Source organism: Phyllobates terribilis, unplaced genomic scaffold (assembly GCF_046119375.1).
Source record: "Phyllobates terribilis strain yellow unplaced genomic scaffold, ASM4611937v1 Scaffold_7__3_contigs__length_470593459, whole genome shotgun sequence".
In the NCBI taxonomy this organism is placed as follows: domain Eukaryota; kingdom Metazoa; phylum Chordata; class Amphibia; order Anura; family Dendrobatidae; genus Phyllobates; species Phyllobates terribilis.
Window position 1 is genome coordinate 31,000,716 of NW_027362767.1, and position 288,358 is coordinate 31,289,073.

The following is a 288,358-nucleotide window of genomic DNA, read 5'->3' on the forward strand; positions in this document are numbered from 1 at the left end:
TATTCTTGTACATAGGAACAGTATTATAGTAGTTATATTCTTGTACATAGGGAGCAGTGTTATAGTAGTTATATTCTTGTACATAGGAGCAGTATTATAGTAGTTATATTCTTGTACATAGGGGCAGTATTATAGTAGTTATATTCTTGTACATAGGGGCAGTATTATAGTAGTTATATTCTGGTACTTAGGAGCAGTATTATAGTAGTTATATTCTTGTACATAGGGAGCAGTATTATAGTAGACATATTCTTGTACATAGGGGGCAGTATTATAGTAGTTATATTCTTGTACATAGGGGGCAGTATTACAGTAGTTATATTCTTGTACATAGGGGGCAGTATTATATTCTTGTACATAGGGGGCAGTATTATAGTAGTTATATTCTTGTATATAGGAGCAGTATTATAGTAGTTATATTCTTGTATATAGGAGCAGTATTATAGTAGTTATATTCTTGTACATAGGAGCAGTATTATAATACTTATATTCTTGTACATAGCAGCAGTATTATAGTAGTTATATTCTTGTACATAGGAGCAGTATTATAGTAGTTATATTCTTGTACATAGGGGGCAGTATTATAGTAGTTATATTCTTGTACATAGGAGCAGTATTAAAGTAGTTATATTCTTGTACATAGGAGCAGTATTATAGTAGTTATATTCTTGTACATAGGAGCAGTATTATAGTAGTTATATTCTTGTACATAGGAACAGTATTATAGTAGTTATATTCTTGTACATAGGGAGCAGTGTTATAGTAGTTATATTCTTGTACATAGGAGCAGTATTATAGTAGTTATATTCTTGTACATAGGGGCAGTATTATAGTAGTTATATTCTTGTACATAGGGGCAGTATTATAGTAGTTATCTTCTTGTACTTAGGAGCAGTATTATAGTAGTTATATTCTTGTACATAGGGAGCAGTATTATAGTAGACATATTCTTGTACATAGGGGGCAGTATTATAGTAGATATATTCTTGTACATAGGGGGCAGTATTATAGTAGTTATATTCTTGTACATAGGGGGCAGTATTATAGTAGTTATATTCTTGTATATAGGAGCAGTATTATAGTAGTTATATTCTTGTATATAGGAGCAGTATTATAGTAGTTATATTCTTGTACATAGGAGCAGTATTATAATACTTATATTCTTGTACATAGCAGCAGTATTATAGTAGTTTTATTCTACATAGGAGCAGTATTATAGTAGTTATATTCTTGTATATAGGAGCAGTATTATAGTAGTTATATTCTTGTACATAGGGGCAGTATTATAGTAGTTATATTCTTGTACATAGTAGCAGTATTATAGTAGTTATATTTTTGTACATAGGGGCAGTATTATGGAAGTTATATTCTTGTACATAGGGGGCAGTATTATAGTAGTTATATTCTTGTACATAGCGGCAGTGTGATAGTAGTTATAATCTTGTAAATAGGAGCAGTATTATAGTAGTTATATTCTTGTACATAGGGAGCAGCATTATAGTAGTTATATTCTTGTAAATAGGAGCAGTATTATAGTAGTTATATTCTTGTACATAGGGGGCAGTATTTTAGTAGTTATATTCTTGTACATAGGAGCAGTATTATATTAGTTATATTCTTGTATATAGGGGCAGTATTATAGTAGTTATATTCTTGTACATAGGAGCAGTATTATAGTAGTTATATTCTTGTACATAGGAGCAGTATTATAGTAGTTACATTCTTGTACATAGGGGGCAGTATTATAGTAGTTATATTCTTGTACATAGGAGCAGTATTATAGTAGTTATATTCTTGTACATAGGGGGCAGTATTATAGTAGTTATATTCTTGTACATAGGAGCAGTATTAAAGTAGTTATATTCTTGTACATAGGAGCAGTATTATAGTAGTTATATTCTTGTACATAGGAGCAGTATTATAGTAGTTATATTCTTGTACATAGGAACAGTATTATAGTAGTTATATTCTTTTACATAGGGAGCAGTGTTATAGTAGTTATATTCTTGTACATAGGAGCAGTATTATAGTAGTTATATTCTTGTACATAGGGGCAGTATTATAGTAGTTATATTCTTGTACATAGGAGCAGTATTATAGTAGTTATATTCTTGTTCACAGGGGGCAGTATTACGGTAGTTATATTCTTGTTCATAGGGGGCAGTATTAAAGTAGTTATATTCTTCTACATAGGAGCAGTATTATAGTAGTTATATTCTTGTACATAGGAGCAGTATTATAGTAGTTATATTCTTGTACATAGGGGGCAGTATTATAGTAGTTATATTCTTGTACATAGGAGCAGTATTATGGTAATTATATTCTTGTACATAGGAGCAGTATTATAGTAGTTATATTCTTGTACATATGAGCATTATTATAGTAGTTATATACTTGTACATAGGAGCAGTATTATAGTAGTTATATTCTTGTACATAGGAGCAGTATTATAGTAGTTATATTCTTGTACATATCAACAGTATTATAGTAGTTATATTCTTGTACACAGGGAGCAGTGTTATAGTAGTTATATTCTTGTACATAGGAGCAGTATTATAGTAGATATATTCTTGTACATAGGGGCAGTATTATAGTAGTTATATTCTTGTACGTAGGGGCAGTATTATAGTAGTTATATTCTGGTACTTAGGAGCAGTATTATAGTAGTTATATTCTTGTACATAGGGAGCAGTATTATAGTAGACATATTCTTGTACATAGGGGGCAGTATTATAGTAGTTATGTTCTTGTACATAGGGGGCAGTATTACAGTAGTTATATTCTTGTACATAGGGGGCAGTATTATATTCTTGTACATAGGGGGCAGTATTATAGTAGTTATATTCTTGTATATAGGAGCAGTATTATAGTAGTTATATTCTTGTATATAGGAGCAGTATTATAGTAGTTATATTCTTGTACATAGGAGCAGTATTATAATACTTATATTCTTGTACATAGCAGCAGTATTATAGTAGTTATATTCTTGTACATAGGAGCAGTATTATAGTAGTTATATTCTTGTATATAGGAGCAGTATTATAGTAGTTATATTCTTGTACATAGGAGCAGTATTATAGTAGTTATATTCTTGTATATAGGAGCAGTATTATAGTAGTTATATTCTTGTACATAGGGGCAGTATTATAGGAGTTATATTCTTGTACATAGTAGCAGTATTATAGTAGTTATATTTTTGTACATAGGGGCAGTATTATGGAAGTTATATACTTGTACATAGGGGGCAGTATTATAGTAGTTATATTCTTGTACATAGCGGCAGTGTGATAGTAGTTATAATCTTGTAAATAGGAGCAGTATTATAGTAGTTATATTCTTGTACATAGGAGCAGTATTAAAGTAGTTATATTCTTGTACATAGGAGCAGTATTATAGTAGTTATATTCTTGTACATAGGAGCAGTATTATAGTAGTTATATTCTTGTACATAGGAACAGTATTATAGTAGTTATATTCTTGTACATAGGGAGCAGTGTTATAGTAGTTATATTCTTGTACATAGGAGCAGTATTATAGTAGTTATATTCTTGTACATAGGGGCAGTATTATAGTAGTTATATTCTTGTACATAGGAGCAGTATTATAGTAGTCATATTCTTGTTCACAGGGGGCAGTATTGCGGTAGTTATATTCTTGTTCATAGGGGGCAGTATTAAAGTAGTTATATTCTTCTACATAGGAGCAGTATTATAGCAGTTATATTCTTGTACATAGGAGCAGTATTATAGTAGTTATATTCTTGTACATAGGGGGCAGTATTATAGTAGTTATATTCTTGTACATAGGAGCAGTATTATGGTAATTATATTCTTGTACATAGGAGCAGTATTATAGTAGTTATATTCTTGTACATATGAGCATTATTATAGTAGTTATATACTTGTACATAGGAGCAGTATTATAGTAGTTATATTCTTGTACATAGGAGCAGTATTATAGTAGTTATATTCTTGTACATAGGAACAGTATTATAGTAGTTATATTCTTGTACATAGGGAGCAGTGTTATAGTAGTTATATTCTTGTACATAGGAGCAGTATTATAGTAGTTATATTCTTGTACATAGGGGCAGTATTATAGTAGTTATATTCTTGTACATAGGGGCAGTATTATAGTAGTTATATTCTGGTACTTAGGAGCAGTATTATAGTAGTTATATTCTTGTACATAGGGAGCAGTATTATAGTAGACATATTCTTGTACATAGGGGGCAGTATTATAGTAGTTATGTTCTTGTACATAGGGGGCAGTATTACAGTAGTTATATTCTTGTACATAGGGGGCAGTATTATATTCTTGTACATAGGGGGCAGTATTATAGTAGTTATATTCTTGTATATAGGAGCAGTATTATAGTAGTTATATTCTTGTATATAGGAGCAGTATTATAGTAGTTATATTCTTGTACATAGGAGCAGTATTATAATACTTATATTCTTGTACATAGCAGCAATATTATAGTAGTTATATTCTTGTACATAGGAGCAGTATTATAGTAGTTATATTCTTGTATATAGGAGCAGTATTATAGTAGTTATATTCTTGTACATAGGGGCAGTATTATAGTAGTTATATTCTTGTACATAGTAGCAGTATTATAGTAGTTATATTTTAGTACATAGGGGCAGTATTATAGTAGTTATATTCTTGTACGTATGGGGCAGTATTATAGTAGTTATATTCTTGTACATAGCGGCAGTGTGATAGTAGTTATAATCTTGTAAATAGGAGCAGTATTATAGTAGTTATATTCTTGTACATAGGGAGCAGTATTATAGTAGTTATATTCTTGTAAATAGGAGCAGTATTATAGTAGTTATATTGTTGTACATAGGGGGCAGTATTTTAGTAGTTATATTCTTGTACATAGGAGCAGTATTATATTAGTTATATTCTTGTATATAGGGGCAGTATTATAGTAGTTATATTCTTGTACATAGGAGCAGTATTATAGTAGTTATATTCTTGTACATAGGAGCAGTATTATAGTAGTTATATTCTTGTACATAGGGGGCAGTATTATAGTAGTTATATTCTTGTACATAGGAGCAGTATTATAGTAGTTATATTCTTGTACATAGGGGGCAGTATTATAGTAGTTATATTCTTGTACATAGGAGCAGTATTAAAGTAGTTATATTCTTGTACATAGGAGCAGTATTATAGTAGTTATATTCTTGTACATAGGAGCAGTATTATAGTAGTTATATTCTTGTACATAGGTACAGTATTATAGTAGTTATATTCTTGTACATAGGGAGCAGTGTTATAGTAGTTATATTCTTGTACATAGGAGCAGTATTATAGTAGTTATATTCTTGTACATAGGGGCAGTATTATAGTAGTTATATTCTTGTACATAGGAGCAGTATTATAGTAGTCATATTCTTGTTCACAGGGGGCAGTATTGCGGTAGTTATATTCTTGTTCATAGGGGGCAGTATTAAAGTAGTTATATTCTTCTACATAGGAGCAGTATTATAGTAGTTATATTCTTGTACATAGGAGCAGTATTATAGTAGTTATATTCTTGTACATAGGGGGCAGTATTATAGTAGTTATATTCTTGTACATAGGAGCAGTATTATGGTAATTATATTCTTGTACATAGGAGCAGTATTATAGTAGTTATATTCTTGTACATATGAGCATTATTATAGTAGTTATATACTTGTACATAGGAGCAGTATTATAGTAGTTATATTCTTGTACATAGGAGCAGTATTATAGTAGTTATATTCTTGTACATAGGAACAGTATTATAGTAGTTATATTCTTGTACATAGGGAGCAGTGTTATAGTAGTTATATTCTAGTACATAGGAGCAGTATTATAGTAGTTATATTCTTGTACATAGGGGCAGTATTATAGTAGTTATATTCTTGTACATAGGGGCAGTATTATAGTAGTTATATTCTGGTACTTAGGAGCAGTATTATAGTAGTTATATTCTTGTACATAGGGAGCAGTATTATAGTAGACATATTCTTGTACATAGGGGGCAGTATTATAGTAGTTATGTTCTTGTACATAGGGGGCAGTATTACAGTAGTTATATTCTTGTACATAGGGGGCAGTATTATATTCTTGTACATAGGGGGCAGTATTATAGTAGTTATATTCTTGTATATAGGAGCAGTATTATAGTAGTTATATTCTTGTATATAGGAGCAGTATTATAGTAGTTATATTCTTGTACATAGGAGCAGTATTATAATACTTATATTCTTGTACATAGCAGCATTATTATAGTAGTTATATTCTTGTACATAGGAGCAGTATTATAGTAGTTATATTCTTGTATATAGGAGCAGTATTATAGTAGTTATATTCTTGTACATAGGGGCAGCATTATAGTAGTTATATTCTTGTACATAGGAGCAGTATTATAGTAGTTATATTCTTGTATATAGGAGCAGTATTATAGTAGTTATATTCTTGTACATAGGGGCAGCATTATAGTAGTTATATTCTTGTACATAGGAGCAGTATTATAGTAGTTATATTCTTGTATATAGGAGCAGTATTATAGTAGTTATATTCTTGTACATAGGGGCAGTATTATAGTAGTTATATTCTTGTACATAGTAGCAGTATTATAGTAGTTATATTTTTGTTCATAGGGGCAGTATTATAGTAGTTATATTCTTGTACGTATGGGGCAGTATTATAGTAGTTATATTCTTGTACATAGCGGCAGTGTGATAGTAGTTATAATCTTGTAAATAGGAGCAGTATTATAGTAGTTATATTCTTGTACATAGGGAACAGTATTATAGTAGTTATATTCTTGTACATAGGAGCAGTATTATAGTAGTTATATTCTTGTACATAGGAACAGTATTATAGTAGTTATATTCTTGTACATAGGGAGCAGTGTTATAGTAGTTATATTCTAGTACATAGGAGCAGTATTATAGTAGTTATATTCTTGTACATAGGGGGCAGTATTATAGTAGTTATATTCTTGTACATAGGAGCAGTATTATATTAGTTATATTCTTGTATATAGGGGCAGTATTATAGTAGTTATATACTTGAACATAGGAGCAGTATTATAGTAGATATATTCTTGTACATAGGAGCAGTATTATAGTAGTTATATTCTTGTACATAGGGGGCAGTATTATAGTAGTTATATTCTTGTACATAGGAGCAGTATTATATTAGTTATATTCTTGTATATAGGGGCAGTATTATAGTAGTTATATACTTGTACATAGGAGCAGTATTATAGTAGTTATATTCTTGTACATAGGAGCAGTATTATAGTAGTTATATTCTTGTACATAGGGGGCAGTATTATAGTAGTTATATTCTTGTACATAGGAGCAGTATTATGGTAATTATATTCTTGTACATAGGAGCAGTATTATAGTAGTTATATTCTTGTACATAGGAGCATTATTATAGTAGTTATATACTTGTACATAGGAGCAGTATTAAAGTAGTTATATTCTTGTACATAGGAGCAGTATTATAGTAGTTATATTCTTGTACATAGGAGCAGTATTATAGTAGTTATATTCTTGTACATAGGGAGCAGTGTTATAGTAGTTATATTCTTGTACATAGGAGCAGTATTATAGTAGTTATATTCTTGTACATAGGGGCAGTATTATAGTCGTTATATTCTTGTACATAGGGGCAGTATTATAGTAGTTATATTCTTGTACTTAGGAGCAGTATTATAGTAGTTATATTCTTGTACATAGGGAGCAGTATTATAGTAGACATATTCTTGTACATAGGGGGCAGTATTATAGTAGTTATATTCTTGTACATAGGGGGCAGTATTACAGTAGTTATATTCTTGTACATAGGGGGCAGTATTATATTCTTGTACATAGGGGGCAGTATTATAGTAGTTATATTCTTGTATATAGGAGCAGTATTATAGTAGTTATATTCTTGTATATAGGAGCAGTATTTTAGTAGTTATATTCTTGTACATAGGAGCAGTATTATAATACTTATATTCTTGTACATAGCAGCAGTATTATAGTAGTTATATTCTTGAACATAGGAGCAGTATTATAGTAGTTATATTCTTATATATAGGAGCAGTATTATAGTAGTTATATTCTTGTATATAGGGGCAGTATTATAGTAGTTATATTCTTGTACATAGTAGCAGTATTATAGTAGTTATATTTTTGTACATAGGGGCAGTATTATAGTAGTTATATTCTTGTACGTATGGGGCAGTATTATAGTAGTTATATTCTTGTACATAGCGGCAGTGTGATAGTAGTTATAATCTTGTAAATAGGAGCAGTATTATAGTAGTTATATTCTTGTACATAGGGAACAGTATTATAGTAGTTATATTCTTGTAAATAGGAGCAGTATTATTGTAGTTATATTCTTGTACATAGGGGGCAGTATTATAGTAGTTATATTCTTGTACATAGGAGCAGTATTATATTAGTTATATTCTTGTATATAGGGGCAGTATTATAGTAGTTATATTCTTGTACATAGGAGCAGTATTATAGTAGTTATATTCTTGTACATAGAAGCAGTATTATAGTAGTTATATTCTTGTACATAGGGGACAGTATTATAGTAGTTATATTCTTGCACATAGGAGCAGTATTATAGTAGTTATATTCTTGTTCGCAGGAGGCAGTATTATGGTAGTTATATTCTTGTTCATAGGGGGCAGTATTATAGTAGTTATATTGTTGTACATAGGAGCAGTATTATAGTAGTTATATTCTTGTACATAGGGGGCAGTATTATAGTAGTTATATTCTTGTACATAGGAGCAGTATTAAAGTAGTTATATTCTTGTACATAGGAGCAGTATTATAGTAGTTATATTCTTGTACATAGGAGCAGTATTATAGTAGTTATATTCTTGTACATAGGAACAGTATTATAGTAGTTATATTCTTGTACATAGGGAGCAGTGTTATAGTAGTTATATTCTAGTACATAGGAGCAGTATTATAGTAGTTATATTCTTGTACATAGGGGCAGTATTATAGTAGTTATATTCTTGTACATAGGGGCAGTATTATAGTAGTTATATTCTGGTACTTAGGAGCAGTATTATAGTAGTTATATTCTTGTACATAGGGAGCAGTATTATAGTAGACATATTCTTGTACATAGGGGGCAGTATTATAGTAGTTATGTTCTTGTACATAGGGGGCAGTATTACAGTAGTTATATTCTTGTACATAGGGGGCAGTATTATATTCTTGTACATAGGGGGCAGTATTATAGTAGTTATATTCTTGTATATAGGAGCAGTATTATAGTAGTTATATTCTTGTATATAGGAGCAGTATTATAGTAGTTATATTCTTGTACATAGGAGCAGTATTATAATACTTATATTCTTGTACATAGCAGCATTATTATAGTAGTTATATTCTTGTACATAGGAGCAGTATTATAGTAGTTATATTCTTGTATATAGGAGCAGTATTATAGTAGTTATATTCTTGTACATAGGGGCAGCATTATAGTAGTTATATTCTTGTACATAGGAGCAGTATTATAGTAGTTATATTCTTGTATATAGGAGCAGTATTATAGTAGTTATATTCTTGTACATAGGGGCAGCATTATAGTAGTTATATTCTTGTACATAGGAGCAGTATTATAGTAGTTATATTCTTGTATATAGGAGCAGTATTATAGTAGTTATATTCTTGTACATAGGGGCAGTATTATAGTAGTTATATTCTTGTACATAGTAGCAGTATTATAGTAGTTATATTTTTGTTCATAGGGGCAGTATTATAGTAGTTATATTATTGTACGTATTGGGCAGTATTATAGTAGTTATATTCTTGTACATAGCGGCAGTGTGATAGTAGTTATAATCTTGTAAATAGGAGCAGTATTATAGTAGTTATATTCTTGTACATAGGGAACAGTATTATAGTAGTTATATTCTTGTACATAGGAGCAGTATTATAGTAGTTATATTCTTGTACATAGGAACAGTATTATAGTAGTTATATTCTTGTACATAGGGAGCAGTGTTATAGTAGTTATATTCTAGTACATAGGAGCAGTATTATAGTAGTTATATTCTTGTACATAGGGGGCAGTATTATAGTAGTTATATTCTTGTACATAGGAGCAGTATTATATTAGTTATATTCTTGTATATAGGGGCAGTATTATAGTAGTTATATACTTGTACATAGGAGCAGTATTATAGTAGATATATTCTTGTACATAGGAGCAGTATTATAGTAGTTATATTCTTGTACATAGGGGGCAGTATTATAGTAGTTATATTCTTGTACATAGGAGCAGTATTATATTAGTTATATTCTTGTATATAGGGGCAGTATTATAGTAGTTATATACTTGTACATAGGAGCAGTATTATAGTAGTTATATTCTTGTACATAGGAGCAGTATTATAGTAGTTATATTCTTGTACATAGGGGGCAGTATTATAGTAGTTATATTCTTGTACATAGGAGCAGTATTATGGTAATTATATTCTTGTACATAGGAGCAGTATTATAGTAGTTATATTCTTGTACATAGGAGCATTATTATAGTAGTTATATACTTGTACATAGGAGCAGTATTAAAGTAGTTATATTCTTGTACATAGGAGCAGTATTATAGTAGTTATATTCTTGTACATAGGAGCAGTATTATAGTAGTTATATTCTTGTACATAGGGAGCAGTGTTATAGTAGTTATATTCTTGTACATAGGAGCAGTATTATAGTAGTTATATTCTTGTACATAGGGGCAGTATTATAGTCGTTATATTCTTGTACATAGGGGCAGTATTATAGTAGTTATATTCTTGTACTTAGGAGCAGTATTATAGTAGTTATATTCTTGTACATAGGGAGCAGTATTATAGTAGACATATTCTTGTACATAGGGGGCAGTATTATAGTAGTTATATTCTTGTACATAGGGGGCAGTATTACAGTAGTTATATTCTTGTACATAGGGGGCAGTATTATATTCTTGTACATAGGGGGCAGTATTATAGTAGTTATATTCTTGTATATAGGAGCAGTATTATAGTAGTTATATTCTTGTATATAGGAGCAGTATTTTAGTAGTTATATTCTTGTACATAGGAGCAGTATTATAATACTTATATTCTTGTACATAGCAGCAGTATTATAGTAGTTATATTCTTGAACATAGGAGCAGTATTATAGTAGTTATATTCTTGTATATAGGAGCAGTATTATAGTAGTTATATTCTTGTATATAGGGGCAGTATTATAGTAGTTATATTCTTGTACATAGTAGCAGTATTATAGTAGTTATATTTTTGTACATAGGGGCAGTATTATAGTAGTTATATTCTTGTACGTATGGGGCAGTATTATAGTAGTTATATTCTTGTACATAGCGGCAGTGTGATAGTAGTTATAATCTTGTAAATAGGAGCAGTATTATAGTAGTTATATTCTTGTACATAGGGAACAGTATTATAGTAGTTATATTCTTGTAAATAGGAGCAGTATTATTGTAGTTATATTCTTGTACATAGGGGGCAGTATTATAGTAGTTATATTCTTGTACATAGGAGCAGTATTATATTAGTTATATTCTTGTATATAGGGGCAGTATTATAGTAGTTATATTCTTGTACATAGGAGCAGTATTATAGTAGTTATATTCTTGTACATAGAAGCAGTATTATAGTAGTTATATTCTTGTACATAGGGGACAGTATTATAGTAGTTATATTCTTGCACATAGGAGCAGTATTATAGTAGTTATATTCTTGTTCGCAGGAGGCAGTATTATGGTAGTTATATTCTTGTTCATAGGGGGCAGTATTATAGTAGTTATATTGTTGTACATAGGAGCAGTATTATAGTAGTTATATTCTTGTACATAGGGGGCAGTATTATAGTAGTTATATTCTTGTACATAGGAGCAGTATTAAAGTAGTTATATTCTTGTACATAGGAGCAGTATTATAGTAGTTATATTCTTGTACATAGGAGCAGTATTATAGTAGTTATATTCTTGTACATAGGAACAGTATTATAGTAGTTATATTCTTGTACATAGGGAGCAGTGTTATAGTAGTTATATTCTTGTACATAGGGGCAGTATTATAGTAGTTATATTCTTGTACATAGGGGCAGTATTATAGTAGTTATCTTCTTGTACTTAGGAGCAGTATTATAGTAGTTATATTCTTGTACATAGGGAGCAGTATTATACTAGACATATTCTTGTACATGGGGGCAGTATTATAGTAGTTATATTCTTGTACATAGGGGGCAGTATTATAGTAGTTATATTCTTGTACATAGGGAGCAGTATTATAGTAGTTATATTCTTGTGTATAGGAGCAGTATTATAGTAGTTATATTCTTGTATATAGGAGCAGTATTATAGTAGTTATATTCTTGTACATAGTAGCAGTATTATAATACTTATATTCTTGTACATAGCAGCAGTATTATAGTAGTTATATTCTACATAGGAGCAGTATTATAGTAGTTATATTCTTGTATATAGTAGCAGTATTATAGTAGTTATATTCTTGTACATAGGGGCAGTATTATAGTAGTTATATTCTTGTACATAGTAGCAGTATTATAGTAGTTATATTTTTGTACATAGGGGCAGTATTATGGTAGTTATATTCTTGTACATAGGGGGCAGTATTATAGTAGTTATATTCTTGTACATAGCGGCAGTGTGATAGTAGTTATAATCTTGTAAATAGGAGCAGTATTATAGTAGTTATATTCTTGTACATAGGGAGCAGTATTATAGTAGTTATATTCTTGTAAATAGGAGCAATATTATAGTAGTTATATTCTTGTACATAGGAGCAGTATTATAGTAGTTATATTCTTGTACATAGAAGCAGTATTATAGTAGTTATATTCTTGTACATAGGGGACAGTATTATAGTAGTTATATTCTTGCACATAGGAGCAGTATTATAGTAGTTATATTCTTGTTCGCAGGAGGCAGTATTACGGTAGTTATATTCTTGTTCATAGGGGGCAGTATTATAGTAGTTATATTCTTGTACATAGGAGCAGTATTATAGTAGTTATATTCTTGTACATAGGGGGCAGTATTATAGTAGTTATATTCTTGTACATAGGAGCAGTATTAAAGTAGTTATATTCTTGTACATAGGTGCAGTATTATAGTAGTTATATTCTTGTACATAGGAGCAGTATTATAGTAGTTATATTCTTGTACATAGGAACAGTATTATAGTAGTTATATTCTTGTACATAGGGAGCAGTGTTATAGTAGTTATATTCTTGTACATAGGAGCAGTATTATAGTAGTTATATTCTTGTACATAGGGGCAGTATTATAGTAGTTATATTCTTGTACATAGGGGCAGTATTATAGTAGTTATCTTCTTGTACTTAGGAGCAGTATTATAGTAGTTATATTCTTGTACATAGGGAGCAGTATTATAGTAGACATATTCTTGTACATAGGGGGCGGTATTATAGTAGTTATATTCTTGTACATAGGGGGCAGTATTATAGTAGTTATATTCTTGTACATAGGGGGCAGTATTATAGTATTTATATTCTTGTATATAGGAGCAGTATTATAGTAGTTATATTCTTGTATATAGGAGCAGTATTATAGTAGTTATATTCTTGTACATAGGAGCAGTATTATAATACTTATATTCTTGTACATAGGGAGCAGTGTTATAGTAGTTATATTCTTGTACATAGGAGCAGTATTATAGTAGTTATATTCTTGTACATAGGGGCAGTATTATAGTAGTTATATTCTTGTACATAGCGGCAGTGTGATAGTAGTTATAATCTTGTAAATAGGAGCAGTATTATAGTAGTTATATTCTTGTACATGGGGAGCAGTATTATAGTAGTTATATTCTTGTAAATAGGAGCAGTATTATGGTAGTTATATTCTTGTACATAGGGGGCAGTATTATAGTAGTTATATTCTTGTACATAGGAGCAGTTTTATATTAGTTATATTCTTGTATATAGGGGCAGTATTATAGTAGTTATATTCTTGTACATAGGAGCAGTATTATAGTAGTTATATTCTTGTACATAGGAGCAGTATTATAGTAGTTATATTCTTGTACATACGGGGCAGAATTATAGTAGTTATATTCTTGTACATAGGAGCAGAATTATAGTAGTTCTATTCTTGTACGTAGGAGCTGTATTATAGTAGTTATATTCTTGTACATAGGAGCAGTATTATAGTAGTTATATTCTTGTACATAGGGGGCAGTATTATAGTAGTTATATTCTTGTACATAGGGGGCAGTATTATAGTAGTTATATTCTTGTACATAGTAGCAGTATTATAGTAGTTATATTCTTGTACATAGGAGCAGTATTATAGTAGTTATATTCTTGTACATAGAAGCAGTATTATAGCAGTTATATTCTTCTAGATAGGGGCAGTATTATAGTAGTTATATTCTTGTACATTTGAGCAGTATTATAGTAGTTATATTCTTGTACATAGAAGCAGTATTATAGTAGTTATATTCTTGTACATAGGGGGCAGTATTATAGTAGTTATATTTTTGTACATAGGAGCAGTATTATAGTAGTTATATTCTTGTTCACAGGGGGCAGTTTTACGGTAGTTATATTCTTGTTCATAGGGGGCAGTATTAAAGTAGTTATATTCTTCTACATAGGAGCAGTATTATAGTAGTTATATTCTTGTACATAGGAGCAGTATTATAGTAGTTATATTCTTGTACATAGGGGGCAGTATTATAGTAGTTATATTCTTGTACATAGGAGCAGTATTATGGTAATTATATTCTTGTACATAGGAGCAGTATTATAGTAGTTATATTCTTGTACATAGGAGCATTATTATAGTAGTTATATACTTGTACATAGGAGCAGTATTATAGTAGTTATATTCTTGTACATAGGAGCAGTATTATAGTAGTTATATTCTTGTACATAGGAACAGTATTATAGTAGTTATATTCTTGTACATAGGGAGCAGTGTTATATTAGTTATATTCTTGTACATAGGAGCAGTATTATAGTAGTTATATTCTTGTACATAGGGGCAGTATTATAGTAGTTATATTCTTGTACATAGGGGCAGTATTATAGTAGTTATATTCTGGTACTTAGGAGCAGTATTATAGTAGTTATATTCTTGTACATAGGGAGCAGTATTATAGTAGACATATTCTTGTACATAGGGGGCAGTATTATAGTAGTTATATTCTTGTACATAGGGGGCAGTATTACAGTAGTTATATTCTTGTACATAGGGGGCAGTATTATATTCTTGTACATAGGGGGCAGTATTATAGTAGTTATATTCTTGTATATAGGAGCAGTATTATAGTAGTTATATTCTTGTATATAGGAGCAGTATTATAGTAGTTATATTCTTGTACATAGGAGCAGTATTATAATACTTATATTCTTGTACATAGCAGCAGTATTATAGTAGTTATATTCTTGTACATAGGAGCAGTATTATAGTAGTTATGTTCTTGTATATAGGAGCAGTATTATAGTAGTTATATTCTTGTACATAGGGGCAGTATTATAGTAGTTATATTCTTGTACATAGTAGCAGTATTATAGTAGTTATATTTTTGTACATAGGGGCAGTATTATAGTAGTTATATTCTTGTACGTATGGGGCAGTATTCTAGTAGTTATATTCTTGTACATAGTGGCAGTGTGATAGTAGTTATAATCTTGTAAATAGGAGCAGTATTATAGTAGTTATATTCTTGTACATAGGAGCAGTATTATAGTAGTTATATTCTTGTAAATAGGAGCAGTATTATAGTAGTTATATTCTTGTACATAGGGGGCAGTATTATAGTAGTTATATTCTTGTACATAGGAGCAGTATTATATTAGTTATATTCTTGTATATAGGGGCAGTATTATAGTAGTTATATTCTTGTACATAGGAGCAGTATTATAGTAGTTATATTTTTGTACATAGAAGCAGTATTATTGTAGTTATATTCTTGTACATAGGGGACAGTATTATAGTAGTTATATTCTTGCACATAGGAGCAGTATTATAGTAGATATATTCTTGTTCGCAGGAGGCAGTATTACGGTAGTTATATTCTTGTTCATAGGGGGCAGTATTATAGTAGTTATATTCTTGTACATAGGAGCAGTATTATAGTAGTTATATTCTTGTACATAGGGGGCAGTATTATAGTAGTTATATTCTTGTACATAGGAGCAGTATTAAAGTAGTTATATTCTTGTACATAGGAGCAGTATTATAGTAGTTATATTCTTGTACATAGGAGCAGTATTATAGTAGTTATATTCTTGTACATAGGAACAGTATTATAGTAGTTATATTCTTGTACATAGGGAGCAGTGTTATAGTAGTTATATTCTTGTACATAGGAGCAGTATTATAGTAGTTATATTCTTGTACATAGGGGCAGTATTATAGTAGTTATATTCTTGTACATAGGGGCAGTATTATAGTAGTTATCTTCTTGTACTTAGGAGCAGTATTATAGTAGTTATATTCTTGTACATAGGGAGCAGTATTATAGTAGACATATTCTTGTACATAGGGGGCAGTATTATAGTAGATATATTCTTGTACATAGGGGGCAGTATTATAGTAGTTATATTCTTGTACATAGGGGGCAGTATTATAGTAGTTGTATTCTTGTATACAGGAGCAGTATTATAGTAGTTATATTCTTGTATATAGGAGCAGTATTATAGTAGTTATATTCTTGTACATAGGAGCAGTATTATAATACTTATATTCTTGTACATAGCAGCAGTATTATAGTAGTTTTATTCTACATAGGAGCAGTATTATAGTAGTTATATTCTTGTATATAGGAGCAGTATTATAGTAGTTATATTCTTGTACATAGGGGCAGTATTATAGTAGTTATATTCTTGTACATAGTAGCAGTATTATAGTAGTTATATTTTTGTACATAGGGGCAGTATTATGGAAGTTATATTCTTGTACATAGGGGGCAGTATTATAGTAGTTATATTCTTGTACATAGCGGCAGTGTGATAGTAGTTATAATCTTGTAAATAGGAGCAGTATTATAGTAGTTATATTCTTGTACATAGGGAGCAGTATTATAGTAGTTATATTCTTGTAAATAGGAGCAGTATTATAGTAGTTATATTCTTGTACATAGGGGGCAGTATTTTAGTAGTTATATTCTTGTACATAGGAGCAGTATTATATTAGTTATATTCTTGTATATAGGGGCAGTATTATAGTAGTTATATTCTTGTACATAGGAGCAGTATTATAGTAGTTATATTCTTGTACATAGGAGCAGTATTATAGTAGTTATATTCTTGTACATAGGGGGCAGTATTATAGTAGTTATATTCTTGTACATAGGAGCAGTATTATAGTAGTTATATTCTTGTACATAGGGGGCAGTATTATAGTAGTTATATTCTTGTACATAGGAGCAGTATTAAAGTAGTTATATTCTTGTACATAGGAGCAGTATTATAGTAGTTATATTCTTGTACATAGGAGCAGTATTATAGTAGTTATATTCTTGTACATAGGAACAGTATTATAGTAGTTATATTCTTGTACATAGGGAGCAGTGTTATAGTAGTTATATTCTTGTACATAGGAGCAGTATTATAGTAGTTATATTCTTGTACATAGGGGCAGTATTATAGTAGTTATATTCTTGTACATAGGAGCAGTATTATAGTAGTTATATTCTTGTTCACAGGGGGCAGTATTACGGTAGTTATATTCTTGTTCATAGGGGGCAGTATTAAAGTAGTTATATTCTTCTACATAGGAGCAGTATTATAGTAGTTATATTCTTGTACATAGGAGCAGTATTATAGTAGTTATATTCTTGTACATAGGGGGCAGTATTATAGTAGTTATATTCTTGTACATAGGAGCAGTATTATGGTAATTATATTCTTGTACATAGTAGCAGTATTATAGTAGTTATATTCTTGTACATATGAGCATTATTATAGTAGTTATATACTTGTACATAGGAGCAGTATTATAGTAGTTATATTCTTGTACATAATAGCAGTATTATAGTAGTTATATTCTTGTACATAGGAACAGTATTATAGTAGTTATATTCTTGTACATAGGGAGCAGTGTTATAGTAGTTATATTCTTGTACATAGGAGCAGTATTATAGTAGTTATATTCTTGTACATAGGAACAGTATTATAGTAGTTATATTCTTGTACATAGGGAGCAGTGTTATAGTAGTTATATTCTGGTACTTAGGAGCAGTATTATAGTAGTTATATTCTTGTACATAGGGAGCAGTATTATAGTAGACATATTCTTGTACATAGGGGGCAGTATTATAGTAGTTATATTCTTGTACATAGGGGGCAGTATTACAGTAGTTATATTCTTGTACATAGGGGGCAGTATTATATTCTTGTACATAGGGGGCAGTATTATAGTAGTTATATTCTTGTATATAGGAGCAGTATTATAGTAGTTATATTCTTGTATATAGGAGCAGTATTATAGTAGTTATATTCTTGTACATAGGAGCAGTATTATAATACTTATATTCTTGTACATAGCAGCAGTATTATAGTAGTTATATTCTTGTACATAGGAGCAGTATTATAGTAGTTATGTTCTTGTATATAGGAGCAGTATTATAGTAGTTATATTCTTGTACATAGGGGCAGTATTATAGTAGTTATATTCTTGTACATAGTAGCAGTATTATAGTAGTTATATTTTTGTACATAGGGGCAGTATTATAGTAGTTATATTCTTGTACGTATGGGGCAGTATTATAGTAGTTATATTCTTGTACATAGTGGCAGTGTGATAGTAGTTATAATCTTGTAAATAGGAGCAGTATTATAGTAGTTATATTCTTGTACATAGAGAACAGTATTATAGTAGTTATATTCTTGTAAATAGGAGCAGTATTATAGTAATTATATTCTTGTACATAGGGGGCAGTATTATAGTAGTTATATTCTTGTACATAGGAGCAGTATTATATTAGTTATATTCTTGTATATAGGGGCAGTATTATAGTAGTTATATTCTTGTACATAGGAGCAGTATTATAGTAGTTATATTCTTGTACATAGAAGCAGTATTATAGTAGTTATATTCTTGTACATAGGGGACAGTATTATAGTAGTTATATTCTTGCACATAGGAGCAGTATTATAGTAGATATATTCTTGTTCGCAGGAGGCAGTATTACGGTAGTTATATTCTTGTTCATAGGGGGCAGTATTATAGTAGTTATATTCTTGTACATAGGAGCAGTATTATAGTAGTTATATTCTTGTACATAGGGGCAGTATTATAGTAGTTATATTCTTGTACATAGGAGCAGTATTAAAGTAGTTATATTCTTGTACATAGGAGCAGTATTATAGTAGTTATATTCTTGTACATAGGAGCAGTATTATAGTAGTTATATTCTTGTACATAGGAACAGTATTATAGTAGTTATATTCTTGTACATAGGGAGCAGTGTTATAGTAGTTATATTCTTGTACATAGGAGCAGTATTATAGTAGTTATATTCTTGTACATAGGGGCAGTATTATAGTAGTTATATTCTTGTACATAGGGGCAGTATTATAGTAGTTATCTTCTTGTACTTAGGAGCAGTATTATAGTAGTTATATTCTTGTACATAGGGAGCAGTATTATAGTAGACATATTCTTGTACATAGGGGGCAGTATTATAGTAGATATATTCTTGTACATAGGGGGCAGTATTATAGTAGTTATATTCTTGTACATAGGGGGCAGTATTATAGTAGTTATATTCTTGTATATAGGAGCAGTATTATAGTAGTTATATTCTTGTATATAGGAGCAGTATTATAGTAGTTATATTCTTGTACATAGGAGCAGTATTATAATACTTATATTCTTGTACATAGCAGCAGTATTATAGTAGTTTTATTCTACATAGGAGCAGTATTATAGTAGTTATATTCTTGTATATAGGAGCAGTATTATAGTAGTTATATTCTTGTACATAGGGGCAGTATTATAGTAGTTATATTCTTGTACATAGTAGCAGTATTATAGTAGTTATATTTTTGTACATAGGGGCAGTATTATGGAAGTTATATTCTTGTACATAGGGGGCAGTATTATAGTAGTTATATTCTTGTACATAGCGGCAGTGTGATAGTAGTTATAATCTTGTAAATAGGAGCAGTATTATAGTAGTTATATTCTTGTACATAGGGAGCAGTATTATAGTAGTTATATTCTTGTATATAGGAGCAGTATTATAGTAGTTATATTCTTGTACATAGGAGCAGTATTATAATACTTATATTCTTGTACATAGGGAGCAGTGTTATAGTAGTTATATTCTTGTACATAGGAGCAGTATTATAGTAGTTATATTCTTGTACATAGGGGCAGTATTATAGTAGTTATATTCTTGTACATAGTAGCAGTATTATAGTAGTTATATTTTTGTACATAGGGGCAGTATTATAGTAGTTATATTCTTGTACATAGGGGGCAGTATTATAGTAGTTATATTCTTGTACATAGCGGCAGTGTGATAGTAGTTATAATCTTGTAAATAGGAGCAGTATTATAGTAGTTATATTCTTGTACATAGGGAGCAGTATTATAGTAGTTATATTCTTGTAAATAGGAGCAGTATTATGGTAGTTATATTCTTGTACATAGGGGGCAGTATTATAGTAGTTATATTCTTGTACATAGGAGCAGTTTTATATTAGTTATATTCTTGTATATAGGGGCAGTATTATAGTAGTTATATTCTTGTACATAGGAGCAGTATTATAGTAGTTATATTCTTGTACATAGGAGCAGTATTATAGTAGTTATATTCTTGTACATACGGGGCAGAATTATAGTAGTTATATTCTTGTACACAGGAGCAGAATTATAGTAGTTCTATTCTTGTACGTAGGAGCTGTATTATAGTAGTTATATTCTTGTACATAGGAGCAGTATTATAGTAGTTATATTCTTGTACATAGGGGGCAGTATTATAGTAGTTATATTCTTGTACATAGGGGGCAGTATTATAGTAGTTATATTCTTGTAAATAGGAGCAGTATTATAGTAGTTATATTCTTGTACATAGGAGCAGTATTATAGTAGTTATATTCTTGTACATAGAAGCAGTATTATAGCAGTTATATTCTTCTAGATAGGGGCAGTATTATAGTAGTTATATTCTTGTACATTTGAGCAGTATTATAGTAGTTATATTCTTGTACATAGAAGCAGTATTATAGTAGTTATATTCTTGTACATAGGGGGCAGTATTATAGTAGTTATATTCTTGTACATAGGAGCAGTATTATAGTAGTTATATTCTTGTTCACAGGGGGCAGTTTTACGGTAGTTATATTCTTGTTCATAGGGGGCAGTATTAAAGTAGTTATATTCTTCTACATAGGAGCAGTATTATAGTAGTTATATTCTTGTACATAGGAGCAGTATTATAGTAGTTATATTCTTGTACATAGGGGGCAGTATTATAGTAGTTATATTCTTGTACATAGGAGCAGTATTATGGTAATTATATTCTTGTACATAGGAGCAGTATTATAGTAGTTATATTCTTGTACATAGGAGCATTATTATAGTAGTTATATACTTGTACATAGGAGCAGTATTATAGTAGTTATATTCTTGTACATAGGAGCAGTATTATAGTAGTTATATTCTTGTACATAGGAACAGTATTATAGTAGTTATATTCTTGTACATAGGGAGCAGTGTTATAGTAGTTATATTCTTGTACATAGGAGCAGTATTATAGTAGTTATATTCTTGTACATAGGGGCAGTATTATAGTAGTTATATTCTTGTACATAGGGGCAGTATTATAGTAGTTATATTCTGGTACTTAGGAGCAGTATTATAGTAGTTATATTCTTGTACATAGGGAGCAGTATTATAGTAGACATATTCTTGTACATAGGGGGCAGTATTATAGTAGTTATATTCTTGTACATAGGGGGCAGTATTACAGTAGTTATATTCTTGTACATAGGGGGCAGTATTATATTCTTGTACATAGGGGGCAGTAATATAGTAGTTATATTCTTGTATATAGGAGCAGTATTATAGTAGTTATATTCTTGTATATAGGAGCAATATTATAGTAGTTATATTCTTGTACATAGGAGCAGTATTATAATACTTATATTCTTGTTCATAGCAGCAGTATTATAGTAGTTATATTCTTGTACATAGGAGCAGTATTATAGTAGTTATGTTCTTGTATATAGGAGCAGTATTATAGTAGTTATATTCTTGTACATAGGGGCAGTATTATAGTAGTTATATTCTTGTACATAGTAGCAGTATTATAGTAGTTATATTTTTGTACATAGGGGCAGTATTATAGTAGTTATATTCTTGTACGTATGGGGCAGTATTATAGTAGTTATATTCTTGTACATAGTGGCAGTGTGATAGTAGTTATAATCTTGTAAATAGGAGCAGTATTATAGTAGTTATATTCTTGTACATAGAGAACAGTATTATAGTAGTTATATTCTTGTAAATAGGAGCAGTATTATAGTATTTATATTCTTGTACATAGGGGGCAGTATTATAGTAGTTATATTCTTGTACATAGGAGCAGTATTATATTAGTTATATTCTTGTATATAGGGGCAGTATTATAGTAGTTATATTCTTGTACATAGGAGCAGTATTATAGTAGTTATATTTTTGTACATAGAAGCAGTATTATAGTAGTTATATTCTTGTACATAGGGGACAGTATTATAGTAGTTATATTCTTGCACATAGGAGCAGTATTATAGTAGATATATTCTTGTTCGCAGGAGGCAGTATTACGGTAGTTATATTCTTGTTCATAGGGGGCAGTATTATAGTAGTTATATTCTTGTACATAGGAGCAGTATTATAGTAGTTATATTCTTGTACATAGGGGGCAGTATTATAGTAGTTATATTCTTGTACATAGGAGCAGTATTAAAGTAGTTATATTCTTGTACATAGGAGCAGTATTATAGTAGTTATATTCTTGTACATAGGAGCAGTATTATAGTAGTTATATTCTTGTACATAGGAACAGTATTATAGTAGTTATATTCTTGTACATAGGGAGCAGTGTTATAGTAGTTATATTCTTGTACATAGGAGTAGTATTATAGTAGTTATATTCTTGTACATAGGGGCAGTATTATAGTAGTTATATTCTTGTACATAGGGGCAGTATTATAGTAGTTATCTTCTTGTACTTAGGAGCAGTATTATAGTAGTTATATTCTTGTACATAGGGAGCAGTATTATAGTAGACATATTCTTGTACATAGGGGGCAGTATTATAGTAGATATATTCTTGTACATAGGGGGCAGTATTATAGTAGTTATATTCTTGTACATAGGGGGCAGTATTATAGTAGTTATATTCTTGTATATAGGAGCAGTATTATAGTAGTTATATTCTTGTATATAGGAGCAGTATTATAGTAGTTATATTCTTGTACATAGGAGCAGTATTATAATACTTATATTCTTGTACATAGCAGCAGTATTATAGTAGTTTTATTCTACATAGGAGCAGTATTATAGTAGTTATATTCTTGTATATAGGAGCAGTATTATAGTAGTTATATTCTTGTACATAGGGGCAGTATTATAGTAGTTATATTCTTGTACATAGTAGCAGTATTATAGTAGTTATATTTTTGTACATAGGGGCAGTATTATGGAAGTTATATTCTTGTACATAGGGGGCAGTATTATAGTAGTTATATTCTTGTACATAGCGGCAGTGTGATAGTAGTTATAATCTTGTAAATAGGAGCAGTATTATAGTAGTTATATTCTTGTACATAGGGAGCAGTATTATAGTAGTTATATTCTTGTAAATAGGAGCAGTATTATAGTAGTTATATTCTTGTACATAGGGGGCAGTATTTTAGTAGTTATATTCTTGTACATAGGAGCAGTATTATATTAGTTATATTCTTGTATATAGGGGCAGTATTATAGTAGTTATATTCTTGTACATAGGAGCAGTATTATAGTAGTTATATTCTTGTACATAGGAGCAGTATTATAGTAGTTATATTCTTGTACATAGGGGGCAGTATTATAGTAGTTATATTCTTGTACATAGGAGCAGTATTATAGTAGTTATATTCTTGTACATAGGGGGCAGTATTATAGTAGTTATATTCTTGTACATAGGAGCAGTATTAAAGTAGTTATATTCTTGTACATAGGAGCAGTATTATAGTAGTTATATTCTTGTACATAGGAGCAGTATTATAGTAGTTATATTCTTGTACATAGGAACAGTATTATAGTAGTTATATTCTTGTACATAGGGAGCAGTGTTATAGTAGTTATATTCTTGTACATAGGAGCAGTATTATAGTAGTTATATTCTTGTACATAGGGGCAGTATTATAGTAGTTATATTCTTGTACATAGGAGCAGTATTATAGTAGTTATATTCTTGTTTACAGGGGGCAGTATTACGGTAGTTATATTCTTGTTCATAGGGGGCAGTATTAAAGTAGTTATATTCTTGTACATAGGAGCAGTATTATAGTAGTTATATTCTTCTACATAGGAGCAGTATTATAGTAGTTATATTCTTGTACATAGGGGGCAGTATTATAGTAGTTATATTCTTGTACATAGGAGCAGTATTATGGTAATTATATTCTTGTACATAGGAGCAGTATTATAGTAGTTATATTCTTGTACATATGAGCATTATTATAGTAGTTATATACTTGTACATAGGAGCAGTATTATAGTAGTTATATTCTTGTACATAGGAGCAGTATTATAGTAGTTATATTCTTGTACATAGGAACAGTATTATAGTAGTTATATTCTTGTACATAGGGAGCAGTGTTATAGTAGTTATATTCTTGTACATAGGAGCAGTATTATAGTAGTTATATTCTTGTACATAGGGGCAGTATTATAGTAGTTATATTCTTGTACATAGGGGCAGTATTATAGTAGTTATATTCTGGTACTTAGGGGCAGCATTATAGTAGTTATATTCTTGTACATAGGGAGCAGTATTATAGTAGACATATTCTTGTACATAGGGGGCAGTATTATAGTAGTTATGTTCTTGTACATAGGGGGCAGTATTACAGTAGTTATATTCTTGTACATAGGGGGCAGTATTATATTCTTGTACATAGGGGGCAGTATTATAGTAGTTATATTCTTGTATATAGGAGCAGTATTATAGTAGTTATATTCTTGTATATAGGAGCAGTATTATAGTAGTTATATTCTTGTACATAGGAGCAGTATTATAATACTTATATTCTTGTACATAGCAGCAGTATTATAGTAGTTATATTCTTGTACATAGGAGCAGTATTATAGTAGTTATATTCTTGTATATAGGAGCAGTATTATAGTAGTTATATTCTTGTACATAGGGGCAGTATTATAGTAGTTATATTCTTGTACATAGTAGCAGTATTATAGTAGTTATATTCTTGTTCACAGGGGGCAGTATTACGGTAGTTATATTCTTGTTCATAGGGGGCAGTATTAAAGTAGTTATATTCTTCTACATAGGAGCAGTATTATAGTAGTTATATTCTTGTACATAGGGGGCAGTATTATAGTAGTTATATTCTTGTACATAGGAGCAGTATTATGGTAATTATATTCTTGTACATAGGAGCAGTATTATAGTAGTTATATTCTTGTACATATGAGCATTATTATAATAGTTATATACTTGTACATAGGGAGCAGTGTTATAGTAGTTATATTCTTGTACATAGGAGCAGTGTTATAGTAGTTATATTCTTGTACATAGGAGCAGTATTATAGTAGTTATATTCTTGTACATAGGAACAGTATTATAGTAGTTATATTCTTGTACATAGGGAGCAGTGTTATAGTAGTTATATTCTTGTACATAGGAGCAGTATTATAGTAGTTATATTCTTGTACATAGGGGCAGTATTATAGTAGTTATATTCTTGTACATAGGAGCAGTATTATAGTAGTTATATTCTTGTTTACAGGGGGCAGTATTACGGTAGTTATATTCTTGTTCATAGGGGGCAGTATTAAAGTAGTTATATTCTTCTACATAGGAGCAGTATTATAGTAGTTATATTCTTCTACATAGGAGCAGTATTATAGTAGTTATATTCTTGTACATAGGGGGCAGTATTATAGTAGTTATATTCTTGTACATAGGAGCAGTATTATGGTAATTATATTCTTGTACATAGGAGCAGTATTATAGTAGTTATATTCTTGTACATATGAGCATTATTATAGTAGTTATATACTTGTACATAGGAGCAGTATTATAGTAGTTATATTCTTGTACATAGGAGCAGTATTATAGTAGTTATATTCTTGTACATAGGAACAGTATTATAGTAGTTATATTCTTGTACATAGGGAGCAGTGTTATAGTAGTTATATTCTTGTACATAGGAGCAGTATTATAGTAGTTATATTCTTGTACATAGGGGCAGTATTATAGTAGTTATATTCTAGTACATAGGGGCAGTATTATAGTAGTTATATTCTGGTACTTAGGGGCAGTATTATAGTAGTTATATTCTTGTACATAGGGAGCAGTATTATAGTAGACATATTCTTGTACATAGGGGGCAGTATTATAGTAGTTATGTTCTTGTACATAGGGGGCAGTATTACAGTAGTTATATTCTTGTACATAGGGGGCAGTATTATATTCTTGTACATAGGGGGCAGTATTATAGTAGTTATATTCTTGTATATAGGAGCAGTATTATAGTAGTTATATTCTTGTATATAGGAGCAGTATTATAGTAGTTATATTCTTGTACATAGGAGCAGTATTATAATACTTATATTCTTGTACATAGCAGCAGTATTATAGTAGTTATATTCTTGTACATAGGAGCAGTATTATAGTAGTTATATTCTTGTATATAGGAGCAGTATTATAGTAGTTATATTCTTGTACATAGGGGCAGTATTATAGTAGTTATATTCTTGTACATAGTAGCAGTATTATAGTAGTTATATTCTTGTTCACAGGGGGCAGTATTACGGTAGTTATATTCTTGTTCATAGGGGGCAGTATTAAAGTAGTTATATTCTTCTACATAGGAGCAGTATTATAGTAGTTATATTCTTGTACATAGGGGGCAGTATTATAGTAGTTATATTCTTGTACATAGGAGCAGTATTATGGTAATTATATTCTTGTACATAGGAGCAGTATTATAGTAGTTATATTCTTGTACATATGAGCATTATTATAGTAGTTATATACTTGTACATAGGAGCAGTATTATAGTAGTTATATTCTTGTACATAGGAGCAGTATTATAGTAGTTATATTCTTGTACATAGGAACAGTATTATAGTAGTTATATTCTTGTACATAGGGAGCAGTGTTATAGTAGTTATATTCTTGTACATAGGAGCAGTATTATAGTAGTTATATTCTTGTACATAGGGGCAGTATTATAGTAGTTATATTCTTGTACATAGGGGCAGTATTATAGTAGTTATATTCTGGTACTTAGGAGCAGTATTATAGTAGTTATATTCTTGTACATAGGGAGCAGTATTATAGTAGACATATTCTTGTACATAGGGGGCAGTATTATAGTAGTTATGTTCTTGTACATAGGGGGCAGTATTACAGTAGTTATATTCTTGTACATAGGGGGCAGTATTATATTCTTGTACATAGGGGGCAGTATTATAGTAGTTATATTCTTGTATATAGGAGCAGTATTATAGTAGTTATATTCTTGTATATAGGAGCAGTATTATAGTAGTTATATTCTTGTACATAGGAGCAGTATTATAGTAGTTATATTCTTGTACATAGGGGCAGTATTATAGTAGTTATATTCTTGTACATAGTAGCAGTATTATAGTAGTTATATTTTTGTACATAGGGGCAGTATTATGGAAGTTATATTCTTGTACATAGGGGGCAGTATTATAGTAGTTATATTCTTGTACATAGCGGCAGTGTGATAGTAGTTATAATCTTGTAAATAGGAGCAGTATTATAGTAGTTATATTCTTGTACATAGGGAGCAGTATTATAGTAGTTATATTCTTGTAAATAGGAGCAGTATTATAGTAGTTATATTCTTGTACATAGGGGGCAGTATTTTAGTAGTTATATTCTTGTACATAGGAGCAGTATTATATTAGTTATATTCTTGTATATAGGGGCAGTATTATAGTAGTTATATTCTTGTACATAGGAGCAGTATTATAGTAGTTATATTCTTGTACATAGGAGCAGTATTATAGTAGTTATATTCTTGTACATAGGGGGCAGTATTATAGTAGTTATATTCTTGTACATAGGAGCAGTATTATAGTAGTTATATTCTTGTACATAGGGGGCAGTATTATAGTAGTTATATTCTTGTACATAGGAGCAGTATTAAAGTAGTTATATTCTTGTACATAGGAGCAGTATTATAGTAGTTATATTCTTGTACATAGGAGCAGTATTATAGTAGTTATATTCTTGTACATAGGAACAGTATTATAGTAGTTATATTCTTGTACATAGGGAGCAGTGTTATAGTAGTTATATTCTTGTACATAGGAGCAGTATTATAGTAGTTATATTCTTGTACATAGGGGCAGTATTATAGTAGTTATATTCTTGTACATAGGAGCCGTATTATAGTAGTTATATTCTTGTTCACAGGGGGCAGTATTACGGTAGTTATATTCTTGTTCATAGGGGGCAGTATTAAAGTAGTTATATTCTTCTACATAGGAGCAGTATTATAGTAGTTATATTCTTGTACATAGGAGCAGTATTATAGTAGTTATATTCTTGTACATAGGGCGCAGTATTATAGTAGTTATATTCTTGTACATAGGAGCAGTATTATGGTAATTATATTCTTGTACATAGGAGCAGTATTATAGTAGTTATATTCTTGTACATATGAGCATTATTATAGTAGTTATATACTTGTACATAGGAGCAGTATTATAGTAGTTATATTCTTGTACATAGGAGCAGTATTATAGTAGTTATATTCTTGTACATAGGAACAGTATTATAGTAGTTATATTCTTGTACATAGGGAGCAGTGTTATAGTAGTTATATTCTTGTACATAGGAGCAGTATTATAGTAGTTATATTCTTGTACATAGGGGCAGTATTATTGTAGTTATATTCTTGTACATAGGGGCAGTATTATAGTAGTTATATTCTGGTACTTAGGAGCAGTATTATAGTAGTTATATTCTTGTACATAGGGAGCAGTATTATAGTAGACATATTCTTGTACATAGGGGGCAGTATTATAGTAGTTATGTTCTTGTAAATAGGGGCCAGTATTACAGTAGTTATATTCTTGTACATAGGGGGCAGTATTATATTCTTGTACATAGGGGCAGTATTATAGTAGTTATATTCTGGTACTTAGGGGCAGTATTATAGTAGTTATATTCTTGTACATAGGGAGCAGTATTATAGTAGACATATTCTTGTACATAGGGGGCAGTATTATAGTAGTTATGTTCTTGTACATAGGGGGCAGTATTACAGTAGTTATATTCTTGTACATAGGGGGCAGTATTATATTCTTGTACATAGGGGGCAGTATTATAGTAGTTATATTCTTGTATATAGGAGCAGTATTATAGTAGTTATATTCTTGTATATAGGAGCAGTATTATAGTAGTTATATTCTTGTACATAGGAGCAGTATTATAATACTTATATTCTTGTACATAGCAGCAGTATTATAGTAGTTATATTCTTGTACATAGGAGCAGTATTATAGTAGTTATATTCTTGTATATAGGAGCAGTATTATAGTAGTTATATTCTTGTACATAGGGGCAGTATTATAGTAGTTATATTCTTGTACATAGTAGCAGTATTATAGTAGTTATATTCTTGTTCACAGGGGGCAGTATTACGGTAGTTATATTCTTGTTCATAGGGGGCAGTATTAAAGTAGTTATATTCTTCTACATAGGAGCAGTATTATAGTAGTTATATTCTTGTACATAGGGGGCAGTATTATAGTAGTTATATTCTTGTACATAGGAGCAGTATTATGGTAATTATATTCTTGTACATAGGAGCAGTATTATAGTAGTTATATTCTTGTACATATGAGCATTATTATAGTAGTTATATACTTGTACATAGGAGCAGTATTATAGTAGTTATATTCTTGTACATAGGAGCAGTATTATAGTAGTTATATTCTTGTACATAGGAACAGTATTATAGTAGTTATATTCTTGTACATAGGGAGCAGTGTTATAGTAGTTATATTCTTGTACATAGGAGCAGTATTATAGTAGTTATATTCTTGTACATAGGGGCAGTATTATAGTAGTTATATTCTTGTACATAGGGGCAGTATTATAGTAGTTATATTCTGGTACTTAGGAGCAGTATTATAGTAGTTATATTCTTGTACATAGGGAGCAGTATTATAGTAGACATATTCTTGTACATAGGGGGCAGTATTATAGTAGTTATGTTCTTGTACATAGGGGGCAGTATTACAGTAGTTATATTCTTGTACATAGGGGGCAGTATTATATTCTTGTACATAGGGGGCAGTATTATAGTAGTTATATTCTTGTATATAGGAGCAGTATTATAGTAGTTATATTCTTGTATATAGGAGCAGTATTATAGTAGTTATATTCTTGTACATAGGAGCAGTATTATAGTAGTTATATTCTTGTACATAGGGGCAGTATTATAGTAGTTATATTCTTGTACATAGTAGCAGTATTATAGTAGTTATATTTTTGTACATAGGGGCAGTATTATGGAAGTTATATTCTTGTACATAGGGGGCAGTATTATAGTAGTTATATTCTTGTACATAGCGGCAGTGTGATAGTAGTTATAATCTTGTAAATAGGAGCAGTATTATAGTAGTTATATTCTTGTACATAGGGAGCAGTATTATAGTAGTTATATTCTTGTAAATAGGAGCAGTATTATAGTAGTTATATTCTTGTACATAGGGGGCAGTATTTTAGTAGTTATATTCTTGTACATAGGAGCAGTATTATATTAGTTATATTCTTGTATATAGGGGCAGTATTATAGTAGTTATATTCTTGTACATAGGAGCAGTATTATAGTAGTTATATTCTTGTACATAGGAGCAGTATTATAGTAGTTATATTCTTGTACATAGGGGGCAGTATTATAGTAGTTATATTCTTGTACATAGGAGCAGTATTATAGTAGTTATATTCTTGTACATAGGGGGCAGTATTATAGTAGTTATATTCTTGTACATAGGAGCAGTATTAAAGTAGTTATATTCTTGTACATAGGAGCAGTATTATAGTAGTTATATTCTTGTACATAGGAGCAGTATTATAGTAGTTATATTCTTGTACATAGGAACAGTATTATAGTAGTTATATTCTTGTACATAGGGAGCAGTGTTATAGTAGTTATATTCTTGTACATAGGAGCAGTATTATAGTAGTTATATTCTTGTACATAGGGGCAGTATTATAGTAGTTATATTCTTGTACATAGGAGCCGTATTATAGTAGTTATATTCTTGTTCACAGGGGGCAGTATTACGGTAGTTATATTCTTGTTCATAGGGGGCAGTATTAAAGTAGTTATATTCTTCTACATAGGAGCAGTATTATAGTAGTTATATTCTTGTACATAGGAGCAGTATTATAGTAGTTATATTCTTGTACATAGGGCGCAGTATTATAGTAGTTATATTCTTGTACATAGGAGCAGTATTATGGTAATTATATTCTTGTACATAGGAGCAGTATTATAGTAGTTATATTCTTGTACATATGAGCATTATTATAGTAGTTATATACTTGTACATAGGAGCAGTATTATAGTAGTTATATTCTTGTACATAGGAGCAGTATTATAGTAGTTATATTCTTGTACATAGGAACAGTATTATAGTAGTTATATTCTTGTACATAGGGAGCAGTGTTATAGTAGTTATATTCTTGTACATAGGAGCAGTATTATAGTAGTTATATTCTTGTACATAGGGGCAGTATTATTGTAGTTATATTCTTGTACATAGGGGCAGTATTATAGTAGTTATATTCTGGTACTTAGGAGCAGTATTATAGTAGTTATATTCTTGTACATAGGGAGCAGTATTATAGTAGACATATTCTTGTACATAGGGGGCAGTATTATAGTAGTTATGTTCTTGTAAATAGGGGCCAGTATTACAGTAGTTATATTCTTGTACATAGGGGGCAGTATTATATTCTTGTACATAGGGGGCAGTATTATAGTAGTTATATTCTTGTATATAGGAGCAGTATTATAGTAGTTATATTCTTGTATATAGGAGCAGTATTATAGTAGTTATATTCTTGTGCATAGGAGCAGTATTATAATACTTATATTCTTGTACATAGCAGCAGTATTATAGTAGTTATATTCTTGTACATAGGAGCAGTATTATAGTAGTTATATTCTTGTATATAGGAGCAGTATTATAGTAGTTATATTCTTGTACATAGGGGCAGTATTATAGTAGTTATATTCTTGTACATAGTAGCAGTATTATAGTAGTTATATTCTTGTTCACAGGGGGCAGTATTACGGTAGTTATATTCTTGTTCATAGGGGGCAGTATTAAAGTAGTTATATTCTTCTACATAGGAGCAGTATTATAGTAGTTATATTCTTGTACATAGGGGGCAGTATTATAGTAGTTATATTCTTGTACATAGGAGCAGTATTATGGTAATTATATTCTTGTACATAGGAGCAGTATTATAGTAGTTATATTCTTGTACATATGAGCATTATTATAGTAGTTATATACTTGTACATAGGAGCAGTATTATAGTAGTTATATTCTTGTACATAGGAGCAGTATTATAGTAGTTATATTCTTGTACATAGGAACAGTATTATAGTAGTTATATTCTTGTACATAGGGAGCAGTGTTATAGTAGTTATATTCTTGTACATAGGAGCAGTATTATAGTAGTTATATTCTTGTACATAGGGGCAGTATTATAGTAGTTATATTCTTGTACATAGGGGCAGTATTATAGTAGTTATATTCTGGTACTTAGGAGCAGTATTATAGTAGTTATATTCTTGTACATAGGGAGCAGTATTATAGTAGACATATTCTTGTACATAGGGGGCAGTATTATAATAGTTATGTTCTTGTACATAGGGGGCAGTATTACAGTAGTTATATTCTTGTACATAGGGGGCAGTATTATATTCTTGTACATAGGGGGCAGTATTATAGTAGTTATATTCTTGTATATAGGAGCAGTATTATAGTAGTTATATTCTTGTATTTGGAGCAGTATTATAGTAGTTATATTCTTGTACATAGGAGCAGTATTATAATACTTATATTCTTGTACATAGCAGCAGTATTATAGTAGTTATATTCTTGTACATAGGAGCAGTATTATAGTAGTTATATTCTTGTATATAGGAGCAGTATTATAGTAGTTATATTCTTGTACATAGGGGCAGTATTATAGTAGTTATATTCTTGTACATAGGAGCAGTATTATAGTAGTTATATTTTTGTACATAGGGGCAGTATTATAGTAGTTATATTCTTGTACGTATGGGGCAGTATTATAGTAGTTATATTCTTGTACATAGCGGCAGTGTGATAGTAGTTATAATCTTGTAAATAGGAGCAGTATTATAGTAGTTATATTCTTGTACATAGGGAACAGTATTATAGTAGTTATATTCTTGTAAATAGGAGCAGTATTATAGTAGTTATATTCTTGTACATAGGGGGCAGTATTATAGTAGTTATATTCTTGTACATAGGAGCAGTATTATATTAGTTATATTCTTGTATATAGGGGCAGTATTATAGTAGTTATATTCTTGTACATAGGAGCAGTATTATAGTAGTTATATTCTTGTACATAGAAGCAGTATTATAGTAGTTATATTCTTGTACATAGGGGACAGTATTATAGTAGTTATATTCTTGCACATAGGAGCAGTATTATAGTAGATATATTCTTGTTCGCAGGAGGCAATATTACGGTAGTTATATTCTTGTTCATAGGGGGCAGTATTATAGTAGTTATATTCTTGTACATAGGAGCAGTATTATAGTAGTTATATTCTTGTACATAGGGGGCAGTATTATAGTAGTTATATTCTTGTACATAGGAGCAGTATTAAAGTAGTTATATTCTTGTGCATAGGAGCAGTATTATAGTAGTTATATTCTTGTACATAGGAGCAGTATTATAGTAGTTATATTCTTGTACATAGGAACAGTGTTATAGTAGTTATATTCTTGTACATAGGGAGCAGTGTTATAGTAGTTATATTCTTGTACATAGGAGCAGTATTATAGTAGTTATATTCTTGTACATAGGGGCAGTATTATAGTAGTTATATTCTTGTACATAGGGGCAGTATTATAGTAGTTATCTTCTTGCACTTAGGAGCAGTATTATAGTAGTTATATTCTTGTACATAGGGAGCAGTATTATAGTAGACATATTCTTGTACATAGGGGGCAGTATTATAGTAGATATATTCTTGTACATAGGGGGCAGTATTTTAGTAGTTATATTCTTGTACATAGGGGGCAGTATTATAGTAGTTATATTCTTGTATATAGGAGCAGTATTATAGTAGTTATATTCTTGTATATAGTAGCAGTATTATAGTAGTTATATTCTTGTACATAGGAGCAGTATTATAATACTTATATTCTTGTACATAGCAGCAGTATTATAGTAGTTTTATTCTACATAGGAGCAGTATTATAGTAGTTATATTCTTGTATATAGGAGCAGTATTATAGTAGTTATATTCTTGTACATAGGGGCAGTATTATAGTAGTTATATTCTTGTACATAGTAGCAGTATTATAGTAGTTATATTTTTGTACATAGGGGCAGTATTATGGTAGTTATATTCTTGTGCATAGGGGGCAGTATTATAGTAGTTATATTCTTGTACATAGCGGCAGTGTGATAGTAGTTATAATCTTGTAAATAGGAGCAGTATTATAGTAGTTATATTCTTGTACATAGGGAGCAGTATTATAGTAGTTATATTCTTGTAAATAGGGGCAGTATTATAGTAGTTATATTCTTGTACATAGGGGGCAGTATTTTAGTAGTTATATTCTTGTACATAGGAGCAGTATTATATTAGTTATATTCTTGTATATAGGGGCAGTATTATAGTAGTTATATTCTTGTACATAGGAGCAGTATTATAGTAGTTATATTCTTGTACATAGGAGCAGTATTATAGTAGTTATATTCTTGTACATAGGGGGCAGTATTATAGTAGTTATATTCTTGTACATAGGAGCAGTATTATAGTAGTTATATTCTTGTACATAGGGGGCAGTATTATAGTAGTTATATTCTTGTACATAGGAGCAGTATTAAAGTAGTTATATTCTTGTACATAGGAGCAGTATTATAGTAGTTATATTCTTGTACATAGGAGCAGTATTATAGTAGTTATATTCTTGTACATAGGAACAGTATTATAGTAGTTATATTCTTGTACATAGGGAGCAGTGTTATAGTAGTTATATTCTTGTACATAGGAGCAGTATTATAGTAGTTATATTCTTGTACATAAGGGCAGTATTATAGTAGTTATATTCTTGTACATAGGGGCAGTATTATAGTAGTTATCTTCTTGTACTTAGGAGCAGTATTATAGTAGTTATATTCTTGTACATAGGGAGCAGTATTATAGTAGACATATTCTTGTACATAGGGGGCAGTATTATAGTAGTTATATTCTTGTACATAGGGGGCAGTATTATAGTAGTTATATTCTTGTACATAGGGGGCAGTATTATAGTAGTTATATTCTTGTATATAGGAGCATTATTATAGTAGTTATATTCTTGTATATAGGAGCAGTATTATAGTAGTTATATTCTTGTACATAGGAGCAGTATTATAATACTTATATTCTTGTACATAGCAGCAGTATTATAGTAGTTATATTCTACATAGGAGCAGTATTATAGTAGTTATATTCTTGTATATAGGAGCAGTATTATAGTAGTTATATTCTTGTACATAGGGGCAGTATTATAGTAGTTATATTCTTGTACATAGTAGCAGTATTATAGTAGTTATATTTTTGTACATAGGGGCAGTATTATGGTAGTTATATTCTTGTACATAGGGGGCAGTATTATAGTAGTTATATTCTTGTACATAGCGGCAGTGTGATAGTAGTTATAATCTTGTAAATAGGAGCAGTATTATAGTAGTTATATTCTTGTACATAGGGAGCAGTATTATAGTAGTTATATGCTTGTAAATAGGATTAGTATTATAGTAGTTATATTCTTGTACATAGGAGCAGTATTATATTAGTTATATTCTTGTATATAGGGGCAGTATTATAGTAGTTATATTCTTGTACATAGGAGCAGTATTATAGTAGTTATATTCTTGTACATAGGAGCAGTATTATAGTAGTTATATTCTTGTACATAGGGGGCAGTATTATAGTAGTTATATTCTTGTACATAGGAGCAGTATTATAGTAGTTATATTCTTGTACATAGGGGGCAGTATTATAGTAGTTATATTCTTGTACATAGGAGCAGTATTAAAGTAGTTATATTCTTGTACATAGGAGCAGTATTATAGTAGTTATATTCTTGTACATAGGAGCAGTATTATAGTAGTTATATTCTTGTACATAGGAACAGTATTATAGTAGTTATATTCTTGTACATAGGGAGCAGTGTTATAGTAGTTATATTCTTGTACATAGGAGCAGTATTATAGTAGTTATATTCTTGTACATAGGGGCAGTATTATAGTAGTTATATTCTTGTACATAGGAGCAGTATTATAGTAGTTATATTCTTGTTCACAGGGGGCAGTATTACGGTAGTTATATTCTTGTTCATAGGGGGCAGTATTAAAGTAGTTATATTCTTCTACATAGGAGCAGTATTATAGTAGTTATATTCTTGTACATAGGGGGCAGTATTATAGTAGTTATATTCTTGTACATAGGAGCAGTATTATGGTAATTATATTCTTGTACATAGGAGCAGTATTATAGTAGTTATATTCTTGTACATAGGAGCAGTATTATAGTAGTTATATTCTTGTACATAGGAGCAGTATTATAGTAGTTATATACTTGTACATAGGAGCAGTATTATAGTAGTTATATTCTTGTACATAGGAGCAGTATTATAGTAGTTATATTCTTGTACATAGGAACAGTATTATAGTAGTTATATTCTTGTACATAGGGAGCAGTGTTATAGTAGTTATATTCTTGTACATAGGAGCAGTATTATAGTAGTTATATTCTTGTACATAGGGGCAGTATTATAGTAGTTATATTCTTGTACATAGGGGCAGTATTATAGTAGTTATATTCTGGTACTTAGGAGCAGTATTATAGTAGTTATATTCTTGTACATAGGGAGCAGTATTATAGTAGACATATTCTTGTACATAGGGGGCAGTATTATAGTAGTTATGTTCTTGTACATAGGGGGCAGTATTACAGTAGTTATATTCTTGTACATAGGGGGCAGTATTATATTCTTGTACATAGGGGGCAGTATTATAGTAGTTATATTCTTGTATATAGGAGCAGTATTATAGTAGTTATATTCTTGTATATAGGAGCAGTATTATAGTAGTTATATTCTTGTACATAGGAGCAGTATTATAATACTTATATTCTTGTACATAGCAGCAGTATTATAGTAGTTATATTCTTGTACATAGGAGCAGTATTATAGTAGTTATATTCTTGTATATAGGAGCAGTATTATAGTAGTTATATTCTTGTACATAGGGGCAGTATTATAGTAGTTATATTCTTGTACATAGTAGCAGTATTATAGTAGTTATATTTTTGTACATAGGGGCAGTATTATAGTAGTTATATTCTTGTACGTATGGGACAGTATTATAGTAGTTATATTCTTGTACATAGCGGCAGTGTGATAGTAGTTATAATCTTGTAAATAGGAGCAGTATTATAGTAGTTATATTCTTGTACATAGGGAACAGTATTATAGTAGTTATATTCTTGTAAATAGGAGCAGTATTATAGTAGTTATATTCTTGTACATAGGGGGCAGTATTATAGTAGTTATATTCTTTTACATAGGAGCAGTATTATATTAGTTATATTCTTGTATATAGGGGCAGTATTATAGTAGTTATATTCTTGTACATAGGAGCAGTATTATAGTAGTTATATTCTTGTACATAGAAGCAGTATTATAGTAGTTATATTCTTGTACATAGGGGACAGTATTATAGTAGTTATATTCTTGCACATAGGAGCAGTATTATAGTAGATATATTCTTGTTCGCAGGAGGCAATATTACGGTAGTTATATTCTTGTTCATAGGGGGCAGTATTATAGTAGTTATATTCTTGTACATAGGAGCAGTATTATAGTAGTTATATTCTTGTACATAGGGGGCAGTATTATAGTAGTTATATTCTTGTACATAGGAGCAGTATTAAAGTAGTTATATTCTTGTGCATAGGAGCAGTATTATAGTAGTTATATTCTTGTACATAGGAGCAGTATTATAGTAGTTATATTCTTGTACATAGGAACAGTGTTATAGTAGTTATATTCTTGTACATAGGGAGCAGTGTTATAGTAGTTATATTCTTGTACATAGGAGCAGTATTATAGTAGTTATATTCTTGTACATAGGGGCAGTATTATAGTAGTTATATTCTTGTACATAGGGGCAGTATTATAGTAGTTATCTTCTTGTACTTAGGAGCAGTATTATAGTAGTTATATTCTTGTACATAGGGAGCAGTATTATAGTAGACATATTCTTGTACATAGGGGGCAGTATTATAGTAGATATATTCTTGTACATAGGGGGCAGTATTATAGTAGTTATATTCTTGTACATAGGGGGCAGTATTATAGTAGTTATATTCTTGTATATAGGAGCAGTATTATAGTAGTTATATTCTTGTATATAGGAGCAGTATTATAGTAGTTATATTCTTGTACATAGGAGCAGTATTATAATACTTATATTCTTGTACATAGCAGCAGTATTATAGTAGTTTTATTCTACATAGGAGCAGTATTATAGTAGTTATATTCTTGTATATAGGAGCAGTATTATAGTAGTTATATTCTTGTACATAGGGGCAGTATTATAGTAGTTATATTCTTGTACATAGTAGCAGTATTATAGTAGTTATATTTTTGTACATAGGGGCAGTATTATGGTAGTTATATTCTTGTACATAGGGGGCAGTATTATAGTAGTTATATTCTTGTACATAGCGGCAGTGTGATAGTAGTTATAATCTTGTAAATAGGAGCAGTATTATAGTAGTTATATTCTTGTACATAGGGAGCAGTATTATAGTAGTTATATTCTTGTAAATAGGAGCAGTATTATAGTAGTTATATTCTTGTACATAGGGGGCAGTATTTTAGTAGTTATATTCTTGTACATAGGAGCAGTATTATATTAGTTATATTCTTGTATATAGGGGCAGTATTATAGTAGTTATATTCTTGTACATAGGAGCAGTATTATAGTAGTTATATTCTTGTACATAGGAGCAGTATTATAGTAGTTATATTCTTGTACATAGGGGGCAGTATTATAGTAGTTATATTCTTGTACATAGGAGCAGTATTATAGTAGTTATATTCTTGTACATAGGGGGCAGTATTATAGTAGTTATATTCTTGTACATAGGAGCAGTATTAAAGTAGTTATATTCTTGTCCATAGGAGCAGTATTATAGTAGTTATATTCTTGTACATAGGAGCAGTATTATAGTAGTTATATTCTTGTACATAGGAACAGTATTATAGTAGTTATATTCTTGTACATAGGGAGCAGTGTTATAGTAGTTATATTCTTGTACATAGGAGCAGTATTATAGTAGTTATATTCTTGTACATAGGGGCAGTATTATAGTAGTTATATTTTTGTACATAGGAGCAGTATTATAGTAGTTATATTCTTGTACATAGGAGCAGTATTATAGTAGTTATATTCTTGCACATAGGAGCAGTATTATAGTAGTTATATTCTTGTACATAGGGGCAGTATTATACTAGTTATATTATTGTACATAGGGGGCAGTATTATAGTAGTTATATTCTTGTACAAAGGGGGCAGTATTATAGTAGTTATATTCTTGTATATAGGAGCAGTATTATAGTAGTTATATTCTTGTATATAGGAGCAGTATTATAGTAGTTATATTCTTGTACATAGGAGCAGTATTATAATACTTATATTCTTGTACATAGCAGCAGTATTATAGTAGTTATATTCTTCTACATAGGAGCAGTATTGTAGTATTTATATTCTTGTATATAGGAGCAGTATTATAATAGTTATATTCTTGTACATAGGGGCAGTATTATAGTAGTTATATTCTTGTACATAGTAGCAGTATTATAGTAGTTATATTTTTGTACATAGGGGCAGTATTATAGTAGTTATATTCTTGTACATAGGGGGCAGTATTATAGTAGTTATATTCTTGTACATAGCGGCAGTGTGATAGTAGTTATAATCTTGTAAATAGGAGCAGTATTATAGTAGTTATATTCTTGTACATAGGGAGCAGTATTATAGTAGTTATATTCTTGTAAATAGGAGCAGTATTATGGTAGTTATATTCTTGTACATAGGGGACAGTATTATAGTAGTTATATTCTTGTACATAGGAGCAGTTTTATATTAGTTATATTCTTGTATATAGGGGCAGTATTATAGTAGTTATATTCTTGTACATAGGAGCAGTATTATAGTAGTTATATTCTTGTACATAGGAGCAGTATTATAGTAGTTATATTCTTGTACATACGGGGCAGAATTATAGTAGTTATATTCTTGTACATAGGAGCAGTATTATAGTAGTTATATTCTTGTACATAGGAGCAGAATTATAGTAGTTCTATTCTTGTACGTAGGAGCAGTTTTATAGTAGTTATATTCTTGTACATAGGAGCAGTATTATAGTAGTTATATTCTTGTACATAGGGGGCAGTATTATAGTAGTTATATTCTTGTACATAGGGGGCAGTATTATAGTAGTTATATTCTTGTATATAGGAGCTGTATTATAGTAGTTATATTCTTGTACATAGGAGCAGTATTATAGTAGTTATATTCTTGTACATAGAAGCAGTATTATAGCAGTTATATTCTTCTAGATAGGGGCAGTATTATAGTAGTTATATTCTTGTACATATGAGCAGTATTATAGTAGTTATATTCTTGTACATAGAAGCAGTATTATAGTAGTTATATTCTTGTACATAGGAGCAGTATTATAGTAGTTATATTTTTGTACATAGGAGCAGTATTATAGTAGTTATATTCTTGTACATAGGAGCAGTATTATAGTAGTTATATTCTTGCACATAGGAGCAGTATTATAGTAGTTATATTCTTGTACATAGGGGCAGTATTATACTAGTTATATTATTGTACATAGGGGGCAGTATTATAGTAGTTATATTCTTGTACAAAGGGGGCAGTATTATAGTAGTTATATTCTTGTATATAGGAGCAGTATTATAGTAGTTATATTCTTGTATATAGGAGCAGTATTATAGTAGTTATATTCTTGTACATAGGAGCAGTATTATAATACTTATATTCTTGTACATAGCAGCAGTATTATAGTAGTTATATTCTTCTACATAGGAGCAGTATTATAGTATTTATATTCTTGTATATAGGAGCAGTATTATAGTAGTTATATTCTTGTACATAGGGGCAGTATTATAGTAGTTATATTCTTGTACATAGTAGCAGTATTATAGTAGTTATATTTTTGTACATAGGGGCAGTATTATAGTAGTTATATTCTTGTACATAGGGGGCAGTATTATAGTAGTTATATTCTTGTACATAGCGGCAGTGTGATAGTAGTTATAATCTTGTAAATAGGAGCAGTATTATAGTAGTTATATTCTTGTACATAGGGAACAGTATTATAGTAGTTATATTCTTGTAAATAGGAGCAGTATTATAGTAGTTATATTCTTGTACATAGGGGGCAGTATTATAGTAGTTATATTCTTGTACATAGGAGCAGTATTATATTAGTTATATTCTTGTATATAGGGGCAGTATTATAGTAGTTATATTCTTGTACATAGGAGCAGTATTATAGTAGTTATATTCTTGTACATAGAAGCAGTATTATAGTAGTTATATTCTTGTACATAGGGGACAGTATTATAGTAGTTATATTCTTGCACATAGGAGCAGTATTATAGTAGATATATTCTTGTTCGCAGGAGGCAATATTACGGTAGTTATATTCTTGTTCATAGGGGGCAGTATTATAGTAGTTATATTCTTGTACATAGGAGCAGTATTATAGTAGTTATATTCTTGTACATAGGGGGCAGTATTATAGTAGTTATATTCTTGTACATAGGAGCAGTATTAAAGTAGTTATATTCTTGTGCATAGGAGCAGTATTATAGTAGTTATATTCTTGTACATAGGAGCAGTATTATAGTAGTTATATTCTTGTACATAGGAACAGTGTTATAGTAGTTATATTCTTGTACATAGGGAGCAGTGTTATAGTAGTTATATTCTTGTACATAGGAGCAGTATTATAGTAGTTATATTCTTGTACATAGGGGCAGTATTATAGTAGTTATATTCTTGTACATAGGGGCAGTATTATAGTAGTTATCTTCTTGTACTTAGGAGCAGTATTATAGTAGTTATATTCTTGTACATAGGGAGCAGTATTATAGTAGACATATTCTTGTACATAGGGGGCAGTATTATAGTAGATATATTCTTGTACATAGGGGGCAGTATTATAGTAGTTATATTCTTGTACATAGGGGGCAGTATTATAGTAGTTATATTCTTGTATATAGGAGCAGTATTATAGTAGTTATATTCTTGTATATAGGAGCAGTATTATAGTAGTTATATTCTTGTACATAGGAGCAGTATTATAATACTTATATTCTTGTACATAGCAGCAGTATTATAGTAGTTTTATTCTACATAGGAGCAGTATTATAGTAGTTATATTCTTGTATATAGGAGCAGTATTATAGTAGTTATATTCTTGTACGTAGGGGCAGTATTATAGTATTTATATTCTTGTACATAGTAGCAGTATTATAGTAGTTATATTTTTGTACATAGGGGCAGTATTATGGTAGTTATATTCTTGTACATAGGGGGCAGTTTTATAGTAGTTATATTCTTGTACATAGCGGCAGTGTGATAGTAGTTATAATCTTGTAAATAGGAGCAGTATTATAGTAGTTATATTCTTGTACATAGGGAGCAGTATTATAGTAGTTATATTCTTGTAAATAGGAGCAGTATTATAGTAGTTATATTCTTGTACATAGGGGGCAGTATTTTAGTAGTTATATTCTTGTACATAGGAGCAGTATTATATTAGTTATATTCTTGTATATAGGGGCAGTATTATAGTAGTTATATTCTTGTACATAGGAGCAGTATTATAGTAGTTATATTCTTGTACATAGGAGCAGTATTATAGTAGTTATATTCTTGTACATAGGGGGCAGTATTATAGTAGTTATATTCTTGTACATAGGAGCAGTATTATAGTAGTTATATTCTTGTACATAGGGGGCAGTATTATAGTAGTTATATTCTTGTACATAGGAGCAGTATTAAAGTAGTTATATTCTTGTACATAGGAGCAGTATTATAGTAGTTATATTCTTGTACATAGGAGCAGTATTATAGTAGTTATATTCTTGTACATAGGAACAGTATTATAGTAGTTATATTCTTGTACATAGGGAGCAGTGTTATAGTAGTTATATTCTTGTACATAGGAGCAGTATTATAGTAGTTATATTCTTGTACATAGGGGCAGTATTATAGTAGTTATATTCTTGTACATAGGGGCAGTATTATAGTAGTTATCTTCTTGTACTTAGGAGCAGTATTATAGTAGTTATATTCTTGTACATAGGGAGCAGTATTATAGTAGACATATTCTTGTACATAGGGGGCAGTATTATAGTAGTTATATTCTTGTACATAGGGGCAGTATTATAGTAGTTATATTCTTGTACATAGTAGCAGTATTATAGTAGTTATATTTTTGTACATAGGGGCAGTATTATAGTAGTTATATTCTTGTACATAGGGGGCAGTATTATAGTAGTTATATTCTTGTACATAGCGGCAGTGTGATAGTAGTTATAATCTTGTAAATAGGAGCAGTATTATAGTAGTTATATTCTTGTACATAGGGAGCAGTATTATAGTAGTTATATTCTTGTAAATAGGAGCAGTATTATGGTAGTTATATTCTTGTACATAGGGGACAGTATTATAGTAGTTATATTCTTGTACATAGGAGCAGTTTTATATTAGTTATATTCTTGTATATAGGGGCAGTATTATAGTAGTTATATTCTTGTACATAGGAGCAGTATTATAGTAGTTATATTCTTGTACATAGGAGCAGTATTATAGTAGTTATATTCTTGTACATACGGGGCAGAATTATAGTAGTTATATTCTTGTACATAGGAGCAGTATTATAGTAGTTATATTCTTGTACATAGGAGCAGAATTATAGTAGTTCTATTCTTGTACGTAGGAGCAGTTTTATAGTAGTTATATTCTTGTACATAGGAGCAGTATTATAGTAGTTATATTCTTGTACATAGGGGGCAGTATTATAGTAGTTATATTCTTGTACATAGGGGGCAGTATTATAGTAGTTATATTCTTGTATATAGGAGCTGTATTATAGTAGTTATATTCTTGTACATAGGAGCAGTATTATAGCAGTTATATTCTTGTACATAGAAGCAGTATTATAGCAGTTATATTCTTCTAGATAGGGGCAGTATTATAGTAGTTATATTCTTGTACATATGAGCAGTATTATAGTAGTTATATTCTTGTACATAGAAGCAGTATTATAGTAGTTATATTCTTGTACATAGGAGCAGTATTATAGTAGTTATATTTTTGTACATAGGAGCAGTATTATAGTAGTTATATTCTTGTACATAGGAGCAGTATTATAGTAGTTATATTCTTGCACATAGGAGCAGTATTATAGTAGTTATATTCTTGTACATAGGGGCAGTATTATACTAGTTATATTATTGTACATAGGGGGCAGTATTATAGTAGTTATATTCTTGTACAAAGGGGGCAGTATTATAGTAGTTATATTCTTGTATATAGGAGCAGTATTATAGTAGTTATATTCTTGTATATAGGGGCAGTATTATAGTAGTTATATTCTTGTACATAGGAGCAGTATTATAGTAGTTATATTCTTGTACATAGGAGCAGTATTATAGTAGTTATATTCTTGTACATAGGGGGCAGTATTATAGTAGTTATATTCTTGTACATAGGAGCAGTATTATAGTAGTTATATTCTTGTACATAGGGGGCAGTATTATAGTAGTTATATTCTTGTACATAGGAGCAGTATTAAAGTAGTTATATTCTTGTACATAGGAGCAGTATTATAGTAGTTATATTCTTGTACATAGGAGCAGTATTATAGTAGTTATATTCTTGTACATAGGAACAGTATTATAGTAGTTATATTCTTGTACATAGGGAGCAGTGTTATAGTAGTTATATTCTTGTACATAGGAGCAGTATTATAGTAGTTATATTCTTGTACATAGGGGCAGTATTATAGTAGTTATATTCTTGTACATAGGAGCCGTATTATAGTAGTTATATTCTTGTTCACAGGGGGCAGTATTACGGTAGTTATATTCTTGTTCATAGGGGGCAGTATTAAAGTAGTTATATTCTTCTACATAGGAGCAGTATTATAGTAGTTATATTCTTGTACATAGGAGCAGTATTATAGTAGTTATATTCTTGTACATAGGGCGCAGTATTATAGTAGTTATATTCTTGTACATAGGAGCAGTATTATGGTAATTATATTCTTGTACATAGGAGCAGTATTATAGTAGTTATATTCTTGTACATATGAGCATTATTATAGTAGTTATATACTTGTACATAGGAGCAGTATTATAGTAGTTATATTCTTGTACATAGGAGCAGTATTATAGTAGTTATATTCTTGTACATAGGAACAGTATTATAGTAGTTATATTCTTGTACATAGGGAGCAGTGTTATAGTAGTTATATTCTTGTACATAGGAGCAGTATTATAGTAGTTATATTCTTGTACATAGGGGCAGTATTATTGTAGTTATATTCTTGTACATAGGGGCAGTATTATAGTAGTTATATTCTGGTACTTAGGAGCAGTATTATAGTAGTTATATTCTTGTACATAGGGAGCAGTATTATAGTAGACATATTCTTGTACATAGGGGGCAGTATTATAGTAGTTATGTTCTTGTAAATAGGGGCCAGTATTACAGTAGTTATATTCTTGTACATAGGGGGCAGTATTATATTCTTGTACATAGGGGGCAGTATTATAGTAGTTATATTCTTGTATATAGGAGCAGTATTATAGTAGTTATATTCTTGTATATAGGAGCAGTATTATAGTAGTTATATTCTTGTGCATAGGAGCAGTATTATAATACTTATATTCTTGTACATAGCAGCAGTATTATAGTAGTTATATTCTTGTACATAGGAGCAGTATTATAGTAGTTATATTCTTGTATATAGGAGCAGTATTATAGTAGTTATATTCTTGTACATAGGGGCAGTATTATAGTAGTTATATTCTTGTACATAGTAGCAGTATTATAGTAGTTATATTCTTGTTCACAGGGGGCAGTATTACGGTAGTTATATTCTTGTTCATAGGGGGCAGTATTAAAGTAGTTATATTCTTCTACATAGGAGCAGTATTATAGTAGTTATATTCTTGTACATAGGGGGCAGTATTATAGTAGTTATATTCTTGTACATAGGAGCAGTATTATGGTAATTATATTCTTGTACATAGGAGCAGTATTATAGTAGTTATATTCTTGTACATATGAGCATTATTATAGTAGTTATATACTTGTACATAGGAGCAGTATTATAGTAGTTATATTCTTGTACATAGGAGCAGTATTATAGTAGTTATATTCTTGTACATAGGAACAGTATTATAGTAGTTATATTCTTGTACATAGGGAGCAGTGTTATAGTAGTTATATTCTTGTACATAGGAGCAGTATTATAGTAGTTATATTCTTGTACATAGGGGCAGTATTATAGTAGTTATATTCTTGTACATAGGGGCAGTATTATAGTAGTTATATTCTGGTACTTAGGAGCAGTATTATAGTAGTTATATTCTTGTACATAGGGAGCAGTATTATAGTAGACATATTCTTGTACATAGGGGGCAGTATTATAATAGTTATGTTCTTGTACATAGGGGGCAGTATTACAGTAGTTATATTCTTGTACATAGGGGGCAGTATTATATTCTTGTACATAGGGGGCAGTATTATAGTAGTTATATTCTTGTATATAGGAGCAGTATTATAGTAGTTATATTCTTGTATATAGGAGCAGTATTATAGTAGTTATATTCTTGTACATAGGAGCAGTATTATAATACTTATATTCTTGTACATAGCAGCAGTATTATAGTAGTTATATTCTTGTACATAGGAGCAGTATTATAGTAGTTATATTCTTGTATATAGGAGCAGTATTATAGTAGTTATATTCTTGTACATAGGGGCAGTATTATAGTAGTTATATTCTTGTACATAGGAGCAGTATTATAGTAGTTATATTTTTGTACATAGGGGCAGTATTATAGTAGTTATATTCTTGTACGTATGGGGCAGTATTATAGTAGTTATATTCTTGTACATAGCGGCAGTGTGATAGTAGTTATAATCTTGTAAATAGGAGCAGTATTATAGTAGTTATATTCTTGTACATAGGGAACAGTATTATAGTAGTTATATTCTTGTAAATAGGAGCAGTATTATAGTAGTTATATTCTTGTACATAGGGGGCAGTATTATAGTAGTTATATTCTTGTACATAGGAGCAGTATTATATTAGTTATATTCTTGTATATAGGGGCAGTATTATAGTAGTTATATTCTTGTACATAGGAGCAGTATTATAGTAGTTATATTCTTGTACATAGAAGCAGTATTATAGTAGTTATATTCTTGTACATAGGGGACAGTATTATAGTAGTTATATTCTTACACATAGGAGCAGTATTATAGTAGATATATTCTTGTTCGCAGGAGGCAATATTACGGTAGTTATATTCTTGTTCATAGGGGGCAGTATTATAGTAGTTATATTCTTGTACATAGGAGCAGTATTATAGTAGTTATATTCTTGTACATAGGGGGCAGTATTATAGTAGTTATATTCTTGTACATAGGAGCAGTATTAAAGTAGTTATATTCTTGTGCATAGGAGCAGTATTATAGTAGTTATATTCTTGTACATAGGAGCAGTATTATAGTAGTTATATTCTTGTACATAGGAACAGTGTTATAGTAGTTATATTCTTGTACATAGGGAGCAGTGTTATAGTAGTTATATTCTTGTACATAGGAGCAGTATTATAGTAGTTATATTCTTGTACATAGGGGCAGTATTATAGTAGTTATATTCTTGTACATAGGGGCAGTATTATAGTAGTTATCTTCTTGCACTTAGGAGCAGTATTATAGTAGTTATATTCTTGTACATAGGGAGCAGTATTATAGTAGACATATTCTTGTACATAGGGGGCAGTATTATAGTAGATATATTCTTGTACATAGGGGGCAGTATTATAGTAGTTATATTCTTGTACATAGGGGGCAGTATTATAGTAGTTATATTCTTGTATATAGGAGCAGTATTATAGTAGTTATATTCTTGTATATAGTAGCAGTATTATAGTAGTTATATTCTTGTACATAGGAGCAGTATTATAATACTTATATTCTTGTACATAGCAGCAGTATTATAGTAGTTTTATTCTACATAGGAGCAGTATTATAGTAGTTATATTCTTGTATATAGGAGCAGTATTATAGTAGTTATATTCTTGTACATAGGGGCAGTATTATAGTAGTTATATTCTTGTACATAGTAGCAGTATTATAGTAGTTATATTTTTGTACATAGGGGCAGTATTATGGTAGTTATATTCTTGTGCATAGGGGGCAGTATTATAGTAGTTATATTCTTGTACATAGCGGCAGTGTGATAGTAGTTATAATCTTGTAAATAGGAGCAGTATTATAGTAGTTATATTCTTGTACATAGGGAGCAGTATTATAGTAGTTATATTCTTGTAAATAGGGGCAGTATTATAGTAGTTATATTCTTGTACATAGGGGGCAGTATTTTAGTAGTTATATTCTTGTACATAGGAGCAGTATTATATTAGTTATATTCTTGTATATAGGGGCAGTATTATAGTAGTTATATTCTTGTACATAGGAGCAGTATTATAGTAGTTATATTCTTGTACATAGGAGCAGTATTATAGTAGTTATATTCTTGTACATAGGGGGCAGTATTATAGTAGTTATATTCTTGTACATAGGAGCAGTATTATAGTAGTTATATTCTTGTACATAGGGGGCAGTATTATAGTAGTTATATTCTTGTACATAGGAGCAGTATTAAAGTAGTTATATTCTTGTACATAGGAGCAGTATTATAGTAGTTATATTCTTGTACATAGGAGCAGTATTATAGTAGTTATATTCTTGTACATAGGAACAGTATTATAGTAGTTATATTCTTGTACATAGGGAGCAGTGTTATAGTAGTTATATTCTTGTACATAGGAGCAGTATTATAGTAGTTATATTCTTGTACATAGGGGCAGTATTATAGTAGTTATATTCTTGTACATAGGGGCAGTATTATAGTAGTTATCTTCTTGTACTTAGGAGCAGTATTATAGTAGTTATATTCTTGTACATAGGGAGCAGTATTATAGTAGACATATTCTTGTACATAGGGGGCAGTATTATAGTAGTTATATTCTTGTACATAGGGGGCAGTATTATAGTAGTTATATTCTTGTACATAGGGGGCAGTATTATAGTAGTTATATTCTTGTATATAGGAGCATTATTATAGTAGTTATATTCTTGTATATAGGAGCAGTATTATAGTAGTTATATTCTTGTACATAGGAGCAGTATTATAATACTTATATTCTTGTACATAGCAGCAGTATTATAGTAGTTATATTCTACATAGGAGCAGTATTATAGTAGTTATATTCTTGTATATAGGAGCAGTATTATAGTAGTTATATTCTTGTACATAGGGGCAGTATTATAGTAGTTATATTCTTGTACATAGTAGCAGTATTATAGTAGTTATATTTTTGTACATAGGGGCAGTATTATGGTAGTTATATTCTTGTACATAGGGGGCAGTATTATAGTAGTTATATTCTTGTACATAGCGGCAGTGTGATAGTAGTTATAATCTTGTAAATAGGAGCAGTATTATAGTAGTTATATTCTTGTACATAGGGAGCAGTATTATAGTAGTTATATGCTTGTAAATAGGAGCAGTATTATAGTAGTTATATTCTTGTACATAGGAGCAGTATTATATTAGTTATATTCTTGTATATAGGGGCAGTATTATAGTAGTTATATTCTTGTACATAGGAGCAGTATTATAGTAGTTATATTCTTGTACATAGGAGCAGTATTATAGTAGTTATATTCTTGTACATAGGGGGCAGTATTATAGTAGTTATATTCTTGTACATAGGAGCAGTATTATAGTAGTTATATTCTTGTACATAGGGGGCAGTATTATAGTAGTTATATTCTTGTACATAGGAGCAGTATTAAAGTAGTTATATTCTTGTACATAGGAGCAGTATTATAGTAGTTATATTCTTGTACATAGGAGCAGTATTATAGTAGTTATATTCTTGTACATAGGAACAGTATTATAGTAGTTATATTCTTGTACATAGGGAGCAGTGTTATAGTAGTTATATTCTTGTACATAGGAGCAGTATTATAGTAGTTATATTCTTGTACATAGGGGCAGTATTATAGTAGTTATATTCTTGTACATAGGAGCAGTATTATAGTAGTTATATTCTTGTTCACAGGGGGCAGTATTACGGTAGTTATATTCTTGTTCATAGGGGGCAGTATTAAAGTAGTTATATTCTTCTACATAGGAGCAGTATTATAGTAGTTATATTCTTGTACATAGGGGGCAGTATTATAGTAGTTATATTCTTGTACATAGGAGCAGTATTATGGTAATTATATTGTTGTACATAGGAGCAGTATTATAGTAGTTATATTCTTGTACATAGGAGCAGTATTATAGTAGTTATATTCTTGTACATAGGAGCAGTATTATAGTAGTTATATACTTGTACATAGGAGCAGTATTATAGTAGTTATATTCTTGTACATAGGAGCAGTATTATAGTAGTTATATTCTTGTACATAGGAACAGTATTATAGTAGTTATATTCTTGTACATAGGGAGCAGTGTTATAGTAGTTATATTCTTGTACATAGGAGCAGTATTATAGTAGTTATATTCTTGTACATAGGGGCAGTATTATAGTAGTTATATTCTTGTACATAGGGGCAGTATTATAGTAGTTATATTCTGGTACTTAGGAGCAGTATTATAGTAGTTATATTCTTGTACATAGGGAGCAGTATTATAGTAGACATATTCTTGTACATAGGGGGCAGTATTATAGTAGTTATGTTCTTGTACATAGGGGGCAGTATTACAGTAGTTATATTCTTGTACATAGGGGGCAGTATTATATTCTTGTACATAAGGGGCAGTATTATAGTAGTTATATTCTTGTATATAGGAGCAGTATTATAGTAGTTATATTCTTGTATATAGGAGCAGTATTATAGTAGTTATATTCTTGTACATAGGCGCAGTATTATAATACTTATATTCTTGTACATAGCAGCAGTATTATAGTAGTTATATTCTTGTACATAGGAGCAGTATTATAGTAGTTATATTCTTGTATATAGGAGCAGTATTATAGTAGTTATATTCTTGTACATAGGGGCAGTATTATAGTAGTTATATTCTTGTACATAGTAGCAGTATTATAGTAGTTATATTTTTGTACATAGGGGCAGTATTATAGTAGTTATATTCTTGTACGTATGGGGCAGTATTATAGTAGTTATATTCTTGTACATAGCGGCAGTGTGATAGTAGTTATAATCTTGTAAATAGGAGCAGTATTATAGTAGTTATATTCTTGTACATAGGGAACAGTATTATAGTAGTTATATTCTTGTAAATAGGAGCAGTATTATAGTAGTTATATTCTTGTACATAGGGGGCAGTATTATAGTAGTTATATTCTTTTACATAGGAGCAGTATTATATTAGTTATATTCTTGTATATAGGGGCAGTATTATAGTAGTTATATTCTTGTACATAGGAGCAGTATTATAGTAGTTATATTCTTGTACATAGAAGCAGTATTATAGTAGTTATATTCTTGTACATAGGGGACAGTATTATAGTAGTTATATTCTTGCACATAGGAGCAGTATTATAGTAGATATATTCTTGTTCGCAGGAGGCAATATTACGGTAGTTATATTCTTGTTCATAGGGGGCAGTATTATAGTAGTTATATTCTTGTACATAGGAGCAGTATTATAGTAGTTATATTCTTGTACATAGGGGGCAGTATTATAGTAGTTATATTCTTGTACATAGGAGCAGTATTAAAGTAGTTATATTCTTGTGCATAGGAGCAGTATTATAGTAGTTATATTCTTGTACATAGGAGCAGTATTATAGTAGTTATATTCTTGTACATAGGAACAGTGTTATAGTAGTTATATTCTTGTACATAGGGAGCAGTGTTATAGTAGTTATATTCTTGTACATAGGAGCAGTATTATAGTAGTTATATTCTTGTACATAGGGGCAGTATTATAGTAGTTATATTCTTGTACATAGGGGCAGTATTATAGTAGTTATCTTCTTGTACTTAGGAGCAGTATTATAGTAGTTATATTCTTGTACATAGGGAGCAGTATTATAGTAGACATATTCTTGTACATAGGGGGCAGTATTATAGTAGATATATTCTTGTACATAGGGGGCAGTATTATAGTAGTTATATTCTTGTACATAAGGGGCAGTATTATAGTAGTTATATTCTTGTATATAGGAGCAGTATTATAGTAGTTATATTCTTGTATATAGGAGCAGTATTATAGTAGTTATATTCTTGTACATAGGAGCAGTATTATAATACTTATATTCTTGTACATAGCAGCAGTATTATAGTAGTTTTATTCTACATAGGAGCAGTATTATAGTAGTTATATTCTTGTATATAGGAGCAGTATTATAGTAGTTATATTCTTGTACATAGGGGCAGTATTATAGTAGTTATATTCTTGTACATAGTAGCAGTATTATAGTAGTTATATTTTTGTACATAGGGGCAGTATTATGGTAGTTATATTCTTGTACATAGGGGGCAGTATTATAGTAGTTATATTCTTGTACATAGCGGCAGTGTGATAGTAGTTATAATCTTGTAAATAGGAGCAGTATTATAGTAGTTATATTCTTGTACATAGGGAGCAGTATTATAGTAGTTATATTCTTGTAAATAGGAGCAGTATTATAGTAGTTATATTCTTGTACATAGGGGGCAGTATTTTAGTAGTTATATTCTTGTACATAGGAGCAGTATTATATTAGTTATATTCTTGTATATAGGGGCAGTATTATAGTAGTTATATTCTTGTACATAGGAGCAGTATTATAGTAGTTATATTCTTGTACATAGGAGCAGTATTATAGTAGTTATATTCTTGTACATAGGGGGCAGTATTATAGTAGTTATATTCTTGTACATAGGAGCAGTATTGTAGTAGTTATATTCTTGTACATAGGGGGCAGTATTATAGTAGTTATATTCTTGTACATAGGAGCAGTATTAAAGTAGTTATATTCTTGTCCATAGGAGCAGTATTATAGTAGTTATATTCTTGTACATAGGAGCAGTATTATAGTAGTTATATTCTTGTACATAGGAACAGTATTATAGTAGTTATATTCTTGTACATAGGGAGCAGTGTTATAGTAGTTATATTCTTGTACATAGGAGCAGTATTATAGTAGTTATATTCTTGTACATAGGGGCAGTATTATAGTAGTTATATTTTTGTACATAGGAGCAGTATTATAGTAGTTATATTCTTGTACATAGGAGCAGTATTATAGTAGTTATATTCTTGCACATAGGAGCAGTATTATAGTAGTTATATTCTTGTACATAGGGGCAGTATTATACTAGTTATATTATTGTACATAGGGGGCAGTATTATAGTAGTTATATTCTTGTACAAAGGGGGCAGTATTATAGTAGTTATATTCTTGTATATAGGAGCAGTATTATAGTAGTTATATTCTTGTATATAGGAGCAGTATTATAGTAGTTATATTCTTGTACATAGGAGCAGTATTATAATACTTATATTCTTGTACATAGCAGCAGTATTATAGTAGTTATATTCTTCTACATAGGAGCAGTATTGTAGTATTTATATTCTTGTATATAGGAGCAGTATTATAATAGTTATATTCTTGTACATAGGGGCAGTATTATAGTAGTTATATTCTTGTACATAGTAGCAGTATTATAGTAGTTATATTTTTGTACATAGGGGCAGTATTATAGTAGTTATATTCTTGTACATAGGGGGCAGTATTATAGTAGTTATATTCTTGTACATAGCGGCAGTGTGATAGTAGTTATAATCTTGTAAATAGGAGCAGTATTATAGTAGTTATATTCTTGTACATAGGGAGCAGTATTATAGTAGTTATATTCTTGTAAATAGGAGCAGTATTATGGTAGTTATATTCTTGTACATAGGGGACAGTATTATAGTAGTTATATTCTTGTACATAGGAGCAGTTTTATATTAGTTATATTCTTGTATATAGGGGCAGTATTATAGTAGTTATATTCTTGTACATAGGAGCAGTATTATAGTAGTTATATTCTTGTACATAGGAGCAGTATTATAGTAGTTATATTCTTGTACATACGGGGCAGAATTATAGTAGTTATATTCTTGTACATAGGAGCAGTATTATAGTAGTTATATTCTTGTACATAGGAGCAGAATTATAGTAGTTCTATTCTTGTACGTAGGAGCAGTTTTATAGTAGTTATATTCTTGTACATAGGAGCAGTATTATAGTAGTTATATTCTTGTACATAGGGGGCAGTATTATAGTAGTTATATTCTTGTACATAGGGGGCAGTATTATAGTAGTTATATTCTTGTATATAGGAGCTGTATTATAGTAGTTATATTCTTGTACATAGGAGCAGTATTATAGTAGTTATATTCTTGTACATAGAAGCAGTATTATAGCAGTTATATTCTTCTAGATAGGGGCAGTATTATAGTAGTTATATTCTTGTACATATGAGCAGTATTATAGTAGTTATATTCTTGTACATAGAAGCAGTATTATAGTAGTTATATTCTTGTACATAGGAGCAGTATTATAGTAGTTATATTTTTGTACATAGGAGCAGTATTATAGTAGTTATATTCTTGTACATAGGAGCAGTATTATAGTAGTTATATTCTTGCACATAGGAGCAGTATTATAGTAGTTATATTCTTGTACATAGGGGCAGTATTATACTAGTTATATTATTGTACATAGGGGGCAGTATTATAGTAGTTATATTCTTGTACAAAGGGGGCAGTATTATAGTAGTTATATTCTTGTATATAGGAGCAGTATTATAGTAGTTATATTCTTGTATATAGGAGCAGTATTATAGTAGTTATATTCTTGTACATAGGAGCAGTATTATAATACTTATATTCTTGTACATAGCAGCAGTATTATAGTAGTTATATTCTTCTACATAGGAGCAGTATTATAGTATTTATATTCTTGTATATAGGAGCAGTATTATAGTAGTTATATTCTTGTACATAGGGGCAGTATTATAGTAGTTATATTCTTGTACATAGTAGCAGTATTATAGTAGTTATATTTTTGTACATAGGGGCAGTATTATAGTAGTTATATTCTTGTACATAGGGGGCAGTATTATAGTAGTTATATTCTTGTACATAGCGGCAGTGTGATAGTAGTTATAATCTTGTAAATAGGAGCAGTATTATAGTAGTTATATTCTTGTACATAGGGAACAGTATTATAGTAGTTATATTCTTGTAAATAGGAGCAGTATTATAGTAGTTATATTCTTGTACATAGGGGGCAGTATTATAGTAGTTATATTCTTGTACATAGGAGCAGTATTATATTAGTTATATTCTTGTATATAGGGGCAGTATTATAGTAGTTATATTCTTGTACATAGGAGCAGTATTATAGTAGTTATATTCTTGTACATAGAAGCAGTATTATAGTAGTTATATTCTTGTACATAGGGGACAGTATTATAGTAGTTATATTCTTGCACATAGGAGCAGTATTATAGTAGATATATTCTTGTTCGCAGGAGGCAATATTACGGTAGTTATATTCTTGTTCATAGGGGGCAGTATTATAGTAGTTATATTCTTGTACATAGGAGCAGTATTATAGTAGTTATATTCTTGTACATAGGGGGCAGTATTATAGTAGTTATATTCTTGTACATAGGAGCAGTATTAAAGTAGTTATATTCTTGTGCATAGGAGCAGTATTATAGTAGTTATATTCTTGTACATAGGAGCAGTATTATAGTAGTTATATTCTTGTACATAGGAACAGTGTTATAGTAGTTATATTCTTGTACATAGGGAGCAGTGTTATAGTAGTTATATTCTTGTACATAGGAGCAGTATTATAGTAGTTATATTCTTGTACATAGGGGCAGTATTATAGTAGTTATATTCTTGTACATAGGGGCAGTATTATAGTAGTTATCTTCTTGTACTTAGGAGCAGTATTATAGTAGTTATATTCTTGTACATAGGGAGCAGTATTATAGTAGACATATTCTTGTACATAGGGGGCAGTATTATAGTAGATATATTCTTGTACATAGGGGGCAGTATTATAGTAGTTATATTCTTGTACATAGGGGGCAGTATTATAGTAGTTATATTCTTGTATATAGGAGCAGTATTATAGTAGTTATATTCTTGTATATAGGAGCAGTATTATAGTAGTTATATTCTTGTACATAGGAGCAGTATTATAATACTTATATTCTTGTACATAGCAGCAGTATTATAGTAGTTTTATTCTACATAGGAGCAGTATTATAGTAGTTATATTCTTGTATATAGGAGCAGTATTATAGTAGTTATATTCTTGTACGTAGGGGCAGTATTATAGTATTTATATTCTTGTACATAGTAGCAGTATTATAGTAGTTATATTTTTGTACATAGGGGCAGTATTATGGTAGTTATATTCTTGTACATAGGGGGCAGTTTTATAGTAGTTATATTCTTGTACATAGCGGCAGTGTGATAGTAGTTATAATCTTGTAAATAGGAGCAGTATTATAGTAGTTATATTCTTGTACATAGGGAGCAGTATTATAGTAGTTATATTCTTGTAAATAGGAGCAGTATTATAGTAGTTATATTCTTGTACATAGGGGGCAGTATTTTAGTAGTTATATTCTTGTACATAGGAGCAGTATTATATTAGTTATATTCTTGTATATAGGGGCAGTATTATAGTAGTTATATTCTTGTACATAGGAGCAGTATTATAGTAGTTATATTCTTGTACATAGGAGCAGTATTATAGTAGTTATATTCTTGTACATAGGGGGCAGTATTATAGTAGTTATATTCTTGTACATAGGAGCAGTATTATAGTAGTTATATTCTTGTACATAGGGGGCAGTATTATAGTAGTTATATTCTTGTACATAGGAGCAGTATTAAAGTAGTTATATTCTTGTACATAGGAGCAGTATTATAGTAGTTATATTCTTGTACATAGGAGCAGTATTATAGTAGTTATATTCTTGTACATAGGAACAGTATTATAGTAGTTATATTCTTGTACATAGGGAGCAGTGTTATAGTAGTTATATTCTTGTACATAGGAGCAGTATTATAGTAGTTATATTCTTGTACATAGGGACAGTATTATAGTAGTTATATTCTTGTACATAGGGGCAGTATTATAGTAGTTATCTTCTTGTACTTAGGAGCAGTATTATAGTAGTTATATTCTTGTACATAGGGAGCAGTATTATAGTAGACATATTCTTGTACATAGGGGGCAGTATTATAGTAGTTATATTCTTGTACATAGGGGCAGTATTATAGTAGTTATATTCTTGTACATAGTAGCAGTATTATAGTAGTTATATTTTTGTACATAGGGGCAGTATTATAGTAGTTATATTCTTGTACATAGGGGGCAGTATTATAGTAGTTATATTCTTGTACATAGCGGCAGTGTGATAGTAGTTATAATCTTGTAAATAGGAGCAGTATTATAGTAGTTATATTCTTGTACATAGGGAGCAGTATTATAGTAGTTATATTCTTGTAAATAGGAGCAGTATTATGGTAGTTATATTCTTGTACATAGGGGACAGTATTATAGTAGTTATATTCTTGTACATAGGAGCAGTTTTATATTAGTTATATTCTTGTATATAGGGGCAGTATTATAGTAGTTATATTCTTGTACATAGGAGCAGTATTATAGTAGTTATATTCTTGTACATAGGAGCAGTATTATAGTAGTTATATTCTTGTACATACGGGGCAGAATTATAGTAGTTATATTCTTGTACATAGGAGCAGTATTATAGTAGTTATATTCTTGTACATAGGAGCAGAATTATAGTAGTTCTATTCTTGTACGTAGGAGCAGTTTTATAGTAGTTATATTCTTGTACATAGGAGCAGTATTATAGTAGTTATATTCTTGTACATAGGGGGCAGTATTATAGTAGTTATATTCTTGTACATAGGGGGCAGTATTATAGTAGTTATATTCTTGTATATAGGAGCTGTATTATAGTAGTTATATTCTTGTACATAGGAGCAGTATTATAGCAGTTATATTCTTGTACATAGAAGCAGTATTATAGCAGTTATATTCTTCTAGATAGGGGCAGTATTATAGTAGTTATATTCTTGTACATATGAGCAGTATTATAGTAGTTATATTCTTGTACATAGAAGCAGTATTATAGTAGTTATATTCTTGTACATAGGAGCAGTATTATAGTAGTTATATTTTTGTACATAGGAGCAGTATTATAGTAGTTATATTCTTGTACATAGGAGCAGTATTATAGTAGTTATATTCTTGCACATAGGAGCAGTATTATAGTAGTTATATTCTTGTACATAGGGGCAGTATTATACTAGTTATATTATTGTACATAGGGGGCAGTATTATAGTAGTTATATTCTTGTACAAAGGGGGCAGTATTATAGTAGTTATATTCTTGTATATAGGAGCAGTATTATAGTAGTTATATTCTTGTATATAGGAGCAGTATTATAGTAGTTATATTCTTGTACATAGGAGCAGTATTATAATACTTATATTCTTGTACATAGCAGCAGTATTATAGTAGTTATATTCTTCTACATAGGAGCAGTATTATAGTATTTATATTCTTGTATATAGGAGCAGTATTATAGTAGTTATATTCTTGTACATAGGGGCAGTATTATAGTAGTTATATTCTTGTACATAGTAGCAGTATTATAGTAGTTATATTTTTGTACATAGGGGCAGTATTATAGTAGTTATATTCTTGTACATAGGGGGCAGTATTATAGTAGTTATATTCTTGTACATAGCGGCAGTGTGATAGTAGTTATAATCTTGTAAATAGGAGCAGTATTATAGTAGTTATATTCTTGTACATAGGGAACAGTATTATAGTAGTTATATTCTTGTAAATAGGAGCAGTATTATAGTAGCTATATTCTTGTACATAGGGGGCAGTATTATAGTAGTTATATTCTTGTACATAGGAGCAGTATTATATTAGTTATATTCTTGTATATAGGGGCAGTATTATAGTAGTTATATTCTTGTACATAGGAGCAGTATTATAGTAGTTATATTCTTGTACATAGAAGCAGTATTATAGTAGTTATATTCTTGTACATAGGGGACAGTATTATAGTAGTTATATTCTTGCACATAGGAGCAGTATTATAGTAGATATATTCTTGTTCGCAGGAGGCAATATTACGGTAGTTATATTCTTGTTCATAGGGGGCAGTATTATAGTAGTTATATTCTTGTACATAGGAGCAGTATTATAGTAGTTATATTCTTGTACATAGGGGGCAGTATTATAGTAGTTATATTCTTGTACATAGGAGCAGTATTAAAGTAGTTATATTCTTGTGCATAGGAGCAGTATTATAGTAGTTATATTCTTGTACATAGGAGCAGTATTATAGTAGTTATATTCTTGTACATAGGAACAGTGTTATAGTAGTTATATTCTTGTACATAGGGAGCAGTGTTATAGTAGTTATATTCTTGTACATAGGAGCAGTATTATAGTAGTTATATTCTTGTTCATAGGGGCAGTATTATAGTAGTTATATTCTTGTACATAGGGGCAGTATTATAGTAGTTATCTTCTTGTACTTAGGAGCAGTATTATAGTAGTTATATTCTTGTACATAGGGAGCAGTATTAAAGTAGACATATTCTTGTACATAGGGGGCAGTATTATAGTAGATATATTCTTGTACATAGGGGGCAGTATTATAGTAGTTATATTCTTGTACATAGGGGGCAGTATTATAGTAGTTATATTCTTGTATATAGGAGCAGTATTATAGTAGTTATATTCTTGTATATAGGAGCAGTATTATAGTAGTTATATTCTTGTACATAGGAGCAGTATTATAATACTTATATTCTTGTACATAGCAGCAGTATTATAGTAGTTTTATTCTACATAGGAGCAGTATTATAGTAGTTATATTCTGGTATATAGGAGCAGTATTATAGTAGTTATATTCTTGTACGTAGGGGCAGTATTATAGTATTTATATTCTTGTACATAGTAGCAGTATTATAGTAGTTATATTTTTGTACATAGGGGCAGTATTATGGTAGTTATATTCTTGTACATAGGGGGCAGTTTTATAGTAGTTATATTCTTGTACATAGCGGCAGTGTGATAGTAGTTATAATCTTGTAAATAGGAGCAGTATTATAGTAGTTATATTCTTGTACATAGGGAGCAGTATTATAGTAGTTATATTCTTGTAAATAGGAGCAGTATTATAGTAGTTATATTCTTGTACATAGGGGGCAGTATTTTAGTAGTTATATTCTTGTACATAGGAGCAGTATTATATTAGTTATATTCTTGTATATAGGGGCAGTATTATAGTAGTTATATTCTTGTACATAGGAGCAGTATTATAGTAGTTATATTCTTGTACATAGGAGCAGTATTATAGTAGTTATATTCTTGTACATAGGGGGCAGTATTATAGTAGTTATATTCTTGTACATAGGAGCAGTATTATAGTAGTTATATTCTTGTACATAGGGGGCAGTATTATAGTAGTTATATTCTTGTACATAGGAGCAGTATTAAAGTAGTTATATTCTTGTACATAGGAGCAGTATTATAGTAGTTATATTCTTGTACATAGGAGCAGTATTATAGTAGTTATATTCTTGTACATAGGAACAGTATTATAGTAGTTATATTCTTGTACATAGGGAGCAGTGTTATAGTAGTTATATTCTTGTACATAGGAGCAGTATTATAGTAGTTATATTCTTGTACATAGGGGCAGTATTATAGTAGTTATATTCTTGTACATAGGGGCAGTATTATAGTAGTTATCTTCTTGTACTTAGGAGCAGTATTATAGTAGTTATATTCTTGTACATAGGGAGCAGTATTATAGTAGACATATTCTTGTACATAGGGGGCAGTATTATAGTAGTTATATTCTTGTACATAGGGGGCAGTATTATAGTAGTTATATTCTTGTACATAGGGGGCAGTATTATAGTAGTTATATTCTTGTATATAGGAGCATTATTATAGTAGTTATATTCTTGTATATAGGAGCAGTATTATAGTAGTTATATTCTTGTACATAGGAGCAGTATTATAATACTTATATTCTTGTACATAGCAGCAGTATTATAGTAGTTATATTCTACATAGGAGCAGTATTATAGTAGTTATATTCTTGTATATAGGAGCAGTATTATAGTAGTTATATTCTTGTACATAGGGGCAGTATTATAGTAGTTATATTCTTGTACATAGTAGCAGTATTATAGTAGTTATATTTTTGTACATAGGGGCAGTATTATGGTAGTTATATTCTTGTACATAGGGGGCAGTATTATAGTAGTTATATTCTTGTACATAGCGGCAGTGTGATAGTAGTTATTATCTTGTAAATAGGAGCAGTATTATAGTAGTTATATTCTTGTACATAGGGAGCAGTATTATAGTAGTTATATTCTTGTAAATAGGAGCAGTATTATAGTAGTTATATTCTTGTACATAGGGGGCAGTATTTTAGTAGTTATATTCTTGTACATAGGAGCAGTATTATATTAGTTATATTCTTGTATATAGGGGCAGTATTATAGTAGTTATATTCTTGTACATAGGAGCAGTATTATAGTAGTTATATTCTTGTACATAGGAGCAGTATTATAGTAGTTATATTCTTGTACATAGGGGGCAGTATTATAGTAGTTATATTCTTGTACATAGGAGCAGAATTATAGTAGTTATATTCTTGTACGTAGAAGCAGTATTATAGTAGTTATATTCTTGTACATAGGAGCAGTATTATAGTAGTTATATTCTTTTACATAGGCGGCAGTATTATAGTAGTTATATTCTTGTACATAGGGGGCAGTATTATAGTAGTTATATTCTTGTACATAGGAGCAGTATTATAGTAGTTATATTCTTGTACATAGGTGGCAGTATTATAGTAGTTATATTCTTGTACATAGGGGCAGTATTATAGTAGTTATATTCTTGTACATAGGAGCAGTATTATAGTAGTTATATTTTTGTACATAGGAGCAGTATTATAGTAGTTATATTCTTGTACATAGGAGCAGTATTATAGTAGTTATATTCTTGCACATAGGAGCAGTATTATAGTAGTTATATTCTTGTACATAGGGGCAGTATTATACTAGTTATATTATTGTACATAGGGGGCAGTATTATAGTAGTTATATTCTTGTACAAAGGGGGCAGTATTATAGTAGTTATATTCTTGTATACAGGAGCAGTATTATAGTAGTTATATTCTTGTACATAGGAGCAGTATTATAATACTTATATTCTTGTACATAGCAGCAGTATTATAGTAGTTATATTCTTCTACATAGGAGCAGTATTATAGTATTTATATTCTTGTATATAGGAGCAGTATTATAGTAGTTATATTCTTGTACATAGGGGCAGTATTATAGTAGTTATATTCTTGTACATAGTAGCAGTATTATAGTAGTTATATTTTTGTACATAGGGGCAGTATTATAGTAGTTATATTCTTGTACATAGGGGGCAGTATTATAGTAGTTATATTCTTGTACATAGCGGCAGTGTGATAGTAGTTATAATCTTGTAAATAGGAGTAGTATTATAGTAGTTATATTCCTGTACATAGGGAGCAGTATTATAGTAGTTATATTCTTGTAAATAGGAGCAGTATTATGGTAGTTATATTCTTGTACATAGGGGACAGTATTATAGTAGTTATATTCTTGTACATAGGAGCAGTTTTATATTAGTTATATTCTTGTATATAGGGGCAGTATTATAGTAGTTATATTCTTGTACATAGGAGCAGTATTATAGTAGTTATATTCTTGTACATAGGAGCAGTATTATAGTAGTTATATTCTTGTACATACGGGGCAGAATTATAGTAGTTATATTCTTGTACATAGGAGCAGTATTATAGTAGTTATATTCTTGTACATAGGAGCAGAATTATAGTAGTTCTATTCTTGTACGTAGGAGCAGTTTTATAGTAGTTATATTCTTGTACATAGGAGCAGTATTATAGTAGTTATATTCTTGTACATAGGGGGCAGTATTATAGTAGTTATATTCTTGTACATAGGGGGCAGTATTATAGTAGTTATATTCTTGTATATATTAGCTGTATTATAGTAGTTATATTCTTGTACATAGGAGCAGTATTATAGTAGTTATATTCTTGTACATAGAAGCAGTATTATAGCAGTTATATTCTTCTAGATAGGGGCAGTATTATAGTAGTTATATTCTTGTACATATGAGCAGTATTATAGTAGTTATATTCTTGTACATAGAAGCAGTATTATAGTAGTTATATTCTTGTACATAGGAGCAGTATTATAGTAGTTATATTTTTGTACATAGGAGCAGTATTATAGTAGTTATATTCTTGTACATAGGAGCAGTATTATAGTAGTTATATTCTTGCACATAGGAGCAGTATTATAGTAGTTATATTCTTGTACATACGGGCAGTATTATACTAGTTATATTATTGTACATAGGGGGCAGTATTATAGTAGTTATATTCTTGTACAAAGGGGGCAGTGTTATAGTAGTTGTATTCTTGTATATAGGAGCAGTATTATAGTAGTTATATTCTTGTACATAGGAGCAGTATTATAGTAGTTATATTCTTGTACATAGGAGCAGTATTATAATACTTATATTCTTGTACATAGCAGCAGTATTATAGTAGTTATATTCTTCTACATAGGAGCAGTATTATAGTATTTATATTCTTGTATATAGGAGCAGTATTATAGTAGTTATATTCTTGTACATAGGGGCAGTATTATAGTAGTTATATTCTTGTACATAGTAGCAGTATTATAGTAGTTATATTTTTGTACATAGGGGCAGTATTATAGTAGTTATATTCTTGTACATAGGGGGCAGTATTATAGTAGTTATATTCTTGTACATAGCGGCAGTGTGATAGTAGTTATAATCTTGTAAATAGGAGCAGTATTATAGTAGTTATATTCTTGTACATAGGGAGCAGTATTATAGTAGTTATATTCTTGTAAATAGGAGCAGTATTATGGTAGTTATATTCTTGTACATAGGGGACAGTATTATAGTAGTTATATTCTTGTACATAGGAGCAGTTTTATATTAGTTATATTCTTGTATATAGGGGCAGTATTATAGTAGTTATATTCTTGTACATAGGAGCAGTATTATAGTAGTTATATTCTTGTACATAGGGGGCAGTATTATAGTAGTTATATTCTTGTACATAGGAGCAGTATTATAGTAGTTATATTCTTGTACATAGGGGGCAGTATTATAGTAGTTATATTCTTGTACATAGGAGCAGTATTAAAGTAGTTATATTCTTGTACATAGGAGCAGTATTATAGTAGTTATATTCTTGTACATAGGAGCAGTATTATAGTAGTTATATTCTTGTACATAGGAACAGTATTATAGTAGTTATATTCTTGTACATAGGGAGCAGTGTTATAGTAGTTATATTCTTGTACATAGGAGCAGTATTATAGTAGTTATATTCTTGTACATAGGGGCAGTATTATAGTAGTTATATTCTTGTACATAGGGGCAGTATTATAGTAGTTATCTTCTTGTACTTAGGAGCAGTATTATAGTAGTTATATTCTTGTACATAGGGAGTAGTATTATAGTAGACATATTCTTGTACATAGGGGGCAGTATTATAGTAGTTATATTCTTGTACATAGGGGGCAGTATTATAGTAGTTATATTCTTGTACATAGGGGGCAGTATTATAGTAGTTATATTCTTGTATATAGGAGCATTATTATAGTAGTTATATTCTTGTATATAGGAGCAGTATTATAGTAGTTATATTCTTGTACATAGGAGCAGTATTATAATACTTATATTCTTGTACATAGCAGCAGTATTATAGTAGTTATATTCTACATAGGAGCAGTATTATAGTAGTTATATTCTTGTATATAGGAGCAGTATTATAGTAGTTATATTCTTGTACATAGGGGCAGTATTATAGTAGTTATATTCTTGTACATAGTAGCAGTATTATAGTAGTTATATTTTTGTACATAGGGGCAGTATTATGGTAGTTATATTCTTGTACATAGGGGGCAGTATTATAGTAGTTATATTCTTGTACATAGCGGCAGTGTGATAGTAGTTATTATCTTGTAAATAGGAGCAGTATTATAGTAGTTATATTCTTGTACATAGGGAGCAGTATTATAGTAGTTATATTCTTGTAAATAGGAGCAGTATTATAGTAGTTATATTCTTGTACATAGGGGGCAGTATTTTAGTAGTTATATTCTTGTACATAGGAGCAGTATTATATTAGTTATATTCTTGTATATAGGGGCAGTATTATAGTAGTTATATTCTTGTACATAGGAGCAGTATTATAGTAGTTATATTCTTGTACATAGGAGCAGTATTATAGTAGTTATATTCTTGTACATAGGGGGCAGTATTATAGTAGTTATATTCTTGTACATAGGAGCAGAATTATAGTAGTTATATTCTTGTACGTAGAAGCAGTATTATAGTAGTTATATTCTTGTACATAGGAGCAGAATTATAGTAGTTATATTCTTGTACGTAGAAGCAGTATTATAGTAGTTATATTCTTGTACATAGGGGCAGTATTATAGTAGTTATATTCTTTTACATAGGCGGCAGTATTATAGTAGTTATATTCTTGTACATAGGGGGCAGTATTATAGTAGTTATATTCTTGTACATAGGAGCAGTATTATAGTAGTTATATTCTTGTACATAGGTGGCAGTATTATAGTAGTTATATTCTTGTACATAGGGGCAGTATTATAGTAGTTATATTCTTGTACATAGGAGCAGTATTATAGTAGTTATATTTTTGTACATAGGAGCAGTATTATAGTAGTTATATTCTTGTACATAGGAGCAGTATTATAGTAGTTATATTCTTGCACATAGGAGCAGTATTATAGTAGTTATATTCTTGTACATAGGGGCAGTATTATACTAGTTATATTATTGTACATAGGGGGCAGTATTATAGTAGTTATATTCTTGTACAAAGGGGGCAGTATTATAGTAGTTATATTCTTGTATATAGGAGCAGTATTATAGTAGTTATATTCTTGTATATAGGAGCAGTATTATAGTAGTTATATTCTTGTACATAGGAGCAGTATTATAATACTTATATTCTTGTACATAGCAGCAGTATTATAGTAGTTATATTCTTCTACATAGGAGCAGTATTATAGTATTTATATTCTTGTATATAGGAGCAGTATTATAGTAGCTATATTCTTGTACATAGGGGCAGTATTATAGTAGTTATATTCTTGTACATAGTAGCAGTATTATAGTAGTTATATTTTTGTACATAGGGGCAGTATTATAGTAGTTATATTCTTGTACATAGGGGGCAGTATTATAGTAGTTATATTCTTGTACATAGCGGCAGTGTGATAGTAGTTATAATCTTGTAAATAGGAGCAGTATTATAGTAGTTATATTCTTGTACATAGGGAGCAGTATTATAGTAGTTATATTCTTGTAAATAGGAGCAGTATTATGGTAGTTATATTCTTGTACATAGGGGACAGTATTATAGTAGTTATATTCTTGTACATAGGAGCAGTTTTATATTAGTTATATTCTTGTATATAGGGGCAGTATTATAGTAGTTATATTCTTGTACATAGGAGCAGTATTATAGTAGTGATATTCTTGTACATAGGAGCAGTATTATAGTAGTTATATTCTTGTACATACGGGGCAGAATTATAGTAGTTATATTCTTGTACATAGGAGCAGTATTATAGTAGTTATATTCTTGTACATAGGAGCAGAATTATAGTAGTTCTATTCTTGTACGTAGGAGCAGTTTTATAGTAGTTATATTCTTGTACATAGGAGCAGTATTATAGTAGTTATATTCTTGTACATAGGGGGCAGTATTATAGTAGTTATATTCTTGTACATAGGGGGCAGTATTATAGTAGTTATATTCTTGTATATAGGAGCTGTATTATAGTAGTTATATTCTTGTACATAGGAGCAGTATTATAGTAGTTATATTCTTGTACATAGAAGCAGTATTATAGCAGTTATATTCTTCTAGATAGGGGCAGTATTATAGTAGTTATATTCTTGTACATATGAGCAGTATTATAGTAGTTATATTCTTGTACATAGAAGCAGTATTATAGTAGTTATATTCTTGTACATAGGAGCAGTATTATAGTAGTTATATTTTTGTACATAGGAGCAGTATTATAGTAGTTATATTCTTGTACATAGGAGCAGTATTATAGTAGTTATATTCTTGCACATAGGAGCAGTATTATAGTAGTTATATTCTTGTACATACGGGCAGTATTATACTAGTTATATTATTGTACATAGGGGGCAGTATTATAGTAGTTATATTCTTGTACAAAGGGGGCAGTATTATAGTAGTTGTATTCTTGTATATAGGAGCAGTATTATAGTAGTTATATTCTTGTACATAGTAGCAGTATTATAGTAGTTATATTTTTGTACATAGGGGCAGTATTATAGTAGTTATATTCTTGTACATAGGGGGCAGTATTATAGTAGTTATATTCTTGTACATAGCGGCAGTGTGATAGTAGTTATAATCTTGTAAATAGGAGCAGTATTATAGTAGTTATATTCTTGTACATAGGGAGCAGTATTATAGTAGTTATATTCTTGTAAATAGGAGCAGTATTATGGTAGTTATATTCTTGTACATAGGGGACAGTATTATAGTAGTTATATTCTTGTACATAGGAGCAGTTTTATATTAGTTATATTCTTGTATATAGGGGCAGTATTATAGTAGTTATATTCTTGTACATAGGAGCAGTATTATAGTAGTGATATTCTTGTACATAGGAGCAGTATTATAGTAGTTATATTCTTGTACATACGGGGCAGAATTATAGTAGTTATATTCTTGTACATAGGAGCAGTATTATAGTAGTTATATTCTTGTACATAGGAGCAGAATTATAGTAGTTCTATTCTTGTACATAGGAGCAGTTTTATAGTAGTTATATTCTTGTACATAGGAGCAGTATTATAGTAGTTATATTCTTGTACATAGGGGGCAGTATTATAGTAGTTATATTCTTGTACATAGGGGGCAGTATTATAGTAGTTATATTCTTGTATATAGGAGCTGTATTATAGTAGTTATATTCTTGTACATAGGAGCAGTATTATAGTAGTTATATTCTTGTACATAGAAGCAGTATTATAGCAGTTATATTCTTCTAGATAGGGGCAGTATTATAGTAGTTATATTCTTGTACATATGAGCAGTATTATAGTAGTTATATTCTTGTACATAGAAGCAGTATTATAGTAGTTATATTCTTGTACATAGGAGCAGTATTATAGTAGTTATATTTTTGTACATAGGAGCAGTATTATAGTAGTTATATTCTTGTACATAGGAGCAGTATTATAGTAGTTATATTCTTGCACATAGGAGCAGTATTATAGTAGTTATATTCTTGTACATACGGGCAGTATTATACTAGTTATATTATTGTACATAGGGGGCAGTATTATAGTAGTTATATTCTTGTACAAAGGGGGCAGTATTATAGTAGTTGTATTCTTGTATATAGGAGCAGTATTATAGTAGTTATATTCTTGTACATAGGAGCAGTATTATAGTAGTTATATTCTTGTACATAGGAGCAGTATTATAATACTTATATTCTTGTACATAGCAGCAGTATTATAGTAGTTATATTCTTCTACATAGGAGCAGTATTATAGTATTTATATTCTTGTATATAGGAGCAGTATTATAGTAGTTATATTCTTGTACATAGGGGCAGTATTATAGTAGTTATATTCTTGTACATAGTAGCAGTATTATAGTAGTTATATTTTTGTACATAGGGGCAGTATTATAGTAGTTATATTCTTGTACATAGGGGGCAGTATTATAGTAGTTATATTCTTGTACATAGCGGCAGTGTGATAGTAGTTATAATCTTGTAAATAGGAGCAGTATTATAGTAGTTATATTCTTGTACATAGGGAGCAGTATTATAGTAGTTATATTCTTGTAAATAGGAGCAGTATTATGGTAGTTATATTCTTGTACATAGGGGACAGTATTATAGTAGTTATATTCTTGTACATAGGAGCAGTTTTATATTAGTTATATTCTTGTATATAGGGGCAGTATTATAGTAGTTATATTCTTGTACATAGGAGCAGTATTATAGTAGTTATATTCTTGTACATTGGAGCAGTATTATAGTAGTTATATTCTTGTACATACGGGGCAGAATTATAGTAGTTATATTCTTGTACATAGGAGCAGTATTATAGTAGTTATATTCTTGTACATAGGAGCAGAATTATAGTAGTTCTATTCTTGTACGTAGGAGCAGTTTTATAGTAGTTATATTCTTGTACATAGGAGCAGTATTATAGTAGTTATATTCTTGTACATAGGGGGCAGTATTATAGTAGTTATATTCTTGTACATAGGGGGCAGTATTATAGTAGTTATATTCTTGTATATAGGAGCTGTATTATAGTAGTTATATTCTTGTACATAGGAGCAGTATTATAGTAGTTATATTCTTGTACATAGAAGCAGTATTATAGCAGTTATATTCTTCTAGATAGGGGCAGTATTATAGTAGTTATATTCTTGTACATATGAGCAGTATTATAGTAGTTATATTCTTGTACATAGAAGCAGTATTATAGTAGTTATATTCTTGTACATAGGAGCAGTATTATAGTAGTTATATTTTTGTACATAGGAGCAGTATTATAGTAGTTATATTCTTGTACATAGGAGCAGTATTATAGTAGTTATATTCTTGCACATAGGAGCAGTATTATAGTAGTTATATTCTTGTACATACGGGCAGTATTATACTAGTTATATCATTGTACATAGGGGGCAGTATTATAGTAGTTATATTCTTGTACAAAGGGGGCAGTATTATAGTAGTTGTATTCTTGTATATAGGAGCAGTATTATAGTAGTTATATTCTTGTACATAGGAGCAGTATTATAGTAGTTATATTCTTGTACATAGGAGCAGTATTAAAATACTTATATTCTTGTACATAGCAGCAGTATTATAGTAGTTATATTCTTCTACATAGGAGCAGTATTATAGTATTTATATTCTTGTATATAGGAGCAGTATTATAGTAGTTATATTCTTGTACATAGGGGCAGTATTATAGTAGTTATATTCTTGTACATAGTAGCAGTATTATAGTAGTTATATTTTTGTACATAGGGGCAGTATTATAGTAGTTATATTCTTGTACATAGGGGGCAGTATTATAGTAGTTATATTCTTGTACATAGCGGCAGTGTGATAGTAGTTATAATCTTGTAAATAGGAGCAGTATTATAGTAGTTATATTCTTGTACATAGGGAGCAGTATTATAGTAGTTATATTCTTGTAAATAGGAGCAGTATTATGGTAGTTATATTCTTGTACATAGGGGACAGTATTATAGTAGTTATATTCTTGTACATAGGAGCAGTTTTATATTAGTTATATTCTTGTATATAGGGGCAGTATTATAGTAGTTATATTCTTGTACATAGGAGCAGTATTATAGTAGTTATATTCTTGTACATAGGAGCAGTATTATAGTAGTTATATTCTTGTACATACGGGGCAGAATTATAGTAGTTATATTCTTGTACATAGGAGCAGTATTATAGTAGTTATATTCTTGTACATAGGAGCAGAATTATAGTAGTTCTATTCTTGTACGTAGGAGCAGTTTTATAGTAGTTATATTCTTGTACATAGGAGCAGTATTATAGTAGTTATATTCTTGTACATAGGGGGCAGTATTATAGTAGTTATATTCTTGTACATAGGGGGCAGTATTATAGTAGTTATATTCTTGTATATAGGAGCTGTATTATAGTAGTTATATTCTTGTACATAGGAGCAGTATTATAGTAGTTATATTCTTGTACATAGAAGCAGTATTATAGCAGTTATATTCTTCTAGATAGGGGCAGTATTATAGTAGTTATATTCTTGTACATATGAGCAGTATTATAGTAGTTATATTCTTGTACATAGAAGCAGTATTATAGTAGTTATAATCTTGCACATAGGGGGCAGTATTATAGTAGTTATATTCTTGTACATAGGAACAGTATTATAGTAGTTATATTCTTGTTCACAGGGGGCAATATTACGGTAGTTATATTCTTGTTCATAGGGGGCAGTATTATAGTAGTTATATTCTTCTACATAGGAGCAGTATTATAGTAGTTATATTCTTGTACATAGGAGCAGTATTATAGTAGTTATATTCTTGTACATAGGGGGCAGTATTATAGTAGTTATATTCTTGTACATAGGAGCAGTATTATGGTAATTATATTCTTGTACATAGGAGCATTATTATAGTAGTTATATTCTTGTACATAGGAGCATTATTATATTAGTTATATACTTGTACATAGGAGCACTATTATAGTAGTTATATTCTTGTACATAGGAGCAGTATTATAGTAGTTATATTCTTGTACATAGGAACAGTATTATAGTAGTTATATTCTTGTACATAGGGAACAGTATTATATTAGTTATATTCTTGTACATAGGAGCAGTTTTATAGTAGTTATATTCTTGTACATAGGGGCAGTATTATAGTAGTTATATTCTTGTACATAGGGGCAGTATTATAGTAGTTATATTCTTGTACTTAGGAGCAGTATTATAGTAGTTATATTCTTGTACATAGGGAGCAGTATTATAGTAGACATATTCTTGTACATAGGGAGCAGTATTATAGTAGTTATATTCTTGTACATAGGGGGCAGTATTAAAGTAGTTATATTCTTGTACATAGGGGGCAGTATTATATTCTTGTACATAGGGGGCAGTATTATAGTAGTTATATTCTTGTATATAGTAGCAGTATTATAGTAGTTATATTCTTGTATATAGGAGCAGTATTATATTAGTTATATTCTTGTACATAGGAGCAGTATTATAATACTTATATTCTTGTGCATAGCAGCAGTATTATAGTAGTTATATTCTTGTACATAGGAGCAGTAATATAGTAGTTATATTCTTGTAGATAGGAGCAGTAATATAGTAGTTATATTCTTGTATATAGGAGCAGTATTATAGTAGTTATATTCTTGTACATAGGAACAGTATTATAGTAGTTATATTCTTGTACATAGGGAGCAGTGTTATAGTAGTTATATTCTTGTACATAGGAGCAGTATTATAGTAGTTATATTCTTGTACATAGGGGCAGCATTATAGTAGTTATATTCTTGTACATAGGGGCAGTATTATAGTAGTTATCTTCTTGTACTTAGGAGCAGTATTATAGTAGTTATATTCTTGTACATAGGGAGCAGTATTATAGTAGACATATTCTTGTACATAGGGGGCAGTATTATAGTAGTTATATTCTTGTACATAGGGGGCAGTATTATAGTAGTTATATTCTTGTACATAGGGGGCAGTATTATAGTAGTTATATTCTTGTATATAGGAGCAGTATTATAGTAGTTATATTCTTGTATATAGGAGCAGTATTATAGTAGTTATATTCTTGTACATAGCGGCAGTGTGATAGTAGTTATAATCTTGTAAATAGGAGCAGTATTATAGTAGTTATATTCTTGTACATAGGGAGCAGTATTATAGTAGTTATATTCTTGTAAATAGGAGCAGTATTATAGTAGTTATATTCTTGTACATAGGGGGCAGTATTTTAGTAGTTATATTCTTGTACATAGGAGCAGTATTATATTAGTTATATTCTTGTATATAGGGGCAGTATTATAGTAGTTATATTCTTGTACATAGGAGCAGTATTATAGTAGTTATATTCTTGTACATAGGAGCAGTATTATAGTAGTTATATTCTTGTACATAGGGGGCAGTATTATAGTAGTTATATTCTTGTACATAGGAGCAGAATTATAGTAGTTATATTCTTGTACGTAGAAGCCGTATTATAGTAGTTATATTCTTGTACATAGGAGCAGTATTATAGTAGTTATATTCTTGTACATAGGGGGCAGTATTATAGTAGTTATATTCTTGTACATAGGGGGCAGTATTATAGTAGTTATATTCTTGTACATAGGAGCAGTATTATAGTAGTTATATTCTTGTACATAGGTTGCAGTATTATAGTAGTTATATTCTTGTACATAGGGGCAGTATTATAGTAGTTATATTCTTGTACATAGGAGCAGTATTATAGTAGTTATATTTTTGTACATAGGAGCAGTATTATAGTAGTTATATTCTTGTACATAGGAGCAGTATTATAGTAGTTATATTCTTGCACATAAGAGCAGTATTATAGTAGTTATATTCTTGCACATAGGAGCAGTATTATAGTAGTTATATTCTTGTACATAGGGGCAGTATTATACTAGTTATATTATTGTACATAGGGGGCAGTATTATAGTAGTTATATTCTTGTACAAAGGGGGCAGTATTATAGTAGTTATATTCTTGTATATAGGAGCAGTATTATAGTAGTTATATTCTTGTATATAGGAGCAGTATTATAGTAGTTATATTCTTGTACATAGGAGCAGTATTATAATACTTATATTCTTGTACATAGCAGCAGTATTATAGTAGTTATATTCTTCTACATAGGAGCAGTATTATAGTATTTATATTCTTGTATATAGGAGCAGTATTATAGCAGTTATATTCTTGTACATAGGGGCAGTATTATAGTAGTTATATTCTTGTACATAGTAGCAGTATTATAGTAGTTATATTTTTGTACATAGGGGCAGTATTATAGTAGTTATATTCTTGTACATAGGGGGCAGTATTATAGTAGTTATATTCTTGTACATAGCGGCAGTGTGATAGTAGTTATAATCTTGTAAATAGGAGCAGTATTATAGTAGTTATATTCTTGTACATAGGGAGCAGTATTATAGTAGTTATATTCTTGTAAATAGGAGCAGTATTATGGTAGTTATATTCTTGTACATAGGGGACAGTATTATAGTAGTTATATTCTTGTACATAGGAGCAGTTTTATATTAGTTATATTCTTGTATATAGGGGCAGTATTATAGTAGTTATATTCTTGTACATAGGAGCAGTATTATAGTAGTTATATTCTTGTACATAGGAGCAGTATTATAGTAGTTATATTCTTGTACATACGGGGCAGAATTATAGTAGTTATATTCTTGTACATAGGAGCAGTATTATAGTAGTTATATTCTTGTACATAGGAGCAGAATTATAGTAGTTCTATTCTTGTACGTAGGAGCAGTTTTATAGTAGTTATATTCTTGTACATAGGAGCAGTATTATAGTAGTTATATTCTTGTACATAGGGGGCAGTATTATAGTAGTTATATTCTTGTACATAGGGGGCAGTATTATAGTAGTTATATTCTTGTATATAGGAGCTGTATTATAGTAGTTATATTCTTGTACATAGGAGCAGTATTATAGTAGTTATATTCTTGTACATAGAAGCAGTATTATAGCAGTTATATTCTTCTAGATAGGGGCAGTATTATAGTAGTTATATTCTTGTACATATGAGCAGTATTATAGTAGTTATATTCTTGTACATAGAAGCAGTATTATAGTAGTTATATTCTTGTACATAGGGGGCAGTATTATAGTAGTTATATTCTTGTACATAGGAGCAGTATTATAGTAGTTATATTCTTGCTCACAGGGGGCAATATTACGGTAGTTATATTCTTGTTCATAGGGGGCAGTATTATAGTAGTTATATTCTTCTACATAGGAGCAGTATGATAGTAGTTATATTCTTGTACATAGGAGCAGTATTATAGTAGTTATATTCTTGTACATAGGGGGCAGTATTATAGTAGTTATATTCTTGTACATAGGAGCAGTATTATGGTAATTATATTCTTGTACATAGGAGCATTATTATAGTAGTTATATTCTTGTACATAGGAGCATTATTATATTAGTTATATAGTTGTACATAGGAGCACTATTATAGTAGTTATATTCTTGTACATAGGAGCAGTATTATAGTAGTTATATTCTTGTACATAGGAACAGTATTATAGTAGTTATATTCTTGTACATAGGGAACAGTATTATATTAGTTATATTCTTGTACATAGGAGCAGTTTTATAGCAGTTATATTCTTGTACATAGGGGCAGTATTATAGTAGTTATATTCTTGTACATAGGGGCAGTATTATAGTAGTTATATTCTTGTACTTAGGAGCAGTATTATAGTAGTTATATTCTTGTACATAGGGAGCAGTATTATAGTAGACATATTCTTGTACATAGGGAGCAGTATTATAGTAGTTATATTCTTGTACATAGGGGGCAGTATTAAAGTAGTTATATTCTTGTACATAGGGGGCAGTATTATATTCTTGTACATAGGGGGCAGTATTATAGTAGTTATATTCTTGTATATAGGAGCAGTATTATAGTAGTTATATTCTTGTATATAGGAGCAGTATTATATTAGTTATATTCTTGTACATAGGAGCAGTATTATAATACTTATATTCTTGTGCATAGCAGCAGTATTATAGTAGTTATATTCTTGTACATAGGAGCAGTAATATAGTAGTTATATTCTTGTACATAGGAGCAGTAATATAGTAGTTATATTCTTGTATATAGGAGCAGTATTATAGTAGTTATATTCTTGTACATAGGAACAGTATTATAGTAGTTATATTCTTGTACATAGGGAGCAGTGTTATAGTAGTTATATTCTTGTACATAGGAGCAGTATTATAGTAGTTATATTCTTGTACATAGGGGCAGTATTATAGTAGTTATATTCTTGTACATAGGGGCAGTATTATAGTAGTTATCTTCTTGTACTTAGGAGCAGTATTATAGTAGTTATATTCTTGTACATAGGGAGCAGTATTATAGTAGACATATTCTTGTACATAGGGGGCAGTATTATAGTAGTTATATTCTTGTACATAGGGGGCAGTGTTATAGTAGTTATATTCTTGTATATAGGAGCAGTATTATAGTAGTTTTATTCTTGTATATAGGAGCAGTATTATAGTAGTTATATTCTTGTACATAGGAGCAGTATTATAATACTTATATTCTTGTACATAGCAGCAGTATTATAGTAGTTATATTCTACATAGGAGCAGTATTATAGTAGTTATATTCTTGTATATAGGAGCAGTATTATAGTAGTTATATTCTTGTACATAGGGGCAGTATTATAGTAGTTATATTCTTGTACATAGTAGCAGTATTATAGTAGTTATATTTTTGTACATAGGGGCAGTATTATGGTAGTTATATTCTTGTACATAGGGGGCAGTATTATAGTAGTTATATTCTTGTACATAGTGGCAGTGTGATAGTAGTTATAATCTTGTAAATAGGAGCAGTATTATAGTAGTTATATTCTTGTAAATAGGAGCAGTATTATAGTAGTTATATTCTTGTACATAGGGGGCAGTATTTTAGTAGTTATATTCTTGTACATAGGAGCAGTATTATATTAGTTATATTCTTGTATATAGGGGCAGTATTATAGTAGTTATATTCTTGTACATAGGAGCAGTATTATAGTAGTTATATTCTTGTACATAGGAGCAGTATTATAGTAGTTATATTCTTGTACATAGGGGGCAGTATTATAGTAGTTATATTCTTGTACATAGGAGCAGAATTATAGTAGTTATATTCTTGTACGTAGAAGCAGTATTATAGTAGTTATATTCTTGTACATAGGAGCAGTATTATAGTAGTTATATTCTTGTACATAGGGGGCAGTATTATAGTAGTTATATTCTTGTACATAGGGGGCAGTATTATAGTAGTTATATTCTTGTACATAGGAGCAGTATTATAGTAGTTATATTCTTGTACATAGGTGGCAGTATTATAGTAGTTATATTCTTGTACATAGGGGCAGTATTATAGTAGTTATATTCTTGTACATAGGAGCAGTATTATAGTAGTTATATTTTTGTACATAGGAGTAGTATTATAGTAGTTATATTCTTGTACATAGGAGCAGTATTATAGTAGTTATATTCTTGCACATAGGAGCAGTATTATAGTAGTTATATTCTTGCACATAGGAGCAGTATTATAGTAGTTATATTCTTGTGCATAGGTGCAGTATTATACTAGTTATATTATTGTACATAGGGGGCCGTATTATAGTAGTTATATTCTTGTACAAAGGGGGCAGTATTATAGTAGTTATATTCTTGTATATAGGAGCAGTATTATAGTAGTTATATTCTTGTATATAGGAGCAGTATTATAGTAGTTATATTCTTGTACATAGGAGCAGTATTATAATACTTATATTCTTGTACATAGCAGCAGTATTATAGTAGTTATATTCTTCTACATAGGAGCAGTATTATAGTATTTATATTCTTGTATATAGGAGCAGTATTATAGTAGTTATATTCTTGTACATAGGGGCAGTATTATAGTAGTTATATTCTTGTACATAGTAGCAGTATTATAGTAGTTATATTTTTGTACATAGGGGAAATATTATAGTAGTTATATTCTTGTACATAGGGGGCAGTATTATAGTAGTTATATTCTTGTACATAGCGGCAGTGTGATAGTAGTTATAATCTTGTAAATAGGAGCAGTATTATAGTAGTTATATTCTTGTACATAGGGAGCAGTATTATAGTAGTTATATTCTTGTAAATAGGAGCAGTATTATGGTAGTTATATTCTTGTACATAGGGGCAGTATTATAGTAGTTATATTCTTGTACATAGGAGCAGTTTTATATTAGTTATATTCTTGTATATAGGGGCAGTATTATAGTAGTTATATTCTTGTACATAGGAGCAGTATTATAGTAGTTATATTCTTGTACATAGGAGCAGTATTATAGTAGTTATATTCTTGTACATACGGGGCAGAATTATAGTAGTTATATTCTTGTACATAGGAGCAGTATTATAGTAGTTATATTCTTGTACATAGGAGCAGAATTATAGTAGTTCTATTCTTGTACGTAGGAGCAGTTTTATAGTAGTTATATTCTTGTACATAGGAGCAGTATTATAGTAGTTATATTCTTGTACATAGGGGGCAGTATTATAGTAGTTATATTCTTGTACATAGGGGGCAGTATTATAGTAGTTATATTCTTGTATATAGGAGCTGTATTATAGTAGTTATATTCTTGTACATAGGAGCAGTATTATAGTAGTTATATTCTTGTACATAGGAGCAGTATTATAGTAGTTATATACTTGTACGTAGAAGCAGTATTATAGCAGTTATCTTCTTCTAGATAGGGGCAGTATTATAGTAGTTATATTCTTGTACATATGAGCAGTATTATAGTAGTTATATTCTTGTACATAGAAGCAGTATTATAGTAGTTATATTCTTGTACATAGGGGGCAGTATTATAGTAGTTATATTCTTGTACATAGGAGCAGTATTATAGTAGTTATATTCTTGTTCACAGGGGGCAGTATTACGGTAGTTATATTCTTGTTCATAGGGGGCAGTATTATAGTAGTTATATTCTTCTACATAGGAGCAGTATTATAGTAGTTATATTCTTGTACATAGGAGCAGTATTATAGTAGTTATATTCTTGTACATAGGGGGCAGTATTATAGTAGTTATATTCTTGTACATAGGAGCAGTATTATGGTAATTATATTCTTGTACATAGGAGCATTATTATAGTAGTTATATTCTTGTACATAGGAGCATTATTATATTAGTTATATACTTGTACATAGGAGCACTATTATAGTAGTTATATTCTTGTACATAGGAGCAGTATTATAGTAGTTATATTCTTGTACATAGGGGGCAGTATTATAGTAGTTATATTCTTGTACATAGGAGCAGTATTATGGTAATTATATTCTTGTACATAGGAGCATTATTATAGTAGTTATATTCTTGTACATAGGAGCATTATTATATTAGTTATATACTTGTACATAGGAGCACTATTATAGTAGTTATATTCTTGTACATAGGAGCAGTATTATAGTAGTTATATTCTTGTACACAGGAACAGTATTATAGTAGTTATATTCTTGTACATAGGGAACAGTATTATATTAGTTATATTCTTGTACATAGGAGCAGTTTTATAGTAGTTATATTCTTGTACATAGGGGCAGTATTATAGTAGTTATATTCTTGTACATAGGGAGCAGTGTTATAGTAGTTATATTCTTGTACATAGGAGCAGTATTATAGTAGTTATATTCTTGTACATAGGGGCAGTATTATAGTAGTTATATTCTTGTACATAGGGGCAGTATTATAGTAGTTATCTTCTTGTACTTAGGAGCAGTATTATAGTAGTTATATTCTTGTACATAGGGAGCAGTATTATAGTAGACATATTCTTGTACATAGGGGGCAGTATTATAGTAGTTATATTCTTGTACATAGGGGGCAGTATTATAGTAGTTATATTCTTGTATATAGGAGCAGTATTATAGTAGTTTTATTCTTGTATATAGGAGCAGTATTATAGTAGTTATATTCTTGTACATAGGAGCAGTATTATAATACTTATATTCTTGTACATAGCAGCAGTATTATAGTAGTTATATTCTACATAGGAGCAGTATTATAGTAGTTATATTCTTGTATATAGGAGCAGTATTATAGTAGTTATATTCTTGTACATAGGGGCAGTATTATAGTAGTTATATTCTTGTACATAGTAGCAGTATTATAGTAGTTATATTTTTGTACATAGGGGCAGTATTATGGTAGTTATATTCTTGTACATAGGGGGCAGTATTATAGTAGTTATATTCTTGTACATAGTGGCAGTGTGATAGTAGTTATAATCTTGTAAATAGGAGCAGTATTATAGTAGTTATATTCTTGTAAATAGGAGCAGTATTATAGTAGTTATATTCTTGTACATAGGGGGCAGTATTTTAGTAGTTATATTCTTGTACATAGGAGCAGTATTATATTAGTTATATTCTTGTATATAGGGGCAGTATTATAGTAGTTATATTCTTGTACATAGGAGCAGTATTAGAGTAGTTATATTCTTGTACATAGGAGCAGTATTATAGTAGTTATATTCTTGTACATAGGGGGCAGTATTATAGTAGTTATATTCTTGTACATAGGAGCAGAATTATAGTAGTTATATTCTTGTACGTAGAAGCAGTATTATAGTAGTTATATTCTTGTACATAGGAGCAGTATTATAGTAGTTATATTCTTGTACATAGGGGGCAGTATTATAGTAGTTATATTCTTGTACATAGGGGGCAGTATTATAGTAGTTATATTCTTGTACATAGGAGCAGTATTATAGTAGTTATATTCTTGTACATAGGTGGCAGTATTATAGTAGTTATATTCTTGTACATAGGGGCAGTATTATAGTAGTTATATTCTTGTACATAGGAGCAGTATTATAGTAGTTATATTTTTGTACATAGGAGTAGTATTATAGTAGTTATATTCTTGTACATAGGAGCAGTATTATAGTAGTTATATTCTTGCACATAGGAGCAGTATTATAGTAGTTATATTCTTGCACATAGGAGCAGTATTATAGTAGTTATATTCTTGTGCATAGGTGCAGTATTATACTAGTTATATTATTGTACATAGGGGGCCGTATTATAGTAGTTATATTCTTGTACAAAGGGGGCAGTATTATAGTAGTTATATTCTTGTATATAGGAGCAGTATTATAGTAGTTATATTCTTGTATATAGGAGCAGTATTATAGTAGTTATATTCTTGTACATAGGAGCAGTATTATAATACTTATATTCTTGTACATAGCAGCAGTATTATAGTAGTTATATTCTTCTACATAGGAGCAGTATTATAGTATTTATATTCTTGTATATAGGAGCAGTATTATAGTAGTTATATTCTTGTACATAGGGGCAGTATTATAGTAGTTATATTCTTGTACATAGTAGCAGTATTATAGTAGTTATATTTTTGTACATAGGGGAAATATTATAGTAGTTATATTCTTGTACATAGGGGGCAGTATTATAGTAGTTATATTCTTGTACATAGCGGCAGTGTGATAGTAGTTATAATCTTGTAAATAGGAGCAGTATTATAGTAGTTATATTCTTGTACATAGGGAGCAGTATTATAGTAGTTATATTCTTGTAAATAGGAGCAGTATTATGGTAGTTATATTCTTGTACATAGGGGGCAGTATTATAGTAGTTATATTCTTGTACATAGGAGCAGTTTTATATTAGTTATATTCTTGTATATAGGGGCAGTATTATAGTAGTTATATTCTTGTACATAGGAGCAGTATTATAGTAGTTATATTCTTGTACATAGGAGCAGTATTATAGTAGTTATATTCTTGTACATACGGGGCAGAATTATAGTAGTTATATTCTTGTACATAGGAGCAGTATTATAGTAGTTATATTCTTGTACATAGGAGCAGAATTATAGTAGTTCTATTCTTGTACGTAGGAGCAGTTTTATAGTAGTTATATTCTTGTACATAGGAGCAGTATTATAGTAGTTATATTCTTGTACATAGGGGGCAGTATTATAGTAGTTATATTCTTGTACATAGGGGGCAGTATTATAGTAGTTATATTCTTGTATATAGGAGCTGTATTATAGTAGTTATATTCTTGTACATAGGAGCAGTATTATAGTAGTTATATTCTTGTACATAGGAGCAGTATTATAGTAGTTATATTCTTGTACGTAGAAGCAGTATTATAGCAGTTATATTCTTCTAGATAGGGGCAGTATTATAGTAGTTATATTCTTGTACATATGAGCAGTATTATAGTAGTTATATTCTTGTACATAGAAGCAGTATTATAGTAGTTATATTCTTGTACATAGGGGGCAGTATTATAGTAGTTATATTCTTGTACATAGGAGCAGTATTATAGTAGTTATATTCTTGTTCACAGGGGGCAGTATTACGGTAGTTATATTCTTGTTCATAGGGGGCAGTATTATAGTAGTTATATTCTTCTACATAGGAGCAGTATTATAGTAGTTATATTCTTGTACATAGGAGCAGTATTATAGTAGTTATATTCTTGTACATAGGGGGCAGTATTATAGTAGTTATATTCTTGTACATAGGAGCAGTATTATGGTAATTATATTCTTGTACATAGGAGCATTATTATAGTAGTTATATTCTTGTACATAGGAGCATTATTATATTAGTTATATACTTGTACATAGGAGCACTATTATAGTAGTTATATTCTTGTACATAGGAGCAGTATTATAGTAGTTATATTCTTGTACATAGGGGGCAGTATTATAGTAGTTATATTCTTGTACATAGGAGCAGTATTATGGTAATTATATTCTTGTACATAGGAGCATTATTATAGTAGTTATATTCTTGTACATAGGAGCATTATTATATTAGTTATATACTTGTACATAGGAGCACTATTATAGTAGTTATATTCTTGTACATAGGAGCAGTATTATAGTAGTTATATTCTTGTACACAGGAACAGTATTATAGTAGTTATATTCTTGTACATAGGGAACAGTATTATATTAGTTATATTCTTGAACATAGGAGCAGTTTTATAGTAGTTATATTCTTGTACATAGGGGCAGTATTATAGTAGTTATATTCTTGTACATAGGGGCAGTATTATAGTAGTTATATTCTTGTACTTAGGAGCAGTATTATAGTAGTTATATTCTTGTACATAGGGAGCAGTATTATAGTATACATATTCTTGTACATAGGGGGCAGTATTATAGTAGTTATATTCTTGTACATAGGGGGCAGTATTAAAGTAGTTATATTCTTGTACATAGGGGGCAGTATTATATTCTTGTACATAGGGGGCAGTATTATAGTAGTTATATTCTTGTATATAGGAGCAGTATTATAGTAGTTATATTCTTGTATATAGGAGCAGTATTATATTAGTTATATTCTTGTACATAGGAGCAGTATTATAATACTTATATTCTTGTGCATAGCAGCAGTATTATAGTAGTTATATTCTTGTACATAGGAGCAGTAATATAGTAGTTATATTCTTGTATATAGGAGCAGTATTATAGTAGTTATATTCTTGTACATAGGGGCAGTATTATAGTAGTTATATTCTTGTACATAGTAGCAGTATTATAGTAGTTATATTTTTGTACATAGGGGCAGTATTATAGTAGTTATATTCTTGTACGTATGGGGCAGTATTATAGTAGTTATATTCTTGTACATAGCGGCAGTGTGATAGTAGTTATAATCTTGTAAATAGGAGCAGTATTATAGTAGTTATATTCTTGTACATAGGGAGCAGTACCATAGTAGTTATATTCTTGTAAATAGGAGCAGTATTATAGTAGTTATATTCTTGTACATAGGGGGCAGTATTATAGTAGTTATATTCTTGTACATAGGAGCAGTATTATATTAGTTATATTCTTGTATATAGGGGCAGTATTATAGTAGTTATATTCTTGTACATAGGAGCAGTATTATAGTAGTTATATTCTTGTACATAGAAGCAGTATTATAGCAGTTATATTCTTGTACATAGGGGACAGTATTATAGTAATTATATTCTTGCACATAGGAGCAGTATTATAGTAGTTATATTCTTGTTCGCAGGAGGCAGTTTTACGGTAGTTATATTCTTGTTCATAGGGGGCAGTATTATACTAGTTATATTCTTGTACATAGGAGCAGTATTATAGTAGTTATATTCTTGTACATAGGGGGCAGTATTATAGTAGTTATATTCTTGTACATAGGAGCAGTATTAAAGTAGTTATATTCTTGTACATAGGAGCAGTATTATAATACTTATATTCTTGTACATAGCAGCAGTATTATAGTAGTTATGTTCTTCTACATAGGAGCAGTATTATAGTAGTTATATTCTTGTATATAGGAGCAGTATTGTAGTAGTTATATTCTTGTACATAGGGGCAGTATTATAGTAGTTATATTCTTGTACATAGTAACAGTATTATAGTAGTTATATTTTTGTGCATAGGGGCTGTATTATGGTAGTTATATTCTTGTACATAGGGGGCAGTATTATAGTAGTTATATTCTTGTACATAGGGGGCAGTTTTACAGTAGTTATATTCTTGTACATAGGGAGCAGTATTATAGTAGACATATTCTTGTACATAGGGGGCAGTATTATAGTAGTTATATTCTTGTACATAGGGGGCAGTATTATAGTAGTTATATTCTTGTACATAGGGGGCAGTATTATAGTAGTTATATTCTTGTATATAGGAGCAGTATTATAGTAGTTATATTCTTGTATATAGGAGCAGTATTATAGTAGTTATATTCTTGTACATAGGAGCAGTACTATAGTAGTTATATTCTTCTACATAGGAGCAGTATTATAGTAGTTATATTCTTGTATATAGGAGCAGTATTATAGTAGTTATATTCTTGTACATAGGGGCAGTATTATAGTAGTTATATTCTTGTACATAGTAGCAGTATTATAGTAGTTATATTCTTGTACATAGTAGCAGTATTATAGTAGTTATATTCTTGCACATAGGAGCAGTATTATAGTAGTTATATTCTTGTACATAGGGGGCAGTATTATAGTAGTTATATTCTTGTACATAGGGGGCAGTATTACAGTAGTTATATTCTTGTACATAGGGGGCAGTATTATATTCTTGTACATAGGGGGCAGTATTATAGTAGTTATATTCTTGTATATAGGAGCAGTATTATAGTAGTTATATTCTTGTATATAGGAGCAGTATTATAGTAGTTATATTCTTGTACATAGGAGCAGTATTATAATACTTATATTCTTGTACATAGCAGCAGTATTATAGTAGTTATATTCTTGTACATAGGAGCAGTATTATAGTAGTTATATTCTTGTATATAGGAGCAGTATTATACTAGTTATATTCTTGTACGTATGGGGCAGTATTATAGTAGTTATATGCTTGTACATAGCGGCAGTGTGATAGTAGTTATAATCTTGTAAATAGGAGCAGTATTATAGTAGTTATATTCTTGTACATAGGGAACAGTATTATAGTAGTTATATTCTTGTAAATAGGAGCAGTATTATTGTAGTTATATTCTTGTACATAGGGGGCAGTATTATAGTAGTTATATTCTTGTACATAGGAGCAGTATTATATTAGTTATATTCTTGTATATAGGGGCAGTATTATAGTAGTTATATTCTTGTACATAGGAGCAGTATTATAGTAGTTATATTCTTGTACATAGAAGCAGTATTATAGTAGTTATATTCTTGTACATAGGGGACAGTATTATAGTAGTTATATTCTTCTACATAGGAGCAGTATTATAGTAGTTATATTCTTGTATATAGGAGCAGTATTATAGTAGTTATATTCTTGTACATAGGGGCAGTATTATAGTAGTTATATTCTTGTACATAGTAGCAGTATTATAGTAGTTATATTCTTGTACATAGTAGCAGTATTATAGTAGTTATATTCTTGCACATAGGAGCAGTATTATAGTAGTTATATTCTTGTACATAGGGGGCAGTATTATAGTGGTTATATTCTTGTACATAGGGGGCAGTATTACAGTAGTTATATTCTTGTACATAGGGGGCAGTATTATATTCTTGTACATAGGGGGCAGTATTATAGTAGTTATATTCTTGTATATAGGAGCAGTATTATAGTAGTTATATTCTTGTATATAGGAGCAGTATTATAGTAGTTATATTCTTGTACATAGGAGCAGTATTATAATACTTATATTCTTGTACATAGCAGCAGTATTATAGTAGTTATATTCTTGTACATAGGAGCAGTATTATAGTAGTTATATTCTTGTATATAGGAGCAGTATTATACTAGTTATATTCTTGTACGTATGGGGCAGTATTATAGTAGTTATATTCTTGTACATAGCGGCAGTGTGATAGTAGTTATAATCTTGTAAATAGGAGCAGTATTATAGTAGTTATATTCTTGTACATAGGGAACAGTATTATAGTAGTTATATTCTTGTAAATAGGAGCAGTATTATTGTAGTTATATTCTTGTACATAGGGGGCAGTATTATAGTAGTTATATTCTTGTACATAGGAGCAGTATTATATTAGTTATATTCTTGTATATAGGGGCAGTATTATAGTAGTTATATTCTTGTACATAGGAGCAGTATTATAGTAGTTATATTCTTGTACATAGAAGCAGTATTATAGTAGTTATATTCTTGTACATAGGGGACAGTATTATAGTAGTTATATTCTTGCACATAGGAGCAGTATTATAGTAGTTATATTCTTGTTCGCAGGAGGCAGTATTACGGTAGTTATATTCTTGTTCATAGGGGGCAGTATTATAGTAGTTATATTCTTGTACATAGGAGCAGTATTATAGTAGTTATATTCTTGTACATAGGGGGCAGTATTATAGTAGTTATATTCTTGTACATAGGAGCAGTATTAAAGTAGTTATATTCTTGTACATAGGAGCAGTATTATAGTAGTTATATTCTTGTACATAGGAGCAGTATTATAGTAGTTATATTCTTGTACATAGGAACAGTATTATAGTAGTTATATTCTTGTACATAGGGAGCAGTGTTATAGTAGTTATATTCTTGTTCATTGGAGCAGTATTATAGTAGTTATATTCTTGTACATAGGAGCAGTATTATAGTAGTTATATTCTTGTACATAGGAGCAGTATTATAGTAGTTATTTTCTTGTACATAGGAACAGTATTATAGTAGTTATATTCTTGTACATAGGGAGCAGTGTTATAGTAGTTATCTTCTTGTACTTAGGAGCAGTATTATAGTAGTTATATTCTTGTACATAGGAGCAGTATTATAGTAGACATATTCTTGTACATGGGGGCAGTATTATAGTAGTTATATTCTTGTACATAGGGGGCAGTATTATAGTAGTTATATTCTTGTACATAGGGGGCAGTATTATAGTAGTTATATTCTTGTATATAGGAGCAGTATTATAGTAGTTATATTCTTGTATATAGGAGCAGTATTATAGTAGTTATATTCTACATAGGAGCAGTATTATAGTAGTTATATTCTTGTATATAGGAGCAGTATTATAGTAGTTATATTCTTGTACATAGGGGCAGTATTATAGTAGTTATATTCTTGTACATAGTAGCAGTATTATAGTAGTTATATTTTTGTACATAGGGGCAGTATTATGGTAGTTATATTCTTGTACATAGGGGACAGTATTATAGTAGTTATATTCTTGCACATAGGAACAGTATTATAGTAGTTATATTCTTGTAAATAGGAGCAGTATTATTGTAGTTATATTCTTGTACATAGGAGCAGTATTATAGTAGTTATATTCTTGTACATAGAAGCAGTATTATAGTAGTTATATTCTTGTACATAGGGGACAGTATTCTAGTAGTTATATTCTTGCACATAGGAACAGTATTATAGTAGTTATATTCTTGTTCGCAGGAGGCAGTATTACGGTAGTTATATTCTTGTTCATAGGGGGCAGTATTATAGTAGTTATATTCTTGTACATAGGAGCAGTATTATAGTAGTTATATTCTTGCACATAGGAGCAGTATTATAGTAGTTATATTCTTGTACATAGGGGCAGTATTATACTAGTTATATTATTGTACATAGGGGGCAGTATTATAGTAGTTATATTCTTGTACAAAGGGGGCAGTATTATAGTAGTTATATTCTTGTATATAGGAGCAGTATTATAGTAGTTATATTCTTGTATATAGGAGCAGTATTATAGTAGTTATATTCTTGTACATAGGAGCAGTATTATAATACTTATATTCTTGTACATAGCAGCAGTATTATAGTAGTTATATTCTTCTACATAGGAGCAGTATTATAGTATTTATATTCTTGTATATAGGAGCAGTATTATAGTAGTTATATTCTTGTACATAGGGGCAGTATTATAGTAGTTATATTCTTGTACATAGTAGCAGTATTATAGTAGTTATATTTTTGTACATAGGGGCAATATTATAGTAGTTATATTCTTGTACATAGGGGGCAGTATTATAGTAGTTATATTCTTGTACATAGCGGCAGTGTGATAGTAGTTATAATCTTGTAAATAGGAGCAGTATTATAGTAGTTATATTCTTGTACATAGGGAGCAGTATTATAGTAGTTATATTCTTGTAAATAGGAGCAGTATTATGGTAGTTATATTCTTGTACATAGGGGGCAGTATTATAGTAGTTATATTCTTGTACATAGGAGCAGTTTTATATTAGTTATATTCTTGTATATAGGGGCAGTATTATAGTAGTTATATTCTTGTACATAGGAGCAGTATTATAGTAGTTATATTCTTGTACATAGGAGCAGTATTATAGTAGTTATATTCTTGTACATACGGGGCAGAATTATAGTAGTTATATTCTTGTACATAGGAGCAGTATTATAGTAGTTATATTCTTGTACATAGGAGCAGAATTATAGTAGTTCTATTCTTGTACGTAGGAGCAGTTTTATAGTAGTTATATTCTTGTACATAGGAGCAGTATTATAGTAGTTATATTCTTGTACATAGGGGGCAGTATTATAGTAGTTATATTCTTGTACATAGGGGGCAGTATTATAGTAGTTATATTCTTGTATATAGGAGCTGTATTATAGTAGTTATATTCTTGTACATAGGAGCAGTATTATAGTAGTTATATTCTTGTACATAGGAGCAGTATTATAGTAGTTATATTCTTGTACATAGAAGCAGTATTATAGCAGTTATATTCTTCTAGATAGGGGCAGTATTATAGTAGTTATATTCTTGTATGAGCAGTATTATAGTAGTTATATTCTTGTACATAGAAGCAGTATTATAGTAGTTATATTCTTGTACATAGGGGGCAGTATTATAGTAGTTATATTCTTGTACATAGGAGCAGTATTATAGTAGTTATATTCTTGTTCACAGGGGGCAGTATTACGGTAGTTATATTCTTGTTCATAGGGGGCAGTATTATAGTAGTTATATTCTTCTACATAGGAGCAGTATTATAGTAGTTATATTCTTGTACATAGGAGCAGTATTATAGTAGTTATATTCTTGTACATAGGGGGCAGTATTATAGTAGTTATATTTTTGTACATAGGAGCAGTATTATGGTAATTATATTCTTGTACATAGGAGCATTATTATAGTAGTTATATTCTTGTACATAGGAGCATTATTATATTATTTATATTTTTGTACATAGGAGCACTATTATAGTAGTTATATTCTTGTACATAGGAGCAGTATTATAGTAGTTATATTCTTGTACATAGGAACAGTATTATAGTAGTTATATTCTTGTACATAGGGAACAGTATTATATTAGTTATATTCTTGTACATAGGAGCAGTTTTATAGTAGTTATATTCTTGTACATAGGGGCAGTATTATAGTAGTTATATTCTTGTACATAGGGGCAGTATTATAGTAGTTATATTCTTGTACTTAGGAGCAGTATTATAGTAGTTATATTCTTGTACATAGGGAGCAGTATTATAGTAGACATATTCTTGTACATAGGGGGCAGTATTATAGTAGTTATATTCTTGTACATAGGGGGCAGTATTAAAGTAGTTATATTCTTGTACATAGGGGGCAGTATTATATTCTTGTACATAGGGGGCAGTATTATAGTAGTTATATTCTTGTATATAGGAGCAGTATTATAATAGTTATATTCTTGTATATAGGAGCAGTATTATATTAGTTATATTCTTGTACATAGGAGCAGTATTATAATACTTATATTCTTGTGCATAGCAGCAGTATTATAGTAGTTATATTCTTGTACATAGGAGCAGTAATATAGTAGTTATATTCTTGTATATAGGAGCAGTATTATAGTAGTTATATTCTTGTACACAGGGGCAGTATTATAGTAGTTATATTCTTGTACATAGTAGCAGTATTATAGTAGTTATATTTTTGTACATAGGGGCAGTATTATAGTAGTTATATTCTTGTACGTATGGGGCAGTATTATAGTAGTTATATTCTTGTACATAGCGGCAGTGTGATAGTAGTTATAATCTTGTAAATAGGAGCAGTATTATAGTAGTTATATTCTTGTACATAGGAGGCAGTATTATAGTAGACATATTCTTGTACATAGGGGGCAGTATTATAGTAGACATATTCTTGTACATAGGGGGCAGTATTATAGTAGTTATATTCTTGTACATAGGGGGCAGTATTAAAGTAGTTATATTCTTGTACATAGGGGGCAGTATTATATTCTTGTACATAGGGGGCAGTATTATAGTAGTTATATTCTTGTACATAGCGGCAGTGTGATAGTAGTTATAATCTTGTAAATAGGAGCAGTATTATAGTAGTTATATTCTTGTACATAGGAGGCAGTATTATAGTAGTTATATTCTTGTAAATAGGAGCAGTATTATAGTAGTTATATTCTTGTACATAGGGGGCAGTATTATAGTAGTTATATTCTTGTACATAGGAGCAGTATTATATTAGTTATATTCTTGTATATAGGGGCAGTATTATAGTAGTTATATTCTTGTACATAGGAGCAGTATTATAGTAGTTATATACTTGTACATAGAAGCAGTATTATAGGAGTTATATTCTTGTACATAGGGGACAGTATTATAGTAGTTATATTCTTGCACATAGGAGCAGTATTATAGTAGTTATATACTTGTTCGCAGGAGGCAGTATTACGGTAGTTATATTCTTGTTCATAGGGGGCAGTATTATAGTAGTTATATTCTTGTACATAGGAGCAGTATTATAGTAGTTATATTCTTGTACATAGGGGGCAGTATTATAGTAGTTATATTCTTGTACATAGGAGCAGTATTAAAGTAGTTATATTCTTGTACATAGGAGCAGTATTATAGTAGTTATATTCTTCTACATAGGGGCAGTATTATAATACTTATATTCTTGTACATAGCAGCAGTATTATAGTAGTTATGTTCTTCTACATAGGAGCAGTATTATAGTAGTTATATTCTTGTATATAGGAGCAGTATTATAGTAGTTATATTCTTGTACATAGGGGCAGTATTATAGTAGTTATATTCTTGTACATAGTACCAGTATTATAGTAGTTATATTTTTGTGCATAGGGGCTGTATTATGGTAGTTATATTCTTGTACATAGGGGGCAGTATTATAGTAGTTATATTCTTGTACATAGGGGGCAGTTTTACAGTAGTTATATTCTTGTACATAGGGAGCAGTATTATAGTAGACATATTCTTGTACATAGGGGGCAGTATTATAGTAGTTATATTCTTGTACATAGGGGGCAGTATTATAGTAGTTATATTCTTGTATATAGGAGCAGTATTATAGTAGTTATATTCTTGTATATAGGAGCAGTATTATAGTAGTTATATTCTTGTACATAGGAGCAGTATTATAATACATATATTCTTGTACATAGCAACAGTATTATAGTAGTTATATTCTTCTACATAGGATCAGTATTATAGTAGTTATATTCTTGTATATAGGAGCAGTATTATAGTAGTTATATTCTTGTACATAGGGGCAGTATTATAGTAGTTATATTCTTGTACATAGTAGCAGTATTATAGTAGTTATATTTTTGTACATAGGGGCAGTATTATGGTAGTTATATTCTTGTACATAGGGGGCAGTATTATAGTAGTTATATTCTTGTACATAGCGGCAGTGTGATAGTAGTTATAATCTTGTAAATAGGAGCAGTATTATAGTAGTTATATTCTTGTACATAGGGAGCAGTATTATATTAGTTATATTCTTGTAAATAGGAGCAGTATTATACTAGTTATATTCTTGTACATAGGGGGCAGTATTATAGTAGTTATATTCTTGTACATAGGAGCAGTATTATATTAGTTATATTCTTGTATATAGGGGCAGTATTATAGTAGTTATATACTTGTACATAGGAGCAGTATTATAGTAGTTATATTCTTGTACATAGGAGCAGTATTATAGTAGTTATATTCTTGTACATAGGGGGCAGTATTATAGTAGTTATATTCTTGTACATAGGAGCAGTATTATGGTAATTATATTCTTGTACATAGGAGCAGTATTATAGTAGTTATATTCTTGTACATAGGAGCATTATTATCGTAGTTATATACTTGTACATAGGAGCAGTATTATAGTAGTTATATTCTTGTACATAGGAGCAGTATTATAGTAGTTATATTCTTGTACATAGGAGCAGTATTATAGTAGTTATATTCTTGTACATAGGGAGCAGTGTTATAGTAGTTATATTCTTGTACATAGGAGCAGTATTATAGTAGTTATATTCTTGTACATAGGGGCAGTATTATAGTAGTTATATTCTTGTACATAGGGGCAGTATTATAGTAGTTATATTCTTGTACTTAGGAGCAGTATTATAGTAGTTATATTCTTGTACATAGGGAGCAGTATTATAGTAGACATATTCTTGTACATAGGGGGCAGTATTATAGTAGTTATATTCTTGTACATAGGGGGCAGTATTACAGTAGTTATATTCTTGTACATAGGGGACAGTATTATATTCTTGTACATAGGGGGCAGTATTATAGTAGTTATATTCTTGTATATAGGAGCAGTATTATAGTAGTTATATTCTTGTATATAGGAGCAGTATTATAGTAGTTATATTCTTGTACATAGGAGCAGTATTATAATACTTATATTCTTGTACATAGCAGCAGTATTATAGCAGTTATATTCTTGTACATAGGTGCAGTATTATAGTAGTTATATTCTTGTATATAGGAGCAGTATTATACTAGTTATATTCCTGTACATAGGGGCAGTATTATAGTAGTTATATTCTTGTACATAGTAGCAGTATTATAGTAGTTATATTTTTGTACATAGGGGCAGTATTATAGTAGTTATATTCTTGTACGTATGGGGCAGTATTATAGTAGTTATATTCTTGTACATAGGAGCAGTTTTATATTAGTTATATTCTTGTATATAGGGGCAGTATTATAGTAGTTATATTCTTGTACATAGGAGCAGTATTATAGTAGTTATATTCTTGTACATAGGAGCAGTATTATAGTAGTTATATTCTTGTACATACGGGGCAGAATTATAGTAGTTATATTCTTGTACATAGGAGCAGTATTATAGTAGTTATATTCTTGTACATAGGAGCAGAATTATAGTAGTTCTATTCTTGTACGTAGGAGCAGTTTTATAGTAGTTATATTCTTGTACATAGGAGCAGTATTATAGTAGTTATATTCTTGTACATAGGGGGCAGTATTATAGTAGTTATATTCTTGTACATAGGGGGCAGTATTATAGTAGTTATATTCTTGTATATAGGAGCTGTATTATAGTAGTTATATTCTTGTACATAGGAGCAGTATTATAGTAGTTATATTCTTGTACATAGGAGCAGTATTATAGTAGTTATATTCTTGTACATAGAAGCAGTATTATAGCAGTTATATTCTTCTAGATAGGGGCAGTATTATAGTAGTTATATTCTTGTATGAGCAGTATTATAGTAGTTATATTCTTGTACATAGAAGCAGTATTATAGTAGTTATATTCTTGTACATAGGGGGCAGTATTATAGTAGTTATATTCTTGTACATAGGAGCAGTATTATAGTAGTTATATTCTTGTTCACAGGGGGCAGTATTACGGTAGTTATATTCTTGTTCATAGGGGGCAGTATTATAGTAGTTATATTCTTCTACATAGGAGCAGTATTATAGTAGTTATATTCTTGTACATAGGAGCAGTATTATAGTAGTTATATTCTTGTACATAGGGGGCAGTATTATAGTAGTTATATTCTTGTACATAGGAGCAGTATTATGGTAATTATATTCTTGTACATAGGAGCATTATTATAGTAGTTATATTCTTGTACATAGGAGCATTATTATATTAGTTATATACTTGTACATAGGAGCACTATTATAGTAGTTATATTCTTGTACATAGGAGCAGTATTATAGTAGTTATATTCTTGTACATAGGAACAGTATTATAGTAGTTATATTCTTGTTCATAGGGAACAGTATTATATTAGTTATATTCTTGTACATAGGAGCAGTTTTTTAGTAGTTATATTCTTGTACATAGGGGCAGTATTATAGTAGTTATATTCTTGTACATAGGGGCAGTATTATAGTAGTTATATTCTTGTACTTAGGAGCAGTATTATAGTAGTTATATTCTTGTACATAGGGAGCAGTATTATAGTAGACATATTCTTGTACATAGGGGGCAGTATTATAGTAGTTATATTCTTGTACATAGGGGGCAGTATTAAAGTAGTTATATTCTTGTACATAGGGGGCAGTATTATATTCTTGTACATAGGGGGCAGTATTATAGTAGTTATATTCTTGTATATAGGAGCAGTATTATAGTAGTTATATTCTTGTATATAGGAGCAGTATTATATTAGTTATATTCTTGTACATAGGAGCAGTATTATAATACTTATATTCTTGTGCATAGCAGCAGTATTATAGTAGTTATATTCTTGTACATAGGAGCAGAATTATAGTAGTTCTATTCTTGTACGTAGGAGCAGTTTTATAGTAGTTATATTCTTGTACATAGGAGCAGTATTATAGTAGTTATATTCTTGTACATAGGGGGCAGTATTATAGTAGTTATATTCTTGTACATAGGGGGCAGTATTATAGTAGTTATATTCTTGTATATAGGAGCTGTATTATAGTAGTTATATTCTTGTACATAGGAGCAGTATTATAGTAGTTATATTCTTGTACATAGGAGCAGTATTATAGTAGTTATATTCTTGTACATAGAAGCAGTATTATAGCAGTTATATTCTTCTAGATAGGGGCAGTATTATAGTAGTTATATTCTTGTATGAGCAGTATTATAGTAGTTATATTCTTGTACATAGAAGCAGTATTATAGTAGTTATATTCTTGTACATAGGGGGCAGTATTATAGTAGTTATATTCTTGTACATAGGAGCAGTATTATAGTAGTTATATTCTTGTTCACAGGGGGCAGTATTACGGTAGTTATATTCTTGTTCATAGGGGGCAGTATTATAGTAGTTATATTCTTCTACATAGGAGCAGTATTATAGTAGTTATATTCTTGTACATAGGAGCAGTATTATAGTAGTTATATTCTTGTACATAGGGGGCAGTATTATAGTAGTTATATTCTTGTACATAGGAGCAGTATTATGGTAATTATATTCTTGTACATAGGAGCATTATTATAGTAGTTATATACTTGTACATAGGAGCATTATTATATTAGTTATATACTTGTACATAGGAGCACTATTATAGTAGTTATATTCTTGTACATAGGAGCAGTATTATAGTAGTTATATTCTTGTACATAGGAACAGTATTATAGTAGTTATATTCTTGTACATAGGGAACAGTATTATATTAGTTATATTCTTGTACATAGGAGCAGTTTTATAGTAGTTATATTCTTGTACATAGGGGCAGTATTATAGTAGTTATATTCTTGCACATAGGGGCAGTATTATAGTAGTTATATTCTTGTACTTAGGAGCAGTATTATAGTAGTTATATTCTTGTACATAGGGAGCAGTATTATAGTAGACATATTCTTGTACAAAGGGGGCAGTATTATAGTAGTTATATTCTTGTACATAGGGGGCAGTATTAAAGTAGTTATATTCTTGTACATAGGGGGTAGTATTATATTCTTGTACATAGGGGGCAGTATTATAGTAGTTATATTCTTGTATATAGGAGCAGTATTATAGTAGTTATATTCTTGTATATAGGAGCAGTATTATATTAGTTATATTCTTGTACATAGGAGCAGTATTATAATACTTATATTCTTATGCATAGCAGCAGTATTATAGTAGTTATATTCTTGTACATAGGAGCAGTAATATAGTAGTTATATTCTTGTATATAGGAGCAGTATTATAGTAGTTATATTCTTGTACATAGGGGCAGTATTATAGTAGTTATATTCTTGTACATAGTAGCAGTATTATAGTAGTTATATTTTTGTACATAGGGGCAGTATTATAGTAGTTATATTCTTGTACGTATGGGGCAGTATTATAGTAGTTATATTCTTGTACATAGCGGCAGTGTGATAGTAGTTATAATCTTGTAAATAGGAGCAGTATTATAGTAGTTATATTCTTGTACATAGGGAGCAGTAGCATAGTAGTTATATTCTTGTAAATAGGAGCAGTATTATAGTAGTTATATTCTTGTACATAGGGGGCAGTATTATAGTAGTTATATTCTTGTACATAGGAGCAGTATTATATTAGTTATATTCTTGTATATAGGGGCAGTATTATAGTAGTTATATTCTTGTACATAGGAGCAGTATTATAGTAGTTATATTCTTGTACATAGAAGCAGTATTATAGTAGTTATATTCTTGTACATAGGGGACAGTATTATAGTAGTTATATTCTTGCACATAGGAGCAGTATTATAGTAGTTATATTCTTGTTCGTAGGAGGCAGTATTACGGTAGTTATATTCTTGTTCATAGGGGGCAGTATTATAGTAGTTATATTCTTGTACATAGGAGCAGTATTATAGTAGTTATATTCTTGTACATAGGGGGCAGTATTATAGTAGTTATATTCTTGTACATAGGAGCAGTATTAAAGTAGTTATATTCTTCTACATAGGAGCAGTATTATAGTAGTTATATTCTTGTATATAGGAGCAGTATTATAGTAGTTATATTCTTGTACATAGGGGCAGTATTATAGTAGTTATATTCTTGTACATAGTAACAGTATTATAGTAGTTATATTTTTGTGCATAGGGGCTGTATTATGGTAGTTATATTCTTGTACATAGGGGGCAGTATTATAGTAGTTATATTCTTGTACATAGGGGGCAGTTTTACAGTAGTTATATTCTTGTACATAGGGAGCAGTATTATAGTAGACATATTCTTGTACATAGGGGGCAGTATTATAGTAGTTATATTCTTGTACATAGGGGGCAGTATTATAGTAGCTGTATTCTTGTACATAGGGGGCAGTATTATAGTAGTTATATTCTTGTATATAGGAGCAGTATTACAGTAGTTATATTCTTGTATATAGGAGCAGTATTATAGTAGTTATATTCTTGTACATAGGAGCAGTATTATAATACTTATATTCTTGTACATAGCAACAGTATTATAGTAGTTATATTCTTCTACATAGGATCAGTATTATAGTAGTTTTATTCTTGTATATAGGAGCAGTATTATAGTAGTTATATTCTTGTACATAGGGGCAGTATTATAGTAGTTATATTCTTGTACATAGTAGGAGTATTATAGTAGTTATATTTTTGTACATAGGGGCAGTATTATGGTAGTTATATTCTTGTACATAGGGGGCAGTATTATAGTAGTTATATTCTTGTACATAGCGGCAGTGTGATAGTAGTTATAATCTTGTAAATAGGAGCAGTATTATAGTAGATATATTCTTGTACATAGGGAGCAGTATTATATTAGTTATATTCTTGTAAATAGGAGGAGTATTATAGTAGTTATATTCTTGTACATAGGGGGCAGTATTATAGTAGTTATATTCTTGTACATAGGAGCAGTATTATGGTAATTATATTCTTGTACATAGGAGCAGTATTATAGTAGTTATATTCTTGTACATAGGAGCATTATTATAGTAGTTATATACTTGTACATAGGAGCAGTATTATAGTAGTTATATTCTTGTACATAGGAGCAGTATTATAGTAGTTATATTCTTGTACATAGGAGCAGTATTATAGTAGTTATATTCTTGTACATAGGGAGCAGTGTTATAGTAGTTATATTCTTGTACATAGGAGCAGTATTATAGTAGTTATATTCTTGTACATAGGGGCAGTATTATAGTAGTTATATTCTTGTACATAGGGGCAGTATTATAGTAGTTATATTCTTGTACTTAGGAGCAGTATTATAGTAGTTATATTCTTGTACATAGGGAGCAGTATTATAGTAGACATATTCTTGTACATAGGGGCAGTATTATAGTAGTTATATTCTTGTACATAGGGGGCAGTATTACAGTAGTTATATTCTTGTACATAGGGGGCAGTATTATATTCTTGTACATAGGGGGCAGTATTATAGTAGTTATATTCTTGTATATAGGAGCAGTATTATAGTAGTTATATTCTTGTATATAGGAGCAGTATTATAGTAGTTATATTCTTGTACATAGGAGCAGTATTATAGTAGTTCTATTCTTGTACGTAGGAGCAGTTTTATAGTAGTTATATTCTTGTACATAGGAGCAGTATTATAGTAGTTATATTCTTGTACATAGGGGGCAGTATTATAGTAGTTATATTCTTGTACATAGGGGGCAGTATTATAGTAGTTATATTCTTGTATATAGGAGCTGTATTATAGTAGTTATATTCTTGTACATAGGAGCAGTATTATAGTAGTTATATTCTTGTACATAGGAGCAGTATTATAGTAGTTATATTCTTGTACATAGAAGCAGTATTATAGCAGTTATATTCTTCTAGATAGGGGCAGTATTATAGTAGTTATATTCTTGTATGAGCAGTATTATAGTAGTTATATTCTTGTACATAGAAGCAGTATTATAGTAGTTATATTCTTGTACATAGGGGGCAGTATTATAGTAGTTATATTCTTGTACATAGGAGCAGTATTATAGTAGTTATATTCTTGTTCACAGGGGGCAGTATTACGGTAGTTATATTCTTGTTCATAGGGGGCAGTATTATAGTAGTTATATTCTTCTACATAGGAGCAGTATTATAGTAGTTATATTCTTGTACATAGGAGCAGTATTATAGTAGTTATATTCTTGTACATAGGGGGCAGTATTATAGTAGTTATATTCTTGTACATAGGAGCAGTATTATGGTAATTATATTCTTGTACATAGGAGCATTATTATAGTAGTTATATTCTTGTACATAGGAGCATTATTATATTAGTTATATACTTGTACATAGGAGCACTATTATAGTAGTTATATTCTTGTACATAGGAGCAGTATTATAGTAGTTATATTCTTGTACATAGGAACAGTATTATAGTAGTTATATTCTTGTACATAGGGAACAGTATTATATTAGTTATATTCTTGTACATAGGAGCAGTTTTATAGTAGTTATATTCTTGTACATAGGGGCAGTATTATAGTAGTTATATTCTTGTACATAGGGGCAGTATTATAGTAGTTATATTCTTGTACTTAGGAGCAGTATTATAGTAGTTATATTCTTGTACATAGGGAGCAGTATTATAGTAGACATATTCTTGTACATAGGGGGCAGTATTATAGTAGTTATATTCTTGTACATAGTGGGCAGTATTAAAGTAGTTATATTCTTGTACATAGGGGGTAGTATTATATTCTTGTACATAGGGGGCAGTATTATAGTAGTTATATTCTTGTATATAGGAGCAGTATTATAGTAGTTATATTCTTGTATATAGGAGCAGTATTATATTAGTTATATTCTTGTACATAGGAGCAGTATTATAATACTTATATTCTTGTGCATAGCAGCAGTATTATAGTAGTTATATTCTTGTACATAGGAGCAGTAATATAGTAGTTATATTCTTGTATATAGGAGCAGTATTATAGTAGTTATATTCTTGTACATAGGGGCAGTATTATAGTAGTTATATTCTTGTACATAGTAGCAGTATTATAGTAGTTATATTTTTGTACATAGGGGCAGTATTATAGTAGTTATATTCTTGTACTTATGGGGCAGTATTATAGTAGTTATATTCTTGTACATAGCGGCAGTGTGATAGTAGTTATAATCTTGTAAATAGGAGCAGTATTATAGTAGTTATATTCTTGTACATAGGGAGCAGTACCATAGTAGTTATATTCTTGTAAATAGGAGCAGTATTATAGTAGTTATATTCTTGTACATAGGGGGCAGTATTATAGTAGTTATATTCTTGTACATAGGAGCAGTATTATATTAGTTATATTCTTGTATATAGGGGCAGTATTATAGTAGTTATATTCTTGTACATAGGAGCAGTATTATAGTAGTTATATTCTTGTACATAGAAGCAGTATTATAGTAGTTATATTCTTGTACATAGGGGACAGTATTATAGTAGTTATATTCTTGCACATAGGAGCAGTATTATAGTAGTTATATTCTTGTTCGCAGGAGGCAGTATTACGGTAGTTATATTCTTGTTCATAGGGGGCAGTATTATAGTAGTTATATTCTTGTACATAGGAGCAGTATTATAGTAGTTATATTCTTGTACATAGGGGGCAGTATTATAGTAGTTATATTCTTGTACATAGGAGCAGTATTAAAGTAGTTATATTCTTGTACATAGGAGCAGTATTATAATACTTATATTCTTGTACATAGCAGCAGTATTATAGTAGTTATGTTCTTCTACATAGGAGCAGTATTATAGTAGTTATATTCTTGTATATAGGAGCAGTATTATAGTAGTTATATTCTTGTACATAGGGGCAGTATTATAGTAGTTATATTCTTGTACATAGTAACAGTATTATAGTAGTTATATTTTTGTGCATAGGGGCTGTATTATGGTAGTTATATTCTTGTACATAGGGGGCAGTATTATAGTAGTTATATTCTTGTACATAGGGGGCAGTTTTACAGTAGTTATATTCTTGTACATAGGGAGCAGTATTATAGTAGACATATTCTTGTACATAGGGGGCAGTATTATAGTAGTTATATTCTTGTACATAGGGGGCAGTATTATAGTAGTTGTATTCTTGTACATAGGGGGCAGTATTATAGTAGTTATATTCTTGTATATAGGAGCAGTATTATAGTAGTTATATTCTTGTATATAGGAGCAGTATTATAGTAGTTATATTCTTGTACATAGGAGCAGTATTATAATACTTATATTCTTGTACATAGCAACAGTATTATAGTAGTTATATTCTTCTACATAGGATCAGTATTATAGTAGTTATATTCTTGTATATAGGAGCAGTATTATAGTAGTTATATTCTTGTACATAGGGGCAGTATTATAGTAGTTATATTCTTGTACATAGTAGGAGTATTATAGTAGTTATATTTTTGTACATAGGGGCAGTATTATGGTAGTTATATTCTTGTACATAGGGGGCAGTATTATAGTAGTTATATTCTTGTACATAGCGGCAGTGTGATAGTAGTTATAATCTTGTAAATAGGAGCAGTATTATAGCAGTTATATTCTTGTACATAGGGAGCAGTATTATATTAGTTATATTCTTGTAAATAGGAGCAGTATTATAGTAGTTATATTCTTGTACATAGGGGGCAGTATTATAGTAGTTATATTCTTGTACATAGGAGCAGTATTATATTAGTTATATTCTTGTATATAGGGGCAGTCTTATAGTAGTTATATTCTTGTACATAGGAGCAGTATTATGGTAATTATATTCTTGTACATAGGAGCAGTATTATAGTAGTTATATTCTTGTACATAGGAGCATTATTATAGTAGTTATATACTTGTACATAGGAGCAGTATTATAGTAGTTATATTCTTGTACATAGGAGCAGTATTATAGTAGTTATATTCTTGTACATAGGAGCAGTATTATAGTAGTTATATTCTTGTACATAGGGAGCAGTGTTATAGTAGTTATATTCTTGTACATAGGAGCAGTATTATAGTAGTTATATTCTTGTACATAGGGGCAGTATTATAGTAGTTATATTCTTGTACATAGGGGCAGTATTATAGTAGTTATATTCTTGTACTTAGGAGCAGTATTATAGTAGTTATATTCTTGTACATAGGGAGCAGTATTATAGTAGACATATTCTTGTACATAGGGGGCAGTATTATAGTAGTTATATTCTTGTACATAGGGGGCAGTATTACAGTAGTTATATTCTTGTACATAGGGGGCAGTATTATATTCTTGTACATAGGGGGCAGTATTATAGTAGTTATATTCTTGTATATAGGAGCAGTATTATAGTAGTTATATTCTTGTATATAGGAGCAGTATTATAGTAGTTATATTCTTGTACATAGGAGCAGTATTATAATACTTATATTCTTGTACATAGCAGCAGTATTATAGTAGTTATATTCTTGTACATAGGAGCAGTATTATAGTAGTTATATTCTTGTATATAGGAGCAGTATTATACTAGTTATATTCTTGTACATAGGGGCAGTATTATAGTAGTTATATTCTTGTACATAGTAGCAGTATTATAGTAGTTATATTTTTGTACATAGGGGCAGTATTATAGTAGTTATATTCTTGTACGTATGGGGCAGTATTATAGTAGTTATATTCTTGTACATAGCGGCAGTGTGATAGTAGTTATAATCTTGTAAATAGGAGCAGTATTATAGTAGTTATATTCTTGTACATAGGGAAAAGTATTATAGTAGTTATATTCTTGTAAATAGGAGCAGTATTATTGTAGTTATATTCTTGTACATAGGGGGCAGTATTATATTAGTTATATTCTTGTATATAGGGGCAGTATTATAGTAGTTATATTCTTGTACATAGGAGCAGTATTATAGTAGTTATATTCTTGTACATAGAAGCAGTATTATAGTAGTTATATTCTTGTACATAGGGGACAGTATTATAGTAGTTATATTCTTGCACATAGGAGCAGTATTATAGTAGTTATATTCTTGTTCGCAGGAGGCAGTATTACGGTAGTTATATTCTTGTTCATAGGGGGCAGTATTATAGTAGTTATATTCTTGTACATAGGAGCAGTATTATAGTAGTTATATTCTTGTACATAGGGGGCAGTATTATAGTAGTTATATTCTTGTACATAGGAGCAGTATTAAAGTAGTTATATTCTTGTACATAGGAGCAGTATTATAGTAGTTATATTCTTGTACATAGGAGCAGTATTATAGTAGCTATATTCTTGTACATAGGAACAGTATTATAGTAGTTATATTCTTGTACATAGGGAGCAGTGTTATAGTAGTTATATTCTTGTACATTGGAGCAGTATTATAGTAGTTATATTCTTGTACATAGGGGCAGTATTATAGTAGTTATATTCTTGTACATAGGGGCAGTATTATAGTAGTTATCTTCTTGTACTTAGGAGCAGTATTATAGTAGTTATATTCTTGTACATAGGGAGCAGTATTATAGTAGACATATTCTTGTACATGGGGGCAGTATTATAGTAGTTATATTCTTGTACATAGGGGGCAGTATTATAGTAGTTATATTCTTGTACATAGGGGGCAGTATTATAGTAGTTATATTCTTGTATATAGGAGCAGTATTATAGTAGTTATATTCTTGTATATAGGAGCAGTATTATAGTAGTTATATTCTTGTACATAGGAGCAGTATTATAATACTTATATTCTTGTACATAGCAGCAGTATTATAGTAGTTATATTCTACATAGGAGCAGTATTATAGTAGTTATATTCTTGTATATAGGAGCAGTATTATAGTAGTTATATTCTTGTACATAGGGGCAGTATTATAGTAGTTATATTCTTGTACATAGTAGCAGTATTATAGTAGTTATATTTTTGTACATAGGGGCAGTATTATGGTAGTTATATTCTTGTACATAGGGGACAGTATTATAGTAGTTATATTCTTGCACATAGGAACAGTATTATAGTAGTTATATTCTTGTAAATAGGAGCAGTATTATTGTAGTTATATTCTTGTACATAGGAGCAGTATTATAGTAATTATATTCTTGTACATAGAAGCAGTATTATAGTAGTTATATTCTTGTACATAGGGGACAGTATTATAGTAGTTATATTCTTGCACATAGGAACAGTATTATAGTAGTTATATTCTTGTTCGCAGGAGGCAGTATTACGGTAGTTATATTCTTGTTCATAGGGGGCAGTATTATAGTAGTTATATTCTTGTACATAGGAGCAGTATTATAGTAGTTATATTCTTGTACATAGGGGGCAGTATTATAGTAGTTATATTCTTGTACATAGGAGCAGTATTAAAGTAGTTATATTCTTGTACATAGGAGCAGTATTATAGTAGTTATATTCTTGTACATAGGAGCAGTATTATAGTAGTTATATTCTTGTACATAGGAGCAGTTTTATATTAGTTATATTCTTGTATATAGGGGCAGTATTATAGTAGTTATATTCTTGTACATAGGAGCAGTATTATAGTAGTTATATTCTTGTACATAGGAGCAGTATTATAGTAGTTATATTCTTGTACATACGGGGCAGAATTATAGTAGTTATATTCTTGTACATAGCAGCAGAATTATAGTAGTTCTATTCTTGTACGTAGGAGCAGTTTTATAGTAGTTATATTCTTGTACATAGGAGCAGTATTATAGTAGTTATATTCTTGTACATAGAAGCAGTATTATAGTAGTTATATTCTTGTACATAGGGGGCAGTATTATAGTAGTTATATTCTTGTACATAGGAGCAGTATTATAGTAGTTATATTCTTGTTCACAGGGGGCAGTATTACGGTAGTTATATTCTTGTTCATAGGGGGCAGTATTAAAGTAGTTATATTCTTCTACATAGGAGCAGTATTATAGTAGTTATATTCTTCTACATAGGAGCAGTATTATAGTAGATATATTCTTGTACATAGGGGGCAGTATTATAGTAGTTATATTCTTGTACATAGGAGCAGTATTATGGTAATTATATTCTTGTACATAGGAGCATTATTATAGTAGTTATATTCTTGTACATAGGAGCATTATTATATTAGTTATATACTTGTACATAGGAGCAGTATTATAGTAGTTATATTCTTGTACATAGGAGCAGTATTATAGTAGTTATATTCTTGTACATAGGAACAGTATTATAGTAGTTATATTCTTGTACATAGGGAACAGTATTATATTAGTTATATTCTTGTACATAGGAGCAGTATTATAGTAGTTATATTCTTGTACATAGGGGCAGTATTATAGTAGTTATATTCTTGTACATAGGGGCAGTATTATAGTAGTTATATTCTTGTACTTAGGAGCAGTATTATAGTAGTTATATTCTTGTACATAGGGAGCAGTATTATAGTAGACATATTCTTGTACATAGGGGGCAGTATTATAGTAGTTATATTCTTGTACATAGGGGGCAGTATTAAAGTAGTTATATTCTTGTACATAGGGGGCAGTATTATATTCTTGTACATAGGGGGCAGTATTATAGTAGTTATATTCTTGTATATAGGAGCAGTATTATAGTAGTTATATTCTTGTACATAGGGGCAGTATTATAGTAGTTATATTCTTGTACATAGTAGCAGTATTATAGTAGTTATATTTTTCTACATAGGGGCAGTATTATGGTAGTTATATTCTTGTACATAGGGGACAGTATTATAGTAGTTATATTCTTGCACATAGGAACAGTATTATAGTAGTTATATTCTTGTAAATAGGAGCAGTATTATTGTAGTTATATTCTTGTACATAGGAGCAGTATTATAGTAATTATATTCTTGTACATAGAAGCAGTATTATAGTAGTTATATTCTTGTACATAGGGGACAGTATTATAGTAGTTATATTCTTGCACATAGGAACAGTATTATAGTAGTTATATTCTTGTTCGCAGGAGGCAGTATTACGGTAGTTATATTCTTGTTCATAGGGGGCAGTATTATAGTAGTTATATTCTTGTACATAGGAGCAGTATTATAGTAGTTATATTCTTGTACATAGGGGGCAGTATTATAGTAGTTATATTCTTGTACATAGGAGCAGTATTAAAGTAGTTATATTCTTGTACATAGGAGCAGTATTATAGTAGTTATATTCTTGTACATAGGAGCAGTATTATAGTAGTTATATTCTTGTACATAGGAGCAGTTTTATATTAGTTATATTCTTGTATATAGGGGCAGTATTATAGTAGTTATATTCTTGTACATAGGAGCAGTATTATAGTAGTTATATTCTTGTACATAGGAGCAGTATTATAGTAGTTATATTCTTGTACATACGGGGCAGAATTATAGTAGTTATATTCTTATACATAGGAGCAGAATTATAGTAGTTCTATTCTTGTACGTAGGAGCAGTTTTATAGTAGTTATATTCTTGTACATAGGAGCAGTATTATAGTAGTTATATTCTTGTACATAGAAGCAGTATTATAGTAGTTATATTCTTGTACATAGGGGGCAGTATTATAGTAGTTATATTCTTGTACATAGGAGCAGTATTATAGTAGTTATATTCTTGTTCACAGGGGGCAGAATTACGGTAGTTATATTCTTGTTCATAGGGGGCAGTATTAAAGTAGTTATATTCTTCTACATAGGAGCAGTATTATAGTAGTTATATTCTTGTACATAGGAGCAGTATTATAGTAGATATATTCTTGTACATAGGGGGCAGTATTATAGTAGTTATATTCTTGTACATAGGAGCATTATTATAGTAGTTATATTCTTGTACATAGGAGCATTATTATATTAGTTATATACTTGTACATAGGAGCAGTATTATAGTAGTTATATTCTTGTACATAGGAGCAGTATTATAGTAGTTATATTCTTGTACATAGGAACAGTATTATAGTAGTTATATTCTTGTACATAGGGAACAGTATTATATTAGTTATATTCTTGTACATAGGAGCAGTATTATAGTAGTTATATTCTTGTACATAGGGGCAGTATTATAGTAGTTATATTCTTGTACATAGGGGCAGTATTATAGTAGTTATATTCTTGTACTTAGGAGCAGTATTACAGTAGTTATATTCTTGTACATAGGGAGCAGTATTATAGTAGACATATTCTTGTACATAGGGGGCAGTATTCTAGTAGTTATATTCTTGTACATAGGGGGCAGTATTAAAGTAGTTATATTCTTGTACATAGGGGGCAGTATTATATTCTTGTACATAGGGGGCAGTATTATAGTAGTTATATTCTTGTATATAGGAGCAGTATTATAGTAGTTATATTCTTGTATATAGGAGCAGTATTATATTAGTTATATTCTTGTACATAGGAGCAGTATTATAATACTTATATTCTTGTGCATAGCAGCAGTATTATAGTAGTTATATTCTTGTACATAGGAGCAGTATTATAGTAGTTATATTCTTGTATATAGGAGCAGTATTATAGTAGTTATATTCTTGTACATAGGGGCAGTATTATAGTAGTTATATTCTTGTACATAGTAGCAGTATTATAGTAGTTATATTTTTGTACATAGGGGCAGTATTATAGTAGTTATATTCTTGTACGTATGGGGCATTATTATAGTAGTTATATTCTTGTACATAGCGGCAGTGTGATAGTAGTTATAATCTTGTAAATAGGAGCAGTATTATAGTAGTTATATTCTTGTACATTGGGAGCAGTACCATAGTAGTTATATTCTTGTAAATAGGAGCAGTATTATAGTAGTTATATTCTTGTACATAGGGGGCAGTATTATAGTAGTTATATTCTTGTACATAGGAGCAGTATTATATTAGTTATATTCTTGTATATAGGGGCAGTATTATAGTAGTTATATTCTTGTACATAGGAGCAGTATTATAGTAGTTATATTCTTGTACATAGAAGCAGTATTATAGTAGTTATATTCTTGTACATAGGGGACAGTATTATAGTAGTTATATTCTTGCACATAGGAGCAGTATTATAGTAGTTATATTCTTGTTCGCAGGAGGCAGTATTACGGTAGTTATATTCTTGTTCATAGGGGGCAGTATTATAGTAGTTATATTCTTGTACATAGGAGCAGTATTATAGTAGTTATATTCTTGTACATAGGGGGCAGTATTATAGTAGTTATATTCTTGTACATAGGAGCATTATTAAAGTAGTTATATTCTTGTACATAGGAGCAGTATTATAATACTTATATTCTTGTACATAGCAGCAGTATTATAGTAGTTATGTTCTTCTACATAGGAGCAGTATTATAGTAGTTATATTCTTGTATATAGGAGCAGTATTATAGTAGTTATATTCTTGTACATAGGGGCAGTATTATAGTAGTTATATTCTTGTACATAGTAGCAGTATTATAGTAGTTATATTTTTGTACATAGGGGCTGTATTATGGTACTTATATTCTTGTACATAGGGGGCAGTATTATAGTAGTTATATTCTTGTACATAGGGGGCAGTATTACAGTAGTTATATTCTTGTACATAGGGAGCAGTATTATAGTAGACATATTCTTGTACATAGGGGGCAGTATTATAGTAGTTATATTCTTGTACATAGGGGGCAGTATTATAGTAGTTATATTCTTGTACATAGGGGGCAGTATTATAGTAGTTATATTCTTGTTCACAGGAGGCAGTATTACGGTAGTTATATTCTTGTTCATAGGGGGCAGTATTATAGTAGTTATATTCTTGTACATAGGAGCAGTATTATAGTAGTTATATTCTTGTACATAGGGGGCAGTATTATAGTAGTTATATTCTTGTACATAGGAGCAGTATTAAAGTAGTTATATTCTTGTACATAGGAGCAGTATTATAGTAGTTATATTCTTGTACATAGGAGCAGTATTATAGTAGTTATATTCTTGTACATAGGAACAGTATTATAGTAGTTATATTCTTGTACATAGGGAGCAGTGTTATAGTAGTTATATTCTTGTACATAGGAGCAGTATTATAGTAGTTATATTCTTGTACATAGGGGCAGTATTATAGTAGTTATATTCTTGTACATAGGGGCAGTATTATAGTAGTTATCTTCTTGTACTTAGGAGCAGTATTATAGTAGTTATATTCTTGTACATAGGGAGCAGTATTATAGTAGACATATTCTTGTACATAGGGGGCAGTATTATAGTAGTTATATTCTTGTACATAGGGGGCAGTATTATAGTAGTTATATTCTTGTACATAGGGGGCAGTATTATAGTAGTTATATTCTTGTATATAGGAGCAGTATTATAGTAGTTATATTCTTGTATATAGGAGCAGTATTATAGTAGTTATATTCTTGTACATAGGAGCAGTATTATAATACTTATATTCTTGTACATAGCAGCAGTATTATAGTAGTTATATTCTACATAGGAGCAGTATTATAGTAGTTATATTCTTGTATATAGGAGCAGTATTATAGTAGTTATATTCTTGTACATAGGGGCAGTATTACAGTAGTTATATTCTTGTACATAGTAGCAGTATTTTAGTAGTTATATTCTTGTAAATAGGAGCAGTATTATAGTAGTTATATTCTTGTACATTCGGGGCAGTATTATAGTAGTTATATTCTTGTACATAGGAGCAGTATTATATTAGTTATATTCTTGTATATAGGGGCAGTATTATAGTAGTTATATTCTTGTACATAGGGAGCAGTATTATAGTAGACATATTCTTGTACATAGGGGGCAGTATTATAGTAGTTATATTCTTGTACATAGGGGGCAGTATTATAGTAGTTATATTCTTGTACATAGGGGGCAGTATTATAGTAGTTATATTCTTGTATATAGGAGCAGTATTATAGTAGTTATATTCTTGTATATAGGAGCAGTATTATAGTAGTTATATTCTTGTACATAGGAGCAGTATTATAATACTTATATTCTTGTACATAGCAGCAGTATTATAGTAGTTATATTCTTCTACATAGGAGCAGTATTATAGTAGTTATATTCTTGTATATAGGAGCAGTATTATAGTAGTTATATTCTTGTACATAGGGGCAGTATTATAGTAGTTATATTCCTGTACATAGTAGCAGTATTATAGTAGTTATATTTTTGTACATAGGGGCAGTATTATGGTAGTTATATTCTTGTTCATAGGGGGCAGTATTATAGTAGTTATATTCTTGTACATAGCGGCAGTGTGATAGTAGTTATAATCTTGTAAATAGGAGCAGTATTATAGTAGTTATATTCTTGTACATAGGGAGCAGTATTATAGTAGTTATATTCTTGTACATAGGGGGCAGTATTATAGTAGTTATATTCTTGTACATAGGAGCAGTATTATATTAGTTATATTCTTGTATATAGGGGCAGTATTATAGTAGTTATATACTTGTACATAGGAGCAGTATTATAGTAGTTATATTCTTGTACATAGGAGCAGTATTATAGTAGTTATATTCTTGTACATAGGGGGCAGTATTATAGTAGTTATATTCTTGTACATAGGAGCAGTATTATGGTAATTATATTCTTGTACATAGGAGCAGTATTATAGTAGTTATATTCTTGTACATAGGAGCATTAATATAGTAGTTATATACTTGTACATAGGAGCAGTATTATAGTAGTTATATTCTTGTACATAGGAGCAGTATTATAGTAGTTATATTCTTGTACATAGGAGCAGTATTATAGTAGTTATATTCTTGTACATAGGGAGCAGTGTTATAGTAGTTATATTCTTGTACATAGGAGCAGTATTATAGTAGTTATATTCTTGTACATAGGGGCAGTATTATAGTAGTTATATTCTTGTACATAGGGGCAGTATTATAGTAGTTATATTCTTGTACTTAGGAGCAGTATTATAGTAGTTATATTCTTGTACATAGGGAGCAGTATTATAGTAGACATATTCTTGTACATAGGGGGCAGTATTATAGTAGTTATATTCTTGTACATAGGGGGCAGTATTACAGTAGTTATATTCTTGTACATAGGGGGCAGTATTATATTCTTGTACATAGGGGGCAGTATTATAGTAGTTATATTCTTGTATATAGGAGCAGTATTATAGTAGTTATATTCTTGTATATAGGAGCAGTATTATAGTAGTTATATTCTTGTACATAGGAGCAGTATTATAATACTTATATTCTTGTACATAGCAGCAGTATTATAGTAGTTATATTCTTGTACATAGGAGCAGTATTATAGTAGTTATATTCTTGTATATAGGAGCAGTATTATAGTAGTTATATTCTTGTATATAGGGGCAGTATTATAGTAGTTATATTCTTGTACATAGTAGCAGTATTATAGTAGTTATATTTTTGTACATAGGGGCAGTATTATAGTAGTTATATTCTTGTATGTATGGGGCAGTATTATAGTAGTTATATTCTTGTACATAGCGGCAGTGTGATAGTAGTTATAATCTTGTAAATAGGAGCAGTATTATAGTAGTTATATTCTTGTACATAGGGAACAGTATTATAGTACTTATATTCTTGTAAATAGGAGCAGTATTATTGTAGTTATATTCTTGTACATAGGGGGCAGTATTATAGTAGTTATATTCTTGTACATAGGAGCAGTATTATATTAGTTATATTCTTGTATATAGGGGCAGTATTATAGTAGTTATATTCTTGTACATATGAGCAGTATTATAGTAGTTATATTCTTGTACATAGAAGCAGTATTATAGTAGTTATATTCTTGTACATAGGGGACAGTATTATAGTAGTTATATTCTTGCACATAGGAGCAGTATTATAGTAGTTATATTCTTGTTCACAGGAGGCAGTATTATGGTAGTTATATTCTTGTTCATAGGGGGCAGTATTATAGTAGTTATATTCTTGTACATAGGAGCAGTATTATAGTAGTTATATTCTTGTACATAGGGGGCAGTATTATAGTAGTTATATTCTTGTACATAGGAGCAGTATTAAAGTAGTTATATTCTTGTACATAGGAGCAGTATTATAGTAGTTATATTCTTGTACATAGGAGCAGTATTATAGTAGTTATATTCTTGTACATAGGAACAGTATTATAGTAGTTATATTCTTGTACATAGGGAGCAGTGTTATAGTAGTTATATTCTTGTACATAGGGGCAGTATTATAGTAGTTATATTCTTGTACATAGGGGCAGTATTATAGTAGTTATCTTCTTGTACTTAGGAGCAGTATTATAGTAGTTATATTCTTGTACATAGGGAGCAGTATTATAGTAGACATATTCTTGTACATGGGGGCAGTATTATAGTAGTTATATTCTTGTACATAGGGGGCAGTATTATAGTAGTTATATTCTTGTACATAGGGGGCAGTATTATAGTAGTTATATTCTTGTATATAGGAGCAGTATTATAGTAGTTATATTCTTGTATATAGGAGCAGTATTATAGTAGTTATATTCTTGTACATAGGAGCAGTATTATAATACTTATATTCTTGTACATAGCAGCAGTATTATAGTAGTTATATTCTACATAGGAGCAGTATTATAGTAGTTATATTCTTGTATATAGGAGCAGTATTATAGTAGTTATATTCTTGTACATAGGGGCAGTATTATAGTAGTTATATTCTTGTACATAGTAGCAGTATTATAGTAGTTATATTTTTGTACATAGGGGCAGTATTATGGTAGTTACATTCTTGTACATAGGGGGCAGTATTATAGTAGTTATATTCTTGTACATAGCGGCAGTGTGATAGTAGTTATAATCTTGTAAATAGGAGCAGTATTATAGTAGTTATATTCTTGTACATAGGGAGCAGTATTATAGTAGTTATATTCTTGTAAATAGGAGCAATATTATAGTAGTTATATTCTTGTACATAGGAGCAGTATTATAGTAGTTATATTCTTGTACATAGAAGCAGTATTATAGTAGTTATATTCTTGTACATAGGGGACAGTATTATAGTAGTTATATTCTTGCACATAGGAGCAGTATTATAGTAGTTATATTCTTGTTCACAGGAGGCAGTATTACAGTAGTTATATTCTTGTTCATAGGGGGCAGTATTATAGTAGTTATATTCTTGTACATAGGAGCAGTATTATAGTAGTTATATTCTTGTACATAGGGGGCAGTATTATAGTAGTTATATTCTTGTACATAGGAGCAGTATTAAAGTAGTTATATTCTTGTACATAGGAGCAGTATTATAGTAGTTATATTCTTGTACATAGGAGCAGTATTATAGTAGTTATATTCTTGTACATAGGAACAGTATTATAGTAGTTATATTCTTGTACATAGGGAGCAGTGTTATAGTAGTTATATTCTTGTACATAGGAGCAGTATTATAGTAGTTATATTCTTGTACATAGGGGCAGTATTATAGTAGTTATATTCTTGTACATAGGGGCAGTATTATAGTAGTTATCTTCTTGTACTTAGGAGCAGTATTATAGTAGTTATATTCTTGTACATAGGGAGCAGTATTATAGTAGACATATTCTTGTACATAGGGGGCAGTATTATAGTAGTTATATTCTTGTACATAGGGGGCAGTATTATAGTAGTTATATTCTTGTACATAGGGGGCAGTATTATAGTAGTTATATTCTTGTATATAGGAGCAGTATTATAGTAGTTATATTCTTGTATATAGGAGCAGTATTATAGTAGTTATATTCTTGTACATAGGAGCAGTATTATAATACTTATATTCTTGTACATAGCAGCAGTATTATAGTAGTTATATTCTACATAGGAGCAGTATTATAGTAGTTATATTCTTGTATATAGGAGCAGTATTATAGTAGTTATATTCTTGTACATAGGGGCAGTATTACAGTAGTTATATTCTTGTACATAGTAGCAGTATTTTAGTAGTTATATTCTTGTAAATAGGAGCAGTATTATAGTAGTTATATTCTTGTACATTCGGGGCAGTATTATAGTAGTTATATTCTTGTACATAGGAGCAGTATTATATTAGTTATATTCTTGTATATAGGGGCATTATTATAGTAGTTATATTCTTGTACATAGGAGCAGTATTATAGTAGTTATATTCTTGTACATAGGAGCAGTATTATAGTAGTTATATTCTTGTACATAGGGGGCAGTATTATAGTAGTTATATTCTTGTACATAGGAGCCGAATTATAGTAGTTATATTCTTGTACGTAGAAGCAGTATTATAGTAGTTATATTCTTGTACATAGGAGCAGTATTATAGTAGTTATATTCTTGTACATAGGGAGCAGTATTATAGTAGTTATATTCTTGTACATAGGGGGCAGTATTATAGTAGTTATATTCTTGTACATAGGAGCAGTATTATAGTAGTTATATTCTTGTACATAGGTGGCAGTATTATAGTAGTTATATTCTTGTACAAAGGGGCAGTATTATAGTATTTATATTCTTGTACATAGGAGCAGTATTATAGTAGTTATATTTTTGTATATAGGAGCAGTATTATAGTAGTTATATTCTTGTACATAGGAGCAGTATTATAGTAGTTATATTCTTGCACATAGGAGCAGTATTATAGTAGTTATATTCTTGCACATAGGAGCAGTATTATAGTAGTTATATTCTTGTACATAGGGGGCAGTATTATACTAGTTATATTATTGTACATAGGGGGCAGTATTATAGTAGTTATATTCTTGTACATAGGGGGCAGTATTATAGTAGTTATATTCTTGTATATAGGAGCAGTATTATAGTAGTTATATTCTTGTATATAGGAGCAGTATTACAGTAGTTATATTCTTGTACATAGGAGCAGTATTATAATACTTATATTCTTGTACATAGCAGCAGTATTATAGTAGTTATATTCTTCTACATAGGAGCAGTATTATAGTATTTATATTCTTGTATATAGGAGCAGTATTATAGTAGTTATATTCTTGTTCATAGGGGCAGTATTATAGTAGTTATATTCTTGTACATAGTAGCAGTATTATAGTAGTTATATTTTTGTACATAGGGGCAGTATTATAGTAGATATATTCTTGTACATAGGGGGCAGTATTATAGTAGTTATATTCTTGTACATAGCGGCAGTGTGATAGTAGTTATAATCTTGTAAATAGGAGCAGTATTATAGTAGTTATATTCTTGTACATAGGGAGCAGTATTATAGTAGTTATATTCTTGTAAATAGGAGCAGTATTATGGTAGTTATATTCTTGTACATAGGGGGCAGTATTATAGTAGTTATATTCTTGTACATAGGAGCAGTTTTATATTAGTTATATTCTTGTATATATGGGCAGTATTATAGTAGTTATATTCTTGTACATAGGAGCAGTATTATAGTAGTTATATTCTTGTACATAGGAGCAGTATTATAGTAGTTATATTCTTGTACATACGGGGCAGAATTATAGTAGTTATATTCTTGTACATAGGAGCAGAATTATAGTAGTTCTATTCTTGTACGTAGGAGCAGTTTTATAGTAGTTATATTCTTGTACATAGGAGCAGTATTATAGTAGTTATATTCTTGTACATAGGGGGCAGTATTATAGTAGTTATATTTTTGTATATAGGAGCAGTATTATAGTAGTTATATTCTTGTACATAGGAGCAGTATTATAGTAGTTATATTCTTGCACATAGGAGCAGTATTATAGTAGTTATATTCTTGCACATAGGAGCAGTATTATAGTAGTTATATTCTTGTACATAGGGGGCAGTATTATACTAGTTATATTATTGTACATAGGGGGCAGTATTATAGTAGTTATATTCTTGTACATAGGGGGCAGTATTATAGTAGTTATATTCTTGTATATAGGAGCAGTATTATAGTAGTTATATTCTTGTATATAGGAGCAGTATTATAGTAGTTATATTCTTGTACATAGGAGCAGTATTATAATACTTATATTCTTGTACATAGCAGCAGTATTATAGTAGTTATATTCTTCTACATAGGAGCAGTATTATAGTATTTATATTCTTGTATATTGGAGCAGTATTATAGTAGTTATATTCTTGTACATAGGGGCAGTATTATAGTAGTTATATTCTTGTACATAGTAGCAGTATTATAGTAGTTATATTTTTGTACATAGGGGCAGTATTATAGTAGTTATATTCTTGTACATAGGGGGCAGTATTATAGTAGTTATATTCTTGTACATAGCGGCAGTGTGATAGTATTTATAATCTTGTAAATAGGAGCAGTATTATAGTAGTTATATTCTTGTACATAGGGAGCAGTATTATAGTAGTTATATTCTTGTAAATAGGAGCAGTATTATGGTAGTTATATTCTTGTACATAGGGGGCAGTATTATAGTAGTTATATTCTTGTACATAGGAGCAGTTTTATATTAGTTATATTCTTGTATATAGGGGCAGTATTATAGTAGTTATATTCTTGTACATAGGAGCAGTATTATAGTAGTTATATTCTTGTACATAGGAGCAGTATTATAGTAGTTATATTCTTGTACATACGGGGCAGAATTATAGTAGTTATATTCTTGTACATAGGAGCAGAATTATAGTAGTTCTATTCTTGTACGTAGGAGCAGTTTTATAGTAGTTATATTCTTGTACATAGGAGCAGTATTATAGTAGTTATATTCTTGTACATAGGGGGCAGTATTATAGTAGTTATATTCTTGTACATAGGGGGCAGTATTATAGTAGTTATATTCTTGTATATAGCAGCAGTATTATAGTAGTTATATTCTTGTACATAGGAGCAGTATTATAGTAGTTATATTCTTGTACATATAAGCAGTATTATAGCAGTTATATTCTTCTAGATAGGGGCAGTATTATAGTAGTTATATTCTTGTACATATGAGCAGTATTATAGTAGTTATATTCTTGTACATAGAAGCAGTATTATAGTAGTTATATACTTGTACATAGGGGGAAGTATTATAGTAGTTATATTCTTGTACATAGGAGCAGTATTGTAGTAGTTATATTCTTGTTCACAGGGGGCAGTATTACGGTAGTTATATTCTTGTTCATAGGGGGCAGTATTAAAGTAGTTATATTCTTCTACATAGGAGCAGTATTATAGTAGTTATATTCTTGTACATAGGAGCAGTATTATAGTAGTTATATTCTTGTACATAGGGGGCAGTGTTATAGTAGTTATTTTCTTGTACATAGGAGCTGTATTATGGTAATTATATTCTTGTACATAGGAGCATTATTATAGTAGTTATATTCTTGTACATAGGAGCATTATTATAGTAGTTATATACTTGTACATAGGAGCAGTATTATAGTAGTTATATTCTTGTACATAGGAGCAGTATTATAGTAGTTATATTCTTGTACATAGGAACAGTATTATAGTAGTTATATTCTTGTACATAGGGAACAGTATTATATTAGTTATATTCTTGTACATAGGAGCAGTATTATAGTAGTTATATTCTTGAACATAGGGGCAGTATTTTAGTAGTTATATTCTTGTACATAGGTGCAATATTATAGTAGTTATATTCTTGTACTTAGGAGCAGTATTATAGTAGTTATATTCTTGTACATAGGGAGCAGTATTATAGTAGACATATTCTTGTACATAGGGGGCAGTATTATAGTAGTTATATTCTTGTACATAGGGGGCAGTATTACAGTAGTTATATTCTTGTACATAGGGGGCAGTATTATATTCTTGTACATAGGGGGCAGTATTATAGTAGTTATATTCTTGTATATAGGAGCAGTATTATAGTAGTTATATTCTTGTATATAGGAGCAGTATTATATTAGTTATTTTCTTGTACATAGGAGCAGTATTATAATACTTATATTCTTGTGCATAGCAGCAGTATTATAGTAGTTATATTCTTGTACATAGGAGCAGTATTATAGTAGTTATATTCTTGTATATAGGAGCAGTATTATAGTAGTTATATTCTTGTACATAGGGGCAGTATTATAGTAGTTATTTTCTTGTACATAGTAGCAGTATTATAGTAGTTATATTTTTGTATATAGGGGCAGTATTATAGTAGTTATATTCTTGTACATAGCGGCAGTGTGATAGTAGTTATATTCTTGTACATAGGAGCAGTATTAAAGTAGTTATATTCTTGTACATAGGAGCAGTATTATAGTAGTTATATTCTTGTACATAGGAGCAGTATTATAGTAGTTATATTCTTGTACATAGGAACAGTATTATAGTAGTTATATTCTTGTACATAGGGAGCAGTGTTATAGTAGTTATATTCTTGTACATAGGAGCAGTATTATAGTAGTTATATTCTTGTACATAGGGGCAGTATTATAGTAGTTATATTCTTGTTCGCAGGAGGCAGTATTACGGTAGTTATATTCTTGTTCATAGGGGGCAGTATTATAGTAGTTATATTCTTGTACATAGGAGCAGTATTATAGTAGTTATATTCTTGTACATAGGGGGCAGTAATATAGTAGTTATATTCTTGTACATAGGAGCAGTATTAAAGTAGTTATATTCTTGTACATAGGAGTAGTATTATAGTAGTTATATTCTTGTACATAGGAGCAGGATTATAGTAGTTATATTCTTGTACATAGGAACAGTATTATAGTAGTTATATTCTTGTACATAGGGAGCAGTGTTATAGTAGTTATATTCTTGTACATAGGAGCAGTATTATAGTAGTTATATTCTTGTACATAGGGGCAGTATTATAGTAGTTATATTCTTGTACATAGGGGCAGTATTATAGTAGTTATCTTCTTGTACTTAGGAGCAGTATTATAGTAGTTATATTCTTGTACATAGGGAGCAGTATTATAGTAGACATATTCTTGTACATAGGGGGCAGTATTATAGTAGTTATATTCTTGTACATAGGGGGCAGTATTATAGTAGTTATATTCTTGTACATAGGGGGCAGTATTATAGTAGTTATATTCTTGTATATAGGAGCAGTATTATAGTAGTTATATTCTTGTATATAGGAGCAGTATTATAGTAGTTATATTCTTGTACATAGGAGCAGTATTATAATACTTATATTCTTGTACATAGCAGCAGTATTATAGTAGTTATATTCTACATAGGAGCAGTATTATAGTAGTTATATTCTTGTATATAGGAGCAGTATTATAGTAGTTATATTCTTGTACATAGGGGCAGTATTATAGTAGTTATATTCTTGTACATAGTAGCAGTATTATAGTAGTTATATTTTTGTACATAGGGGCAGTATTATGGTAGTTATATTCTTGTACATAGCGGCAGTGTGATAGTAGTTATAATCTTGTAAATAGGAGCAGTATTATAGTAGTTATATTCTTGTACATAGGGAGCAGTATTATAGTAGTTATATTCTTGTAAATAGGAGCAGTATTATAGTAGTTATATTCTTGTACATAGGGGGCAGTATTATAGTAGTTATATTCTTGTACATAGGAGCAGTATTATATTAGTTATATTCTTGTATATAGGGGCAGTATTATAGTAGTTATATTCTTGTACATAGGAGCAGTATTATAGTAGTTATATTCTTGTACATAGGAGCAGTATTATAGTAGTTATATTCTTGTACATAGGGGGCAGTATTATAGTAGTTATATTCTTGTACATAGGAGCAGAATTATAGTAGTTATATTCTTGTACGTAGAAGCAGTATTATAGTAGTTATATTCTTGTACATAGGAGCAGTATTATAGTAGTTATATTCTTGTACATAGGGGGCAGTATTATAGTAGTTATATTCTTGTACATAGGGGGCAGTATTATAGTAGTTATATTCTTGTACATAGGAGCAGTATTATAGTAGTTATATTCTTGTACATAGGTGGCAGTATTATAGTAGTTATATTCTTGTACAAAGGGGCAGTATTATAGTATTTATATTCTTGTACATAGGAGCAGTATTATAGTAGTTATATTTTTGTATATAGGAGCAGTATTATAGTAGTTATATTCTTGTACATAGGAGCAGTATTATAGTAGTTATATTCTTGCACATAGGAGCAGTATTATAGTAGTTATATTCTTGCACATAGGAGCAGTATTATAGTAGTTATATTCTTGTACATAGGGGGCAGTATTATACTAGTTATATTATTGTACATAGGGGGCAGTATTATAGTAGTTATATTCTTGTACATAGGGGGCAGTATTATAGTAGTTATATTCTTGTATATAGGAGCAGTATTATAGTAGTTATATTCTTGTATATAGGAGCAGTATTATAGTAGTTATATTCTTGTACATAGGAGCAGTATTATAATACTTATATTCTTGTACATAGCAGCAGTATTATAGTAGTTATATTCTTCTACATAGGAGCAGTATTATAGTATTTATATTCTTGTATATAGGAGCAGTATTATAGTAGTTATATTCTTGTACATAGGGGCAGTATTATAGTAGTTATATTCTTGTACATAGTAGCAGTATTATAGTAGTTATATTTTTGTACATAGGGGCAGTATTATAGTAGTTATATTCTTGTACATAGGGGGCAGTATTATAGTAGTTATATTCTTGTACATAGCGGCAGTGTGATAGTAGTTATAATCTTGTAAATAGGAGCAGTATTATAGTAGTTATATTCTTGTACATAGGGAGCAGTATTATAGTAGTTATATTCTTGTAAATAGGAGCAGTATTATGGTAGTTATATTCTTGTACATAGGGGGCAGTATTATAGTAGTTATATTCTTGTACATAGGAGCAGTTTTATATTAGTTAAATTCTTGTATATAGGGGCAGTATTATAGTAGTTATATTCTTGTACATAGGAGCAGTATTATAGTAGTTATATTCTTGTACATAGGAGCAGTATTATAGTAGTTATATTCTTGTACATACGGGGCAGAATTATAGTAGTTATATTCTTGTACATAGGAGCAGAATTATAGTAGTTCTATTCTTCTACAGAGGAGCAGTTTTATAGTAGTTATATTCTTGTACATAGGAGCAGTATTATAGTAGTTATATTCTTGTACATAGGGGGCAGTATTATAGTAGTTATATTCTTGTACATAGGGGGCAGTATTATAGTAGTTATATTCTTGTATATAGGAGCAGTATTATAGTAGTTATATTCTTGTACATAGGAGCAGTATTATAGTAGTTATATTCTTGTACATAGAAGCAGTATTATAGCAGTTATATTCTTCTAGATAGGGGCAGTATTATAGTAGTTATATTCTTGTACATATGAGCAGTATTATAGTAGTTATATTCTTGTACATAGAAGCAGTATTATAGTAGTTATATTCTTGTACATAGGGGGAAGTATTATAGTAGTTATATTCTTGTACATAGGAGCAGTATTATAGTAGTTATATTCTTGTTCACAGGGGGCAGTATTACGGTAGTTATATTCTTGTTCATAGGGGGCAGTATTAAAGTAGTTATATTCTTCTACATAGGAGCAGTATTATAGTAGTTATATTCTTGTACATAGGAGCAGTATTATAGTAGTTATATTCTTGTACATAGGGGGCAGTATTATAGTAGTTATATTCTTGTACATAGGAGCAGTATTATGGTAATTATATTCTTGTACATAGGAGCATTATTATAGTAGTTATATTCTTGTACATAGGAGCATTATTATAGTAGTTATATACTTGTACATAGGAGCAGTATTATAGTAGTTATATTCTTGTACATAGGAGCAGTATTATAGTAGTTATATTCTTGTACATAGGAACAGTATTATAGTAGTTATATTCTTGTACATAGGGAACAGTATTATATTAGTTATATTCTTGTACATAGGAGCAGTATTATAGTAGTTATATTCTTGTACATAGGGGCAGTATTATAGTAGTTATATTCTTGTACATAGGGGCAATATTATAGTAGTTATATTCTTGTACTTAGGAGCAGTATTATAGTAGTTATATTCTTGTACATAGGGAGCAGTATTATAGTAGACATATTCTTGTACATAGGGGGCAGTATTATAGTAGTTATATTCTTGTACATAGGGGGCAGTATTACAGTAGTTATATTCTTGTACATAGGGGGCAGTATTATATTCTTGTACATAGGGGGCAGTATTATAGTAGTTATATTCTTGTATATAGGAGCAGTATTATAGTAGTTATATTCTTGTATATAGGAGCAGTATTATATTAGTTATATTCTTGTACATAGGAGCAGTATTATAATACTTATATTCTTGTGCATAGCAGCAGTATTATAGTAGTTATATTCTTGTATATAGGAGCAGTATTATAGTAGTTATATTCTTGTACATAGGGGCAGTATTATAGTAGTTATATTCTTGTACATAGTAGCAGTATTATAGTAGTTATATTTTTGTACATAGGGGCAGTATTATAGTAGTTATATTCTTGTACATAGCGGCAGTGTGATAGTAGTTATAATCTTGTAAATAGGAGCAGTATTATAGTAGTTATATTCTTGTACATAGGGAGCAGTACTATAGTAGTTATATTCTTGTAAATAGGAGCAGTATTATAGTAGTTATATTCTTGTACATAGGGGGCAGTATTATAGTAGTTATATTCTTGTACATAGGAGCAGTATTATATTAGTTATATTCTTGTATATAGGGGCAGTATTGTAGTAGTTATATTCTTGTACATAGGAGCAGTATTATAGTAGTTATATTGTTGTACATAGAAGCATTATTATAGTAGTTATATTCTTTTACTTAGGGGACAGTATTATAGTAGTTATATTCTTGCACATAGGAGCAGTATTATAGTAGTTATATTCTTGTTCGCAGGAGGCAGTATTACGGTAGTTATATTCTTGTTCATAGGTGGCAGTATTATAGTAGTTATATTCTTGTACATAGGAGCAGTATTATAGTAGTTATATTCTTGTACATAGGGGGCAGTATTATAGTAGTTATATTCTTGTACATAGGAGCAGTATTAAAGTAGTTATATTCTTGTACATAGGAGCAGTATTATAATACTTATATTCTTGTACATAGCAGCAGTATTATAGTAGTTATGTTCTTCTACATAGGAGCAGTATTATAGTAGTTATATTCTTGTATATAGGAGCAGTATTATAGTAGTTATATTCTTGTACATAGGGGCAGTATTATAGTAGTTATATTCTTGTACATAGTAGCAGTATTATAGTAGTTATATTTTTGTACATAGGGGCTGTGTTATAATACTTATATTCTTGTACATAGCAGCAGTATTATAGTAGTTATATTCTACATAGGAGCAGTATTATAGTAGTTATATTCTTGTACATAGGGGGCAGTATTATAGTAGTTATATTCTTGTACAGAGGAGCAGAATTATAGTAGTTATATTCTTGTACGTAGAAGCAGTATTATAGTAGTTATATTCTTGTACATAGGAGCAGTATTATAGTAGTTATATTCTTGTACATAGGGGGCAGTATTATAGTAGTTATATTCTTGTACATAGGGGGCAGTATTATAGTAGTTATATTCTTGTACATAGGTGGCAGTATTATAGTAGTTATATTCTTGTACATAGGGGCAGTATTATAGTAGTTATATTCTTGTACATAGGAGCAGTATTATAGTAGTTATATTTTTGTATATAGGAGCAGTATTATAGTAGTTATATTCTTGTACATAGGAGCAGTATTATAGTAGTTATATTCTTGCACATAGGAGCAGTATTATAGTAGTTATATTCTTGCACATAGGAGCAGTATTATAGTAGTTATATTCTTGTATATAGGGGGCAGTATTATACTAGTTATATTATTGTACATAGGGGGCAGTATTATAGTAGTTATATTCTTGTACATAGGGGGCAGAATTATAGTAGTTATATTCTTGTATATAGGAGCAGTATTATAGTACTTATATTCTTGTATATAGGAGCAGTATTATAGTAGTTATATTCTTCTACATAGGAGCAGTATTATAATACTTATATTCTTGTACATAGCAGCAGTATTATAGTAGTTATATTCTTCTACATAGGAGCAGTATTATAGTATTTATATTCTTGTATATAGGAGCAGTATTATAGTAGTTATATTCTTGTACATAGGGGCAGTATTATAGTAGTTATATTCTTGTACATAGTAGCAGTATTATAGTAGTTATATTTTTGTACATAGGGACAGTATTATAGTAGTTATATTCTTATACATAGGGGGCAGTATTATAGTAGTTATATTCTTGTACATAGGAGCAGTTTTATATTAGTTATATTCTTGTACACAGGGGCAGTATTATAGTAGTTATATTCTTGTACATAGGAGCAGTATTATAGTAGTTATATTCTTGTACATAGGAGCAGTATTATAGTAGTTATATTCTTGTACATACGGGGCAGAATTATAGTAGTTATATTCTTGTACATAGGAGCAGAATTATAGTAGTTCTATTCTTGTACGTAGGGGCTGTGTTATAATACTTATATTCTTGTACATAGCAGCAGTATTATAGTAGTTATATTCTACATAGGAGCAGTATTATAGTAGTTATATTATTGTATATAGGAGCAGTATTATAGTAGTTATATTCTTGTACATAGGGGCAGTATTATAGTAGTTATATTCTTGTACATAGTAGCAGTATTATAGTAGTTATATTTTTGTACATAGGGGCAGTATTATAGTAGTTATATTCTTGTACATAGGAGCAGTATTATAGTAGTTATATTCTTGTACATAGGAGCAGTATTATAGTAGTTATATTCTTGTACATAGGGGGCAGTATTATAGTAGTTATATTCTTGTACAGAGGAGCAGAATTATAGTAGTTATATTCTTGTACGTAGAAGCAGTATTATAGTAGTTATATTCTTGTACATAGGAGCAGTATTATAGTAGTTATATTCTTGTACATAGGGGGCAGTATTATAGTAGTTATATTCTTGTACATAGGGGGCAGTATTATAGTAGTTATATTCTTGTACATAGGTGGCAGTATTATAGTAGTTATATTCTTGTACATAGGGGCAGTATTATAGTAGTTATATTCTTGTACATAGGAGCAGTATTATAGTAGTTATATTTTTGTATATAGGAGCAGTATTATAGTAGTTATATTCTTGTACATAGGAGCAGTATTATAGTAGTTATATTCTTGCACATAGGAGCAGTATTATAGTAGTTATATTCTTGCACATAGGAGCAGTATTATAGTAGTTATATTCTTGTATATAGGGGGCAGTATTATACTAGTTATATTATTGTACATAGGGGGCAGTATTATAGTAGTTATATTCTTGTACATAGGGGGCAGAATTATAGTAGTTATATTCTTGTATATAGGAGCACTATTATAGTACTTATATTCTTGTATATAGGAGCAGTATTATAGTAGTTATATTCTTCTACATAGGAGCAGTATTATAATACTTATATTCTTGTACATAGCAGCAGTATTATAGTAGTTATATTCTTCTACATAGGAGCAGTATTATAGTATTTATATTCTTGTATATAGGAGCAGTATTATAGTAGTTATATTCTTGTACATAGGGGCAGTATTATAGTAGTTATATTCTTGTACATAGTAGCAGTATTATAGTAGTTATATTTTTGTACATAGGGACAGTATTATAGTAGTTATATTCTTATACATAGGGGGCAGTATTATAGTAGTTATATTCTTGTACATAGGAGCAGTTTTATATTAGTTATATTCTTGTACACAGGGGCAGTATTATAGTAGTTATATTCTTGTACATAGGAGCAGTATTATAGTAGTTATATTCTTGTACATAGGAGCAGTATTATAGTAGTTATATTCTTGTACATACGGGGCAGAATTATAGTAGTTATATTCTTGTACATAGGAGCAGAATTATAGTAGTTCTATTCTTGTACATAGGGGGCAGTATTATAGTAGTTATATTCTTGTACATAGGGGGCAGTATTATAGTAGTTATATTCTTGTATATAGGAGCAGTATTATAGTAGTTATATTCTTGTACATAGGAGCAGTATTATAGTAGTTATATTCTTGTACATAGAAGGAGTATTATAGCAGTTATATTCTTCTAGATAGGGGCAGTATTATAGTAGTTATATTCTTGTACATATGAGCAGTATTATAGTAGTTATATTCTTGTAGATCGAAGCAGTATTATAGTAGTTATATTCTTGTACATAGGGGGCAGTATTATAGTAGTTATATTCTTGTACATAGGAGCAGTATTATAGTAGTTATATTCTTGTTCACAGGGGGCAGTATTACGGTAGTTATATTCTTGTTCATAGGGGGCAGTATTAAAGTAGTTATATTCTTCTACATAGGAGCAGTATTATAGTAGTTATATTCTTGTACATAGGAGCAGTATTATAGTAGTTATATTCTTGTACATAGGGGGCAGTATTATAGTAGTTATATTCTTGTACATAGGAGCAGTATTATGGTAATTATATTCTTGTACATAGGAGCATTATTATAGTAGTTATATTCTTGTACATAGGAGCATTATTATAGTAGTTATATACTTGTACATAGGAGCAGTATTATAGTAGTTATATTCTTGTACATAGGAGCAGTATTATAGTAGTTATATTCTTGTACATAGGAACAGTATTATAGTAGTTATATTCTTGTACATAGGGAACAGTATTATATTATTTATATTCTTGTACATAGGAGCAGTATTATAGTAGTTATATTCTTGTACATAGGGGCAGTATTATAGTAGTTATATTCTTGTACATAGGGGCAGTATTATAGTAGTTATATTCTTGTACTTAGGAGCAGTATTATAGTAGTTATATTCTTGTACATAGGGGCAGTATTATAGTACTTATATTCTTGTACATAGGGAGCAGTATTATAGTAGTTATATTTTTGTACTTAGGAGCAGTGTTATAGTAGTTATATTCTTGTAATAGGGGCAGTATTATAGTAGTTATATTCTTGTACATAGGGGCAGTATTATAGTAGTTATATTCTTGTACATAGGGAGCAGTATTATAGTAGTTATATTCTTGTACAAAGAGCAGTATTATAGTAGTTATATTCTTGTACAAAGAGCAGTATTATAGTAGTTATATTCTTGTACATAGGAGCAGTATTATAGTAGTCATATTCTTGTACATAGGAGCAGTATTATATTAGTTATATTCTTGTACATAGGGGCAGTTTTATAGTAGTTATATTCTTGTACATAGAAGCAGTATTATAGTAGTTATATTCTTGTACAATGGAGAAGTATTATAGTAGTTATATTCTTGTACATAGGGGGCAGTATTATAGTAGTTATATTCTTGTACATAGGGGCAGTATTATAGTAGCTACATTTTTGTACATAGGGGGCAATATTATAGTAGTTATATTATTGTGCATAGAAGCAGTATTATAGTAGTTATACTCTTGTACATGGGGGACAGTATTATTGTAGTTTTATTCTTATATAAAAGGGGCAGTATTATAGCAGTTATATTCTTCTACATAGGGGGCAGTATTATAGTAGTTATATTCTTTTACATAGGGGACAGTATTATAGTAGTTATATTCTTGTACATAGGAGCAGTATTATAGTAGTTATATTCTTGTACATAGGGGCAGTATTATAGTAGTTATATTCTTGTACATAGGGAGCAGTATTATATTAGTTATATTCTTGTACATAGGAGCAGTATTATATTAGTTATATTCTTGTACATAGGAGCAGTATTATAGTAGTTATATTCTTGAACATAAGGGGCAGTATTATAGTAGTTATATTCTTGTATATAGGAGCAATGTTATAGTAGTTACACTACCGTTCAATAGTTTGGGGTCATTTAGAAATTTCATTATTTTTGAAAGAAAAGCACATTTTTTTTCAATGAAGCTAACATTAAATGAATCAGAAATACACTCTATACATTGTTGATGTGGTTAATGACTATTCTAGCTGCAAACGTCTTGTTTTTATTGCAATATCTACATAGGTGTATAGAGACCCATTTCCAACAACCGTCACTCCAGTGTTTTAATGGTACATTGTGTTTGCTAACTGTGTAAGAAGGCTAATGGATGTTTAGAAAACCCTTGCAGAGGTATGTTAGCCCAGCTGAAAACGATTTGGCTGATTTGAGAAGCTATAAAATTGACCTTCCTTTGAGCTAGCTGAGAATCTGGAGCATTACATTTGTTTGTTCTATGAAACTCTCAATATGGCCAGAAAAAGAGAACTTTCATGTGAAACTCGACTGTCTATTCTTGTTCTTAGAAATGAAGGCTATTCCATGCGAGACATTGCCAAGAAACTGAAGATTTCCTACAACGGTGTGTACTACTCCCTTCAGAGGAGAGCACAAACAGGCTCTAACCAGAGTAGAAAGAGAAGTGGGAGGCCCCGCAGCACAACTGAGCAACAAGACAAGGACATTAGAGTCTCTAGTGTGAGAAATCGACGCCTCACAGCTCCTCAACTGGCAGCTTCATTAAATAGTACACGCAAAACACCAGTGTCAACGTCTACAGTGAAGAGGCGACTCCGGGATGCTGGCCTTCAGGGAAAAGTGGCAAAGAAAAAGCCATATCTGAGACTGGCTAATAAAAGGAAAAGATTAATATGGGCAACAGAACACAGACATTGGACAGAGGAAGATTGGAAAAAAAGGTTTATGGACTGACGAATCAAAGTTTGAGGTGTTTGGATCACACAGAAGAACATTTTTGAGACACAGAACAACTGAAAAGATGCTGGAAGAGTGCCTGACGCCATCTGTCAAGCATGGTGGAGGTAATGTAATGGTCTGGGGTGGCTTTTGTGCTGGTAAAGTGGGAGATTTGTACAAGGTAAATGGGATTTTGAATAAGGAAGGCTATCACTCCATTTTGCAACGCCATGCCATACCCTGTGGACAGCGCTTGATTGGAGCCAATTTAATCCTACAACAGGACAATGACCCAAAGCACACCTCCAAATTATACATGAACTATAGGGAAGAAGCCGGCAGCTGGTATTCTATCTGTAATGGAGCGGCCAGCGCAGTCACCAGATCTCAACTCCATTGAGCTGTTGTGGGAGCAGCTTGACCGTATGGTGCGCAAAAAGTGCCCATCAAGCCAATCCAACTTGTGGAGGGGCTTCAGGAAGCATGGGGGGAAATGTCTCAAGATGACCTCAGCAAATTAACAGCTAGAATGCCAAAGGTCTTCAATGCTGGAATTGCTGCAAAGGAGCATTCTGTGACCAAAGCAAAGTGTGAAGGAGAAAATTATTCTTTCTAATAAAAATCATTATTTATAACCTTGTCAATATCTGGACTATATTTTCTATTCATTTTGCAACTTATTTGATGAATAAAAGTATGGGTTTTCATGGAAAACACAAAATTGTCTGGGTGACCCCAAACTTTTGAACGGTAGTGTATATTCTTGTTCATAGGGGGCAGTATTATAGTAGTTATATTCTTGTTCATAGGGGGCAGTATTACGGTAGTTATATTCTTGTTCATAGGGGGCAGTATTATAGTAGTTATATTCTTCTACATAGGAGCAGTATTATAGTAGTTATATTCTTGTACATAGGGGCAGTATTATAGTAGTTATATTCTTGTACATAGGGGCAGTATTATAGTAGCTATATTCTTGTACATAGGGGGCAGTATTATAGTAGTTATATTCTTGTATATAGGAGGCAGTATTATAGTAGTTATATTCTTGTACATAGGGGGCAGTATTATAGTAGTTATATTCTTGTACATAGGAGCAGTATTATAGTAGTTATATTCTTGTACATAGGGGGCAGTATTATAGTAGTTACATTCTTGTACATAGGAGCAGTATTATAGTAGTTATATTCTTGTACATAGGAGCAGTATTATAGTAGTTATATTCTTGTACATAGGAGCAGTATTATAGCAGTTATATTCTTGTACATAGGAACAGTATTATAGTAGTTATATTCTTGTACAAAGGGAGCAGTGTTATAGTAGTTATATTCTTGTACATAGGGGCAGTATTATAGTAGTTATATTCTTGTACATAGGGGAAGTATTATAGTAGTTATATTCTTGTACTTAGGAGCAGTATTATAGTAGTTATATTCTTGTACATAGGGAGCAGTATTATAGTAGACATATTCTTGTACATAGGGGGCAGTATTATAGTAGTTATATTCTTGTACAAAGGGAGCAGTGTTATAGTAGTTATATTCTTGTACATAGGAACAGTATTATAGTAGTTATATTCTTGTAAAAGGGAGCAGTGTTATAGTAGTTATATTCTTGTACATAGGAGCAGTATTATAGTAGTTATATTCTTGTACATAGGGGCAGTATTATAGTAGTTATATTCTTGTACATAGGGGCAGTATTATAGTAGCTATATTCTTGTACATAGGAGCAGTATTATAGTAGTTATATTCTTGTACATAGGAGCAGTATTATAGTAGTTATATTCTTGTACATAGGGGGCAGTATTATAGTAGTTATATTCTTGTACATAGGAGCAGTATTATAGTAGTTATATTCTTGTACATAGGAGCAGTATTATAGTAGTTATATTCTTGTACATAGGAGCAGTATTATAGTAGTTATATACTTGTACATAGGAGCAGTATTATAGTAGTTATATTCTTGTACATAGGAGCAGTATTATAGTAGTTATATTCTTGTACATAGGAACAGTATTATAGTAGTTATATTCTTGTACAAATGGAGCAGTGTTATAGTAGTTATATTCTTGTACATAGGAGCAGTATTATAGTAGTTATATTCTTGTACATAGGGGCAGTATTATAGTAGTTATATTCTTGTACATAGGGGCAGTATTATAGTAGTTATATTCTTGTACATAGGGGCAGTATTATAGTAGCTATATTCTTGTACATAGGGGGCAGTATTATAGTAGTTATATTCTTGTATATAGGAGGCAGTATTATAGTAGTTATATTCTTGTACATAGGGGGCAGTATTATAGTAGTTATATTCTTGTACATAGGAGCAGTATTATAGTAGTTATATTCTTGTACATAGGGGGCAGTATTATAGTAGTTACATTCTTGTACATAGGAGCAGTATTATAGTAGTTATATTCTTGTACATAGGAGCAGTATTATAGTAGTTATATTCTTGTACATAGGAGCAGTATTATAGCAGTTATATTCTTGTACATAGGAACAGTATTATAGTAGTTATATTCTTGTACAAAGGGAGCAGTGTTATAGTAGTTATATTCTTGTACATAGGGGCAGTATTATAGTAGTTATATTCTTGTACATAGGGGAAGTATTATAGTAGTTATATTCTTGTACTTAGGAGCAGTATTATAGTAGTTATATTCTTGTACATAGGGAGCAGTATTATAGTAGACATATTCTTGTACATAGGGGGCAGTATTATAGTAGTTATATTCTTGTACAAAGGGAGCAGTGTTATAGTAGTTATATTCTTGTACATAGGAACAGTATTATAGTAGTTATATTCTTGTAAAAGGGAGCAGTGTTATAGTAGTTATATTCTTGTACATAGGAGCAGTATTATAGTAGTTATATTCTTGTACATAGGGGCAGTATTATAGTAGTTATATTCTTGTACATAGGGGCAGTATTATAGTAGCTATATTCTTGTACATAGGAGCAGTATTATAGTAGTTATATTCTTGTACATAGGAGCAGTATTATAGTAGTTATATTCTTGTACATAGGGGGCAGTATTATAGTAGTTATATTCTTGTACATAGGAGCAGTATTATAGTAGTTATATTCTTGTACATAGGAGCAGTATTATAGTAGTTATATTCTTGTACATAGGAGCAGTATTATAGTAGTTATATACTTGTACATAGGAGCAGTATTATAGTAGTTATATTCTTGTACATAGGAGCAGTATTATAGTAGTTATATTCTTGTACATAGGAACAGTATTATAGTAGTTATATTCTTGTACAAATGGAGCAGTGTTATAGTAGTTATATTCTTGTACATAGGAGCAGTATTATAGTAGTTATATTCTTGTACATAGGGGCAGTATTATAGTAGTTATATTCTTGTACATAGGGGCAGTATTATAGTAGTTATATTCTTGTACTTAGGAGCAGTATTATAGTAGTTATATTCTTGTACATAGGGAGCAGTATTATAGTAGACATATTCTTGTACATAGGGGGCAGTATTATAGTAGTTATATTCTTGTACAAAGGGAGCAGTGTTATAGTAGTTATATTCTTGTACATGGGAACAGTATTATAGTAGTTATATTCTTGTACAAAGGGAGCAGTGTTATAGTAGTTATATTCTTGTACATAGGAGCAGTATTATAGTAGTTATATTCCTGTACATAGGGGCAGTATTATAGTAGTTATATTCTTGTACATAGGGGGCAGTATTATAGTAGTTATATTCTTGTACATAGGGGCAGTATTATAGTAGTTATATTCTTGTACATAGGGGGCAGTATTATAGTAGTTATATTCTTGTACATAGGGGGCAGTATTATAGTAGTTATATTCTTGTACATAGGGGGCAGCTACCGCCCCATATCACTTCTCCCCTTTGCCTCAAAACTTCTAGAACAACATGTCCACCTTGAACTGTCCTCCCACCTCTCCTCCTGCTCCCTCTTCGACCGTCTACAATCTGGCTTCCGACCGCATCACTCGACTGAAACTGCCCTGACCAAAGTCACCAACGACCTACTAAATGCCAAATCCAAGCGACACTACTCCATCCTCCTCCTTCTGGACCTGTCATCTGCCTTTGACACAGTGGACCATTCCCTCTTACTCCAGATTCTCTCATCTCTTGGCATCACGGACTTGGCTCTATCTTGGATCTCCTCATACTTAACAGACAGGACATTCAGCGTCTCCCACTCACGCACCACCTCCTCATCTCGCCCCCTATCTGTCGGTGTCCCCCAAGGTTCAGTTCTAGGACCCCTGCTCTTCTCCATCTACACCTTCGGCCTGGGACAGCTCATAGAGTCTCACGGCTTTCAGTATCACCTCTATGCTGACGACACACAGATCTACCTCTCTGGACCCGATATCTCCTCCCTACTAACCAGAATCCCACAATGTCTGTCCGCCATCTCATCCTTCTTCTCCGACAGGTTTCTAAAACTCAACATGGATAAAACAGAGTTCATCATCTTTCCACCCTCTCATTCACATCCCCCATCCGACCTATCCATCAACGTCAATGGCTGTTCACTCTCCCCAGTCCCACAAGCTCGCTGCCTTGGGGTAACCCTGGACTCTGATCTCTCCTTCAAGCCACATATTCAAGCCCTTTCCACCTCCTGCCGACTCCAACTCAAAAACATCTCCCGGATCCGTGCATTCCTCAGCAAAGACTCTGCAAAAACACTAGTGCATGCCCTCATCATATCCCGCCTCGACTACTGCAACCTCCTGCTCCGTGGCATCCCTTCCAACACTCTTGCACCTCTCCAATCTATCCTAAACTCTGCTGCTCGACTAATCCATCTGTCCCCCCGCTATTCCCCGGCCTCTCCTCTCTGTCAATCCCTTCACTGGCTCCCCATTACTCAGAGAATTCAGTTCAAAACTCTAACCATGGCATACAAAGCCATCCACAACCTGTCTCCCCCATACATCTGTGACCTAGTCTCCCGGTACTTACCTGCACGCAACCTCCGATCCTCACAAGATCTCCTGCTCTACTCCCCTCTTATCTCCTCCTCCCACACTCGTATACAAGATTTCTCCCGTGCTTCCCCCCTACTCTGGAACTCTCTACCCCAACATATCAGACTCTCGCCGACCGTGGAAACCTTCAAAAGGAACCTGAAGACCCACCTCTTCCGACAAGCCTCCAACCTGCAGTAACCACCGCTCCACCATACCGCTGCACGACCAGCTCTACCCTCACCTACTGTATCCTCACCCATCCCTCGTAGACTGTGAGCCCTCGCGGGCAGGGTCCTCACTCCTCCTGTACCAGTCGCTGACTCGTTTTGTTAAGATTATGTAAATGCTTTTGTTATGTATATCCCTATCACATGTAAAGCGCCATGGAATAAATGGCGCTATAATAATAAATAATAATAGTAATAATAATAGTAGTTATATTCTTGTATATAGGAGCAGTATTATAGTAGTTATATTCTTGTATATAGGAGCAGTATTATAGTAGTTATATTCTTGTACATAGGAGCAGTATTATAATACTTATATTCTTGTACATAGCAGCAGTATTATACTAGTTATATTTTTGTACATAGGGGCAGTATTATAGTAGTTATATTCTTGTATATAGGAGCAGTATTATAGTAGTTATATTCTTGTACATAGGGGCTGTATTATAGTAGTTATATTCTTGTACATAGTAGCAGTATTATAGTAGCTATATTTTTGTACATAGGGGCAGTATTATAGTAGTTATATTCTTGTACATAGGGGGCAGTATTATAGTAGTTATATTCTTGTACATAGGGGCAGTATTATAGTAGTTATATTCTTGTACATAGCGGCAGTGTTATAGTAGTTATAATCTTGTAAATAGGAGCAGTATTATAGTAGTTATATTCTTGTACATAGGGAGCAGTATTATAGTAGTTATATTCTTGTACATAGGAGCAGTATTATAGTAGTTATATTCTTGTACATAGGGGGCAGTATTATAGTAGTTATATTCTTGTACATAGGAGCAGTATTATAGTAGTTATATTCTTGTACATAGGAGCAGTATTATAGTAGTTATATTCTTGTACATAGGAGCAGTATTATAGCAGTTATATTCTTGTACATAGGAACAGTATTATAGTAGTTATATTCTTGTACAAAGGGAGCAGTGTTATAGTAGTTATATTCTTGTACATAGGAGCAGTATTATAGTAGTTATATTCTTGTACATAGGGGCAGTATTATAGTAGTTATATTCTTGTACATAGGGGCAGTATTATAGTAGCTATATTCTTGTACATAGGGGGCAGTATTATAGTAGTTATATTCTTGTATATAGGAGGCAGTATTATAGTAGTTATATTCTTGAACATAGGGGGCAGTATTATAGTAGTTATATTCTTGTACATAGGAGCAGTATTATAGTAGTTATATTCTTGTACATAGGGGGCAGTATTATAGTAGTTATATTCTTGTACATAGGAGCAGTATTATAGTAGTTATATTCTTGTACATAGGAGCAGTATTATAGTAGTTATATTCTTGTACATAGGAGCAGTATTATAGTAGTTATATACTTGTACATAGGAGCAGTATTATAGTAGTTATATTCTTGTACATAGGAGCAGTATTATAGTAGTTATATTCTTGTGCATAGGAACAGTATTATAGTAGTTATATTCTTGTACAAATGGAGCAGTGTTATAGTAGTTATATTCTTGTACATAGGAGCAGTATTATAGTAGTTATATTCTTGTACATAGGGGCAGTATTATAGTAGTTATATTCTTGTACATAGGGGCAGTATTATAGTAGTTATATTCTTGTACTTAGGAGCAGTATTATAGTAGTTATATTCTTGTACATAGGGAGCAGTATTATAGTAGACATATTCTTGTACATAGGGGGCAGTATTATAGTAGTTATATTCTTGTACAAAGGGAGCAGTGTTATAGTAGTTATATTCTTGTACATGGGAACAGTATTATAGTAGTTATATTCTTGTACAAAGGGAGCAGTGTTATAGTAGTTATATTCTTGTACATAGGAGCAGTATTATAGTAGTTATATTCCTGTACATAGGGGCAGTATTATAGTAGTTATATTCTTGTACATAGGGGGCAGTATTATAGTAGTTATATTCTTGTACATAGGGGCAGTATTATAGTAGTTATATTCTTGTACATAGGGGGCAGTATTATAGTAGTTATATTCTTGTACATAGGGGGCAGTATTATAGTAGTTATATTCTTGTACATAGGGGGCAGTATTATAGTAGTTATATTCTTGTATATAGGAGCAGTATTATAGTAGTTATATTCTTGTATATAGGAGCAGTATTATAGTACTTATATTCTTGTACATAGGAGCAGTATTATAATACTTATATTCTTGTACATAGCAGCAGTATTATAGTAGTTATATTTTTGTACATAGGGGCAGTATTATAGTAGTTATATTCTTGTATATAGGAGCAGTATTATAGTAGTTATATTCTTGTACATAGGGGCAGTATTATAGTAGTTATATTCTTGTACATAGTAGCAGTATTATAGTAGCTATATTTTTGTACATAGGGGCAGTATTATAGTAGTTATATTCTTGTACATAGGGGGCAGTATTATAGTAGTTATATTCTTGTACATAGGGGCAGTATTATAGTAGTTATATTCTTGTACATAGCGGCAGTGTTATAGTAGTTATAATCTTGTAAATAGGAGCAGTATTATAGTAGTTATATTCTTGTACATAGGGAGCAGTATTATAGTAGTTATATTCTTGTACATAGGAGCAGTATTATAGTAGTTATATTCTTGTACATAGGGGGCAGTATTATAGTAGTTATATTCTTGTACATAGGAGCAGTATTATAGTAGTTATATTCTTGTACATAGGAGCAGTATTATAGTAGTTATATTCTTGTACATAGGAGCAGTATTATAGCAGTTATATTCTTGTACATAGGAACAGTATTATAGTAGTTATATTCTTGTACAAAGGGAGCAGTGTTATAGTAGTTATATTCTTGTACATAGGAGCAGTATTATAGTAGTTATATTCTTGTACATAGGGGCAGTATTATAGTAGTTATATTCTTGTACATAGGGGCAGTATTATAGTAGCTATATTCTTGTACATAGGGGGCAGTATTATAGTAGTTATATTCTTGTATATAGGAGGCAGTATTATAGTAGTTATATTCTTGTACATAGGGGGCAGTATTATAGTAGTTATATTCTTGTACATAGGAGCAGTATTATAGTAGTTATATTCTTGTACATAGGGGGCAGTATTATAGTAGTTATATTCTTGTACATAGGAGCAGTATTATAGTAGTTATATTCTTGTACATAGGAGCAGTATTATAGTAGTTATATACTTGTACATAGGAGCAGTATTATAGTAGTTATATTCTTGTACATAGGAGCAGTATTATAGTAGTTATATTCTTGTACATAGGAACAGTATTATAGTAGTTATATTCTTGTACAAATGGAGCAGTGTTATAGTAGTTATATTCTTGTACATAGGAGCAGTATTATAGTAGTTATATTCTTGTACATAATGGCAGTATTATAGTAGTTATATTCTTGTACATAGGGGCAGTATTATAGTAGTTATATTCTTGTACTTAGGAGCAGTATTATAGTAGTTATATTCTTGTACATAGGGAGCAGTATTATAGTAGACATATTCTTGTACATAGGGGGCAGTATTATAGTAGTTATATTCTTGTACAAAGGGAGCAGTGTTATAGTAGTTATATTCTTGTACATGGGAACAGTATTATAGTAGTTATATTCTTGTACAAAGGGAGCAGTGTTATAGTAGTTATATTCTTGTACATAGGAGCAGTATTATAGTAGTTATATTCTTGCACATAGGGGCAGTATTATAGTAGTTATATTCTTGTACATAGGGGGCAGTATTATAGTAGTTATATTCTTGTACATAGGGGCAGTATTATAGTAGTTATATTCTTGTACATAGGGGCAGTATTATAGTAGTTATATTCTTGTACATAGGGGGCAGTATTATAGTAGTTATATTCTTGTACATAGGGGGCAGTATTATAGTAGTTATATTCTTGTATATAGGAGCAGTATTATAGTAGTTATATTCTTGTATATAGGAGCAGTATTATAGTAGTTATATTCTTGTACATAGGAGCAGTATTATAATACTTATATTCTTGTACATAGCAGCAGTATTATAGTAGTTATATTTTTGTACATAGGGGCAGTATTATACTAGTTATATTCTTGTACATAGGGGGCAGTATTATAGTAGTTATATTCTTGTACATAGGAGCAGTATTATAGTAGTTATATTCTTGTACATAGGAGCAGTATTATAGTAGTTATATTCTTGTACATAGGAGCAGTATTATAATACTTATATTCTTGTACATAGCAGCAGTATTATAGTAGTTATATACTTCTACATAGGAGCAGTATTATAGTAGTTATATTCTTGTATATAGGGGGCAGTATTATAGTAGTTATATTCTTGTATATAGGAGCAGTATTATAGTAGTTATATTCTTGTATATAGGAGCAGTATTATAGTAGTTATATTCTTGTACATAGGAGCAGTATTATAATACTTATATTCTTGTACATAGCAGCAGTATTATAGTAGTTATATTTTTGTACATAGGGGCAGTATTATAGTAGTTATATTCTTGTACATAGGGGGCAGTATTATAGTAGTTATATTCTTGTACATAGGAGCAGTATTATAGTAGTTATATTCTTGTACATAGGAGCAGTATTATAGTAGTTATATTCTTGTACATAGGAGCAGTATTATAATACTTATATTCTTGTACATAGCAGCAGTATTATAGTAGTTATATACTTCTACATAGGAGCAGTATTATAGTAGTTATATTCTTGTATATAGGAGCAGTATTATAGTAGTTATATTCTTGTACATAGGGGCAGTATTATAGTAGTTATATTCTTGTACATAGTAGCAGTATTATAGTAGTTATATTTTTGTACATAGGGGCAGTATTATAGTAGTTTTATTCTTGTACATAGGGGGCAGTATTATAGTAGTTATATTCTTGTACATAGGGGCAGTATTATAGTAGTTATATTCTTCTACATAGCCGCAGTATTATAGTAGTTATATTCTTGTACATAGGGGGCAGTATTATAGTAGTTATATTCTTGTACATAGGAGCAGTATTATATTAGTTATATTCTTGTATATAGGGGCAGTATTATAGTACTTATATTCTTGTACATAGGAGCAGTATTATAGTAGTTATATTCTTGTACATAGGAGCAGTATTATAGTAGTTATATTCTTGTACATAGGGGGCAGTATTATAGTAGTTATATTCTTGTACATAGGGGGCAGTATTATAGTAGTTATATTCTTGTACATAGGGGCAGTATTATAGTAGTTATATTCTTGTACATAGGGGGCAGTATTATAGTAGTTATATTCTTGTACATAGGGGGCAGTATTGTAGTAGTTATATTCTTGTACATAGGGGGCAGTATTATAGTAGTTATATTCTTGTATATAGGAGCAGTATTATAGTAGTTATATTCTTGTATATAGGAGCATTATTATAGTAGTTATATTCTTGTACATATAGGCAGTATTATAGTAGTTATATTCTTGTACATAGGAGCAGTATTATAGTAGTTATATTATTGTACATAGGAGCAGTATTATAGTAGTTATATTCTTGTACATAGGAGCAGTATTATAGTAGTTATATTCTTGTACATAGGAGCAGTATTATAATAGTTATATTCTTGTACATGGGGGCAGTATTATAGTAGTTATATTCTTGTACATAGGGGCAGTATTATAGTAGTTATATTCTTGTACATAGGGGGCAGTATTATAGTAGTTATATTCTTGTACATAGGGGCAGTATTATAGTAGTTATATTCTTGTACATAGGGGCAGTATTATAGTAGTTATATTCTTGTACATAGGAGCAGTATTATAGTAGTTATATTCTTGTACATGGGGGCAGTATTATAGTAGTTATATTCTTGTACATAGGGGCAGTATTATAGTAGTTATATTCTTGTACATGGTGGCAGTATTATAGTAGTTATATTCTTGTACATAGGGGCAGTATTATAGTAGTTATATTCTTGTACATAGGGGCAGTATTATAGTAGTTATATTCTTGTACATAGGAGCAGTATTATAGTAGTTATATTCTTGTACATAGGAGCAGTATTATAGTAGTTATATTCTTGTACATAGGGGGCAGTATTATAGTAGTTATATTCTTGTACAAAGGGAGCAGTGTTATAGTAGTTATATTCTTGTACATGGGAACAGTATTATAGTAGTTATATTCTTGTACAAAGGGAGCAGTGTTATAGTAGTTATATTCTTGTACATAGGAGCAGTATTATAGTAGTTATATTCCTGTACATAGGGGCAGTATTATAGTAGTTATATTCTTGTACATAGGGGGCAGTATTATAGTAGTTATATTCTTGTACATAGGGGCAGTATTATAGTAGTTATATTCTTGTACATAGGGGGCAGTATTATAGTAGTTATATTCTTGTACATAGGGGGCAGTATTATAGTAGTTATATTCTTGTACATAGGAGGCAGTATTATAGTAGTTATATTCTTGTATATAGGAGCAGTATTATAGTAGTTATATTCTTGCATATAGGAGCAGTATTATAGTAGTTATATTCTTGTACATAGGAGCAGTATTATAATACTTATATTCTTGTACATAGCAGCAGTATTATAGTAGTTATATTTTTGTACATAGGGGCAGTATTATAGTAGTTATATTCTTGTATATAGGAGCAGTATTATAGTAGTTATATTCTTGTACATAGGGGCAGTATTATAGTAGTTATATTCTTGTACATAGTAGCAGTATTATAGTAGCTATATTTTTGTACATAGGGGCAGTATTATAGTAGTTATATTCTTGTACATAGGGGGCAGTATTATAGTAGTTATATTCTTGTACATAGGGGTAGTATTATAGTAGTTATATTCTTGTACATAGCGGCAGTGTTATAGTAGTTATAATCTTGTAAATAGGAGCAGTATTATAGTAGTTATATTCTTGTACATAGGGAGCAGTATTATAGTAGTTATATTCTTGTACATAGGAGCAGTATTATAGTAGTTATATTCTTGTACATAGGGGGCAGTATTATAGTAGTTATATTCTTGTACATAGGAGCAGTATTATAGTAGTTATATTCTTGTACATAGGAGCAGTATTATAGTAGTTATATTCTTGTACATAGGAGCAGTATTATAGCAGTTATATTCTTGTACATAGGAACAGTATTATAGTAGTTATATTCTTGTACAAAGGGAGCAGTGTTATAGTAGTTATATTCTTGTACATAGGAGCAGTATTATAGTAGTTATATTCTTGTACATAGGGGCAGTATTATAGTAGTTATATTCTTGTACATAGGGGCAGTATTATAGTAGCTATATTCTTGTACATAGGGGGCAGTATTATAGTAGTTATATTCTTGTATATAGGAGGCAGTATTATAGTAGTTATATTCTTGTACATAGGGGGCAGTATTATAGTAGTTATATTCTTGTACATAGGAGCAGTATTATAGTAGTTATATTCTTGTACATAGGGGGCAGTATTATAGTAGTTATATTCTTGTACATAGGAGCAGTATTATAGTAGTTATATTCTTGTACATAGGAGCAGTATTATAGTAGTTATATTCTTGTACATAGGAGCAGTATTATAGTAGTTATATACTTGTACATAGGAGCAGTATTATAGTAGTTATATTCTTGTACATAGGAGCAGTATTATAGTAGTTATATTCTTGTACATAGGAACAGTATTATAGTAGTTATATTCTTGTACAAATGGAGCAGTGTTATAGTAGTTATATTCTTGTACATAGGAGCAGTATTATAGTAGTTATATTCTTGTACATAGGGGCAGTATTATAGTAGTTATATTCTTGTAAATAGGGGCAGTATTATAGTAGTTATATTCTTGTACTTAGGAGCAGTATTATAGTAGTTATATTCTTGTACATAGGGAGCAGTATTATAGTAGACATATTCTTGTACATAGGGGGCAGTATTATAGTAGTTATATTCTTGTACAAAGGGAGCAGTGTTATAGTAGTTATATTCTTGTACATGGGAACAGTATTATAGTAGTTATATTCTTGTACAAAGGGAGCAGTGTTATAGTAGTTATATTCTTGTACATAGGAGCAGTATTATAGTAGTTATATTCCTGTACATAGGGGCAGTATTATAGTAGTTATATTCTTGTACATAGGGGGCAGTATTATAGTAGTTATATTCTTGTACATAGGGGCAGTATTATAGTAGTTATATTCTTGTACATAGGGGGCAGTATTATACTAGTTATATTCTTGTACATAGGGGGCAGTATTATAGTAGTTATATTCTTGTACATAGGGGGCAGTATTATAGTAGTTATATTCTTGTATATAGGAGCAGTATTATAGTAGTTATATTCTTGTATATAGGAGCAGCATTATAGTAGTTATATTCTTGTACATAGGAGCAGTATTATAATACTTATATTCTTGTGCATAGCAGCAGTATTATAGTAGTTATATTTTTGTACATAGGGGCAGTATTATAGTAGTTATATTCTTGTATATAGGAGCAGTATTATAGTAGTTATATTCTTGTACATAGGGGCAGTATTATAGTAGTTATATTCTTGTACATAGTAGCAGTATTATAGTAGCTATATTTTTGTACATAGGGGCAGTATTATAGTAGTTATATTCTTGTACATAGGGGGCAGTATTATAGTAGTTATATTCTTGTACATAGGGGCAGTATTATAGTAGTTATATTCTTGTACATAGCGGCAGTGTTATAGTAGTTATAATCTTGTAAATAGGAGCAGTATTATAGTAGTTATATTCTTGTACATAGGGAGCAGTATTATAGTAGTTATATTCTTGTACATAGGAGCAGTATTATAGTAGTTATATTCTTGTACATAGGGGGCAGTATTATAGTAGTTATATTCTTGTACATAGGAGCAGTATTATAGTAGTTATATTCTTGTACATAGGAGCAGTATTATAGTAGTTATATTCTTGTACATAGGAGCAGTATTATAGCAGTTATATTCTTGTACATAGGAACAGTATTATAGTAGTTATATTCTTGTACAAAGGGAGCAGTGTTATAGTAGTTATATTCTTGTACATAGGAGCAGTATTATAATAGTTATATTCTTGTACATAGGAGCAGTATTATAGTAGTTATATTCTTGTACATAGGGAGCAGTATTATAGTAGTTATATTCTTGTACATAGCGGCAGTATTATAGTAGTTATATTCTTGTACATAGGGGCAGTATTATAGTAGCTATATTCTTGTACATAGGGGGCAGTATTATAGTAGTTATATTCTTGTATATAGGAGGCAGTATTATAGTAGTTATATTCTTGTACATAGGGGGCAGTATTATAGTAGTTATATTCTTGTACATAGGAGCAGTATTATAGTAGTTATATTCTTGTACATAGGGGGCAGTATTATAGTAGTTATATTCTTGTACATAGGAGCAGTATTATAGTAGTTATATTCTTGTACATAGGAGCAGTATTATACTAGTTATATACTTGTACATAGGAGCAGTATTATAGTAGTTATATTCTTGTACATAGGAGCAGTATTATAGTAGTTATATTCTTGTACATAGGAACAGTATTATAGTAGTTATATTCTTGTACAAATGGAGCAGTGTTATAGTAGTTATATTCTTGTACATAGGAGCAGTATTATAGTAGTTATATTCTTGTACATAATGGCAGTATTATAGTAGTTATATTCTTGTACATAGGGGCAGTATTATAGTAGTTATATTCTTGTACTTAGGAGCAGTATTATAGTAGTTATATACTTCTACATAGGAGCAGTATTATAGTAGTTATATTCTTGTATATAGGAGCAGTATTATAGTAGTTATATTCTTGTACATAGGGGCAGTATTATAGTAGTTATATTCTTGTACATAGTAGCAGTATTATAGTAGTTATATTTTTGTACATAGGGGCAGTATTATAGTAGTTTTATTCTTGTACATAGGGGGCAGTATTATAGTAGTTATATTCTTGTACATAGGGGCAGTATTATAGTAGTTATATTCTTCTACATAGCCGCAGTATTATAGTAGTTATATTCTTGTACATAGGGGGCAGTATTATAGTAGTTATATTCTTGTACATAGGAGCAGTATTATATTAGTTATATTCTTGTATATAGGGGCAGTATTATAGTACTTATATTCTTGTACATAGGAGCAGTATTATAGTAGTTATATTCTTGTACATAGGAGCAGTATTATAGTAGTTATATTCTTGCACATAGGGGGCAGTATTATAGTAGTTATATTCTTGTACATAGGGGGCAGTATTATAGTAGTTATATTCTTGTACATAGGGGCAGTATTATAGTAGTTATATTCTTGTACATAGGGGGCAGTATTATAGTAGTTATATTCTTGTACATAGGGGGCAGTATTGTAGTAGTTATATTCTTGTACATCGGGGGCAGTATTATAGTAGTTATATTCTTGTATATAGGAGCAGTATTATAGTAGTTATATTCTTGTATATAGGAGCATTATTATAGTAGTTATATTCTTGTACATATAGGCAGTATTATAGTAGTTATATTCTTGTACATAGGAGCAGTATTATAGTAGTTATATTATTGTACATAGGAGCAGTATTATAGTAGTTATATTCTTGTACATAGGAGCAGTATTATAGTAGTTATATTCTTGTACATAGGAGCAGTATTATAATAGTTATATTCTTGTACATGGGGGCAGTATTATAGTAGTTATATTCTTGTACATAGGGGCAGTATTATAGTAGTTATATTCTTGTACATAGGGGGCAGTATTATAGTAGTTATATTCTTGTACATAGGGGCAGTATTATAGTAGTTATATTCTTGTACATAGGGGCAGTATTATAGTAGTTATATTCTTGTACATAGGAGCAGTATTATAGTAGTTATATTCTTGTACATGGGGGCAGTATTATAGTAGTTATATTCTTGTACATAGGGGCAGTATTATAGTAGTTATATTCTTGTACATGGTGGCAGTATTATAGTAGTTATATTCTTGTACATAGGGGCAGTATTATAGTAGTTATATTCTTGTACATAGGGGCAGTATTATAGTAGTTATATTCTTGTACATAGGAGCAGTATTATAGTAGTTATATTCTTGTACATAGGAGCAGTATTATAGTAGTTATATTCTTGTACATAGGGGGCAGTATTATAGTAGTTATATTCTTGTACAAAGGGAGCAGTGTTATAGTAGTTATATTCTTGTACATGGGAACAGTATTATAGTAGTTATATTCTTGTACAAAGGGAGCAGTGTTATAGTAGTTATATTCTTGTACATAGGAGCAGTATTATAGTAGTTATATTCCTGTACATAGGGGCAGTATTATAGTAGTTATATTCTTGTACATAGGGGGCAGTATTATAGTAGTTATATTCTTGTACATAGGGGCAGTATTATAGTAGTTATATTCTTGTACATAGGGGGCAGTATTATAGTAGTTATATTCTTGTACATAGGGGGCAGTATTATAGTAGTTATATTCTTGTACATAGGGGGCAGTATTATAGTAGTTATATTCTTGTATATAGGAGCAGTATTATAGTAGTTATATTCTTGCATATAGGAGCAGTATTATAGTAGTTATATTCTTGTACATAGGAGCAGTATTATAATACTTATATTCTTGTACATAGCAGCAGTATTATAGTAGTTATATTTTTGTACATAGGGGCAGTATTATAGTAGTTATATTCTTGTATATAGGAGCAGTATTATAGTAGTTATATTCTTGTACATAGGGGCAGTATTATAGTAGTTATATTCTTGTACATAGTAGCAGTATTATAGTAGCTATATTTTTGTACATAGGGGCAGTATTATAGTAGTTATATTCTTGTACATAGGGGGCAGTATTATAGTAGTTATATTCTTGTACATAGGGGTAGTATTATAGTAGTTATATTCTTGTACATAGCGGCAGTGTTATAGTAGTTATAATCTTGTAAATAGGAGCAGTATTATAGTAGTTATATTCTTGTACATAGGGAGCAGTATTATAGTAGTTATATTCTTGTACATAGGAGCAGTATTATAGTAGTTATATTCTTGTACATAGGGGGCAGTATTATAGTAGTTATATTCTTGTACATAGGAGCAGTATTATAGTAGTTATATTCTTGTACATAGGAGCAGTATTATAGTAGTTATATTCTTGTACATAGGAGCAGTATTATAGCAGTTATATTCTTGTACATAGGAACAGTATTATAGTAGTTATATTCTTGTACAAAGGGAGCAGTGTTATAGTAGTTATATTCTTGTACATAGGAGCAGTATTATAGTAGTTATATTCTTGTACATAGGGGCAGTATTATAGTAGTTATATTCTTGTACATAGGGGCAGTATTATAGTAGCTATATTCTTGTACATAGGGGGCAGTATTATAGTAGTTATATTCTTGTATATAGGAGGCAGTATTATAGTAGTTATATTCTTGTACATAGGGGGCAGTATTATAGTAGTTATATTCTTGTACATAGGAGCAGTATTATAGTAGTTATATTCTTGTACATAGGGGGCAGTATTATAGTAGTTATATTCTTGTACATAGGAGCAGTATTATAGTAGTTATATTCTTGTACATAGGAGCAGTATTATAGTAGTTATATTCTTGTACATAGGAGCAGTATTATAGTAGTTATATACTTGTACATAGGAGCAGTATTATAGTAGTTATATTCTTGTACATAGGAGCAGTATTATAGTAGTTATATTCTTGTACATAGGAACAGTATTATAGTAGTTATATTCTTGTACAAATGGAGCAGTGTTATAGTAGTTATATTCTTGTACATAGGAGCAGTATTATAGTAGTTATATTCTTGTACATAGGGGCAGTATTATAGTAGTTATATTCTTGTAAATAGGGGCAGTATTATAGTAGTTATATTCTTGTACTTAGGAGCAGTATTATAGTAGTTATATTCTTGTACATAGGGAGCAGTATTATAGTAGACATATTCTTGTACATAGGGGGCAGTATTATAGTAGTTATATTCTTGTACAAAGGGAGCAGTGTTATAGTAGTTATATTCTTGTACATGGGAACAGTATTATAGTAGTTATATTCTTGTACAAAGGGAGCAGTGTTATAGTAGTTATATTCTTGTACATAGGAGCAGTATTATAGTAGTTATATTCCTGTACATAGGGGCAGTATTATAGTAGTTATATTCTTGTACATAGGGGGCAGTATTATAGTAGTTATATTCTTGTACATAGGGGCAGTATTATAGTAGTTATATTCTTGTACATAGGGGGCAGTATTATACTAGTTATATTCTTGTACATAGGGGGCAGTATTATAGTAGTTATATTCTTGTACATAGGGGGCAGTATTATAGTAGTTATATTCTTGTATATAGGAGCAGTATTATAGTAGTTATATTCTTGTATATAGGAGCAGCATTATAGTAGTTATATTCTTGTACATAGGAGCAGTATTATAATACTTATATTCTTGTGCATAGCAGCAGTATTATAGTAGTTATATTTTTGTACATAGGGGCAGTATTATAGTAGTTATATTCTTGTATATAGGAGCAGTATTATAGTAGTTATATTCTTGTACATAGGGGCAGTATTATAGTAGTTATATTCTTGTACATAGTAGCAGTATTATAGTAGCTATATTTTTGTACATAGGGGCAGTATTATAGTAGTTATATTCTTGTACATAGGGGGCAGTATTATAGTAGTTATATTCTTGTACATAGGGGCAGTATTATAGTAGTTATATTCTTGTACATAGCGGCAGTGTTATAGTAGTTATAATCTTGTAAATAGGAGCAGTATTATAGTAGTTATATTCTTGTACATAGGGAGCAGTATTATAGTAGTTATATTCTTGTACATAGGAGCAGTATTATAGTAGTTATATTCTTGTACATAGGGGGCAGTATTATAGTAGTTATATTCTTGTACATAGGAGCAGTATTATAGTAGTTATATTCTTGTACATAGGAGCAGTATTATAGTAGTTATATTCTTGTACATAGGAGCAGTATTATAGCAGTTATATTCTTGTACATAGGAACAGTATTATAGTAGTTATATTCTTGTACAAAGGGAGCAGTGTTATAGTAGTTATATTCTTGTACATAGGAGCAGTATTATAATAGTTATATTCTTGTACATAGGAGCAGTATTATAGTAGTTATATTCTTGTACATAGGGAGCAGTATTATAGTAGTTATATTCTTGTACATAGCGGCAGTATTATAGTAGTTATATTCTTGTACATAGGGGCAGTATTATAGTAGCTATATTCTTGTACATAGGGGGCAGTATTATAGTAGTTATATTCTTGTATATAGGAGGCAGTATTATAGTAGTTATATTCTTGTACATAGGGGGCAGTATTATAGTAGTTATATTCTTGTACATAGGAGCAGTATTATAGTAGTTATATTCTTGTACATAGGGGGCAGTATTATAGTAGTTATATTCTTGTACATAGGAGCAGTATTATAGTAGTTATATTCTTGTACATAGGAGCAGTATTATACTAGTTATATACTTGTACATAGGAGCAGTATTATAGTAGTTATATTCTTGTACATAGGAGCAGTATTATAGTAGTTATATTCTTGTACATAGGAACAGTATTATAGTAGTTATATTCTTGTACAAATGGAGCAGTGTTATAGTAGTTATATTCTTGTACATAGGAGCAGTATTATAGTAGTTATATTCTTGTACATAATGGCAGTATTATAGTAGTTATATTCTTGTACATAGGGGCAGTATTATAGTAGTTATATTCTTGTACTTAGGAGCAGTATTATAGTAGTTATATTCTTGTACATAGGGAGCAGTATTATAGTAGACATATTCTTGTACATAGGGGGCAGTATTATAGTAGTTATATTCTTGTACAAAGGGAGCAGTGTTATAGTAGTTATATTCTTGTACATGGGAACAGTATTATAGTAGTTATATTCTTGTACAAAGGGAGCAGTGTTATAGTAGTTATATTCTTGTACATAGGAGCAGTATTATAGTAGTTATATTCTTGCACATAGGGGCAGTATTATAGTAGTTATATTCTTGTACATAGGGGGCAGTATTATAGTAGTTATATTCTTGTACATAGGGGCAGTATTATAGTAGTTATATTCTTGTACATAGGGGCAGTATTATAGTAGTTATATTCTTGTACATAGGGGGCAGTATTATAGTAGTTATATTCTTGTACATAGGGGGCAGTATTATAGTAGTTATATTCTTGTATATAGGAGCAGTATTATAGTAGTTATATTCTTGTATATAGGAGCAGTATTATAGTAGTTATATTCTTGTACATAGGAGCAGTATTATAATACTTATATTCTTGTACATAGCAGCAGTATTATAGTAGTTATATTTTTGTACATAGGGGCAGTATTATACTAGTTATATTCTTGTACATAGGGGGCAGTATTATAGTAGTTATATTCTTGTACATAGGAGCAGTATTATAGTAGTTATATTCTTGTACATAGCAGTATTATAGTAGTTATATTCTTGTACATAGGAGCAGTATTATAATACTTATATTCTTGTACATAGCAGCAGTATTATAGTAGTTATATACTTCTACATAGGAGCAGTATTATAGTAGTTATATTCTTGTATATAGGGGGCAGTATTATAGTAGTTATATTCTTGTATATAGGAGCAGTATTATAGTAGTTATATTCTTGTATATAGGAGCAGTATTATAGTAGTTATATTCTTGTACATAGGAGCAGTATTATAATACTTATATTCTTGTACATAGCAGCAGTATTATAGTAGTTATATTTTTGTACATAGGGGCAGTATTATAGTAGTTATATTCTTGTACATAGGGGGCAGTATTATAGTAGTTATATTCTTGTACATAGGAGCAGTATTATAGTAGTTATATTCTTGTACATAGGAGCAGTATTATAGTAGTTATATTCTTGTACATAGGAGCAGTATTATAATACTTATATTCTTGTACATAGCAGCAGTATTATAGTAGTTATATACTTCTACATAGGAGCAGTATTATAGTAGTTATATTCTTGTATATAGGAGCAGTATTATAGTAGTTATATTCTTGTATATAGGAGCAGTATTATAGTAGTTATATTCTTGTACATAGGGGCAGTATTATAGTAGCTATATTCTTGTACATAGGGGCAGTATTATAGTAGTTATATTCTTGTACATAGGAGCAGTATTATAGTAGTTATATTCTTGTACATAGGAGCAGTATTATAGTAGTTATATTCTTGTACATAGGAGCAGTATTATAGTAGATATATTCTTGTACATAGGGGCAGTATTATGGTAGTTATTTTCTTGTACATAGGGGGCAGTATTATAGTAGTTATATTCTTGTACATAGGGGCAGTATTATAGTAGTTATATTCTTGTACATAGGAGCAGTATTATAGTAGTTATATTCTTGTACATAGGAGCAGTATTATAGTAGATATATTCTTGTACATAGGAGCAGTTTTATAGTAGATATATTCTTGTACATAGGAGCAGTATTATAGTAGTTATATTCTTGTACATAGTGGGCAGTATTATAGTAGTTATATTCTTGTACATAGGGGCAGTATTATAGTAGTTATATTCTTGTACATAGGGGCAGTATTTTAGTAGTTATATTCTTGAACATAGGAGCAGTATTATAGTAGATATATTCTTGTACATAGCGGCAGTGTTATAGTAGTTATATTCTTGTAAATAGGAGCAGTATTATAGTAGTTATATTCTTGTACATAGGGGGCAGTATTATAGTAGTTATATTCTTATACATAGGAGCAGTTTTATAGTAGTTATATTCTTGTACATAGGGGGCAGTATTATAGTAGTTATATTCTTTTACATAGGGGCAGTATTATAGTAGTTATATTCTTGTACATATGAGCAGTATTATAGTAGTTATATTCTTGTACATAGGGGCAGTATTATAGTAGTTATATTCTTGTACATAGGGGCAGTATTATAGTAGCTATATTCTTGTACATAGGGGCAGTATTATAGTAGTTATATTCTTGTACATAGGAGCAGTATTATAGTAGTTATATTCTTGTACATAGGAGCAGTATTATAGTAGTTATATTCTTGTACATAGGAGCAGTATTATAGTAGATATATTCTTGTACATAGGAGCAGTATTATAGTAGATATATTCTTGTACATAGGAGCAGTATTATAGTAGCTATATTCTTGTACATAGGGGCAGTATTATAGTAGTTATATTCTTGTACATAGGAGCAGTATTATAGTAGTTATATTCTTGTACATAGGAGCAGTATTATAGTAGTTATATTCTTGTACATAGGAGCAGTATTATAGTAGATATATTCTTGTACATAGGGGCAGTATTATGGTAGTTATTTTCTTGTCCATAGGGGGCAGTATTATAGTAGTTATATTCTTGTACATAGGGGCAGTATTATAGTAGTTATATTCTTGTACATAGGAGCAGTATTATAGTAGTTATATTCTTGTACATAGGAGCAGTATTATAGTAGATATATTCTTGTACATAGGAGCAGTATTATAGTAGATATATTCTTGTACATAGGAGCAGTATTATAGTAGTTATATTCTTGTACATAGGAGCAGTATTATAGTAGTTATATTCTTGTACATAGGAGCAGTATTATAGTAGTTATATTCTTGTACATAGGAGCAGTATTATAGTAGTTATATTCTTGTACATAGGGAGCAGTATTATAGTAGTTATATTCTTATACATAGGAGCAGTTTTATAGTAGTTATATTATTGTACATAGGGGGCAGTATTATAGTAGTTATATTCTTGTACATAGGAGCAGTATTATAGTAGTTATATTCTTGTACATAGGGAGCAGTATTATAGTAGTTATATTCTTGTACATAATAGCAGTATTATAATAGTTATATTCTTGTACATAGGAGCTGTATTATAGTAGATATATTCTTGTACATAGGAGCAGTATTATAGTAGTTATATTCTTGTACATAGGGGCAGTATTATAGTAGTTGTATTACTGCACATAGGGGCAGTGTCATAGTAGTTATATTTTGTACATAGGGGCAGTATTATAGTAGTTATATTCTTGTACATAGGGGGCAGTATTATAGTAGTTATATTCTTGTACATAGGGGCAGTACTATAGCAGTTATATTCTTGTACATCCTATCAGAATGGAATTGTGATGTGTGAATTGTTACCTGTCAGTTGAGGCGTCGTCTGCTCTTCTTGGTGTCCAGGTGAGATGTGATGATGTTTGGCTGCGGCTTTTCTCTCTGCCCTATGACTGGCACCTATATATATATATATATATATATATATATATATATATATAGGGCCCTGAGTTGTGTCATTGCAGTAGGGCGGCTGTTACCACAGACCAGGTGGCATCTTCCTTAATGATGTTCCTGATATGACCTCACAGACTTCCTAGTGATGTACAATTCTGTATTGTCCATGATGTAAGTCTTTGCCGTGGTTCATGCAGGAGGAATGTCCTCACCGGGCAGGAGGAACTCTGCAAATCCTCGCAAAAGTAACTGAAGCGTCACAGTTGGCACAAGAGCTTGCGCTCTAATACTTTTTCATACAAAACAACCTTACAATTAGTGGATTTGATAAAGGATTTATACATTCTGCATCATTATATACTGTGTTGGAGCAATAACAATGGCGTTGATGGCCTGCAGCGGTCCGTAGTCCGGACAATGCAATTTCTCCAGACTCCATTGTGACTTTCTCATATGATATTCCATACAGCCCCAAAGAACAAGGAGAGTTATCCAGAGTCTGTAGAAGGTGGGGATATATCAACACAACCACGTTCTTGACTGAAATCAGTATGTCATAGAGAAATATTACAAATCTCTCAAATCTCTCCCTCCAAACCCCTCATCCCCCCTCCCCTATCCCATTTGCAGTAAGAAGAGATAGCAATGCAAAAAGCTGCATCTATGTAAAGTGGCAGTGCACAAAAGAAGGGACAAACTTAATTATCCAGGCTAATTACCATATGAAATGGAGCTCCTAGTAAAAGAGACATGTGTGAGGAATAGACACCTTTGAACATATGGGCCAGAGACTGAATGAGTTGTGTAGAGGTAAGGACTATGACACTTGAGAGAGATAAGAAACATCTCTTTAGCCCTCAAAGGGAAACTATCACACTCCTTACAATAGCCAGGTCATTCCGATTTGTATACTCCTTTAATCACCAGACATCAGCCAGACTTTGAGGCACCAAAATAAAATATGGAATAGCGGAATTTCTATAATTCTGATTGAGATGCGACATATATTTTTAGCGGCGGGGCTAATTATGGAACGATATGCATATTTTTCCATATCTGTGAGCCATGCTGGTGAGCTGTAATGCAAGAGGGCAAAAATAACCAACAATAGCCATGTAATGTTTGATCTCTAAGGAAAGGTAAAATCGCAATAAATAATATGGCATCACTTGCTAACTTCTGCGATCATTGAGCGGGGAGGTATCACAGAAATTAGAGATCTAATAAAACCATGAAGGTCGGAGACCAGCCCACGTGAGGTCATCACGGGAGTGTGTGGGCAGGGCCCACTTCTGCATAAATTATCAAGCCGATTATTAATCTATGCTCATGCTGGGAGATACATATTCGTGTAAGCAGGGCTATTAATCCCCTTCATTTTGTGTAACAGTATTTTTCTGTATTGTTTTGTCCCCCTCTGTAAAACCTTTTGTATATTTTTTCGTAAACACTGCCTCCCTTAGGATTAAATAGAAAATTTAATAGTTTTGTTTCTTTTGCTTTGTAATACACATATTCCATGCATTGGAATTTGGAGGTGGGTACGCCATACTCTCACTGTTAGCCTTTAAATAACTAATAAGTGAGAACAGCCTGAGGCCCCCTCGGTTGATTGTCAGCTAATCGTGCCATTGTCCGGATGATAGGGGGCAGCAGAGAGCTGTTTGCTCCAGAGATCACAGTGTCTGGTCTCTGTGAGAAATCGGGATCGTGTGATATCCCTGACACAGTACAAGAAAAAGGTCCTATTTCTGGGGGATGAACCAGTCCAATGTTTCCATTTTAGAGTGCCCCATGCAACGTACAAAAATTTAAACTCATGTAGAGTCTGTAAGCGATGTTATAAGGGGCGTAGAGGTCGGATGTTTATGTATTCTTTATGCTTGATTATATCATTCCAACATATTCCACAGCGCTTTACAGACAACATTATCGCTGTCCCCATCGGGACTCACAATCTACAATCCCTATCAGTATGTCTTTGGAGTGTGGAAGGAAAATGGAGAACTTGGAGGAACCCACAAAACACGGGGAGAACATATAAACTCCTTGCAGATGTTGTCCTTGGTGGAATTTGAATCCAGGACCCCAGCGCTGCAAAGCTGCAGTGCAAAGGTATAAGGTGGCCCAAAAGGTCCATGTATTGTTAAATAAGACGCAGCCATTATTAACAGACCTTTTGGTGCCCATTTTGGGGTATTTCAATCCCTCTTTCTACTATTTGCACTGTGCACTTGGTTTTACATTTGAGAAAGATGCCAGTCCGGCGTGGAAACGCGTTGTGGAATAAAATCTACTTCTTCATATATTGATTAAGGATCAGAGAAGCCCAAACCATAAGCATGAATTGTCTTTTCCTTCAATCATCCTGGTTGAGTTCATCCCCGGCCACAGAGCAGCAGTGGCCATTGTGGAGCTTTCCAGGAGTTGTGCCCACAAAAGTCACTCAGGTGAGCAGATTACCTGGTTTTAATAAAGTGCCCCCCCCCCCCCCACCACCACCACCACCACCAGGGTCCGGTGCACTCTGTTTCCCTGCAGTGTTTATCTACCATTATTAGCAGCACCTCTCTTTCAGGTTAAGCATTGTGGCAGAATACTTCGAGGGGTTGTTAAGGATTAGAGAAATTAGCTCCTTTCTTTTAGAAACAGCGCCATCCCTGACCTTGGGTTGTGTGTGGTATTGTTGCTCAGCTCCATTCACTTTAAAGGACTGATTGCAATAATAGCAGTCTGTAGTGGGCCCTTTGGATAAATAATGGGGGAAATCCTGCAAGTGAAATGGAACTTGTAATGTCTTTCTATACTCACTGTCGACCAACATCTGTAGGAGAGACCAACAAAAGCCAGTATTCTGCAGGAAGGTTTTTATGTCCAGATTCATACTTAATTTCAGCAAGTGGCTATTGTATTATCATAATTTCTTATTTTTTTTCCCCTTCTTCTTCCTTGTTCTTTTTTCTTCTTATTATTATTCTTCCCCTTTTTCTTCTTCTTTCTACTCCTTTCTTCTTCTTCGCCTTCTTCTTCATCTTCTTTTTCTTTATTCCTTCTTTTTATTCTTTTTCTTTTTAATTTTTCTTCTTCTTTCCTCTTCTTCTTCTTCTTCTTATTCCTTTTTTTCTTTCTTTTTCTTCTTTTTCTTCTTCCTTGTTCTTTTATTAATCTTTTTCTTCTTCTTCATTTTCTTTCTTTTTCTTTTTTTCTTCTTTATTTTTCTACTTCCTTAGTCTTTTTCTTCTTTTTATTATTCCCCTTTTTCTTTTTCTTTTTTTTTTCACCTCCTTCTTTATCTTTTTCTTTATTCTTTTGTTTTCTTCTTCTTTTTCTCTTTCCTCTTCTTCCTTTTCTTTCTATTTTTTTATTCTTCCCTGTTCTTTTTCTTCTTCCCCTTCTTCTTTATCTTTTTTTCTATATTCTTTCTTTTTCTTCTATTATTTTTATTTTAAATGTCAGTTTTTTAACAGTTATCTACACTTTATACTTTGAGCTAAACACATCAGCAGTACAAGTCTTTGACCTGATAATTTGTTACAATGTATCCACTGCAGATAAAATGTGTCAGTTTAGTTTAGACTGGATACAGTTTAAAAAAATCAAACATCTTGTGAAAAACGTCACATCTAAAACGTATATTAGAAGGTTGCAGAGGATTTTATGTTATAGCGATTGCCACAAAGGACATTTATTGCATTTGCACAAGTCACATCCAGGCAGAGATTGAACAGAGAGGTGTCCATCGGGTTCCACTATTTCTATAGACTTGAATAGAAGGAGCCCATTCACACGCTGCCTGGATGTAGTGGCCAATTCACTTGCTGGATTTAAGGGTGGGAATCCCATAAATGTCTGTGGTAAGAAAATATTAGCTTCATTAACATAAAACCACAATGGACGCACCCTGATTAGTTCCGTATAATGAGATGCTGAGTTCTTGATGTTGTGCAATCTTTGTAAGAAATCACTGGATTTTTGTGTCATTGTATCAGAAACCTTCCATCCTGGTAACATTTCCCAGCATGTAGCAATCAGGAAGATCGCAGTCACCAGGAAGCAGGTCACAGAAATCTGAGTGACAACCTGTCACTATATTGCTCAGTCTCCTCTGTCTCTACTACGTTCAGAAACAACAACTCCATAATCCCAGCAATTACCTGAGAGCTCCCTCCATATTCATGTCTTACTGTTACATCTTATCATTGCTTGAACAGACCAAGAACATGGTGGACAATTACAGATCTATACAGAGGAGATCTTTAATATATTGTGTTTCTGTTCATCATTATTCTCAAGATTTCTACTTGCTGTAAGTGAATAGAAACATTATTGCTTTTAGCCAATGGTTAATACTTTAGAGTTGAAGGTTTGTTACAATTGTATCCAGTTTAGACAATGGGCTAAAAAGTCTGGATTCCAAACTAGTGCACTTTCCTTTCATTAATATGCTGATGTTGTTGCTGCTGCTGATGTTGCAGCTGCTGATGTTGTTGCTGCTGTTGATGTTGCTGCTGCAGCTGATGTTGCTACTGCTGCTGCAGTTGTGTTTAGCTATTTTTGCAACTAACAAATATACGACTAACAAACACACTTTGCAAGCCACCATTTTTGATATGTTTAAAGTCACAGGGTTAGATAATTAACCCTTGTGCTACCATTGACCCCAGAGAGGAGCATTATGTTCCCCACTGCTCCATACTTTTGTTTCTAAATCTGCAACCTGAGGAGGTACATAAAGATATGGAAAAAAACATGTGTAATTGCAATAATTTTCTGGGAGAAATACTTCATTTTCTAGAAAAATTTCAAGTGTGTCAACACTTTTGGCCATGACAGTATAAACACCTTCACTACACGAGACCACAGGGTAAAAATTTTAACTGTTCCTCTCCACCAAACTACCAGGTCAAACCAACTCCTTGATTATACTGTACCACCAAGAAGCAGCCATTAACCTTCTCTACTAACTTAGACCATCAATGGAACACATTATAAACAATTATAAATCCCCTCATCACACCAAAGCACAAAGAACAGGGGAACTCACCTTATATATTAGGGCAGAGCACCAATATAAACCCCTACAGTACACTCAAACACCAGGACATATATATATAAACCCCTCCTGTATACTAGACCACCAAGGCAAAGAATTAAACCCTTCGCAATACTATACCACCAAGTATGGGGTCATTAACCTTCTCTGCTTAGAACCCCAGGGGACAAGTATAAACCCCTCCATTACTCTAGACATCCTGGGCAAAAATATATATCCTTAGCTACACCAGACCACCTGGGCAAATAAATAAACTCCTACATTATACCACCCCACGAAGCATGAGGTCATTAACCATCTCTACTAACTCAGAACACCAGGAAAACAAGTATAAACCCCTCCATTACACTAGACCACCTGGGCAAAAATATAGTCGTCATTAATCATGAACAAGCGTGCTCTCCACTGGTCGTTACTCGATCGAGCAACGGGGTGCTCACGTGCCATGCTCAAGTCCCCACCCCACATGTTTTGCGCTTGTCAGACCAAATAAACATGCAGGGATTGCCCGCCATACATGGTAATGCCGTAGCCATGTTGGATACTGGCTTTACTGTGACTGGCTGGCCGCATCACGTCATCAAGTCTTATATAACACCCGGTGACACAATGCTCAGCACACTGTCCTCTGGAAGCCGTTCAAGGAGAGTTAAAGGCGGGAGAGCTTATATTAGAGGAGGAATATAGGTAGGGTTTAATATTGCTATCGGAGTACTTGTATACTGCTGCTGCAGCATTAAAACAACAGTCCTTTTCAAGGCTAAATATTTTCTTTTCCCTATTAATAAAGGAAAGTTTGTAGGCATATATTATATTCCTAATTTAAAGTGCGCAAGGCGTGTGGTAAGAGACGGGGAAGTGGACGCGATGCTGATGGTGCACACAGAGGCCGTGGGCCAGGTAAAACTGTGCCTGCTGTGGAAGCACAACAAGCACGCTCATCCATGAGACCTAGCTTCCTGTCCCACTTTGTAGGGGGTGTTACAGCCAGAACAGCGCGAGAAGTTGTGGCTTGGATGGCAGATAATGCTTCTAGTCTGTTTCCCAGCACCACCCTGTCTTCCACACGGTCCGGTCTCACTAGCCAAGAGTCAGGACCACATAAACCTCACCCTGATCCTCTTTCCTCCCACCATGATTAGTCCCAGGAGACAAGTGAGCCCACACTCGGACACTCTGAGGAGTTCTTTACATTTCCATTTATTGATTCTGGCCTCTCGACCTGCTTGTTCCAAAAAGGACATGACGAACTTGTGTGTAATGATGGCCAAATATTTGAGCAGCCACGGTCAGAAGAAGACAATGGTGGGGAACAGCAATTCGTGTCTCAAGAGGTAGATGATGATGAGACACTGCAGTGCGACTGATGAGGGCAATCTGGCCTGCTTCATGGACCCCCAGGCTCCGGGGGACCCATGGCCAGATTGCCCTCATAGTGTGCGACGGGCAGGGAACGATGCGATCCCTCCTGCTCCGTTGCTGATGGGAGGAAAATGGTAGTTGAGCGGAGGGATCCGTCCTGTGCTTCATGCACGCCGCTTTCTCCCTGACACAGGCTCGCACTGCTTGATGACGTCACCATGGAGATAGATGCCGGGCAACAGTGATGGAGGAGGTGGGGGAGATATGAGAATGGTGAAGGAGGAGGTGGGGGGGGAGATATGGGAATGGTGATGGAGGAGGTGGGGGGGAGATATGGGAATGGTGAAGGAGGAGGTGGGGGGGAGATATGGGAATGATGATGGAGGTGGTGGGGGAGATATGGCAATGGTGATGGAGGAGGTGGGGGAGATATGGCAATGGTGATGGAGGAGGTGGGGGAGATATGAGAATGGTGAAGGAGGAGGTGGGGGGGAGATATGGGAATGGTGATGGAGGAGGTGGGGGGGAGATATGGGAATGGTGAAGGAGGAGGTGGGGGGAAGATATGGGAATGATGATGGAGGTGGTGGGGGAGATATGGCAATGGTGATGGAGGAGGTGGGGGAGATATGGCAATGGTGATGGAGGAGGTGGGGGGAGATATGGAAATGCTGGAAAAGGTGGGGGGGATATGGCAATGATGGAGGAGGTGGGAGAGATATGGCAATGATAATGGAGGAGGTGGGGAGATATGGCAATGGTGATGGAGGAGGTAGGGGGAGATATGGCATGGCAATGGTGATGGAGGAGGTGGGGGGAGATATGGCAATGATGATGGAGGAGGTGGGGGGAGATATGGCAATGATGATGGAGGAGGTGGGGGAGATATGGCAATGATGATAGAGGAGGTGGGGGGAGATATGGCAATGATGGAGGAGGTGGGGAGAGATATGGCAACGATGATGGAGTGGGTGGGGGGAGATATGGCAATGATGATGGAGGAGGTGGGGGAAGCATGGCAATGATGATGGAGGAGGTGGGGGAAATATGGCAATGATAATGGAGGAGGTGGGGAGATATGGCAATGGTGATCATTGAATCATAGAATCATAGAATGGTAGAGTTGGAAGGGACCTCCTGGGTCATCTGGTCCAACCCCCTGCTCAAAGCAGGATTCACTAGATCATCTCAGACAGATGTCTGTCCAGCCTCTGTTTGAAGACGTCCATTGAAGGGGAACTCACCACCTCTCGTGGCAGCCTGTTCCACTCATTAATCACCCTAACTGTCAAAAAGTTTTTTCTAATATCTAATCTGTGTCTCCTCCCATTTAGTTTCATCCCATTGCTTCTAGTCTTTCCTTGTGCAAATGAGAATAAAGATGATCCTTCTACAATGTGACAGCCCTTGACATATTTGTAGACAGCTATTAAGTCTCCTCTCAGTCTTCTTTTTTGCAAGCTAAACATTCCCAAATCCTGCAACCGTTCCTCATAGGACATGGTTTGCAGACCAGTCACCATTCTGGTCGCTCTTCTCTGAACTTGCTCCAGTTTGTCTATGTCTTTTTTAAAATGTGGTGCCCAAAACTGTACACAGTATTCCAGATGAGGTCTGACCAAAGAGGAGTAAAGACCGATAATGACTTCACGTGATCTAGACTGTATGCTTCTGTTAATACATCCCAGAATTGTATTTGCCTTTTTTGCTGCTGCATCACACTGTTGACTCATGTTCAGTCTATGATCTATTAGTATACCTAAGTCTTTTTCACATGTACTGTTGCTTAGCTCTATTCCTCCCATTCTGTATATGCTTTTTTCATTTTTATTGCCCAGATGTAGTACTTTGCATTTTTCCCTGTTAAAAACCATTCTGTTGGTTGCTGCCCACTGCTCCAGTTTATTTAGGTCTTTTTGAATCCTCTCTCTCTCTTCTCTAGTATTAGCTATCCCTCCTAGCTTTGTGTCATCAGCAAATTTAATCAGTTTACCCTCAATTCCTTCATCTAAATCATTGATAAAGATGTTGAACAATACAGGTCCCAGGACGGAGCCCTGTGGTACCCCACTTGAGACATTCATCCAGCTGGATGTGAAGCCATTTACAACCACCCTTTGAGTCCGATCACTAAGCCAGTTATGAATCCACCTAACAGTTGCCTGGTCCATTGCATACTTGGTCATTTTTTCAATAAGGATGGTGTGAGATACTTTGTCAAATGCTTTGCTGAAGTCAAGATATACTATATCTACAGCATTTCCCTGATCCACCCAGTCAGTGATTCTGTCATAGAAGGAAATTAAGTTAGTCTGACATGACTTGTTAGTTACAAACCCATGCTGACTCTGGTTAATCACTTCATTCTTATCCATGTACTTACATACATGTTGTTTAATAATTTGTTCAAAGATCTTTCCTGGTATAGAAGTCAGACTCACCGGCCTATAGTTCCCTGGGTCCACCTTCTTCCCCTTTTTGAAGATAGGAACAACATTTGCTCTTCTCCAGTCTTCTGGGACTTCTCCTGTTCTCCAAGAATTTTCAAAGATTATGGAGAGTGGTTCTAAAATTTCTTCTACGATTTCCTTCAGTACTCTGGGGTGTAATTCATCTGGACCTGGAGACTTGAACTCATTTATGTTAGCTAAATATTCCCTCACAATCTTTCTGTTTACAGATAACTTGGATTCCTCTATTCCTTTAAAAGGACAGTGAAGATCAGTTGATGTTACATTTTCTTTCTGAGAGAAAACAGATGCAAAATAGGAATTAAAAAGTTCGGCCTTCTCAACATCCTCTCTTACCATTTCTCCATTTTCATCCTGTAAAAATCCTATAGCATCTTTGACTTTTCTTTTACTTTTGACATACCCCCAAAATCCTTTTTTATTGCTTTTGACATCTCTTGCAAGCCTTAATTCATTGTCAGCTTTAGCTAACCTGATACGTGCCCTACAGGATCTGCAGACTGCATTATAATCTTCTTTAGATATGCCTCCCTCTTTCCATTTAATAAACATTTCTTTCTTTCTTTTTAGCATGTGTTTAAGTTCTGTGTTCATCCATCCTGGTTTCCTTAAATGCTTCCCATTCTTCCTACTTTTCGGGATTGTTAACGATTGTGCTTTGAGAATCTCATTTTTAAAAATTTCCCATCCTTCCTGGACATTTTTGTCCTTAAGGACATCCAGCCATTGGATCCCTCCTATTCTCTTTCTGAGTCTCTTAAAATCTGCCTTTCTAAAATCTAACCTTGAAGTTTGAGTCTTCACATGTCTTCCTCCTCTAGTTATCCAAAATTCTATAATAGCATGATCGCTGCCTCCTAGGGTCCCAGCCACCTTTACCTCCTCAACCATTTCCTCCCTGTTTATAAGGATTAGATCCAAAGTAGCAGATCCCCTTGTTTTCTCCCCTACCTTTTGGAAGATAAAGTTGTCAGCAAGAGAGGATAAGAATTTGCTTGACCTGTTAGTTTTACTTGAGAGAGATTCCCAACAAATGTCTGGATAGTTGAAATCTCCCATGACCACTACGTCATATTTTTTGGAGAACTTGGTCATTTGATACATAAAGAGTTCATCCATATCTTCAGCTTGCCCAGGTGGCCTGTAGTAAATGCCTACAATGGTGTCCTTTCCGTTGTTCTCTCCTTGTATTCTTACCCAAACAGTTTCCACAGAACTCCCAGTCTCTGAAGCTTCAATCTCTGTGCAGATATACGCTTTTCTAACATACAATGCGACACCTCCTCCTCGTTTATCAAGTCTGTTTCTTGCAAATAAGTTGTATCCTTTTAGCCTTTTATTCCAATCATGTGTATCGTCCCACCAAGTTTCAGTGATTCCAATGACATCATATTCCTTTTCCTGCATTAGTAGTTCCAATTCTCCTTGTTTGTTGCCCATGCTTTGTGCATTTGTATAAAAACATTTTAGTTTGTGATTGGTTTCTCTTCCTCCCATATTTTTATTATTTAAATTGTTTTGTCTTTGTTCTTTCTTTTCCACTTCCAGTAGCAGAGATCTCAATAGTATTTGTCAGCTGTATGGCTTTTTCTGGCCTTTTGCTTCCCTTCCCACATTGTTCTAGTTTAAAGCTCTCCTGATGAGTGCAGCAAGGCGACTTCCAAATACATGTTTTCCAGTCTTGGTAAGGTGCACCCCATCTCTAGCAAGTAGTCCATCGTATAGGTAATTCATTCCGTGATCCAGAAATCCAAATCCTTGTTGACGGCACCATCGATGTAGCCAGTTGTTCACCTGTAGAATCTTATTCCACCTCATTGTTCCATGGCCATCCACTGGGAGGATGGATGAGAAGACCACCTGCGCTCCCAATTCTTTCACTTTCTTGCCTAAGTCTTCAAAGTCACTGCAGATGGTTTCCAGGTCCTTTCTTGCGGTGTCATTTGTCCCCACATGTAGTAGCAGGAATGGGTAGTGATCTGTAGGTCTGAAGAGTCTTGATATCCTGTCAGACACATCTTTAATTTTTGCTCCTGGAAGACAGCACATTTCTCTTGAGGTTATGTCTGGTCTGCAGATAGCGGCCTCTGTTCCTCTTAACAGGGAATCCCCCATGACCACCACTCTCCGTTTTTTCTTCACAACATTCTTCTTTCTCCATCCAGGAGGATTCTGAGGGCTTACAAGGTTATTCATTGCTGGCAAAGTCTTATCTTGCTGTATTTCTTCATGGTTCTCCTGCGTGAGAGCCTGGTACTGGTTCCTGAGCAGTATGGGTGCTGACTGCCTCTCGATCCTCCTGCTTCTGTGGGTCACATGCTTCCATTCCTCTGTTTCCTCAGGTGCAGTTCGAATTTCTTCTCTTTCTGAATCATGAAGAGATAATTCTGCTCTGTCTAAGAACTCTTCACCTTCCTTAATGATTTTCAAGGTAGTTAACCTCTCTTCTAGATTTCGCAACTTTTCCTCCAACAGGGACACAAGCTTGCATTTCTGGCATGTGAAGTTTGGCTTTTCCACTGGCAAGTCTGTGAACATGTAGCAGGATATGCAGCTCACCAAATGGCTCCTGGACTCTTCCATGTTCTTATTGTTAATGTTCTGAAAACAGTGAAAAAAGCTTCAAAATGCGCGGTTTACCGATGTCCTCTTTTCAGCTCCAACAGCCAAAATCCAGTGTTCTTTGAGCTCGCGGAGACTCTTCACTTACCCCAAAATACAGTGGGAATATGCAAATTATCTCCTCAGGACTCCTCCCCTGGTTTTTGATGGAGTAGGTGGGGGGAGATATGGCAATGATGATGGAGGAGGTGGGGGGAGATATGGCAATGATGATGGAGGAGGTGGGGGGAGATATGGCAATGATGATGGAGGAGGTGGGGGAGATATGGCAATGATGATAGAGGAGGTGGGGGGAGATATGGCAATGATGGAGGAGGTGGGGAGAGATATGGCAACGATGATGGAGTGGGTGGGGGGAGATATGGCAATGATGATGGAGGAGGTGGGGGAAGCATGGCAATGATGATGGAGAAGGTGGGGGAGATATTTCATGGCAATGATAATGGAGGAGGTGGGGGGAGATATGGCAATGATGGAGGAGGTGGGGGGGAGTTATGGCAATGATGATGGAGGAGGTGGGGGGAGATATGGCAATGATGATGTAGGAGGTGGGGGAGATATGGCAATGACGATAGAGAAGGTGGGGGAGATATGGCAATGATGATGGAGGAGGTGGGGGGAGATATGGCAATGATGATGGAGGAGGTGGGGGAGATATGACGATGATGGAGGAGGTAGGGGAGATATGGCAATGACGATAGAGAAGGTGGGGGGAGATATGGCAATGATGGAGGAGGTGGGGGGAGATATGGAAATGATGATGGAGGAGGTGGGTGGAGATATGGCAATGATGGAGGAGGTGGGAGAGATATGGCAATGATGATGGAGGAGGGGGGGATATGGCAATGATGATGGAGGAGGTGGGTGGAGATATGGCAATGATGGAGGAGGTGGGGGATATGACAATGATGGAGGAGGTGGGAGAGATATCGCAATGATGATGGAGGAGGTGGGGGGGATATGGCAATGATGGAGGAGGTGGGGGATATGACAATGATGGAGGAGGTGGGAGAGTTATGGCAATGATGATGGAGGAGGTGGGGGGAGATATGGCAACGATGATGGAGCAGGTGGGGGGAGATATGGCATTTCAATGATGATGGAGGAGGTGGGGGTAAATATGGCAATGATGATGGAGGAGGTGGGTGGAGATATGGCAATGATCGAGGAGGTGGGGGAGATATGGCAATGATGAAGGAGGTGGGGGAAGATATGGCAATGATGATGGAGGAGGTGTGGGATATGGCAATGATGGAGGAGGTGGGAGAGATATGGCAATGATGGAGGAGGTGTGAGGGAGATATGGCAATGACGGAGGAGGTAGGGGGAGATATGGCAATGATGATGGAGGAGGTGTGGGGGAGATATAGCAATGATGATGGAGGAGATGGGGGAGATATGGCAATGATGATGGAGGAGGTGGGGGAGATATGACAATGATGATGGAGGAGGTGGGAAGATATGGCAATGATGATGGGGAGATATGGCAATGATGATGGAGGAGGTGGAGGAGATATGAAAATGATGGAGGAGGTGGGGGAGAACAATGATGGAGAAAGTGGGGGAGAACAATGATGGAGGAGGTGGGGAGAGCAATGATGGGGATGGGTGAGAGCAATGATGGAGAAGAGCAATGATGGGGAATTATTTGGACACTAAATTCTGTTAATGTCTGGTCTGGTCACGGTGTGGTGGTATTTCTGGTATGTGGTATTATTCGGTCACTATATGGTGGTAATATGTGGTTTGTTCACGGGTGTCACTGTATTTCTCCTTTGTATGTAGTATTACATGGTCACTGTGGTGGTAATATGTGGTCTGGTCATGGTGTGGCAGTATTTCTCCCTTGTATGTGGTACTATTGGTGTTGGTACAGTGGATTGTGTTGTGTATGGCGATCATTTGTTCTCTCTGATATTTATTAGAAGATTCTTTATTTCCATTAGTTATTAAATACTTGGAACAAGATGCTCTTACAGGGGTTCACTGGGAAAAACTAGTAATCACCTCTCCACAGGATATGTGATAAGTTATTGATTGGTGGGGGTCTGAATGCTGGGACCTGCACCGATTGGTAGAATGTGGAGCTTTTATCCCCATTAGACTGGAGCTCATGTGCGACTTGACCACTGATCCATTCATTTCCTCAGTGGCTGTTATTGTTTTTTTTCTGGAAGCCCCAAAGAGAATGAATGGAGCTGCGGTCAGACGTCCCACCTGCTGCTGCATTTTAAAGTGGGGATAAGTGTCCTGACAGGGATAAAACTTCCTCATTCTTCCGATCTGTGCAGTTTCCAATGTTCTGACCCAAACGATCAATAAGTTATCTCCTATCCTGTGGAGCCCATGGATCGGTGATAACTTGTTTTAATCAAAGAACCTCTTTACTGCAAACTACCGGAATTGTACATCTCAGTTATGGTGGCGCACAGTAGATGTGCAGGAGCCGCCTGTGATTTGCACATAGCTGTAGGGTGGGCCCCGAGGATCAATTCCTCCTGTGGGCCCCAGACACCCCAGTCCGACACTGGACACAGTGTATGAGGCCCCCCTTTTGTCTAATACAGGGTGTATCGGAGTTCCTCTTCCTTCTAATTTTTTGCAGTTCTTGCATTGTCCGCATAGGCTTTGTGAGTTTCAGAGTCCCTCCATAAATTATACACGATGTGTCTGATCATGTCGCACACCACAAGCCCAGATAACATAGTAAAATGGTAAAATTACATTTACCAGTGGGTTTAGTTTTTACTCTACTGTGTCATCTACTGTAGTCATGGGTGAGATACGGTGAGAGATGCCCGGTTATTAAGGGGTGGAGGAGGCGGGGGGGAGGTTTCTCTTTAATTTTGTTTCCTAACATTTCTTCCCGAAAAATCCATTCTACCTTCATTTTTGTATATTTTATTATAAGTCCGTAAAAGTGGTTTAATAGTCTGACAACATTGTTCCCAGCAGCGACCAGGGAGTCAGAGATGCTTCCAGGGGTCTCCCCCCTGCTGTTTCCATCCATTTCAGTGATTTTCCTGCCGTCCTTCTGGAAAAATTCTTGAGTTTCCCATTGACTTCCATTATACTCGTTACTCGAGTTGAGTGTCCGAGCGTCCCACCTGCTCGATTCCAGTACTGAACACTCGAGCATTTTAGTGCTCGACCATCACTAATATTAACCCGATTACCCCAGACCACCAGGGCTATTACCCCTTCACTACCTGGATTATTTTCTGTTGTCTAATCCTGAGTGTGTTTTGCAGTCAGACGTTTCTACATTTTGCTTGAAGGAGAGATAGATAAACCATTAAATGGAAGAATGTGTCAAAAAGTGTCATTCACATCATTCATTGCTACAAGCTCCCATTGATGTCATGGCATCGGGGCAGCTTTACACTTAGACCTTGTGAAATGAACTGGAAATTTTAAGGAACTGAGATCACAGCTTGGATTACAAACATTTAATAATTACTGCTAATTATAGGCTATTTTCCACGCTGTGACTAATAGAATTACAAGTCAATGTGTTTTACATGAAGTTATCTGGATTTCTCCTTAGGGCAGGAGTAATAGCCGCTCGTCTTCATCCCCCATGCGCTGTCGTTATCATGTCCTGACCTCACACGACTTGTCCAGCAGCTGTAATAAAAAAGATCCAATTAAAGGAAAAACTGATATCGCACGACTCAACCCCTACACAATGCAGAGAATAAGTACAGGTGGAGCAGAGCCGAGCGCGTCAGCCCTACAGGTGGAGCAGAGCCGAGCGCGTCGGCCCTACAGGTGGAGCAGAGCCGAGCGCGTCGGCCCTACAGGTGGAGCAGAGCCGAGCGCGTCGGCCCTACAGGTGGAGCAGAGCCGAGCGCGTCGGCCCTACAGGTGGAGCAGAGCCGAGCGCGTCGGCCCTACAGGTGGAGCAGAGCCGAGCGCGTCGGCCCTACAGGTGGAGCAGAGCCGAGCGCGTCGGCCCTACAGGTGGAGCAGAGCCGAGCGCGTCGGCCCTACAGGTGGAGCAGAGCCGAGCGCGTCGGCCCTACAGGTGGAGCAGAGCCGAGCGCGTCGGCCCTACAGGTGGAGCAGAGCCGAGCGCGTCGGCCCTACAGGTGGAGCAGAGCCGAGCGCGTCGGCCCTACAGGTGGAGCAGAGCCGAGCGCGTCGGCCCTACAGGTGGAGCAGAGCCGAGCGCGTCGGCCCTACAGGTGGAGCAGAGCCGAGCGCGTCGGCCCTACAGGTGGAGCAGAGCCGAGCGCGTCGGCCCTACAGGTGGAGCAGAGCCGAGCGCGTCGGCCCTACAGGTGGAGCAGAGCCGAGCGCGTCGGCCCTACAGGTGGAGCAGAGCCGAGCGCGTCGGCCCTACAGGTGGAGCAGAGCCGAGCGCGTCGGCCCTACAGGTGGAGCAGAGCCGAGCGCGTCGGCCCTACAGGTGGAGCAGAGCCGAGCGCGTCGGCCCTACAGGTGGAGCAGAGCCGAGCGCGTCGGCCCTACAGGTGGAGCAGAGCCGAGCGCGTCAGCCCTACAGGTGGAGCAGAGCCGAGCGCGTCGGCCCTACAGGTGGAGCAGAGCCGAGCGCGTCGGCCCTACAGGTGGAGCAGAGCCGAGCGCGTCGGCCCTACAGGTGGAGCAGAGCCGAGCGCGTCGGCCCTACAGGTGGAGCAGAGCCGAGCGCGTCGGCCCTACAGGTGGAGCAGAGCCGAGCGCGTCGGCCCTACAGGTGGAGCAGAGCCGAGCGCGTCGGCCCTACAGGTGGAGCAGAGCCGAGCGCGTCGGCCCTACAGGTGGAGCAGAGCCGAGCGCGTCGGCCCTACAGGTGGAGCAGAGCCGAGCGCGTCGGCCCTACAGGTGGAGCAGAGCCGAGCGCGTCGGCCCTACAGGTGGAGCAGAGCCGAGCGCGTCGGCCCTACAGGTGGAGCAGAGCCGAGCGCGTCGGCCCTACAGGTGGAGCAGAGCCGAGCGCGTCGGCCCTACAGGTGGAGCAGAGCCGAGCGCGTCGGCCCTACAGGTGGAGCAGAGCCGAGCGCGTCGGCCCTACAGGTGGAGCAGAGCCGAGCGCGTCGGCCCTACAGGTGGAGCAGAGCCGAGCGCGTCGGCCCTACAGGTGGAGCAGAGCCGAGCGCGTCAGCCCTACAGGTGGAGCAGAGCCGAGCGCGTCGGCCCTACAGGTGGAGCAGAGCCGAGCGCGTCGGCCCTACAGGTGGAGCAGAGCCGAGCGCGTCGGCCCTACAGGTGGAGCAGAGCCGAGCGCGTCGGCCCTACAGGTGGAGCAGAGCCGAGCGCGTCGGCCCTACAGGTGGAGCAGAGCCGAGCGCGTCGGCCCTACAGGTGGAGCAGAGCCGAGCGCGTCGGCCCTACAGGTGGAGCAGAGCCGAGCGCGTCGGCCCTACAGGTGGAGCAGAGCCGAGCGCGTCGGCCCTACAGGTGGAGCAGAGCCGAGCGCGTCGGCCCTACAGGTGGAGCAGAGCCGAGCGCGTCGGCCCTACAGGTGGAGCAGAGCCGAGCGCGTCGGCCCTACAGGTGGAGCAGAGCCGAGCGCGTCGGCCCTACAGGTGGAGCAGAGCCGAGCGCGTCGGCCCTACAGGTGGAGCAGAGCCGAGCGCGTCGGCCCTACAGGTGGAGCAGAGCCGAGCGCGTCAGCCCTACAGGTGGAGCAGAGCCGAGCGCGTCAGCCCTACAGGTGGAGCAGAGCCGAGCGCGTCAGCCCTACAGGTGGAGCAGAGCCGAGCGCGTCAGCCCTACAGGTGGAGCAGAGCCGAGCGCGTCAGCCCTACAGGTGGAGCAGAGCCGAGCGCGTCAGCCCTACAGGTGGAGCAGAGCCGAGCGCGTCAGCCCTACAGGTGGAGCAGAGCCGAGCGCGTCAGCCCTACAGGTGGAGCAGAGCCGAGCGCGTCAGCCTTACAGGTGGAGCAGAGCCGAGCGCGTCGGCCCTACAGGTGGAGCAGAGCCGAGCGCGTCAGCCCTACAGGTGGAGCAGAGCCGAGCGCGTCAGCCTTACAGGTGGAGCAGAGCCGAGCGCGTCGGCCCTACAGGTGGAGCAGAGCCGAGCGCGTCGGCCCTACAGGTGGAGCAGAGCCGAGCGCGTCGGCCCTACAGGTGGAGCAGAGCCGAGCGCGTCGGCCCTACAGGTGGAGCAGAGCCGAGCGCGTCGGCACTACAGGTGGAGCAGAGCCGAGCGCGTCGGCCCTACAGGTGGAGCAGAGCCGAGCGCGTCAGCCCTACAGGTGGAGCAGAGCCGAGCGCGTCAGCCCTACAGGTGGAGCAGAGCCGAGCGCGTCGGCCCTACAGGTGGAGCAGAGCCGAGCGCGTCGGCCCTACAGGTGGAGCAGAGCCGAGCGCGTCGGCCCTACAGGTGGAGCAGAGCCGAGCGCGTCGGCCCTACAGGTGGAGCAGAGCCGAGCGCGTCGGCCCTACAGGTGGAGCAGAGCCGAGCGCGTCGGCCCTACAGGTGGAGCAGAGCCGAGCGCGTCGGCCCTACAGGTGGAGCAGAGCCGAGCGCGTCGGCCCTACAGGTGGAGCAGAGCCGAGCGCGTCGGCCCTACAGGTGGAGCAGAGCCGAGCGCGTCGGCCCTACAGGTGGAGCAGAGCCGAGCGCGTCGGCCCTACAGGTGGAGCAGAGCCGAGCGCGTCGGCCCTACAGGTGGAGCAGAGCCGAGCGCGTCGGCCCTACAGGTGGAGCAGAGCCGAGCGCGTCGGCCTTACAGGTGGAGCAGAGCCGAGCGCGTCGGCCCTACAGGTGGAGCAGAGCCGAGCGCGTCGGCCCTACAGGTGGAGCAGAGCCGAGCGCGTCGGCCCTACAGGTGGAGCAGAGCCGAGCGCGTCGGCCCTACAGGTGGAGCAGAGCCGAGCGCGTCGGCCCTACAGGTGGAGCAGAGCCGAGCGCGTCAGCCCTACAGGTGGAGCAGAGCCGAGCGCGTCAGCCCTACAGGTGGAGCAGAGCCGAGCGCGTCAGCCCTACAGGTGGAGCAGAGCCGAGCGCGTCAGCCCTACAGGTGGAGCAGAGCCGAGCGCGTCAGCCCTACAGGTGGAGCAGAGCCGAGCGCGTCAGCCCTACAGGTGGAGCAGAGGTGAGCGCGTCAGCCCTACAGGTGGAGCAGAGCCGAGCGCGTCAGCCCTACAGGTGGAGCAGAGCCGAGCGCGTCAGCCCTACAGGTGGAGCAGAGGTGAGCGCGTCAGCCCTACAGGTGGAGCAGAGCCGAGCGCGTCAGCCCTACAGGTGGAGCAGAGCCGAGCGCGTCAGCCCTACAGGTGAAGCAGAGCCGAGCGCGTCAGCCCTACAGGTGGAGCAGAGCCGAGCGCGTCAGCCCTACAGGTGGAGCAGAGCCGAGCGCGTCACCCTACAGGTGGAGCAGAGCCGAGCGCGTCAGCCCTACAGGTGGAGCAGAGCCGAGCGCGTCAGCCCTACAGGTGAAGCAGAGCCGAGCGCGTCAGCCCTACAGGTGAAGCAGAGCCGAGCGCGTCAGCCCTACAGGTGGAGCAGAGCCGAGCGCGTCAGCCCTACAGGTGGAGCAGAGCCGAGCGCGTCAGCCCTACAGGTGGAGCAGAGCCGAGCGCGTCACCCTACAGGTGGAGCAGAGCCGAGCGCGTCAGCCCTACAGGTGGAGCAGAGCCGAGCGCGTCAGCCCTACAGGTGGAGCAGAGCCGAGCGCGTCAGCCCTACAGGTGGAGCAGAGCCGAGCGCGTCAGCCCTACAGGTGGAGCAGAGCCGAGCGCGTCAGCCCTACAGGTGGAGCAGAGCCGAGCGCGTCAGCCCTACAGGTGGAGCAGAGCCGAGCGCGTCAGCCCTACAGGTGGAGCAGAGCCGAGCGCGTCAGCCCTACAGGTGGAGCAGAGGCGAGCGCGTCAGCCCTACAGGTGGAGCAGAGCCGAGCGCGTCAGCCCTACAGGTGGAGCAGAGCCGAGCGCGTCAGCCCTACAGGTGGAGCAGAGCCGAGCGCGTCAGCCCTACAGGTGGAGCAGAGCCGAGCGCGTCAGCCCTACAGGTGGAGCAGAGCCGAGCGCGTCAGCCCTACAGGTGGAGCAGAGCCGAGCGCGTCAGCCCTACAGGTGGAGCAGAGCCGAGCGCGTCAGCCCTACAGGTGGAGCAGAGCCGAGCGCGTCAGCCCTACAGGTGGAGCAGAGCCGAGCGCGTCAGCCCTACAGGTGGAGCAGAGCCGAGCGCGTCAGCCCTACAGGTGGAGCAGAGCCGAGCGCGTCAGCCCTACAGGTGGAGCAGAGCCGTGCGCGTCAGCCCTACAGGTGGAGCAGAGCCGAGCGCGTCAGCCCTACAGGTGGAGCAGAGCCGAGCGCGTCAGCCCTACAGGTGGAGCAGAGCCGAGCGCGTCAGCCCTACAGGTGGAGCAAAGCCGAGCGCGTCGGCCCTACAGGTGGAGCAGAGCCGAGCGCGTCGGCCCTACAGTTGGAGCAGAGCCGAGCGCGTCGGCCCTACAGGTGGAGCAGAGCCGAGCGCGTCGGCCCTACAGGTGGAGCAGAGCCGAGCGCGTCGGCCCTACAGGTGGAGCAGAGCCGAGCGCGTCGGCCCTACAGGTGGAGCAGAGCCGAGCGCGTCGGCCCTACAGGTGGAGCAGAGCCGAACGCGTCGGCCCTACAGGTGGAGCAGAGCCGAACGCGTCGGCCCTACAGGTGGAGCAGAGCCGAACGCGTCGGCCCTACAGGTGGAGCAGAGCCGAGCGCTTCAGCCGGCACTAAGATCTCCATTGTAGCACGACTCACATTTCATTGATTTATTGATTGATATTATCATATTGATATTAGTGTGTCATCTGTGATTTCCTTAAAGGAATTGTCCAGGAAGGACATATTGATGAACCATCCATCAATTAGGGATTATAATAAGATTAATCCATAAGGGGGTTTCCAGTAATCGATAACCCCATTAAGTCAAATTCATCTCTTCCCGTCTAAGTTTAATTATCCCTTGTATTGTGGCCACGATTAACCAAAGCGATTAAACCAGAATTCTGGCATCAATTGCTTTGTAAAGATGCAAAAGTCTATTCCAGTGGCCAAAGGGACAAAACCATAGGTCAGCAGGACGCTGAGAGCAAGGGTGTAACAACCGCCGTCGCAGTGGTTTATACTGTGACCAGACCCATACGGGTAGTGGCCCACCGACACCAGCAGAAACTTCAACTGGGTGTGCATCCTCGGACGCACATCGAGTTGAAGGGTAGTACAGTGCATAGACCCATTGGGTCCGTGCGCCGCAATAAATGCTGCCGGCCAATCACAGGCCAGCAGCTGATGTCGGTGTGTATGTGATTGGGGGTGCATGGCAGTGACATCATACGCTGCTCTTGCACTTCAAAGTCAGCTGCCGGCTTCACAAGAGGACAAGCGCGGCGGGGGAGCAGAGGGAAGGTGAGCATTTTTTTATTTTTTTTTTAAATCAGTGAGCACACAGTGGTCACACCACTGCATGGATGACTATGGGCTGTGCATTATACTACATGGATGACTATGGGCTGTGCATTCTACTACATGGATGACTATGGGCTGTGCATTATACTACATGGATGACTATGGGCTGTGCAGTATACTACATGGATGACTATGGACTGTGCATTATACTACATGGATGACTATGGACTGTGCATTATACTACATGGATGACTATGGGCTGTGCATTATACTACATGGATGACTATGGGCTGTGCATTATACTACATGGATGACTATGGACTGTGCATTATACTACATGGATGACTATGCGCTGTGCATTATACTACATGGATGACTATGGACTGTGTATTATACTACATGGATGACTATGGACTGTGCATTATACTACATGGATGACTATGGGCTGTGCATTATACTACATGGATGACTATGGACTGTGCATTATACTACATGGATGACTATGGACTGTGCATTATACTACATGGATGACTAGGGGCTGTGCATTATACTTTATGGAGGACTATGCGCTGTGTATTATACTACATGGATGACTATGGACCGTGCATTATACTACATGGATGACTATGGGCCGTGCATTATACTACATGGATGACTATGGGCCGTGCATTATACTACATGGATGACTATGGACTGTGCATTATACTACATGGATGACTATGGGCTGTGCATTATACTACATGGATCACTATGGGCTGTGCATTATACTACATGGATGACTATAGGCTGTGCATTATACTACATGGATGACTATGGGCTGTGTATTATACTACATGGATCACTATGGGCTGTGCATTATACTACATGGATCACTATGGGCTGTGCATTATACTACATGGATGACTATGGACTGTGCATTATACTACATGGATGACTATGGGCTGTGCATTATACTACATGGATCACTATGGGCTGTGCATTATACTACATGGATGACTATGGGCTGTGCATTATACTACATGGATGACTATGCGCTGTGCATTATACTTTATGGAGGACTATGGGCTGTGTATTATACTACATGGATGACTATGGGCTGTGCATTATACTACATGGATGACTATGGGCTGTGCATTATACTACATGGATGACTATGCGCTGTGTATTATACTACATGGATGACTATGGGCTGTGTATTATACTACATGGATGACTATGGGCTGTGTATTATACTACATGGATGACTATGGGCTGAGCATTATGCTACATGGATGACTATGGGCTGTGCATTATAGTACATGGATGACTATGCGCTGTGTATTATACTACATGGATGACTATGGGCTGTGTATTATACTACATGGATGACTATGGGCTGTGTATTATACTACATGGATGACTATGGGCTGTGCATTATTCTACATGTATGACTATGGGCTGTGCATTATACTACATGGATGACTATGGGCTGTGTATTATACTATATGGATGACTATGGGCTGTGCATTATTCTACATGTATGACTATGGGCTGTGCATTATACTACATGTATGACTATGGGATGTGCATTATACTACATGGATGACTATGGGCTGTGCATTATACTACATGGATGACTATGGGCTGTGCATTATACTTTATAGAGGACTAAGGGCTGTGTATTATACTACATGGATGACTATGGGCTGTGCATTATACTACATGGATGACTATGGGCTGTGCATTATACTACATGGATGGCTATGGGCTGTGCATTATACTACATGGATGACTATGCGCTGTGCATTATACTACATGGATGACTATGGGCTGTGTATTATACTACATGGATGACTATGGGCTGTGCATTATACTACATGGATGACTATGGGCTGTGCATTATACTACATGGATGACTATGGGCTGTGCATTATACTTTATGGAGGACTATGGGCTGTGTATTATACTACATGGATGACTATGGGCTGTGCATTATACTACATGGATGACTATGCGCTGTGCATTATACTACATGGATGACTAGGGGCTGTGCATTATACTACATGGATGACTATGGGCTGTGCATTATACTACATGGATGACTATGGGCTGTGCATTATACTACATGGATGACTATGGGCTGTGCATTATACTACATGGATGACTATGGGCTGTGCATTATACTACATGGATGACTATGGGCTGTGCACTATACTTTATGGAGGACTAAGGGCTGTGTATTATACTACATGGATGACTATGGGCTGTGCATTATACTACATGGATGACTATGGGCTGTGCATTATACTACATGGATGACTATGGGCTGTGTATTATACTACATGGATGACTATGGGCTGTGCATTATACTACATGGATGACTATGGGCTGTGCATTATACTACATGGATGACTATGGGCTGTGCATTATACTTTATGGAGGACTATGGGCTGTGTATTATACTACATGGATGACTATGGGCTGTGCATTATGCTACATGGATGACTATGCGCTGTGCATTATACTACATGGATGACTATGGGCTGTGCATTATACTACATGGATGACTATGGGCTGTGCATTATACTACATGGATGGCTATGGGCTGTGCATTATACTACATGGATGACTATGGGCTGTGCATTATACTACATGGATGACTATGGGCTGTGCATTATACTACATGGATGACTATGGACTGTGCATTATACTACATGGATGACTATGGGCTGTGCAGTATACTACATGGATGACTATGCGCTGTGCATTATACTTTATGGAGGACTATGGGCTGTGTATTATACTACATGGATGACTATGGACTGTGCATTATACTACATGGATGACTATGGGCTGTGCATTATACTTTATGGAGGACTATGGGCTGTGTATTATACTACATGGATGACTATGGACTGTGCATTATACTACATGGATGACTATGGGCCGTGCATTATACTACATGGATGACTATGGACTGTGCATTATACTACATGGATGACTATGGGCTGTGCATTATACTACATGGATGACTATGCGCTGTGCATTATACTTTATGGAGGACTATGGGCTGTGTATTATACTACATGGATGACTATGGGCTGTGCATTATACTACATGGATGACTATGGGCTGTGCATTATACTACATGGATGACTATGGGCTGTGCATTATGCTACATGGATGACTATGGGCTGTGCATTATACTTTATGGAGGACTATGGGCTGTGTATTATACTACATGGATGACTATGGGCTGTGCATTATACTACATGGATGACTATGGGCTGTGCATTATACTACATGGATGACTATGGGCTGTGCATTATGCTACATGGATGACTATGGGCTGTGCATTATACTACATGGATGACTATGCGCTGTGCATTATACTTTATGGAGGACTATGGGCTGTGTATTATACTACATGGATGACTATGGCCTGTGCATTATACTACATGGATGACTATGCGCTGTGCATTATACTACATGGATGACTATGGGCTGTGCATTATTCTACATGTATGACTATGGGCTGTGCATTATACTACATGGATGACTATGGGCTGTGTATTATAATACATGGATGACTATGGGCTGTGCATTATTCTACATGTATGACTATGGGCTGTGCATTATACTACATGTATGACTATGGGCTGTGCATTATACTACATGGATGACTATGGGCTGTGCATTATACTTTATGGAGGACTATGGGCTGTGTATTATAATACATGGATGACTATGGGCTGTGCATTATACTACATGTATGACTATGGGCTGTGTATTATACTACATGGATGACTATGGGCTGTGCATTATACTACATGGATGACTATGGGCTGTGCATTATACTACATGGATGACTATGGGCTGTGTATTATACTACATGGATGACTATGGGCTGTGCATTATACTACATGGATGACTATGGGCTGTGCATTATACTACATGGATGACTATGGGCTGTGCATTATACTTTATGGAGGACTATGGGCTGTGTATTATACTACATGGATGACTATGGGCTGTGCATTATACTACATGGATGACTATGCGCTGTGCATTATACTACATGGATGACTATGGGCTGTGCATTATACTACATGGATGACTATGGGCTGTGCATTATACTACATGGATGGCTATGGGCTGTGCATTATACTACATGGATGACTATGGGCTGTGCATTATACTACATGGATGACTATGGGCTGTGCATTATACTACATGGATGACTATGGACTGTGCATTATACTACATGGATGACTATGGGCTGTGCAGTATACTACATGGATGACTATGCGCTGTGCATTATACTTTATGGAGGACTATGGGCTGTGTATTATACTACATGGATGACTATGGACTGTGCATTATACTACATGGATGACTATGGGCTGTGCATTATACTTTATGGAGGACTATGGGCTGTGTATTATACTACATGGATGACTATGGACTGTGCATTATACTACATGGATGACTATGGGCCGTGCATTATACTACATGGATGACTATGGGCTGTGCATTATACTACATGGATGACTATGCGCTGTGCATTATACTTTATGGAGGACTATGGGCTGTGTATTATACTACATGGATGACTATGGGCTGTGCATTATACTACATGGATGACTATGGGCTGTGCATTATACTACATGGATGACTATGGGCTATGCAATATACTGAATGGATGACTATGGGCTGTGCATTATACTATATGGATGACTATGGGCTGTGCATTATGCTACATGGATGATTATGGGCTGTGCATTATACTACATGGATGACTATGCGCTGTGCATTATACTTTATGGAGGACTATGGGCTGTGTATTATACTACATGGATGACTATGGCCTGTGCATTATACTACATGGATAACTATGGGCTGTGCATTATACTACATGGATGACTACGCGCTGTGCATTATACTACATGGATGACTATGGGCTGTGTATTATACTACATGGATGACTATGGGCTGTGTATTATACTACATGGATGACTATGGGCTGTGCATTATTCTACATGTATGACTATGGGCTGTGCATTATACTACATGGATGACTATGGGCTGTGTATTATACTACATGGATGACTATGGGCTGTGTATTATACTACATGGATGACTATGGGCTGTGCATTATTCTACATGTATGACTATGGGCTGTACATTATAATACATGGATGACTATGGGCTGTGCATTATACTACATGGATGACTATGGCCTGTGCATTATACTACATGGATGACTATGGGCTGTGTATTATACTACATGGATGACTATGGGCTGTGCATTATTCTACATGTATGACTATGGGCTGTGCATTATACTACATGGATGACTATGGGCTGTGTATTATACTACATGGATGACTATGGGCTGTGTATTATACTACATGGATGACTATGGGCTGTGCATTATTCTACATGTATGACTATGGGCTGTGCATTATACTACATGGATGACTATGGGCTTTGCATTATACTACATGGATGACTATGGCCTGTGCATTATACTACATGGATGACTATGGGCTGTGCATTATACTACATGGATGACTATGGCCTGTGCATTATACTACATGGATGACTATGGGCTGTGTATTATACTACATGGATGACTATGGGCTGTGCATTATTCTACATGTATGACTATGGGCTGTGCATTATACTACATGGATGACTATGGGCTGTGTATTATACTACATGGATGACTATGGGCTGTGCATTATTCTATATGTATGACTATGGGCTGTGCATTATACTACATGTATGACTATGGGCTGTGCATTATACTACATGGATGACTATGGGCTGTGCATTATACTTTATGGAGGACTATGGGCTGTGTATTATACTACATGGATAACTATGGGCTGTGCATTATACTACATGGATGACTACGCGCTGTGCATTATACTACATGGATGACTACGGGCTGTGTATTATACTACATGGATGACTATGGGCTGTGCATTATACTACATGTATGACTATGGGCTGTGCATTATACTACATAGATGACTATGGGCTGTGCATTATACTTTATGGAGGACTATGGGCTGTGTATTATACTACAGGGATGACTATGGGCTGTGCATTATACTTCATGGATGACTATTGGCTGTGCATTATACTACATGGATGCCTATGGGCTGTGCATTATACTACATGGATGACTATGCGCTGTGCATTATACTACATGGATGACTATGGGCTGTGCATTATACTACATGGATGATTATGGGCTGTGCATTATGCTACATGGATGACTATGGGCTGTGCATTATGCTACATGGATGACTATGGGCTGTGCATTATGCTACATGGATGACTATGGGCTGTGCATTATACTACAGGGATGACTATGGACTGTGCATTATACTACATGGATGACTATGCGCTGTGCATTATACTACATGGATGACTATGGGCTGTGCATTATACTACATGGATGACTATGGGCTGTGCATTATGCTACATGGATGACTATGGGCTGTGCATTATACTACAGGGATGACTATGGACTGTGCATTATACTACATGGATGACTATGCGCTGTGCATTATACTACATGGATGACTATGGGCTGTGCATTATACTACATGGATGACTATGGGCTGTGCATTATGCTACATGGATGACTATGGGCTGTGCATTATACTACAGGGATGACTATGGACTGTGCATTATACTACATGGATGACTATGCGCTGTGCATTATACTACATGGATGACTATGGGCTGTGCATTATACTACATGGATGACTATGGGCTGTGCATTATGCTACATGGATGACTATGGGCTGTGCATTATACTACATGGATGACTATGGGCTGTGCATTATACTACATGTATGACTATGGGCTGTGCATTATACTACATGGATGACTATGGGCTGTGCATTATACTACATGGATGACTATGGGCTGTGCATTATACTACATGGATGACTATGGGCTGTGCATTATACTACATGGATGACTATGGGCTGTGCATTATACTACATGGATGACTATGGGCTGTGCATTATACTACATGGATGACTATGGGCTGTGCATTATACTACATGGATGACTATGGGCTGTGCATTATACTTTATGGAGGACTAAGGGCTGTGTATTATACTACATGGATGACTATGGGCTGTGCATTATACTACATGGATGACTATGGGCTGTGCATTATACTACATGGATGACTATGGGCTGTGCATTATACTACATGGATGACTATGGACTGTGCATTATACTACATGGATGACTATGGGCTGTGCAGTATACTACATGGATGACTATGGGCTGTGCAGTATACTACATGGATGACTATGGGCTGTGCATTATACTTTATGGAGGACTATGGGCTGTGTATTATACTACATGGATGATTATGGACTGTGCATTATACTACATGGATGACTATGGGCTGTGCATTATACTTTATGGAGGACTATGGGCTGTGTATTATACTACTTGGATGACTATGGACTGTGCATTATACTACATGGATGACTATGGGCCGTGCATTATACTACATGGATGACTATGGACTGTGCATTATACTACATGGATGACTATGGGCTGTGCATTATACTACATGGATGACTATGCGCTGTGCATTATACTTTATGGAGGACTATGGGCTGTGTATTATACTACATGGATGACTATGGGCTGTGCATTATACTACATGGATGACTATGGGCTGTGCATTATACTACATGGATGACTATGGGCTATGCAATATACTGTATGGATAATAATAATAATAATAATAATAATTTTTATTTATATAGCGCCAACATATTCCGCAGCACTTTACAATTAAGCTGGGACATGTACAAACAATAAATTCAATACAAGGTGAGACAGTTTAACAGTTACATCAGGAGTGAGGTCCCTGCTCGCAAGCTTACAATCTACATGGAAATGGGGGGACACAATAGGTGGAAAGTGCTTGTTATTTCAGGTCTGGCTATTATAATAAGTTGGGATTATCATATAAAGCTGTATGATCCGGTCATCAGCCTGTATGTTAAAGTGCAATACTCAATTACCGAGTGCAGTTATCGAGTGCATGGAGGGTGTAGAAACAGATGAACAGTAGGGTGCAGATTCTGAATAGTATTTAGGAGGGAACAGGGGAAAGTTAGTTTACGGAGTAGTTGAGGTGGTCGGCTTGTTTAAAGAGATGGGTTTTTAAAGCGCGCTTGAAGACATCGGGGCTAGGCATCAATCGGATCGTCTGGGGTAGAGCATTCCATAGAACTGGTGCAGCACGAGAGAAGTCTTGGAGACAGAGGTGTGAGGTTCGGATTATGGGGGATGTTAGCCTTAGGTCATTTGTGGAACGGAGGGCACGTGTAGGACGATAGACTGAGATGAGAGAGGAGATATAAGGTGTTGCAGAACTGTAGAGAGCTTTGTGGGTGAGAGCAATGAGTTTATATTGGACCCTGTAGTGAATGGGTAACCAGTGTAATGACTGGCACAAGGTGGAGGCATCGGTGAAGCGGCTGTGCATTATACTACATGGATGACTATGGGCTGTGCAGTATACTACATGGATGACTATGCGCTGTGCATTATACTTTATGGAGGACTATGGGCTGTGTATTATACTACATGGATGACTATGGACTGTGCATTATACTACATGGATGACTATGGGCTGTGCATTATACTTTATGGAGGACTATGGGCTGTGTATTATACTACATGGATGACTATGGGCTGTGCATTATACTACATGGATGACTATGGGCCGTGCATTATACTACATGGATGACTATGGGCTGTGCATTATACTTTATGGAGGACTATGGGCTGTGTATTATACTACATGGATGACTATTGGCTGTGCATTATACTACATGGATGACTATGGGCTATGCAATATACTGTATGGATGACTATGGGCTGTGCATTATACTACATGGATGACTATGGGCTATGCAATATACTGTATGGATGACTATGGGCTGTGCATTATGCTACATGGATGACTATGGGCTGTGCATTATACTACATGAATGACTATGCGCTGTGCATTATACTTTATGGAGGACTATGGGCTGTGTATTATACTACATGGATGACTATGGGCTGTGCATTATACTACATGGATGACTATGCGCTGTGCATTATACTACATGGATGACTATGGGCTGTGCATTATACTATATGGAGGACTATGGGCTGTGCAGTATACTACATGGATGACTATGGGCTGTGCATTATACTACATGGATGACTATGGGCTGTGCATTATACTACATGGATGACTATGGGCTGTGCATTATTCTACATGTATGACTATGGGCTGTGCATTATACTACATGTATGACTATGGGCTGTGCATTATACTACATGGATGACTATGGGCTGTGCATTATACTACATGGATGACTATGGGCTGTGTATTATACTATATGGAGGACTATGGGCTGTGCATTATACTACATGGAGGACTATGGGCTGTGCAGTATACTACATGGATGACTATGGGCTGTGCATTATACTACATGGATGACTATGAGCTGTGCATTATTCTACATGTATGACTATGGGCTGTGCATTATTCTACATGTATGACTATGGGCTGTGCATTATACTACATGGATGACTATGGGCTGTGTATTATACTACATGGATGACTATGGGCTGTGCATTATACTACATGGATGACTATGGGCTGTGCATTATACTACATGGATGACTATGGGCTGTGCATTATACTTTATGGATGACTATGGGCTGTGCATTATACTACATGGATGACTATGGGCTGTGCATTATACTACATGGATGACTATGCGCTGTGTATTATACTATATGGATGACTATGGGCTGTGCATTATTCTACATGTATGACTATGGGCTGTGCATTATACTACATGTATGACTATGGGCTGTGCATTATACTACATGGATGACTATGGGCTGTGCATTATACTTTATGGAGGATTGTGGGCTGTGTATTATACTACATGGATGACTATGGGCTGTGCATTATTCTACATGTATGACTATGGGCTGTGCATTATACTACATGGATGACTATGGGCTGTGCATTATTCTACAAGTATGACTATGGGCTGTGCATTATACTACATGGATGACTATGGGCTGTGCATTATACTACATGGATGACTATGCGCTGTGCATTATACTACATGTATGACTATGGGCTGTGCATTATACTACATGGATGACTATGCGCTGTGCATTATACTACATGGATGACTATGGGCTGTGTATTATACTATATGGAGGACTATGGGCTGTGCATTATACTACATGGATGACTATGGGCTGTGCAGTATACTACATGGATGACTATGGGCTGTGCATTATACTACATGGATGACTATGGGCTGTGCATTATACTACATGGATGACTATGGGCTGTGCATTATACTACATGGATGACTATGGGCTATGCATTATACTACATGGATGACTATGGGCTATGCAATATACTGTATGGATGACTATGGGCTGTGCATTATGCTACATGGATGACTATGGGCTGTGCATTATACTACATGGATGACTATGGGCTGTGCATTATACTACATGGATGACTATGCGCTGTGCATTATACTACATGGATGACTATGGGCTGTGTATTATACTATATGGAGGACTATGGGCTGTGCATTATACTACATGGATGACTATGGGCTGTGCAGTATACTACATGGATGACTATGGGCTGTGCATTATACTACATGGATGACTATGGGCTGTGCATTATTCTACATGTATGACTATGGGCTGTGCATTACACTACATGTATGACTATGGGCTGTGCATTATACTACATGTATGACTATGGGCTGTGCATTATACTACATGGATGACTATGGGCTGTGTATTATACTATATGGAGGACTATGGGCTGTGCATTATACTACATGGAGGACTATGGGCTGTGCAGTATACTACATGGATGACTATGGGCTGTGCATTATACTACATGGATGACTATGGGCTGTGCATTATACTACATGGATGACTATGGGCTGTGCATTATACTACATGGATGACTATGAGCTGTGCATTATTCTACATGTATGACTATGGGCTGTGCATTATACTACATGGATGACTATGGGCTGTGTATTATACTACATGGATGACTATGGGCTGTGTATTATACTACATGGATGACTATGGGCTGTGCATTATACTACATGGATGACTATGCGCTGTGCATTATACTACATGGATGACTATGGGCTGTGTATTATACTACATGGATGACTATGGGCTGTGCATTATACTACATGTATGACTATGGGCTGTGCATTATACTTTATGGAGGACTAAGGGCTGTGTATTATACTACATGAATGACTATGCGCTGTGTATTATACTACATGGATGACTATGGGCTGTGTATTATACTACATGGATGACTATGGGCTGTGTATTATACTACATGGATGACTATGGGCTGTGCATTATTCTACATGTATGACTATGGGCTGTGCATTATACTACATGGATGACTATGGGCTGTGTATTATACTATATGGATGACTATGGGCTGTGCATTATTCTACATGTATGACTATGGGCTGTGCATTATACTACATGTATGACTATGGGCTGTGCATTATACTACATGGATGACTATGGGCTGTGCATTATACTTTATGGAGGACTGTGGGCTGTGTATTATACTACATGGATGACTATGGGCTGTGCATTATTCTACATGGATGACTATGGGCTGTGCATTATACTACATGGATGACTATGGGCTGTGCATTATTCTACAAGTATGACTATGGGCTGTGCATTATACTACATGGATGACTATGGGCTGTGCATTACACTACATGTATGACTATGGGCTGTGCATTATACTACATGGATGACTATGCGCTGTGCATTATACTACATGGATGACTATGGGCTGTGTATTATACTATATGGAGGACTATGGGCTGTGCAGTATACTACATGGATGACTATGGGCTGTGCATTATACTACATGGATGACTATGGGCTGTGCATTATTCTACATGTATGACTATGGGCTGTGCATTATACTACATGGATGACTATGGGCTGTGTATTATACTACATGGATGACTATGGGCTGTGTATTATACTACATGGATGACTATGGGCTGTGCATTATACTACATGTATGACTATGGGCTGTGCATTATTCTACATGTATGACTATGGGCTGTGTATTATACTACATGGATGACTATGGGCTGTGCATTATTCTACATGGATGACTATGGGCTGTGTATTATACTACATGGATGACTATGGGCTGTGTATTATACTATTTGGATGACTATGGGCTGTGCATTATTCTACATGTATGACTATGGGCTGTGCATTATACTACATGTATGACTATGGGCTGTGCATTATACTACATGGATGACTATGGGCTGTGTATTATACTACATGGATGACTATGGGCTGTGCATTATACTACATGGATGACTATGGGCTGTGCATTATACTTTATGGAGGACTGTGGGCTGTGTATTATACTACATGGATGCCTATGGGCTGTGCATTATACTACATGGATGCCTATGGGCTGTGCATTATACTACATGGATGGCTATGGGCTGTGCATTATACTACATGGATGACTATACGCTGTGCATTATACTACATGGATGACTATGGGCTGTGTATTATACTACATGGATGACTATGGGCTGTGCATTATGCTACATGGATGACTATGGGCTGTGCATTATACTACATGGATGACTATGGGCTGTGCATTATACTTTATGGAGGACTAAGGGCTGTGTATTATACTACATGGATGACTATGGGCTGTGCATTATTCTACATGGATGACTATGGGCTGTGCATTATACTACATGGATGACTATGGGCTGTGCATTATACTTTATGGAGGACTGTGGGCTGTGTATTATACTACATGGATGACTATGGGCTGTGCATTATTCTACATGGATGACTATGGGCTGTGCATTATACTACATGGATGACTATGGGCTGTGCATTATTCTACAAGTATGACTATGGGCTGTGCATTATACTACATGGATGACTATGGGCTGTGCATTACACTACATGTATGACTATGGGCTGTGCATTATACTACATGGATGACTATGCGCTGTGCATTATACTACATGGATGACTATGGGCTGTGTATTATACTATATGGAGGACTATGGGCTGTGCAGTATACTACATGGATGACTATGGGCTGTGCATTATACTACATGGATGACTATGGGCTGTGCATTATTCTACATGTATGACTATGGGCTGTGCATTATACTACATGGATGACTATGGGCTGTGTATTATACTACATGGATGACTATGGGCTGTGTATTATACTACATGGATGACTATGGGCTGTGCATTATACTTTATGGAGGACTAAGGGCTGTGTATTATACTACATGGATGACTATGGGCTGTGCATTATTCTACATGGATGACTATGGGCTGTGCATTATACTACATGGATGACTATGGGCTGTGCATTATACTTTATGGAGGACTGTGGGCTGTGTATTATACTACATGGATGACTATGGGCTGTGCATTATTCTACATGGATGACTATGGGCTGTGCATTATACTACATGGATGACTATGGGCTGTGCATTATTCTACAAGTATGACTATGGGCTGTGCATTATACTACATGGATGACTATGGGCTGTGCATTACACTACATGTATGACTATGGGCTGTGCATTATACTACATGGATGACTATGCGCTGTGCATTATACTACATGGATGACTATGGGCTGTGTATTATACTATATGGAGGACTATGGGCTGTGCAGTATACTACATGGATGACTATGGGCTGTGCATTATACTACATGGATGACTATTGGCTGTGCATTATTCTACATGTATGACTATGGGCTGTGCATTATACTACATGGATGACTATGGGCTGTGTATTATACTACATGGATGACTATGGGCTGTGTATTATACTACATGGATGACTATGGGCTGTGCATTATACTACATGTATGACTATGGGCTGTGCATTATTCTACATGTATGACTATGGGCTGTGTATTATACTACATGGATGACTATGGGCTGTGCATTATTCTACATGGATGACTATGGGCTGTGTATTATACTACATGGATGACTATGGGCTGTGTATTATACTATTTGGATGACTATGGGCTGTGCATTATTCTACATGTATGACTATGGGCTGTGCATTATACTACATGTATGACTATGGGCTGTGCATTATACTACATGGATGACTATGGGCTGTGTATTATACTACATGGATGACTATGGGCTGTGCATTATACTACATGGATGACTATGGGCTGTGCATTATACTTTATGGAGGACTGTGGGCTGTGTATTATACTACATGGATGCCTATGGGCTGTGCATTATACTACATGGATGCCTATGGGCTGTGCATTATACTACATGGATGGCTATGGGCTGTGCATTATACTACATGGATGACTATACGCTGTGCATTATACTACATGGATGACTATGGGCTGTGTATTATACTACATGGATGACTATGGGCTGTGCATTATGCTACATGGATGACTATGGGCTGTGCATTATACTACATGGATGACTATGGGCTGTGCATTATACTTTATGGAGGACTAAGGGCTGTGTATTATACTACATGGATGACTATGGGCTGTGCATTATACTACATGGATGACTATGCGCTGTGCATTATACTACATGGATGACTAGGGGCTGTGCATTATACTACATGGATGACTATGGGCTGTGCATTATACTACATGGATGACTATGGGCTGTGCATTATACTACATGGATGACTATGGACTGTGCATTATACTACATGGATGACTATGGGCTGTGCATTATACTACATGGATGACTATGGGCTGTGCATTATACTACATGGATGACTATGGGCTGTGCATTATACTAAATGGATGACTATGGGCTGTGCATTATACTACATGGATGACTATGGGCTGTGCATTATACTACATGGATGACTATGGGCTGTGCATTATACTTTATGGAGGACTAAGGGCTGTGTATTATACTACATGGATGACTAGGGGCTGTGCATTATACTACATGGATGACTATGGGCTGTGCATTATACTACATGGATGACTATGCGCTGTGCATTATACTACATGGATGACTATGGGCTGTGCATTATACTACATGGATGACTATGGGCTGTGCATTATACTACATTTATGGCTATGGGCTGTGCATTATACTACATGGATGACTATGGGCTGTGCATTATACTACATGGATGACTATGGGCTGTGCATTATACTACATGGATGACTATGGACTGTGCATTATACTACATGGATGACTATGGGCTGTGCAGTATACTACATGGATGACTATGCGCTGTGCATTATACTTTATGGAGGACTATGGGCTGTGTATTATACTACATGGATGACTATGGACTGTGCATTATACTACATGGATGACTATGGGCTGTGCATTATACTTTATGGAGGACTATGGGCTGTGTATTATACTACATGGATGACTATGGACTGTGCATTATACTACATGGATGACTATGGACTGTGCATTATACTACATGGATGACTATAGGCTGTGCATTATACTACATGGATGACTATGGACTGTGCATTATACTACATGGATGACTATGGGCTGTGCATTATACTTTATGGAGGACTATGGGCTGTGTATTATACTACATGGATGACTATGGACTGTGCATTATACTACATGGATGACTATGGGCTGTGCATTATACTTTACGGAGGACTATGGGCTGTGTATTATACTACATGGATGACTATGGGCTGTGCATTATACTACATGGATGACTATGGGCTGTGCATTATACTACATGGATGACTATGGGCTATGCAATATACTGTATGGATGACTATGGGCTGTGCATTATACTTTATGGATGACTATGGGCTGTGCATTATGCTACATGGATGACTATGGGCTGTGCATTATACTACATGGATGACTATGCGCTGTGCATTATACTACATGGATGACTATGGGCTGTGCATTATACTTTATGGAGGACTATGGGCTGTGTATTATACTACATGGATGACTATGGACTGTGCATTATACTACATGGATGACTATGGGCTGTGCATTATACTTTATGGAGGACTATGGGCTGTGTATTATACTACATGGATGACTATGGGCTGTGCATTATACTACATGGATGACTATGGGCTGTGCATTATACTACATGGATGACTATGGGCTATGCAATATACTGTATGGATGACTATGGGCTGTGCATTATACTTTATGGATGACTATGGGCTGTTCATTATGCTACATGGATGACTATGGGCTGTGTATTATACTACATGGATGACTATGGGCTGTGCATTATTCTACATGGATGACTATGGGCTGTGCATTATACTACATGGATGACTAGGGGCTGTGCATTATTCTACAAGTATGACTATGGGCTGTGCATTATACTACATGGATGACTATGGGCTGTGCATTATACTACATGTATGACTATGGGCTGTGCATTATACTACATGGATGACTATGCGCTGTGCATTATACTACATGGATGACTATGGGCTGTGTATTATACTATATGGAGGACTATGGGCTGTGCATTATACTACATGGATGACTATGGGCTGTGCAGTATACTACATGGATGACTATGGGCTGTGCATTATACTACATGGATGACTATGGGCTGTGCATTATTCTACATGTATGACTATGGGCTGTGCATTATACTACATGGATGACTATGGGCTGTGTATTATACTACATGGATGACTATGGGCTGTGTATTATACTACATGGATGACTATGGGCTGTGCATTATACTACATGGATGACTATGGGCTGTGCATTATTCTACATGTATGACTATGGGCTGTGCATTATACTACATGGATGACTATGGGCTGTGTATTATACTATATGGATGACTATGGGCTGTGCATTATTCTACATGTATGACTATGGGCTGTGCATTATACTACATGTATGACTATGGGCTGTGCATTATACTACATGGATGACTATGGGCTGTGTATTATACTACATGGATGACTATGGGCTGTGCATTATACTACATGGATGACTATGGGCTGTGCATTATACTTTATGGAGGACTGTGGGCTGTGTATTATACTACATGGATGCCTATGGGCTGTGCATTATACTACATGGATGCCTATGGGCTGTGCATTATACTACATGGATGCCTATGGGCTGTGCATTATACTACATGGATGGCTATGGGCTGTGCATTATACTACATGGATGACTATGCGCTGTGCATTATACTACATGGATGACTATGGGCTGTTTATTATACTACATGGATGACTATGGGCTGTGCATTATGCTACATGGATGACTATGGGCTGTGCATTATACTACATGGATGACTATGGGCTGTGCATTATACTTTATGGAGGACTAAGGGCTGTGTATTATACTACATGGATGACTATGGGCTGTGCATTATACTACATGGATGACTATGCGCTGTGCATTATACTACATGGATGACTAGGGGCTGTGCATTATACTACATGGATGACTATGGGCTGTGCATTATACTACATGGATGACTATGGGCTGTGCATTATACTACATGGATGACTATGGGCTGTGCATTATACTACATGGATGACTATGGGCTGTGCATTATACTACATGGATGACTATGGGCTGTGCATTATACTACATGGATGACTATGGGCTGTGCATTATACTAAATGGATGACTATGGGCTGTGCATTATACTACATGGATGACTATGGGCTGTGCATTATACTACATGGATGACTATGGGCTGTGCATTATACTTTATGGAGGACTAAGGGCTGTGTATTATACTACATGGATGACTAGGGGCTGTGCATTATACTACATGGATGACTATGGGCTGTGCATTATACTACATGGATGACTATGCGCTGTGCATTATACTACATGGATGACTATGGGCTGTGCATTATACTACATGGATGACTATGGGCTGTGCATTATACTACATTTATGGCTATGGGCTGTGCATTATACTACATGGATGACTATGGGCTGTGCATTATACTACATGGATGACTATGGGCTGTGCATTATACTACATGGATGACTATGGACTGTGCATTATACTACATGGATGACTATGGGCTGTGCAGTATACTACATGGATGACTATGCGCTGTGCATTATACTTTATGGAGGACTATGGGCTGTGTATTATACTACATGGATGACTATGGACTGTGCATTATACTACATGGATGACTATGGGCTGTGCATTATACTTTATGGAGGACTATGGGCTGTGTATTATACTACATGGATGACTATGGACTGTGCATTATACTACATGGATGACTATGGGCCGTGCATTATACTACATGGATGACTATGGACTGTGCATTATACTACATGGATGACTATAGGCTGTGCATTATACTACATGGATGACTATGGACTGTGCATTATACTACATGGATGACTATGGGCTGTGCATTATACTTTATGGAGGACTATGGGCTGTGTATTATACTACATGGATGACTATGGACTGTGCATTATACTACATGGATGACTATGGGCTGTGCATTATACTTTATGGAGAACTATGGGCTGTGTATTATACTACATGGATGACTATGGGCTGTGCATTATACTACATGGATGACTATGGGCTGTGCATTATACTACATGGATGACTATGGGCTATGCAATATACTGTATGGATGACTATGGGCTGTGCATTATACTTTATGGATGACTATGGGCTGTGCATTATGCTACATGGATGACTATGGGCTGTGCATTATACTACATGGATGACTATGCGCTGTGCATTATACTTTATGGAGGACTATGGGCTGTGTATTAAACTACATGGATGACTATGGCCTGTGCATTATACTACATGGATGACTATGCGCTGTGCATTATACTACATGGATGACTATGGGCTGTGCATTATTCTACATGTATGACTATGGGCTGTGCATTATACTACATGGATGACTATGGGCTGTGTATTATACTACATGGATGACTATGGGCTGTGCATTATTCTACATGTATGACTATGGGCTGTGCATTATACTACATGTATGACTATGGGCTGTGCATTATACTACATGGATGACTATGGGCTGTGCATTATACTTTATGGAGGACTATGGGCTGTGTATTATACTACATGGATAACTATGGGCTGTGCATTATACTACATGGATGACTACGCGCTGTGCATTATACTACATGGATGACTATGGGCTGTGTATTATACTACATGGATGACTATGGGCTGTGTATTATACTACATGGATGACTATGGGCTGTGCATTATTCTACATGTATGACTATGGGCTGTGTATTATACTACATGGATGACTATGGGCTGTGCATTATTCTACATGTATGACTATGGGCTGTGCATTATACTACATGGATGACTATGGCCTGTGCATTATACTACATGGATGACTATGGGCTGTGTATTATACTACATGGATGACTATGGGCTGTGCATTATTCTACATGGATGACTATGGGCTGTGTATTATACTACATGGATGACTATGGGCTGTGTATTATACTACATGGATGACTATGGGCTGTGCATTATACTACATGGATGACTATGGGCTGTGTATTATACTACATGGATGACTATGGGCTGTGCATTATTCTACATGGATGACTATGGGCTGTGTATTATACTACATGGATGACTGTGGGCTGTGTATTATACTACATGGATTACTATGGGCTGTGCATTATACTACATGTATGACTATGGGCTGTGCATTATACTACATAGATGACTATGGGCTGTGCATTATACTTTATGGAGGACTATGGGCTGTGTATTATACTACATGGATGACTATGGGCTGTGCATTATACTTCATGGATGACTATTGGCTGTGCATTATACTACATGGATGCCTATGGGCTGTGCATTATACTACATGGATGGCTATGGGCTGTGCATTATACTACATGGATGACTATGCGCTGTGCATTATACTACATGGATGACTATGGGCTGTGCATTATGCTACATGGATGACTATGGGCTGTGCATTATACTTTATGGAGGACTAAGGGCTGTGCATTATACTACATGGATGACTATGGGCTGTGCATTATACTACATGGATGACTATGGGCTGTGCATTATACTACATGGATGACTATGGGCTGTGCATTATACTACATGGATGACTATGGGCTGTGCATTATACTACATGGATGACTATGGGCTGTGCATTATACTACATGGATGACTATGGGCTGTGCATTATACTACATGGATGACTATGGGCTGTGCATTATACTACATGGAAAACTATGGGCTGTGCATTATACTTTATGGAGGACTAAGGGCTGTGTATTATACTACATGGTTGACTATGGGCTGTGCATTATACTACATGGATGACTATGGGCTGTGCATTATACTACATGGATGACTATGGGCTGTGCATTATACTACATGGATGACTATGGACTGTGCATTATACTACATGGATGACTATGGGCTGTGCAGTATACTACATGGATGACTATGCTCTGTGCATTATACTTTATGGAGGACTATGGGCTGTGTATTATACTACATGGATGATTATGGACTGTGGATTATACTACATGGATGACTATGGGTTGTGCATTATACTTTATGGAGGACTATGGGCTGTGTATTATACTACATGGATGACTATGGACTGTGCATTATACTACATGGATGACTATGGGCCGTGCATTATACTACATGGATGACTATGGACTGTGCATTATACTACATGGATGACTATGGGCTGTGCATTATACTACATGGATGACTATGGGCCGTGCATTATACTAACATGGATGACTATGGACTGTGCATTATACTACATGGATGACTATGGGCTGTGCATTATACTACATGGAGGACTATGGGCTGTGCATTATACTACATGGAGGACTATGCGCTGTGCATTATACTTTATGGAGGACTATGGGCTGTGTATTATACTACATGGATGACTATGGGCTGTGCATTATACTACATGGATGACTATGGACTGTGCATTATACTACATGGAGGACTATGGGCTGTGCATTATACTATATGGATGACTATGCGCTGTGCATTATACTTTATGGAGGACTATGGGCTGTGTATTATACTACATGGATGACTATGGGCTGTGCATTATACTACATGGATGACTATGGGCTGTGTATTATACTACATGGATGACTATGCGCTGTGCATTATACTTTATGGAGGACTATGGGCTGTGTATTATACTACATGGATGACTATGGGCTGTGCATTATACTACATGGATGACTATGGGCTGTGTATTATACTACATGGATGACTATGGGCTGTGCATTATGCTACATGGATGACTATGCGCTGTGCATTATACTTTATGGAGGACTATGGGCTGTGTATTATACTACATGGATGACTATGGGCTGTGCATTATACTACATGGATGACTATGGGCTGTGCATTATACTACATGGATGACTATGGGCTATGCAATATACTGTATGGATAATAATAATAATAATAATAATAATTTTTATTTATATAGCGCCAACATATTCCGCAGCACTTTACAATTAAGCTGGGACATGTACAAACAATAAATTCAATACAAGGTGAGACAGTTTAACAGTTACATCAGGAGTGAGGTCCCTGCTCGCAAGCTTACAATCTACATGGAAATGGGGGGACACAATAGGTGGAAAGTGCTTGTTATTTCAGGTCTGTCTATTATAATAAGTTGGGATTATCATATAAAGCTGTATGATCCGGTCATCAGCCTGTATGTTAAAGTGCAATACTCAATTACCGAGTGCAGTTATCGAGTGCATGGAGGGTGTAGAAACAGATGAACAGTAGGGTGCAGATTCTGAATAGTATTTAGGAGGTAACAGGGGAAAGTTAGTTTACGGAGTAGTTGAGGTGGTCGGCTTGTTTAAAGAGATGGGTTTTTAAAGCGCGCTTGAAGACATCGGGGCTAGGCATCAATCGGATCGTCTGGGGTAGAGCATTCCATAGAACTGGTGCAGCACGAGAGAAGTCTTGGAGACGGAGGTGTGAGGTTCGGATTATGGGGGATGTTAGCCTTAGGTCATTTGTGGAACGGAGGGCACGTGTAGGACGATAGACTGAGATGAGAGAGGAGATATAAGGTGTTGCAGAACTGTAGAGAGCTTTGTGGGTGAGAGCAATGAGTTTGTATTGGACCCTGTAGTGAATGGGTAACCAGTGTAATGACTGGCACAAGGTGGAGGCATCGGTGAAGCGGCTGTGCATTATACTACATGGATGACTATGGACTGTGCATTATACTACGTGGATGACTATGGGCTGTGCAGTATACTACATGGATGACTATGCGCTGTGCATTATACTTTATGGAGGACTATGGGCTGTGTATTATACTACATGGATGACTATGGGCTGTGCATTATACTACATGGATGACTATGGGCTGTGCATTATACTTTATGGAGTGCTATGGGCTGTGTATTATACTACATGGATGACTATGGACTGTGCATTATACTACATGGATGACTATGGGCCGTGCATTATACTACATGGATGACTATGGGCCGTGCATTATACTACATGGATGACTATGGGCTGTGCATTATACTTTATGGAGGACTATGGGCTGTGCATTATACTACATGGATGACTATGGGCTATGCAATATACTGTATGGATGACTATGGGCTGTGCATTATGCTACATGGATGACTATGGGCTGTGCATTATACTATATGGATGACTATGCGCTGTGCATTATACTTTATGGAGGACTATGGGCTGTGTATTATACTACATGGATGACTATGGGCTGTGCATTATACTACATGGATGACTATGCGCTGTGCATTATACTACATGGATGACTATGGGCTGTGTATTATACTATATGGAGGACTATGGGCTGTGTATTATACTATATGGAGGACTATGGGCTGTGCAGTATACTACATGGATGACTATGCGCTGTGCATTATACTACATGGATGACTATGGGCTGTGTATTATACTATATGGAGGACTATGGGCTGTGCATTATACTACATGGATGACTATGGGTTGTGCATTATATTACATGGATGACTATGCGCTGTGCAGTATACTACATGGATGACTATGGGCTGTGCATTATTCTACATGTATGACTATGGGCTGTGCATTATACTACATGGATGACTATGGGCTGTGCATTATTCTACATGTATGACTATGGGCTGTGCATTATACTACATGGATGACTATGGGCTGTGCATTATACTACATGTATGACTATGGGCTGTGCATTATACCACATGGATGACTATGTGCTGTGCATTATACTACATGGATGACTATGGGCTGTGCATTATACTACATGGACGACTATGGGCTGTGCAGTATACTACATGGATGACTGTGGGCTGTGCATTATACTACATGGATGACTATGGGCTGTGCATTATACTACATGGATGACTATGGGCTGTGCATTATACTACATGGATGACTATGTGCTGTGTATTATACTACATGGAGGACTATGGGCTGTGCATTATACTACATGGATGACTATGGGCTGTGCAGTATACTACATGGATGACTATGGGCTGTGCATTATACTACATGGATGACTATGGGCTGTGCATTATACTACATGGATGACTATGGGCTGTGCATTATTCTACATGTATGACTATGGGCTGTGCATTATACTACATGGATGACTATGGCCTGTGCATTATACTACATGGATGACTATGGGCTGTGTATTATACTACATGGATGACTATGGGCTGTGCATTATTCTACATGTATGACTATGGGCTGTGCATTATACTACATGGATGACTATGGGCTGTGTATTATACTACATGGATGACTATGGGCTGTGCATTATTCTACATGTATGACTATGGGCTGTGCATTATACTACATGTATGACTATGGGCTGTGCATTATACTACATGGATGACTATGGGCTGTGCATTATACTTTATGGAGGACTATGGGCTGTGTATTATACTACATGGATAACTATGGGCTGTGCATTATACTACATGGATGACTACGCGCTGTGCATTATACTACATGGATGACTATGGGCTGTGTATTATACTACATGGATGACTATGGGCTGTGCATTATACTACATGTATGACTATGGGCTGTGCATTATACTACATAGATGACTATGGGCTGTGCATTATACTTTATGGAGGACTATGGGCTGTGTATTATACTACATGGATGACTATGGGCTGTGCATTATACTTCATGGATGACTATTGGCTGTGCATTATACTACATGGATGCCTATGGGCTGTGCATTATACTACATGGATGGCTATGGGCTGTGCATTATACTACATGGATGACTATGCGCTGTGCATTATACTACATGGATGACTATGGGCTGTGTATTATACTACATGGATGACTATGGGCTGTGCATTATACTACATGGATGACTATGGGCTGTGCATTATGCTACATGGATGACTATGGGCTGTGCATTATACTACATGGATGACTATGGGCTGTGCATTATGCTACATGGATGACTATGTGCTGTGCATTATACTTTATGGAGGACTAAGGGCTGTGTATTATACTACATGGATGACTATGGGCTGTGCATTATGCTACATGGATGACTATGTGCTGTGCATTATACTTTATGGAGGACTAAGGGCTGTGTATTATACTACATGGATGACTATGGGCTGTGCATTATACTACATGGATGACTATGCACTGTGCATTATACTACATGGATGACTATGGGCTGTGCATTATACTACATGGATGACTATGGGCTGTGCATTATACTACATGGATGACTATGGGCTGTGCATTATACTACATGGATGACTATGGGCTGTGCATTATACTACATGGATGACTATGGGCTGTGCATTATACTACATGGATGACTATGGGCTGTGCATTATACTTTATGGAGGACTAAGGGCTGTGTATTATACTACATGGTTGACTATGGGCTGTGCATTATACTACATGGATGACTATGGGCTGTGCATTATACTACATGGATGACTATGGGCTGTGCATTATACTACATGGATGACTATGGGCTGTGCATTATACTACATGGATGACTATGGGCTGTGCATTATACTACATGGATGACTATGGGCTGTGCAGTATACTACATGGATGACTATGCGCTGTGCATTATACTTTATGGAGGACTATGGGCTGTGTATTATACTACATGGATGATTATGGACTGTGCATTATACTACATGGATGACTATGGGCTGTGCATTATACTTTATGGAGGACTATGGGCTGTGCATTATACTACATGGATGACTATGGACTGTGCATTATACTACATGGATGACTATGGGCCGTGCATTATACTACATGGATGACTATGGACTGTGCATTATACTACATGGATGACTATGGGCTGTGCATTATACTACATGGATGACTATGCGCTGTGCATTATACTTTATGGAGGACTATGGGCTGTGTATTATACTACATGGATGACTATGGGCTGTGCATTATACTACATGGATGACTATGGGCTGTGCAATATACTACATGGATGACTATGGGCTGTGCATTATACTACATGGATGACTATGGACTGTGAATTATACTACATGGATGACTATGGGCTGTGCATTATTCTACATGTATGACTATGGGCTGTGCATTATACTACATGGATGACTATGGGCTGTGCATTATTCTACATGTATGACTATGGGCTGTGCATTATACTACATGGATGACTATGGGCTGTGCATTATACTACATGTATGACTATGGGCTGTGCATTATACTACATGGATGACTATGCGCTGTGCATTATACTACATGGATGACTATGGGCTGTGCATTATACTATATGGAGGACTATGGGCTGTGCAGTATACTACATGGATGACTATGGGCTGTGCAGTATACTACATGGATGACTATGGGCTGTGCATTATACTACATGGATGACTATGGGCTGTGCATTATACTACATGGATGACTATGGGCTGTGCATTATACTTTATGGAGGACTAAAGGCTGTGTATTATACTACATGGATGACTATGGGCTGTGTATTATACTACATGGATGACTATGCGCTGTGCATTATACTAAATGGATGGATATGGGCTGTGCATTATACTACATGGATGACTATGGGCTGTGCATTATACTACATGGATGACTATGGGCTGTCCATTATACTTTATGGAGGACTAAGGGCTGTGCATTATACTTTATGGAGGACTATGGGCTGTGTATTATACTACATGGATGACTATTGGCTGTGCATTATACTACATGGATGACTATGGGCTATGCAATATACTGTATGGATGACTATGGGCTGTGTATTATACTACATGGATGACTATGGGCTGTGCATTATACTACATGGATGACTATGCGCTGTGCATTGTACTACATGGATGACTATGGGCTGTGTATTATACTACATGGAGGACTATGGGCTGTGCATTATACTACATGGATGACTATGGGCTGTGCAGTATACTACATGGATGACTATGGGCTGTGCATTATACTACATGGATGACTATGGGCTGTGCATTATACTACATGGATGACTATGGGCTGTGTATTATACTACATGGATGACTATGGGCTGTGCATTATACTACATGGATGAATATGGGCTGTGCATTATACTACATGGATGACTATGTGCTGTGCATTATACTACATGGATGACTATGGGCTGTGCATTATACTACATGGATGACTATGGGCTGTGCATTATACTACATGGATGACTATGGGCTGTGCATTATACTACATGGATGACTATGGGCTGTGCATTATACTTTATGGAGGACTAAGGGCTGTGCATTATACTACATGGATGATTATGGGCTGTGCATTATACTACATGGATGACTATGCGCTGTGCATTATACTACATGGATGACTATGGGCTGTGCATTATACTACATGTATGACTATGGGCTGTGCATTATTCTACATGGATGACTATGGGCTGTGCATTATTCTACATGTATGACTATGGGCTGTGCATTATTCTACATGGATGAGTATGGGCTGTGCATTATTCTACATGGATGACTATGGGCTGTGCATTATTCTACATGGATGACTATGGGCTGTGCATTATACTTTATGGAGGACTAAGGGCTGTGCATTATACTTTATGGAGGACTATGGGCTGTGCATTATACTACATGGATGACTATGGGCTATGCAATATACTGTATGGATGACTATGGGCTGTGTATTATACTACATGGATGACTATGGGCTGTGCATTATACTACATGGATGACTATGCGCTGTACATTATACTACATGGATGACTATGGGCTGTGTATTATACTATATGGAGGACTATGGGCTGTGCATTATACTACATGGATGACTATGGGCTGTGCAGTATACTACATGGATGACTATGGGCTGTGCATTATACTACATGGATAACTATGGGCTGTGCATTATTCTACATGTATGACTATGGGCTGTGTATTATACTACATGGATGACTATGGGCTGTGCATTATACTACATGGATGACTATGGGCTGTGCATTATACTACATGGATGACTATGCGCTGTGCATTATACTACATGGATGACTATGGGCTGTGCATTATACTACATGGATGACTATGGGCTGTGCATTATACTACATGGATGACTATGGGCTGTGCATTATACTACATGGATGACTATGGGCTGTGCATTATACTTTATGGAGGACTAAGGGCTGTGTATTATACTACATGGATGACTATGGGCTGTGCATTATACTACATGGATGACTATGCGCTGTGCATTATACTACATGGATGACTATGGGCTGTGCATTATACTACATGTATGACTATGGGCTGTGCATTATTCTACATGGATGACTATGGGCTGTGCATTATTCTACATGTATGACTATGGGCTGTGCATTATTCTACATGTATGACTATGGGCTGTGCATTATTCTACATGGATGACTATGGGCTGTGCATTATTCTACATGGATGACTATGGGCTGTGCATTATACTACATGGATGACTATGGGCTGTGCATTATACTACATGTATGACTATGGGCTGTGTATTATACTACATGGATGACTATGGGCTGTGCATTATACTACATGGATGACTATGCGCTGTGCATTATACTACTTGGATGACTATGGGCTGTGCATTGTACTACATGGATGACTATGGGCTGTGCATTATACTACATGGATGACTATGGGCTGTGCATTATACTACATGGATGACTATGGGCTGTGCATTATACTTCATGGAGGAATAAGGGCTGTGTATTATACCACATGAATGACTATGGGCTGTGCATTATACTACATGGATGACTATGCGCTGTGCATTATACTACATGGATGACTATGGGCTGTGCATTATACTACATGGATGACTATGCGCTGTACATTATACTACATGGATGACTATGGTCTGTGTATTATACTATATGGAGGACTATGGGCTGTGCATTATACTACATGGATGACTATGGGCTGTGCAGTATACTACATGGATGACTATGGGCTGTGCATTATACTACATGGATGACTATGGGCTGTGCATTATTCTACATGTATGACTATGGGCTGTGTATTATACTACATGGATGACTATGGGCTGTGCATTATACTACATGGATGACTATGGGCTGTGCATTATACTACATGGATGACTATGCGCTGTGCATTATACTACATGGATGACTATGGGCTGTGCATTATACTACATGGATGACTATGGGCTGTGCATTATACTACATGGATGACTATGGGCTGTGCATTATACTACATGGATGACTATGGGCTGTGCATTATACTTTATGGAGGACTAAGGGCTGTGTATTATACTACATGGATGACTATGGGCTGTGCATTATACTACATGGATGACTATGCGCTGTGCATTATACTACATGGATGACTATGGGCTGTGCATTATACTACATGGATGACTATGGGCTGTGCATTATTCTACATGGATGACTATGGGCTGTGCATTATTCTACATGTATGACTATGGGCTGTGCATTATTCTACATGTATGACTATGGGCTGTGCATTATTCTACATAGATGACTATGGGCTGTGCATTATTCTACATGGATGACTATGGGCTGTGCATTATACTACATGGATGACTATGGGATGTGCATTATACTACATGTATGACTATGGGCTGTGTATTATACTACATGGATGACTATGGGCTGTGCATTATACTACATGGATGACTATGCGCTGTGCATTATACTACTTGGATGACTATGGGCTGTGCATTGTACTACATGGATGACTATGGGCTGTGCATTATACTACATGGATGACTATGGGCTGTGCATTATACTACATGGATGACTATGGGCTGTGCATTATACTTCATGGAGGAATAAGGGCTGTGTATTATACTACATGAATGACTATGGGCTGTGCATTATACTACATGGATGACTATGCGCTGTGCATTATACTACATGGATGACTACGGGCTGTGCATTATACTACATGGATGACTATGGGCTGTGCATTATACTACATGGATGACTATGGGCTGTGCATTATACTTTATGGAGGACTAAGGACTGTGTATTATACTACATGGATGACTATGGGCTGTGCATTATACTACATGGATGACTATGGGCTGTGCATTATACTTTATGGAGGACTAAGGGCTGTGTAATATACTACATGGATGACTATGGGCTGTGCATTATACTACATGGATGACTATGCGCTGTGCATTATACTACATGGATGACTATGGGCTGTGCATTATACTACATGTAAGAGTGAGGGCTGTGCATTATACTACATGGATGACTATGCGCTGTGCATTATACTACATGGATGACTATGGGCTGTGTATTATACTACATGTATGACTATGGGCTGTGCATTATACTACATGGATGACTATGGGCTGTGTATTATACTACATGGATGACTATGGGCTGTGCATTATACTACATGGATGACTATGGGCTGTGCATTATACTACATGGATGACTATGCGCTGTGCATTATACTACATGGATGACTATGGGCTGTGCATTATACTACATGGATGACTATGCGCTGTGCATTATACTACATGGATGGATATGGGCTGTGCATTATACTACATGGATGACTATGGGCTGTGCATTATACTACATGGATGACTATGGGCTGTCCATTATACTTTATGGAGGACTAAGGGCTGTGCATTATACTTTATGGAGGACTATGGGCTGTGTATTATACTACATGGATGACTATTGGCTGTGCATTATACTACATGGATGACTATGGGCTATGCAATATACTGTATGGATGACTATGGGCTGTGTATTATACTACATGGATGACTATGGGCTGTGCATTATACTACATGGATGACTATGCGCTGTGCATTGTACTACATGGATGACTATGGGCTGTGTATTATACTACATGGAGGACTATGGGCTGTGCATTATACTACATGGATGACTATGGGCTGTGCATTATACTACATGGATGACTATGGGCTGTGCATTATACTTCATGGAGGAATAAGGGCTGTGTATTATACTACATGAATGACTATGGGCTGTGCATTATACTACATGGATGACTATGCGCTGTGCATTATACTACATGGATGACTACGGGCTGTGCATTATACTACATGGATGACTATGGGCTGTGCATTATACTACATGGATGACTATGGGCTGTGCATTATACTTTATGGAGGACTAAGGACTGTGTATTATACTACATGGATGACTATGGGCTGTGCATTATACTACATGGATGACTATGGGCTGTGCATTATACTTTATGGAGGACTAAGGGCTGTGTAATATACTACATGGATGACTATGGGCTGTGCATTATACTACATGGATGACTATGCGCTGTGCATTATACTACATGGATGACTATGGGCTGTGCATTATACTACATGGATGACTATGGCCTGTGCATTATACTTTATGGAGGACTATGGGCTGTGTATTATACTACATGTATGACTATGGGCTGTGCATTATACTACATGGATGACTATGGGCTGTGCATTATACTACATGGATGACTATGGGCTGTGCATTATACTACATGGATGACTATGGGCTGTGCATTATACTACATGTAAGAGTGAGGGCTGTGCATTATACTACATGGATGACTATGCGCTGTGCATTATACTACATGGATGACTATGGGCTGTGTATTATACTACATGTATGACTATGGGCCGTGCATTATACTACATGGATGACTATGGGCTGTGTATTATACTACATGGATGACTATGGGCTGTGCATTATACTACATGGATGACTATGGGCTGTGCATTATACTACATGGATGACTATGCGCTGTGCATTATACTACATGGATGACTATGGGCTGTGCATTATACTACATGGATGACTATGGGCTGTGCATTATACTACATGGATGACTATGGGCTGTGCATTATACTACATGGATGACTATGGGCTGTGCATTATACTACATGGATGACTATGGGCTGTGCATTATACTACATGGATCACTATGGGCTGTGCATTATACTACATGGATCACTATGGGCTGTGCATTATACTACATGGATCACTATGGGCTGTGCATTATACTACATGGATGACTATGGGTTGTGTATTATACTACATGGATGACTATGGGCTGTGCATTATACTACATGGATGACTATGCGCTGTGCATTATACTACATGGATGACTATGGGCTGTGCATTATACTAGATGGATGACTATGGGTTGTGCATTATACTACATGGATAACTATGGGCTGTGCATTATACTACATGGATGACTATGCGCTGTGCATTATACTACATGGATGACTATGGGCTGTGCATTATACTACATGGATGACTATGGGCTGTGCTTTATACTACATGGATGACTATGGGCTGTGCATTATACTTTATGGAGGACTAAGGGCTGTGTAATATACTACATGGATGACTATGGGCTGTGCATTACACTACATGGATGACTATGCGCTGTGCATTATACTACATGGAGGACTATGGGCTGTGCATTATACTACATGGATGACTATGGGCTGTGCATTATACTTTATGGAGGACTATGGGCTGTGTATTATACTACATGTATGACTATGGGCTGTGCATTATACTACATGGATGACTATGGGCTGTGTATTATACTACATGGATGACTATGGGCTGTGCATTATACTACATGTAAGAGTGAGGGCTGTGCATTATACTACATGGATGACTATGCGCTGTGCATTATACTACATGGATGACTATGGGCTGTGCATTATACTACATGTAAGAGTGAGGGCTGTGCATTATACTACATGGATGACTATGCGCTGTGCATTATACTACATGGATGACTATGGGCTGTGTATTATACTACATGTATGACTATGGGCTGTGCATTGTACTACATGGATGACTATGGGCTGTGTATTATACTACATGGATGACTATGGGCTGTGCATTATACTACATGGATGACTATGGGCTGTGCATTATACTACATGGATGACTATGCGCTGTGCATTATACTACATGGATGACTATGGGCTGTGCATTATACTACATGGATGACTATGCGCTGTGCATTATACTACATGGATGGATATGGGCTGTGCATTATACTACATGGATGACTATGGGCTGTGCATTATACTACATGGATGACTATGGGCTGTCCATTATACTTTATAGAGGACTAAGGGCTGTGCATTATACTTTATGGAGGACTATGGGCTGTGTATTATACTACATGGATGACTATTGGCTGTGCATTATACTACATGGATGACTATGGGCTATGCAATATACTGTATGGATGACTATGGGCTGTGTATTATACTACATGGATGACTATGGGCTGTGCATTATACTACATGGATGACTATGCGCTGTGCATTGTACTACATGGATGACTATGGGCTGTGTATTATACTACATGGAGGACTATGGGCTGTGCATTATACTACATGGATGACTATGGGCTGTGCAGTATACTACATGGATGACTATGGGCTGTGCATTATACTACATGGATGACTATGGGCTGTGCATTATACTACATGGATGACTATGGGCTGTGTATTATACTACATGGATGACTATGGGCTGTGCATTATACTACATGGATGAATATGGGCTGTGCATTATACTACATGGATGACTATGCGCTGTGCATTATACTACATGGAGGACTAAGGGCTGTGCATTATACTACATGGATGATTATGGGCTGTGCATTATACTACATGGATGACTATGCGCTGTGCATTATACTACATGGATGACTATGGGCTGTGCATTATACTACATGTATGACTATGGGCTGTGCATTATTCTACATGGATGACTATGGGCTGTGCATTATTCTACATGTATGACTATGGGCTGTGCATTATTCTACATGGATGAGTATGGGCTGTGCATTATTCTACATGGATGACTATGGGCTGTGCATTATTCTACATGGATGACTATGGGCTGTGCATTATACTTTATGGAGGACTAAGGGCTGTGCATTATACTTTATGGAGGACTATGGGCTGTGCATTATACTACATGGATGACTATGGGCTATGCAATATACTGTATGGATGACTATGGGCTGTGTATTATACTACATGGATGACTATGGGCTGTGCATTATACTACATGGATGACTATGCGCTGTACATTATACTACATGGATGACTATGGGCTGTGTATTATACTATATGGAGGACTATGGGCTGTGCATTATACTACATGGATGACTATGGGCTGTGCAGTATACTACATGGATGACTATGGGCTGTGCATTATACTACATGGATGACTATGGGCTGTGCATTATTCTACATGTATGACTATGGGCTGTGTATTATACTACATGGATGACTATGGGCTGTGCATTATACTACATGGATGACTATGGGCTGTGCATTATACTACATGGATGACTATGCGCTGTGCATTATACTACATGGATGACTATGGGCTGTGCATTATACTACATGGATGACTATGGGCTGTGCATTATACTACATGGATGACTATGGGCTGTGCATTATACTACATGGATGACTATGGGCTGTGCATTATACTTTATGGAGGACTAAGGGCTGTGTATTATACTACATGGATGACTATGGGCTGTGCATTATACTACATGGATGACTATGCGCTGTGCATTATACTACATGGATGACTATGGGCTGTGCATTATACTACATGTATGACTATGGGCTGTGCATTATTCTACATGGATGACTATGGGCTGTGCATTATTCTACATGTATGACTATGGGCTGTGCATTATTCTACATGTATGACTATGGGCTGTGCATTATTCTACATGGATGACTATGGGCTGTGCATTATTCTACATGGATGACTATGGGCTGTGCATTATACTACATGGATGACTATGGGCTGTGCATTATACTACATGTATGACTATGGGCTGTGTATTATACTACATGGATGACTATGGGCTGTGCATTATACTACATGGATGACTATGCGCTGTGCATTATACTACTTGGATGACTATGGGCTGTGCATTGTACTACATGGATGACTATGGGCTGTGCATTATACTACATGGATGACTATGGGCTGTGCATTATACTACATGGATGACTATGGGCTGTGCATTATACTTGATGGAGGAATAAGGGCTGTGTATTATACTACATGAATGACTATGGGCTGTGCATTATACTACATGGATGACTATGCGCTGTGCATTATACTACATGGATGACTATGGGCTGTGCATTATACTACATGGATGACTATGCGCTGTACATTATACTACATGGATGACTATGGTCTGTGTATTATACTATATGGAGGACTATGGGCTGTGCATTATACTACATGGATGACTATGGGCTGTGCAGTATACTACATGGATGACTATGGGCTGTGCATTATACTACATGGATGACTATGGGCTGTGCATTATTCTACATGTATGACTATGGGCTGTGTATTATACTACATGGATGACTATGGGCTGTGCATTATACTACATGGATGACTATGGGCTGTGCATTATACTACATGGATGACTATGCGCTGTGCATTATACTACATGGATGACTATGGGCTGTGCATTATACTACATGGATGACTATGGGCTGTGCATTATACTACATGGATGACTATGGGCTGTGCATTATACTACATGGATGACTATGGGCTGTGCATTATACTTTATGGAGGACTAAGGGCTGTGTATTATACTACATGGATGACTATGGGCTGTGCATTATACTACATGGATGACTATGCGCTGTGCATTATACTACATGGATGACTATGGGCTGTGCATTATACTACATGGATGACTATGGGCTGTGCATTATTCTACATGGATGACTATGGGCTGTGCATTATTCTACATGTATGACTATGGGCTGTGCATTATTCTACATGTATGACTATGGGCTGTGCATTATTCTACATGGATGACTATGGGCTGTGCATTATACTACATGGATGACTATGGGCTGTGCATTATACTACATGTATGACTATGGGCTGTGTATTATACTACATGGATGACTATGGGCTGTGCATTATACTACATGGATGACTATGCGCTGTGCATTATACTACTTGGATGACTATGGGCTGTGCATTGTACTACATGGATGACTATGGGCTGTGCATTATACTACATGGATGACTATGGGCTGTGCATTATACTACATGGATGACTATGGGCTGTGTATTATACTATATGGATGACTATGCGCTGTGCATTATACTACATGGATGACTACGGGCTGTGCATTATACTACATGGAGGAATAAGGGCTGTGTATTATACTACATGAATGACTATGGGCTGTGCATTATACTACATGGATGACTATGCGCTGTGCATTATACTACATGGATGACTACGGGCTGTGCATTATACTACATGGATGACTATGGGCTGTGCATTATACTACATGGATGACTATGGGCTGTGCATTATACTTTATGGAGGACTAAGGACTGTGTATTATACTACATGGATGACTATGGGCTGTGCATTATACTACATGGATGACTATGGGCTGTGCATTATACTTTATGGAGGACTAAGGGCTGTGTAATATACTACATGGATGACTATGGGCTGTGCATTATACTACATGGATGACTATGCGCTGTGCATTATACTACATGGATGACTATGGGCTGTGCATTACACTACATGGATGACTATGGGCTGTGCATTATACTTTATGGAGGACTATGGGCTGTGTATTATACTACATGTATGACTATGGGCTGTGCATTATACTACATGGATGACTATGGGCTGTGCATTATACTACATGGATGACTATGGGCTGTGCATTATACTACATGGATGACTATGGGCTGTGCATTATACTACATGTAAGAGTGAGGGCTGTGCATTATACTACATGGATGACTATGCGCTGTGCATTATACTACATGGATGACTATGGGCTGTGTATTATACTACATGTATGACTATGGGCTGTGCATTATACTACATGGATGACTATGGGCTGTGTATTATACTACATGGATGACTATGGGCTGTGCATTATACTACATGGATGACTATGGGCTGTGCATTATACTACATGGATGACTATGCGCTGTGCATTATACTACATGGATGACTATGGGCTGTGCATTATACTACATGGATGACTATGGGCTGTGCATTATACTACATGGATGACTATGGGCTGTGCATTATACTACATGGATGACTATGGGCTGTGCATTATACTACATGGATGACTATGGGCTGTGCATTATACTACATGGATCACTATGGGCTGTGCATTATACTACATGGATCACTATGGGCTGTGCATTATACTACATGGATCACTATGGGCTGTGCATTATACTACATGGATGACTATGGGTTGTGTATTATACTACATGGATGACTATGGGCTGTGCATTATACTACATGGATGACTATGCGCTGTGCATTATACTACATGGATGACTATGGGCTGTGCATTATACTAGATGGATGACTATGGGTTGTGCATTATACTACATGGATAACTATGGGCTGTGCATTATACTACATGGATGACTATGCGCTGTGCATTATACTACATGGATGACTATGGGCTGTGCATTATACTACATGGATGACTATGGGCTGTGCTTTATACTACATGGATGACTATGGGCTGTGCATTATACTTTATGGAGGACTAAGGGCTGTGTAATATACTACATGGATGACTATGGGCTGTGCATTACACTACATGGATGACTATGCGCTGTGCATTATACTACATGGAGGACTATGGGCTGTGCATTATACTACATGGATGACTATGGGCTGTGCATTATACTTTATGGAGGACTATGGGCTGTGTATTATACTACATGTATGACTATGGGCTGTGCATTATACTACATGGATGACTATGGGCTGTGTATTATACTACATGGATGACTATGGGCTGTGCATTATACTACATGTAAGAGTGAGGGCTGTGCATTATACTACATGGATGACTATGCGCTGTGCATTATACTACATGGATGACTATGGGCTGTGCATTATACTACATGTAAGAGTGAGGGCTGTGCATTATACTACATGGATGACTATGCGCTGTGCATTATACTACATGGATGACTATGGGCTGTGTATTATACTACATGTATGACTATGGGCTGTGCATTATACTACATGAATGACTATGGGCTGTGTATTATACTACATGGATGACTATGGGCTGTGCATTATACTACATGGATGACTATGGGCTGTGCATTATACTACATGGATGACTATGCGCTGTGCATTATACTACATGGATGACTATGGGCTGTGCATTATACTACATGGATGACTATGGGCTGTGCATTATACTACATGGATGACTATGGGCTGTGCATTATACTACATGGATGACTATGGGCTGTGCATTATACTACATGGATGACTATGGGCTGTGCATTATACTACATGGATGACTATGGGCTGTGCATTATACTACATGGATGACTATGGGCTGTGCATTATACTAGATGGATGACTATGGGTTGTGCATTATACTACATGGATGACTATGGGCTGTGCATTATACTACATGGATGACTATGCGCTGTGCATTATACTACATGGATGACTATGGGCTGTGCATTATACTACATGGATGACTATGGGCTGTGCATTATACTACATGGATGACTATGGGCTGTGCATTATACTACATGGATGACTATGCGCTGTGCATTATACTACATGGATGACTATGGGCTGTGCATTATACTACATGGATGACTATGGGCTGTGCATTATACTACATGGATGACTATGGGCTGTGCATTATACTTTATGGAGGACTATGGGCTGTGCATTATACTACATGGATGACTATGGGCTGTGCATTATACTACATGGATGACTATGCGCTGTGCATTATACTACATGGATGACTATGGGCTGTGCATTATACTACATGGATGACTATGGGCTGTGCATTATACTACATGTAAGAGGGAGGGCTGTGCATTATACTACATGGATGACTATGCGCTGTGCATTATACTACATGGATGACTATGGGCTGTGTATTATACTACATGTATGACTATGGGCTGTGCATTATACTACATGGATGACTATGGGCTGTGCATTATACTACATGGATGACTATGGGCTGTGCATTATACTACATGGATGACTATGGGCTGTGCATTATACTACATGGATGACTATGCGCTGTGCATTATACTACATGTATGACTATGGGCTGTGCATTATACTACATGGATGACTATGGGCTGTGCATTATACTACATGGATGACTATGGGCTGTGCATTATACTACATGGATGACTATGGGCTGTGCATTATACTACATGGATGACTATGGGCTGTGCATTATACTACATGGATCACTATGGGCTGTGCATTATACTACATGGATCACTATGGGTTGTGCATTATACTACATGGATGACTATGGGCTGTGCATTATACTACATGGATGACTATGCGCTGTGCATTATACTACATGGATGACTATGGGCTGTGCATTATACTAGATGGATGACTATGGGTTGTGCATTATACTACATGGATGACTATGGGCTGTGCATTATACTACATGGATGACTATGCGCTGTGCATTATACTACATGGATGACTATGGGCTGTGCATTATACTACATGGATGACTATGGGCTGTGCATTATACTACATGGATGACTATGGGCTGTGCATTATACTACATGGATGACTATGCGCTGTGCATTATACTACATGGATGACTATGGGCTGTGCATTATACTACATGGATGACTATGGGCTGTGCATTATACTACATGGATGACTATTGGCTGTGCATTATATTTTATGGAGGACTATGGGCTGTGCATTATACTACATGGATGACTATGGGCTGTGCATTATACTACATGGATGACTATGCGTTGTGCATTATACTACATGGATGACTATGGGCTGTGCATTATACTTTATGGAGGACTATGGGCTGTGCATTATACTACATGGATGACTATGGGCTGTGCATTATACTACATGGATGATTATGGGCTGTGCATTATACTACATGGATGACTATGGGCTGTGCATTATACTACATGGATGACTATGGGCTGTGCATTATACTACATGGATGACTATGGGCTGTGCATTATACTACATGGATGACTATGGGCTGTGCATTATACTACATGGATGACTATGGGCTGTGTATTATACTACATGGATGACTATGCGCTGTGCATTATACTACATGGATGACTATGGGCTGTGTATTATACTACATGGATGACTATGGGCTGTGCATTATACTACATGGATGACTATGGGCTGTGCATTATACTTTATGGAGGACTATGGGCTGTGCATTATACTACATGGATGACTATGGGCTGTGCATTATACTACATGGATGACTATGCGCTGTGCATTATACTACATGGATGACTGTAACGGGTCTGGGAGGCGGAACCTCTGAGCTACTATACAAGGGGGCGGTCCTTGTAAGGGAGCGGGTGGCGACCAGGGAAGACGGCCAGGAAGTCACAGCAGGTGACTGGGACAGTCTCTGAGTGAACGGGCTGGAGATCACGGCAAGTGACCGGGGCAGTCTCTGGATGAACGGGCAGATGGTCACGGCAAGTGACCGGGGCAGTCTCTGAATGAACGGACAGATGGTCACGGCAAGTGACCGGGGCAGTCTCTGAATGAACGGGCAGATGGTCACGGCAAGTGACCGGGGCAGTCTCTGAATGAACGGGCAGATGGTCACGGCAAGTGACCGGGGCAGTCTCTGGGTAAAGGGTTGGTACGACCTGTGGCGGCTGATGATAGACGTGAGCTCCCAGGTGAGCAGGCGAGAGTCTCTGGATGAACGGGTGGTCACAGCATGTGACGGCGGAGCCTCCAGGAAGACCAACAGACAGGCGGCAGATGAGCGCTCCCAGGTGAGCGGGCAGAAGTCTCTGGACAAGCGGGTGGTCACAGCACGTGACGGCGGAGCCTCCAGGTAGGCTAGCAGGCAGGTAGCAGATGTGCGCTCCCAGGTGAGCAGGCAAGCTGGTCCATAGACAGACTGACAGGAATTGGAAGGCAGACCGTCGGACCTCAGACTAGCAGGCAGGTAACAGATAATCAGGCAGGAATCTGGCAGGTAACTGGCAACGGGACCTGAGGGCTGAAGCAGAGTAGTGAACAGTGCAACAACATTGCTCGGGCACCTCCATTTTGGAGGAGGTGCCTTATATATGGTGAAGTCCTCCGGCCATTGGCCGGGGACTCCTTAGGACGGCGCGAGCGGCCCCTTTAAGAGGGAGGGAGAGCGCGCGCGCCCTAAGCACAGTGGCCGGGAAGGAGCGCGCGCTGCCAGCAGAGCGGCAGGAGGACGCCGGGCACGGAGCAGAGAGGTGAGGGGAACAGCGTCCCTGCCTAGCAGAGGGCAGGGAGGCCGGCGCTACAATGACTATGGGCTGTGCATTATACTTTATGGAGGACTATGGGCTGTGCATTATACTACATGGATGACTATGGGCTGTGCATTATACTACATGGATGATTATGGGCTGTGCATTATACTACATGGATGACTATGGGCTGTGCATTATACTACATGGATGACTATGCGCTGTGCATTATACTACATGGATGACTATGGGCTGTGTATTATACTACATGGATGACTATGGGCTGTGCATTATACTACATGGATGGCTATAGGCTGTGCATTATACTTTATGGATCACTATGAGCTGTGCATTATAATACATAATGGACTATGGGCTGGTGCATTATAGTTTATGGATGACTATGGCCTGTGCATTATACTACATGCATAACTATGGGCTGTGCATTATACTACATGGATGGCTATAGGCTGTGCATTATACTTTATGGATCACTATGAAGCTGTGCATTATAATACATAATGGACTATGGGCTGGTGCATTATAGTTTATGGCTGACTATGGCCTGTGCATTATACTACATGGATGACTATGGGCTGTGTATTATACTACATGGATGACTATGGGCTGTGCATTATACTACATGGATGACTATGGGCTGTGCATTATGCTACAGGGATGACTATGGACTGTGCATGATAATACATGGATGACTATGGGCTGTGTATTATACTACATGGATGACTTTGGGCTGTGCATTATACTACATGGATGACTATGGGGAGTGCATAATACTATATGGATGACTATGGGCTGTGCATTATACTACATGTATGACTATGGGGAGTGCATAATACTATATAGATGACTATGCGCTGTGCATTCTACTATATGGGTGACTATGGGCTGTGCATTATACTACATGGATGACTATGGGCTGTGCATTATACTACATGTATGACTATGAGGAGTGCATAATACTATATGGATGACTATGGGCTGTGCATTATACTACATGTATGACTATGGGCTGTGCATTCTACTATATGGGTGACTATGGGCTGTGAATTATACTACATGTATGACTATGGGCTGTGCATTCTACTATATGGATGACTATGGGCTGTGCATTATACTGTATGGATGACTATGGTCTGTGCATTATACTGTATCGATGAATATGGGCTGTGCATTATACTGTATGGATGACTATGGGCTGTGCATTATACTACATGGATGACTATGGGCTGTGCATTATACTATACGAAGGACTATGGGCTGTGCATTATACTGTATGGAGGACTATGGAGAGTTTATTATACTACATGGAGGACTATGGGCTGTACATGATAATACATGGATGACTATGGACTGTGCATTATACTACATGGATGACTATGGGCTGTGCATTATACTACATGGATGACTATGGGCTGTGCATTATACTACATGGATGACTATGGGCTGTGCATTATACTACATGGATGACTATGGGCTGTGCATTATACTACATGGATGAGTATGGGCTGTGCATTATACTACATGGATGACTATGGGCTGTGTATTATACTATACGAAGGACTATGGGCTGTGCATTATACTGTATGGAGGACAATGGAGAGTTTATTATACTACATGGATGACTATGGGCTGTGCATTATACTTTATGGATGACTATGGGCTGTGCATTCTACTACATGGATGACTATGGGCTGTGCATTATACTACATGGATGACTATGGGCTGTGCATTCTACTACATGGATGACTATGGGCTATGCATTATACTATACGGAGGACTATGAGGTGCATTATACTACATGGATGACTATGGGCTGTGTATTATACTATACGGAGGACTATGAGGTGAATTATACTACATGGATGACTATGGGCTGTCCATTATACTTTGCGGATGACTATGGGCTGTGCATTATGCTACATGGATGACTATGGTCTGTGCATTCTACTACATGGATGACTATGGGCTGTGCATTATACTACATGGATGACGATGGGCTGTGTATTATAATTTATGAATGACTATGTGCTGTGCATTTTACTACATGGATGACTATGGGCTGTGAATTTTACTACATGGATGACTATGGGCCCTGCATTATACTTTATGGATGACTATGGGCTGTGCATTATACTACATGGAGGACTATGGGCAGTGCATTATACTGCATGGATGACTATGGGCTCTGCATGTTAATACATGGATACTATGGGCTGTGTATTATACTACATGGATGACTATGGGATGTGCATTCTACTACATGGCTGACTATGGGCTGTGCATTATACTTTATGGATGACTATGGGCTGTGCATTCTACTACTTGTAGGACTCTGGGCAGTGCATTATACTACATGGAGGACTATGGGCTGTGCATTATACTATATGCAAGACTATGAGGTGCATTATACTGTATGGAGGACTATGGAGAGATTATTATACTACATGGATGACTATGGGGAGTGCATAATACTATATGGATGACTATGGGCTGTGCATTATACTACATGGATGACTATGGGCTGTGCATTATACTACATGGATGACTATGGGCTGTGCATTATACTACATGGATGACTATGGGCTGTGCATTATACTACATGGATGACTATGGGCTGTGCATTATACTACAGGGATGACTATGGACTGTGCATGATAATATATGGATGACTATGGGCTGTGTATTATACTACATGCATGACTATGGGCTGTGCATTATAGTTTATGGATGACTATGGCCTGTGCATTATACTACATGCATGACTATGGGCTGTGCATTATACTACATGGATGACTATGGGCTGTGTATTATACTACATGGATGACTATGGGCTGTGCATTATACTACATGGATGACTATGGGCTGTGCATTATACTACATGGATGACTATGGGCTGTGCATTATACTACATGCATGACTTTGGGCTGTGCATTATACTACATGGATGACTATGGGGAGTGCATAATACTATATGGATGACTATGGGCTGTGCATTATACTACATGGATGACTATGGGCTGTGCATTATACTACATGGATGACTATGGGCTGTGCATTATACTACATGGATGACTATGGGCTGTGCATTATACTACAGGGATGACTATGGACTGTGCATGATAATACATGGATGACTATGGGCTGTGTATTATACTACATGCATGACTATGGGCTGTGCATTATAGTTTATGGATGACTATGGCCTGTGCATTATACTACATGCATGACTATGGGCTGTGCATTATACTACATGGATGACTATGGGCTGTGTATTATACTACATGGATGACTATGGGCTGTGCATTATACTACATGGATGACTATGGGCTGTGCATTATACTACAGGGATGACTATGGACTGTGCATGATAATACATGGATGACTATGGGCTGTGTATTATACTACATGCATGACTATGGGCTGTGCATTATACTACATGTATGACTATGGGGAGTGCATAATACTATATGGATGACTATGCGCTGTGCATTCTACTATATGGGTGACTATGGGCTGTGCATTATACTACATGGATGACTATGGGCTGTGCATTATACTACATGTATGACTATGGGGAGTGCATAATACTATATGGATGACTATGGTCTGTGCATTATACTACATGTATGACTATGGGCTGTGCATTCTACTATATGGGTGACTATGGGCTGTGCATTATACTGTATGGATGACTATGGTCTGTGCATTATACTGTATCGATGAATATGGGCTGTGCATTATACTGTATGGATGACTATGGGCTGTGTATTATAATTTATGAATGACTATGTGCTGTGCATTTTACTACATGGATGACTATGGGCTGTGCATTATGCTAAATGGAGGACTATGGGCTGCGCATTATACTACATGGATGGCTATGGGCTGTGCATTATACTACATGGATGACTATGTGCTGTGCATTTTACTACATGGATGACTATGGGCTGTGCATTTTACTACATGGATGACTATGGGCTGTGCATTATGCTAAATGGAGGACTATGGGCTGCGCATTATACTACATGGATGACTATGCGCTGTGCATTATACTACATGGAGGACTGTGGGCAGTGCATTATACTGCATGGATGACTATGGGCTCTGCATGTTAATACATGGATACTATGGGCTGCGAATTATACTACATGCATGACTATTGGTTGTGCATTATACTACATGGATGACTATGGGATGTGCATTCTACTACATGGCTGACTATGGGCTGTGCATTATACTACATGGATGACTATGGGCTGTGCATTATACTACATGGAGGACTATGGGCTGTGCATTATACTACATGGATGATGATGGGCTGTGTATTATAATTTATGAATGACTATGTGCTGTGCATTATACTACATGGATGACTATGCGCTGTGCATTCTACTACATGGATGACTTTGGGATGTGCATTATACTACATGGATGACTATGGTCTGTGCATTATACTACATGGATGACTATGGGCTGTGTATTATACTACATGGATGACTATGCGCTGTGCATTCTACTACATGGATGACTATGCGCTGTGCATTCTACTACATGGATGACTATGCGCTGTGCATTATACTACATGGATGACTATGGGCTGTGCATTATACTACATGGATGACTATGGGCTGTGCATTATACTACATGGATGACTATGGGCTGTGCATTATACTACATGGATGACTATGGGCTGTGCATTATACTACATGGATGACTATGCGCTGTGCATTCTACTACATGGATGACTTTGGGATGTGCATTATACTACATGGATGACTATGGGCTGTGCATTATACTACATGGATGACTATGGTTTGTGCATTATACTGTATGGCTGAATATGGGCTGTGCATTATACTGTATGGATGACTATGGTCTGTGCATTATACTGTATGGGTGAATATGGGCTGTGCATTATGCTAAATGGAGGACTATGGGCTGTGCATTATACTACATGGATGACTATGGAGAGTTTATTATACACATGGAGGACTATGGGCTGTGCATGATAATACATGGATGACTATGGGCTGTGCATTATATTTTACGGATGACTATGGGCTGTGCATTTTACTACATGGATGACTATGGGCTGTGCATTATACTACATGGATGACTATGGGCTGTGCATTATACTACATGGCTGACTATGGGCTTTGCATTATACTTTATGGATGACTATGGGCTGTGCATTATGCTAAATGGAGAACTATGAGGTGCATTATACTGTATGGAGGACTATGGAGAGTTTATTATACTACATGGATGACTATGGGCTGTGCATTATACTACATGGAGGACTATGGACTGTGCATTATACTTTATAGATGACTATGGGCTGTACATTATACTACATGGATGACTATGGGCTATGCATTATACTAAATGGAGGACTATGGGCTCTTCATTATACTACATGGAGGACTATGGACTGTGCATTATACTTTATAGATGACTATGGGCTGTGCATTATACTACATGGATGACTATGGGCTGTGCATTATACTACAGGGATGACTATGGGCTGTGCATTATACTACATGGATGACTATGGGCTGTGCATTATACTACATGGATGACTATGGGCTGTGCATTATACAACATGGATGACTATGGGCTGTGCATTATACTACAGGGATGAATATGGGCTGTGCATTATACTACAGGGATGACTATGGGCTGTGCATTATGCTGCATGGATGACTATGAGCTGTGCCTTATACAACATGGATGACTATGGGCGGTGCATTATACTACATGGATGACTATGGGCTGTGCATTATACTACATGGATGACTATGGGCTGTGCATTATGCTAAATGGAGGAGTATGGGCTGTGCATTATGCTAAATGGATAACTATGCGCTGTGCATTATACTATATGCAAGACTATGAGGTGCATTATACTGTATGGATGACTATGGAGAGATTATTATACTACATGGATGACTATGGGCTGTGCATTATATTACATGGATGACTATGCGCTGTGCATTATACTACATGGATGACTTTGGGATGTGCATTATACTACATGGATGACGATGGGCTGTGCATTATACTACATGGATGACGATGGGCTGTGTATTATAATTTATGAATGACTATGTGCTGTGCATTATACTACATGGATGACTATGCGCTGTGCATTCTACTACTTGGATGACTTTGGGATGTGCATTATACTACATGGATGACTATAAGCTGTGCATTATACTACATGGATGACTATGGGCTGTGCATTATACTACATGGATGAGTATGCGCTGTGCATTCTACTACATGGATGACTATGCGCTGTGCATTCTACTACATGGATGACTTTGGGATGTGCATTATACTACATGGATGACTATGGGCTGTGCATTATACTACATGGATGACTATGGGCTGTGCATTATACTACATTGATGACTATGCGCTGTGCATTCTACTACATGGATGACTTTGGGATGTGCATTATACTACATGGATGACTATGGGCTGTGCATTATACTACATAGATGACTATGGTTTGTGCATTATACTGTATGGGTGAATATGGGCTGTGCATTATACTGTATGGATGACTATGGTCTGTGCATTATACTGTATGGGTGAATATGGGCTGTGCATTATGCTGAATGGAGGACTATGGGCTGTGCATTATACTACATGGATGACTATGGAGAGTTTATTATACTACATGGAGGACTATGGGCTGTGCATGATAATACATGGATGACTATGGACTGTGCATTATATTTTACGGATGACTATGGGCTGTGCATTTTACTACATGGATGACTATGGGCTGTGCATTATACTACATGGATGACTATGGGCTGTGCATTATACTACATGGATGACTATGGGCTGTGCATTATACTACATGGCTGACTATGGGCTTTGCATTATACTTTATGGATGACTGTGGGCTGTGCTTTATGCTAAATGGAGGACTGTGAGGTGCATTATACTGTATGGAGGACTATGGAGAGTTTATTATACTACATGGATGACTATGGGCTGTGCATTATACTTTACGGATGACTATGGGCTGTGCATTATACTACATGGATGACTATGGGCTCTGCATTATACCATATGGAGGACAATGGGCTGTGCATTCTACTACATGGATGACTATGGCCTGTGCATTATACTAAATGGAGGACTATGGACTGTGCATTATACTTTATAGATGACTATGGGCTGTGCAGTATACTAAATGGAGGACTATGGGCTCTTCATTATACTACATGGATGACTATGGGCTATGCATTATACTAAATGGAGGACTATGGGCTCTTCATTATAGTACATGGATGACTATGGGCTGTGCATTATGCTACATGGATGACTATGGGCTGTGCATTATACTACATGGATGACTATGGGCTGTGCATTATACTACAGGGATGACTATGGGCTGTGCATTATACTACAGGGATGACTATGGGCTGTGCATTATGCTGCATGGATGTCTATGAGCTGTGCCTTATACAACATGGATGACTATGGGCGGTGCATTATACTACATGGATGACTATGGGCTGTGCATTATACTACATGGATGACTATGGGCTGTGCATTATACTACATGGATGACTATGGGCTGTGCATTATACTACATGGATGACTATGGGCTGTGCATTATACTACATGGATGACTATGGGCTGTGCATTATACTACATGGATGACTATGGGCTGTGCATTATACTACATGGATGACTATGGACTGTGCATTATACTACATGGATGACTATGCGCTGTGCATTATACTTTATGGAGGACTATGGGCTGTGTATTATACTACATGGATGACTATGGGCTGTGCATTATACTACATGGATGACTATGCGCTGTGCATTATACTTTATGGAGGACTATGGGCTGTGTATTATACTACATGGATGACTATGGGCTGTGCATTATACTACATGGATGACTATGGGCTGTGCATTATACTACATGGATGACTATGGACTGTGCATTATACTACATGGATGACTATGGGCTGTGCAGTATACTACATGGATGACTATGCGCTGTGCATTATACTTTATGGAGGACTATGGGCTGTGTATTATACTACATGGATGACTATGGACTGTGCATTATACTACATGGATGACTATGGGCCGTGCCTTATACTACATGGATGACTATGGACTGTGCATTATACTACATGGATGACTATGGGCTGTGTATTATACTACATGGATGACTATGGGCTGTGCATTATACTACATGGATGACTATGGGCTGTGCATTATACTACATGGATGACTATGGACTGTGCATTATACTACATGGATGACTATGGGCTGTGCAGTATACTACATGGATGACTATGCGCTGTGCATTATACTTTATGGAGGACTATGGGCTGTGTATTATACTACATGGATGACTATGGACTGTGCATTATACTACATGGATGACTATGGGCTGTGCATTATACTACATGGATGACTATGCGCTGTGCATTCTACTACATGGATGACTTTGGGATGTGCATTCTACTACATGGATGACTATGCGCTGTGCATTATACTACATGGATGACTATGGGCTGTGCATTATACTACATGGATGACTATGGGCTGTGCATTATACTACATGGATGACTATGGGCTGTGCATTATACTACATGGATGACTATGGGCTGTGCATTATACTACATGGATGACTATGCGCTGTGCATTCTACTACATGGATGACTTTGGGATGTGCATTATACTACATGGATGACTATGGGCTGTGCATTATACTACATGGATGACTATGGTTTGTGCATTATACTGTATGGCTGAATATGGGCTGTGCATTATACTGTATGGATGACTATGGTCTGTGCATTATACTGTATGGGTGAATATGGGCTGTGCATTATGCTAAATGGAGGACTATGGGCTGTGCATTATACTACATGGATGACTATGGAGAGTTTATTATACACATGGAGGACTATGGGCTGTGCATGATAATACATGGATGACTATGGGCTGTGCATTATATTTTACGGATGACTATGGGCTGTGCATTTTACTACATGGATGACTATGGCTGTGCATTATACTACATGGATGACTATGGGCTGTGCATTATACTACATGGCTGACTATGGGCTTTGCATTATACTTTATGGATGACTATGGGCTGTGCATTATGCTAAATGGAGAACTATGAGGTGCATTATACTGTATGGAGGACTATGGAGAGTTTATTATACTACATGGATGACTATGGGCTGTGCATTATACTACATGGAGGACTATGGACTGTGCATTATACTTTATAGATGACTATGGGCTGTACATTATACTACATGGATGACTATGGGCTATGCATTATACTAAATGGAGGACTATGGGCTCTTCATTATACTACATGGAGGACTATGGACTGTGCATTATACTTTATAGATGACTATGGGCTGTGCATTATACTACATGGATGACTATGGGCTGTGCATTATACTACAGGGATGACTATGGGCTGTGCATTATACTACATGGATGACTATGGGCTGTGCATTATACTACATGGATGACTATGGGCTGTGCATTATACAACATGGATGACTATGGGCTGTGCATTATACTACAGGGATGAATATGGGCTGTGCATTATACTACAGGGATGACTATGGGCTGTGCATTATGCTGCATGGATGACTATGAGCTGTGCCTTATACAACATGGATGACTATGGGAGGTGCATTATACTACATGGATGACTATGGGCTGTGCATTATACTACATGGATGACTATGGGCTGTGCATTATGCTAAATGGAGGAGTATGGGCTGTGCATTATGCTAAATGGATAACTATGCGCTGTGCATTATACTATATGCAAGACTATGAGGTGCATTATACTGTATGGATGACTATGGAGAGATTATTATACTACATGGATGACTATGGGCTGTGCATTATATTACATGGATGACTATGCGCTGTGCATTATACTACATGGATGACTTTGGGATGTGCATTATACTACATGGATGACGATGGGCTGTGCATTATACTACATGGATGACGATGGGCTGTGTATTATAATTTATGAATGACTATGTGCTGTGCATTATACTACATGGATGACTATGCGCTGTGCATTCTACTACTTGGATGACTTTGGGATGTGCATTATACTACATGGATGACTATGGGCTGTGCATTATACTACATGGATGACTATGGGCTGTGTATTATACTACATGGATGACTATGCGCTGTGCATTCTACTACATGGATGACTATGCGCTGTGCATTCTACTACATGGATGACTTTGGGATGTGCATTATACTACATGGATGACTATGGGCTGTGCATTATACTACATGGATGACTATGGGCTGTGCATTATACTACATTGATGACTATGCGCTGTGCATTCTACTACATGGATGACTTTGGGATGTGCATTATACTACATGGATGACTATGGGCTGTGCATTATACTACATAGATGACTATGGTTTGTGCATTATACTGTATGGGTGAATATGGGCTGTGCATTATACTGTATGGATGACTATGGTCTGTGCATTATACTGTATGGGTGAATATGGGCTGTGCATTATGCTGAATGGAGGACTATGGGCTGTGCATTATACTGCATGGATGACTATGGAGAGTTTATTATACTACATGGAGGACTATGGGCTGTGCATGATAATACATGGATGACTATGGACTGTGCATTATATTTTACGGATGACTATGGGCTGTGCATTTTACTACATGGATGACTATGGGCTGTGCATTATACTACATGGATGACTATGGGCTGCGCATTATACTACATGGATGACTATGGGCTGTGCATTATACTACATGGCTGACTATGGGCTTTGCATTATACTTTATGGATGACTGTGGGCTGTGCTTTATGCTAAATGGAGGACTGTGAGGTGCATTATACTGTATGGAGGACTATGGAGAGTTTATTATACTACATGGATGACTATGGGCTGTGCATTATACTTTACGGATGACTATGGGCTGTGCATTATACTACATGGATAACTATGGGCTCTGCATTATACTATATGGAGGACAATGGGCTGTGCATTCTACTACATGGATGACTATGGCCTGTGCATTATACTAAATGGAGGACTATGGACTGTGCATTATACTTTATAGATGACTATGGGCTGTGCAGTATACTAAATGGAGGACTATGGGCTCTTCATTATACTACATGGATGACTATGGGCTATGCATTATACTAAATGGAGGACTATGGGCTCTTCATTATACTACATGGATGACTATGGGCTGTGCATTATGCTACATTGATGACTATGGGCTGTGCATTATACTACATGGATGACTATGGGCTGTGCATTATACTACAGGGATGACTATGGGCTGTGCATTATACTACAGGGATGACTATGGGCTGTGCATTATGCTGCATGGATGTCTATGAGCTGTGCCTTATACAACATGGATGACTATGGGCGGTGCATTATACTACATGGATGACTATGGGCTGTGCATTATACTACATGGATGACTATGGGCTGTGCATTATACTACATGGATGATTATGGGCTGTGCATTATACTACATGGATGACTATGGGCTGTGCATTATACTACATGGATGACTATGGGCTGTGCATTATACTACATGGATGACTATGGGCTGTGCATTATACTACATGGATGACTATGGGCTGTGCATTATACTACATGGATGACTATGGACTGTGCATTATACTACATGGATGACTATGGGCTGTGCATTATACTACATGGATGACTATGGGCTGTGCATTATACTACATGGATGATATGGACTGTGCATTATACTACATGGATGACTATGGGCTGTGCAGTATACTACATGGATGACTATGCGCTGTGCATTATACTTTATGGAGGACTATGGGCTGTGTATTATACTACATGGATGACTATGGACTGTGCATTATACTACATGGATGACTATGGGCTGTGCATTATACTTTATGGAGGACTATGGGCTGTGTATTATACTACATGGATGACTATGGACTGTGCATTATACTACATGGGTGACTATGGGCTGTGTATTATACTACATGGACGACTATTGGCTGTGCATTATACTACATGGATGACTATGGGCTATGCAATATACTGTATGGATGACTGTGGGCTGTGCATTATACTACATGGATGACTATGCGCTGTGCATTGTACTTTATGGAGGACTATGGGCTGTGTATTATACTACATGGATGACTATGGGCTGTGCATTATACTACATGGATGACTATGCGCTGTGCATTATACTTTATGGAGGACTATGGGCTGTGTATTATACTGTATGGATGACTATGGGCTGTGCATTATACTACATGGATGACTATGCGCTGTGCATTATACTTTATGGAGGACTATGGGCTGTGTATTATACTACATGGATGACTATGGGCTGTGCATTATATTACATGGATGACTATGGGCTGTGCATTATACTACATGGATGACTATGGGCGGTGCATTATACTACATGGATGACGATGGGCTGTGTATTATACTACATGGATGACTATGGACTGTGTATTATACTACATGGATGACTATGGGCTGTGCATTATACTACATGGATGACTATGGGCTGTGCATTATACTACATGGATGACTATGGACTGTGCATTATACTACATGGATGACTATGGGCTGTGCAGTATACTACATGGATGACTATGCGCTGTGCATTATACTTTATGGAGGACTATGGGCTGTGTATTATACTACATGGATGACTATGGACTGTGCATTATACTACATGGATGACTATGGGCCGTGCCTTATACTACATGGATGACTATGGACTGTGCATTATACTACATGGATGACTATGGGCTGTGTATTATACTACATGGATGACTATGGGCTGTGCATTATACTACATGGATGACTATGGGCTGTGCATTATACTACATGGATGACTATGGACTGTGCATTATACTACATGGATGACTATGGGCTGTGCAGTATACTACATGGATGACTATGCGCTGTGCATTATACTTTATGGAGGACTATGGGCTGTGTATTATACTACATGGATGACTATGGACTGTGCATTATACTACATGGATGACTATGGGCTGTGCATTATACTACATGGATGACTATGCGCTGTGCATTATACTGTTATGTTCTGCTACCAAAGCTAAGGAAAGAGAGGAGATCTGTCCCTACTATAAGACTCAGCTGAATCCCTACGATGTAACAGGGAACCTGATCCTGCGATCAGACCTGCTAAAGTCCTAATCTAGTCTGTACGGAGACCTATAGATGTGAGGAGGGAATCCCTACAAGTACTAAGGACTGGGAGGAAAATGGGACACCTCCTAACAGAAATAGTAGCAGACAGACGAACAAACAAAATAGATAGAACATAGAGGTCCGTAGACCAAGCAAACTAACAGAGTTAGATACAGAGCACAGGCTAGCTAGAAAGTAGATATACAATGAAGTCCAGCAAAGCCAGAAGGGCGGAGCAGGATTAAATAGGCCAACAAGGTCATGTGACCAGCAAAGGAAAAAAAAAACCTAACAGCAAGGTTCTAACAGTACCCCCCCTTCTAAGAGGATCCTCCGGATCCCCTAGGACCAGGCTTATCAGGAAATCTCCTGTGAAACGCTCTGATAAGTCTGGACGCGGAAACATCATCTGACCTCACCCAAGAGTTATCCTCGGGTCCGAAACCTTTCCAGGCCACAAGATACTGCAAACTACCTCTATACCGTCTAGAGTCAAGGATGCGAGAAATTTCATATTCCCCGTCCTCCACCACCGGAGGAACAGAGGCAGAGGCGTCACCATCCGACACAACAGCTTTTTTTAACAGAGAGACATGAAAGACCGGATTAATTCTCCAGGAGGTAGGAACCTCCAACCTAACAGCAGATTGGTTGACAACCTGAAGCACCTTAAAGGGCCCAACAAACTTGGGACCCAATTTCTTAGAAGGAATCCTCAACCGCAGATTCCTAGAGGACAACCAAACCATGTCACCAACAGCGAACAAAACCTCCTGTCGTTTCCTATCAAAGTAGTCTTTAGATTTTCTGTTGGCCTCCTGAAGATTACCACGCACATCCGTCCAAACTCTTTCCAAATCACCGGAAAAATTCTCCTCCTCAGGCACGGCAGATCCCAACTTGGAGAACGACCCAAACGACGGATGTCTCCCAGAACAACAAAAAAAAGGCGAACAACCAGCAGAAGAAGATGTATGATTGTTCAGAGCAAATTCGGCAAGTGGCAGAAACTCAGACCACCCCTCTTGATTGTCTGCCACAAAACAACGCAAGAACTGCTCAACATCCTGGTTTTTCCTTTCTGTCTGGCCATTAGATTCAGGATGATATCCGGACGAAAACGACAAATGAATTCCCAACCTGTCACAAAAGGCACGCCAAAAACGAGCCACGAACTGAGGATCCCTATCAGAAACAATGTCAGTAGGAACGCCATGAAGTCTGACAATTTCCTTGACAAAGGCCTTAGCGAGAGTTTTAGCGCAGGGCAGTTTGACGAAGGGAACCAAGTGACACATCTTGCTAAAACGGTCCACGACCACCCAGATGACAGTAAAACCCTCAGAGGGGGGAAGGTCAGTTATAAAGTCCATAGCCAAATGTGTCCAAGGAGCACTGGGGACCTCCAAAGGACAAAGCAACCCCGCAGCAGGAGTATGTGAGGACTTAGATCTAGCACATATAGTACATTAGCGCACCCACTTAATGACTTCCTTCTGCCATCCAGGCCACCAAAAACTGCGACCCACCAGTCTCTTGGTCTCAGAGATTCCGGGATGACCTGCCAACCGAGATTCGTGACACTCAACAAACAAATCTCTCCTAAAGGTCCCAGGCACAAACAACCTCCCATGAGGAGTGTTAGATGGGGCATTCTCCTGTGCTTTAAGAATCTCATCTTCCAAAACGGAGTCTAAAGCAGCTATCACAACACCTTCTTGTAAAATGTTTTCCTCTTTCTCAGCACCGACTATGGGAGAAAAACTGCGAGACAAGGCATCCGCCTTAACATTCTTAGTACCAGGGATGTAAGTAACGGAGAAATTAAACCGCGAGAAAAACAGTGCCCACCTAGCCTGACGGGCATTCAGGCGCTTGGCAGCATCAAGATATATCAGATTTTTATGATCCGTAAGAACCTGAACGGGAAATTCCGCACCTTCCAAGAAGTGGCGCCAGTGTTCAAATGCGAGTTTAATAGCCAATAATTCCCGATTAACAATATCGTAATTCAGTTCAGTCTCCGAAAATTTTTTTGAAAAAAAGGCACAGGGATGTAATCCATCCCCGTTATCCTGAGACAATACTGCGCCAACCCCCACAGAGGAAGCATCAACCTCAACCAAAAACGGCCTAGTAACATCAGGCTGCATAAGGATGGGAGCAGAGGTGAACCTCTCCTTGAGATACACAAAAGCTTCAATGGCCTCAGAAGACCACTGAACCGCATCAGCACCTTTCCTGGTGAGATCAGTCAGAGGTTTGACAATACTAGAAAAATTTTTTATGAATTTTCTATAGTAATTGGCGAAACCCAAAAACCTCTGTATCGATTTCAAACCAATAGGCCTAGGCCATTCCTGCACAGCCTGAACCTTAACCGGATCCATCTCAAAACCTTTGCTGGAGATAATGTAGCCCAAAAAACTAATTCTCTGTACAGCGAACTCACATTTCTCCAGCTTAGCAAAAAGCGAATTGTCCATTAATAACTGTAATACCTCACGCACGCTCCGCCAATGAGACTCCAGATCTGGCGAATAAATCAAAATGTCATCCAAATACACAACCACATTTTTACCGATCAAAGGTCTAAGGATGTCATTAATCAGATTCTGAAAAAATGCAGGAGCATTAGTAAGACCAAAAGGCATAACCAGATTCTCAAAATGACCCACAGGAGTGTTAAAAGCAGTCTTCCATTCATCACCCTCCTTCATGCGCAACAGATTGTATGCCCCCTTAAGGTCAATTTTAGAGAACCACTTGGCCCCCAATAACTGGTTAAACAGATCAGGAATCAATGGCAGTGGGTAAGGATTGCGTACAGTAATTTTATTAATCTCACGAAAATCCAGACAAGGACGTAAACCGCCGTCCTTTTTTTTTACAAAAAAAAATCCAACCGCCACAGGAGACTTAGAGGGCCTAATGTGACCGGCGGCCAAACTTGTCTGTATGTATTCCTCCAAAGCCTTCCTCTCAGGAATAGTAAGGTTAAATAAACGACTCTTAGGAAGAGTCGCTCCAGGGACAAATTCAATAGAACAATCATAGTCTCTATGGGGAGGCAAAACCTGCGATTCCTTCTCAGAAAAAACTCTCCAAAAATCCTGAATAGGAACAGGCAATTCTCCCCTATCCAAAGCTGCAATACGCCCGTTACAACACTTGTCATAACATTTATGGCTCCAGGATTTAATTTCACTGGTAGACCAATCCAGTACAGGATTGTGAAATTTTAACCAGGGCAATCCCAATATTACTGGAGAAGGCAAGTTATTCAACACTACCAAATCCAATTTCTCATGGTGAACACCATTAATAGTGAGAGGAAATTCACTGACCTTGAGAGTAATATTCTTCAAAGGGGAGCCATCCACAGAAACCACAGCAATGGGGGATGATAAAGGTTCAGGTTTTAAATTGAGTTTTTCCACGAATCCCCCATCAATTACATTCAGTGTAGACCCGCAATCGACAAACACCCGAAATTCCATCTATTTTTCCTGAGCAATCGTGGAAGCAGCTAAAAATACACCCTTGGAATTTAAACAGGCAATACGGGCGTGACTGACCATTTTTTTTTCTTTCTTCATCCGAAGCTCACAGCCTTTAATCAAATGACCAGATTTTCCGCAATAGAAACACAAGCCTTCCGAAAAACGACGGTCTTTTTCTTGAGAGCGAGGTGCCACCGATCCAATCTCCATCGGTTCACCACTGTTAATACACACATTATCATAACCAGAAACTGACATAGCAGAGGATTTGCTCTCATTAACCCTAGCACGCAGTCTTCTATCCACCCGTATAGCTAATTGCATAGCCTGTTGCAAATCCTCAGGTGTAGGATAAGCAATTAGCAGGTCTTTAACCCTTTCACTGAGCCCAGCAAGAAATAGACTTTTCAGAGCAGAATCGTTCCACCCTGTTTGAGTGGACCAACGATGAAAATGTGTACAATATTTTTCCACATTACCCGATCCTTGTTTTAAACGTCTCAACTCAGTCTCAGCTGATGCGACACGGTCAGGATCATCATATAATAGTCCCAAAGCAGAAAAAAAACTATCCACTGATCTGAAGCATGAATCACTAGGTTGCAAAGAAAAGGCCCACTCCTGAGGCTCTTTGCGCAAAAGTGACATTATGAACCCTACACGCTGGGATTCATCCCCAGAGGACTTAGGTCTCAAACGAAAATACAATAAGCAAGCATTTTTAAATGAAAAAAATTCTCGATGTTCACCAAAAAATAAATCCGGCAAACATACCTTAGGCTCCAAGAAATGTGCTCCAGGACAGTTACTCACGTGCTGACGGAGCTCGGCCACCTCCAGAGAGAGTCCCTGCAGGCGATGAGCCAAATCCTGAACCGACACCATGATGGAACAGAAAAATCTTTCCTTAGAGAATTTGCTGGCTGGACTTACTGTTATGTTCTGCTACCAAAGCTAAGGAAAGAGAGGAGATCTGTCCCTACTATAGGACTCAGCTGAATCCCTACGATGTAACAGGGAACCTGATCCTGCGATCAGACCTGCTAAAGTCCTAATCTAGTCTGTACGGAGACCTATAGATGTGGGGAGGGAATCCCTACAAGTACTAAGGACTGGGAGGAATATGGGACACCTCCTAACAGAAATAGTAGCAGACAGACGAACAAACAAAATAGATAGAACATAGAGGTCCGTAGACCAAGCAAACTAACAGAGTTAGATACAGAGCACAGGCTAGCTAGAAAGTAGATATACAATGAAGTCCAGCAAAGCCAGAAGGGCGGAGCAAGATTAAATAGGCCAACAAGGTCATGTGACCAGCAAAGGAAAAAAAAACTAACAGCAAGGTTCTAACACGCATTATACTACATGGATGACTATGGGCTGTGCATTATACTTTATGGATGACTATGGGCTGTGCATTATATTACATGGAGGACTATGGGCTGTGCATTATACTACATGCAAGACTATGAGGTGCATTATACTGTATGGAGGACTATGGAGAGATTATTATACTACATGGATGACTATGGGGAGTGCATAATACTATATTGATGACTATGGGCTGTGCATTCGACTACATGGATGACTTTGGGATGTGCATTATACTACATGGATGACTTTTGGATGTGAATTATACTACATGGATGACTTTGGGATGTGCATTATACTACATGGATGACTTTGGGATGTGCATTCTACTATATGGGTGACTATGGGCTGTGCATTATACTGTATGGATGACTATGGTCTGTGCATTATACTGTATGGGTGAATATGGGCTGTGCATTATACTGTATGGATGACTATGGTCTGTGCATTATACTGTATGGGTGAATATGGGCTGTGCATTATACTACATGGATGACTATGGAGAGTTTATTCTACTACATGGAGGACTATGGGCTCTGCATGATAATACATGGATGACTATGGGCTGTGCATTATATTTTACGGATGACTATGGGCTGTGCATTTTACTACATGGATGACTATGGGCTGTGCATTATACTACATGACTGACTATGGGCTTTGCATTATACTTTATGGATGACTATGGGCTGTGCATTATACTACATGGATGACTATGGGCTGTGCATTATGCTAAATGGAGGACTATGGGCTGTGCATTATACTATATGCAGGACTATGGGCTGTGCATTATACTGTATGGAGGACTATGGAGAGTTTATTATACTACATGGATGACTATGGGCTGTGCATGATAATACATGGATGACTATGGGCTGTGCATTATACTTTACGGATGACTATGGGTTGTGCATTATACTACATGGATGACTTGGGGAATGCATTACACTACATTGGTGACTAGGATTTGCATTATACTACATGGATGATTATGGGATGTGCATTATAATACATGGATGACTATGGGCTGTGCATAATAATTTATGGATGACTATGGGCTGTGCATTATATTTTACGGATGACTATGGGCTGTGCATTTTACTACATGGATGACTATGGGCTGTGCATTATAATACATGGCTGACTATGGGCTTTGCATTATACTTTATGGATGACTATGGGCTGTGCATTCTACTACATGGATGACTATGGGCTATGCATTATACTATACGGAGGACTATGAGGTGCATTATAGTACATAGATGACTATGGGCTGTGCATGATAATACATGGATGACTATGGGCTGTCCATTATACTTTACGGATGACTATGGGCTGTGCATTATACTACATGGATGACTATGGACGGTGCATTATACTACATGGATGACTATGGGCTGTGTATTATACTACATGGATGACTATGGATGGTGCATTATACTACATGGATGACCATGGGCTGTGCATTATACTACATGGATGACTATGGGCTGTGCATTATACTACATGGATGACTATGGGCTGTGCATTATACTTCATGGATGACGATGGGCTGTGTATTATAATTTATGAATGACTATGCGCTGTGCATTTTACTACATGGATGACTATGGGCTGTGCATTTTACTACATGGATGACTATGGGCTGTGCATTATGCTAAATGGAGGACTATGGGCTGCGCATTATACTTTATGGATGACTATGGGCTGTGCATTATACTACATGGAGGACTATGGGCTGTGCATTATATTACATGGAGGACTATGGGCTGTGCATTATACTACATGCAAGACTATGAGGTGCATTATACTGTATGGAGGACTATGGAGAGATTATTATACTACATGGATGACTATGGGGAGTGCATAATACTATATGGATGACTATGGGCTGTGCATTCGACTACATGGATGACTTTGGGATGTGCATTATACTACATGGATGACTTTTGGATGTGAATTATACTAGATGGATGACTTTGGGATGTGCATTATACTGTATGGATGACTATGGTCTGTGCATTATACTGTATGGGTGAATATGGGCTGTGCATTATACTGTATGGATGACTATGGTCTGTGCATTATACTGTATGGGTGAATATGGGCTGTGCATTATACTGTATGGATGACTATGGTCTGTGCATTATACTGTATGGGTGAATATGGGCTGTGCATTATACTACATGGATGACTATGGAGAGTTTATTCTACTACATGGAGGACTATGGGCTCTGCATGATAATACATGGATGACTATGGGCTGTGCATTATATTTTACGGATGACTATGGGCTGTGCATTTTACTACATGGATGACTATGGGCTGCGCATTATACTACATGACTGACTATGGGCTTTGCATTATACTTTATGGATGACTATGGGCTGTGCATTATACTACATGGATGACTATGGGCTGTGCATTATGCTAAATGGAGGACTATGGGCTGTGCATTATACTATATGCAGGACTATGAGGTGCATTATACTGTATGGAGGACTATGGAGAGTTAATTATACTACATGGATGACTATGGGCTGTGCATGATAATACATGGATGACTATGGGCTGTGCATTATACTTTACTGATGACTATGGGTTGTGCATTATACTAGATGGATGATTATGGGATGTGCATTATAATACATGGATGACTATGGGCTGTGCATAATAATTTATGGATGACTATGGGCTGTGCATTATACTATATGCAGGACTATGGAGAGTTTATTATACTACATGGATGACTATGGGCTGTGCATTATACTACAGGGATGACTATGGGCTGTGCATTATGCTGCATGGATGACTATGTGCTGTGTATTATACTACATGGATGACTATGGGCTGTGCATTATACTACATGGATGACTATGGGCTGTGCATTATACTACATGGATGACTATGGGCTGTGTATTATACTACATGGATGACTATGGGCTGTGCATTATACTACATGGATGACTATGGGCTGTGCATTATACTACATGGATGACTATGGGCTGTGCATTATTCTACATGTATGACTATGTGCTGTGCATTATACTACATGTATGACTATGGGCTGTGCATTATACTACATGGATGACTATGGGCTGTGCATTATACTTTACGGATGATTATGGGCTGTGCATTATACTACATGGATGACTATGGGCTATGCATTATACTACATGGATGACTATGGGCTGTGCATTATACTACATGGATGACTATGGGCTGTGCATTATACTACATGGATGACTATGGGCTGTGCATTATACTACATGGATGACTATGGGCTGTGCATTATACTACATGGATGACTATGGGGAGTGCATTATACTACATGGATGACTATGGGCTGTGCATTATACTACATGGATGACTATGGGCTGTGCATTATTCTACATGTATGACTATGTGCTGTGCATTATACTACATGGATGACTATGGGCTGTGCATTATACTACATGGATGACTATGGGCTGTGCATTATACTACATGGATGACTATGGGCTATGCATTATACTACATGGATGACTATGGGCTGTGCATTATACTACATGGATGACTATGGGCTGTGCATTATACTACATGGATGACTATGGGGAGTGCATTATACTTTACGGATAACTATAGGCTGTGCATTATACTACATGGATGACTATGGGCTATGCATTATACTACATGGATGACTATGGGCTGTGCATTATACTACATGGATGACTATGGGCTGTGCATTATACTACATGGATGACTATGGGCTGTGCATTATACTACATGGATGACTATGGGCTGTGCATTATACTACATGGATGACTATGGGGAGTGCATTATACTACATGGATGACTATGGGCTGTGCATTATACTACATGGATGACTATGGGCTGTGCATTATTCTACATGTATGACTATGTGCTGTGCATTATACTACATGGATGACTATGGGCTGTGCATTATACTACATGGATGACTATGGGCTGTGCATTATACTACATGGATGACTATGGGCTATGCATTATACTACATGGATGACTATGGGCTGTGCATTATACTACATGTATGACTATGGGCTGTGCATTATACTACATGGATGACTATGGGGAGTGCATTATACTACATGGATGACTATGGGCTGTGCATTATACTTTACGGATGATTATGGGCTGTGCATTATACTTTACGGATAACTATAGGCTGTGCATTATACTACATGGATGACTATGGGCTATGCATTATACTACATGGATGACTATGGGCTGTGCATTATACTACATGGATGACTATGGGCTGTGCATTATACTACATGGATGACTATGGGCTGTGCATTATACTACATGGATGACTATGGGGAGTGCATTATACTACATGGATGACTATGGGCTGTGCATTACAATACATTACAATATGGGGTGCATTGTACTATATGGAGGACTACTATATACAAGGATGGGGCCAAGATGAGGGACATATATATGAGGATGGTGAACATATATATATATATATATATATATATATATATATACCATTAAACCCTAAAAAAACGCTAGAAACTACAGTTGAACCATTAATAAGGAATTTGTATTATATTATTTTATTAAGGACACAGCAAAACCATTAAAATACATAAAAGGACAGAGACAATTAAAATGAGGGTCAAAACAGTGCATGCAGTATGATAAATATAAAGTGCAGGGCATATAAACAATAAATAATGAAGTGCCACATAAAGCACCTTCACTATGGAAAAACACGCTGTCACAGGTAAGTATATAAAGTGCAGTGCACATAGAAAATCAATCCTAAAGTGACATATTGCAGTAATAGCTGACAATTCATGAGGCTCATCACTAGAGATGAGCGTTGTTCTACTCGAACTGTTCGCCAATCTCAAATTCGAGCTGTTTTGGGCGGTGTTCGAGCCGGTCGGCGAACACGAACAATTTGAGAAAAATTCGGCTGTTCGAGGTTATGTTCGATAACTGTTCGTGCACCAAAATCATAACTGGATTTTTTCTCAGTAATGATGAAAATTAATGTTAATACGCAGTTTGAGTGTACAGCGGGGTGGGGGGAGGGGCAGGGGATGGATCTCTGCAGGAACAATGAAGATCTCCATTTTTTTTTCTCTTTCCCGCATTTGCAGTGGGGAGGTGCAATCTGTCAGCCTATCAGCAGCGCACACACGGAGCGAAGTGCTTTTTTTCACACAAGCAAGGGCATGTGTCATTGGCAGTGTATGTCACATGTCCTTGCCCTATAAGACCAAGCCATTTTCCCCGTCGCCACCATTTTCTCACTGCTGCAGCTGCGTGTTAGACGGCACCGCTGTTGCTGTGTGCGCTATACCTTGTTAATTTCAAGCCAATTTTCGCACAAATCTACAGATAGCTTGGGAGTAGGGAATAGTTGTGATTGCAGTCCTTTTAAGGACTAGGTTACAGCATTTCCTACGACTTTTATCAGGCAGGTCTGTGCTCTTAAATAGATAGGTTGTGGGAGTAAAGACTAATTGTAATTGGAGTCCTTTTCAGGACTAGGTTACATCAGTTCCTATCAGTTTTTGCCAGGCAGGTCTGTGCCAGTGCTGTGCAAGTTTTTTTCACAGCATTTGGCTGAATCTAGCAAAGCTAATCCTTTTTGGCCTATTGCAGAGTGTGTTAGTCAGTGGAGTAGCCTATCTGTGTTGCAAGATATACCACCTGTGTATAGAATACCAATTTTTTTACTGCACCTAGTGAAGTAAAATCTTTTGGGCATAGCATCATTCTATTAGTCCATCTATACTGACCTCCATCAGGTTGCAAACTGAATCTAATTTTTTTCTGCATCTAGCTCTGAAAAAATATTTGGCCTTCTAGCAGTGTGTGGGACTTGTTGTATTAGTCCATCTATACTGACCTCCATCAGGTTGCAAACTGAATATATTTTTTTCTGCATCTACCTCTGAAAAAATATTGGGCTTCTAGCTGTGTGTGGGTCTTGTTCTATTAATCCATCTATACTGACCTCCATCAGGTTGCAAACTGAATATAATTTTTTTCTGCATCTAGCTCTGAAAAAATATTTGGCCTTCTAGTAGTGTGTGGGACTTTCTCTGTTAGTCCATCTATACTGACCTCCATCAGGTTGCAAACTGAATATATTTTTTTCTGCATCTACCTCTGAAAAAATATTGGGCTTCTAGCTGTGTGTGGGTCTTGTTCTATTAATCCATCTATACTGACCTCCATCAGGTTGCAAACTGAATATAATTTTTTTCTGCATCTAGCTCTGAAAAAATATTTGGCCTTCTAGTAGTGTGTCGGACTTTCTCTATTAGTCCATCTATACTGACCTCCATCAGGTTGCAAATTAAAAATAATTTTTATCTGCATCTACAGTACCTCTGAAAAAATATTTGGGCTTCTAGCTGTGTGTGGGACTTGTTGTATTAGTCCATCTATACTGACCTCCATCAGGTTGCAAACTGAATATATTTTTTTCTGCATCTACCTCTGAAAAAATATTGGGCTTCTAGCTGTGTGTGGGACTTGTTGTATTAGTCCATCTATACTGACCTCCATCAGGTTGCAAACTGAATATATTTTTTTCTGCATCTACCTCTGAAAAAATATTTGGCCTTCTAGCAGTGTGTGGGACTTTCTCTATTAGTCCATCTATACTGACCTCCATCAGGTTGCAAATTGAATATAATTTTTTTCTGCATCTAGCTCTGAAAAAATATTTGGGCTTCTAGCAGTGTGTGGGACTTTCTCTATTAGTCCATCTATACAGACCTCCATCAGGTTGCAAACTGAATATATTTTTTTCTGCATCTACCTCTGAAAAAATATTTGGCCTTCTAGCAGTGTGTGGGACTTGTTCTATTAGTCCATCTATACTGACCTCCATCAGGTTGCAAACTGAATATAATTTTTTTCTGCATCTAGCTCTGAAAAAATATTTGGCTTTCTAGCTGTGTGTGGGACTTGTTCTATTAGTCCATCTATACTGACCTCCATCAGGTTGAAAATTAAAAATAATTTTTATCTGCATCTAGCTCTGAAAAAATATTTGGGCTTCTAGCTGTGTGTGGGACTTGTTCTATTAGTCCATCTATACTGACCTCCATCAGGTTGCAAATTGAATATAATTTTTTTCTGCATCTAGCTCTGAAAAAATATTTGGTCTTCTAGCAGTGTGTGGGACTTTCTCTATTAGTCCATCTATACTGACCTCCATCAGGTTGAAAATTAAAAATAATTTTTATCTGCATCTAGCTCTGAAAAAATATTTGGGCTTCTAACTGTGTGTGGGACTTGTTCTATTAGTCCATCTATACTGACCTCCATCAGGTTGCAAATTGAATATAATTTTTTTCTGCATCTAGCTCTGAAAAAATATTTGGCCTTCTAGCAGTGTGTGGGACTTTCTCTATTAGTCCATCTATACTGACCTCCATCAGGTTGCAAACTGAATATAATTTTTTTCTGCATCTAGCTCTGAAAAAATATTTGGGCTTCTAGCAGTGTGTGGGACTTTCTCTATTAGTCCATCTATACTGACCTCCATCAGGTTGCAAACTGAATATAATTTTTTTCTGCATCTAGCTCTGAAAAAATATTTGGCCTTCTAGCAGTGTGTGGGACTTTCTCTATTAGTCCATCTATACTGACCTCCATCAGGTTGCAAATTAAAAATAATTTTTATCTGCATCTAGCTCTGAAAAAATATTTGGCCTTCTAGCAGTGTGTGGGACTTGTTCTATTACTCCATCTATACTGACCTCCATCAGGTTGCAAATTGAATATAAGTTTTTTCTGCATCTAGCTCTGAAAAAATATTGGGCTTCTAGCTGTGTGTGGGACTTGTTGTATTAGTCCACCTATACTGACCTCCATCAGGTTGCAAACTGAATATATTTTTTTCTGCATCTACCTCTGAAAAAATATTGGGCTTCTAGCTGTGTGTGGGACTTGTTCTATTAATCCATCTATACAGACCTCCATCAGGTTGCAAATTGAATATAATTTTTTTCTGCATCTAGCTCTGAAAAAATATTGGCCTTCTAGCAGTGTGTGGGACTTGTTCTATTAGTCCACCTATACTGACCTCCATCAGGTTGCAAACTGAATATTTTTTTTTCTGCATCTACCTCTGAAAAAATATTTGGGCTTCTAGCTGTGTGTGGGACTTGTTCTATTAGTCCATCTATACTGACCTCCATCAGGTTGCAAATAGAATATAATTTTTATCTGCATCTAACCCAGCCAATAGTTTTGGCCTAATACCACAGTTTGGCCACTCAGCTCTGCTCGGTTCCCATCCATTGTTTTTTTGTGCAAATGTAGCACTCTGAGGATGCGGCTGCTACAGGGGTATTGCACCTCAACCCAGAGGTGTGATATTCCACTCCCGGGTAAGGATGGAGTGTGGACCTGAGCTCGGTAGGCTGCATGCACTACACACATCCCATTTCCGGGGAACAGGCCGACGGTACTCCCACTTAGAAATGTGCAGGTACGACCGAGTCTGTTCCTGGCTGGAGTGGGAGGGGGGTAGAACATCCCAAGTAGTGTAGGGGCAGATAGGGGGAGCAGCCTGGGTAAAGATAGGAGCTCATTGGGTGCTGGTCACCTGAGCTCACACATAGAGGGTGTATATAAGGTGGGCACCATCAGAGAACAAGGTCAGTCAGTCTTTGCAGAGGAGTCAGTCTGTCAGAGTAAGAAGCAGAGGTCCAGATGAGCCTGCAGAGAGAGAGTGGAGCAGAGAAGGAAAGACCCAGAGGGGACAAAGAGAGGACTCTGAGAACCCAAATTCAATCCCCGGGTGAAGAGTCGGCAATAGGGTACCGGATCCCAAACTGGTGGGGGCAAAAGCACACCCTAGCCAGAGACCGGAGGCCGTGGGCAGCGTCTGCCACGGCCACCCACCACATCCACCCCGAAGGCATACCACGTGGAGGGTCAGGGAACCCAAGGCCAAGGGTGTCCCAACAGAAGGCCCGAGGGAGCTGGACCTAGGTGGATCACTAGTGGGGACGGCCAGAGGAAAGGACAGAAGGAGAGCTCAGGGTCACGCTCCGGACTTGTTTGGGGGTTTGCTGAATCCAGGACCTGGTGGACGCAGCACGGCTCGGGTGGTCACTTGAAGCTGGAGTGACCGGAACATCAGCAATGAGTAAATACCCTAAACTGCACAACCCGACTCTGTCTTCATTTAACATCTATGCTGCACCACCACAACCCCCATCCTCTGCACCTGACCCCCTGAGGCTATACCCCACCCATTGGGGGTTATACTATCAAAAGCTGCACCAACACCATCAGCCTCAGCGGACCCTGCTGCAGCGGCGGCCATAGTGACCGCAATACAACGGGTGGCGTAGTCGACATTAAGAACTTAATAACATCTGTAGGACTGCCACATACAACTGAGTTTGACACCCTGGGCACGGACCGGGTCATAGCCACTCGGAAGACTACAACTCCCATCTGATCCGGCTCCGGGTATTCCCCTAAAGAATATGGCCCAGGGGGCGCGTCAACTTTGGCGTAGTCGGCAGGATTACGTGCCCACAACAACCGGGTACTGCGTGCCTGAAGAAAAGAACGAGTTTACCTCAAAAAGAAGTCTCCTGCCGGTTCCGGAGGGTCCCCGCCATCGGACTCCATCACAGGTCGATTCCCGCCGGTTGTCCGCCATTAACAGCTTTTTCCCGCCATCTGCAGAGTTTCCCGCCACTGGGAGACGATTCCCGCCATTTCCGAAGGTTTCCCGCCTTGGAAGAGCGGACGCCATTATGGGCGTGCCAGAGGATGGCAAGAGGCCGCCTCCCATCGTGGGCCAGGACCGAAAATGGCGCCAAAAGTGGAAACCGCCCCCACCAACAGAGACTGTGATGCTAGAGGTGTCTGTCAGCGTGAAAGAACTGCCCCTGGAGCTGACAATCACCAAGTGGCCCCGGGACCGCCCTCGAAGTGGGAGGACTGAGAAGAAGAGAGCAAAGATGGGTGTCGCTTGGAGGAGTCTGGAGAGAGCGCACCCGGAGGCAAGAAGCCTGGAGAAGAGTATCGGAGGAGCTTACCCGGAGATGGCGAGAAAGCAGAGCAGCACCGGCCCGTTGGCCAGGAGCCTGCTAGGAACAGAGGAGGGAGAGCAGAGCAGCACCGGCCCGCTGGCCAGGAGCCTGCTGGAGACAACAGAAGGAGAGCAGAGCAGCACCGACCCGTTGGTCAGGAGCCTGCTGGAAACAACGACCCCACTAGGCCTAGTGGAGGTCCTAGCACAGCTCCCCCGAGACCGGGAGTGTGCACAGACCGCTCTGGAGGGCCTCGCAAGGAGGATGGCCCGGGTGCAGCGAGAGACGTTGGCGCAGTGGAGCCGAGAGATGGCCCAGCAGACCGAGACCTGTCAGCGGAGCACGCCACCCGAGACGAGGAGACAGACCGCCTCTGAGGATGGCGCAGGAGGACTGAAGGCCGGAGACGGCGCCGAGAAGGGAGCCGAACGAGTGGAGGCAGGTAAAGGGGACGTCTATACCCCAAACCGGGAAACCGCGTACCTGCCCCAGCTCCCCGTCGCAGAGCCCGAAGTCTATCCTGCCGTGCCCGTCGCTGCAACGTCACCGCCGCAGACTAGGCCTCAAACGGGAGCCGCGACCCCTGTGACGTCACACGCCTCGACCCCGAGCGTGACCAAGCAGGAAGTACCACCAGCCTGGTCGCAAGGCCTAGTACCCCCGGGCGCCGCAATACCAACAGCGCCCCCTACCTCCGCGGAGCCACCGGCCTGGTCGCAGGGCCAAGTAGCCCAGGGCGCCGCCGTCCTTACGGTGCCCTTCACCTTCCAGATACCCCAGGCCTGGCCGCAAGGCCCGGGCAACCCGGGCGCTAACACCACCGCGCCCATAAGACCAAGAGTGCCGCATCTGGGAGAGGACCTGTTTAACCAACACACGTGCCCGGATGGGCAGCCTTTCATCTGGCCCCAAGAATATCATGAACTGGAACGGCAGAGGAAGGCTGGGGCCATGTGTGCACCCCTGATCCCGGCTCCAAAGCCCGTAAAGAGGATCTCGCCCCCGCTAGAAGAGACCCAGTTTGAGTGGGACCCCACCGGAGAAGACCTCATGGGGTTCACTCAGGAGACTCGGGCAGCTGCAGCGGAGCGTGCTGAGTGCTGCCGCCAACAGCTCGAGGTCTTCGAGAGGGAGCGGAGAGAGAGGCGGGTCCGGGAACAGCAAGCTCAAATAAGGAGCGCGGAGCAGAAGAGCCGGGCCAGGAGAGACCCCCGTGCAGCGCATAGTCCCCGCACCACCGGGACTGTGATCAAGTTTAACATGCAGCATGAGTGGGGCTTCATCCGAGACCACCGCACCCTAGGCGACGTCTTCGTGACCAGGAGAGACGTTGAGTCCCACCTACCGGAGGGACACAGAGGTCGTGACCTTTACATCGGGGACGAGGTCACCTTCACCCGGCACAAGTGTGCCAAAGGACCCTACGCCCTCCATGTGCATCGCCTGACGGAGAAAGAGCTGCGGTGTGAGGAGGAAGAGCAAGAGGACCCGGACGGGTCTGAAGCTAAAGTGAATCACAAAGAAAGAGCAGGAGGACGTCGTCGTTGAGTACAGCGGAGTAGAAGCTGTATATAGTTGCCCGTCGGGGCACAGTGAACCGTTGTTGCTAATATAGTCCCCGTTGGGACCAGCAAGTGTGAACTGTTTACCCGTTTAACCCTTAAATCCCACTGACCGAGGACTGAGAGCGGTCATTCCTCCCTATTCCCATTACCTGGCCGAGGACTGAGAGCGGCCACCTTCCCTTTTGTAAATAGTTGCGCTTCCTAAAGCGCCCCCTACCGGTTTTATAGGAAAACCATTTTTCAAGAAAAGACTGTCGCACTTTACCCGGTCACACGTTGCACAGTGACCGGAGGAGGAGCCAGAGGCGACGAGAATGTTTTATATGAAAAGTTTTATGATGCTGCTAATATATGTTGTTTTATATGTTTTATATGTTTATGAAAAAAATTTGTATGTTTTGTGGTGTTTTGTTCTTACAGCCCGAGGACGTGCTGTGATTTACCAGGGGGGAATGTAGCACCCTGAGGATTCGGCTGCTACAGGGGTATTGCACCTCAACCCAGAGGTGTGATATTCCACTCCCGGGTAAGGATGGAGTGTGGACCTGAGCTCGGTAGGCTGCATGCACTACACACATCCCATTTCCGAGGAGCAGACCAACGGTACTCCCACTTAGAAATGTGCAGGTACGACCGAGTCTGTTCCTGGCTGGAGTGGGAGGGGGGTGGAACATCCCAAGTAGTGTAGGGGCAGATAGGGGGAGCAGCCTGGGTAAAGATAGGAGCTCATTGGGTGCTGGTCACCTGAGCTCACACATAGAGGGTGTATATAAGGTGGGCACCATCAGAGAACAAGGTCAGTCAGTCTTTGCAGAGGAGTCAGTCTGTCAGAGTAAGAAGCAGAGGTCCAGATGAGCCTGCAGAGAGAGAGTGGAGCAGAGAAGGAAAGACCCAGAGGGGACAAAGAGAGGACTCTGAGAACCCAAATTCAATCCCCGGGTGAAGAGTCGGCAATAGGGTACCAGATCCCAAACTGGTGGGGGCAAAAGCACACCCTAGCCAGAGACCGGAGGCCGTGGGCAGCGTCTGCCACGGCCACCCACCACATCCACCCCGAAGGCATACCACGTGGAGGGTCAGGGAACCCAAGGCCAAGGGTGTCCCAACAGAAGGCCCGAGGGAGCTGGACCTAGGTGGATCACTAGTGGGGACGGCCTGAGGAAAGGACAGAAGGAGAGCTCAGGGTCACGCTCCGGACTTGTTTGGGGGTTTGCTGAATCCAGGACCTGGTGGACGCAGCACGGCTCGGGTGGTCACTTGAAGCTGGAGTGACCGGAACATCAGCAGTGAGTAAATACCCTAAACTGCACAACCCGACTCTGTCTTCATTTAACATCTATGCTGCACCACCACAACCCCCATCCTCTGCACCTGACCCCCTGAGGCTATACCCCACCCGTTGGGGGTTATACTATCAAAAGCTGCACCAACACCATCAGCCTCAGCGGACCCTGCTGCAGCGGCGGCCATAGTGACCGCAATACAACGGGTGGCGTAGTCGACATTAAGAACTTAATAACATCTGTAGGACTGCCACATACAACTGAGTTTGACACCCTGGGCACGGACCGGGTCACAGCCACTCGGAAGACTACAACTCCCATCTGATCCGGCTCCGGGTATTCCCCTAAAGAATATGGCCCAGGGGGCGCGTCACAAACAACTCCAGAGTTGTGAATTAGTTAACCACCAAAATGAGTGGAAAAAGGCCTGCTGCTGGTGGAAAGGGGAATAGGCGTGTTGGGAAGGGGAAAAAAGGTTGTGTCCGTGGGGTAGGTGTTAAAGCAACAGTAACATCTGCAGAAGAAAGACCATCTTCCAGCCAAACTAAAATGTCTACTTCTTTTAGCGGACAATGTGATAAGATCCCTTTCTTACGGCCACGCCAATCGCTACAAATTCCAGATGAGGCACAAAAACAGCAGGTGCTTCAACGGATATCAAGTGCTCCTTTAAGTGGGCTCTCCTCCACATCAACTTCAACATCACAAATACTCCAGTCCTCAAAGGTGTCACCCCAATCGCACTTGCTTCCTCACAGCTCCCAAATCTCCAGCTGCCCGTCTGAGTATGAGGTAGAACAGATGGTTGAGTCTGCAGAGCTGTTTACTCATACTATAGCCTGGGAATCAGAGGTCTGCTCCAGAGCTTCTGTGAATCCAGACGAGGAAATGATCTGCACTGATGCCCAGAATCTTTATGAGTCGGATCCAGGACCAGACGCAGAAGGTTCTGACCATAATGTAGACCCTCATTCCCAAACTGTAACTCCTGTTGGTGGAGACAATGAGGAAGACGATGATGAGACTCAAATACCTGATTGGAGCGACAACTTTAGTTTTTTGTCAGGGCAGGAACAGGTTGGCTCTGAGGACGACGGGTGTGATAACGCACAGGGTGATGATGATGAGGTTGGAGATTCCACTTACTGTCAACCCACAGTCAGCCAAGAGATGAGGTCAGCAGAGGAGGTGGAGGAAGATGCTAGTGACGACGAGGTCAGGTTGCGCCTTCCTGGACAGAGACGTAGTACTGGAAGCACGTCAACAACTGCATCCTCAAACACAACTCTGCCTCTCACCACAAGTCGTGGTGGCTCTTCAGGTCGCATGGGTGCTAAGCCTTGCATAGCCTGGGCATTTTTTCAGATCGATAAAGATGACCCAACTCGTGTTATCTGTAACATTTGTCAGCAAAAGCTAAGTAGAGGCCAAAAAATACATAGTTCGAGTACTTCATGCATGAACCGGCACATGGACATGAAGCATAAGTTGCAGTGGGAAGCTCACTGTGCTACAATGCGGCCTAGCCGGCCGGGCCAACCACCGTCTGCCATATCTTGTGCATCCGCGGCCTCTTCATCATCTGTGACTGGGGGGACAGCAGTCACACCTGTTTTGGGGCGGAGACCTGCCACCTCTTTACCCGCAACAGCCAGCGTGATTGGCAGGTCATCATTTTCTTTGGAGGTGGTAACACCAGCTGGTGTTGAGCGCTGTCCGACATCGATAGCACCACCTTGGATCAAGGCAACCTAACATGTTCGCCTGCATCTTCCTCACAGACCGGCAGTTTGCCGGGGACACCCTTATCAACCCCGTCTAAGCACAATAGCCAGCCCTCGGTCCCTCAGATGTGGACAAGTAAAAGACCATTTCCTCCTAGCCATGAGAAAGCTAAGAGGTTGAATTTCACCATCTGCAAGCTCTTGGCTACAGAAATGCTGCCTTTCCGCCTGGTGGACACAGAGGATTTTCGAGACCTTATGTCCGTCGCAGTGCCCCAGTACCAGATGCCCAGTCGGCACTACTTCTCAAAGAAAGGTGTGCCTGCGCTCCACCAGCATGTCGCACACAACATCACCGCTTCTTTGAGAAACTCTGTGTGTGACAGGGTGCATTTCACCACAGACACTTGGATGAGTAGGCATGGACAGGGGCGTTACATGTCGCTGACTGGGCACTGGGTAACTATGGTGACAGCAGGACAAGGGGCTGCTGTCCAAGTCTTACCGTCCCCACGAGTTGTGCGTCAATCCTCTTTATGTCAAAGTTCCTCCACTGCTTCTGCCTCCTCAACCTCCTCTCGGTCTTCCACCTGCACCCAAAGGCTGTCTGGTCATGCCACAAGCTTTCTAACTGCGCAGAAGGGATCCTGCACACCTCCTTACTATGCTGGCAGTAGGGCTCAACGTCATCAGGCGGTTTTTACTTTGAAATGTCTGGGAAATGTGAGTCACACAGCTGAGGAGTTGTGGTCAGCTCTGGAGAACCAATTTCATGAATGGTTGTCTCCACTGGACCTGAAACCAGGGAAGGCCGTGTGCGACAATGCTGCAAACCTGGGTGCGGCCCTTCGCCGGGGCAATGTCACACACGTGCCTTGTATGGCTCACGTGTTGAACCTGGTTGTCCAGCAATTTCTAGCCCACTATCCCAGACTAGATGGCCTTCTGCAGAGGGCACAGTCGCTGTGTGCTCACTTCCGCCGTTCGCATCCCGCAGCTCAGCGACTTACATCTCTACAGAAGTCGTTGGGCCTGCCACTTCACCGGCTAAAATGCGATGTGCCTACCCGGTGGAATTCAACTCTGCACATGTTGCAGCGACTGTGGCAGCACCGACAAGCCCTGGTGCAATACGTTCTGACGTATAGCCTGGGCCAACGAGATCCAGAGGTGGGGCAAATCACGCTGGAAGAGTGATCTCAGATCAGGGACCTATGCACCCTTCTGCACAGTTTTGAAATGGCGACGAAGATGTTTAGTGCTGATGATGCCATTATCAGCATGACTATTCCGGTGATTTACATGCTGGAGCACATGTTAAACAGAATTCGGAGTCAGGTGGTGGCACAAGAGGAGGTGGAGGAAGTAGAGGAGGAGGAGTTGTATGCGGAAGGGCTAACATCTGCAAGGTCCAGACGGTCGGCAGCACCAAGACGGCAGGCATGTGAGGGTGGGGGAGATGGTTTTACCAGGGCGCATGGTAGCAGCCAAACTAGTGAGGAAGGTGCAGGAGCCCAGGAAGAAGTGGAGGACGAACTGATGGAAGACTCATCAGATGAGGGAGACCTTGATCACATTTCTGTTGTGCGAGGTTGGGGGGAGAGGACAGAGGAAGGAAGCATGATTGTTACCTCGCCACCAACACAACAGGGACTTGGTGCTCCTGGATGCGCAACACACATGAGTGCCTTCTTGCTGCACTACCTGCAACATGACCCTCGAATTGTGAGAATTAGAAATAATCCTGACTACTGGGTTGCCACACTGTTAGATCCCCGGTACAAAAGTAAATTTGCAGAAATTATTCCTGCCATAGAAAGGGATGCACGCATGCAGGAGTATCAGCAGAGACTGTTGCAGAATCTTACATGTGCTTTTCCACAAAACACCAGTGGTGCACGTAGTGAATCTCACAGTTCCAACTTGCCAACCGTGGGACCGTCAAGTGTTCAGCACTCAAACCGTAACAGAACCACAGTATCTGCTGGTAACATCAATTTTGCGCAATCATTTCACCACTTTTTTAGCTCATCCTTTGCAAGGCCACAGGAGACAAGAAGTCTGACACATAGTCAACGCCTAGAGACGATGGTACAGGAGTATCTCCAAGTAAACATTGAAGCCACGACTGTGTCACTGGACCCTTGCTCTTTTTGGGCTTCCAATCTGGATAAATGGCCGGAGCTAGCCACTTACGCCTTGGAGATCTTGTCATGCCCCGCAGCCAGCGTTCTGTCTGAACGTGTGTTCAGCGCTGCTGGTGGTGTGCTGACAGATAAGCGCACGCGGCTCTCCACTGATAATGTAGACAGACTCCCGTTCATAAAGATGAACAAATCATGGATCCGAAACAACTTTTCTACCCCTGTGTCATCCTGGGGAGAGTAAAAGATGGATGATTGGTTAAAATCACCCTACCAACCGTTTTAAGCTTTCAAATTACTAATCATGTTTATCTGTATCTTGGCTGGAAAATAATTTGGGCTTTGTAGCAGTGTGCAGCACTGATTCTATTAGGCCATCTATAATAAGCTCCACCAGATTTAAAATTACTAATCATGTTTATCTGTATCTTGGCTGGAAAATAATTTGGGCTTTGTAGCAGTGTGCAGCACTGATCCTATTAGGCCATCTATACTAAGCTCCACCAGATTTAAAATTAATAATAATTTTTAGCTGCATCTAGCCCGGAAAATAATTTTGGGGCTCCGAGATGCGCAAGACACATAAGTGCCTTCTTGCTGCACTACCTGCAACATGACCCTCATATTGTCAGAATTCGAAGTAATCATGACTACTGGGTTGCCACACTCTTAGATCCGCCAAACTTTTCGATCAACCTTTTCATTTTAATAAAGACCAAAAAAATGGTCATTTTTGAAATTATAAGCATTAGCAGGTTATTAGAAACTGAAATCAAACAGTTTTCAACTCGAAACTTTATTCTAGGTGATGTTACATTTTCACATAGGACCCCTTGTTCAAAAGGAGCTTCTGAACTCTCTCGTCCATTGAATTTGTCAGGTTTTGGATGGTTTCTGCTTCAATTGTTTTGCATGAGGACAGAATACCCTCCCAGAGCTGTTGCTTAGATGTGAACTGCCTCCCGCCATCATAGACACTCCTTTTGATGATGCTCCAGAGGTTCTGAATGGGGTAGAGGTCAGGGGAGCATGGGGGTCACACCATAAGTTTGTCCCCTTTTATGCCCATATCAGCCAGAGATGCAGATGTTTTATGTGCAGCATGAGATGGTGCATTATCATGCAAAAAAATGATCTTGCTGTGAAATACACGGTTCTTCTTCTTGAACCATGGCAGGAAGTGCTGTTTGAGAAAATCCACATACATTATGGAGTTCATCTTTAGCGCCTTCAGGGATCCTAAAGGAGCCGACAATCTCTCTCCCCATGATTCCAGCCCAAAACATTACTCCACCTCCTCCTTGTTGGCGCTGTAGCCGTGTTTGCGTGGGGTGTCCATCAACCAGCCATCCTCCACTCCATCCATCTGGACCATCGAGCGCTGCACGGCACTCATCCGTGAACAAAACAGTTTTGAAATCAGTCTTCATGTAATGTTTGGCCCACTGGAGCCGTTTCTGCTTGTGTGAAGTGGATAGAGGAGGTCGACAGGATGGCGTATGCACAGCTGCAAACCTCTGAAGGACCCTGCATCTTGTTGTTCGGGGGACGTTGGAGGCACCAGCAGCTTCAAAAACTTGTCTGTTGCTATGACAAGGCTTTTTTGCCGCTGCTCTTTTAACCTGACGTAATTGCTTGTAGGAAAGAGTCCTCAATTTGCCCTTATCAGCACGCACACGTGTGTACTGTGAATCAGCTACATACTTCTTGATTGCCAAGACACTTCATCCTGATCAGCACACAATGTTGATTGTAGTCATGCCTTGACCTAAACACTCCACAATTTGTTGCTTCTCAGCAGCCGACACATCCTTTTTCTTTCCCATTTTGGCAGAAAATGTAGGCTGCTTAATAATGTGAGACAGCCTTCTTAAGTAGTCTTGCCTTTCATTGGACACACCTGCCAAACTAATTAGCACAGGTGTCTGCAATTGCTTACAGTGATATAAAGAGCCCTGACACACATCACCATCAATGAGTTTAACTGACAAACAAACAAATTCTTCCCTTATCACTCCTAAACACTTTTTGCATAATAATTTGGAACACAGTGTACATGTGCTTTTCCACAAAACACCAGTGGTTCACGTAGTGAATCTTACAGTTCTAACTTGCCAACCGTGGTCTGTATGGAGTTGTTCAATAAAGGGCCCAAAATTAAGATAACATAGATGGGAGAGGTCTCTATGAATAGGAATTCCTAAGTATTTGATACCCTGTGAGGGCCAGGCAAAGGGAAAGTTGGACTGGATGGAATCCTATATGGATTTGGGGAGGGAGACATCGAGGGCCTCAGACTTCGCTGCATTGATTTTAAAATTTGACCATGTAACAAAGTGATCTATTTCAGCCATAACAGCATGGATGGATATATGTGATTGAGTGATATATACTAGGACATCATCAGCAAATGCAGAGCACTTGTACTCGGTGCCTCCCACCTCAATCCACCTAATATTGGGGTTATGGCGAATTGATGAGAGCAGGTGCTCCGTCACTAGGATGTATAAGAGAGGGGACAGAGGACATCCCTGCCTTGTCCCATTGGTGATTGTGAAAGGTGATGAAAATGTTCTGACGCACCCCCTGGGCCTTGGGACACCCGGAGCCGGACCCTTTTTGGTGGATGCTGGTGGTTGTAGTCTCCGTGGCGGCAACCCGGTTCCGTGGCTCAGGGCGGTCAAACCAGTGGCGGAACTATTTATGTGGTTTTGATGTTTAAATGTCCGACTACGCCACCCGTGGATTGCGGTCAGAGTGAACCGCCGCTACAGGGCAGACCGCTGAGGCTGGTGTTGTGGGTGCAGCAGAGCGTAGCATAACTCCCCACGGGAGGAGTATAGCCTCAGGGCAGTGTATGCGGAGGATGGGGGTGATGGTGCAGGGCAGCAGCAGTAACGACACGGAGTCAGTGATGCAGTCCAGGGCCTTTACTCACAGTTCTTATTATCCAGACCACGTCTGCAGGTAACGGCTGCCCACGTCGTACTGTGCTCACCAGGTGAGGGGCTCAGACAACTCCCAGATAACTTTGGAGCGCTTCACAGGACCCCCTTTGTGTGTCCTTTGTCTGGCCTTTCTTACCAACCCTTCTGTCCGGCTGCCTCGGGCCTCCTCTTGGTAAACTTGGCGCCAGTTTCCCTGACCCTATGTGGTGCCTTCCTAGCGGGTGTAGCGAGGGGCTGCGCCACATAAAATATCACAGCCTCCGGTTTCTAGCTGAGGGTCGTTTCCTGCCTCCACTAGTTTTGGGGACCGGTCTCCCCCTTTGGCCTGACTCCTCCACGCAGGTGGATTCGGGCGTGCGGTGGCGACTCGCCCGTCCGCACCCCTGGGATCCCTTCATTCCTCGTTCCTGGAGCCTTCTCCGCTCCTCTTCCTTCCTTCTCCCTCTTCCAGGCCTGGGCCTCTGTTACTAGGCCCGCCTCCGGAGCAGAGCTCATGCAGAGCCCCTGCTCCCTGCCACTTCTGCTCAGACTTCTCTGCACTGAACTAAGATGGTGCCCACCTTTTATACTCCCTTCTCAATGCACCCAGGAACTGCTTCCTCCCTGCTCCTGCACTACAGGGTTCCCCTTCCTCAGTGTTCCCTCCCCCCACTCCAGCCAGGGACAGGGACTGTCGTGCCCATCTCAGGGGCATATTGGTCGCCCTGCCCCACGGCAATGTGGTGTAATGCATGCAGGTGTCGGGTCCTGATCCACACTCCATCCTTACCTGAGAGTGAGATATCACACCTCTGGGTGAGGTGCAATACCTCTGTAGCAACCGAGCCCTCAGGGTGCTACAGTTCCATTTATCTTCAGCCTAGGTGACGTATTGTGATACAGGGCCGTGATTTTGGCTATAAAAGGGTCCCCTAGACCCCTACCCCAAGCTTTTTAAGAGAATCATATATGGCGTGCCAGGAGACTCTATGGAATGCTTTCTCAGCATCCAACTAGAGTATCTAATTACAAATTTTTAACTGCATCTAGCCCAGGAAATACTTTGTGCCTAGTAGCAGGGTCTGCTAGTCAGCGGATTATCCCGGCTGTTAAGCAAGCTACACCACCTGAAGTTTGGACACTTAATTTTTTCAAAGGAAATGCTTCGGGACCACGGGATACTCAGTGAAGAGCATCAGGAGGCACCCCAAGGCATAGGGGCTGGAACTGGCAGTAGGATGCCTTGCGGTGGACAGCCGAGCTCGATCCTTATAAAAGCTTTTTAACTGCAGCAGCTTTAGTGGACGCTACTGGAGCTGGAATTACGCGGCTGCTGGCATGAGACTTGCCCTCCAATAGATCCTTGTAAATGGATTTAAAGTGTATTCATTCAAATTAGAGAGACAATTTAAATTAAAAAGCTTAGAGCTGCCTCCACCACAGGGGGGCTCGCTCGACCCACCAGCGGACAGGCACCAGTATTGGGAGAGGGGGGCTGGCCGTCAGGGTTCACCGCGGCTCTGGCACAAACCCGGCGACACGGAGGTGGCATGGGCAGGAGCGGACTGAACGTGTCGGCTTCTCACTTTTTGGATTTTAGAAGGGCATGACATGCCTATATCTGTGTCTCCCCCTCCTTTTACTCCTCCACCTCTTTTCTTTTCGCATGACTATATGTACTTGTCACTTTTCCATGTGTTAGTTGTGTCTTCAGAGCAGTTTGTCAGCTTTTGGACACCTTTGAAGGTGTTTTCTATGTGTTTCTATGTGTTTTTGTTTGCCTGCCATTGGTTTTAACGGTGTTCGAAGGTGTTCGACGAACAGTTCGACGAACAGTTCGGCGAACACACGGGTGTTCGACGAACCGAACCGAACTCGAACACTACGGGGGTGGCTCAACACTACTCATCACTTGATGTTAAATAACATACCCAGATTCATGCTGCGGGCACCGTTCGCAAAAATCCTCACACTCCAACGCGCGTTTCACACATTTCTTCTTCAAGGAGTGAAGTGCGTGCACCGTTTTGCCCCTCATTTTAACTGTCTCTGTCCTTTTATGTATTTTTAATGGTTTTGCGGTGTCCTTAATAAAATAATATAATAAAAATTACTTATTAACGATTCAACTGTAGTTTCTAGCAGTTTTTTAGGTTTAATGGTTAGTTTATCTGCCGGAATTATGCCTTGGTGGCGTTATGTGGTATGGGATGACATGCTTTCGTGGTTCAATCAGTTACGGATCAGGGTGGTGGAATCTCTGTGCTGCGGTGCAAGGAGGGACCAGAGGGGCTTAACTAGGTATCAACTCGGACCCACCAAGGCCGTACGGCGGCTCAATCGACTCCGTGACCAGGGAAGGACCGAGCAGAGGGACCAGGTGCTACTCTGGGGACCGACCTTGTATGAGAGCAGGTGACTCCCACGGGTCAGAAGGCAGGAACTGACCGGTACAGCAGATGAGCACGGCAGGCAGGCTGACGGGTGATCCGGGCAGACGGACTGGCAGGCACGGCAGGTAACAGGCAGGAGCCTCCAGGTAGGCTGACAGGTGGTCACGGCAAGTGACGGGCAGGAGCCTCTAGGTAGGCTGTCAGGTGGTCACGGCAAGTGACGGGCAGGAGCCTCTAGGTAGGCTGTCAGGTAGGCACGGCAGGTGCAGGCAGGAGCCTCCAGGTAACAGGCTAGTTCTCCAGGTAGGCAGGCTAGCCTAGCCCATAGACATACTGGCGGGTTTGACCGTAGGCAGACTGTCGGGCTGGAGAATGTCCTTGGCAGGCGGAGACAGGTAGCAGGTGAAGGCTCCGGATAAGCGGACTGGCCAAGCCCATAGACAGACTAGCGGACTGGGCTGTAAGCAGACTGTCGGGCTGGACTGGTAATCAGGCTGTAGACTGGACTGATAGTCAGACGGACTGGACTGGTAGTCAGATAGGCAGCGGGACCTGTGGGCTGAAGCAGAGTAAAGCATACAGAGCAACAAACTTGCACGGGCACCTCCATTTTGGAGGAGATGCCTTTTAAAAGAGAGGTCCTCCGGCCATTGCCCGGGGACTCCTTAGGACGGCGCGCGCAGCACCTTTAAGAGAGAGGGAGCGCGCGCGCGTGCCCTAAGCACAGTGCCCGGGGAGCTGCGCGTGCCGGCAGCAAGAGAGGTAGGAGTGCCGGAGGACACCGGGCAGGGAGCGTGGCGGTGAGTGGAACGGCGTCTCTTCCTGTCAGGGGGCAGAGACGCCGATACTACAGTACCCCCCCCCCTTTATGCCCCCTCTATTTCAGGCCAGCAAAAAAAAATTTAAGGAGAAGCGGGGCGTGGATGTTCTCCCTGGGTTCCCAAGTTCTCTCCTCTGGGCCGAACCCCTTCCAATCCACCAGAAAAAGGGTTTTTCCTCTTACTCTCTTGGTGGCCAAAATGTTCTCTACCTCATAGACATCCTCAGCAGAGACCGGAGCTGGGGAGGTACCTGGATTGTCGGAAAAATAATTAAGCACAACTGGTTTGAGGAGAGATACGTGGAAGGAGTTGTGAATCCGTAAGGTGGCCGGGAGTTTTAACTTGTAGGCTACTGGGTTGATTCGCTGGAGGACTTCAAATGGGCCGATGAAGCGTGGACCCAACTAATAGGAGGGTATTTTGAGACGAACATGTTTGGAGGAGAGCCAAACCTTGTCTCCCGGACGGAATTGAGGTGGATCCAGACGTCTCTTGTCAGCATGCTTCTTCATCCGCTCGGAGGATTGAAGAAGTGCGGATCTAGTGTCCTTCCAAATAGTGGAAAATTCGCTGACCAGAGACTCCGCGGCTGGGTTGTCAACCGAAGCGGAGACTGGAAACGGAATCCGGGGATGTTGACCGTAGACCACAAAGAACGGGGACTTGGGGACTTGGAAGAAGATTCGCCCTCATGGTTGTTGTAGGAGAACTCGGCCCACGGTAGGAGCTCCACCCAATCGGTATGGTGAGCGTTGACGAAGTGCTGGAGGTAGCTTGTAAGGATCTGGTTGACACTTGGCCATTGGACTGTGGATGATAAGCAGAGGAGAAATCCAGGGTGACATCCAGCAGCTTACACGTAGCTCTCCAGAAGTGCGAAGTGAACTGGACCTCTCGATCTGACACAGTGTGGAGGGGTAGACCGTGGAGACGAAAGATGTGATGGATGAAGTCCTTAGCCAGCACAGATGCAGACTGGAGACCAGGCAAAGAGATAAAGTGAGCCATTTTAGAAAAGCGGTCAGCGACCACCCAAATGACCGTACAACCGGCAGAAACAGGGAGATCCGTAATAAAGTCCATAGCAATGTGTTGCCACGGGGCAGCAGGTATGGGAAGAGGCAGGAGACAGCCGACAGGAAGATGTCTGGGAACCTTGTTGCGGGCACAGGACGAACAGGCTGTGACGAAGTCTACCACATCCTGGCGCAGGGTAGGCCACCAGTAATGCCGGGTAATGAGCAGGAAGGTCTTCTTCTGGCCAGCATGGCCGGCTAATTTGGTTGAATGACCCCAGTGAAGAACCTTCTTACGATCCGGAACCGCTACAAACGTCTTACCGGGTGGGAGACGAGACAGATCCAAGGGGGCCACATTCATCACTTGGGAGGGATCGATGATATGCATAGGCTCCTCCTCTTGATCGGAAAACAGAAAGGATCGGGACAAGGCGTCTGCTTTAACGTTCTTGTCCGCCGGGCGGTAATGTAGGGTAAAGTTGAAGCGGGAGAAGAACAAAGACCACCGGGCTTGACGCGGATTGAGTCTTTGGGCGTTCTGAAGATAAGCCAAGTTTTTGTGGTCAGTATAGATGACCACTGGGTGCAGAGTCCCCTCGAGCAGGTAACGCCACTCCTCCAGTGCCAATTTGATGGCTAGCAGTTCTCGGTCTCCTATGGAGTAGTTGCGCTCAGACAAGGAGAAGAGCTTGGAGAAAAAGCCTCAGGATACCATTCTCCCGGATGGAGATTTCTAGGTGAGCACCGCTCCGGCTCTGGAAGAGGACGCATCAACCTCCAGAAAGAACTGTTTGTTGCTATCCGGACAGTGCAGCACAGGGGCATGAAGAGAAAGCTTGCCTTAAGGAGAGGAAGGCCTCCTCCGCTTCGGACGGCCATTCCTTAGGATTTGCACCCTTTCGGGTGAGCGCAGAGATGGGAGCAGTCTGGGAAGAGAAATGTGGGATGAAGAGACGGTAATAGTTGGCGAAGCCCAGTAATCGCTGAATCGCCTTCAACCCCGGGGCCAGTTTAAGACGGCAGAGACCTTCTCGGGATCCATCCGTAGACCTGTCTTAGAGATAATATAGCCCAGGAACGGAAGAGAGGACTGCTCGAAGAGGCACTTCTCAAATTTTGCATATAGGTGATTCTGCCTGAGCCTAAGCAGGACCTGACGAACATCCCTCCGATGTGAGGGAAGATCCGGAGAGAAGACCAAGATGTCGTCCAGGTACACCACCACGCAAGAATATAGAAGGTCACAGAAGATGTCATTAACTAATTCTTGGAAGACGGCTGGAGCATTACAGAGACCGAAGGGCATCACACAGTATTCATAGTGACCGTCCCGGGTATTGAATGCCGTCTTCCACTCGTCTCCTTGGCGGATCCGGACCAGGTTATACGCCCCACGAAGATCGAGCTTGGTGAAGATCTTCGTGCCTTTAAGGCGGTTGAACAGCTCAGAGATGAGCGGCAGGGGGTATTTGTTTTTGACAGTGATTTGGTTAAGTCCTCTATAATCGATACATGGACGTAGTGAACTGTCTTTCTTTTTAGTGAACAAGAATCCGGCTCCAGCCGAGGAGGAAGATTTCCGGATGAATCCCCTAGCCAGATTTTCTTCGATGTACTCCGACATGGCCCGGGTTTCGGCCAATGACAACGGGTAGATACGCCCCCGGGGTGGAGTGGCACCAGGTATCAGCTCAATAGGGCAATCATATGGCCCATGGGGTGGCAGAGTCTCTGCCTCCTTCTTGTCGAAGACATCAGCATAGGACCAGTAGGGTGCCGGTAGACCGGGTAAATTAGTCGGAGTAGATGGGGGTCGAGCTGGGAGAACCGGAACCAGGCAGGTCTCATGGCAATCCTGCCCCCAACAGAGCACCTCACCGGATTGCCAGTTCAGAACAGGTTCATGTCTCTGTAGCCAGGGTAGACCTAGCAATAGGGCGTGAGAGAGTCCAGAAAGCACATGGAAGGAAATCCTTTCTGAGTGCAGCATTCCTACCTGCAGGGTTACGGGCTCTGTGACGAGCAAGATGGTCACCGGAAGGAGTCTTCCATCCACGGAAGCGACTGCCAATGGTTCGGCCAGTGGTTTGGTAGGAATCTGATACTTTTCTACAAGGGACTGGGATATGAGATTCCCAGCGGCTCCGGAATCCAGATGTGCGGTTTCGAAGAAGCGGTTCTCTCCACAGGAAATAGAGACGGATAAAGTCAAGAACAGAGAGGATTTACTTTTGCCTAGGACGACCTCTCCGACCTGGTCCTAGACACTGGAGTTTCCCGGCTTCACTGGGCAGGAACGGATCAGGTGCTCCTTACTACCACAGTAGAAACAGCTCCCCTTGGCTCAGCGTGTCTCTTGGCGAGATTTGACCATCTTGGTCTGGTCGATCTGCATAGGTTCGGGCGAGCATGCCCGGGGAGTTGCTGATTGGGAAGCTGGTTTCTGGAAAACAGGAGCAAGATGAGGAAATCTTCTCTCCCGGGTAGTCTCCGTAGCACGTTCTAGGAAACGGATGTCAATCCGGGTTGCTAGTGACACCAGGTCATCCAGGGTGGTAGGAATGTCCCGGCCGGCTAATTTGTCCTTAATCCGACCGGAAAGGCCCTCCCAGAAGGTGGACACCAGGGCCTCGTTGTACCAGGAAAGCTCAGAAGCGAGGGTACGGAACCGTATGGCATACTGGGCCACGGTGAGACTCCCTTGGTGGAGACGGAGCAATGAGGAGGCAGTAGAAATCCTTCGACCGGGTTCATCGAAGACCTTCCGGAAGGCAGTGAGGAAAGCCGGAAGATCGGACACCAGGGAATCCCCTCTCTCTCATGGAGGGTTAAGCCATGCCAATGCTTCTCCAGTGAGGTGAGACATGATGAACGCCACCTTGGCCCGGTTGGAGGGAAACTGATGTGGCAGAAGTTCAAAGTGCAACGTGCACTGGTTCAGAAAGCCCTGACATAGGAGGGGGTCACCTCCAAAACGAGGAGGCGCAGAAAGCCGGGGTCCAAAGCTGGATGCCGTGGTATTGGTAAGTAGCGGCGCTGCCGGAGCGGGTGTCGCTCGACTTGAGGCGGGCACAGGTGGGACAGGCAGCGTGTCCAGGCGAGTGTTGACAGACCGCAGGTAGGTCAGGATGGTTTCCTGTTGGGATCTCTGACTAGAAACCTCCTGGAACAGGTCAGCAAGCGAAGGAGCCTGGGGGCCACCGGGTTCCATGGCCTGTGCAAACTGTTACGGATCAGGGTGGTGGAATCTCTGTGCTGCGGTACAAGGAGGGACCAGAGGGGCGTAACTAGGTATCAACTGGGACTGACCAAGGCTGTACGGCGGCTCAATCGACTCCGTGACCAGGGAAGGACCGAGCAGAGGGACCAGGTGCTACTCTGGGGACCGACCTTTTATGAGAGGAGGTGACTCCCACGGGTCAGAAGGCAGGGACTGACTGGTACAGCAGATGAGCACGGCAGGCAGGCTGATGGGTGATCCGGGCAGACGGACTGGCAGGCACGGTAGGTAACAGGCAGGAGCCTCTAGGTAGGCTGTCAGGTGGTCACGGCAAGTGACGGGCAGGAGCCTCTAGGTAGGCTGTCAGGTGGTCACGGCAAGTGACGGGCAGGAGCCTCTAGGTAGGCTGTCAGGTGGTCACGGCAAGTGACGAGCAGGAGCCTCTAGGTAGGCTGTCAGGTGGTCACGGCAAGTGACGGGCAGGTGCCTCTAGGTAGGCTGCAGGGCCAGCTCCAGGTTTTTCTGGGCCCCGGGCGAAAGAGTCTCAGTGGGCCCCTTTAATACATACCACGATTCATGATGCACAGATACCGCAGAGAAATATATATATATATATATATATATATATATATATATATAGTACAATGCAAAGATTTCACTTCTTACATTACATGAGCGATATCTATTGTAAATTCCACAATAGCTCAGAAACCAGCGAATCGCTCCACACAGAATACTAGCCCCCGTATAAGGACCCATACGGAATACTGGCCCCCATATAAGGCCCCATACGGAATACTGGCCCCCATATAAGGCCCCATACGGAATACTGGCCCCCATATAAGGCCCCATACGGAATACTGGCCCCCATATAAGGCCCCATACGGAATACTGGCCCCCATATAAGGCTCCATACGGAATACTGGCCCCCATATAAGGCTCCATACGGAATACTGGCCCCCATATAAGGCTCCATACGGAATACTGGCCCCCATATAAGGCTCCATATGGAATACTGGCCCCCATATAAGGCTCCATACGGAATACTGGCCCCGATATAAGGCTCCATACGGAATACTGGCCCCCATATAAGGCTCCATACAAGATACTGGTCCCCTTATAAAGCTCCATACAGGATACTGGCCCCCATATAACGCTCCATACAGGATACTGGTCCCCTTATAACGCTCCATACAGGATACTAGCCCCCATATAATGCTGCATGCAGGCTGTTACCCCCCACATAATGCACCATACAGGCTGTCCCCCCCTTATAATGCTCCATGCAGGCTGTTACCCCCCACATAATGCCCCATACAGGCTGTCCCCCCCCCCCCTTATAATGCTCCATGCAGGCTGTTCTCCCCATATAATGCACTATGCAGGCTGTCGTCCCCCCCCTTATAATGCCCCATGCAGGCTGTCACCCCCTCTCTCTATAATGCCCCATGCAGGCTGTTCCCCCCCTCTCTCTATAATGCCCCATGCAGGATGTCACCCCCCCATATAATTCCCCATGCAGGCTGTCACCCCTTCTCTCTATAATGTCCCTTGCAGGATGTCACCCCCCCATATAATGCCCCATGCAGGATGTCACCCCCTCTCTCTATAATGCCCCATGCAGGCTGTCACCCCCTCTCTCTATAATGCCCCATGCAGGATGTCACCCCCCCATATAATGCCCCATGCAGGCTGTCACCCCCTCTCTCTATAATGCCCCATGCAGGATGTCACCCCCCCATATAATTCCCCATGCAGGCTGTCACCCCCTCTCTCTATAATGTCCTTGCAGGATGTCACCCCCCCATATAATGCCCCATGCAAGATGTCACCCCCTCTCTCTATAATGCCCCATGCAGGCTGTCACCCCCTCTCTCTATAATGCCCCATGCAGGATGTCACCCCCCCATATAATGCCCCATGCAGGCTGTCACCCCCTCTCTCTATAATGCCCCATGCAGGCTGTCACCCCCTCTCTCTATAATGCCCCATGCAGGATGTCACCCCCCCCATATAATGCCCCATGCAGGCTGTCCCCCCCCCTTATAATTCCCCATGCAGGCTGTCACCCCCTCTCTCTATAATGCCCCATGCAGGATGTCACCCCCTCTCTTTATAATGCCCCATGCAGGATGTCACCCCCCATATAATGCCCCATGCAGGCTGTCACCCCCTCTCTCTATAATGCCCCATGCAGGATGTCACCCCCCCATATAATGCCCCATGCAGGCTGTCACCCCCTCTCTCTATAATGCCCCATGCAGGCTGTCACCCCCTCTCTCTATAATGCCCCATGCAGGATGTCACCCCCCCAGATAATTCCCCATGCTGGCTGTCACCCCCTCTCTCTATAATGCCCCTTGCAGGATGTCACCCCCCCATATAATGCCCCATGCAGGATGTCACCCCCTCTCTCTATAATGCCCCATGCAGGCTGTCACCCCCTCTCTCTATAATGCCCCATGCAGGATGTCACCCCCCCCAGATAATTCCCCATGCAGGCTGTCACCCCCTCTCTCTATAATGCCCCTTGCAGGATGTCACCCCCCATATAATGCCCCATGCAGGATGTCACCCCCTCTCTCTATAATGCCCCATGCAGGCTGTCACCCCCTCTCTCTATAATGCCCCATGCAGGATGTCACCCCCCCTTATAATGCCCCATGCAGGATGTCACCCCCCCATATAATGCCCCATGCAGGCTGTCACCCCCTCTCTCTATAATGCCTCATGCAGGATGTCACCCCCCATATAATGCCCCATGTAGGATATCACCCCGTCTCTCCAAAATGCCCCATGCAGGATGTCACCCCCCCCATATAATGCCCCATGCAGGCTGTCACCCCCTCTCTCTCTAATGCCCCATGCAGGATGTCACCCCCCCATATAATGCCCCATGCAGGCTGTCACCCCCTCTCTCTATAATGCCCCATGCAGGCTGTCACCCCCTCTCTCTATAATGCCCCATGCAGGATGTCACCCCCCCCATATAATGCCCCATGCAGGATGTCACCCCCCCCCATATAATGCCCCATGCAGGCTGTCACCCCCTCTCTCTATAATGCCCCATGCAGGCTGTCACCCACTCTCTCTATAATGCCCCATGCAGGATGTCACCCCCCCCCCATATTATGCCCCATGCAGGCTGTCACCCACTCTCTCTATAATGCCCCATGCAGGATGTCACCCCCCCCCCATATTATGCCCCATGCAGGATGTCACCCCCCCCATATAATGCCCCATGCAGGATGTCACCCCCCCCCCATATAATGCCCCATGCAGGCTGTCACCCCCTCTCTCTATAATGCCCCATGCAGGCTGTCACCCACTCTCTCTATAATGCCCCATGCAGGATGTCACCCCCCCCCCCATATTATGCCCCATGCAGGATGTCACCCACTCTCTCTATAATGCCCCATGCAGGATGTCACCCCCCCCCCCATATTATGCCCCATGCCTCCATACATTAAAAAAAAAAAAATCAAATACTCACCTCACTGCTCCTCACCTGCTGCAGCTGCTCGGGTCCGGACTCCAGCGTTGTCGGCGTCTTCCCGCTCAGCGCTCCCTGTGACGGCTCAGGGGAGCGCGCGGTGGAAAGACGTCACCGCACCCTCTGACCTGAGATGTCACAGGGAGCGCAGAGCAGGAAGACAGCGGATCTGCGGAGGCACGGGGAGAGGTAAGTATCCGGCTGCCGGGCCCTGAGCAAGCAGGAGGGAGCGGGCGCTGACACCGCTCTCCTCCGCCCATAGCCCAGCGGGGTGCGCGACCACCAATGGGCCCCTCTGCCTGCTCAGGGCCCCGGGTGCGCCGGGTGCTGAAGCCGGCCCTGGTAGGCTGTCAGGTGGTCACGGCAAGTGAAGGGCAGAATCCTCTAGGCAGGCTGTCAGGTGGTCACGGCAAGTGACGGACAGGGGCCTCTAGGTAGGCTGTCAGGTAGGCATGGCAGGTGCAGGCAGGAGCCTCCAGTTAACAGGCAAGTTCTCCAGGTAGGCAGGCTAGCCTAGCCCATAGACAGACTGGCGGGTTTGACCGTAGGCAGACTGTCGGGCTGGAGAATGTCCTTGGCAGGCGGAGACAGGTAGCAGGTGAAGGCTCCGGATAAGCGGACTGGCCAAGCCCATAGACAGACTAGCGGACTGGGCTGTAAGCAGACTGTCGGGCTGGACTGGTAATCAGGCTGGCAGACTGGACTGATAGTCAGACGGACTGGACTGGTAGTCAGATAGGCAGCGGGACCTGTGGGCTGAAGCAGAGTAAAGCATACAGAGCAACAAACTTGCACGGGCACCTCCATTTTGGAGGAGGTGCCTTTTAAATGAGAGGTCCTCCGGCCATTGGCCGGGGACTCTTTAGGACGGCACGCGCGGCCCCTTTAAGAGGGAGGGAGCGCGCGCCCTAAGCACAGTGCCCGGGGAGCTGCGCGTGCCTGCAGCAAGAGAGGTAGGAGCGCCGGAGGACGCCGGGCAGGGAGCGTGGCGGTGAGTGGAACGGCGTCTCTGCCTGTCAGGGGGCAGAGACGTTGATACTACACAATCCTTCTTTATTTTTGGTAATATATATATATACCAAGATGAGGGGAGGCTTCAGTCCAAATTTTGCATCGGGGGGGGGGGGGGGGGGGCCCAACAGACTCTAGTTACGCCACTTGCTGAGAGGATAGTTTTATTTTTCCTACATTGGATAATATACCTGCACTGACTGATTTATGCTCTTTTATGAATATGCTTAATTGCATTTTAAAATAGATTTTACTCTGTGTTTTGTCTCTGATTTATAGAGAGTCACAACATTTATTTGGAGAATTACTTCTCAGAAGTTGAGAACAGCGGCCAAGTGTAAACCTGATGTAATTTATCACACATTACAGATTAGAAGATTAATATTACTCTGATAAGTTATTGGCGTCGGGTGACACTAATTAGTAACACGGCTTTTTCTCCTTATTCTGGGCTTTGCTGACCTGTAGGCTCATGGCTCTTCAGAGGTCACACGGTCCAGGCCACATCCTCACGTTGCTCATTTTCAGCAGTAAATGCAATAATCACAATAAATAGAGACTTTTTCATCTCCTCCAATAAATAGAAGATAAATGAAGAGAAAGTTCAGCAATCTGCAGCTATTATCCCAGGAGCTAGCTACAATCCTGCAGAGTGAATCGTGTGATCGGGTCGTGTCCTCCGGTCAGTTATCATTTGTGCGGAGTCCACAGAACATCTCTACCTAGAACAGCAGAAAAATCACAGTAAATCTAAATCTTTGGATAAGTCAAGCCTTGTTCGAGGAAATCTGGGTGACAACAAAAAAAGACAAATATGACCGTGACTGTGACAAGGGTCGGATGAACCTGCCGAAAATTGAATTTGTCAGTTCCTAAGAATTTAACAAGGAAATTCAATGCGCATTAAATGTATTTGATGTGAGTGGAATATGTCTTATTATTCTTGGAACTCTTCACATCCCAGAGAATAAGAGACACAGAGTGATAAAGATGACTACTCGCCTCTCCCCCGCCGTCACCTGTTCCGCAGCCGCAGACCCCGCTTGATTGCTCTGGTCCAGTTGTTACTCACAGGCCATCGGTCTGCCTTTCGATATGGGTCTCATTGGGACTTTTGGTGCCTCCGGTTCCCACTGGGCCCCAAGTGATATGGTGTTGCGTGATGCCCAGATAACGGAGACCAGAATGACCGAGCTCTGACAATTTGAGGTTTCGGGAGAAGTGATTATCTTATTTTAGTTTTTAACCACTTCCTGACCCTTTTAAATCCAGCAAAATGGCCACCGGCCGACTGCGAAAAAAATATTTTCTGGCAAATCCATATTTTTATCAAATTGTCAGTAAATTATTAATATTATTATTATTTATTATTATAGCGCCATTTATTCCATGGCACTTTACATGTGAAATTCAATTCTCCTTGAAGAGATCTGTAACCATGACCTCTTCACTTTCCCATATACCCCACTATAGGTAGCAAGATAAAAGCAGGGGAAGCATTGCAGCATATCATAGTAAATTTACCCTTCTGAAGTTAGGAGAAACTATTTGTAATAATGACGTCAGGCACCCAGCTTTCCAAGGCAGTATTCCTGTCTGTTTTCTATAGTAACTAGTGTTGAGCGAACATGCTCGACACTGCTCGGTACTCAACCCAGCATCACGCTACTCGGGATGTTCGGCGAGCACCGAGCATTTCCGGGTTACTCGGGCGGGAGCTCGGGTCTCCGCCCTGCATGTTTGGCGCTCTTTACACAGCCAATGAACATGCAGGGATTGCCAGCCAGTCACTGTAATGCCGCAGCCATGTTGTTTGTGGGCATTACAGTGATTGGCTGGCCGCACAGCGTCACCTCGAGTATTTAAAACCGGGCGCTGCCATCTTGGACACAGTCGCTCCGGATTAGACAGTGTAGGGACAGCGCTGCTGATTTAGGGAGAGATATAAACTGCAAAATAGTTAGTGTAGGGTCTGTAAAGGCTGCCAGATCAAAGAAACAGTCCTTCTCAGGACTAATATCCATCCCAGATACCAGGCAGGCAGGCTGTATAGGAGACGCAGTGGTTATACCAGCAAACGCTGCATTACAGTCCTGTGTGCTCCTGTTGCTGAAATTGCTGGACTTAGCTCCAGGTGTCGGGGGCCAGGAAAAATCCTTTTTTTTTCATCTAAATCCTCCTTTTTTTCCCTCCTTCACACTGTACAAATACCCGTCTTATTAACCTTTTGGTGTGTCCCCCCCCCCCCAAAAAAAAAAGCGTGTCTCTGATTTTTCAGACACAAATATAACTGTTGAAATTAGTCTTGTGTAGGCTAGAGAAACAGAAGTGTGGTTTTGCACTTCCACGGTTCAAACCTCTGTATTATCCAGTTTTGGGCCTTTGGTGTCTAAAAAAAAAGCAGTTTGAGTGTGTCGCTCACTGTTCAGCCGCAAATATCTCTATTTCAAAAAGTGTGGTATACCCCAGTAAACAATAACTGTGGTTTTGCCATCCCACGGTAAAAAATCTCTATTATTCAGCTTTTGGTAGTTTTTTCCGTAAAGAAAAACAGTAGTGTCTCCTGACTGTTGTGACACAAAAATATATCTGTTAAAAATAGTCTTGTGTAGGCCCGACATCCCAGTGTGGTTTCGCAGTTCCACGGGTCAAATCGCTGTACTATCCAGTTTTGGGCCTTTGGTATCTAAAAAAAAAGCAGTTTGAGTGTGTCGCTCACTGTTCAGCCGCAAATATCTCTATTTAAAAAAGTGTGGTATACCCCAGTAAACAATAACTGTGGTTTTCCTCTTCCACGGTTCTAATCTACTCTTTATTACCCTTTTTCCATTGATAGTGCAAGTGTAAGCTATTTTACTTCATTTACAATGGGCAAGGCGCGTGGCAAGGGACGTGGAACTGGATGTTCTGGTGATGGTGCGTGCAGAGGACGGGGCCGTGGCCAAGGTGAAAATGTGCCACAACCAACAGCCACATCTTCTCGCTCCCACTTCTTGACCGAATTACTAGGGAAGCACAGAACAACACCAGTATTGAGAACTGATCAGTGTGAACAGGTTATTAATTGGATAGCAAATAATACTTCCAGTTACCTGGGCACCACCACCTCCGGTCTGTCTTCCACACGGTCAACTCTTAGTAGCCGTGAGTCTCGACCGCATACTCCTCCTCACCCTGATGCTCCTTCCTCCCACCATGCTGAGTGTCGTCAGACAGCAAGTGATCCCACACTTGGACACTCTGAAGAGCTGTTCACTGGTCCATTTCCAGATTTGTGCCCCTCGTCTGCTCCGCTTGAAGTGGTGGAAGAGGAGATCCCATGTTGTGATGCCCAAATATTTGAACAGCCACGGCCACAGGAAGTCGACGTTGGCAATCTGTCACAAGAGGTGGACGATGACGAGACACAATTGCCAGGAAGTGAGGAGGAGGATCGTGGTGCGCAAGTGGAAGAGGAGGAGGTGGTGGATGATCTAGTAACTGACCCAACGTGGAAGGACGACATGCAGAGTGAGGCCAGCAGCACACAGGGTAAGGGAGGCAGAGTACCCCAACAGGCAGGAAGAAGCAGTGTGGTGGCCGCAGACAGAAGGCAGGCAACCGTTCCCCGTAACACGAGGGACGTTGCCAGTACAAGCGGTAGGTCTTCCAGAGTCTGGAATTTTTTTAAAGACTCTGCTGATAACCCCAAAAAGGCCATATGTTCCACCTGCCATGCCAGCATCAGCAGGGGTGACAAAACTACCAGCCTGACCACCACCAGCATGATCAGGCACATGGCAGCAAAGCACCCGACTTTGTGGGGCGAAACCCAGGGTCCACGACCAGTGTCAGCAGGTGTCACCACTGCTTATTCCACTGTTGTGCGTGCAATAGAACCCCCTGTTGTGTGTGCAAGGCAATCCCCTGTCCATACTGCATGCAAAGATGCCCCCTCCTCTCAGTCTTCACTTGTTATGGCAGTTTCTCAAGAAACAGCATCAACATCCACGTCCACGTCCCACCGCAGCGTTCAATTGTCCATATCCCAGACCTTTGAACGAAAGCGGAAATTCGCAGCTAACGCCCCACAGGCCACAGTCCTAAATTCGCACATTTCACGACTGCTTGCGTTGGAAATGCTGCCTTTTAGGCTGGTGGAGACGGAATCCTTCCGCAATCTTATGGCGGTGGCCGTCCCTCGGTACTCGGTCCCCAGCCGACACTATTTTGCCCGGTGTGCCATCCCCGCACTACACAAGCACGTGTCCCAAAGCATCTGCCGTGCCCTCAACAACACAGTTACTGGGAGAGTCCACCTGACAACGGACACATGGACAAGTGCTTGTGGCCAGGGACGGTACATCTCTCTGACGGCACACTGGGTAAACATAGTGGAAGCCGGGACCCAGTCGGACCTTGGGACGGAACACATCCTCCCCACACCGAGGATTGCGGGCCCTATGTCAGTCAGAGTTGCCCCCACAGTGTACAGCTCCTGCGCATCCTCCTCCTCCTCCTCCTCATGTTCAGCCTCCATCTCAGATATCACCACATCAGTTACAAGCTGGAAGCATTGCAGTACTGCCTCCGCCAAGCGGCAACAGGCTGTGCTGAAACTCATAAGCTTAGGTGATAAACCTCACACTGCTTGTGAGTTGTGGACAGCTGTGAAAGAGCAGGCAGATCTGTGGCTGAGACTGCTGAACCTACATCCCGGCATGGTCGTGTGTGACAATGGCCGTAACCTGGTGGCGGCTCTGAGGCGAGGTGAGATCACACACGTGCCATGCCTGGCTCATGTGCTTAACCTCGTGGTTCAGCGGTTTCTTAAATCGTACCCCGAGTTGCCAGATCTGCTCGTGAAAGTACGCCGCCTGTCAGCTCATTTTCGCAAGTCGGCTACAGCTTCCGCCGCCCTTGCTGTGTTGCAGCAGCGTTTGCAGCTTCCGGCACACCGACTGGTGTGTGATGTCCCCACACGTTGGAACTCTACCCTCCACATGTTGCAAAGGATTTGTGAGCAGAAGAGAGCAGTTGTGGAGTACCAGCTGCAACAAGGCCGTCGATATTCAGGTCAGACTCCACACATAAGACCTCAGGAGTGGACCTAGATGTCTGACATATGTACCATCCTGACAAACTTTGAGGAGACCACCAAGATGGTGAGTGGCGATGACGCCATCATTAGTGTCAGCATTCCACTTGTCTGTCTTTTGCAACGCTCTCTGCAGAGAATTAAAGAGGAGGCATTGCAGCCAGAGTATGATGAGATGGATCAAGAAGCCGTAGCAGGCGATTACACACAGCCCAGCCTCATCTCATCCCAACGTGCATTGGGGGACAATGAGGGAGAGGAGGAGGAGGAGGAGGAAGAACAGGAGCTGCTATCATGCGTTGTAGACGGTAGTACCTGTACAAGTGTCATACCGTCGGTTCAGCGTGGGTGGCCTGAGGACAGGGGGGAGGAAGAAGAGGAGGAGGAGGAGGAGAGCATGGTCAGTCGTCATCTTGGTGAGGACACGGAAATCTTGCCCTTTACCAGTCCGGCACGCATGGCTGACTTTATGTTACGCTGCCTTAACCGTGACCCTCGCGTTGTCAAAATGTTGGGTGACAGTCATTACTGGTTGGTGACACTTGTAGACCCCCGCTACAAGGAGAACTTTCACTCTCTTATTCCTGAGGTGGAGAGGTCTACAAAAATAGGGCAATACCAGAAGGCCCTTGCTGCAGAACTCTTAAAAAAATTCCCATCTGAACACGCTAGCGGCAGAGGTCACAGTTAGTTGCCCAACCAAGGCGTACAGGCGAGAGAGATGCAACTCCAATCCAGCAGAGGCAGGGGAACACTGTCAACATTCTGGGACAGTTTTCTGACACCCGCCCAGCTTACAGGCCCTGAGGCGCGGGGTACTCTCACAAGGAGTGGAAAGTTTCAAAAGATGGTGAAGGAGTACCTTGCCGATCGTACCAGCGTCCTCCCTGATTCCTCTGTGCCTTTTAATTATTGGGTATCCAAGCTGGACACTTGGAATGAACTCGCTCTGTACGCCTTGGAGGTCCTGGCCTGCCCTGCCGCTAGCGTGTTATCGGAGCGTGTTTTTAGTGCCGCTGAGGGAATTATAACTGATAAGCGCACTCGCCTGTCAACTGACAATGCTGACAAGCTGACCCTTATCAAAATGAACAAGGGCTGGATTGGGCCAGACTTCTCATCATCACCAAATGACAGCAGAGTAACATAAAGTCAAATCCACTGTGTTATTTTGGGAGGTGTATTCACATGCACCGCTTCACACCCACACATGGGTATACGCTTCCTCGTTTCGGCTGTTTAATCATCTTCTCCTTATCCTCAGCCTCCACCACCACTATACCACCAGGGTGCCAGCATTGCAAGTTCCTCCGTCCTTATTTTTGGCAGCTTTTGCTTGCAAGGCATAAGCAAATGCTATGGGACACTCACTCCCCAATAATGGGACTTATGTTTGTAATATGCTGTACTGCATGGCTCTTGTAAGGGGCATTGCAAGTTGCTCCGTCCTAATTTTTGGCAGCTTTTGCTGGGAAAGCATAAGCAACTACTATGGGAGACCCACTCCCCAATAATGGGACTTATGTTTGTAATATGCTGTACTGCATGGCTCTTGTAAGGGGCATTGCAGGTTGCTCCGTCCTAATTTTTGGCAGCTTTTGCTGGGAAAGCATAAGCAAATACCATGGGACACCCACTCCCCAATAATGGTACTTATGTTTGTAATATGCTGTACTGCATGGCTCTTGTAAGGGGCATTGCAGGTTGCTCCGTCCTAATTTTTGGCAGCTTTTGCTGGGAAAGCATAAGCAAATACCATGGGACACCCACTCCCCAATAATGGGACTTATGTTTGTAATATGCTGTACTGCATGGCTCTTGTAAGGGGCATTGCAAGTTGCTCCGTCCTAATTTTTGGCAGCTTTTGCTGGGAAAGCATAAGCAAATACCATGGGACACCCACTCCCCATTAATGGGACTTATGTTTGTAATATGCTGTACTGCATGGCTCTTGTAAGGGGCATTGCAAGTTGCTCCATCCTAATTTTTGGCAGCTTTTGCTGGGAAAGCATAAGCAAATACTATGGGACACCCACTCCCCAATAATGGGACTTATGTTTGTAATATGCTGTAATGCATGGCTCTTGTAAGGGGCATTGCAAGTTGCGCCGTCCTAATTTTTGGCAGCTTTTGCTTGCAAGGCATAAGCAAAGACTATGGGACACCCACTCCCCAATAATGGGACTTATGTTTGTAATATGCTGTACTGCATGTGACGCGCCCCCTGGGCCGTGTGTACACGTGTGTGGGATTCCCGGTGCCGGGTCTCTGGGGTCTGTAGTCTCCGTGGCGGTGACCCGGTCCCGTGGCTCAGGCTGGTCAAACCAGTGGCAGTTTTTCTTAGGTTATGAGGTTAATTGTCCGACTGCGCCACCCGTGGATTGCGGTCAGGGAGTACCACCGCTGCGAGGCAGACCGCTGAGGCTAGTGCTGTGTGCGCAGCATAGAATGGGATAACTCCCCTCGGGAGGAGTATAGCCTCAGGGCAGTGAGTGTGGATGATGGGGGTGATGGTGCACGAGCGCAGCAGGAACGACTCAGAGTCTTTGCAGTGCAGTTCAGGGTCTTTACTGATGATTATAAGGTAGACCCTCCCGGGAGTACTGGCTAGCATAAGAGGCCTGGTCAGTCTGTGAGCAAGCAGGAGTTCCCCTGGCCAGGTGGAGTTGTAGGCCTCCCCGTCTGTCTGCACTCTTCCTGGCTACCTTGCTGTAAGCGGGTAGAAGTAGCCCACATCCCTGAGTGTACCGTGTAGTGCTCACCCGTATGGCTGGTGACTTGGGGCCTTCTGTTAGCCTCCGCTCCACTACGGCGGTGCTGGTCCCTTGCTTGTGACTGAGCCTCCGGGCTTCTATGGCCAGAGGACCTGAAATCCCCTGCCGGCTGGTTTCTGCTGCTGGATATATAAGTCCTCACAGCTTCGGACTCCTGTGTCCGGTTCCTATTGTCTTCTGCCAGGGCGAGCTCTGCTCAGCTTCCAGCCCCTGGTCTTTAGCTCCTAGCTCCTACAGAGCTCCTTGCTGTTACTTTCCCTTGCTCTCACTCTGACTCTGACTGTTCTCTGACTCACTCAACCCCGCCCCAGATCCAGTTTATAAGGGCAGAATTCTCCCCTCCCAGGATTGGGGCAGGAGGATGTTGCATGTTTAAGGGATCCTGACCAGGAAACCTCCCACTTGCTCTCCGACGTAATATCTCTATTACTGTGGTGACCAGACCCCTGGGGAGCCACACATGGCTCTTGTAAGGGGCATTGCAGTTCTTCATAATTTTTGGAAAGCCTTCCATTCACTACTTAGGCCAACAGTGCACGGGAGACCAAGTTGCTATAAATGAAAAAAAAGGTTTAGTTAACGCCCTCTGACCTCCATGTCATTTCCAAGGGGCATTGGAGTGGCTCGAAATTTTTGGTAGGCATTGCACTCACTGTATGCCCTATAACTGTGTAGCCGAACCGCTCCTTTTGTTACAGAAACATATCCTACAAGACATGTGTGGTTGACTGGCCTGATATTGATGTGAATGGTCCCTGTTCCTCCTGCTCTTTCTCCTTTGCCACCACCTCATCCATCATTCATCACCTGAAGCTTTGTTTTAACGGGAGACATAGAACTTGGATAGTAGCAGGAAAACATCCAGCAATCCTTGGAGGAGGTAGGATATGCGCCAAAACGCTGACCACCTCAGGCCTAGCCGCTACTACATACATGCGCTTGCATTACAACAAAACAAAGCAGATGCTAACTTCTATCATCCTCATCATGCTCCTCACCTTGGCACTCTCAACTCCCCTGATGGAGAAGCCAGGGCCCACCGGAGGAGTCTGATAGTCCGGTGGGCTCGGCCAATGCTGCCCTAAAGCAGGCCAGGCTAAGAAAAGTGTGGGAAAGGTTACCGGGACAAATAGGGGTGGCTGGGGACCGAGTATGGACACCCGGCCACCCCCTGGAGGCTGGGGAGCAAGCGGGGACACCCGGCCACCAGGCGGCTGGGGACTGAGTATGGATACCAGGCCGCCGACACAGCCATGGCGTGGTGGCCAGATTCCGCCTCCACATGCCTAAAAGGCCCAATTTAAAGTGCAAGCAAGCAAGCAGTATGGTATTGCAGCCTGGGGGTGGGTGGGTGGCAGGCTGCATACTTGCGCTTGCATTGCAAGGAATGGGAGAGGTACAATTGAACACTGCCCTGGGACAAGGACTTGAATGGGGATAGTTGCAAGTCTGCAACGACAGGTGCAAGGTGGGAGGCACCTTCGCATGTACCATGAACAGGGGTTTGGCATGCACACACTACAGCAGAATAGGCTCTCCTTCCCACTAAATGCACTGGGGAGGGCACAGGTAATGTTTTGGTATGCGCGCTTAATCTTATGTATAAGGCACACCAGGACAAATATGGACGGCTGGGGACTGAGTATGGATACCTCGCTGCCGAAGCAGCCATGAGGTAGTGGCCAGCTTCGGCCTCCTCCAAACTAAAAGGCCCCATTTCAAGTGCAAGCTAGCAGTATGGAATTGCAGTCTGGGGGTGGGTGGGTGGCAGGCTGCACACTTACACTTGCATTAAAAGAAAACATAGCAGATGCTAACTTCTGTCATCATCATCATGCTCCTCACCTTGGTACTCTCAACTCCACCGATGGAGAAGTCAGGGCCCACCGGAGGAGTCTGGTTCTCTGGTGGGCTCGTCCAATGCTGCCTAAAGCAGGCCGGGCTAAGAAAAGTGTGTGGGGGGATGTTCCAAGGAGAAATAGGGGCGGCTGGGGACCGTTTATGGACACCCGGCTGCCCCCAGGCGGCTGGGGACCGTGTGTGGACACCCGGCCGCGGGGCGGCTGGGGACTGAGTATGGACACCCAGCCGCCGGGCGGCTGGGGACTGAGTATGGATTTCAGGCCGCCAACACAGCCATGACGTGGTGGCCAGATTCCGCCTCCACATGCCTAAAAGGCCCAATTTCAAGTTCAAGTAAGCAAGCAGTATGGTATTGCAGCCTGGGGGTGGGTGGCAGGCTGCATACTTGAGCTTGTATTGCAAGGAATGGGGGAGGTACAATTGAACATTGCCCTGGGACTAGAACTTGCATGGGGATAGTTGCAAGTCTGCATCTTCTGATGCGGTAAGGATCACTTATGATGGGCACACTTTTAGACAGTGACCTGGGAGTCAGAGATGCTTCCAGGGGTCTTCCCCATGCTGTCCCCATGTCTTTTCAGCACTTTATGCATGTGTCACACAGCACATGGCCAGATAAGGTTGTAAAATGTTAAAATGACATTTCACGGTGAATGCATTTGTCATAGTTTAAAGCAATACAAAAGTGCAAAAACGCATAAAAAATGCTACTTGTGAACATAGCCCAAGGTGTGGAGGAGTATTTTTGTTTTTGGTCATTTATTTTAACTTATACACAAGTCTTTACCCTGGAAAGGATGTTCCTTAACATATTTCACAGGAAAAAAGTTTCACTTTTGTTTTTGAACGTTTTATTGTGAGCCTGTAAAAGTGGCTTAATACCTCTGACCACGTTGTTGACAGCAGTGACCTGGGGGTCAGAAATGCTTCCTGGGGCGATCTCCATGCTGTCCCCATGTCATTTGAGCACTGTCACTATCGTTTTGGGCACTTGTTAGGCTTTTAAAAGACTGCCGGGGGTGCCACCGCAAAAATGCTCGAGTCTCCCATAGACTAACATTGGGCTCGTTGCTCGGGTCGAGCACCCGAGTATCACGGCGAGCTCGGCCCGAGCTTCGAGCACCCGAGCATTTTAGTGCTCGCTCAACACTAATAGTAACCCATAAGCGCCCCATCACAGAGCACCAAAGGAGCTAATCGGCTGCCAGAGGGAATGTCCTGCCACTGTCAAACTCTATGATGTCACTACTGCCTACAGCAGCTAAGGAGTTAAAAGGTCAGGAATGGAGACTTCCCTGATGCTGCACTGGCTGATGGTGATCATAGACTTCCCTGATGCTGCACTGGCTGATGGTGATCATAGACTTCCCTGATGCTGCACTGGCTGATGGTGATCATAGACTTCCCTGATGCTGCACTGGCTGATGGTGATCATAGACTTCCATGATGCTGCAATGGCTGATGGTGATCATAGATTTCCCTGATGCTGCACTGGCTGATGGTGATCAGAGACTTCCCTGATGCTGCACCGGCTGATGGTGATCATAGACTTCCCTGATGCTGCACTGGCTGATGGTGATCATAGACTTCCCTCATGCTGCACTGGCTGATGGTGATCATAGACTTCCATGATGCTGCACTGGCTGATGGTGATCATAGACTTCTCTGATGCTGCACTGGCTGATGGTGATCATAGACTTCCCTGATGTTGCACTGGCTGATGGTGATCATAGACTTCCATGATGCTGCACTGGCTGATGGTGATCATAGACTTCCCTGATGCTGCACTGGCTGATGGTGATCATAGACTTCCCTGATGCTGCACTGGCTGATGGTGATCATAGACTTCCCTGATGCTGCACTGGCTGATGGTGATCATAGACTTCCCTGATGCTGCACTGGCTGATGGTGATCATAGACTTCCCTGATGCTGCACCGGCTGATGGTGATCATAGACTTCCCTGATGCTGCACTGGCTGATGGTGATCATAGACTTCCCTCATGCTGCACTGGCTGATGGTGATCAGAGACTTCCCTGATGCTGCACCGGCTGATGGTGATCATAGACTTCCCTGATGCTGCACTGGCTGATGGTGATCATAGACTTCCCTCATGCTGCACTGGCTGATGGTGATCATAGACTTCCATGATGCTGCACTGGCTGATGGTGATCATAGACTTCTCTGATGCTGCACTGGCTGATGGTGATCATAGACTTCCCTGATGTTGCACTGGCTGATGGTGATCATAGACTTCCATGATGCTGCACTGGCTGATGGTGATCATAGACTTCCCTGATGTTGCACTGGCTGATGGTGATCATAGACTTCCCAGATGTTGCACTGGCTGATGGTGATCATAGACTTCCCAGATGTTGCACTGGCTGATGGTGATCATAGACTTCCCTGATGCTGCACTGGCTGATGGTGATCATAGACTTCCCTGATGCTGCACTGGCTGATGGTGATCATAGACTTCCCAGATGTTGCACTGGCTGATGGTGATCATAGACTTCCCTGATGCTGCACTGGCTGATGGTGATCATAGACTTCCCAGATGTTGCACTGGCTGATGGTGATCATAGACTTCCCTGATGCTGCACTGGCTGATGGTGATCATAGACTTCCCAGATGTTGCACTGGCTGATGGTGATCATAGACTTCCAAGATGTTGCACTGGCTGATGGTGATCATAGACTTCCCAGATGTTGCACTGGCTGATGGTGATCATAGACTTCCCACATGTTGCACTGGCTGATGGTGATCATAGACTTCCCTGATGCTGCACTGGCTGATGGTGATCATAGACTTCCCAGATGTTGCACTGGCTGATGGTGATCATAGACTTCCCAGATGTTGCACTGGCTGATGGTGATCATAGACTTCCCTGATGCTGCACTGGCTGATGGTGATCATAGACTTCCCTGATGCTGCACTGGCTGATGGTGATCATAGACTTCTCAGATGTTGCACTGGCTGATGGTGATCATAGACTTCCCTGATGCTGCACTGGCTGATGGTGATCATAGACTTCCCTGATGCTGCACTGGCTGATGGTGATCATAGACTTCTGTGCCCGCACAATCAGCCAGAGATTTATGAGGCTGTAATGCGATGCAATAATACAGTATTTTGCAATAAGCAGTTAAACCTGGATATACACATGAGGTGGAGATCTGCACCCAGAGGTAAAACTTGAAGCTCCTGGACACATGTGCAAAGTCTACTCCAGATTCCAAGTCTCAATATGTGATTTGCACATAATGGGTATAATTTCTTTTGCATCGTTATCAAAGAAACATGTCTGTAAAAACACAGATAAGATGTCACAATATTTACTGTTTGTGTTCTCGTTACTTATTGGCCACATTGTGTAACATTTGTTTACAAGCACCTGCAGCAACTGATGCATTCTCAGCTCTTTGGCGCTACCTTGTGGTTATCCTGAGTACAACCTTCAAGTCAAAGAAATCAAAGAAATCTATTATCTAAAATATTCACTTTATTACTAGAATTACAAACTTTGATTCTCAATATTTCATATTATATGCAATGAAATGTCAGATCACCTGTGGCAATATGACTAAAAATATCAGACATATAGATACAACCTGCATAAAGTGTGAAGTCCCCTTATAAATAATTACAGGATCAATCAATACAGGATCAGTAATGTAATGTATGTACACAGTGACTGCACCAGCAGAATAGTGAGTGCAGCTCTGGAGTATAATACAGGATGTAACTCAGGATCAGTACAGGATCAGTAATGTAATGTATGTACACAGTGACTGCACCAACGGAATAGTGAGTGCAGCTCTGGAGGATAATACAGGATGTAACTCAGGATCAGTAATGTAATGTATGTACACAGTGACTGCACCAGCAGAATAGTGAGTGCAGCTCTGGAGTATAATACAGGATGTAACTCAGGATCAGTAATGTAATGTATGTACACAGTGACTGCACCAGCAGAATAGTGAGTGCAGCTCTGGGGTATAATACAGGAGGTAACTCAGGATCAGTAATGTAATGTATGTACACAGTGACTGCACCAGCAGAATAGTGAGTGCAGCTCTGGAGTATAATACAGGATGTAACTCAGGATCAGTAATGTAATGTATGTACACAGTGACTGCACCAGCAGCATACTGGGTGCAGCTCTGATCAGCTGCTAGTCAGTGTGCTGATTGCGGGTGTGGTGGCTGCAGATCCTGCTGTGTGCTCCTGATCTCTGAGAACCAACACCTCTCCACCTGGGGACCTGCTCTCTCTCTTTCCCGGAGGGAGAGCTGGTTTCTGGGATGAGTGAAGGAGCCAAGCCCCAGGCTTCTGCTTCCCGAACCAGGCCGGCGGGGGGCAGAAGAAACCAGCAACCGGCCTGCACATCAGAGGACTCGGGGGTGAGACGCTGCACCAGGAGTCGCAGCAATGTGGCTCCTACTCCTCCCGGGATTGTGGAGACCCCTAGAAGCCGCAAGGCTTCCAGCATGGAGGTAAAGCCTGACAGCGGCGTGCATGATGGTGCTCCTTCCGGAGGAAAGCGGAGTGCTCACGGAGGTGAGGCCGACCTCCCTGAGGGGGGTTGGGCGCTGCAGGAACCCCGGGAGTCTGTGTCCACCTATGCCTCCCGGGTCATGATCCGCCTCCGTGAGTATGAAGATGCCAGTAAGCTCATCTGGAGGCTCCGGGAGGAGCTGCGCTGCACAAGCGCCAAAGCTGCGGGGGCCTCCAAACAGAGCAAGGCTAAACTCCATGCCGAGGTAAAGCGACTGACCAGCGAGATTCACCTGCTGGAACTGAGGAAAGCTGACATCAGGGAGCAGAGTGGTCATTTCAAAGAAAAACTAATAAATGAAGACCGCTTTAGAGAAATGGCTGATACCAGAGAGCAAAGGCAGATGGGGCTGCCGCCTGAGAGCCAGGTGGATGATGAGAGTGATGATGACCAGCAGCAAGCCCCACCTGGCAGCCTGCAAAGTCACCCGCAGGCCACGTGCAGCGAGCTCCCTGCAGGACAGGCGACAGTGACATCCGGTCGCAGTTCTGCCGGCTCTGGGGAGGACAGTGACAGCAGCGGCCAGGGAGGGGCGCTAATGGCGGAGATTAAGCTCCTGGAGTCCCCAGTGTGCCTCCAAAACTTCCATCTTGGTGACGATCTACCAGAAGAGGCACCTGGGGGCCACAAAAAGGCAAAGAAGACCAAGCCAAAGCTGCAGGAGGCGGTAAGATACGTATATGCCCCCCTCCATGTACCCCCTGAGTCGGCGGCAGGCTCAGCTCGCTGTATAAGCCCCGTTGCCCAGCCCAGCCCGGGTTCTGCTGTGGATCCGGTGCAAAGGCGCGGGGAGATTACAGAGCGCGGTAGTGAGGCGCACAGCTCCGTCTCTGCTTGTAGTAGCGGGGACGCAGCAGGAGGTGCATCAGCCGAGAGGCTGGACAGTGAGGGCAGCCCGGCGGCGGGCGTTCCATCAGGCCACGATGCTGTGGTGCGCTCCTCAGTGGGAGGGGGGAGCAGCCCGGTGTCGGGGGCAGCTCCGGTAGCCTCGGCACCTCTGAGTGCTGTTGCCGCTGATCACTTAGTTGAGAAGCGACGGCAGTGTGAGGGGGCTGTCGGGGCTGAGCGTTCCGGTCCTCCCACGAAAGTGCTATTTTGTGTTGGCGTCGCTGGTCCGGAAGATCCTGATGCTAAAGATCAGCGGCGCCTAACAGCATCTAAAGATCAGCGGCACATTATTCCGAATGCCAAACAGCGTAAATTACCGATCAATGATGTGGAGGGCACACATAAGACCGGGGGTGAGGTCGCCTCCAGTTCTATGGAGGTGACTGAGCCCCTCGTGCCTGATGCGGAGGTCAAAATGTCATCCGCCATTGTTACTGGTCCAGCAGGAATGAATGTGGTGGTGGGGGTGAATGAGGCTAATTCATTGTCTAGTGGTGTGGTTGCTGGTTTGGTGGAGGGTGAGATGGAGGTGGGTAATGGTGTTGCTGTTCGGGCTGATGTGGTCACTGGTCCGGTTGCCCCCCCGGGGGTGGCAACACCTGTCCAGAGTTATGCCAGTGTCACCTCCGGGGCAAATAGGGCATCCTCCTTGTCTCCGGGCTTTGGGGACGGCATGTTGCAACGACGCCTTCTGGAGGCTCTAAAGAAGGGGGAGAGATCACTAATGGTAGAGGGTCGAGAGGTTGATCTATCCTTCTGGATAGAGAGGCATGGCCTCGGGGCCTTCCGAGAGCAAAAAGGGGGGGATACAGTGTGGTCCCTCCCAACAGCCGGGCCAGGCAGTGTGCGTAGGAATGTGGTCCGTCTTCGGTGGAGGGGCAGTGATGCATGTCCTCCAAGGTCTAAAGTTGTGGAGCTCCTGCTGAGGATGGGCTTCAAGGCGATTGACATCTACGCCTTGATACATCCCTATTCCACGCCTGAGTTTGATGTCAGCTTTGTTCGACCGGAGGGGCTTGAGCTCTTCTGGGCGAATTATGAGCTGGCAAAAAATGAGCCCGGCTGGCGAGACTTTGCCGTTCAGGCAGTGTCTCGCCAAAACCAGATCAAGAAAGTGACCGTGATGACTCGTAACGAGTCGCTTTCTTGCTATGACATCATGACGTGGCTTGGTCGGTATGGAGAGGTGGTGGAGATGCCAAAGAAAAACCGCGACGAGTTTGGTATCTGGTCAGGGGCCTGGACGTTTATGGTAAAACTTAAGCGTTCAGGTGGTACGGTTGCCCACATTCCATCGTCTGCCTTCCTGGGTAGGGATCGTATCCTGGTCTTCTACCAGGGGCAACCGAAGCTCTGTCACAGGTGCGGCGACCCCACACACTTCAGTGCAAACTGCACCGTGCAGAAATGCGCGTTGTGTGGGGGTGTCGGCCATCTTGCCGCCTCTTGTGTGGAGATTAGGTGCCACCTGTGTGGTGAGTTAGGTCACCCATTCAGCCGTTGTCCTCGCTCCTTCGCTAATGCAGTCGAGACCCCGGTGGGAGTAAGCCGTGAGGCCGATTCTGCTGGGGAGGGGACTAGCAGGGGTGGGGGAGCCGAGGGGCCAGGGAAGAAAAGCAATAAAAAGACGCCTGCCCAGCTGAGGCGTCTAGACAAGCGCAGACAGGAGAGGGAGCGGGGCGAGCCCCAGACTCCCGGGGCAGCCCCTGTCCTGGATGCCAGTCTTGCTGCTGAGGCCCCGAGGGATGATGAGTTGGATGAGGAGGTCAGGAGGATCCACAGGGAGGAAACTGCCTCTGCCTCAGAATCCTCCCATTATGAAAGTATGGATGAGGATAATAAGCGGTGGCTAGAGAACAAGCGTAAAATCGGCACCAAAAAGAAGAAAAAGAAGGGAGATAAAACATCTTCTCCCGCTCTGACCAAGGTACCTAAGGAAGGTAAAACTGACTCCCCTCTGGTTGGTCTTTCTAACCGGTTCCAAGCCCTTGATAGCATCTCTTCCTCTGAGGAGGAGGCCGAGGGTGAGGTTCCGGCTTCAGCGGAGCTTACAGGGGGTGCCGAGTCTCCTTCTCCTGGGGATGCAAGGTCCTTGGGGGGAGGGACTGGCCCAGAGTCCGGAGATGAGGACGAGAAAAGAAGGAAAAATGTGGGAATGGACACCTCTGTGTCATTAAAGAGGGGGAAGGATTCCTCCTCTGAGGCAGAGGGTAAGGGGAGTGGGAAGAAGAAAGCCATCTAACTCAATCACCAATGATGGCGGTACCCACTCCGTTGACGCTGGCTTCCATTAATGTCGCCAGCATTAAGTCAAATATGGCTAGATTTGCGGCCTTTGATTTTCTCAGCCGTGTTGAAGCTGACATTTTCTTTTTGCAAGAGACCAGGCTGCCAAATATGGCAGAGGTGTTTATAGCTAAGAGGGAGTGGAGACTCGGGCCCTCCTATTGGTCTCTTGCGGCCGAGCCGTATAGCGGAGTGGCGGTCCTTTTTACCGCACCGGTAGAATGCCGACGGGTTATTGAGTTAGAAATGGGGAGGTGCCTGATATTAGATGTCCTCATGAAGGGACAGGAGCTTCGGCTCATTAACATTTATGGTCCCCAATCTAAGTGGGACCGGAAGTGTCTCTTTACGAGGATCAAGCCCTACCTTTTTACGAGTCGGCAGGTCGTCTTTGGAGGGGACTTCAACACTGTCACGAGGCCCCGGGATAGAGGAGGTTCCAGAGACAAGCTGACTTATGATAGCGTCGCCCTTAATAGTATAGCTAGTGAGGCTCGCCTGGTGGATGTCCACATCCGGCACACCGCAGGCCACGAGGGGTTCACCTATCATAGAGGTAACTGTAGGTCCAGGATAGACAGGTTTTATTTAAAGGAGGAAGCCGTCTCTTCAGCAGTATCTGTTGTTGAGGTGGAGTTCTCCGATCACTGTATGATTTTGTTTTCCCTGAATGTTACAGAGACCCCCCGGATGGGAAGAGGCTTTTGGAGGCTCAATTCGTCTCTCTTGGAAGAAGCGGAGATAAGACAGTCCTTTGAGGATTTTCTTCAGAGCCAGGTACCCTTACTGGATCTTTGTAGTAGTAAGTCAGAGTGGTGGGAGATGTTTAAGAAAAGGGTGGCGAGATTCTTCCGCCAGCTCTCGAGCCTCAGGAGCCTGGACAGGTACCGCCTGTATCAGGGCCTGAGGAGGAAACTCGAGCATCTTGTCTCAACTGGAGGTAGCCTCGAGGAGATCTCCAGAGTGAAATCTTTGCTAATGAGGTGTCAGTATGATAGACACACATCTTTGGTTTTTGAGAGGGATTACGGGAAGTACCGCTCGCCCGACCCTTACAGAAACTGCAAGATGTCAGTGAATAGTAAAGTTGTTACAGGACTGGTTGACACTGCGGGGTCCCTGAAAAGATCCAGATCGGGGATCCTGGAGGTCGTCAGATCCTTCTACTCGCACCTCTTGGGGAAGAGGGATCTGGATTGAGATGAGATGTCGGCTTTTCTGGCTGAAGCCGTCCCCGAACCAGGGGTAGACCCCTCTCTTGGCGTTTTGACAGAGATGATCAGGGAAGAGGAAGTTAAGTTGGCGATTGAAGGGCTTGCCCTGAAGAAATCTCCCGGTCCGGATGGCTTAACATCTGAATTCTATAAGACCTTTAAGGACGCCTTGGTTCCCCTCTTGACTGAGGTATTCAATGAGTGTCTTTCCTCGGGCACTCTGCCAAAGTCAATGAGGAGGTCTGCCCTGATCATCTTGTCAAAGGGTAAGGACCCATCTTGCATTGAGAATTGGCGTCCCATAGCGCTTCTCAATGCAGACAGGAAGGTTTTGGCAAAGGTGCTGTTTAATCGGCTGGTGAAATTTGCACCCCAGCTCCTTTCGGGGGCCCAGCATTGCTCTGTTCCGGGCCGCAGTACAATTAGTGCTGTACTCTGTGTCCGAGAGGCGGTGGAGCAGGGTAGGGCTGGCCACTGGAAGGGGTACATGATGTCATTGGACCAGGCAAAAGCGTTTGATCGGGTTAATCATGAGTACCTCTGGTCTGTCCTTCTGAGGTATGGCCTGCCGGGGGGGTTCGTTGATTGGCTTAAGACCTTGTACGCTGGGGCAGAGAGTTTCCCGCTTGTGAACGGTTGGATTGGCAGCTCTTTTGAGGTTGGGTGTGGTGTTCGCCAGGGTTGTCCCTTGAGCCCGCTACTGTACGCGTTTTCGATTGACCCACTTCTTAGGAGGGTGGAGCGTGGACCGTTAGCTGGGATCGGGATGGACCGGGCAGCACCGGAAGCCACTCTGAGAGTGGTGGCGTATGCCGATGACGTCACCGTTTTTGTTTCCTCTGATGGGGAGGCAGAATGGCTGATGTCAGAGGTAAATCGCTACTCGGAGGCATCCGGGTCTAAGATCAACCGGGATAAGTGTGAGAGTCTCTGGCTGGGAGGCGGAGATCCTGGTTTTGATCTCCCGGACACCCTTCCAGAACCCAAAGTCTCTGCAAAAGTTCTTGGCATCGAATTTGGCCAGGGGGATTACCCCAAACAAAATTGGGACAGCAGGCTAGAGATCGCCACTCAGAAGGTGAACCAATGGAAGGGTTGGTCTTTGACCCTAAGGGAAAGGGTAAACCTGATCAAAACTTACCTGCTCCCTTTGCTGATCTATCTGGGCAGTGTGTGCATCTTGCCAGAGCCTCTCTGGACTCGGGTCTACAGTTTGTTCTTTCAACTGTTATGGGGGAGTAGACTGAACCTGGTCAAGAGGGAGGTTACTTACTGTACGAGGAGACTAGGAGGGTTGGGTATGGTCAACCCTGTGGTATTCCTTGTGAATACCTTCATTAAGATCAATATTGCAAACCTCTGGAAAGAGAGGGCTCTTCCGTGGGTATTCTCCTGTAAGGGATGGTTTCAGCCTTTCTTCCAGGAATGGGAGACAGGAGGGCAAGTGAAGGATCTCCGCACACCGCATGGACATCTCCCGGCTTACGCTACCGTGGTTCTGAAGGTAATTCGCCGGTGGGGTCTGGGAATGTGGGAGGTCAGGACTCTGCCAAGGAAGCTCCTTGACAAAAGGGTTCTGTTGACCCATTTTCAGAGGCCTCTGGCGCTCAGGGATTGCCCAAGTCGGGATCTTGGGGTGGGTCTGCATCTTTTGAATTCTATCAGGATCCCCTCGAAGGTTTGGGACTTGGCTTGGCGCTGCTTCCATGGGAAACTGTGTGTGAGGGACAATCTGAAGTGTAGGAGCTCTGAGGACAGGAACTGTCCTCGGGAGCATTGTGGTACCTTGCTTGAAAGCATGGACCACTTCCTGCTTCGTTGTCCTTTTAACACAGAGGTGTACAACAGGGTGGGCGCCTCCATTGGCTGGCCCCGGCTGGCCGGTCTCTCTTATGCGGAATGGGCCTATGGAGCATTCGGGGACCTGGGTGGTTGGGACCGCTGCACCTTATTTCTAGTTAGCGCAGTGGTTAGGTATCACACGTGGAACGCACGGTGCTTAGTATCGACGCAGCGGAAAATCCTCCCAGTGGACGATGTGTTTAGGACCATACTCGGTGACCTGGTGAAGGTGCGTTCTCTGGAGTATGAGAGACTGGGTACACGGAGGGCCGCTCTCCTCTGGAGGGGCTTTTCTTTTAGTGTGCCCTAGTCTGGTCGTCTCCTCTCCTGGTGGTGGGCTGCTGCTGACACCATAGATTTTTGTTTTATTGATCAGTGGACAGTGATGTAGGGCTGCAGGCGCCGAACTTGGGCTTTGTCAGTTCTGGTTATTGTATTGTGTGTTATTCTATTGTTTGTTTCTGTATATATTGTATATATGTGTTTGGGTGAAGGTGTTAGGTTGGGTGGAGGGAAAAGGGGGGAGGTTGGTTCATCTTGTGGGACACTGGTTATTTGGGTGAAAAACTGGCACTGCCTGATCTGTCCTATGGACGTTCGACATGGACTGAGGCATGAGACGCAGGACCAGCTCTCAGGTCAGTGCCGGGGAGGGACTGGTGGGCTCGAGTGTGGGGGGTTTTGTTTTGTCTTGTATATATTTGTATAGTTAGCATTTATTTTATTTATTAAAAAAAAAAATAAATAAATAATGTATATATTAGTTTGTATATAATTTGTCGGTTATTGTTTATTATATTGTTATTATTTGTTTGGTAACCGGACCAGATGTCATGGTGTAGGTAGTTATTATTGTGTATATATGTATAATATGTGTGTGAGGAGAGAGGGAGCGGCTGGACCAGTTCATTACATTGTTTATTTTCTGGTTATTAATTTTGTTATGTTTTTCATTTTTATAATAAAAGATCTACAGGATGTAACTCAGGATCAGTAATGTAATGTATGTACACAGTGACTGCACCAGCAGAATAGTGAGTGCAGCTCTGGAGTATAATACAGGATGTAACTCAGGATCAGTAATGTAATGTATGTACACAGTGACTACACCAGCAGAATAGTGAGTGCAGCTCTGGAGTATAATACAGGATGTAACTCAGGATCAGTAATGTAATGTATGTACACAGTGACTACACCAGCAGAATAGTGAGTGCAGCTCTGGAATATAATTCGAGAGGTAACTCAGGATCAGTACAGGATCAGTAATGTAATGTATGTACACAGTGACTGCACCAGCAGAAAAGTGAGTGCAGCTCTGGAGTATAATACAGGATGTAACTCAGGATCAGTAATGTAATGTATGTACACAGTGACTACACCAGCAGAATAGTGAGTGCAGCTCTGGAGTATAATACAGGATGTAACTCAGGATCAGTAATGTAATGTATGTACACAGGGACTGCACCAGCAGAATAGTGAGTGCAGCTCTGGAGGATAATACAGGATGTAACTCAGGATCAGTAATGTAATGTATGTACACAGTGACAGCACCAGCAGAATAGTGAGTGCAGCTCTGGAGTATAATACAGGATGTAACTCAGGATCAGTAATGTAATGTATGTACACAGTGACTGCACCAGCAGAATAGTGAGTGTGACTAGCCCAGGGGATGGGGGATGACTCGGTTACCCGGGCCTTTAGTGTGACCCCCCAGGGGTCTGGTTGCCACAGTGATAGAGATATTACGTCTGAGAGCAGGTGGGAGGTCTCTTGGTCAGGAATCCTATGCATGCCACACCTCCTGCCCAGTCCTGGGAGGGGAAGAACTTCCCCTATATAAACCTAGGGCTGAGGCAGGGTTAGTGAGTAGAGAAGAAGTAGAGACAGAGAAGCAGATATAGGAAAAGAACATCAGGAGCTCTGTGGGAGCAGTGTTACAAGGAGTCAGAGGCTGGCAGCTGCAGAGCTCGCCCTGACTGAGAAGTTATCACCGGACCCGGAGTCCGAGGCTGTGGGGACTAACTCCTATCCAGCAGCAGAAACCGACCGGCAGGAGATTGCAGGTCCTCTGGCCCAGAAACCCGAAGGCACGGTCACACGTGTGGGACCAGCACCGCCGTCGTGGAGCGGAAGCTACTAGAAGGCCCCGAGTCACCGGCCATACGGGTGAGCACCACACGGTACACTCAGGGACGTGGGCTACTTATACCCGCCTCTAGCAAGGTAGCCGGAAGAGTATCGTTAGTTTGGGAGGCCTACAACTCCGCCTGGCCAGGGGAGATCCCATCTGCTCAAGGACTGACCAGGCCCCAATCGCTAGCCAGTACTCCGGGAGGGTCTATCTTTGTCACCAGTAAAGACCCTGAACTACACCGTACCGTCTCCGAGTGGTTCCTGCTACCCCCATCATCCACGTCGGCTGCCCTGAGGCCATACCCCTCCCGTTGGGGGTTATACTATCACGCTGCACAATCCTACCACCGGCCTCAGCGGTCTGCCCTGCAGCAGCAGCTCCTTAGCTGTACTCAACGGGTGGCGTAGTCGTCCAACATCTACCGCTAATACAGCGCCACTTAGTCTGACTCCCTGGGCACGGACCGGATCACCACCACGAGACTACAACCCTCAAGAGATCCGGCTCCGGGTAAGCTCCCGCGTGCGCAACGCAGCGCGACACAGGCCCAGGGGCGCGTCAACTTTTGGCGTAGTCGGCAGGATTTCGTGCCCGCAACCACCGGGTACTGCGTGCCTGAAAAAGACTGTTCAAACTTACCTGTGGTGAAGATTCCCGCCATCCGGCGCCATCTTCCGCTTCCTTCCCGCCATCGGTGGAGTTTTCCCGCCATCCGGCGCCATCTTCGGCCTTCTTCCCGCCATACGTGGAGTTTTCCCCCCATTGGACGCCATCTTGAGGACGCCGCGCGGGAAGAAGAGGGGCGTGGACTCCGAAAGCGCGTGAGAACTGAAGCCCCGCCTCACGTCCGGACGTTGCGTAAGGTCCTGGAAGGAGCCCAGCAGACGCCGACGTCACAGGAGCGCGACGGAAGGTCCTCAACCCTGACGATCCACTGCGGAGCCGCGGCCTACGGAAGAGGATCATCGCAAGGTAGGCCACGGTCCACTAGGGGGGAGAAGGATGTCGGATACGGAGGAGAGCTTCACCGCTTCAACCCCCGCCAGCGCCACCGCTGTTGCGGTCATGCCTTTCACCATGCCCTATATCCCGGGGGCAGCCTGGCTACCCCAGTACTCAGGGGAGTCACATACCCTGCATGACTTTAGAGAAAAGCTGGATAGCCTCTTCCAGGTGTACCCCCTCACAGAGGAGCAAAAAGTGAGCATCCTGGTGGCCCAATTAACCGGGGCAGCCCAAAGGGAGGTAAAGTCCTGGCCACCTGGGGGGAGGACTGTCGCAGGGATACTAACCCAGCTGAGCGACACCTTTGATACCCGCACCTCAGCCGAGATCAAGCTTAGATTCTACGGGTGCAAACAGCGGGCACATGAGAGTATAAGAGACTATGCTCTAAACCTACAAGAGGCCCTGAGAGCCATTAAGCAGACCGACCCTGACGGCGTGGGAGACGAGGACAGGCTGTTGACTGAACAATTTATAGAGGGTTTATATTGCAATGCCCACCGAACCCAGTTGCGGGCAATGGCCTTACAGGACCCTCATCTGGGATTTGCACAGTTCAAGGACAGAGCCATCCGGGTGCTTCGAGAACCGGCACCAGGTGGCGTTGTGACCCCCAG